Raw genomic sequence first — 287,023 nt, 5'->3', positions numbered from 1 at the left:
GTGTGTGTGTGTGTGTGTAGATTTCCTCAGATTAGACCCACTGGATTTACTGGCCCTAAATTAGTAATGTACATTAATTTCTGTGTTTCACTTCTGAGTATGACTAACTTTGGATACAAACCAGATTCCTATCTGGCATAACAATCATTTATCTGTTTGGCTTCAGGACAAGCATCTTTGCTGAACACCTTGCGGGGTTTCAGAGAGGCAGTACTTCCCTTCCTCAGATACACACACACACACACACACACACACACTGTAATTAGTAAAAAAAAAATTCCTTCCAGTAGCACCTTAGAGACCAACTAAGTTGGTCATTGGTGTGAGCTTTCATCTGCATGCACACTTCTTCAGATACAGTGAAACAGAAGTCATCAGACTCATATATAGTGAGAGGGTGGGGAGGGGTATTACTCAGAAGGGTGGTGGGAATGAGTGATGGATTGATAGGGTGGTAAACCTGTCGACGACTGTTAACGACTGCAACCAGTCCCACAGGAAACAGCAAGGGGTGAGATGGCCAAAGATAGCTTTATCGTGTATAATGGGATAAGAATCCAATGTCTTTGTTAAGACCAGGTGTCTCCATAGAATCATACAATCATAGAGTTGGAAGAGACCACAAGGGCCATCCAGTCCAACCCCCTGCCAAGCAGGAAACACCATCAAAGCATTCTTGACATGTGGCTGTCAAGCCTCTGCTTAAAGACCTCCAAAGAAGGAGACTCCACCACACTCCTTGGTAGCAAATTCCACTGCTGAACAGCTCTTACTGTCAGGAATTTCTTCCTAATGTTTAGGTGGAATCTTCTTTCTTGAAGTTTGAATCCATTGCTCCGTGTCCGCTTCTCTGGAGCAGCAGAAAACAACCTTTCTCCCTCCTCCATATGACATCCTTTCATATATTTGAACATTGCTATCATATCACCCCTTAACCTTCTCTTCTCCAGGCTAAACATACCCAGCTCCCTAAGCCGTTCCTCATAAGGCATCATTTCCAGGCCTTTGACCATTTTGGTTGCCCTCTTCTGGACACGTTCCAGCTTGTCAGTATCCTTCTTGAACTGTGGTGCCCAGAACTGGACCCAGTACTCCAGGTGAGATCTGACCAGAGCAGAATACAGTGGTACTATTACTTCCATGGTTTTAAGTTTGGTAATAAGCCACAGTACAGTAACTTCTCTTTCCAGTCTATTTCTGAAATTCTTTTGTAATAAGACAGCTACTTTGAGATCTTGTATAGAATGTCCTGGGAGACTGAAGTGCTCTCCTACTGGTTTCTCTGTCTTGTGATTCCTGATGTCAGATTTATGTCCATTTATCATTTGGCATAGGGTTTGGCCTGTTTGTCCAATATAGAGAGCTTATTTTGTTTTGACTACATCAGACCAACATGGCTACCTACCTGTATTTAGAACTGTAATTAGTGTTATTTCTACTCACGTTTTCCATAACTCCAGCATTTATTTTCTTTTTGAGATGGATTCCATCTTCTGTGATCCTTTCTTTGGTGAGCTGCTTGACGTTATCAAACAACCCACGCTTGAATCTGCGCTGGAGATCAAGCATGAACCTGCGTTTGCGCTTGGGCCCATATAGATCCTCGCCATGGTCTTCATCCTGGTCCTCATCCAGAGACCGTGACTTAACATGGTTTTCATCCTTGTCCAATGCATTGGCATCAAAGTTACCCAATGTGCTTGTACTCAAGGCCAACAACATTACAGCTACCAGGATGGGCCAAAACTTCATGATGGGTCTGATTCAGAATGCCTTGATTTAGCTGGCAAAAAGGAATAGAAGAGTAGAAGAGTTGTTGCTTGTCTCTATTCTGCCAGGGATGTACCTCTCTGCCTTTCTTTACAGCCGTCTTCAAGCTCTATTGAGTTATGCTACCAATTATTGGACTAGAACCAAGTGGGCAGTTAGGCATTTCATGCTGACATAGGGAGCACATTCTAGGGTAGAGTGAATTGCCTCCATTCCCTTCCTTGACTGTACCCTCATTTCATGGTTTTTAATTTTAGTGCCTGAAATGGATCGTGCAATTTGCCACAGTTCCCCAATTCTTTTCTACTCCCTCCGCCCCATCTCACAAATATAAATTGGAGTTAAGCTCCAGAAAGAAAATCTGAAGTTACCCAATTAATTTTTATTACAGCTATGGAGTATTATGAGAGTCCACTGTGGAAGTTACTCAGGCACAGGGGCGTTGCAGGGGGGGGGCATAGGGGGCGGGGTGCCCCGAGTTCCACTCAGGACGGGTGACACTCAGCGCCCCCTGCAAGCAAGCAGCCAGGTAAATCGCTCGCTCACTTGCTCAGCCAGCGTGCGCTTTGCTTCTTCCTGCTCAGGGGGTGGCGAGGGGCGAGCCACCTGCCCTGCCCTTCACCTCCGCCCGAGCAGGAAGAAGCAAAGCGTGCGTGGAGCAGGTAAGCCGACAACCTCCGGCCCATGGGCCGGATAAACAGCCTCTGTGGGCCACATCTGGCCCATGAGCTGCCTGGTCACCAAGCCACCCGCTCAGCAAGTCCCTGCACCACGCGGTGCGGGGGCTTGCAGAGTGGTGCCGAAAATCACTTCTGCGCATGCCCAGACATGCACAGAAGTGATTTTCAGCTCCCGGGCATGCGGACATGGGCAGCACGGAGCCGAAAAATGCTTTTGTGCATGTCTGCACATGCGTGCTGCATGGTGACACCCCACTTCCAGGTGCACACCCCCGGTGCCGGAGCGGCTTCCTCCACCCCTGCCCATTCTTCACAAGCCATTGCTGGCCTTCTCCACTCTAATTTTTGTCTCATTCTCTTTAAAACTCATCTAGGCCATCTCTGCCTCCTGCGGGAGCGAATTTCATAGTTTGATTTATTTGTGGATGGACCAGGGCTCAAGTCTTCAGAGAAAGATCTCACAATGACAACTCTCACATGTTGTTATTTTCACATTGTACTGTGCAGCAAAAATGGGAAAAGCTGAGGTTTGGGAATGAATGCCCCCTTTATTAAATACAGGACATGAAAACACCCATCATTTATTCAAAGCTTTTACACCACTGTCTTTATACTATAGAAATTAAAACAAAGTAAGTTTTATTATTTGCTTTGCATTTGTGTTCTATTCAGTTACATCAAGGTCAGGGTTTCCTCTGTAGGATTGTACAAAAATGAGCAGGTACATAGGTGACTAGCAAGCAGAGTGGGCTTGCTTTATTATAACATGATCAAGACGAACCAAGAGCCTCAGATGTGTGGGTGGCATATTAGCAGGTGGAGGGTCCAATGGAGGAAAGTAGTTGGAACTGATCCATTACTCAATCTGGGATTCTGCTGTCTGGTTGAGGTGCCAGGGGAGGAACTGCTTCCATAGGATTGCCTGATTCCGAAGGCTTTTCTGTTGTTTCACTAGAAGAGGCTACTCTTTTCAGTATGGTTATGATGGCAGAAGCAACTATTACTCTAGTAGGCTTGTCACGATTCTTCCAGACATCTTTCAAAATTTCCAACACCTGTTTGTAGAAAGAAGAACAGAGGTCAGAGCCCCCTCTGGGAAAGGAGGTGTGTGTGTGTGTGTGTGTAAATTTCCACAGATTAGACCCACTGGATATACTGGCCCTAAATAAGCCTTATCGTGGCGAAGGGGCTTGAATAACTCAGAGAAGCTATGAGCTATGCCATGCAGGGCCACCCAAGATGGACAGGTCATAGTGGAGAGTTTTGACTAAACGTGATCCACCTGGAGAAGGAACTGGCAAGCCACTCCAGTATCCCTGCCAAGAAAACTCCATGGACGAGATGGCTGGACAGTGTTCTCGAAGCTACGAACATGAGTTTGACCAAATTGCGGGAGGCAGTGCAAGACAGGAGTGCCTGGCATGCTATGGTCCATGGGGTCACGAAGAGTCGGACACGACTAAACGACTAAACAACAACAACAACAAAATAAGCTGAGGTCCAGCTCCAAGGGCCTTCTGGCGGTTACCTCACTACGAGAACTGAGGTTACAGGGAGCCAGACAAAGAGCCTTCTCGGTAGTGGCACCCACCCTGTGGAATGACCTCCCATCAGATGTCAAGGAAATAAATGACTATCTGACTTTTAGAAGACATCTGAAAGCAACCCTGTTTATGGGAGTTTTAAATGTTTGATCTTTTACTGAGTTTTTAATATTCTGTTGGGAGCTACCCAGAGTGGCTGGGGAAACCCAACCAGTGGGGCGGGATATAAATTATTATTTCTTCTTCTTCTTCTTCTTCTTCTTCTTCTTCTTCTTCTTCTTCTTCTTCTTCTTCTTCTTCTTCTTCTTCTTCTTCTTCTTCTTCTTCTTCATGTCCATTAATTTCTGTGTTTCTATTCTGAATATGACTAACTTTGGATACAACCCAGACTCCTTTTTACCACTCACAACCTTATCTGTTTAGCATCTTTGCTGAACACCTTGTGGGGCTTCAGACAACCAGCACCTTCCTTCCTCAAATGAACGCACACATACCATGCACACACAATGTAATTAGTGTTACTTCTACTCACAGTTTCCACAATTGTGTTGACTGTATGCTTTATTTCAGAGCCAGTGATATTGCGAACTTTATTCACAAACTTTGAATTCATGAATTTTTCGACCCGCTTCTTAATCCACTTCTTGATTTTGTCACCCAGATCACGCTTGAATCTGCGCTGGAGATCGAGCATGAACCTGCGCTTGTGCTCGTGCCCATGTATGTCCTTCCCATGATATTCATCCTGGTCCTCGTCCAGAGACCGTGTCTTAACTTGGTTTTCATCCTTGTCCAACATGTCAGCCTCAAAATTACCCACCGTGCTTGTAGTCAAGGCCAGCAACATTACAGCTAGCAGGATGGGCCAAGACTTCATGATAAGCCAAGACATCAAATTCAGAGTGTCCTGATTTAGCTGGCAAAAGGGAATAGAAGAGTAGAAGAGTTCTCTCTTGTCTCTACTCTGCCAGGGATATAGCTCTCTGCCTTTCTTATATAGGCCTCTTCAAGCTCTGTTGGGTTATGCTTCCAATTATTGGACTAGAACCAAGTGGGCAGTTAGGCACTTCATGCTGACATAGGGAACGCTGAGCTCCTTTCCAAGGCTGAGTGAATTGCCTCCATTCCCTTCCTTTACTGTCCCTCCAGTTCATTCCACCCTGGGTCCCTCTAATGCCTGAAATGGATCATGCACAGATTGCCCCAGTTCCTAAATCCTTTTCTACTCCCTTGCTCCAAAAAGGAAATCTGAAGTTACTCAATTTTTAATTTTTTCTTCAGGTATGGAGTATTATGAGAGTTCACTCTGAAAAGTTACTCAGGCATGAGGTTCGTCATAGTTGCTCAGGTCCCAATGAGATGTCTAAGGCTGTTCCAATCTCCAGGCTGCTCAATGGCTTTTGCAGAAAAAGTATGGCGCCTTTTGACAATTTATTGAACAGGTACATCAATTTTCCAAGTGTACAACAGCTCTGCTACAGGAACAGGATCTTTATTTGCAGTGCCATGCCAGCCTCTGTTAACTGCTTCCACCTCCTGAGTGAGTGTGAAGTGGCAACAGAACTATAGCACTCTTTCAGCCACTTGGGCTGATGCAGTAGTCAATGTAGTCAACATGTTGCCCTCCAGATGCATTGGGCTACAGGTGTCAGCATCCCTGGCCATGTGTGTCTCCTATGCAGCTTCTACTCCACGGCTGGACAGGAGGATGTGACTGCAGAATCAGCATTCAGAGGACCCTGGGCCTTTGCTGAAACAGCATCTACCATAGCTCAGCCCAACAGAGAGGAGTTGTCCGAGGTGCTGATTTGCCTTGCCTTACATGGTAGTCATTACCTATTGCCCTGTGGTTCCAGGACCCAGGAGAAGAGGAGTCACTAGTGCAAGAGAGCAGTCTGCCCAATCTTCTGCACAGCAGATAAGTAAGCATTTCCCCTTAATCTTTCATTTTCCAGGATAAATAGACCCAGCTTTCAACTCTCTCACACAGGCCTTGGTTTACCTACATCCTTCCTCACAAATATGATTGTTTGCTTTGCAGAACTACTCCAAAAACAATATTTTGCACCCACTGAAGTTTCCAGCTGTTACACACTGGCCTCTCCAGCTCTGGAACATCACAGCAGCCCAGTCTGTTATTCTAAGGCATGAGATGTGTCAAGAGCGTGCACCTGAACTCCCGGGCACAAGCCTTGTTGGTTCAGATGGCTTTTCATGGCCAGGGTATAACACCAACCCTGCATAATGGCACACTGCCACCACTCCCTACACTCAAACAGCCAAGGCCTTAGTGGACAACACTGAGATTCCAAAGGATCAAGAGATTAAACCCAGACTCTCTCCTTCCTGAGAATCAGGTTAACCAAAATACGGAGTGGCACATCTCCAAGAGCCTGTCAATGGATTTAGAACCAAGGATTTACCTTCAAGAAGCATTTAACTTCTTTTCTTCTTTTTCATTTTTTCCCAATTCTAATAGCATTTTGTACATTTTAGACATTATCTTTTGGCTATTACAGTATTTAGCAGGTCTTACTTTATTTATTTATTTTAATTTAACATTTTTAATCTTTATTGAAAAATATATCAATAGAAACCAATAAAAAACAAGCAAATATATCTAATAACAAACACAACACAACAAAACAAAACAAAACAAATAATAAACAACCAAATATTTTAATAAAAACAAATAAATCTGACAAAACAAATCAACATAAATACATTCAGCACTCGATCCTGTCCCGATCTTAGACTTCCACTTGTCACCCTCTTGGGTTATTCTAATTAAATCATTACCTTACTGTTTTCCATTACTATTAAGCCATATGATTTGTGAATTGTTTTATTATATATCCTCTATTCTTTTATATCAATATGGGGTATTAGAAATAGATCCAAGACTTTAATGTGGGGCATTGTTTTTTTCATATAATCACCAATTTTCCCCCAACTATGACGAAAATTTCTGATTGCTACCTCCTCTAATTAATTCCGTTAATTTGCCCAAATCTAAATAACTGAATAATTTCTCTTGCCATTCTTTAATATTTGGGACCTCTTGCTTTTTCCAATATGTAGCAATCAGAATTCTGGCCGCAGCAACTGCATAAAGAAAGAATTTCTCATCTTCCTTAATTATTCCCTCGCTCCTGTAGCTCGGTCCCTGCTCATGCCCACCTAGGAGTTTGAAAGCACGTCAAAGTGCAAGTAGATAAATAGGTACCGCTCCAGCGGGAAGGTAAACGGCGTTTTCGTGCATTGCTCTGGTTCACCAGAAGTGGCTTAGTCATGCTGACCACATGACCCGGAAGCTGTCTGCGGACAAACGCCGGCTCCCTCGACCAGTAAAGCGAGATGAGCGCACAACCCCAGAGTCGTCCGCAACTGGGCCTAATGGTCAGGGGTCCCTTTACGTTTTACTAATATCCCTAATAAAAAAGCTTCAGGATTTTTCTTAATGTTATACTTGAGTATAATATTATTATCCTTTTTGCCACTCACAACCTTATCTGTTTCGCATTGGAGGGGGGGGGGCGGGAATCTTTGCTGAACACCTTGTGGGGCTTCAGAGAACCAGTACTTCCCTTCCTCAAATATGCACATGGACATGCACTCACAATGTAATTAGTGTAACTTCTACTCACAGTTCCCTTAACTGCATTATTTTCTTCTTGAACACATCACCGAGATTGCGTAAATTATCCCTGAACTTCAAATGACTCAACTTGTCAACCACCTCATAGAACTGCTTCTCAGTCCACTTATTGATATTTTGAAGCAGCCCCTACTTGAATCTGCTCCGGAGATTGAGCAAGAACCTGCGATTGCTCTTGGGCACATATAGATCCTCGCCATGGTCTTCATCCCTGTCCTCATCCAGAGATAGTGTCTTACCTTGGTTTCCATCCTTGTCCAATATGTCATCATCAAAATTATGCAACATGCTTGTAGTCAAGGCCAGCAGCAGTACAGCTAGTAGGATGGGCCAAGACTTGCATGATGGGTCAGATTCACAGTGTCCTACTTTGGTGGGCCAAAAGGAATAGAAGAGCAGAAGAGTTGTCACTTGTCTCTACTCTGCGTGGGATGGAGTTCTCTGCCTTTCTTATGTAGCCCTCTTCAAGCTGTGTTGGGTTATGCTACCAATTACTGCACTAAAACCAAGTAGGCAGTTAGGCATTTCATGCTGACTTGGGAAATGCTGAGCTCCTTTCCAAGGCTCTCTTGACTGTCCAGTTCATTCCTCTCTAGGTCCCACTCTTCCTCAATTTCATGTTGTTGTTGTTGTTTTTATTTTAATGCCCGAAATACATCGTGCACAGTTTGCCCCAGTTCCTAAATCCTTTCCTTCTCCCTCCATCCCATCTCACAAATATGAATATGTACATTGGATATATGCTCCAAAAAGAAAATAAGAGGTTGCCCAGTTGTTTTTTACAGGTATGGAGAATTATGAGAGCCCACTGTGGAAGTTACTCAGGCATGAGGTTTGTCATGTTCGTTCAGGTCCCAAGGCTTAGGTCCCAGCCTAAGGCTTATCATCTTGTTGCTGTTCCAATCTCCAGGCTGTTCAATGACCTTTGAAGAAAAAGATTACTGCACTTTATGACAATGTATTTAGGAGGTACATTCACTTTCCAATAGGGCCATTCAGGAGTACGTACAGTAACTCTGCTGCAGGAGCCGTATGTAAGTTGTTTAATCAGTTTAGTAGGTTACATGCAGTTAACCAAGCCTAACTTATAATGTCCACAGCATCCATATTACAATGTTGCCCTGAGAGGACTTGGAGTTGGAAGACTCTCAAGTATTCCATGCCCCCATCTCTACTATCCAGATTTGAAGACGTAGTTCTCTGATTATCCTCACTCTCAAAACTTGTAGCTTTGCCTGATCCACAGACATGCAGGAGGATGTGACTGCAGAATCAGCTCTGGGCACTTTTTAGGAATTGCAGACAGCTCTCCTAGAGGGGGCTCCTCCACAGTAGAGGAAAGCCTCCCCAGCCCTCCTAAGCCTTCAGACCTTTTCTGAAGCAACATATTCCATGTCCCAGCCAGCAGGGCCCACGGGAGATGTCCAGGATCCTGATTTGCCTCCTTTAATTGCTTCCACCTCTTGTGTGAGTGCCAAGTCACACAAGAACTGTACGGCACTTCCAGCCCTTTAGCAAATGTAGTCAATATGCTGCCTTTAGATGCACTGGGCTACAGTTCTCGGCATCCCTGGCCTTGTGTGTCTCCCATGTAGCTTCTCCTACTCCACTACTGGGCAGAAGTATGTTGCTGAAAAATCAGTATTCAACGGACAGTGGGCCTTTGCTGAGACAGTATCTACCATAGCTCAGCCCAGCAGCTGAAAGCTGTCCAAGGTGCTGATTTATCTTGGCTTACGTGATAGTCATCTCATGTTCCCCTCTGGGTCCCAAAACATGGAGAAGAGGAGTCCCTGTTGATCTATCTATCATCTATCTATCTATCTATCTATCTATCACAACACCCACAACATGTTTCCCCCCCTTCCCAAGACATTTCCACCCCCTCGTTACACAGCTGTACCTCAACATGCCTGTACCTCAATTCACACACCTTGTCCGGTTCGCACACAAGACGACTTCAGCAGTTAATTATTTCATATTTATTGGTCAATTACAAAAGCCCCGGTCATTTAATTCGATCCTCGCTCGATGATCCAGTTGCCGAAACTGGGCTCCTCCTCTTCCATCCCCAACAGGAAATCCGCCACTTTCTCTTTCTCCCAGGCCCACACTTTTCTGCTAGCCTAGTTAATCTACGAGACCGGGGTGATTCTATACACCCCTATCTCTTCCTCTCCGTCTATTGTGTTATTGTCAGAGCTTGCAAGTTGCAATCCTGCATGCTGTGCCTCCCTGCCATTCTCTCTGTGTACAGGATCCAAATTACTGCTGCTCGCTGCTTCTTTCCCCTCCCTTAGGAATTCTCTCTCTTCTGCTGCTGAGTCTGCCTCTTCTAAGCTTGTCAATAATGGAACTTTTCTGACACACCCCATCAATTATTCAGTCATTGACCATTCTCCACAAGCCACTGGTGGCCATTTCCACTATAAATTTGTCTCATTCTCTTTAAAAATTATCTGCGGTAGGTTGGTGGCCAATCCCTGCATCCTGCGAGAGTGAATTCCTTAGTTTGAATATGCACTAAGATACTCTGTGATGGTCTTCTGGGAAGGGTCTACCAAGTTTAGAAGGATAATAATTTTGGGGTGGTTTTTTGTTTGCCAGGAATAAGGGGATCAGGAATAAGGGGATCAGGGCACATCCTGTGAGGCCAACCCCTAAATCCTATATGGAGGACTGAATCCTTCCTTTGGTAACTCACTGTCTAAGCCAGTGATGGGCAACCTTTTGAGCTTGGTGTGCCAAAATTTGCCAAAAGACTGAGCATAACTCAGGTGGTGTATCATTTCGAGAGAGAAAACCATAATTTTGCGATATTTATAGTTTAAATAACAAAAATTTATAATTGTAATATATAACTGTATTTAATAAACCAAAAACTAATTATTTAACCAAACAAACAAAAAAAACCCCTTGTTTATCACAAAGCGCCCAGAGTTGTTGAGCTTTTTTGGGGGAGCTGCTGACCAAAGTTTTGGAGGGTTTTTTGGGGGGTGAAAAGTTGCTTTGCCTTTTTGGGGGGATGCCCCAAAGCTGCTGCAATTTTTTTTGGGGGGGGGGGAGAGAACAGAAATAAATGATGAATAATAAATTTCACAGAAGGAGATTCTGACTCAACATTAGTAAGAACTTTCTGGTGGGAAGAGCTCTTTGACAGTGGAATAACCTTGTTTGGAAGATGGTGGGCTCTCCTTCCTTGCAGGTTTTAAAACAGAGTGGGCAATCTGTCAGGGATTCCTTTAGCTGTCATCAGTGCCTTGCAAGGGGTTGGATTAGATGTCCCTTGGGTTCCCTCCCAACTCTACAATTCTATGATTCAATGAAATATAATTGCCCTGTAGAAGCTCACCTGCCTCAAGATTCCACATGTAATCTGAGCTTCAGATGGTATGAACTCCCCTCTTCCCTCTGATAACTCATTCACAGACAGTGGGAGCAGAGCCTTTAGGGTTGAGCCCACCAACCTTGCTCTGCCTTCAGCCAGTCCCTGGCTGTCTTGCTCCTAACGTAGGTAAAAGGTAAAGGTAAAGGACCTCTAGACGGTTAAGTGCAGTCAAAGGTGACTATGGGGTTGCGGCGCTCATCTCGCTTTCAGGCCGAGGGAGCTGGCATTTGTCCACAGACAGCTTTCCGGGTCATGTGGCCAGCAGGACTAAACCACTTCTGGCACAACAGAACTCCGTGACAGAAACCAGAGCGCACAGAAATACCGTTTACCTTCCTGCCACAGCAGTACCTATTTATCTACTTGCACTGGTGTGCCTTCAAACTGCTAGGTTGGCATGAGCTGGGACAGAGCAACGGGAGCTCACTCCGTTGCGGGGATTCAAGCCGCCAACCTTCCGATCGGCAAGCCCAGGAGGCTCAGTGGTTGAGACCTGCGTCCCTTCGCTTCTAACTTATAAGCAATCAGGGGCTGGCTTTGTCTCTCATGGGCTCTGGTTCTGCCTGTCATTGACTCTGGACCCACCTGCTGTGGTCTCCTTGCCTCCTGCCCTGCCAGCCTGAATCAGCACTGTTCACAGGTTGCCATGTGGTCAGGATTGATTTGTGAATGGAGCAAGGCTCAAGGCTTTGGAGGAAGATCTCACAATGACAGCTCTCACACATTTGTATTTTGATGATGTGCATTGCAGGAAAAGTAGAAACAGGAGATATTTGAGAATGAATGCCTCTTTTATTAAGTACATGAAATGTAATTGAAAATACACCCATCAGTTATGCAACACTCTTTTTGCCACTGACAAAATTGAAGAATGTTTTATTGTTTGCATTACATTTGTGCTCTAATCAATTATCATCAAGGCCAGGATTGTACAGAAATGAGCATGTACATAGGGGACTAGCTTCCTTCATTTAGTGTGTGTGCATGTTCAAGAAATATCTCCCACCCCCTGAAAAGCTAGAGTTAACCTGAATCAACAAGAATTAAGAGCCTCAAGGATGTAGGTGGTATAATAGCTGGTGGGGTGTCCAGTAGAGGAGAGAGGTTGGAACTGATCACTAGATCAAACTGGGATCCTGTAACTTAGGTTCATGTGCCAACGAGGAAATGACATGAAAACATGAAAGTCATTTAAAGCTTTCCCGCTGTTGTAGTAATTATTCAATCATTTTGATCATTGGTTATACATCAAAAATGTTTCATTATCTGCATTGCATTTGACTTACATACAACTATATGAAAGATAGAGTGTCCTATGTAGGATTCTACAGAAATAAGCATGTACATAGGTGAATATTAAACCACTCCCGTTAAGCCCTTCTTTCCACCACTGCTGTGTATTGGGGGTGCAGGTTACACAGCTCTGGCTATGCCCATCCATTTCTTGAGTGGGTTCCAAGGTCACCCCGGCAGAGTTAGTTGAAATGGGCTGCAGTGGGGGGCTTGCTTCATGATAACATAGTCTAGGAGAATTAAGAGCCTCAGATGTGTGGGTGGTTCGATGGAGGAGAGAGGTTGGAACTGATCTGTAGTTCAATTGGGGATTCTGCAATCCTGGTCAAGGTGTTCAGGAGGAACATTTACCCTAAGGATTGCCTGATTCTACAGGCTTTTCTGCTTCTGGACCAGTAGTGACCGTACCACTCACGTACCTCTGGTAGATTCCAACAATGTTCTCTGCAATTCGCTTGTTAGGATCCTTCCAGATATCCTTCAACTGTTCATAGAAAGAAGGGAGATGAAGGCCTAACAACTACAGCAGTGGCTTTTGAAGCCTTCTGACATTGACTCGTCTGCTAGAGATCCCATCCCCTGCAGCCCTTTAAAATTGCATTGGGAAGGTCCGTTTTTTAGGTCAAGAAAAATGGGCAATAGGTTTCAAGGGGCTGTATCCAATGCTGTAAGCAAATCAGGAGAGGCTAATGCAGCAGCTCAAATGGGACATTTCCCCTTAACCTTCGTCTGCCATCAGCCACCCCCCTACCTACCAAGATTTTGCAGGGGGGAGCAGGGGCGTAGGAAGATAGGGGCGGTGGGGGTGGTGCGCCCCGAGCGACGCGATCCCAGGGGCACCGTTGCCGCTGCCCGCCTTGCCCCCAAAATGTGTGCTCCGCCCCAAAACGAGCGCCATGTCACTGTGCACGGTGCGCCCCACCCCCAAAACACGCATAGCGTTCCCCGACCCCGAAACATGCACCCCGCCCCCAGAACGCGCGCCACGTCACTGGGGGCAGTGCACCTGCTCTCCGCCCCCGGTAGCGGAGCATGAGCATGTATTGGCTCTGGCTCCACTTTCTGTTGGCCTTCCTGCCTTCTGCTCCATTAGTCACCATGAGCACCAAGGAGTGGCACAGTCTTTAAGCCTTCTCCCACTGATTTTTTGTCCCTGTAGAACTTAGTGTTAGGTGGATTTGGAGTGTAGGGGAGGATATATTATTCAGTAATTTTCCTTCCTTTGTCTCATGTGTGTGACAATTCTTATATAGATTCGACAAAGTTAAGTTACCATCCTTTGCAGCATAGAATGGACATTTATGGGATGACAGCTACTATTGAGGATGTGTTAGCAGACTGAATCATTTGTGGATTTCACCGCTTTGTAATCCCTCTAGACAGAAGGTTCAGACACAGCTGACTAAACTGTAAGCATATAAAAAATGTTTACTTATATAGCCTTGTACAAGATTCAGCAGCAACAATAGTGTAAATCAAGACAGTCAAAAACTAGTTACTAGGATAATCTGCTTTGCAAGAACTAGTTACTAGGATAATCTGCTTTGCAAGAAATTCCCTCCAAAGCAAGCAGAGTGAAATGACCTCACAGAGTTATTTCTAGGAATTTTCTACTAACCCTTGGTCATCTAGGAAAAATGAAATCATATATTTGGCTGCAACATCATTTTCCCATGCTCATCAGGGTGGAGGATGGGCTCTGCCTGCCATTGTTTCCCTCTACTGTTGGCCTCCCTTGCCTTCTGCCCCTCCTCTCTCCCCACCTCTCTCTTTTGCAAAACCTAGGTCACTTCTATGCGTACTTATAGGTGTGTGTCGGTGTGTGCACACGCATGCATGCTTTTATATATAGTTTTCTTCAGAGTAGACCCACTGGAATCACTGGTGCAAAATAATTAATATCAATTAATTTCAGTGGGTCTATTCTGAGTATAACTAACTTTGGATGCAACCCAGACTCCTTTCTGCCATAACAATCTTATCGCTTTGGCTTCAGGGCAAAAATCATTGTTGAATATGTTGTGGTGCTTCAGAGAGCCACTACCATCCTTCCCCAAATACACACATATAAGGCATCTGGTGTTACTTCTACTCACAGCTGTCAAAATTTCCTCGATTAACTTCTCCTTGAGCTCATCGCTGAGACTGTATCCATCTAATTCGAGCTTCTTATTGATTATTTTCTTCACAAACTTCTTGATCTTATCCTTGGCCCAATTCTTGATTTTATCAATCATGTCACCCTCATATCTTTCGTTGCTGATGACCAGGAACCTCCGCTTGCGCTTTGACCCATATAGTTTCTCGCCATGGTCTTCATCCTGGCCCTCATCCAGAGACCGTGTCTTAACTTGGTTTTCATCCTTGTCCAACGTATCAGCATCAAAGTTACCCGGTGTGCTTGTAGTCAAGTCCAGCAGCATTACAGCTAGCAGGATGGGCCAAGGCTTCATGATGAGTCAAGACTTCAGATTCAGAGTGCCCTGATTTAGCTGACAGAAAGAGTGGAAGGGCTGTCCCTTGTGTCTGCTCTGCCAGAGATGGGGCTCTCTGCATTTCTTATATAGCTCTCTTCAAACTCGCTCTTGGGTTATGCTACAAGCTATTGGACTAGAACCAAGGTCGTTCAGGTCCCAATGAGGCTTATCACCTTGTTGCTGTTCCAAACTGCAGGCTGCTCAGTGATTTCTGCACAATGTATTTAAGAGGTCATTACAGAGTACAGCAACTCTGCTGCAGGGACAGTACGTATGTGAGTTCTTCCTCATCCAGTCCTGCCAGCTTTCTTCAAATTTCATATCGTTCAGATTTATTTTGTTTCCCCCTTTCATCAAACATTGAGCTGAACATTTTACATTTTTCCAGCATCAACTGCTGAACAATATCAACAGTCATTGGGACAGCCAAAGATACCTTTACCGTACTCAATGTTTTTGATGCTATTAACAACTCAGTCTCTTTATAAGTCCCAATCCTACCTTAAGATTTCCACTTAAGATCACAATCAAAACAAGATTATTTCATGGAGGAAGTAATGGTTGAATTATTTCAGTTTCTCAGTAACATTTTTAAAAAAAGAAAAGAAAAGAAAAATAAATGATTTTTCTCACCGAGAATCCCTTGTTTATTTAATCTTTTTTTGTCAGGCTTTTTCCTCTATCATAAGCACTTTAACAACCAGTTTTCCCTCTCTTCATCATAAAGACCAAAAGGAGACTGAAAACATTTGCGTTATATTTAATTATACCAAGGGCATGGTTTCACATGTAGGATTTTATAGAAATGATCGTGTACATGTGTCTAGTAAGCAGAGCGGACTTCTTTCATTTAGCTTGTGTGTATGTTAAAGAGCTATGTTGTTGTTGTTGTTTAGTCGTTTAGTCGTGTCCGACTCTTCGTGACCCCATGGACCATAGCATGCCAGGCACTCCTGTCTTGCACTGCCTCCCACAGTTTGGTCAAACTCAAGTTCGTAGCTTCGAGAACACTGTCCAACCATCGCGTCCTCTGTCGTCCCCTTCTCCTTGTGCCCTCCATCTTTCCCAACATCAGGGTCTTTTCCAAGGATTCTTCTCTTCTCATGAGGTGGCCAAAGTATTGGAGCCTCAGCTTCACGATCTGTCCTTCCAGGGAGCACTCAGGGCTGATTTCCTTAAGAATGGATAGGTTTGATCTTCTAGCAGTCCATGGGACTCTCAAGAGTCTCCTCCAGCACCATAATTCAAAAGCATCAATTCTTCGGCGATCAGCCTTCTTTATGGTCCAGCTCTCACTTCCATACATCACTACTGGGAAAACCATAGCTTTAACTATATGGACCTTTGTCGGCAAGGTGATGTCTCTGCTTTTTAAGATGCTGTCTAGGTTTGTCATTGCTTTTCTCCCAAGAAGCAGGCGTCTTTTAATTTCGTGACTGCTGTCACCATCTGCAGTGATCAAGGAGCCCAAGAAAGTAAAATCTCTCACTGCCTCCATTTCTTCCCCTTCTCTTTGCCAGGAGGTGATGGGACCAGTGGCCATGATCTTGGTTTTTTTGATGTTGAGCTTCAGACCATATTTTGCGCTCTCCTCTTTCACCCTCATTAAAAGGTTCTTTAATTCCTCCTCGCTTTCTGCCATCAAGGTTGTGTCATCTGCATATCTGAGGTTGTTGATATCTCTTCCAGCAATCTTAATTCCGGCTTGGGATTCATCTAGTCCAGCCTTTCGCATGATGAATTCTGCATATAAGTTTAATAAGCAGGGAGACAATATACAACCTTGTCGTACTCCTTTCCCAATTTTGAACCAATCAGTTGTTCCATATCCAGTTCTAACTGTAGCTTCTTGTCCCACATAGAGATTTCTCAGGAGACAGATGAGGTGATCAGGCACTCCCATTTCTTTAAGAACTTGCCATAGTTTGCTGTGGTCAACACAGTAAAAGGCTTTTGCATAGTCAATGAAGCAGAAGTAGACATTTTTCTGGAACTCTCTAGCTTTCTCCATAATCCATAAAGAGCTATATTCAACCCCATAAAAAGAGTTGACCTGAATCAAAAGAATTGAGAGCCTCAAGTGCATGGGTGATATTAGCTGAGGGTGTGGGTGTCCATTAGAGGAGAAGGGAGTGAACTGATCAAGCTGTGATTCTGTAACCCAGGTTCAGGTGCCATTTCAGGTGTGGAAATAAAATGAAAACATCAAAATTATTTAAAGCTTTCCCCACTGTTGGGGTAATTATCAGATCATTGGTTATACAACAATAATTAAAACAAAGAATGTTTCAATATTCACATTGCATTTAATGATAGGCAACTATATCAAATATAGTTTCCAATGTAGGATTCTACAGAAATGAGTGTGTGTTGTTGTTTAGTCGTTTAGTCGTGTCCGACTCTTCGTGACCCCATGGACCATAGCACGCCAGGCACTCCTGTCTTGCACTGCCTCCCGCAGTTTGGTCAAACTCATGTTCGTAGCTTCGAGAACACTGTCCAACCATCTTGTCCTCTGTCGTCCCCTTCTCCTAGTGCCCTAGGCATGAGTGTGTACATAGTGTGTACATAGGTGAATTTTAAACAGTTCCCATTAAGCCCCTCTTTCTACCACCACTGTGAAAAGGGGGCGCAGTTTACACTACTCTGGCCATGCCCATCCATTCCTTGAGCAGGTTCCATTGAGCAGCTCTATTGAGTTATGCTACCAATTATTGGACTAGAACCAAGTGGGCAGTTAGGCATTTCATGCTGACATAGGGAGCACATTCTAGGGTAGAGTGAATTGCCTCCATTCCCTTCCTTGACTGTACCCTCATTTCATGGTTTTTAATTTTAGTGCCTGAAATGGATCATGAAATTTGCCACACTTCCCCAATTCTTTTCTACTCCCTCCACCCCATCTCACAAATATAAATTGGAGTTAAGCTCCAGAAAGAAAATCTGAAGTTACCCAATTAATTTTTATTACAGCTATGGAGTATTATGAGAGTCCACTGTGGAAGTTACTCAGGCACAGGGGCATTGCAGGGGTGCCCCGAGTTCCACTCAGGACAGGTGACACTCAGTGCCCCCTGCAAGCAAGCAGCCAGGTAAATCGCTCGCTCACTTGCTCGGCCAGCGTGCGCTTTGCTTCCTCCTGCTCAGGCGGAGGCGAGGGGCGAGCCACCTGCCCTGCCCTTCACCTCCGCCCGAGCAGGAAGAAGCAAAGCGCGCGTGGAGCAGGTAAGCCGACAACCTCCGGCCCATGGGCCGGATAAACAGCCTCCGTGGGCCACATCTGGCCCATGAGCTGCCTGGTCACCAAGCCACCCGCTCGGCAAGTCCCTGCACCACGCGATGCGGGGGCTTGCAGAGTGGTGCCGAAAATCACTTCTGCGTATGCCCAGACATGCACAGAAGTGATTTTCAGCTCCCGGACATGCGGACATGGGCAGCACGGAGCCTAAAAATGCTTCTGTGCATGTCTGCGCATGCGTGCTGCATGGAGACACCCCACTTCCAGGTGCACGCCCCCGGTGCCGGAGCGGCTTCCTCCACCCCTGCCCATTCTTCACAAGCCATTGATGGCCTTCTCCACTCTAATTTTTGTCTCATTCTCTTTAAAACTCATCTAGGCCATCTCTGCCTCCTGCGGGAGTGAATTTCATAGTTTGATTTATTTGTGGATGGACCAGGGCTCAAGTCTTCAGAGAAAGATCTCACAATGACAACTCTCACATGTTGTTATTTTCACATTGTACTGTGCAGCAAAAATAGGAAAAGCTGAGATTTGGGAATGAATGCCCCCTTTATTAAATACAGCACATGAAAACACCCATCATTTATTCAAAGCTTTTACACCACTGTCTTTATACTATAGAAATTAAAACAAAGTAAGTTTTATTATTTTCTTTGCATTTGTGTTCTATTCAGTTACATCAAGGTCAGGGTTTCCTCTGTAGGATTGTACAAAAATGAGCAGGTACATAGGTGACTAGCAAGCAGAGTGGGCTTGCTTTATTATAACATGATCAAGACGAACCAAGAGCCTCAGATGTGTGGGTGGCATATTAGCAGGTGGAGGGTCCAATGGAGGAAAGTAGTTGGAACTGATCCATTACTCAATCTGGGATTCTGCTTCCGCAGGCTTTTCTGTTGTTTCAGCAGAAGAGGTTAATCTTTTCAGTATGCTTGTGATGGCAAAAGCAACTAGATCTCTAGTAGGCTTGTCATGATTCTTCAAGACATCTTTCAAGAGATCACACACCTGTTTGTAGAAAGAAGAACAGAGGTCAGAGCCCCCTCTGGGAAAGGAGGTGTGTGTGTGTGTGTGTGTGTGTGTGTGTGTGTGTGTGTGTGTGTGACAGCTTAGACCCACTGGATATACTGGCCCTAAATAAGCTGAGGTCCAGCTCCAAGGGCCTTCTGGCGGTTACCTCACTACGAGAACTGAGGTTACAGGGAGCCAGACAAAGAGCCTTCTCGGTAGTGGCACCCACCCTGTGGAATGACCTCCCATCAGATGTCAAGGAAATAAATGACTTTCTGACTTTTAGAAGACATCTGAAAGCAACCCTGTTTATGGGAGTTTTAAATGTTTCATCTTTTACTGAGTTTTTAATATTCTGTTGGGAGCCACCCAGAGTGGCTGCGGAAACCCAACCAGTTGGGTGGGATACAAATTATTATTTCTTCTTCTTCTTCTTCTTCTTCTTCTTCTTCTTCTTCTTCTTCTTCTTCTTCTTCTTCTTCTTCTTCTTCTCCATTAATTTCTGTGTTTCTATTCTGAATATGACTAACTTTGGATACAACCCAGACTCCTTTTTGCCACTCACAACCTTATCTGTTTGGCATTGGGGGGGGGAATCTTTGCTGAACACCTTGTGGGGCTTCAGACAACCAGCACCTCCCTTCCTCAAATAATCACACACATACCATGCAAACACAATGTAATTAGTGTTACTTCTACTCACAGTTTCCACATTTGTGTCCATTTCAGAGCCAATGAGATTGAGTATCTTATCCACAAACTTTGAATGCTTCAATTTTTTGAGCTGCTTCTTAGCCCACTCCTTGATTTTGTCACCCAGCCCACGCTTGAATCTGCGCTGGAGATCATGCCCATGTATGTCCTTCCCATGATATTCATCCTGGTCCTCATCCAGAGACCGTGTCTTAACTTGGTTTTCATCCTTGTCCAACATGTCAGCCTCAAAATTACCCAACGTGCTTGTAGTCAAGGCCAGCAACATTACAGCTAGCAGGATGGGCCAAGACTTCATGATAAGCCAAGAAATCAAATTCAGAGTGTCCTGATTTAGCTGGCAAAAAGGAATAGAAGAGTAGAAGAGTTCTCTCTTGTCTCTACTCTGCCAGGGATATAGCTCTCTGCCTTTCTTATATAGGCCTCTTCAAGCTCTGTTGGGTTATGCTTCCAATTATTGGACTAGAACCAAGTGGGCAGTTAGGCACTTCATGCTGACATAGGGAACGCTGAGCTCCTTTCCAAGGCTGAGTGAATTGCCTCCGTTCCCTTCCTTTACTGTCCCTCCAGTTCATTCCACCCTGGGTCCCTCTAATGCCTGAAATGGATCATGCACAGATTGCCCCAGTTCCTAAATCCTTTTCTACTCCCTTGGCCCCATCTCACGAATATGATTGTGGACATTGGAGATATGCTCCAAAAAGGATGTTTTGAAGCAGCCCCTACTTGAATCTGCGCCGGAGATTGAGCAAGAACCTGTGATTGCTCTTGGGCACATATAGATCCTCGCCATGGTCTTCATCCCTGTCCTCATCCAGAGATAGTGTCTTACCTTGGTTTCCATCCTTGTCAGCATCAAAATTATACAACATGCTTGTAGTCAAGGCCAGCAGCAGTACAGCTAGTAGGATGGGCCAAGACTTGCATGATGGGTCAGATTCACAGTGTCCTACTTTGGCGGGCCAAATGGAATAGAAGAGCAGAAGAGTTACTTCCGGTCTGCCGCGCTGGCGAAGAGGCACAGAGACCTCGAGCTCCGAGGTCTCTGGCATCGCGGGGGGGGGGGGAATCCGCAGGGGCACGCGGATCTCCGTAAAACCCCCGGGTAGAGCGTCCCAGGGGCATAGCAGCCCAGCGGAGCTCCAAATGCGACTCCTCCGCTGCCCGGGAAGCTCAGTAGAGCCCCCGAGAGCCAGCGGAGTGGCAGTTGCGGGAGCCATTTTGGGCACCATCGTCACCTCCATGAAGCGAAGCTCCGAGCCTACAGCCTGCAAGCGGTGGATTCTTCCGAAAAAAAGTTAAGACCTGGACTAAGTAAGTTGAAATTTATTGATTGGGATCAAGAATTTGGCACTGGGAGGAGGCGTAAAAAGGAAGTCAGCCCCGCCCAATTGAGTATGGAATTAAGCAGTAAGCTTTGGAAAACCCAGAAATACAGTTTTAAAGAACTTTTTCCTGATGCAGAGTAAAGGGAAAAGTTAAAGTGCACTTAATCTCTGCAAAAGACTGAGATTTGACAAGAAAGAACCCCCCTGTGAACATGGAGCCGGGTCAAAGGAAGTATCGGCTAGTCCTCATTGTGACGTCACAATAGAAAGGAATGTGCCTGTCTGAGAGTGAGAGACTGAGAGCTGCAAACAGATAAAGAGGATTTCTTTTAAAAATAACTGTAAGGCTGCTCAGTACTGACTTTGAGTTGGATGGTTAAGAGAAAAAGAAAAGAATCAGAGGTGGGATCCAGACCAAACTGGACTTCATCTTTTTTCTATACTGGATAATACAATACAAGAACAACAACAACACCACTTACTGCCTGCTACAAATATGGAGGAGGAATGTGGCAGTGGATTGGGAGAGAAAGTTCTGGATGGTGGTGAGGAAGACACACAGTGGGATTTATTGATACTGAAAACAATTCTGGAACTGACAGAGGAGGCAAGTATTTCCAAACTTGACACATGGCTTTTGGTGGATAAGACTGAGGAAGTACCAGCATTGAACATTGAAACAGATGAATCATTTGAACTTAGAAAGCAAGAAAAGGGAGAAGAAAAAAGACCAGAGGAGTATGTATGCGCTGGTGTGACTTATGGGGAAATCCCAGAATGGATAGAGGAGAAATATAACTCTGAAGGACAATTTGCTGAACCAACAGACTTGATATTTGAGACAGAGGAAGAGCAAGAAGAAAATACTGTTCCACCGGTGGGAGAGGTAGAACAGGGAGGGCATCAAGAAGAAACTACTGTTTCACTGGTGGGAGAGGTGAAACAGGGGAGGTGGGAATTCAAAAGCCCCCCAAAAGGGGAAAAACAAAAAGGTTAATACCCCAGTGAGAGAGGGGAAGAAGCAAGTAGGTGGGGGGCAGAAAGAGAATGAGAAGGGAAATAAAGTGTGGGAATTACAGAAGAGGGGGGGAAAGGGTTCGGCAAAATTTGGATTGGGACAGATTAGGAGTGGGATGAGGGAGAACTGCATTAATGTGTATTGACTGATAAAAAATGGTCTGAACTCGGAATGCACTAAGGAACTGGCTGAAGCTTCTGGAGATACCATCTCCAAGGAAAGGGGGATAGATTTAGTTTTTCTGGGTGGGAATAATAGGGGGTAAAAGATCTGATAAGTTTGAATATTTTTGGGTAAAGGGTAGAGAATAGTAGATAAATAATAGCAATGTGAAGTGTGAAGGGTTATTAGTAATAAAGAAGTTACAATTTGGAAAAAAGAATGCGATTCTAGAATTGGGAACTGCAAGATTTAGAGTATTATTTAGAACTCAAGAAGGGGGAATGAGGAAGTCCGAAATGTTTAGATTTGAAGCTATATAGTAGATTTTTTAATCTTTTTATCTTTTTCTTTTCTTTTTGTTTTTTCTATCTTATTGTTATTGAAATGTGAAGAATCTTGGGGAATAAGATTTGTTGAAATTGCTTTATATCCTTTTTGTATTTTTCTATTGTTCTTTTTTCCCCTTATATAAAATCCAATAAAAATCATTTTAAAGAAGAAGAAGAAGAAGAAGAAGAAGAAGAAGAAGAAGAAGAAGAAGAAGAAGAAGAAGAAGAAGAAGAAGAAGAAGAAGAAGAAGAAGAAGAGCAGAAGAGTTATCACTTGTCTCTACTCTGCCAGGGATGGAGTTCTCTGCCTTTCTTATGTAGCCCTCTTCAAGCTGTGTTGGGTTATGCTACCAATTACTGCACTAAAACCAAGTAGGCAGTTAGGCATTTCATGCTGACATGGGGAATGCTGAGCTCCTTTCCAAGGCTCTCTTGACTGTCCAGTTCATTCCGCTCTAGGTCCCACTCTTCCTCAATTTCATGTTGTTGTTTTTATTTTAATGCCCGAAATACATCATGCACAGTTTGCCCCATTTCCTAAATCCTTTCCTTCTCCCTCCATCCTATCTCACGAATATGAATATGTACATTGGATAGTTACTCAGGCGTGAGGTTTGTCATGTTCGTTCAGGTCCCAAGGAGATGCCTAAGGCTTATCATCTCGTTGCTGTTCCAATCTCCAGGCTGTTCAATGACCTTTGAAGAAAAAGATTACTGCACTTTATGACAATGTATTTAGGAGGTACATTCACTTTCCAATGGGGCCATTCAGGAGTACGTACAGTAACTCTGCTGCAGGAGCCGTATGTAAGTTGTTTAATCAGTTTAGAAGGTTACTGGTGGGGAATGACCAACATACCAGAACATGCAGTTAACCAAGCCTAACTTATAATGTCCACAGCATCCATATTACAATGTTGCCCTGAGAGAACTTGGAGTTGGAAGACTCTCAAGTCTTCCGTGCCCCCATCTCTACTATCCAGGTTTGAAGACGTGGTTCTCTGATTATCCTCACTCTCAAAACTTGTAGCTTTGCCTGATCCACAGACATGCAGGAGGATGTGACTGCAGAATCAGCTCTGGGCACTTTTTAGGAATTGCAGACAGCTCTCCCAGAGGGGGCTCCTCCACAGGAGAGGAAAGCCTCCCCAGCCCTCTTAAGCCTTCAAGTGCCCCTAGACCTTTTCTGAAGCAACATCTTCCATGTCCCAGCCAGCAGGGCCCACGGGAGATGTCCAGGATCCTGATTTGCCTCCTTTAATTGCTTCCACCCCTTGTGTGAGTGCCAAGTCACAGAAGAACTGTACGGCACTTCCAGCCCTTTGGGCTGTTGCAGTATAGCAAATGTAGTCAATATGCTGCCTTTAGATGCACTGGGCTACAGCTCTCGGCATCCCTGACCTTGTGTGTTTCCCATGTAGCTTCTCCTACTTCACTACTGGGCAGGAGTATGTGGCTGAAGAATCAGTATTCAACGGACAGCAGGCCTTTGCTGAGACAGTATCTACCATAGCTCAGCCCAGCAGCTGAAAGCTGTCCAAGGTGTTGATTTATCTTGGCTTACGTGAAAGTCATCTCATGTTTCCCTCTGGGTCCCAAAACATGGAGAAGAGGAGTCCCTGTTGATCTATCTATCTATCTATCTATCTATCTATCTATCTATCTATCTATCATCTATCACAACATCCACAACATGTTTTCCCCCTTCCCAATACACTTCCGCCCCCTCGTTACACATCTGTACCTCAACATGCCTGTACCTCAATTCACACATCTTGTCAGGTTCGCACACAACACGACTTCAGCAGTTAATTATTTCATATTTATTGGTCAATTACAAAAGCCCCGGTCATTTAATTCAATCCTCGCTCGATGATCCAGTTGCCGAAACTGGGCCCCTCCTCTTCCATCCCCAACAGGAAATCCACCACTTTCTCTTTCTCCCAGGCCCACACTTTTCTGCTAGCCTAGTTAATCTACGAGACCGGGGTGATTCTATGCAAGTTGCAACCCTGCATGCTGTGCCTCCCTGCCATTCTCTCTGTGTACAGGATCCAAATTACTGCTGCTCGCTGCTTCTTCCCCCTCCCTTAGGAATTCCCTCTCTTCTTCCGCTGAGTCTGCCTCTTCTAAGCTTGTCAATAATGGAACTTTTCTGACACACCCCATCAATTATTCAGTCATTGACCATTCTCCACAAGCCACTGGTGGCCATTTCCACTATAAATTTGTCTTATTCTCTTTAAAAATCATCTACGGTAGGTTGGTGGCCAATCCCTGCGTCCTGCGAGAGTGAATTCCTTAGTTTGAATATGCACTAAGATACTCTGTGATGGTCTTCTGGGAAGGGTCTACCAAGTTTAGAAGGATATTAATTTTTGGGTGGTTTTTTGTTTGCCAGGAATAAGGGGATCAGGAATAAGGGGATCAGGGCACATCCTGTGAGGCCAACCCCTAAATCCTATATGGAGGACTGAATCCTTCCTTTGGTAATTCACTGTCTAAGCCAGTGATGGGCAACCTTTTGAGCTTGGTGTGCCAAAATTTGCCAAAAGACTGAGCATAACTCAGGTGGTGTGTCATTTCGAGAGAGAAAACCATAATTTTGCGATATTTATAGTTTAAATAACAAAAATTTATAATTGTAATATATAACTGTATTTAATAAACCAAAAACTAATTATTTAACCAAATAAACAAACAAAACCCTTGTTTATCACAAAGTGCCCAGAGTTGTTGAGCTTTTTGGGGGGAGCTGCTGACCAAAGTTTTGGAGGGGTTTTTTTTGGGGGGGGTGAAAACTTGCTTTGCTTTTGGGGGGGATGCCGCAAAGCTGCTGCACTTTTTGGGGGGGAGAGAACAGAAATAAATGATGAATAATACCTTCGCTGGAACTAACATGCAGCACCAACGTAGTCTGCCAAAGCGCCAAACAAAACAGCACAGAATGGGTTAAAAACGAACGCTGTTACACCCAATCATTGTCTGCCAAAGTGCAAGAAAAAGCAGCACAGAAAGGGTTAAAAAACCAATCTCTAGCTACCAGCAACAACAACAACAAAAAATAAGGATCCGGGTTTTAACAGCGGAGACAAGCTGTTGCGTGAGGAGGAGCGGGAGAAAAAAGGGGGGGCAAAAACCAACAACAACAGTGCTGAATGGGCCGATGGGGCACATGCCAGCAGTGAGGGCTCTGCGTGTCATTTCTGACATGCATGTCATAGGTTCCCCATCACTGGTCTAAGCCCAAACTAATGGATTCAAATTTCACAGAAGGAGATTCTGACTCAACATTAGTAAGAACTTTCTGGTGGGAAGAACTCTTTGACAGTGGAATAACCTTGTTTGGAAGATGGTGGGCTCTCCCTCCTTGCAGGTTTTAAAACAGAGTGGGCAATCTGTCAGGGATTCCTTTAGCTGTCATCAGTGCCTTGCAAGGGGTTGGGTTAGATGTCCCTTGGGATCCCTCCCAACTCTACAATTCTATGATTCAATGAAATATAATTGCTCTGTAGAAGCTGACCTGCCTCAAGATTCCTCATGTAATCTGAGCTTCAGATGATATGAACTCCCCTCTTCCCTCTGAAAACTCATTCACAGACAGTGGGAGCAGAGCCTTTAGGGTTGAGCCCACCAACCTTGCTCTGCCTTCAACCAGTGCCTGGCTGTCTTGCTCCTAACTTAGGTAAAAGGTAAAGGTAAAGGACCTCTAGACGGTTAAGTGCAGTCAAAGGTGACTATGGGGTTCCGGCGCTCATCTCGCTTTCAGGCCGAGGGAGCTGGCGTTTGTCCACAGACAGCTTTCTGGGTCATGTGGCCAGCAGGACTAAACCACTTCTGGCACAACAGAACACCGTGACAGAAACCAGAGTGCACAGAAATACCATTTACCTTCCTGCCACAGCAGTACCTGTTTATCTACTTGCACTGGTGTGCTTTCAAACTGCTAGGTTGGCAGGAGCTGGGACAGAGCAACAGGAGCTCACTCCGTTGTGGGGATTCAAGCCGCCAACCTTCCGAGCGGCAAGCCCAGGAGGCTCAGTGGTTTAGACCTGCGTCCCTTCGCTTCTAACTTATAAGCAATCAGGGGCTGGCTTTGTCTCTCATGGGCTCTGGTTCTGCCTGTCATTGACTCTGGACCCACCTGCTGTGGTCTCCTTGCCTCCTGCCCTGCCAGCCTGAATCAGCACTGTTCACAGGTTGCCGTGTGGTCAGGATTGATTTCTGAATGGAGCAAGGCTCAAGGCTTTGGAGGAAGATCTCACAATGACAGCTCTCACACATTTGTATTTTGATGATGTGCATTGCAGGAAAAGTAGAAACAGGAGATATTTGAGAATGAATGCCTCTTTTATTAAGTACATGAAATGTAATTGAAAGTACACCCATCAGTTATGCAATACTTTTTTTGCCACTGACAAAATTGAAGAATGTTTTATTGTTTGCATTACATTTGTGCTCTAATCAATTATCATCAAGGCCAGGATTGTACAGAAATGAGCATGTACATAGGGGACTAGCTTCCTTCATTTAGTGTGTGTGCATGTTCAAGAAATATCTCCCACCCCCTGAAAAGCTAGAGTTAACCTGAATCAACAAGAATCAAGAGCCTCAAGGACGTAGGTGGTATAATAGCTGGTGGGATGTCCAGTAGAGGAGAGAGGTTGGAACTGATCACTAGATCAAACTGGGATCCTGTAACTTAGGTTCATGTGCCAACGAGGAAATGACATGAAAACATGAAAGTCATTTAAAGCTTTCCCGCTATTGTAGTAATTTGATCATTGGTTATACATCAAAAATGTTTCATTATCTGCATTGCATTACAACTACCGGTATATGAAAGATAGAGTGTCCTATGTAGAATTCTACAGAAATAAGCATGTATATAGGTGAATATTAAACCACTCCCGTTAAGCCCTTCTTTCCACCACTGCTGTGATATTGGGGGTGCAGGTTACACAGCTCTGGCTATGCCCATCCATTTCTTGAGTGGGTTCCAAGGTCACCCCGACAGAGTCAGTTGAAATGGGCTGCAGTGGGGGGCTTGCTTCATGATAACATAGTCTAGGAGAATTAAGAGCCTCAGATGTGTGGGTGGTCCGATGGAGGAGAAAGGTTGGAACTGATCTGTAGTTCAATTGGGGATTCTGCAATCCTGGTCAAGGTGTTCAGGAGGAACATTTACCCTAAGGATTGCCTGATTCTACAGGCTTTTCTGCTTCTGGACCAGTAGTGACCGTACCACTCACATACCTCTGGTAGATTCCAGCAATATTCTCTGCAATTCGCTTGTTAGGATCCTTCCAGATATCCTTCAACTGTTCATAGAAAGAAGGGAGATGAAGGTCTAACAGCTACGGCAGTGGCTTTTGTTTTGTTTTTTTATAATGATTTTTATTAGAATTTTCAAAAATACAACAATAATTGGACACAAAAAGAAAAACACTGTAACAATAACACTAAATAAGGAAACAAGAGAGAAAAGAAAAGAAAAACAAAAACAAACACACAGTTAAAAAATACATATTCCTTTGTTTGTTCACATTGTATATTGGGACCTCCTCGGGTTCCCTTCCCCTGTGGTTCTTTAGCTCGTTTATACTTAGCAAATTCTAAACCATTTTAATCACCTTGTATAATCTTATTTTCCTCCATTCGCTTAACATATTCATAAGTTCCACAGTTTAATTACAACTTAATTTCTGGTCTTAATATGTCACTTTTGCATATTTTTTTTAGATATAACTTAAAATCTTTCCATTCTTCTTCTGTCGCTTCCTCTCCCTGATTGCGGATTCTTCCGGTCATCTCAACCAGTTCCATAAACTCCATCATCTTCATCTGCCAGTCATCAATCGTTGGTAATACATGTGATTTCCAGTTCTTAGCAATTAGAAGTCTTGCCGCCGTCGTAGCATACATAAAAAAGGTTACATTTTTCTTAGGAATCTCTTTTCCGACGATGCCAACTAGAATTGCTTCTGGTTTCTTAACAAATGTGTTTTTCAACACTTTCTTGAGTTCATTATAAATCTTATTCCAGAAGTCACTTACTAGTGGACACGTCCACCACATGTGATAAAAGGAACCCTCTTCTCTCTTACATTTCCAACATTAGTTATCATGGTTGTGATAAATCTTTGCTAGTTTTACTGGTGTAAGATACCACCTATACATCATTTTCATTATATTTTCTCTTAGTAAACTACACGCAGTAAACTTAATATTCTCTTGCCATAATTTTTCCCATTCCTCAATCATAATATTATGTCCAACATCCTTTGCCCACTAAATCATAACATTTTTTGTTTGTTCATCTTTCGTATGCCACTCAACCAGCAGTTTATACATTCTGGAAAGTAGTTTCGTCTTAGGTTCTAACAATTCTGTTTCCAACTTTGACCTCTCTGATTGAAAACCAAGTAATCTATCCATTTTAAAGACTTCATTTATCTGATGGTATTGGAGCTAATCATCTGATTTAAATTTCAACTCCTCGTATGTCTTTAACTTAAATTGGTCTCCTTCTTCAATCAAGAAATCTCTATTTTTTGGCCAACTGGTTTCCATATTTAATCTTTTACAAACCTTGGTCTCCAACGGTGAAATCCATTTAGGTGTTTTTCTTTCTAACAAATCTTTATACCTGGACCAAATATTATACAATGATTTTCTAATTATATGACTTTTGAAGCCTCTGTGGGCCTTTACTTTATCATACCATAGATATGCATGCCAACCATGAACGTTATCATAGCCTTCTAGATCCAATATAACCATATTTTCCAACAAAAACCATTCTTTCATCCAGCAAAAGGCGGCTGCTTCATAGTAAATTCTAAAATCAGACAGGGAAAAGCCTCCTCTTTGTTTATCATCAGTAAGTATCTTATATTTAATTCTTGGGTTTCCCCCCTGCCATATAAATTTTGATATCACCTTTTGCCATTCTTTAAAGCTTTCCATCTTATCGACTATTTGCAGAGATTGAAACAGAAATAACATCTTTGGCAATACATTCATCTTAACAGTTACTATACGGCCCAACAAAGACAATTTCAGGTTCGTCCAGGTTTCTAAATCATTCTTAACTTCATTCCACAATTTAACATAATTGTCTTTAAACAGATTCAAATTATTTGACGTCATATTAACACCAAGGTATTTCACTTTCTTAACAAAAGATAAACCAGTAGCTTCTTGTAATTTTTCTCTTTCCTTACTGTCCAAGTTTTTGTCTAGCACTTTGGTTTTAGTCTTATTCAATTTAAAACCTGCTACCCTTCTGAATTCATGAATTACTTCCAGTGCCCGTGGGGCACTGGACTCTGGATCTTGTAGAGTCAACACAAGGTCATCAGCAAAGGCTTTAAGTTTATATTGTTTCTTCCCTACAGTCACACCTTTTATTTCCTCATCTTTCCTAATCATGTCGAGTAAGACCTCCAGGACCGATATAAAAAGTAAGGGGGAGAGGGGGCACCCTTGTCTTGTACCATTTTCAATTCTAATTTCTTCTGAAACCATATTGTTTACAATAATCTTAGCTTTTTGCTCGGAATAGATCACATTTACTCCATTCAGAAAACTTTGGCCCATCTCCATTTTTTCTAAATTCTTTTTCAAGAACAACCAAGAAATATTGTCAAAGGCCTTCTCTGCGTCAATAAACATTAGTATGGCTTTTTTATTTATCTTCTACTCTAACATCTCCAAGATATCCACCACATTCCTAATATTGTCTTTCATATGTCTTCCCGGTAAAAAACCGGCTTGGTCGTGATGGATAAAGTCTTTAAGAACCTTTTTCAGTCTAGAGGCCAAAATATTGGCAAATATTTTATAATCCACATTCAACAAGGAGATTGGGCGATAGTTCTTAACTTGCGTTCTATCCGTGTCTGGCTTAGGTATCAGCGTGATATAGGCCTCTTTCCAAGACTCTGGGGCCTCTCCTCCTTTCAAAATTCCGTTGCATAAATCCTTTAAGGGTTGAACTAGCCAATCCTTCATTGTTCTATAATATGTAGCAGTAAGTCTGTCTGGTCCTGGTGTCTTACCCAGTTGCATTTGTGATATTGCTTGTTCCACTTCTTGTGTTGAGATTTGTTGAGAAAGTAGGGATTTCTTATCTTCGGGATTTTTTTGAAATCCATTTTTGTCCAGAAATTGCTCCACTTTGTCTTTATCTTGTTTTTCCTGTTTGTACAATTGTTTGAAATATTTTTGGAAACATTTTCGAATCTCTGTCGGGTGCTCCAGGTGCTTTCCTTCTTGCACGAGGTTTGTGATGGTATTCTGCTTCTGCCTCTTCTTCAATTGCCATGCCAGCAGTTTTCCACATTTATTTGCTGACTCAAACGATTTTTGCTTCATCCATTTAATTTTTGATTCAATTTCTTGATTCATCAATTGAGAAAATTGTGTTTGCAATGCTTTAATCTCTTTCTGAATCTGTAAGTTCTTAGGATTGCATCTTAATTTATTTTCCTTTTCTTTCATTTGATTTAAGATGTTTTCCTTTTTTGCATTGTATTCTTTTTTCCTAATTGCATTTTGTTGTATCAAAAATCCTCTCATTACAGCTTTGCTGGCATCCCAAATGGTCTTTTCCCCCCACCGTTGTTCTCAGGTTTGTTTCGAAATAGTCTTTTAATGTTTTTTGGGCCTTCTCCACTATTTTCTCGTTTCTTAATAAAGTATCATTCATTCTCCATCTGAATGTACCCTGTAGAGATATTTTAAAGTCCAATAGTACCGCGTTATGGTCAGAGCAAGTTCTTGGACAGATTTCCACATTATTTATCCTCGGTGCCAACTCTCTTGTAATCCATATATAATCGAAACGACTCCAATATTGATTAGCATTTGAGAAAAAAGTTTGGTCTTTCTCCAATGGGTTTTTCAACCTCCAAGTATCTATCAGATCGAAATTGTCGATTAATTCGAAGAAAGATTTTCCTTCATTTGGTGCATAAATTCCCAAAATTAATTTTTTTTCATCTTGCGATGTTATTTGGACTGCAACATACCTTCCCTCTTCATCCTTGAATATTAATTTGGGGTTTAGTTTTTCTTTTACATAAATTACCACACCTCGTTTCTTGACTTCATCCAAAGAGATGAATTCTTCTCCCAATTTTTTGTATTGTAGAATTTTTCGATGAGCTCTTGTGACATGTGTTTCTTGTAGACATGTTATGTCCAATCTTTGTTTTGCTAGGATGTGGTAAACCTGGTTCCTTTTCCGCCGTGAGTTTAGTCCATTTGAATTCCATGACAGGATCCTCAATGACATTTTACCTTGCAGCAATTGCGCCCTCTCCCAAGTCTGAACCGGAGTCTAGCTCTATTGGGTCGTTAAGTAACCCTGGAGTTGGAAGTCCTGGTCCTTGTCATTCTTTTTCGTATTTCTGAAGAAATTCTTTCTTTTGGTCCACTGTCCTGATCTTGATCTTCTTTTGTCAGTATTGAAAATTTAATCCTTCCGGAAAGTGCCACATGAAGAAGATTCCTTTTCTCTTTAGAATGGTTGTCAAGTCTGTATATTGGGCTCTCAGGTCAAGGAAAAATTTAGGCAAATATTTGAAAAGGATAATCTGTGTTTCTTGGACCTTCAAGGTTTTTTGGTAGTGTAGTCCAAGGATTCTATCTCTTTGCTCCTTGGTTTGGAAAGATATCATACAGTCACTCACAATTTTTTTGTCTTTCTTTGATCTTGCTCCAAACCTGAATGCTTTGATGATCTGCGATTCCAATTCTTCCTTCGATAAATCCCAGGTTTTCACAAATTCTTCAATTATCGTGGCTTTCAGATCATCCTTTTCTATCAGAGGAAATGCCCTGATCCTGAGATTTCCCTCTCTCTGTTTCATCTGCACAAAGGCGAGAGCAACCTGCATTTGATAGGCTTGCTTCTCCAGGTCAAGGACCTTCCCTTCTTCCAGTTGTGTAACTCTTTGTTCCACTCCAGTCACTTGAATTTTCACTTGTGAAATATCTTTAGAGATAGCTCCCAATTCTTCCCTTAATTGCTTCAGTTCCTCTGTGGTGCGCTGCTGCTCTTGAATATTACGTTCTAGCCCCTCCCTCAACGCTGGTAATGTTCCTAAGGCAGCTAGAACGTGTTCTTCAAACGTAGATGAGAAAGAGGATTTTTTTCTTTGTTTTGCGAGTGGAGGTCTCTGTCCCAGACATATTGGTATTCTATTCAATAGTAAAGGAAGCTGACCTTCAGTCAGTGAACCAGATATCCTTTTATCAGAAGAAAATATGCAGACAGTCTTTCAATTGTTGAGCCAGTATTTCAAGGTCAGTGTTATCTGCACTTTCCCAGCAAAAGCCAGCTGCAGGGACAGTCACAATAAGCTGGTCTATGCAAGGTAATTGAAACAGTGTTTCACAAGGCATACAAAGTAACTTAAATTTTCTTAGGTGTTGGAGGGTAGAAAGTTGCAAGTTCCACTTAAAGAATCTTTTTTCCTCTTACAGAAAGGCTGCAGGCAGGTCAAAGCCTGTCAAAGGGTGAACAGAAGTTCATAAGCAAATTCTCACTGTGACGTCACAATGAATGGCTGAAGTGAGTGGAGCCCCGCATCTATCTATCACAACACCCACAACATGTTTCCCCCCCTTCCCAATACATTTCCACCCCCTCGTTACACAGCTGTACCTCAACATGCCTGTACCTCAATTCACACACCTTGTCAGGTTCGCACACAACACGACTTCAGCAGTTAATTATTTCATATTTATTGGTCAATTACAAAAGCCCCGGTCATTTAATTCAATCCTCGCTCGATGATCCAGTTGCCGAAACTGGGCCCCTCCTCTTCCATCCCCAACAGGAAATTCGCCACTTTCTCTTTCTCCCAGGCCCACACTTTTCTGCTAGCCTAGTTAATCTACGAGACCGGGGCGATTCTATGCCCCTCCTATCTCTTCCTCTCCGTCTGTTGTGTTATTATCAGAGCTTGAAAGTTGCAATCCTGCATGCTGTGCCTCCCTGCCATTCTCTCTGTGTACAGGAGCCAAATTACTGCTGCTTGCTGCTTCTTTCCCCTCCCTTAGGAATTCTCTCTCTTCTTCCGCTGAGTCTGCCTCTTCTAAGCTTGTCAATAATGGAACTTTTCTGACACACCCCATCAATTATTCAGTCATTGACCATTCTCCACAAGCCACTGGTGGCCATTTCCACTATAAATATGTCTTATTCTCTTTAAAAATCATCTACGGTAGGTTGGTGGCCAATCCCTGCATCCTGCGAGAGTGAATTCCTTAGTTTGAACATGCACTAAGATACTCTGTGATGGTCTTCTGGGAAGGGTCTACCAAGTTTAGAAGGATAATAATTTTTGGGTGGTTTTTTGTTTGCCAGGAATAAGGGGATCAGGAATAAGGGGATCAGGGCACATCCTGTGAGGCCAACCCCTAAATCCTATTTGGAGGACTGAATCCTTCCTTTGGTAACTCACTGTCTAAAGCCAGTGATGGGCAACCTTTTGAGCTTGGTGTGCCAGAATTTGCCAAAAGACTGAGCATAACTCAGATGGCGTGTCATTTCGAGAGAGAAAACCATAATTTTGTGATATTTATAGTTTAAATAACAAAAAATTATAATTGTAATATATAACTGTATTTAATAAACCAAAAACTAATTATTTAACCAAACAAACAAAAAAACCCCTTGTTTATCACAAAGTGCCCAGAGTTTTTGAGCTTTTTGGGGGGGAGCTGCTGACCAAAGTTTTGGAGGTTTTTTGGGGGGGGTGAAAAGTTGCTTTGCTTTTTTGGGGGGATGCCCCAAAGCTGCTGCACTTTTTTTTGGGGGGGAGAGAACAGAAATAAATGATGAATAATACCTTCGATGGAACTAACATGCAGCACCGACATAGTCTGCCAAAGCGCCAAACAAAACACAGAATGGGTTAAAAAACGAACGCTGTTACACCCAATCATTGTCTGCCAAAGTGCAAGAAAAAAACAGCACAGAAAGGGTTAAAAACCAATCTCTCGCTACCAGCAACAACAACAAAAAATAAGGATCCGGGTTTTAACAGTGGAGACAAGCTGTAGCGTGAGGAGGAGAGGGAGAACAAAGGGGGGGCAAAAAAACAACAACGCGAATGGGCCGATGGGGCACGTGCCAGCAGTGAGGGCTCTGCGTGTCATGTCTGACATGCATGTCATGAGTTCACCATCACTGGTCTAAGCCCAAACTAATAGCCCAAACTAATAGGGGGTGGGGAGGGGAGGGGATATCACTCAGAAGGGTGGTGGAAGTGGGTGATTGACTGACTGATAGCTGTTGATGACCAAAAACAACTGCAAATGGTTTTGCATGAAAAAGCAAGGGTTGAGACAATGAGATGGCCTCTCATTATACATGATGAAGTGATCTTCAGTCATCTCATTGTCTCAACCCTTGCTTTTTCATGCAAAACCATTTGCAGTTGTTTTCGGTCATCAACAGCTATCAGTCAGTCAATCACCCACTTCCACCACCCTTCTGAGTGATACCCCCTCCCCTCCCCACCCCTCCCCACCCCTTCTCTATATAAGCGCCTGGGGACTCCTATTTCAGTGTATCTGAAGAAGTGTGCATGCACACGAAAGCTCATACCAAAATAAAAACTTAGTTGGTCTTTAAGGTGCTACTGAAGGAATTTTTTTATTTTACTTCGACCCAGACCAACACAGCTACCTACCTGTAACCAATTCTTATATAGATTCAACAAAGTTACCATCCTTTGCAGCATAGAATGGACATTTCTGGGATGATAGCTACGTAGCTTTCTATAACTATTGAGGATGTGTTAGCAGACTGAATCATTTGTGGATTTCACCGCTTTGTAATCCCTCTAGACAGAAGGTTCAGACACAGCTGACTAAACTGTAAGCATATAAAAAATGTTTACTTATATAGCCTTGTATAAGATTCAGCAGCAACAATAGTGTAAATCAAGACAGGCAAAAACTAGTTACTAAACTGCAAAACACATTGTTGAAGATCAAAATAGACCTTTTTGCTCAGGAGGGCAAAAGATATGCATCCTATCTGCTCGTCAGCATAGTGGAGAAAGAGGAAGGTGCTCAGGCAGGAAGAAAGTACATAGGATAATCTGCTTTGCAAGAAATTCCCTCCAAAGCAAACAGAGTGAAATGACCTCACAGAGTTATTTCTAGGAATTTTCTACTAACCCTTGGTCATCTAGGAAAAATGAAATTATATATTTGGCTGCAACATCATTTCCCCATGCTCATCAGGGTGGAGGATGGGCTCTGCCTGCCATTGTTTCCCTCTACTGTTGGCCTCCCTTGCCTTCTGCCCCTCCTCTCTCCCCACCTCTCTCTTTTGCAAAACCTAGGTCACTTGATTATTTTCTTCACAAACTTCTTGATCTTATCCCTGGCCCAATTCTTGAATTGATCAATCATGTCACCCTCATATCTGTGGTTGCTGATGACCAGGAACCTCCGCTTGAGCTTTGACCCATATAGTTTCTCGCCATGGTTTTAATCCTGGCCCTCATCCAGAGACCATGTCTTAACTTGGTTTTCATCCTTGTCCAACGTGTCAGCATCAAAGTTACCCGGTGTGCTTGTAGTCAAGTCCAGCAGCATTACAGCTAGCAGGATGGGCCAAGGCTTCATGATGAGTCAAGACTTCAGATTCAGAGTGCCCTGATTTAGCTGACAGAAAGAGTGGAAGGGCTGTCCCTTGTGTCTGCTCTGCCAGAGATGGGGCTCTCTGCATTTCTTATATAGCTCTCTTCAAACTCGCTCTTGGGTTATTGTTGTTGTTGTTGTTTAGTCGTTTAGTCGTGTCCGACTCTTCGTGACCCCATGGATCATAGCACGCCAGGCACTCCTGTCTTGCACTGCCTCCCGCAGTTTGGTCAAACTCATGTTCGTAGCTTCGAGAACACTGTCCAACCATCTTGTCCTCTGTCGTCCCCTTCTCCTAGTGCCCTCAATCTTTCCCAACATCAGGGTCTTTTCCAAGGATTCTTCTCTTCTCATGAGGTGGCCAAAGTATTGGAGCCTCAGCTTCACGATCTGTCCTTCCAGGGAGCACTCAGGGCTGATTTCCTTAAGAATGGATAGGTTTGATCTTCTTGCAGTCCATGGGACTCTCAAGAGTCTCCTCCAGCACCATAATTCAAAAGCATCAATTCTTCGGCGATCAGCCTTCTTTATGGTCCAGCTCTCACTTCCATACATCACTACTGGGAAAACCATAGCTTTAACTATACGGACCTTTGTCGGCAAAGTGATGTCTCTGCTTTTTAAGATGCTGTCTAGGTTTGTCATTGCTTTTCTCCCAAGAAGCAGGCGTCTTTTAATTTCGTGACTGCTGTCACCATCTGCAGTGATCAAGGAGCCCAAGAAAGTAAAATCTCTCACTGCCTCCATTTCTTCCCCTTCTATTTGCCAGGAGGTGATGGGACCAGTGGCCATGATCTTGGTTTTTTTGATGTTGAGCTTCAGACCATATTTTGCGCTCTCCTCTTTCACCCTCATTAAAAGGTTCTTTAATTCCTCCTCGCTTTCTGCCATCAAGGTTGTGTCATCTGCATATCTGAGGTTGTTGATATTTCTTCCGGCAATCTTAATTCCGGCTTGGGATTCATCTAGTCCAGCCTTTCGCATGATGAATTCTGCATATAAGTTAAATAAGCAGGGAGACAATATACAACCTTGTCGTACTCCTTTCCCAATTTTGAACCAATCAGTTGTTCCATATCCAGTTCTAACTGTAGCTTCTTGTCCCACATAGAGATTTCTCAGGAGACAGATGAGGTGATCAGGCACACCCATTTCTTTAAGAACTTGCCATAGTTTGCTGTGGTCGACACAGTCAAAGGCTTTTGCATAGTCAATGAAGCAGAAGTAGACGTTTTTCTGGAACTCTCTAGCTTTCTCCATAATCCAGCGCATGTTTGCTATTTGGTCTCTGGTTCCTCTGCCCTTTCGAAATCCAGCTTGCACTTCTGGGAGTTCTCGGTCCACATACTGCCTAAGCCTGCCTTGTAGAATTTTAAGCATAACCTTGCTAGCGTGTGAAATGAGCGCAATTGTGCGGTAGTTGGAGCATTCTTTGGCACTGCCCTTCTTTGGAATTGGGATGTAGACTGATCTTCTCCAATCCTCTGGCCATTGCTGAGTTTTCCAAACTTGCTGGCATATTGGGTGTAGCACCTTAACAGCATCATCTTTTAAAATTTTAAATAGTTCAGCTGGAATATCATCACTTCCACTGGCCTTGTTATTAGCAATGCTTTCTAAGGCCCATTTGACTTCACTCTCCAAGATGTCTGGCTCAAGGTCAGCAACCACACTACCTGGGGTGTATGAGACCTCCATATCTTTCTGGTATAATTCCTCTGTGTATTCTTGCCACCTCTTCTTGATGTCTTCTGCTTCTGTTAGGTCCTTACCACTTTTGTCCTTGATTATGGTAATCTTTGTACAAAATGTTCCTTTCATATCTCCAATTTTCTTGAACAGATCTCTGGTTTTCCCCATTCTATTGTTTTCCTCTGGGTTATGCTACAAGCTATTGGACTAGAACCAAGGTCGTTCAGGTCCCAATGAGGCTTATCACCTTGTTGCTGTTCCAAACTGCAGGCTGCTCAGTGATTTCTGCACAATGTATTTAAGAGGTCATTACAGAGTACAGCAACTCTGCTGCAGGGACAGTACGTATGTGAGTTCTTCCTCATCCAGTCCTGCCAGCTTTCTTCGAATTTCATATCGTTCAGATCGTTCAGCCGCTCGGTGGCCGGCTGCTCGCTCACTTGCTCGCCCAGCGTGCTCTTTGCTTCTTCCTGCTCAGGCAGAGGCGAGGGGCGAGCCACCTGACCTGCCCTTCACCTCCGCCCGAGCAGGAAGAAGCAAAGCGCGCACGGAGCAGGTAAACCGAGAACCTCCGGCCCATGGGCCGGAAAAACAGCCTCCGTGGACCCCCAGTGCGGGGGCTTGCAGATTGCTGACGAAAATCTCTTCTGCGCATGCCCGGACATACACAGAAGTGATTTTCAGCTTCCGGACATGCGGACATGGGCAGCACGGAGCTGAAAAATGCTTCTGTGCATGTCTGCGCATGCGTGCTGCATGGAGACACCCCACTTCCAGGTGCACGCCCCCGGTGCCGGAGCGGCTTCCTCCACCCCTGCCCATTCTTCACAAGCCATTGATGGCCTTCTCCACTCTAATTTTTGTCTCATTCTCTTTAAAACTCATCTAGGCCATCTCTGCCTCCTGCGGGAGTGAATTTCATAGTTTGATTTATTTGTGGATGGACCAGGGCTCAAGTCTTCAGAGAAAGATCTCACAATGACAACTCTCACATGTTGTTATTTTCACATTGTACTGTGCAGCAAAAATAGGAAAAGCTGAGATTTGGGAATGAATGCCCCCTTTATTAAATACAGCACATGAAAACACCCATCATTTATTCAAAGCTTTTACACCACTGTCTTTATACTATAGAAATTAAAACAAAGTAAGTTTTATTATTTTCTTTGCATTTGTGTTCTATTCAGTTACATCAAGGTCAGGGTTTCCTCTGTAGGATTGTACAAAAATGAGCAGGTACATAGGTGACTAGCAAGCAGAGTGGGCTTGCTTTATTATAACATGATCAAGACGAACCAAGAGCCTCAGATGTGTGGGTGGCATATTAGCAGGTGGAGGGTCCAATGGAGGAAAGAAGTTGGAACTGATCCATTACTCAATCTGGGATTCTGCTTCTGCAGGCTTTTCTGTTGTTTTAGCAGAAGAGGTTAATCTTTTCAGTATGCTTGTGATGGCAAAAGCAACTATTTTTCTAGTAGGCTTGTCAGAATTCTTCCAGACATCTTTCAAGTTATCACACACCTGTTTGTAGAAAGAAGAACAGAGTTCAGAGCCCCCTCTGGAAAAGGAGGGTTGTGTGTGTGTGTGTGTGTGTGTGTGTGTGTGTGTGTGTGTGTAAATTTCCACAGATTAGACCCACTGGATATACTGGCCCTAAATAAGCTGAGGTCCAGCTCCAAGGGCCTTCTGGCGGTTACCTCACTACGAGAACTGAGGTTACAGGGAGCCAGACAAAGAGCCTTCTCGGTAGTGGCACCCACCCTGTGGAATGACCTCCCATCAGATGTCAAGGAAATAAACGACTATCTGACTTTTAGAAGACATCTGAAAGCAACCCTGTTTATGGGAGTTTTAAATGTTTGATCTTTTACTGAGTTTTTAATATTCTGTTGGGAGCCACCCAGAGTGGCTGGGGAAACCCAACCAGTTGGGTGGGATACAAATTATTATTTCTTCTTCTTCTTCTTCTTCTTCTTCTTCTTCTTCTTCTTCTTCTTCTTCTTCTTCTTCTTCTTCTTCTTCTTCTTGTCCATTAATTTCTGTGTTTCTATTCTGAATATGACTAACTTTGCATACAACCCAGACTCCTTTTTGCCACTCACAACCTTATCTGTTTGGCATTTGGGGGGGGGGGAATCTTTGCTGAACACCTTGTGGGGCTTCAGACAACCAGCACCTTCCTTCCTCAAATAAACACACGCATACCATGCACACACAATGTAATTAGTGTTACTTCTACTCACAGTTTCCAGATTTGTGTTGACTGTACTCTTTATTTCAGAGCCACTGAGACTGAATAATTCATCCACAAACTTTGAATGCATCATTTTTTCGACCAGCTTCTTAGTCCACTCCTTGATTTTGTCACCCAGCCCACGCTTGAATCTGCGCTGGAGATCGTGCCCATGTATGTCCTTCCCATGATATTCATCCTGGTCCTCATCCAGAGACCGTGTCTTAACTTGGTTTTCATCCTTGTCCAACATGTCAGCCTCAAAACAACCCAACGTGCTTGTAGTCAAGGCCAGCAACATTACAGCTAGCAGGATGGGCCAAGACTTCATGATAAGCCAAGACTTCAAATTCAGTGTGTCCTGATTTCGGTGGCAAAAAGGAATAGAAGAGTAGAAGAGTTCTCTCTTGTCTCTACTCTGCCAGGGATATAGCTCTCTGCCTTTCTTATATAGGCCTCTTCAAGCTCTGTTGGGTTATGCTTCCAATTATTGGACTAGAACCAAGTGGGCAGTTAGGCACTTCATGCTGACATAGGGAACGCTGAGCTCCTTTCCAAGGCTGAGTGAATTGCCTCCATTCCCTTCCTTTACTGTCCCTCCAGTTCATTCCACCCTGGGTCCCTCTAATGCCTGAAATGGATCATGCACAGATTGCCCCAGTTCCTAAATCCTTTTCTACTCCCTTGGCCCCATCTCACAAATATGAATATGGACATTGGAGATATGCTCCAAAAAGGATATTTTGAAGCAGCCCCTACTTGAATCTGCGCCAGAGATTGAGTAGGAACCTGTGATTGCTCTTGGGCACATATAGATCCTCGCCATGGTCTTCATCCCTGTCCTCATCCAGAGATAGTGTCTTACCTTGGTTTCCATCCTTGTCCAATATATCAGCATCAAAATTATACAACATGCTTGTAGACAAGGCCAGCAGCAGTACAGCTAGTAGGATGGGCAAAGACTTGCATGATGGGTCAGATTCATAGTGTCCTACTTTGGCGGGCTAAAAGGAATAGAAGAGCAGAAGAGTTACTTCCGGGGCATAGCAGCCCGGCGGAGCTCCAAACGCAACTCCTCCGCTGCCTGGGAAGCTCAGTAGAGCCCCCGAAAGCCAGCGGAGTGGCAGTTGTGGGAGCCATTTTGGGCACCATCGTCACCTCCATGAAGTGAAGCTCCGAGCCTACAGCCTGCAAGCGGTGGATTCTTCCGAAAAAAAGTTAAGACCTGGACTTAGTAAGTTGAAATTTATCGATTGGGATCAAGAATTTGGCACCGAGACGAGGCATAAAAAGGAAGTCAGCCCCGCCCAATTGAGTATGGAATTAAGCAGTAAGCTTTGGAAAACCCAGAAATACAGTTTTAAAGAACTTTTTCCTGGTTCAGAGTAAAGGGAAAAGTTAAAGTGCACTTAATCTCTGCAAAAGACTGAGATTTGACAAGAAAGAACCCCCCTGTGAACATGGAGCCGGGTCAAAGGAAGTATCGGCTAGTCCTCATTGTGACATCACAATAGAAAGGAATGTGCCTGTCTGAGAGTGAGAGACTGAGAGCTGCAAACAGATAAAGAGGATTTCTTTTAAACATAACTGTAAGGCTGCTCAGTACTGACTTTGAGTTGGATGGTTAAGAGAAAAAGAAAAGAATCAGAGGTGGGATCCAGACCAAACTGGACTTTATCTTTTTTCTATACTGGATAATACAATACAAGAACAACAACAACACCACTTCCTGCCTGCTACAAATATGGAGGAGGAATGTGGCAGTGGATTGGGAGAGAAAGTTCTGGATGGTGGTGAGGAAGACACACAGTGGGATTTATTGATACTGAAAACAATTCTGGAACTGACAGAGGAGGCAAGTATTTCCAAACTTGACACATGGCTTTTGGTGGATAAGACTGAGGAAGTACCAGCATTGAACATTGAAACAGACGAATCATTTGAACTTAGAAAGCAAGAAAAGGGAGAAGAAAAAAGACCAGAGGAGTATGTATACGCTGGTGTGACTTATGGGGAAATCCCAGAATGGATAGAGGAGAAATATAACTCTGGACAATTTGCTTAACCAACAGATTTGATATTTGAGACAGAGGAAGAGCAAGAAGAAAATACTGTTCCACCGGTGGGAGAGGTAGAACAGGGAGGGCATCAAGAAGAAACCACTGTTTCACTGGTGGGAGAGGTGAAACAGGGGAGGGTGGGAATTCAAAAGCCCTCCAAAAAGGGGAAAAACAAACAGGTTAATACCCCAGTGAGAGAGGGGAAGAAGCAAGTAGGTGGGGGGCAGAAAGAGAATGAGAAGGGAAATAAAGTGTGGGAATTATAGAAGAGGGGGGAAAGGGTTTGGCAAAATTTGGATTGGGACAGATTAGGAGTGGGAGGAGGGAGAAATGCATTAATTTGTATTGACTGATAAAAAATGGTCTGAACTCGGAATGCACTAAGGAACTGGCTGAAGCTTCTAGAGATACCGTCTCCAAGCAAAGGGGGAAAGATTTAGCTTTCTGGGTGGGAATAATAGGGGGTAAAAGATCTGATAAGTTTGAATATTTTGGGGTAAAGGGTAGAGAATAGTAAATAAATAATAGCAATGTGAAGTGTGAAGGGTTATTCGTAATAAAGAAGTTACAATTTGGGGGGGAAAAGAATGTGATTCTAGAATTGGGAACTGCAAGAGTTAGAGTATTATTTAGAACTCAAGAAGGGGGAATGAGGAAGTCCGAAATGTTTAGATTTGAAGCTATATAGTAGATTTTTTAATCTTTTTATCTTTTTCTTTTCTTTTTGTTTTTTCTATCTTATTGTTAATGAAATGTGAAGAATTTTGGGGAATAAGATTTGTTGAAATTGCTTTATATCCTTTTTGTATTTTTCTATTGTTCTTTTTTTCCTTATATAAAATCCAATAAAAAATCATAGAAGAAGAAGAAGAAGAAGAAGAAGAAGAAGAAGAAGAAGAAGAAGAAGAAGAAGAAGAAGAAGAAGAAGAAGAAGAAGAAGAAGAAGAGCAGAAGAGTTATCACTTGTCTCTACTCTGCCAGGGATGGAGTTCTCTGCCTTTCTTATGTAGCCCTCTTCAAGCTGTGTTGGGTTATGCTACCAATTACTGCACTAAAACCAAGTAGGCAGTTAGGCATTTCATGCTGACATGGGGAACGCTGAGCTCCTTTCGAAGGCTGATTGATTTGCCACCATTCACTCTCTTGACTGTCCAGTTCATTCCGCTCTAGGTCCCACTCTTCCTCAATTTCATGTTGTTGTTGTTTTTATTTTAATGCCCAAAATACATCATGCACAGTTTGCCACAGTTCCTAAATACGTTCCTTCTCCCTCCATCCCATCTCACAAATATGAATATGTACAATGGATATATGCTCCAAAAAGAAAATAAGAAGTTGCCCAGATGTTTTTTTACAGGTATGGAGAATTATGAGAGCCCACTGTGGAAGTTACTCAGGCATGAGGTTTGTCATGTTCGTTCATGTCCCAAGGCTTAGGTCCCACCCTAAGGCTTATCATCTTGTTGCTGTTCCAATCTCCAGGCTGTTCAATGACCTTTGAAGAAAAAGATTACTGCACTTTATGACAATGTATTTAGGAGGTACATTCACTTTCCAATGGGGCCATTCAGGAGTACGTACAGTAACTCTGCTGCAGGAGCCGTATGTAAGTTGTTTAATCAGTTTAGTAGGTTACATGCAGTTAACCAAGCCTAACTTATAATGTCCACAGCATCCATATTACAAGGTTGCCCTGAGAGGACTTGGAGTTGGAAGACTCTCAAGTCTTCCGTGCCCCCATCTCTACTATCCAGGTTTGAAGACGTGGTTCTCTGATTATCCTCACTCTCAAAACTTGTAGCTTTGCCTGATCCACAGACATGCAGGAGGATGTGACTGCAGAATCAGCTCTGGGCACTTTTTAGGAATTGCAGACAGCTCTCCCAGACGAGGCTCCTCCACAGGAGAGGAAAGCCTCCCCAGCCCTCTTAAGCCTTCAAGTGCCTCTAGACCTTTTCTGAAGCAACATCTTCCATGTCCCAGCCAGCAGGGCCCACGGGAGATGTCCAGGATCCTGATTTGCCTCCTTTAATTGCTTCCACCTCTTGTGTGAGTGCCAAGTCACAGAAGAACTGTACGGCACTTCCAACCCTTTGGGCTGTTGCAGTATAGCAAATGTAGTCAATATGCTGCCTTTAGATGCACTGGGCTACAGCTCTCGGCATCCCTGGCCTTGTGTGTCTCCCATGTAGCTTCTCCTACTTCACTACTGGGCAGGAGTATGTGGCTGAAGAATCAGTATTCAACAGACAGCGGGCCTTTGCTGAGACAGTATCTACCATAGCTCAGCCCAGCAGCTGAAAGCTGTCCAAGGTGTTGATTTATCTTGGCTTACGTGATAGTCATCTCATGTTCCCCTCTGGGTCCCAAAACATGGAGAAGAGGAGTCCCTGTTGATCTATCTATCATCTATCTATCTATCTATCTATCTATCTATCTATCTATCTATCTATATCTATCATCATCACAACATCCACAACATGTTTTCCCCCCTTCCCAATACATTTCCACCCCCTCGTTACACAGCTGCACCTCAACATGCCTGTACCTCAATTCACACACCTTGTCAGGTTCGCACACAACACGACTTCAGCAGTTAATTATTTCATATTTATTGGTCAATTACAAAAGCCCCAGTCATTTAATTCAATCCTCGCTCGATGATCCAGTTGTCGAAACTGGGCCCCTCCTCTTCCATCCCCAACAGGAAATTCGCCACTTTCTCTTTCTCCCAGGCCCACACTTCTGCTAGCCTAGTTAATCTACGAGACCGGGGCGCTTCTATGCCCCCCTATCTCTTCCTCTCCGTCTGTTGTGTTATTATCAGAGCTTGCGAGTTGCAATCCTGCATGCTGTGCCTCCCTGCCATTCTCTCTGTGTACAGGAGCCAAATTACTGCTGCTTGCTGCTTCTTTCCCCTCCCTTAGGAATTCTCTCTCTTCTTCCGCTGAGTCTGCCTCTTCTAAGCTTGTCAATAATGGAACTTTTCTGACACACCCCATCAATTATTCAGTCATTGACCATTCTCCACAAGCCACTGGTGGCCATTTCCACTATAAATATGTCTTATTCTCTTTAAAAATCATCTACGGTAGGTTGGTGTCCAATCCCTGCATCCTGCGAGAGTGAATTCCTTAGTTTGAACATGCACTAAGATACTCTGTGATGGTCTTCTGGGAAGGGTCTACCAAGTTTAGAAGGATAATAATTTTTGGGTGGTTTTTTGTTTGCCAGGAATAAGGGGATCAGGAATAAGGGGATCAGGGCACTAAATCCTATATGGAGGACTAAATCCTTCCTTTGGTAACTCACTGTCTAAGCCAGTGATGGGCAACCTTTTGAGCTTGGTGTGCCAGAATTTGCCAAAAGACTGAGCATAACTCAGATGGCGTGTCATTTCGAGAGAGAAAACCATAATTTTGTGATATTAATAGTTTAAATAACAAAAAATTATAATTGTAATATATAACTGTATTTAATAAACCAAAAACTAATTATTTAACCAAACAAACAAAAAAAACCCCTTGTTTATCACAAAGTGCCCAGAGTTCTTGAGCTTTTTTGGGGGGAGCTGCTGACCAAAGTTTTGGAGGTGTTTTTGGGGGGGTGAAAAGTTGCTTTGCTTTTTTGGGGGGGATGCCCCAAAGCTGCTGCACTTTTGGGGGGGGGAGAGAACAGAAATAAATGATGAATAATACCTTCGATGGAACTAACATGCAGCACCGACATAGTCTGCCAAAGCGCCAAACAAAACACAGAATGGGTTAAAAAACGAACGCTGTTACACCCAATCATTGTCTGCCAAAGTGCAAGAAAAAACAGCACAGAAAGGGTTAAAACCAATCTCTCGCTACCAGCAACAACAACAAAAAAATAAGGATCCGGGTTTTAACAGTGGAGACAAGCTGTAGCGTGAGGAGGAGAGGGAGAACAAAGGCGGGGCAAAAAAACAACAACGCGAATGGGCCGATGGGGCACGTGCCAGCAGTGAGGGCTCTGCGTGTCATGTCTGACATGCATGTCATAAGTTCACCATCACTGGTCTAAGCCCAAACTAATAGCCCAAACTAATGGTTTCAAATTTCACAGAAGGAGATTCTGACTCAACATTAGTAAGAACTTTCTCGTGGGTTAGGGTTTGGGTTAGGGTTAGGGTTAGGGTTAGGGTTAGGGTTAAGGACCTCTGGACAGTTAAGTGCAGTCAAAGGTGACTATGGGGTTGCAACGCTCATCTCGCTTTCAGGCCGAGGGAGCTGGCGTTTGTCCACAGACAGCTTTCCGGGTCATGTGGCCAGCAGGACTAAACCACTTCTGGCACAACAAAATACCGTGACAGAAACCAGAGCACACAGAAATACCATTTACCTTCCTGTCACAGCAGTACCTATTTATCTACTTGCACTGGTGTGCTTTCGAACTGCTAGGTTGGCAGGCGCTGGGACAGAGCAACAGGAGCTCACTCCGTTGCGGGGATTCAAGCCGCCAACCTTCCGATCGGCAAGCCCAGGAGGCTCAGCGGTTTATACCTGCGTCCCTTCGCTTCTAACTTATAAGCAATCAGGGGCTGGCTTTGTCTCTCATGGGCTCTGGTTCTGCCTGTCATTGACCCTGGACCCACCTGCTGTGGTCTCCTTGCCTCCTGCCCTGCCAGCCTGAATCAGCACTGTTCACAGGTTGCCATGTGGTCCGGATTGATTTGTGAATGGAGCAAGGCTCAAGGCTTTGGAGGAAGATCTCACAATGACAGCTCTCACACATTTTTATTTCGATGATGTGCATTGCAGGAAAAGTAGAAACAGGAGATATTTGAGAATGAATGCCTCTTTTATTAATTACATGAAATGTAATTGAAAATACACCCATCAGTTATGCAACACTTTTTTTGCCACTGACAAAATTGAAGAATGTTTTATTGTTTGCATTACATTTGTGCTCTAATCAATTATCATCAAGGTCAGGATTGTACAGAAATGAGCATGTACATAGGGGACTAGCTTCCTTCATTTAGTGTGTGTGCATGTTCAAGAAATAGCTCCCACCCCCTGAAAAGCTAGAGTTAACCTGAATCAACAAGAATCAAGAGCCTCAAGGACGTAGGTGGTATAATAGCTGGTGGGGTGTCCAGTAGAGGAGAGAGGTTGGAACTGATCACTAGATCAAACTGGGATCCTGTAACTTAGGTTCATGTGCCAACGAGGAAATGACATGAAAACATGAAAGTCATTTAAAGCTTTCCCGCTGTTGTAGTAATTATTCAATCATTTTGATCATTGGTTATACATCAAAAATGTTTCATTATCTGCATTGCATTTGACTTACATACAACTATATGAAAGATAGAGTGTCCTATGTAGGATTCTACAGAAATAAGCATGTACATAGGTGAATATTAAACCACTCCCGTTAAGCCCTTCTTTCCACCATTGCTGTGATATTGGGGGTGCAGGTTACACAGCTCTGGCTATGCCCATCCATTTCTTGAGTGGGTTCCAAGGTCACCCCAGTAGAGTCAGTTGAGATGGGCTGCAGTGGGGGCTTGCTTCATGATAACATAGTCTAGAAGAATTAAGAGCCTCAGATGTGTGGGTGGTCCGATGGAGGAGAGAGGTTGGAACTGATCTGTAGTTCAATTGGGGATTCTGCAATCCTGGTCAAGGTGTTCAGGAGGAACATTTACCCTAAAGATTGCCTGATTCTACAGGCTTTTCTGCTTCTGGACCAGTAGTGACCGTACCACTCACATACCTCTGGTAGATTCCAGCAATGTTCTCTGCAATTTGCTTGATAGGATCCTTCCAGATATCTTTCAACTGTTCGTAGAAAGAAGGGAGATGAAGGCCTAACAGCTACAGCAGTGGCTTTTGAAGCCTTCTGACATTGACTCGCCTGCTAGAGATCCCATCCCCTGAAGCCCTTTAAAATTGCATTGGGAAGGTCTGTTTTTTAGGTCAAGAAAAATGGGCAATAGTTTTCAAGGGGCTGTATCCAATGCTGTAAGCAAATCAGGAGAGGCTAATGCAGCAGCTCAAATGGGACATTTCCCCTTAACCTTTGTCTGCCATCAACCATCCCCCTACCTACCAAGATTTTGCAGGGGGGAGCAGGGGCGTAGGAAGATAGGGGCGGTGGGGGTGGTGCACCCGAGCAATGCGATCCCAGGGCACCATTGCTGCTGCCCGCCCTGCCCCCAAAATGTGCGCCCCACCCCAAAACGAGCGCCATGTCACTGTGCACGGCGTGCCCCACCCCCAAAACACGCATAGCATGCCCCACCCCCAAAACGTGCGCCCCACCCCCAGAATGCATGCCACATCAGTGGGGGCAGCGCACCTGCTCTCCGCCCCCGGTAGCGGAGCATGAAGCTCCACTGCTGGCGGGGAGGATGGGCTCACCATGTATTGGCTCTGGCTCCACTTTCTGTTGGCTTTCCTGCCTTCTGCTCCATTAGTCACCATGAGCACCAAGAAGTGGCACAGTCTTTAAGCCTTCTCCCACTGATATTTTGTCCCTGTAGAACTTAGTGTTAGGTGGATTTGGAGTGTAGGGGAGGATATATTATTCAGTAATTTTCCTTCCTTTGTCTCATGTGTGTGACAATTCTTATATAAAAAAATTCCTTCAGTAGCACCTTAAAGACCAACTAAGTTTTTATTTTGGTATGAGCTTTTGTGTGCATGCACACTTCTTCAGATACACTGGGGAGCGGAGGGGGTATCACTCAGAATGGTGGAAGTGGGTGATTGACTGACTGATAGCTGTTGATGACCAAAAACAACTGCAAATGGTTTTGCATGAAAAAGCAAGGGTTGAGACAATGAGATGACTGAAGATCACTTTATCATGTATAATGAGAGGCCATCTCATTGTCTCAACCCTTGCTTTTTCATGCAAAACCATTTGCAGTTGTTTTCGGTCATCAACAGCTATCAGTCAGTCAATCACCCACTTCCACCACCCTTCTGAGTGATACCCCCTCCCCTCCCCACCCCTCCCCACCCCTTCTCTATATAAGTGCCTGGGGACTCCTATTTCAGTGTATCTGAAGAAGTGTGCATGCACACGAAAGCTCATACCAAAATAAAAACTTAGTTGGTCTACTGAAGGAATTTTTTTATTTTACTTCGACCCAGACCAACACAGCTACCTACCTGGAACCAATTCTTATATAGATTCAACAAAGTTACCATCCTTTGCAGCATAGAATGGACATTTCTAGGATGATAGCTACGTAGCTTTCTATAACTATTGAGGATGTGTTAGCAGACTGAATCATTTGTGGATTTCACCGCTTTGTAATCCCTCTAGACAGAAGGTTCAGACACAGCTGACTAAACTGTAAGCATATAAAAAATGTTTACTTATATAGCCTTGTATAAGATTCAGCAGCAACAATAGTGTAAATCAAGACAGGCAAAAACTAGTTACTAAACTGCAAAACACATTGTTGAAGATCAAAATAGACCTTTTTGCTCAGGAGGGCAAAAGATATGCATCCTATCTGCTCGTCAGCATAGTGGAGAAAGAGGAAGGTGCTCAGGCAGGAAGAAAGTACATAGGATAATCTGCTTTGGAAGAAATTCCCTCCAAAGCAAACAGAGTGAAATGACCTCACAGAGTTATTTCTAGGAATTTTCTACTAACCCTTGGTCATCTAGGAAAAATGAAATTATATATTTGGCTGCAACATCATTTCCCCATGCTCATCAGGGTGGAGGATGGGCTCTGCCTGCCATTGTTTCCCTCTACTGTTGGCCTCCCTTGCCTTCTGCCCCTCCTCTCTCCCCACCTCTCTCTTTTGCAAAACCTAGGTCACTTGATTATTTTCTTCACAAACTTCTTGATCTTATCCCTGGCCCAATTCTTGAATTGATCAATCATGTCACCCTCATATCTGTGGTTGCTGATGACCAGGAACCTCCGCTTGAGCTTTGACCCATATAGTTTCTCGCCATGGTCTTCATCCTGGCCCTCATCCGGAGACCGTGTCTTAACTTGGTTTTCATCCTTGTCCAACGTGTCAGCATCAAAGTTACCCGGTGTGCTTGTAGTCAAGTCCAGCAGCATTACAGCTAGCAGGATGGGCCAAGGCTTCATGATGAGTCAAGACTTCAGATTCAGAGTGCCCTGATTTAGCTGACAGAAAGAGTGGAAGGGCTGTCCCTTGTGTCTGCTCTGCCAGAGATGGGGCTCTCTGCATTTCTTATATAGCTCTCTTCAAACTCGCTCTTGGGTTATGCTACAAGCTATTGGACTAGAACCAAGGTCGTTCAGGTCCCAATGAGGCTTATCACATTGTTGCTGTTCCAAACTCCAGGCTGCTCAGTGATTTCTGCACAATGTATTTAAGAGGTACATTAACTTTCCAGCAGAGTCATTACAGAGTACAGCAACTCTGCTGCAGGGACTGTATGGGAGTTCTTCCTCATCCAGTCCTGCCAGCTTTCTTCAAATTTCATATCGTTCAGATTTATTTTGTTTCCCCCTTTCATCAAACATTGAGCTGAACATTTTACATTTTTCCAGCATCAACTGCTGAACAATATCAACAGTCACTGGGACAGCCAAAGATACCTTTGCCATACTCAATGTTTTTGATGCTATTAACAACTCAGTCTCTTTATAAGTCCCAATTCTACCTTAAGATTTCCACCTTAAGATCACAATCAAAACAAGATTATTTCATGGAGGAAGTAATGGCTGAATTATTTCAGTTTCTCAGTAACATTTTTTAAGAAAAGAAAAATAAATGATTTTTCTCACCGAGAATCCCTTGTTTATTTAATTTTTTTTGTCAACCATAAATCAGGCTTTTTCCTCTATCATAAACACTTTAACAACCAGTTTTCCCTCTCTTCATCGTAGAGACCAAAAGTAGACTGAAAACATTTGCGTTATATTTAATTATACCAAGGGCATGGTTTCGCATGTAGGATTGTACAGAAATGATTGTGTACATGTGTCTAGTAAGCAGAGCGGACTTCTTTCATTTAGCTTGTGTGTATGTTAAAGAGCTATATTCAACCCCATAAAAAGAGTTGACCTGAATCAAAAGAATTGAGAGCCTCAAGTGCATGGGTGATATTAGCTGAGGGTTTGGGTGTCCATTAGAGGAGAGGGGAGTGAACTGATCAAGCTGTGATTCTGTAACCCAGGTTCAGGTGCCATTTCAGGTGTGGAAATAAAATGAAAACATCAAAATTATTTAAAGCTTTCCCCACTGTTGGGGTAATTATGCGATCATCAGATCATTGGTTATACAACAACAATTAAAACAAAGAATGTTTCATTATTCACATTGCATTTAATGATATGCAACTATATCAAATATAGTTTCCAATGTAGGATTCTACAGAAATGAGTGTGTACATAGGTGAATTTTAAACTGTTCCCAATAAGCCCCTCTTTCTGCCACCACTGTGATATGGGGGTGCAGGTTACACAACTCTGGCCATGCCCATCCATTCCTTGAGCAGGTTCCATGGCCAGTCCTGGTAGAGCCAGTTGAGATGGCCTGCAGTGGGGGCTTGCTTCATTATGACATCATTCTGAAGACTTGAGAGCCTTAGATGTGTGGGTTGTGTATTAGTAGGTGGGGGGTCCAATGGAGGAGAGAGGTTGGAACTGATTCGTAGCTCAATCTGGGATTCTGCAATCTTGGTTGTGGTGTCCAGAAGGAACATCTGCCCTAAGGATTGCCCTATTCCACAGGCTTTTCTGCTATTCTGTCCTTGTATTCGTCCACTATCTTCGGTTCATCTTCGAGCAATGATTTAACAAAATCAAAATAACGCTCATCGAGCTCATTCCAGTATTCACTTGCCTGTTTCTGGAAAGAAGAAGAGAGGGTAAGCCCAAACAGCTGTACCAAGGGCTTTTGAACCCTTCCAATGTTGACTTGTCTGTGAGAGAGCTCATCGCCTGAAGCCCTTTAAAAATTGCATCAAGAAGGTCAGCTTATCAGACCAAGAAAATGGGCAATAGTTTTCTTCGAGCTGTATCCAATGGTGTAAGCATGCAAACCAGGGGAGGCTAATGCAACAGAACAAACAGAGCATTTCCCCATTAACCTCAGTCTGCCATCCGCCAACTCCCACCTGCCAGCTTCTTAACTACAACCCCCACCCATGCCGAGCTTTCCCCCTAGCAAAACTCGCCAGTGGGGAAGGATGGGTTCTGCCTGCGTTGGCTCTGGCTCCCTTACCGTTGGCCGTCCTGCCTTCAGCCCCATCAGTCGCAATGGGCACCAGCCACTACAGGAACATACACAGACAAATAAAATCTAAGCTTATGACATTAAAAATGAGGAGAAGGGGTTGGAAAATAATAATGAGGATGATCTTGTTTAGAGTACAGTGGTACCTCGACTTACGAATAACTCGACGTACGAATGTTTCGAGTTATGAACGTAGCTCCGTCCGCCATTTTGGATGCGGTTTAAATAGGATTTTTTTCAACTTACAAATTTTTAGATAGGATTTTTTCGACTTACGAATTCCCCCCCCCATTGGCTTCTACTTACGATTTTTTCGATTTACGAAGGTCTGTTCGGAACGGATTAAATTCGTAAGTCAAGGGACCACTGTATACCCATTGGGTAGTAAAGGTGTTTTTTGTTTTTTTGTTTTTTTTTGCTTGGAGCACTGCAGCAAAAAAAAATGTATACTGCTCATAGTTTTCTTGGTCTGTATCCAATGCAATAGGCACACATACCAGTGCAGGCTGATAAATCAGGATTGAATAAGGCTCTACCCAACTTAACCTCAGACACCCTCAGTCATCCTCTGCCTGCAGGTCTTTTAAAACCAACCCAATGAATGATACAGCCTGTAAGCCTCCTCCCACTGTGCTTTTGTCCCTATAGAACTAAGTGTTAGATGGATTTGGAGTGTAGGTGTTTTGAGCCCACCCAGGACAGCAGTGGCAGGATTCCTGCATTGCAGGATGTTGGACTAGATGACTCTCAGGGGTCCCTTCCAACTCTACAGTTCTATGGCAAATGCAATTAGTGTTACTTCTACTCACAGAACTTTTCTTGATCCTTTCAACCTTTTCCTGGAACTCAGCCTGATACTCATCGTTACCCAAAACACCTGTAGTATGAACCAGCAGCATTACAGATAGGAGGATGGGCCACAACTTCATGGTGGGTTGGAATCGGAGTGTCCTCTTTCAGCAGCAGCAAAAAAAGAGAATGAAAGAAAGAAAGAGCTGCTCTTTGCCTCTGCTGTGCCTGAAATGGTGCTCTCTGCTTGCCTTATATAGCCTTCTTTGAGCTCCGTGGGTGATGCTACCCTATTTCTGGACTAAAGCCAAGTGCCCTTCAGAAAGACAATTAGGCAGTTCATGCTGGCATGGTGAACACAGAGCTCATTGCCCAGGCTGAGTGAATTTCCTCAACTCTCTTCCCTGGTTGCTTCTCCAATTCGTTCTGCTCTGGGTCCCACACACTTCGTTAAGTTGATAATTTCTGTGCACGGGTCATGCCCAATTTGCCACAGCTCCCCAGTCATTTTCTTATCTTGCCTCTCCCTCCTATCTCATAAATATGAATGAGTATACTCAAGTCTTGGTTCCAGAGTTCCCAGAGGCAACTGGTTAGCCACTGTGAGAACTGGATGCTGGGCTAGATGGACTTGAGCCACCAGGTTCTTCTTAAGTTCTGATGGTATGAAAGAGTGTGTAAGATTCTACATAGTGCTGTCAGAGAAACTCATGAGCACATACTGTCAGGCTGCTGGGAGCGACTCCCAGCTGGTTGCCCAGTGTCACAGAGGGAGCGTTGCGACTACTCTAAAGTAACGACTCTCCAAACTGTTGCCTTTTCATGCTTTTATTGTGTGCAGGCTATTTACAGTGCTAGAGCTGTGGGAGCCATTTTGGGCACCATCGTCACCTCCATGAAACGAAGCTCCGAGCCTACAGCCTGCAAGCGGTGGATTCTTCCGGAAAAAAAGTTAAGACCTGGACTAAGTAAGTTGAAATTTATTGATTGGGATCAAGAATTTGGCACCGAGAGGAGGCGTAAAAAGGAAGTCAGCCCTGCCCAATTGAGTATGGAATTAAGCAGTAAGCTTTGGAAAACCCAGAAATACAGTTTTAAAGAACTTTTTCCTGGTGCAGAGTAAAGGGAAAAGTTAAAGTGCACTTAATCTCTGCAAAAGACTGAGATTTGACAAGAAAGAACCCGCCTGTGAACTTGGAGCCGGGTCAAAGGAAGTATCGGCTAGTCCTCATTGTGACATCACAATAGAAAGGAATGTGCCTGTCTGAGAGTGAGAGACTGAGAGCTGCAAACAGATAAAGAGGATTTCTTTTAAACATAACTGTAAGGCTGCTCAGTACTGACTTTGAGTTGGATGGTTAAGAGAAAAAGAAAAGAATCAGAGGTGGGATCCAGACCAAACTGGACTTTATCTTTTTTCTATACTGGATAATACAATACAAGAACAACAACAACACCACTTCCTGCCTGCTACAAATATGGAGGAGGAATGTGGCAGTGGATTGGGAGAGAAAGTTCTGGATGGTGGTGAGGAAGACACACAGTGGGATTTATTGATACTGAAAACAATTCTGGAACTGACAGAGGAGGCAAGTATTTCCAAACTTGACACATGGCTTTTGGTGGATAAGACTGAGGAAGTACCAGCATTGAACATTGAAACAGATGAATCATTTGAACTTAGAAAGCAAGAAAAGGGAGAAGAAAAAAGACCAGAGGAGTATGTATGCGCTGGTGTGACTTATGGGGAAATCCCAGAATGGATAGAGGAGAAATATAACTCTGAAGGACAATTTGCTGAACCAACAGACTTGATATTTGAGACAGAGGAAGAGCAAGAAGAAAATACTGTTCCACCGGTGGGAGAGGTAGAACAGGGAGGGCATCAAGAAGAAACCACTGTTTCACTGGTGGGAGAGGTGAAACAGGGGAGGTGGGAATTCAAAAGCCCCCCAAAAGGGGAAAAACAAAAAGGTTAATACCCCAGTGAGAGAGGGGAAGAAGCAAGTAGGTGGGGGGCAGAAAGAGAATGAGAAGGGAAATAAAGTGTGGGAATTACAGAAGAGGGGGGGGAAGGGTTTGGCAAAATTTGGATTGGGACAGATTAGGAGTGGGATGAGGGAGAACTGCATTAATGTGTATTGACTGATAAAAAATGGTCTGAACTCGGAATGCACTAAGGAACTGGCTGAAGCTTCTGGAGATACCATCTCCAAGGAAAGGGGGATAGATTTAGTTTTTCTTTTTTTTTTTAAATATATTTTTATTAATTTTCCAATTAAAACCAATTATATCACATTCATTATTTCAAATTATACACATATATATATCAATCAAACCGAATGTTATGCCAAATCGTCTAAAGAATTTTTTATTTGGGTTCCCATGCTTCAAGAAATTGGGGATTCCTCGCAACCGTCCACTGCCGTCTTTTTTCTAAAGTTCAAATCGTCCTCCAAGTTCATAATAATCCAGATCTTCCCCTTACAGTCACATAGATGTTTTCCACTTTCAACCGATTGTTTCCCAGCTGCTGAGATAAATATCAAACAAGGTTTCACAAATGTTCTTTCTCCTGTGTGGGTTAATCAGTCCAGCCTCCCCATAAATCTTCTTAGTCTGGAGCTCCCTGTTGCGTCGAAGCAGCGCCATCTTAAAAAGCTCAAATCACTTTCGTTTTCTCTCATAGCCATGAAGATTAACGATCTTTATAAAATTTACAGCTTTTCCAGGCAGAAGACCCAAACATCAAACCATAAACTCTTGGTAAATTAATGGATCTCCTTGCCCTATAGCTGAACTTAGCTTCAGGTCGCTGCTCCAATTCAAAGTGCGTCACAGCTCATAAATCCTCCGAACGCGTCCAGGACTCCTTCCGTCCGACTAGGGGGGGGGGCTTTTCTCATCGGCAACTCCACATCTTTAAAAAATATGCTCAGTAACAACAGTTTATAAAGTTCAACTCACACAGTCTTTTGCTTCTCTTTCACTCCAAACAAGCCAGGACATCGCGTCTGGGAAGGTACAAAGTAACTCATATGAAGAAAAATTAAAAAAAAACTCAATTCCCTTATCGCTCCGTCCCCATCAATCCTTCTTCCAGATGATATACAGCCTTTGACTCCTCTCCCTCAGCAGCATAAATTTCTCAGCAGTAAACAGCGCTTCTTCCCCTCCTTCTGAAGTATGTCCATAGTTTTAAGCCTAATTATCTTCTTTAACCATGGAAATCCCCGCCATGCAGATTAGCGTCCGGGAGTCCTGGCCCTCGTAAGTGCTTTTCAGCCCAAGCTCCCCCCACTCCATAAACAGTCGGAGTGGGTCTGGGGGCATCGCGGGCCAGCGGCCCCTCTCCGTAACCCCCGGAGAGGGTAGGGGGTTGCCATTTACTCCCCTAGCAACCGCCAAATTCCTTACGAAGGTCAGAGGGATGGAAAACAGGTCCGCCATTCCTGCCGGCGGAAACCGGAACCTAGATTTAGTTTTTCTGGGTGGGAATAATAGGGGGTAAAAGATCTGATAAGTTTGAATATTTTTGGGTAAAGGGTAGAGAATAGTAGATAAATAATAGCAATGTGAAGTGTGAAGGGTTATTAGTAATAAAGAAGTTACAATTTGGAAAAAAGAATGCGATTCTAGAATTGGGAACTGCAAGATTTAGAGTATTATTTAGAACTCAAGAAGGGGGAATGAGGAAATCCGAAATGTTTAGATTTGAAGCTATATAGTAGATTTTTTAATCTTTTTATCTTTTTCTTTTCTTTTTGTTTTTTCTATCTTATTGTTATTGAAATGTGAAGAATCTTGGGGAATAAGATTTGTTGAAATTGCTTTATATCCTTTTTGTATTTTTCTATTGTTCTTTTTTCCCCTTATATAAAATCCAATAAAAATCATTTTAAAGAAGAAGAAGAAGAAGAAGAAGAAGAAGAAGAAGAAGAAGAAGAAGAAGAAGAAGAAGAAGAAGAAGAAGAAGAAGAAGAAGAAGAGTTATCACTTGTCTCTACTCTGCCAGGGATGGAGTTCTCTGCCTTTCTTATGTAGCCCTCTTCAAGCTGTGTTGGGTTATGCTACCAATTACTGCACTAAAACCAAGTAGGCAGTTAGGCATTTCATGCTGACATGGGGAACGCTGAGCTCCTTTCGAAGGCTGATTGATTTGCCACCATTCACTCTCTTGACTGTCCAGTTCATTCTGCTCTAGGTCCCACTCTTCCTCAATTTCATGTTGTTGTTGTTTTTATTTTAATGCCCGAAATACATCATGCACAGTTTGCCCCATTTCCTAAATCCTTTCCTTCTCCCTCCATCCCATCTCACAAATATGAATATGTACATTGGATAGTTACTCAGGCGTGAGGTTTGTCATGTTCGTTCAGGTCCCAAGGAGATGCCTAAGGCTTATCATCTCGTTGCTGTTCCAATCTCCAGGCTGTTCAATGACCTTTGAAGAAAAAGATTACTGCACTTTATGACAATGTATTTAGGAGGTACATTCACTTTCCAATGGGGCCATTCAGGAGTACGTACAGTAACTCTGCTGCAGGAGTCGTATGTAAGTTGTTTAATCAGTTTAGAAGGTTACTGGTGGGGAATGACCAACATACCAGAACATGCAGTTAACCAAGCCTAACTTATAATGTCCACAGCATCCATATTACAATGTTGCCCTGAGAGGACTTGGAGTTGGAAGACTCTCAAGTCTTCTGTGCCCCCATCTCTACTATCCAGGTTTGAAGACGTGGTTCTCTGATTATCCTCACTCTCAAAACTTGTAGCTTTGCCTGATCCACAGACATGCAGGAGGATGTGACTGCAGAATCAGCTCTGGGCACTTTTTAGGAATTGCAGACAGCTCTCCCAGAGGGGGCTCCTCCACAGGAGAGGAAAGCCTCCCCAGCCCTCTTAAGCCTTCAAGTGCCCCTAGACCTTTTCTGAAGCAACATCTTCCATGTCCCAGCCAGCAGGGCCCATGGGAGATGTCCAGGATCCTGATTTGCCTCCTTTAATTGCTTCCACCCCTTGTGTGAGTGCCAAGTCACAGAAGAACTGTACGGCACTTCCAGCCCTTTGGGCTGTTGCAGTGTAGCAAATGTAGTCAATATGCTGCCTTTAGATGCACTGGGCTACAGCTCTCGGCATCCCTGACCTTGTGTGTTTCCCATGTAGCTTCTCCTACTTCACTACTGGGCAGGAGTATGTGGCTGAAGAATCAGTATTCAACGGACAGCAGGCCTTTGCTGAGAGAGTATCTACCATAGCTCAGCCCAGCAGCTGAAAGCTGTCCAAGGTGTTGATTTATCTTGGCTTACGTGATAGTCATCTCATGTTCCCCTCTGGGTCCCAAAACATGGAGAAGAGGAGTCCCTGTTGATCTATCTATCATTCCTCTATCTATCTATCTATCTATCTATCTATCTATCTATCTATCTATCTATCTATCATCTATCTATCATCTATCTATCTCTATCTATCTATCTATCTATCTATCTATCTATCTATCTATCTATCTATCTATCTATCTATCACAACACCCACAACATGTTTCCCCCCCTTCCCAATACATTTCCACCCCCTCGTTACACAGCTGTACCTCAACATGCCTGTATCTCAATTCACACACCTTGTCAGGTTCGCACACAACACGACTTCAGCAGTTAATTATTTCATATTTATTGGTCAATTACAAAAGCCCCGGTCATTTAATTCAATCCTCGCTCGATGATCCAGTTGCCGAAACTGGGCCCCTCCTCTTCCATCCCCAACAGGAAATCCGCCACTTTCTCTTTCTCCCAGGCCCACACTTCTGCTAGCCTAGTTAATCTACGAGACCGGGGCGATTCTATGCCCCCCCTATCTCTTCCTCTCCGTCTGTTGTGTTATTATCAGAGCTTGCAAGTTGCAATCCTGCATGCTGTGCCTCCCTGCCATTCTCTCTGTGTACAGGAGCCAAATTACTGCTGCTTGCTGCTTCTTCCCCCTCCCTTAGGAATTCTCTCTCTTCTTCCGCTGAGTCTGCCTCTTCTAAGCTTGTCAATAATGGAACTTTTCTGACACACCCCATCAATTATTCAGTCATTGACCATTCTCCACAAGCCACTGGTGGCCATCTCCACTATAAATTTGTCTCATTCTCTTTAAAAATCATCTACGGTAGGTTGGTGGCCAATCCCTGCGTCCTGCGAGAGTGAATTCCTTAGTGTGAACATGCACTAAGATACTCTGTGATGGTCTTCTGGGAAGGGTCTACCAAGTTTAGAAGGATAATCATTTTTGGGTGGTTTTTTGATTGCCAGGAATAAGGGGATCAGGAATAAGGGGATCAGGGCACTAAATCCTATTTAACCAAACAAACAAAAAAAACCCTTGTTTATCACAAAGTGCCAGAGTTCTTGAGCTTTTTGGGGGGGAGCTGCTGACCAAAGTTTTGGAGGTTTTTTTGGGGGGGGTGAAAAGTTGCTTTGCTTTTGGGGGGGGGGATGCCCCAAAGCTGCTGCACTTTTTTTGGGGGGGAGAGAACAGAAATAAATGATGAATAATACCTTCGATGGAACTAACATGCAGCACCGACATAGTCTGCCAAAGCGCCAAACAAAACACAGAATGGGTTAAAAAAACGAACGCTGTTACACCCAATCCTTGTCTGCCAAAGTGCAAGAAAAAACAGCACAGGAAGGGTTAAAAACCAATCTCTAGCTACCAGCAACAACAACAAAAAATAAGGATCCGGGTTTTAACAGTGGAGACAAGCTGTAGCGTGAGGAGGAGAGGGAGAACAAAGGGGGGGGGGCAAAAAACAACAACGCGAATGGGCCGATGGGGCACGTGCCAGCAGTGAGGGCTCTGCGTGTCATGTCTGACATGCATGTCATAGGTTCACCATCACTGGTCTAAGCCCAAACTAATAGCCCAAACTAATGGATTCAAATTTCACAGAAGGAGATTCTGACTCAACATTAGTAAGAACTTTCTGGTGGGTTAGGGTTAGGGTTAGGGTTGGGGTTAGGGTTAGGGTTAGGGTTAGGGTTAGGGTTAAGGACCTCTAGACCAGGCATGTCAAACCTGCGGCCCTCCAGATGTTTTGGCCTACAACTCCCATGATCCCTAGCTAGCAGGACCAGTGGTTGGGGAAGATGGGAATTGTAGTCCAAAACATCTGGAGGGCCGCAGGTTTGACATGCCTGCTCTAGACAGTTAAGTGCAGTCAAAGGTGACTATGGTGTTGCGACGCTCATCTCGCTTTCAGGACCGAGGGAGCTGGCGTTTGTCCACAGACAGCTTTCCGGGTCATGTGGCCAGCAGGACTAAACCACTTCTGGCACAACAGAACACCGTGACAGAAACCAGAGCGCACAGAAATACGATTTACCTTCCTGTCACAGAAGTACCTATTTATCTACTTGCACTGGTGTGCTTTCAAACTGCTAGGTTGGCAGGCGCTGGGACAGAGCAACGGGAGCTCACTCCGTTGCGGGGATTCAAGCCGCCAACCTTCCAATCTGCAAGCCCAGGAGGCTCAGCGGTTTAGACCTGCGTCCCTTCGCTTCTAACTTATAAGCAATCAGGGGCTGGCTTTGTCTCTCATGGGCTCTGGTTCTGCCTGTCATTGACCCTGGACCCACCTGCTGTGGTCTCCTTGCCTCCTGCCCTGCCAGCCTGAATCAGCACTGTTCACAGGTTGCCATGTGGTCAGGATTGATTTGTGAATGGAGCAAGTCTCAAGGCTTTGGAGGAAGATCTCACAATGCCAGCTCTCACACATTTTTATTTCGATGATGTGCATTGCAGGAAAAGTAGAAACAGGAGATATTTGAGAATGAATGCCTCTTTTATTAATTACATGAAATGTAATTGAAAATACACCCATCAGTTATGCAACACTTTTTTTGCCACTGACAAAATTGAAGAATGTTTTATTGTTTGCATTACATTTGTGCTTTAATCAATTATCATCAAGGTCAGGATTGTACAGAAATGAGCATGTACATAGGGGACTAGCTTCCGTCATTTAGTGTGTGTGCATGTTCAAGAAATATCTCCCACCCCCTGAAAAGCTAGACTTAACCTGAATCAACAAGAATTGAGAGCCTCAAGGACGTAGGTGGTATAATAGCTGGTGGGGTGTCCAGTAGAGGAGAGAGGTTGGAACTGATCACTAGATCAAACTGGGATCCTGTAACTTAGGTTCATGTGCCAACGAGGAAATGACATGAAAACATGAAAGTCATTTAAAGCTTTCCCGCTGTTGTAGTAATTATTCAATCATTTTGATCATTGGTTATACATCAAAAATGTTTCATTATCTGCATTGCATTTGACTTACATACAACTATCTGAAAAATAGAGTGTCCTATGTAGGATTCTACAGAAATAAGCATGTACATAGGTGAATATTAAACCACTCCCGTTAAGCCCTTCTTTCCACCACTGCTGTGATATTGGGGGTGCAGGTTACACAGCTCTGGCTATGCCCATTGTTGAGACAATGAGATGGCTGAAGATCACTTTATCATGTATAATGAGAGGCCATTATATATGTCTCAACCCTTGCTTTTTCATGCAAAACCATTTGCAGTTGTTTTCGGTCATCAACAGCTATCAGTCAGTCAATCACCCACTTCCACCACCCTTCTGAGTGATACCCCCTCCCCTCCCCACCCCTCCCCACCCCTTCTCTACATAAGCGCCTGGGGACTCCTATTTCAGTGTATCTGAAGAAGTGTGCATGCACACGAAAGCTCATACCAAAATAAAAACTTAGTTGGTCTTTAAGGTGCTACTGAAGGAATTTTTTTATTTTACTTCGACCCAGACCAACACAGCTACCTACCTGGAACCAATTCTTATATAGATTCAACAAAGTTACCATCCTTTGCAGCATAGAATGGACATTTCTGGGATGAAAGCTACGTAGCTTTCTATAACTATTGAGGATGTGTTAGCAGACTGAATCATTTGTGGATTTCACCGCTTTGTAATCCCTCTAGACAGAAGGTTCAGACACAGCTGACTAAACTGTAAGCATATAAAAAATGTTTACTTATATAGCCTTGTATAAGATTCAGCAGCAACAATAGTGTAAATCAAGACAGGCAAAAACTAGTTACTAAACTGCAAAACACATTGTTGAAGATCAAAATAGACCTTTTTGCTCAGGAGGGCAAAAGATATGCATCCTATCTGCTCGTCAGCATAGTGGAGAAAGAGGAAGGTGCTCAGGCAGGAAGAAAGTACATAGGATAATCTGCTTTGGAAGAAATTCCCTCCAAAGCAAACAGAGTGAAATGACCTCACAGAGTTATTTCTAGGAATTTTCTACTAACCCTTGGTCATCTAGGAAAAATGAAATTATATATTTGGCTGCAACATCATTTCCCCATGCTCATCAGGGTGGAGGATGGGCTCTGCCTGCCATTGTTTCCCTCTACTGTTGGCCTCCCTTGCCTTCTGCCCCTCCTCTCTCCCCACCTCTCTCTTTTGCAAAACCTAGGTCACTTGATTATTTTCTTCACAAACTTCTTGATCTTATCCCTGGCCCAATTCTTGAATTGATCACTCATGTCACCCTCATATCTGTGGTTGCTGATGACCAGGAACCTCCTCTTGAGCTTTGACCCATATAGTTTCTCGCCATGGTCTTCATCCTGGCCCTCATCCGGAGACCGTGTCTTAACTTGGTTTTCATCCTTGTCCAACGTGTCAGCATCAAAGTTACCCGGTGTGCTTGTAGTCAAGTCCAGCAGCATTACAGCTAGCAGGATGGGCCAAGGCTTCATGATGAGTCAAGACTTCAGATTCAGAGTGCCCTGATTTAGCTGACAGAAAGAGTGGAAGGGCTGTCCCTTGTGTCTGCTCTGCCAGAGATGGGGCTCTCTGCATTTCTTATATAGCTCTCTTCAAACTCGCTCTTGGGTTATGCTACAAGCTATTGGACTAGAACCAAGGTCGTTCAGGTCCCAATGAGGCTTATCACCTTGTTGCTGTTCCAAACTCCAGGCTGCTCAGTGATTTCTGCACAATGTATTTAAGAGGTACATTAACTTTCCAGCAGAGTCATTACAGAGTACAGCAACTCTGCTGCAGGGACTGTATGGGAGTTCTTCCTCATCCAGTCCTGCCAGCTTTCTTCAAATTTCATATCGTTCAGATTTATTTTGTTTCCCCCTTTCATCAAACATTGAGCTGAACATTTTACATTTTTCCAGCATCAACTGCTGAACAATATCAACAGTCACTGGGACAGCCAAAGATACCTTTGCCATACTCAATGTTTTTGATGCTATTAACAACTCAGTCTCTTTATAAGTCCCAATTCTACCTTAAGATTTCCACCTTAAGATCACAATCAAAACAAGATTATTTCATGGAGGAAGTAATGGCTGAATTATTTCAGTTTCTCAGTAACATTTTTTAAGAAAAGAAAAATAAATGATTTTTCTCACCGAGAATCCCTTGTTTATTTAATTTTTTTTTTGTCAACCATAAATCAGGCTTTTTCCTCTATCATAAACACTTTAACAACCAGTTTTCCCTCTCTTCATCGTAGAGACCAAAAGTAGACTGAAAACATTTGCGTTATATTTAATTATACCAAGGGCATGGTTTCGCATGTAGGATTGTACAGAAATGATTGTGTACATGTGTCTAGTAAGCAGAGCGGACTTCTTTCATTTAGCTTGTGTGTATGTTAAAGAGCTATATTCAACCCCATAAAAAGAGTTGACCTGAATCAAAAGAATTGAGAGCCTCAAGTGCATGGGTGATATTAGCTGAGGGTTTGGGTGTCCATTAGAGGAGAGGGGAGTGAACTGATCAAGCTGTGATTCTGTAACCCAGGTTCAGGTGCCATTTCAGGTGTGGAAATAAAATGAAAACATCAAAATTATTTAAAGCTTTCCCAACTGTTGGGGTAATTATGCGATCATCAGATCATTGGTTATACAACAACAATTAAAACAAAGAATGTTTCATTATTCACATTGCATTTAATGATATGCAACTATATCAAATATAGTTTCCAATGTAGGATTCTACAGAAATGAGTGTGTACATAGGTGAATTTTAAACTGTTCCCAATAAGCCCCTCTTTCTGCCACCACTGTGATATGGGGGTGCAGGTTACACAACTCTGGCCATGCCCATCCATTCCTTGAGCAGGTTCCATGGCCAGTCCTGGTAGAGCCAGTTGAGATGGCCTGCAGTGGGGGCTTGCTTCATTATGACATCATTCAGAAGAATTGAGAGCCTTAGATGTGTGGGTTGTGTAATAGTAGGTGGGGGGTCCAATGGAGGAGAGAGGTTGGAACTGATTCGTAGCTCAATCTGGGATTCTGCAATCTTGGTTGTGGTGTCCAGAAGGAACATCTGCCCTAAGGATTGCCCTATTCCACAGGCTTTTCTGCTATTCTGTCCTTGTATTCATCCACTATCTTCGCTACATCGTCGATCAATGATTTAGCAAAATCAAAATAAGGCTCTCCGAGCTCATTCCAGTATTCACTTGCCTGTTTCTGGAAAGAAGAAGAGAGGGTAAGCCCAAACAGCTGTACCAAGGGCTTTTGAACCCTTCCAATGTTGACTTGTCTGTGAGAGAGCTCATCGCCTGAAGCCCTTTAAAAATTGCATCAAGAAGGTCAGCTTATCAGACCAAGAAAATGGGCAATAGTTTTCTTCGAGCTGTATCCAATGCTGTAAGCATGCAAACCAGGGGAGGCTAATGCAACAGAACAAACAGAGCATTTCCCCATTAACCTCAGTCTGCCATCCGCCAACTCCCACCTGCCAGCTTCTTAACTACAACCCCCACCCATGCCGAGCTTTCCCCCTAGCAAAACTCGTCAGCGGGGAAGGATGGGTTCTGCCTGCGTTGGCTCTGGCTCCCTTACCGTTGGCCGTCCTGCCTTCAGCCCCATCAGTCGCAATGGGCACCAGCCACTACAGGAACATACACAGACAAATAAAATCTAAGCTTATGACATTAAAAATGAGGAGAAGGGGTTGGAAAATAATAATGAGGATGATCTTGTTTAGAGTACAGTGGTACCTCGACTTACGAATAACTCGACGTACGAATGTTTCGAGTTATGAACGTAGCTCCGTCCGCCATTTTGGATGCGGTTTAAATAGGATTTTTTTTCAACTTACAAATTTTTAGATAGGATTTTTTCGACTTACGAATTCCCCCCCCCATTGGCTTCTACTTACGATTTTTTCGATTTACGAAGGTCTGTTCGGAACGGATTAAATTCGTAAGTCAAGGGACCACTGTATACCCATTGGGTAGTAAAGGTGTTTTGTTTGTTTTTTTGCTTGGAGCACTGCAGCAAAAAAAAAAAAGTATACTGCTCATAGTTTTCTTGGTCTGTATCCAATGCAATAGGCACACATACCAGTGCAGGCTGATAAATCAGGATTGAATAAGGCTCTACCCAACTTAACCTCAGACACCCTCAGTCATCCTCTGCCTGCAGGTCTTTTAAAACCAACCCAATGAATGATACAGCCTGTAAGCCTCCTCCCACTGTGCTTTTGTCCCTATAGAACTAAGTGTTAGATGGATTTGGAGTGTAGGTGTTTTGAGCCCACCCAGGACAGCAGTGGCAGGATTCCTGCATTGCAGGATGTTGGACTAGATGACTCTCAGGGGTCCCTTCCAACTCTACAGTTCTATGGCAAATGCAATTAGTGTTACTTCTACTCACAGAACTTTTCTTGATCCTTTCAACCTTTTCCTGGAACTCAGCCTGATACTCATCGTTACCCAAAACACCTGTAGTATGAACCAGCAGCATTACAGATAGGAGGATGGGCCAAAACTTCATGGTGGGTTGGAATCGGAGTGTCCTCTTTCAGCAGCAGCAAAAAAAGAGAATGAAAGAAAGAAAGAGCTGCTCTTTGCCTCTGCTGTGCCTGAAATGGTGCTCTCTGCTTGCCTTATATAGCCTTCTTTGAGCTCCATGGGTGATGCTACCCTATTTCTGGACTAAAGCCAAGTGCCCTTCAGAAAGACAATTAGGCAGTTCATGCTGGCATGGTGAACACAGAGCTCATTGCCCAGGCTGAGTGAATTTCCTCAACTCTCTTCCCTGATTGCTTCTCCAATTCGTTCTGCTCTGGGTCCCACACACTTCGTTAAGTTGATAATTTCTGTGCACGGGTCATGCCCAATTTGCCACAGCTCCCCAGTCATTTTCTTATCTTGCCTCTCCCTCCTATCTCATGAATATGAATGAGTATACTCAAGTCTTGGTTCCAGAGTTCCCAGAGGCAACTGGTTAGCCACTGTGAGAACTGGATTCTGGGATAGATGGACTTGAGCCACCAGGTTCTTCTTAAGTTCTGATGGTATGAAAGAGTGTGTAAGATTCTACATAGTGCTGTCAGAGAAACTCATGAGCACATACTGTCAGGCTGCTGGGAGCGACTCCCAGCTGGTTGCCCAGTGTCACAGAGGGAGCGTTGCGACTACTCTAAAGTAACGACTCTCCAAACTGTTGCCTTTTCATGCTTTTATTGTGTGCAGGCTATTTACAGTGCTAGAGCTGTACAGGGTACATGTTCTCAGTCTGACCCAGAACCCTGGAGTGACGCTTCCCGCGTTTTCTTCCAACATAAGAGTCTGGGCACCCCAAATCTCCTTCCGCATTTCCTCCTGCGTAATTCCGGAACCGGAGGGGAAAAGGGTCTCTTTTCCATCTTTTCCTTCTCCCCCCTCCCCCCCTCTCTCTTCCTCTCTCACGTGCAGCAGAGGCTCTGCTATCCTGCCAGAGCCCTGTATCCGACTTCCTCCTTCCCCACTGGACTCTTCCCCCTCCCTGCTGGCTCCGCTGCTGGTGGAAGAGCTGCTCCTCAAGATGGGAGGGACCTCTCTGTACTGTTTCCCCCTCACACCCAGGAAAGTACAAAGACAAGGGAATGTTCCTTACTGTCCGCTGTTTATTCCATATTTACAGAACCCAGCCTCTTGGATAATGGCATGCACCTGCTTGTTGCAGCAAAATGTTCATAGGGCTAAGGAGGGTGTTTCTACCTGCTCATCCAGTTCAGAAGTGCAGAAGTAGCCTGGATTAAGACAGGAACCGAAAATGCATCAATCAAAAAAATTGAAAGCTTTATTGCTGCTGCCATAATTGATTGATTGGTTGATTTGATTCTTTATACTACAGAAAATGAAACAAGGGTTGCTATCTTTGCATTATACGCTAAAGCCCCAGTCAGTTATGTTAAAGTCCCTAGTTTCCCATGTAGGATTGTGCAGATCGGGGGCTGTACACTGGCAAATGATCAAACAGCTCCTGTTAAGCCCCTCGTTCTGCTGCTGCAGTGACCTGTGGACACAGGTTAGGTAGCTATAGCCATGCTCAATCTTCCCCTGAAGCAAATATCACCCCTGTGGGAGCCAGCAGAGATGGGCAGCAGAGTAGGCTCACTTCACTGCAGTGTGTTTGTGATTGTGAAGGAAACAATTTCTGCCCACCCATCCTCAAAAAAGCAAGCATTCGCCATAATCAATAAAACTTGAGAGTCTCAGGTGCACAGGTGGGGTATTAGTTGGTGAGTGATCCATTGGATCATGTTGGACATGATCTCAAGATCCATCTTTCATTCCACAATCCCAGTGGAAGTGGCCCAAGGAGGAACATATAAATGGTTTGAAACATTCCCGATTCCACAAGCTCATTGTTTTTTCAGTCACTACAATTAATCCAGAATGCGGCAGCTAGACTGGTGAATGGGAGCAGCCACCGAGACCACATAACACCGGTCTTGAAAGACCTACATGGGCTCCCAGTACATTTCCGAGCACAATTCAAAGTGTTGGTGCTGACCTTTAAAGCCCTAAAGGGCCTCGGTCCAGTATACATGAAGGAGCGTCTCCACCCCCATCGTTCTGCCCGGACACTGAGGTCCAGTGCCGAGGGCCTTCTGGTGGTTCCCTCGCCGTGAGAAGCCAAGTTGCAGGGAACCAGGCAGAGGGCCTTCTCAGTAGTGGCACCCGCCCTGTGGAACGCCCTCCCACCAGATGTCAAAGAGAAAAACAACTACCAGACTTTTAGAGGACATCTGAAGGCAGCCCTGTTTAGGGAAGCTTTTAATCCTATATAATAAAGTCTCTGTGTCTCTGCGTCCAGTCCCTGTGTCCCTGTGTCCCTGTGTCCGCGCTACTGCGCATGTGCCCCACGGGCAGCCATTGGAACTTGGAGCGCAGAGACAGGAGGCATTCGGCTCCCTCCCTCCCTCAGTTCAGCCAATCAGTCCGTCAGAGCTTGAGAGTCGTGTGCTGTTAGGCGGCGGCGGAGCAGGACGGGACGGTCTGCTCTGGCCGGTTGGTCGGGCTGAGGGGGAGCGAAAGGAGCTAAAATAAGTGGGGGGGGTTGAGGGGGAGGAGATGAGCCCGGCTTAAGCCTGCGCGTGTTTACTCAGGAATAAGTCCCTGTGTTATGTGGGGTCTACGTCCTGGTAAGAGCGCTCCAGACGGCCCACCTGACGGACTTGGAATGCAGAGGCACAGAGAGCCCGGGAGAAAAAGTGAACAGCCCCAAAAGTCCTTGAAGGGGAGCCAGGCTGAGGCGGCGAGGCGGGGACGAGGACCGCCCATTCCCCTTCGCCGGCCACTGCTGCTGCTGCTGCAGTTTGGCTTAAAAGAAAAAAAGGAAAATCCCAGTGAATTGTATTGCCAGCTCCCTTTCGTCCAGTGCTTGACTGGGGATTGTGAAGTCCTGACACGGATTCTCCACTGACTCTGAACTGGAGCTAACTCCAGCCTCCACCTCTTCCTCCAATCTCCACCCCAATGTTAGGCTAGCCTTTAAATGGGGGTGGGGTGAGAGAGAAGCAGTTTAGGAATATTTCTGAGAGAAAATTTTCCTCTTTGGAAAACATACACATGGCATTGCATGGCCATAGCTTTTTAGAGGAAGAGCAGTAAACATCAGAAAATAAAACTGAAAATGAATAGGATTGGCCTAAAATACTGGCCTAAAACTTCTCTATTAGAAATGGCATTGGTTCTCTTGGATGTGCCACAGTTGTTCAGTTCCCTTTTTCCTTTATCGTCTGTGATGCACTGATTCTTTTAAAAAGTTTACACCACATACGTTCTAGCACCCGTTATTTTAACGGGCTTCAAGATACTAGTGTTTAATAAATTATTGTATTTTAATACTTCTGTTGGAAGCCGCCCAGGGTGGCTGGGGAAACCCAGCCAGATGGACAGGGTATAAATAATACATTATTATTATTGTTATTATTATTATTATTATTATTATTATTATTATTATTATTACTATTGTCATCACACATCAGCTGGTTGCATTTGGCTTTCAACCATTGTTTTGCCCCCTTGAATGCAGCCGCTTTAGAAATCTTCCAGACTTCCTGCATCTATTTGCAGAAAGAAGAAGGAAGGTGAAAGCTTAACTTCTGGGACAGTGGCTTTCGAACCCTCTCTATGTTGACTTGCCTGCCAGAAAACATACCCCCTGAGCTCCTTTCAGGATTGCATCCAGAGGGTCAGTGTAGTAGGCTGAGAAAACTGGTAGTCGGCTTCTTTGGGAGCTGTATCCAATATGGCTCTGCCCCCCAAACTTCTTCCAGATCCAGAACAGAGCAAGTGATCCCCAGGTTGGCCCAGGGCGGGGTGCTCTGATTTGGAAACCACCACCCCACCTTGATTGATGCTATGGGGAACGGCTGTGTACAGGGCCAGATTACCAAACAGGCAGAGCAGGTACCAGCCTATGGGGCCCAATGCCTTTTAGGGGCCCCACAACAATAGATCAAAATTCCGACTCAACTTTAGGAATAACTTTCTGGTGGAAAGAGCTATTGGACAGTGGACTAGACACCCACAAGAGGTGGTGGTTTTGAAGCAGAGGTTGGATGGCCATATGCCAGGGATTATTTAGCTGTGATTCCTGCACTGCAAGGGGATTAAACCAGATGACGCAACTCTACAATTCTATGATTCTATGAAAACTAGAATTATTATTTGGAATTACCTGTCCTTGCCTGTGGCTCCAGTTTCTGTGGGCCTCCCTACCTTCTGCCCCACCAACCTCACTAGACACCAGCCGTGTATCACACACAAACACAAAGCCCATGCTGTGAATCGCTTGGATAAGTTTTTGTGCCACAAGTTTATTAATAACAATAATACTCAGAGTAGACAGAGTGTGCCTCTCACAATCTTATGGGCTCATTTCCTGTACAAGCCACTGCCGAATACATTGTGTTCATAGGAACACAAGAAGCTGCTTTTACCACGTTTCATCTGGTTCAGTATTGTCTGCTATGTCAGCGACTCTCCATACCTTCAGACAGAGGACTGCTACCTTGAGATTCCTCCTGTGGGAGGGAGTTCCATCGTTTAAATCTGCACCGAGTGAAGTAGTACTTCCTTTTATCTGTCCTGAGGCAGTTGATATCATGCAAGTTCAATCCAAGCAAGGCAAGGAGCTTAAAAGCTCTTTACATGTCAGGTCTGCTTGTGGTAAACTAGCACATAAAGAGCTTTTAAGCTCACTGTTCAGCAAACAAGGCCTGCTCAGCAAGCAGGTGATGGAAGAAGGGGGAGGTTTTTCTTTCTTTCTCTCTGTCCTCCCCTGCTAGCTGTGGGAGTGGCTGCAAGGGTATGGGTATACGAGAATTTTGGGTATACATGGAACTTGGAACCCTTGGAAGGGAGGGAGACTGTTGTTCGTCAGGCAATAGCTTTTTCCACCTGCCTTGCCCAACTCTCCAGCCCTAGGCACCTTCAGAAGGCAGAAGACAGAGGCCCAGTATACTTGAAGGAGCATCTCCACCCCCATCATTCACTGAGGTCCAGCTCTGAGGGCCTTCTGCTGGTTCCCTCACTGCGAGAAATGAGGTCACAGGGAACCAGGCAGAGGACCTTCTCAGCAGTGGTGCCCGCCCTGCGGAACGCTCTCCCATCAGATGTCAAAGAAATAAACAACTCTCTGACTTTTAGAAGACATCTGAAGGCAGCCCTGTTTAGGGAAGTTTTAAATGTTTAATGCTGTATTGCGTTTTTACTTTTCTGTTGGGAGCCGCCCAGAGTGGCTGGGGAAAACCAGCCAGATGGGCAGGATATAAATAATAAATTATTGTTATTATTAATTATTACTATTATTGTTTGTGTTCTTGTCTGGCTGGGGTGTGTCCTCAACTCCGATAATGCCTCTTGGTTGCCTGGATGGAGGTGTGTGTGTGTGTGTGTGTGTGTAAAGTCTGTAAAGGTAAAAGCATACGGTCACCCAGAAGGGAATGCAGCCACCGGCCTGAGAATGTTCTCCCCCTCCTTGAAGGCAGGCACTGAAGCAAGCAATGTGGGAATAAACAAACTCTTTATTAAGTTCACAAAGCAAAAACATCACAGTTATCAAAAGCCTTTTTTTGCTCCTGCTGCCACCATGATTAATGAATTGATTAATTACATGATCGTTCATTTCTACCATAGAAATTTAAAGAAAGAATTGTATATTTGCATGACATTCAATTATGTTAAATGGTGTGGCTGTCCATTTAGGATGGTATAGAAATGGGTGTTGTACATAGGTGACTATTAAACAGCTCTCCTTAAGCCCCCTTTTGTGCCACTGCGGTGACGAGTGGATGCAAATTGTGTGGCTGTGGCCACTCCTCATCTTCCCCTGCAGTGGGTACAAAAGCCAACTGAGAGAGGGGGCAGAGCAGGCTCACTTCATTGCAGTGTGTGTCTCTGTGTTTGTGCAAGTGAAGGAAGCAGCTTCTGCCCACCCTCAAGAACAGGATGAGTTTAACATAATCAATAAGAATCGAGAGTCTCTGATGTGTGGGTGGTCTGGTGGAGGAAAGAGGTTGGGGTTCATAGTTAAATCTGTCTTTGATTGCACAATGCTGGTAAAAGTAGCAAAGAGTCACACCTGCACAGTTCAGACACAAGGTGTTTTCTGTTTCATGGGCTTGTTTGTTGTTTCTTCCCCTCTTTTTTTTCACCCAAATACATTTTTTAATTTCTCCTTTGTTGTTTGGTATGCAGATTGAACGTTCTCTTTTGTCCAGTTGAAAAGGTTTTTTGCAGCCTCTGTTGATGTTGACACGGCTTTGATCACCTGATTGGAGAAAGAAGAAGGGAGGTTGAGGCCTGATTCCATCAGCAACCCTCCCTACGTTGACCCAGCTGCCAGGGGACCCCTTCCCCTGAACCCCTGTTAGAATTGCATTTGGAAGGTCAGTGTGGTAGGCTGAGAAGAGTGGTAGTGGGCTCCTTTGGGAGTTGTATGGCAGCGCACTGGATTCTGCCAAGGCCTGATTCAAATCAAGCATATGTGGATGCCCCAGTCCAGGGCGAGAGTAGACCAGGCAGGAAGGTGAAGTAGAACCTCTGAAACACTGTTACAGAGGTAAGCCCTGCAGAGAAGCCCCTTGCAGGGGCGTAGCCAGGATCAAAACTAGGGGCGGGCAAGCCATGGTCATTCAGGGGCAGGGCCAAGGCACGGGAGGGGAGGGACCACGAAGTTGGAACGTGGGCGGGGCTACAGGGCCAGCGGGCCCGGCGACATCGTGGCGGCAGCGGCCACCTTGTGCTTTTGGGGCTGGCAGTGGCAGCGGCTACCCTGCTTGGCTGGAGAGGACGGGAGGGTCTGGCAGGTGAGAGGGGGTGGCAGGGCGGGCGAGGGCGAGGCAAGGCATGGCCGCAGTCATGACAGCTCCGAGGCGTTGCTCATATCAGCATAATATTTCAACCATGTCGTGGGTTCTAGCCCCACCTTGGGGGGGCCGGAAATCCTGCATTGCAGGGGGTTGGACTAGATGACCCTTGTGGTCCCTTCCGATACAATTCTATAATTCTATTGATATATTTACCATAGCATATGCATCATTCTGCTTTCTTGAATTGTCCTAGGCATAGCAGCCAACTCCTAGAGGCCTAGGTGCCTCTCCCCCCACCCAATTACTGGTAAATACCGTATTTGAAAGAGTCATTCCCCCCCCATGTTGATTGACTTTCTATGTGGGGCTTATCTGCCCCCCTGTATTTTATTAAGGATGGAAGAGGGAGGGAAGGAAGGAAGAAATAGAGAGAGGGGTAACTCATATTTGTGGGTGCCTCTGGGTGACGCTGTGATGCTGGAACTCTGCAGCAAGAGGAAGAAGCCTTGTAAGCAGCTTTCTCTCTGCTTGATTTACAGCAGGCATGTTCAACAGGTAGATTGTGATCTACCAGTAGATCACTGGATGTCTGTGGTAGATCACTGCTAGATCACTGGCACCCCTAAAAAAAGCTCACCCAAAATTTACCTCCTCCCTAAAAAAAGCTGAAACCCTAAACAAAAATGGGCCTCCCTCCCTCCTAAAAGAAGCTCAACAAGTTTGACCTAAACCCCCAAAACAGGGCTTCCCTTTCTTAGAAAAACTCAACAGCTTTGACCTGAACCCCCCCCAAAAGGGGGTAGATCACTCCCAGTTTTTAACTCTGTGAGTAGATCAGAGTCTCTTGGGAGGTGGCCACCCCTGATTTACAGTATACAGATGCAGGAGGAGGGGCAGACTGGAACACCACTGCTTTTTATAAACATCACTGTGTCTATCAAAGCTACATCCCCCCCTTTTTTCTTATTCACTTCCTTTTAGCCTTGAAGAGCCACCTTAGTCAAATTGAATCCTCTGCACCCTCATTAAATAGCCAATAGAACTCTTAATGCGATCCCTGAATGCTTATTAACAACTCCCACTGAAGAACAATAGGGTGAAGTGGTGAGCTATAAATCTTGCCTGAAAGGGGATATCTGCTCCACTGTCTTAACTACCGGTAGCCACTTTGCTTTATTTATTTGATGCGTTTTTGTTACAGCTGTGTTCCCGCCCCCGCCCCAGCAAGCGGAGACCGAGCTGCTCTCGCTAAAGCAAAGCCCTTTCCACTTCAGTTTTTGGAGGGGGAAAGTGCTGGTTATGGTCTGTAAAATACAATAATTTTTTGCTTCTAGGGGGGGCAGCTGCTCCCCCTGCCCCCCTGTCTACGCCCATGGCCCCTTGTGAAGGAATGCCATGGACAAGGTAAGATTTACCAAACAGCTTGCAAAGGTGCACACTTCAAAGGTGATTCCCCCCCCTACCTTTAGTGGGGAGGCACTATCCCTGAACTACAGTGGAATGTACTAGCTCAGAAAGTGGCAGGCTCTCCATCCTTGGAGAGTTTCAAACAGAGGTTGGATGGCCATCTGCTAGGGATGTCTTAGCTGTGATTCCTGAATCGAAGGGGGTTAGACCAGATGACACCTGGAATCCCTTCTAACTCTGCAGTTCTATGATTTTATTATTCTACTGCAGGAACAAATCCAGGGCAGAACAAGCAGATGCTTGGGAAATGACTTATATTGAAATGGGGGAGGGGGAAAACCAGAGGCATTCCTTTAGGGAATGGTACAGGCAGAGGGTCCCAGGGGCCAGAAGAGCACATTTATATATGCAACTACAGCAACTCAGATTTTGTAAGCTCAAAAATGGAGGATGGGAGAGGTCCCAAGGAAGGAGGAATGGCAGCTCAAAATGATGGAGTATGCAGAGTTAGCAGGCCTAACTAGCAGGGTAAGAGAACAAGACAATCAAGTTTATAAAGTGGAATGATTTTTGTGTGTGGAGTACCTGGAAAACAACTGAAAGCAAGTGAAAACATTAGCAAGATTAATGTGAATTCAACGGTTAGAATTTTGTTTGAGGTAATATGAAATTAGGGAAATTAGATGGTTGGAATAGAATATGCAGTAAGAATGGGAAACTTAAAAGAACCATGGAAGGAGAAGAAGGGAAGTTGGTGTATTATTTTGTTTTATTGGTGGGTGTTTATTTGTGGAAATTCTATAACTGGAAACTTTAATAAAAATTAATATCTGATAAAGGCCAAGTAGTTGCCGGATTGGCCCAGGGCCTGATTCAGATCCTGCCTGGATTGAGGACATAAGGCAGATGGGAGGCAAGAGCTGTGAACACTCCTAGGATCCAGTCCTACCTAAGGATTCTGTGGATAGGACTGGGATTTTCTGGATGCAAAGCAAGCAGCACGACCGCTGAGCTCTCATCCTTCCCCAAACTCATCAGAACTGCATGTAGAATTGCCTGTACTCACATTATCCTTGAATTTTGCAAAGTTACTTTTCTCTTCCGCTTTAGCTGTGACGCTGTTCTCTTCCGCTTTTGCTGTGTCACTGTCATCCTCCTTGCCCTGAGCCGAAATGCTCACAGTCAAAAACAGCAGTGCTGCAAATAGCAGGATGGGCCACAACTTCATGACGGGTCAGATTCGGAATTCCTCCTTCAGCTGGCAGAAAGGAATAGAGGTGAGGAAGGGTCGCTCTTTGTCTCTGCTCTGCCTGAGGTGGAGCTCTGCCTTCCTTATATAGCCCTTCTTGAGATCTGTTGCGTGGTGCTACCTATTTCTGGCCTCAAACCAGAAATAGGGAGAGCAATTGGCCATCTTGCGTGGGGAACACTGGGTTCCTTGCCAGGGCTGTGTAGATTTCCTCCGTTCTCTTCCTTGACTGTTCTTCTGGTTCATTTCACTCTGGGTCTCACCCTTCCTGGGTTAGACATTTCTGATATTGACTCCAAATTTGCATCTTGCAAAGTTTGCCACAGCTCCCCGGTGCTTTTGAAAAAATATAACCAATGTAGCTTCCCCAACATATTTAAGAGGTACATTAACTTTTCAACAGTACCATTAATGGGTACAATAACTCTGTTGTAGGAACAGTATGCAGGTTGTATAATGTGCTTGGTTGGTTAGCACACTGATGCAAGCCTAACTTATGATGTCTTCATTGCAATGTTGTCCTGAGGAGGACTTGGAGTTATATGACTCCCAAGTCCTCAGTGTCCCCCTTTCCACTATCCAGGCTTGAGGATGTGGCTCTCCCAGCGTCTTTAGCCTCTGAAAATGACTCAATTGTACATTATCCAGCTCCGCAGACATGCATGAGGGTGTGACTGCAAAATCAGCTGTTACTTGTTGTTCTTCAACCCTAGCCCACGAACAGGTTTGTTGCAAGGGTAATGCCCACTGCATAAACCTGGGCTCCATGGGAAAACAGTGCACAGTTAAACTCAGATGGTATTGGAGGATTAAACAAATTCATGGAGGGTCATGCCATGTCGCATTACAATAGTCACATCTCATATGGTATGTACAGTTATTTATGGTTTTTATATTATTCTTTTTGTAAAAATGTGTGCGCTCACAACATTCTATTTATTTGCATTACCCAGAACTTGTACTACTGATGACGCCCAGGACGGCAAAAAAGGGACAATATTCCGGACATCCTTGTCTTTAGATTCTGTGAAAGGATTCTGCGGAACTGTAACACCCTTCCTGTGGATTGTTTGGATTTTACGAACAAACGCAGGTGGAATAGTTACTAGCACATGTTTGGACCTTATCCATGCACTGATTAGAGAATGAACTGATCCACTGGGTCTTCTGCTTTTTCCATTGAACTTTATGACTTATTTTCATTGAAATCTATAATATGATATAGCGAATAGTATACTTTATTTATGCAAAAGTACAGCCGGTTACGTCTCATGTGGTTATTGAGTATGTTTTACGTAGCCATAGGTTTGATGTTGTTTTGCAAGTGTTAGTAACCATGGCTGAGTTTTCTAAGAAGTTTGGATATAGTGATACAGAGAAAGACAAACTATTAAGCATGTTTACTTTCTTCCACAGTGAAGATGACCAATGGCTTAAAGAAGATAGGTCATTACTTAGTTTGTCAAAACACAAAGTACGTTTAGAAATGCATGCAGCAGCTTTAACTGAATATGTAAAAAATAACTTAATCCCTAGAGGACTTAGGATCCCTAAGGCTCCTACTTTATTTAAGAACAATAGGAGCTTTGTTGAAAAATGGGTATCTATCTTGAATAAATGTTCTAATGATCTAATGCTTTTGATCATAGAACAATCCGCCACTGATCTAGAAGAGATCAACAAAAACTTAATGGAGTTAAAAGAAAGGACAAAAATTAAGTATAATAAGGAGGATTTTGACAAGCTTACTCAAAAGCTGGATCAGGACATTAATAAATTTTCCAATGAATTAGCCAGTTTTAAGAAAAAGAAGTTGAGCAGAGATCATAGTGATTATTCCACAGGCAAAGTTTATTTATGGCTGAATTCTTCAGGGCTAGTTCAGAGGCAGTCTAACAGATCCGATATATCTTCACTTTTGACCACTCTTACTAATTATGAGCACTCTAGCCTATCCAGTGCCAATGGATCGGATGAAGACAGAGAATTTAGGCTTAGATCTGGTCAGGCGTACCAGTCTTTTTCCACACGGCGCACCAGACGCCCCTACCGGAGGAAATAATCCCTGAACATCAAGATACCACTTTAGTGGTTAATTTATCTGACAGGACATTAAAATCAGCGGAATCTCGAGTATTAAATTTAGGTCTAGGTTTTGTTCCTTATCCCAAGTATTCTGCATTTCAAACCAGGATTGATTGATTTAAACTAATTCGTCAGATCAAATTAAGAGATTTTTTTTTTTTGCAACGCTGCTTGGACACCGGAACCTTTTAAACGAAAATCCACCTTCATTCCGGCTTCTCACAATCATCTTATTAGAACATTTAGTACACCATGACCTAAATATTAGAGAGAAGAAGATAAGGAGTTGCAGGCAATATAATTTGAGTAAGCAAGATTCTTTGATCCTGAACGAACTTACTGCTGATAAAAAAAATAATTATAAAACCAGGAGACAAATGGGGAGCCATTGTACTAATGAATAAGATTGATTACATCAAGGAAGCAGAGAAACAACTAAGTAATCCAAATTTCTACTTACCTATACCTAGTGACAGGGGAAGCGGGTGGCAATGTGGGTTAAACCACAGAGCCTAGGGCTTGCCGATCAGAAGGTCAGCAGTTAGAATCCCCATGATGAGGTAAGCTCCCATTGCTCAGTCCCTGCTCCTGCCAACCTAGCAGTTCAAAAGCACGTCAAAAGTGCAAGTAGATAAATAGGTACCGCTCCAGTGGGAAGGTAAATGGCATTTCTGCGTGCTGCTCTGGTTCGCCAGAAGCAGCTTAGTCATGCTGGCCACATGACCCGGAAGCTGTTTGCTGGCTCCCTCAGCCAGTAAAGTGAGATGAGTGCTGCAACCCCAGAGTCGTCCACGACTGGACCTAATGGTCAGGGGTCCCTTTACCCTTTACCTTTATACCTAGTGACCCTACCACATCAGTGAAAAATAAATTGCAGGTCATTCTAATTAAAGCCATGTCTTTAGGCTATATAGATGAAAGTTTCGCTGATTTTTTATGTCCTGATCACACTAGGGTGCCAATATTCTATACATTTTGAAAATACATAAAAATGTGCTCCCACCACCAGGTAGACCTAATGTGTCAGCTTCAGGATCATTGTTGGAAAATTGTGCACAGTACATTGACACATTTCTACATCCCTTTACTACATCTTACATTAGGGATAGAAAACATATTATAACCCTTATTGAAAATTTGCATGTTATTCCACATAGCATAATTGCTACATGGGATGTGTTGCCTCTGTATACTAATGTACCTCCGGATACAGTTAAATCTCAAATCCAAGAACTGGTAGTCGATCATAATCAGTCTTCACCACCAGTCGATTTAGTTTTATCTAATAATTTCTTCAGGTTGGTTTAAAGTACTTTATTCAAAAACAAAGTGTAGCCATGGGCTCTAAATGTGCTCCCAGTGTGGCTAATATCCTTATGAGAAGTTTTTATTTAGAATATATTGCTCAAAATAACCCATTCAGTGAATACATCCTGTTTCATGGCCGTTATATAGATGATTTGATATTTTTCTTTTCTGCGGATATTTTTGAACCGTTCAACCGCTGGAACAATAGTGTAAGTCCACACTTGACCTTTGAAGAAACATCAAGTCCACATTTTTTACCTTTCCATGATCTAGAATTTTTTGTGGATGAATCAAGAATTAAAGTGCGTCCTTATAAGAAAAGCACAGATAGAAACTTTTTGTTACATTATAGATCTAACCATCCCAAACATCGCCGAGATAACCTTCCCTTAGGTAAGTTTTTAAGATTAAAATGCAATTCATCAGACCCACAAGACTTTAAAGCCCATTCAAAAATGTTTTCTGCATCTTTATTACAACGAGGTTATCCAAACTCTGTCATAGCAACTTCCATCCAAAAAACACAATTAAGAGAGAGGTCGACCCTTCTTACATCTGGTTCACATGTTAATATAAGATCTTCACGCATTTATGCTTCCCTAGAATATAACCATAGGGACCCAGATGGCGCTGTGGTTAAACCACTGAGCCTAGGGCTTGCTGATCAGAAGGTCGGTGGTTCGAATCCCTGTGACGGGGTGAGCTCCCGTTGCTTGGTCCCAGCTCCTGCCAACCTAGCAGTTCAAAAGCACGTCAAAATGCAAGTAGATAAATAGGAACCGCTACAGCGGGAAGGTAAACAGCATTTCCACGTGCTGCTCTGGTTTGCCAGAAGCGGCTTTGTCATGCTGGCCACATGACCTGGAAGCTATACGCCAGCTCCCTTGGCCAATAATGCGAGATGAGCACGCAACCCCAGAGTCGGTCACGACTGGACCTAATGGTCAGGGGTCCCTTTACCTTTACCCTTTAGAATATAACCATATGACTTTCAAAATGGAGAAAATCATTAGGTGTCATTGGCATATTCTTAAGGACATCCCTGGGCATAGCTGCCAAGTACCCCGTTTTCCCCGGGAAACCCCTGTATTTTCTTACCGTTTCCCGCAGGTGTCCCGAATGGCAAAATATCCCGTATTTCCCCGGATTACGGAGCTCCTGCTGGCGACCATGTTCTTCTGGTGCCACACCGGCACCGGAAGTCGCTTCTACGCACTTCCAGACATGTGTAGAAGCAACTTCCGATGCTGCTGTGCCCATTTCCAAAATGTCCGCAGTGCCAGAAGTCGCTTCTACACATGTCCGGAAGTGCGTAGAAGCGACTTCCGGTGCCGCGCCGCTGCTGATCCCGGATTTTTCAATCTGGAACTTGGCACCTATGTCCCTGGGTGTGATAATATCCCCCTTTTTGCAAACGATGCACAAAGTCATTAAAAGATATATTGGTGCATACAGATTTAAAATCCACACTCACACAATGTACTTTTTCTTGTCCTCCACGTGGTTTTTTTTAAGATGTGGGCATTGTACCTCCTGTAAATATGCTCTGCAGGTAAAAGAGTTTACCAACAAAGAAGGTTTTAAGTTCACTTCACAGGCATTTGCCACATGTGCTACTCCACGTGTAATTTACGTGATTAGATGTCCCTGTGGATTGTTGTATGTAGGTCATACTCTCAGACCTATCAAAGTAAGAATATCAGAGCACCAATCTAGGATCAGGAACAATGTAATAGATGCTCCTCTAGTACAACATTTTATTGAAGCATCTCATTCGGATGAGGACTTGGCATTTTTTTGTAATTTGGACGTATTTAGGGCCTGTAGAACGAGCTAAAAAAACTTCATGCAGAAAGAAACTTAGGTTTATTTTCTTACTTAATACCTTACATCCCTCAGGTCTGAATACTGAAATTGATTATAGTTGCTTTTTATGAGTGTGTACTAATGTTGATATGCAGAACACCTGAGCATGGACTAAGTTTGTTCAGTTCTGTGGGCCGTATGGGTCTCTTTAAGAAATAAATTTTGTATCTGTGGATTGCTTTTACTTTAACTCTGGAAATTGATTATAGTTGTGTACGAGTTTGTATTAATGTTTACATGTATAACATCTGAGCATGGATTAAGTTGGTTTTACTTTTGTTGTGCTACATGGGTCACTTTAAGAAAGAAATTCTGTATCTGTAACAGTTGCTGTTTATCGCAGCTACTACTATGCCATAGATCCACTATCTTGTTACTTCTCATATGGTATGTACAGTTAGTCTTTTTGTAAAAATGTGTGAGATCACAACATTGTATTTATTTGCATTACCCAGAACTTGTACTACTGATGAAGCCTAGGATGGCAAAACAAGGACAATATTCCGGAAATCCTTGTCTTTAGACTGTGAAAGAATTCTGTGGAACTGTAACACCCTTCATGTGGATTGTTTGGACTTTATGAACAAACGCAGGTGGAATAGACACTAGCACATGTTTGGACCTTATCCATGAACTGATTAGAGAATGAACTGATCCACTGGATCTTCTGCTTTTTCCATTGAACTTTATGACTTATCTTCGTTGAAATCTATAATATGATATAGTGAATAGTATACTTTATTTATGCAAAAGTACAGCCGGTTATGTCTCGTGTGGTTATTGAGTATGTGGAATTTTATAAGCTTCTATCATGTCACCAGTCAGGCTTCAGGGAATCCAACACCCACCCCACCCCATTGGTAGACAGCCAAGTATTAGATAAACAAGGGGAGTTCTTACCAAGTCTTTTATTCAATATTCACAAAGAGAGACATAGCAATGCCATCTTTCTTAGATAATGGCGTTGCTCCAAGTAAAGCCCCACCCCTGCGTCTCTCCCCTTATACGTCATTTCTACTGTGGCTGATTTGTGCCTTCTTCCTCTGAGCTCTCTGCTCTCCTACTTTCAATGCCCTCTGGGTTCTGGGTGGAGAGGTCTGGCATGCTTTCTAAAAACACTGAGTCTTTCAGCTGTCTCTCCCCTGGTGCTTCTTCTTCTTCCTGCTCCTCTCCCATTATTTCCCAGCTTCTTGCCTCCTCTACTTCTGAGGTATGCCCTTCCACAGACCATTTTCGTCTTCTTCTCTGGAAAGTTCAGGAGGAGGGGGAGGCGGTCTCCACCATTCCGCCTCCGCTGTCCAGTCCCTGACATCACCTCTTACTCACTTTTTCTATGAACCCAAAAGTCCCAAATGAGGCAACCTTTGCTTGTAGGGGAGTTACTTTATTCCCTTCAACATTTTGGCTGCCCTTTTCTGAACCATCCTGAAAAGCAACTCCAAAGATTCTCCTCTTGCTGGTGTACATCAACAAAATTGAGCCTCCATCCAAACATAAGTTGTTGGGTTTCCAGGAAGGGAGAATGCTCTTGTGCTCAGGTCTGGCTTGGCCCCTGTGAAAATGGCATCTGGTTGGCCCCTGTGAAGATGGGATGCGGAGCTGCACGGGCCACGGGCCTGATCCAGCAGAGCATTTCTTAGATTATTATCACCCTAGTGGCAGTGGAAATATAGCGGGATGGGGAAATAGAAGGGAACCCCCTGTTCAGTACAGTTTTCCTTCCCCTCATTGGCCAGGGAATATCTGAGCCACAACAGCCTCATAACCGATTAGGGCCCCAGCAAACTTTGAAACTGGCCATGTGGAAAAGAGATGTCTGCCAAGACCAAAGGTAAATGGTGTCCCTATTAATGTTCTTCCTGCTCCATAGCCAGCAATGCCTTACGACCCAAGCCACGCCTGATAAAACATACCAGCTGAGTGGTCGGGCACCAACCCAGATTCTTCCTTGCTCATGGTGGAAAGGGTATATAAAGAGAGCTGGTACCATTACCCGGGATAGAAAAGACCGAAAGAGAAGCTCTTCCACTCCATTGACCAGCGTGGAGCCATCATGAAGTTCTCTGCCACCCTCTTTGTTGCCGTGCTGCTGATCTGGTCCGTGATAGCTCTGGATGAGGTCCAGACTAAGGATTCAGCCCAGGGCAAGACAGTAAGTGGAAGAATATAAGGGGAGCCCTGAAGCTGGATCAGGCCAGGGGTCCATCTAGTCCAGCATTCTCTTCTCACAGTAGTCAACCGAAGGGGAAGCTCACAAGCAGCACCTGAAGGCAACAGCCACTCCCCCTGCCACTTGGGATTCCCAGGAACTAATATTAGCCAGGGGTCTCCATCCTGTTGCCAAGGAGTTGTCATTTGCTGTTTCAAACTGAATGTGGTCATCCAAGGGGCCTCCGATGTGCTCATTGTCCTGCTTGTGGGCTTCTTGTGGACTTCTGGATGGCTGCACTGGGAACAGGATACTGGACCAGATGGGCCTTTGCTTCCTGTCTAGCGGGGCTCCTCTCAGATCTCCTAAGACACAGGGTGGTATCCAATGCTTGTCCTCCTCAGAGTAGACTCATTGAAGTTAAGAGATATGGCTATCTTGGGTCCATTATCTGCAAGGAATCTACTCTGAGTAGTAATTCTTTAGATGCATCTTCCTTCCTTCCTCCCTCCCTCCCTTCCTTCTTCCCTCCCTCCCTCCCTCCCTCCCTTCCTCCCTTCCTCCCTTCCTCCCTTCCTTCCTCCCTTCCTCCCTTCCTTCCTCCCTTCCTCCCTTCCTTCTACAGTTCCATTGCTCCTCTTGCCACTGAAGAACTGCTATGTGACATATCTGGGAAGCCAGTGTGATCATGAGGATCACCACCAATGTTAATAGACAAATTTATGCTTGGCCATTTCAGTAGGTCTTCTCTGAGTAGAACTAGCACTTGCTACCTCTGGCATCTGAACTGGAATTGTTTTCAGATGTTGTTAGATGAGTTAATTCGTTTATCTCTTGTTTGTTTGCTGCCCCAGAGGAAGGGCACGATATAAATATAATTAATAATAATGATGATAATGGTAATAATAACTAAATCTCAACAACTCATAGAAAGCTGCCTTCTGCAAAGTCGGACTATTGGTTCTTCAAAGTTATCTATGAATTGACTGGTTGTAGTTCTCCAGGAGTTCTCCAGGGAACTGGCATTAGTCCACAGACAGCCTTCTGGGTCATGTGGCCAGCATGACTAAACTGCTTCTGGTGCAAGGAACACTGTGATGGAAACCAGAGCGCAGAAAACGCCATTTATCTTCCCTCCACAGCAGTGCCTATTTATCTACTTGCACTGGTGTGCTTTCAAACTGCTAGGTTGGCAGGAACTGGGACAGAGCAACGGGAGCTCACCCCATCACAGGAATTTGAACCGCTGACCTTCTGATTGGCAAGCACAAGAGGCTCAGTGGTTTAGACCACAGTGCCACCCGCATCCTTGGCACCTTGGACCTTTTGCATGCAAAGCAGATGTCCTACCATTAAGATAATAATAATAATAATAATAATAATAATAATAATAATAATAATAATTTATACCATGCCCTCCCCAGCCAAAACCAGGCTCAGAGCAGCTAACATCAAATGTATAATACATTAACATAAAATCAGGCAAAGAATTAAAATACATCCTACATCATACTACTAAAGGGCTTATGTATCATGTTTCATGCCTTACTATGTATAATTATTCTGTAATACATAGTAAAGCACGAAACATGATACATAAGCCCGTTAGTAGTATGATATATTTAAACAAAATGAGAAGAGAATCACCTTCCTTGCAGTTAGCAAATGAAAAGTAATGATCATTTCTCACTATCTTAGATTCGTGCTACAAGATTTGTGCGGTGTGGTACAGTTCTGAGCCCTAGGTCACACTGCTTAATGTGTTTTTAATCTTTGTTGGAAGCCGCCCAGAGTGGCTGGGGAAACCCAGCCAGATGGGCGGGGTACAAATAATAAATTATTATTATTATATATTATATCCTAAAATCAGATCAGGATCAGAATAAAATCCAATCAGATGGCAACCTGCAGATTAGGGTTGGGGATCTTAAATGCTCAACCAGGCCCAACTGTTTGTGCTAAACTTATATGGGCCTGTGAGAAAAAAATGGGAAGCCACTTTCATGCAAGTTCTTATGAAAGGGGAGGAGGAGTCAGACTGAACCCCGGCCAAAGGCCTGGCGGAATAGCTCCGTCTTGCAGGCCCTGCAGAAAGATGTCAAATCCCGCAGTGCCCTGGTCTCTTGTGACAGAGAGTTCCAGCGGGCTGGGGCCCCTACTGAAAAGGCACTGGGGCTGGTCAAGGCCAGCCTAATCTCCTTGAGGTTCGGGACCTCCAAAATGTTATTATTTGCAGACCGTAAGGTCCTCTGTGGGGCGTACCAGGAGAGGTGGTCCCGTAGGTACGAGGGACCTAGGCCTACATTCCTTCCCTCAAACTCAAGTACAATCCTAGTCTTTGTGGTTCTCATAAAGGGGTGGTTTAAAGAGAAACAGAGGAAGCTACCTTATACTGAGACAGTCCATATACCTCAGTATTGTCCAACCTGTGGAACAAAAGATCTCCAAGGTTTAGGACAGGAGACCCGGCAAGCCTACCTGGGAACGCCATTGTATGTGGCTACCTTTGAAGGTGACCCGGAAACTACAACTAATCCAGAACGCGGCAGCTAGACTGGTGACTGGGAGTGGCCGCCAGGACCATATTAACACCAGTCCAGAAATACCTACATTGGCTCCCAGTCCGTTTCCAAGCACAATTCAAAGTGTTGGTGCTGAACTTGAAAGCCCTGAACGGCCTCGGCCCAGTATACCTGAAGGAGCATCTCCACCCCCATCGTTCAGCCCGGACACTGAGGTCCAGCTCTGAGGGCCTTCTGGTGGTTCCCTCACTGTGAGAAGTGAGGTTACAGGGAACCAGGCAGAGGGACCTCTTGGTAGTGGCACCCACCCTGTGGAACACTCTCCTACCAGATGTCAAAGAGAAAAACAACTACCAGACTTTTAGAGGACATCTGAAGGCAGCCCTGTTTAGGGAAGCTTTTAATTTTTAATAGACTATTGTACTTTAATATTTTGTTGGAAGCTGCCTAGAGTGGCTGGGGAAGCCCAGACAGATGGGTGGGGTATAAATAATATATTGTTGTTGTTGTTGTTTATAGATTGAACTTGGGCCTTTTGGCCTGCAAGGCAGATGCTCCAACACTGAGCTACAGTTTGCAGTGGAAGAGGATAGTCTCTTCCAAGCTTGACCAGAGGGACAAAGGTTCCAGTCCACACTTGTTAGGGGAGGAAGGGTGTCTGCAGATGCTGGGTCATGATAACAATTATCTTCTCTTTGCTACCAACAGTGGGCATTGAACGATGTGATTCATGCAATCAGGAAACGTACCTCAAACAGTGGCAGGAAACGTGCAGTTATAATACCTCTGCTTATTGTTGGGGTAACTAACGCTCTTACAAATGCTGACAAACCTAAGGTATATCAGCCTACACCAGACCACCCAGTTGCTATGTCATAACAACTTGTCCTTCCCGCCTGCTGCTGGCCCTCCTTGAGGCACCTCCACTTCTGCAACCAGAGCCTGCAATGCTCCAGTTCATTTTGATCTAACCTCCAACGCCTCCTTCCCCCCAAAGATGCTCAGATGTTCAGCACATGGCCTTCAAACATCGGCCCATCGCCACTCATTTCTCTCCATGCAGAAGGACCCCAGCACTGGGGCATCAATTGCAATGGTCCAATCAAAAAATAAAGGTCATGCAGCATTACTCTGTGTCTGTTTTTAATGTCTGGAATTAATGTCACGTTAGTTGAGTTTCAAGCAGCAGAGGTTTATTCACTAGGGCTGCCCCACTGAGCTGTGATTATCATTGGAGGCTGAGGTGGCCTTGGCAAGGAGTGCTTTTTTCCAGCTCCAACTGGTTCACCAGCTATGGCCCCTTTTGGACACAGATGACTTGACCTCTGTGCTCCATGCTCTGGTAACTTCCAGGCTGGACATCTGCAAAGGGCTCTACATGGGGCTGCCCTTGAAGACAACTCAGAAACTTCCTATGGTTCATAATACCTCAGCCAGATTACTTGCAGGAGTTCCATTCTGATCACATATAAACCAGATGCATCGGTTGCCCATTTGATTCCAGGCTCAAGTCAATATACTTGCATTTGTGTTTAAAGCCCTAAAGGAGGCAGGCTCCAAATATCTGAAAGATAGTCCCCTTCCTGAAGCCCAGTATAAAATTCAAGCTTTTAACGGATAAGAGAGGAAGAGGCAGCTTCTCGCTGTCAGACATGAAATTATATTATGAAGCCTCCTGCTTGCTGTGGCTGAAAGATTGGATGAAATTAGAAAATACTAAACTCTTAGAAGGATTTGGAAACACATTCGGGTGGCACGCGTACCTGTGGCATGACAAAGTCAAGGTACACTGAGGTTTTTTAAATCATGTAATAAGGTAGCCACTTTATGAAGTCTGGTCCAGGTACAAGGAATTGTTAGTGTCAGGAGTATGGGCAGGAGTCAGGCTCTGGGGCCTGTAGTGCCTTGCAGGACTGGGGCCTGCCTCAGCTTGTGCTGTGGAAGCAAGGCGTGGCCACACAGGTGAAGACATCAGCTTGTGCTGGAGAGGCAAGGAGTAGTCACCCAGGTGAGGCCACTTGAGATCTCACTGCACCTGGTGGCAAGAGCTGGGAGGGATAAAAGCCCAGCATTTCCCTTCAGCTCTTAGCCACAGCAACGCCATCCCTGCCTGGTTGCCTCTGGCCTCTTGCTCCTGGAACTCTTGCCTTGCTCCTCGACCCTTGGACCTTCGCCTTGCTTCTTGTTCCTTGATCCTTCGCCTTGCTCCTCGACCCTTGGACCCTTGCTTTGCCTTCGCCTTGCTCCTCGACCCTTGGACCCTCGCCTTGCCGATGCCTTGCTCCTTGACTCCCAGACCTTCGTCTCTACCTTGCTCCCTGACCCTGCGACTGCCTGCTGCTGGACCCTCAGCCCTGCACCTGTTCCTGCTTCTACACCACCATCTTGCCTCTGGTCCTGACGCCCGCCGACCGGACCGTGACAGTTAGAAAGTAAAACACCCTGGTGGCTCTCCCCTGTTGAATATATATCTGTGAAAAGAATATACATGAAAGGGAGGTGCCCTACTTACAGGGATGTATTGATGGGAAAGGAGAAGGGATTCCAGATGAGACATTATGAGGAGATTAGAGACAAATTGACGGAGTGATTTTAATTTCACCACATAAACGATTTTGTTAACAAAGATAAAATAAAACATGGTTTTAATAAGAGTAAATCAAACATAGAATTAATATTAATAGAAGGAAAGGCCAAATTATTAACCAGTGTCTATCTGTTAGAATGGAACAATAAAGATGAGGAAATCAAAGCTGTAATGACGAAATGGGCAATAGATGTGGGTCACAACATCCAGTTTGAGGCATGGTCTAAACTCTAGAACAAGGGCATAAAATTTATGATGTACTGTATTAAAGGAAAACATCATGAAGATGATGGATGGATGGTATCTCACCCCAACCAAGTTGGCAAAAATGTATAGGATTAGAAGTAAAAAATGCTGGAAATGTTTAGATAAGGATGGCAATTTTTACCACATGTGGTGGCTGTGTAAAAAAGGGGGGCATTTTGGGACAGTATATACAATGAATTTTTTAAAAAAAGTTTAGATATACCTTCCCTAAAAGGCCGGAGGCATTCCTTTTAGGAATGGTTGGGGATGAGATACCAAAAGAAGAAGAAAAACTATTTCTGTATGCGACAACGGCAGCCAGAGTTTTGATAGTTCAAGGATGGAAACATCAAGATCTGCCGACTATCGAGGAATGGCAAAGATGGTAGAGTACGCAGAATTAGCGAGGCTGATGGAACGAATTCGTGAGCAGGATGACCAGACATATCAAAAAGACTGGAATAAATTTATAACTTACCTTGAGAAACACTGTTTACATATAAGAACACTGGCAGGTCTGAGATAAACCTTACAATGTATAATTGATGGAGCATTCTATATGAGTTTATAGAAAGAACCATGTAAAGTACAGTGGTGCCTCGACTTATGAATTTAATCCTTTCCGAAGGCACCTTCGTAAGTCGAAAAATTCGTAAGTCGAAAAATGCCATTGGAAACGCGATTTCCCATAGGAATGCATTGGAAATGGAAAAATTCGTAAGTCAAAGCAACCCTATCTAAAAATTCGTACGTTAAAAAATCCCTATCTAAAACCGCCGCAGTTTTCTTCCGGATGTCGAGACATTTGTAAGCACATGGCCATTGCCCCCATTCGTAAGTCAAAAAATTCGGTTGTCGAGTCGTTCATAAGTTGAGGTACCACTGCATGCTGATATAAATCAATGTGTAAACATTATAGAGTGGAAACAAGAAAACCAGAACAGGGGTAGAGGGAAGTGGTAACCCTGAGAGTTTTAGGTACCGGTAACTAATATTGTAAGAATATATAAATATATAACGCCTTCCAAGTTATCTAAAATGTACCAAAATATTGCAGATGTATGTTGGAGGTGTGGTGAGGAAAGAGGAGATCTGATTCATATGTGGTGGGGATGTCGTAAGATAAAAGAATTTTGGAACAAAATATACGAGGAAATGAAAAAAGATGTTTAAAATTACTTTCGTAAAAAAACCGGAGGCATTTCTCCTCAGAATTGTGGGAAAAGATCTCCCAGTAAATTGTAGAGAGATCTTTTTATATGCTACGGAGGCAGCTCGATTGTTGATAGCCGCCAATTGGAAAGGGGATAAAAACCCCTCAATAGGAGAGTGGCAAGTAAAGCTGCTACAATTTTTAGAAATGGCTCATCTAACGGGAAAATTTAAGGGGGAACCTCAAAACAACAATTTACCGAAAAATGGAAAAAATTTAGGAACTATTTGCAAGAAAGCGATAGCAACGATGGACTCTTCATGGCAGTCTTGGAATGATGATTGGTCTGTAACAAGAACTAGACAAATGGGTATGATTAGATATAATATGTACAAAAGAAAAAATAAGAATATGATGAGTAAGGTCTGTACATTGGAAACTTAAAGTAGACACACAGCGGATGGTGACGGGAAGTCAACGATTTTGCTCAGCATGTAAAGGGGTCTGAGCTGATTTCTGTCCCTATGCCAATAATTTAGGAACTTTGGCCTGATCCAGCAGCCAGGCTCTTCTTGTGTCCACAAATTATTTACTTCTATGTTCAGAACATTGAGACATCAGCTTCTATCGCTGTCCTCATCATAACATACAGACATTCAGCTTTCCATTCCATTCTTTATACCTGAAGGAGCATCTCCACCCCCATCGTTCAACCCAGACACTGAAGACCAGCACCAAGGGCCTTCTGGTAGTTCCCTCACTGTGAGAAGCGAAGTCACAGGGAATCAGGCAGAGGGCCTTCTCAGTAGCGGCACCCGCCCAATGCAACACCCTCCCATCAGATTTCAAAGAAATAAACAACTACAGTGGTACCTCAGGTTACAGACGCTTCAGGTTGCAGACTCCGCTAACCCAGAAATAGTACCTCGAGTTAAGAACTTTGCTTCAGGATGAGAACAGAAATCGTGCGGCGGCAGCGGGAGGCCCCATTAGCTAAAGTGGTACCTCAGGTTAAGAACAGTTTCAGGACGGAACAGGTTAAGAACGGACCTCCAGAACGAATTAAGTTCTTAACCTGAGGTACCACTGTATATGACATTTAGAAGACGTCTGAAGGCAGTCCTGTTTAACCTTCTGTTGGAAGCTGCCCATAGTGGCTGGGGAAAGCCAGCAAGATGGGGCGGGGTAGAAATAATAAATTAATAATTATAATTATAGTAGTAGTAGTAGTAGTAGTAGTAACAGCCTTCTCTCATAATTCTAGAATGGAGGCAGGGGTATCCAATGAAGCAGAATGCCAGAAGATTCAGGACAGAGGAAATAAACTGTATAGTTCAACTATGGACCTCAGTCCCACAAAAGGTACTGATAGTCACCAGCTTAGACGGCATGAAAAGTGGATTAGTCTAATTCATTGTGTCAGAGGTTTTTGTGGCTCCTCTTGAGTAACGACGCACCACACCTCCTTGTCTTTAAGGTGTTTTTATTGTGCATATTATTTACAGTGCAACGAGTCTGGAAAACATGTCTGCTTAGTCCGAGCCAGAACCTCGCAATGGCTTCTTCCTGTTTCGTGCCCAACATAACAGCTTGGGAACCCCAAAGCGCCTCCCTCTCGCCCTACGGGGTGTCGTGCGCCTCAATTCAGGCGTCAGGGGAAGGGCCGTCCTTCTGACTGCTCTCCATTGGCCGATCCCGTCATTTCCTTCCCAGCTGCTTCCCTCTCGAAGCGGTGCTGAGGCTCTCGCATGCTGTCAGAGCCTCTCACCTCCCTCTCTACTTCCTGATTCCTGTAATCCAATCCGCTACTGGACTTGCTGCTCTGCGAAGAGCTTGACCTGATGAGGAGGGAGGGCTGTTCTCTATAAGCCCTCCCACTTACACATTGATAATAGAGTTTCTGCCTAATTATGTTCTACTCAAAGTGTACTGACTGAAGTTGATGGACCCAATTCCTCATGTTGATTCATTTTGGTGGTTCTGTTCTGAGAAGGACTCACGGTGGATACCACCAAAAGGCCATCTATGGCTACTAATTGTTTTCTTTTCTTTCTTTATTGCATTTCTATCCCACCTTTTTCTCCAAGGAGCTCAAGGTGGTGTACATGGTTCTGTCACTCTGCATTTAATCCCCACAACAACCCTGTGAGGTAGGAAAGCCTGAGAGGCCATGACTGGCTCAGGGTCACCCAGTGAGCTTCATGGTTTGAAGCTTGGTCTTCCAGGAACCTAGTCCAACACTCTAACCAATGCACCACATTGTCTTCTTGCAAAGTCCAGGGGTCTAGATGAACAGAGAGATTTTATTTTGGAAAATATAGATGGGCCTTTTTTTCCAGCTGAAACTTAAAAGTTCGCACACCTCTTAGGTTGGTGCCATTGCCATTCTCAGAGAATGAGTTCATTGTGAGTTCCGGCACCTCTTTTTCTAGAAAAATAGCACTGAGCATAGAGTTATGCAGCACAGTGAAGCTCAGAAACAGAATGGCATGAGGCTTTGCGGGATCCTAATCACAATGAAGAGGAATTTGTTGTTGTTGTTTTGAATACTTTGTAGACTGCATCATTATGATAATCTCTAAGCACCGTACAAGGAAACAAAACAATTGACCTCACATGTTGACTCAGGAGGGGGACACCTTGTGATCACCTTCATCCACCTAATTATTGGGTCCACACACATAAGTGGTGTCCACCCCTAGCAGCTTTTATACCAGGGAAGGGGAACCATTGGTCCCCCAGATTGTGCTTGACTCCACCTCCCAAGAGCTCCAACCAGCATAATCAATGCTTCCACATGATGTGCATTCATTATAATGGATCTACTCTGAGAAGCACTAACATTGGGTGCAGCCCTCCAGCTCTTTCCCCCAAACTTCTGGTGTCCAGAAGAACAGCTGCTCCTTCTACTCCAATTCCCCTGGGCTGAGACTTCTGCTTCATTTGTGGCTCTCATCACAGCCCAGAAGAGCACCAGGCTTGAAAACAGGACAGCTGATATCTTCATGGTGGTTGTACACTGGAACATCTTCCTGAATGGTTATGCAGGGAAGAACCACCTTAAAGAATGCCCTGTCTTAGATGATGGCTTCGAGTCTCCTCAAAATAACTAAGCAAGTATTAGAAGTCACCTCAGAACTGGCCCTACTAAACATCTTCCAAAACAATAATGCCCACTCACATCACAAAGAGCTCATAACCCACAAAGAGCTCATAATGACCTAGATCGAAGTTGACTCATGTGAGGGGTATATCTGATCAGGAAGAATTTTGGCCATTTGGGTTTAGGGTCTATGAAGCAGAAATAAAATTAATGGGTATACCATTTTCCATCATCTGTAGAAATTAATGGGCATACCATTTTCCACATGGGCAGCCGCAGAAACTGCCAGGGCCAGGATCTGAGACCAAGCCATAATGGATATTCTCTAACACAGCCTGCTGATATACCTGAAAGCATTTTTGCACATTCTCTGGGCATTGTGCACATCTTCCAGTCAATATGCAGTGTCGCCAATAAAAATGTCCTTGCTCTCTCGATCTAATCCACAGACACGTGCAATTCTCTGCTCCTGGAAATGGTGGCAGGCCAGATGTGGAGTGCAAGCCAGATATCCCCACTTGCTGGTATACAGGACTGAGCTGGTATCAAGGACACTCATTCAAGGGCGTATCTGATTGGGAAAAGTTGTGGCCATTAAAAATGGAGCAGGAAGAAAAACCAAGGGCATGGCATTATACTTTTCTCTTGGTCACAGGAATGTCATTGGTTATTATTCCCAAGAGGAACGCTTCAGGTTTTTTATTTCACTGTATTTTAAGTATTTTTTAAAGTTCCTCTTCTATTGTGGTCCAATTTTTAAAAATATGTACACATTCCCACCACACATGATACATCGTTTCGATGTCTTTTTTGCATCTCCAACACACATTGGTTTTTAATTTATATATTCTAGCCAATTTTACCGGGGTTAAATACCATTGGCATATTATTTCCATTAAGTTTTCTTTAATTATGGAGCATGCTGTAAATTTAATGTAGTGCCTCCATAACTTCTCCCATTGTTCCAACTGGATTGTATGGCATATATCTCTGGCCCATGTGATCATAACTTCCTTCACTTCCTCATCTTTGAGTTCCCATTCCAGTAAAAGATTATGCATTTTGGATAATATCTTTTTGGAGTTTTTTTTAATGATTCTATTTGCAACTTTGATTCTTTTCCCCCGAATCCAACTATTTTATCTTGCTTAAAAATGTGGTCAGTTTGGTGGTATTGTATCCATGTACTACGATATTGGCTGATTTCTTCATATGGTCTTAATTTTAATTTTAATTTTAATATAAACCTTTATTGAACATATTTCACAAAATTTATACAACAATCTGCTATATTACAGTTTGTATCCCATCCCATACTAGAAAAAAGGAAATTTAAAAATACAAAAAAGAAAAAATTAAAAACATGCAAGAACCTAAAATAGACTTACGGTTGTTCTCAAAGAAACTAGATCATACTTGTTATATCTTTCACAGTACCATGTTATCATATTAATTCCTGAAATAATACAAAAAACAAAAAAGGACAAGGATTGAATAGAAACATTTTTAAAAATATATTATCTATACATTGCAAGACTCATTCAAGATCTGCTGGGAGGTTTTTGCTATCACAGTAATTTTCAGGTATTCCTTAAATATAATCCATTCTTGGTTTACTTTTTGCATTGAATATCCTCTTACCCTCCCTGTCATTTTTGCCATTTGCAGATATTCTAACAATTTAACTTGCCATTCTGATTTTGTAGGTATAGTTTCATTCTTCCAATATGTTGCAATTAGATTTCTAGCTGCGGATGTTGCATATATAAAGAGTGATCTTAAAGGTAAAGGTAAAGGGACCCCTGACCATTAGGTCCAGTCGCGGACGACTCTGGGGTTGCAGCGCTCATCTTGCTTTATTGGCCAAGGGAGCCGGCGTACAGCTTCCGGATCATGTGGCCAGTTTGCCTAAGCCGCTTCTGGCGAACCGGAGCAGCACACGGAAACGCCATTTACCTCCCCGCCAGAGCGGTACCTATTTATCTACTTGCACTTCGACGTGCTTTCGAACTGCTAGGTTGGCAGAAGCTGGGACCGAGCAATGGAAGCTCACCCCATTGCGGGGATTCAAACCGCTGACCTTCTGATTGGCAAGCCCTAGGCTCTGTGGTTTAACTACAGTGCCACCCTTCTTGCTTCTTTTTTTAATTTCAGTTGACAATATCCCTAATAAGAAGACTTCTGGTCATTTTGTGAATGGGATTTTTAACATCTTTTTTAGTTCATTATATATTTCATCCCAAAACTTCCTGATTTTTCCACATTCCCACCACATGTGCACATATGACCCTCTCTTCTCCTTACATCTCCAACAATTTCCCGACCTGCTCTTATACATTTTGGCCAATCTGGCCGGGGTGAGGTGCCACCAATATTGCATTTTCACAATAGTTTCCCTCAGGTTATAGCATGCTGTGAATCTGACCTTGGCTATAATATTTACATGAACCAATGGGAAAGATTATGGAAAGAAGATATCGTCTTAATTTTAATTGACTTTGCTCCTCTTTTAAAAGTTGTTTAAAAGTATGTAACCCACTTTCCTTCCATATTTTTCTTTTTAATAGATATTAACCCAAATGGTGATACCCACCATGGTATTTTTGGTTTCAGGAGCCTTTGATGTCTCACCCACACCTTATAAAGCACTTCCTAATTATATGGTTTAAGAATTCCTTATGCCCCACCACTTTATGGTAAACAAAATACGCATGCCAGCCAAATCGGTTGTTCCAGCCCTCAAGGTCTAGAACATCCTTGTTATCCAACATGATCCAATCCTTGATGCAAGTATGCAGCATCATAGTAAATTCTCAAATCAGGCAGTCCAAATCCTCCTCGTTCTTTTTTATCTGTTAATAATTAATATTTAATGTGCGACTTTTTACCTTGCCATATGAATTTCGTCGAATCCTTTCCCCATTTATTAAAACATTCTGTTTTACCTATTATGTGGATCATTTGAAATAGAAATAGTACAGTAACTTAGGTAAAATATTCATTTTTATTGCTGATATTCTGCCCCATAATGTTAATTTCAATCTTGTCCATATTTCCAAATCTCTCTTAACCTCTGTCCATTTTTTATAATTAACTTCAAACAGAATTATATTTTTTATCATGAGCTCTATTCCCAGATATTTAACTTTTTTTACTATCTCTAGGCCGAACTTCAGGTAATCGGAATGCATTTCTCTTTTCTTAAGTCTATTTTACAGGGTTTTTAAGTCACAACTTAGTCCGTCAAACAGGGTGGATCTCCTTTGAGCATTCTTCCTAGCATCTTCTTTGTTTTAGATAATATCTTTGCTCTCCCTTTTATTCAGCTGATATTATATTATATTTCTCTTCGGGAGTGTGTTTATATGTGAGGATAAGAAAATAGAGTAACCTGGTGATTTCTCCTTGGGGTCTCAAGGCAGTTCACAGTCGGGTTTGCAGTCTTATTCCGCTGAGATTCTTCTGCCTTCCTCCACTTTTATCGTGCCAAAATGACAGAGAATCCCTTTTTTGGGCTGCCTGGTGCTTTTTTCAGTCGGGACCTCCTCCCAGACCTTTCTTGGGGTCCGCGTCACTTTCACTCCTCCTTCACCCATTCACAGTGATCAGGAGCGCTCCACTGCAGCAGAGCGATTTCCCCTGACCCTCGCTTGAGCACACCATGCCGGAAGTGAAATAAGAGTCCTTTTTGTTAGGGGAAATTCAGACGGAAATTCCCAGGTGTCAAAAAAGGTTATTGTGGCCCATGTTTTGTTGGCCCCAAAATGGAAAAAGAGTGAGGTCCCAGATGAAGAAGAATGGCAATTTAACAGAATACACACAGCTTGCAGACTTAACATGTAGAATAAGAGGACAAGAAGAACATACGTTTAGAGAAGGTTGGAAAATGTTTGTTGGATATATGGGGGGGGGGGAGATTATGCACACTTGAAAACGTAGGCAGCATTAAGATAAATTCAACAGTGTAAATAAGTTTGGATGGATGGAATAATGGAATACTGTATGGTTTGGCTGATGTAAAATATGCTGGGATTTGTGTTATGCAAAATTAAGAATGGAAAGAGAAGAAGGGAAGTCATCGATATTTTAAGGTGGTTTAAATGAATATTCTAAATTTTAAAAAAGCAAATTTAATGTAATTTAATGTAAAAATTTAATTTAAGTTGCCATTCTTCTTTAGTTGTGACCTCGCTCGTTTTCCACTTTGGGGCTAACAAATCTCTGTGTTCTCTGTTCATCTGGGCCCCTGGACTTTGTTGTGGGGATTAAATGAGGAGTGGCAGAACCGTGTACACCACCTTAAACCCCTTGGAAAAAAGGTGGGATAGAAATTCAATAAAGAAAGAAAACTAAATAATTAGTAGGCATAGATGGCCTTTTGGTGGTATCCACCGTGAGTGGGTACACTTTGAGTAGAACATAATTAGGTAGAATCTCTACTTTCCATGAATTAGAATACAGTGGTACCTCGGGTTATATATGCAGTTACAAACTCCGTTAACCCAGAAATAACGCTTCAGGTTAAGAACAGAAATTGTGCTCTGGTGGCGCAGCGGCAGCGGGAGGCCCCATGAGCTCAAGTGGTGCTTCAGGTTAAGAACAGTTTCAGGTTAAGAATGGACCTCCAGAACCAATTAAGTACTTAACCTGAGGTACCACTGTACCCCACTTTTCATGCCGTCCAAGTTGGTGACTGTCAGTACCTTTTGGGGGGACTGAGGTCCATAGTTGAACTATACAGATTATTTCATCTGTCCTGAATTTTCTGGTATTCAGCTTCATTGGATAGCCCTGGCACCGTTCTAACATTAGGAGAAGAGACTGGATGTCTGTATGTTATGATGAGCACAGCGGTAGAATCTGATGTCTCAATGTTCTGAACATAGAAGTAAATAATTTGTGGACACAAGAAGAGCCTGGCTGCTGGATCAGGCCAAAGTTCCTAAATTATTGACATAGGGACACAATAATGGCCTCTTAAGAGCCATGCTATCTGAGCTTCAGCAATCTACTCAGACCTCTTTACATGCTGAGCTTCTGAGGGAGGAACCATAGGCCTGATTACCTAGCTCCTCCCAAAGTGAGCTGAGCCTAGCAGGACAGCTTACTCAATGGTATTAACCCCTTTGTGCCTTAAGAATATTGGTTATATGAGGCTGGTTAGCCCACAGAACTTCACAGCCAAGGGGACTATCTTTCAGATATTTGGAGCCTGACTCCTTTAGGGCTTTAAACACAAATGGAAGTACATTGAATTGAGCCTGGAATCAAATGGGCAACTGATGTTTATATGTGATGAAAATGGAACTCCTGATAGTAATCTGGCTGATGTGTTATGAACCAAAGGAAGTTTCTGCGTTGTCTTCCAGGGCAGCCCCATGTAGAGCCCTTTGCAGAGGTCCAGCCTGGAAGTTACCAGAGCATGGAGCACAGACGTCAAGTCATCTGTGTCCAAAAGGGGGCCATAGCTGGTGAACCAGTTGAAGCTGGAAAAAAGTACTCCTTGCCAAGGCTACCTCAGCCTCCAATGATAATCACAGCTCAGTGGGGCAGCCCTAGTGAATAAACCTCTGCTGCTTGAAACTCAACTAACGTGACATTAATTCCAGACATTAAAAACAGACACAGAGTAATGCTGCATGACCTTTATTTTTTTGATTGGGCCATTGCAATTGATGCCCCAATGCTGGGGTCCTTCTGCATGGGGAGAAACCAACAGTGATGGGCAGATGATTGAAGACCATGTGCTGAACCTTTGAGCATCTTCGCGGGGAGGGAGGCATTGGAGGTTAGATCAAAATGAACCGGAGCATCTCGGGGTCTGGTTGCAGAAGTGGAGGTGCCTCGAGGAGGGCCAGCAGCAGGCAGGAAGCTTGTATTTCACAAGTTGTCAATATAGACCTAACCTTCCGGGATAGGCCATTTAGCCACTCCGCTTTTGACATGAACCAAATCGTCCACTGGCCCAAACTCAGATTCTGGTACAGGACAATATACACCCGGCTTAAGCTCTTTATTCGGGTCGCTTGACAGTTGATGGCACAGGCCATGCAGCCGCTCCGCTTTTGCCACTGTTTGAGGCACGTTTCCTGATTGCATGTATCCCATCGTTCAATGCCCCCTGTTGGCAGCAAAGAGAAGACAGCTGGTATTATGACCCAACATCATCATCATCATCATCATCATCATCATCATCATCATCATCACAATAATTCATTATTTATACCCCGCCCATCTGGCTGGGCTTCCCCTGCCACTCTGGGCGGCTTCCAACAAACATTTAAATACATCAAATATGTATTTATATGTAGGGGGGAATGGTTCTGGCAAAGCAAGACAACTACCCCCTTATCCGGGGGTAGACTGGGGAGGCACGGGTGGGCAGCACGCCACATGCCAGCCCCCCCTCAGTGAGGGCACTCGGGGGAGTCTGCCCCCACTGCCCCCCTTTCTATTCCCCTGCTCTCTGTGCCCTTACCACAGCAAAAAGACTGATACTGAGGAATTGGAAATATAGAAAGGTGGCCCCCTTCTATGATTGGATTGAAACTTATACAGACACGCAACATATGAACAACTTGCATATAAATGCAGACTTGCTATGGACAAATTCAATGATATTTGCAGTCATTTCTTGCAAATACTGTAATAGGTTAAGATGTGGTGAAATACAATAACAACCTTGCAAAATACACAGTTTTGGATCCCCCCTCCCCCGTTTGTTTCCCCTTCTGCACGGGTTCCGTTCCTCTTTCTCTTTTTCTCTTTTTTGTTTGCATCTCACCATGTCTGGTGCACATATAGTTATTCAATAAAAATGTTTTAAAATTAAAAACAGAACACCCCCCCCCCTCAATAATTTATATCCTGCCCTTCCTCCAGAAGGAACCCAGGATGGTACACACAAAAGAGATAAACCTATTAACAACTGAAAGAGTTCACAAGTCCTAGAGATCATAGAATCATAAAATTCTAGAGTTGAAAGGGACCCTGAGGATCAAACCCCTGCAGGATCAAACCCCTGGCAACGTTCCATTTGAAACAAGTGGCAAATCCCTGGCAACAGGATGGAGACCCCTTGCTTGAGACATCCAGCTTTTCCTACAGAAATCAGGGCACCCCTGAATGGCAGTTCCTGGGAATCCCAAGTGGCAGGGAGAGTGGCTGTTGCATTCAGGGCCTGCTTGTGGGCTTCCCCTTCAGTTGACTACTGTGAGAAGAAAATACTGGACTCGATGGACCTCTAGCCTGATTGAGCTTCAGGGCTCCCCTTATATTCTTCCACTTACTGTCTTGCCCTGGGCTGAATCCTTAGTCTGGACCTCATCCAGAGCTATCACGGACCAGATCAGCAGCACGGCAACAAAGAGGGTGGCGGAGAACTTCATGATGGCTCCACGCTAGTCAATGGAGTGGAAGAGCTTCTCTTTCGGTCTCTTCTGTCCCGGGTAATGGCACCAGCCCTCTTTATATACCCTTTCCACCATGAGCAAGGAAGAATCTGTGTTGGTGCCCGACCACTCAGCTGTTATGTTATATCAGGCGTGGCTTGGGTCATAAGGCATTGCTGGCTATGGAGCAGGAAGAACATTAATAGGGACACCATTTACCTTTGGTCTTGGCAGACATCTCTTTTCCACACGGCCAGTTTCAGAGTTTGCTGGGGCCCTAATCGGTTATGAGGCTGTCATGGCTCAGATATTCCCTGGCCAATGAGGGGAAGGGAAAATGTACTGAACAGGGAGTTCCCTTCTATTTCCCCATCCCGCTATATTTCCACTGCCACTAGGGTGATAATAATCTAAGAAATGCTCTGCTGGATCAGGCCAGTGGCCCGTGCAGCTCCGCATCCCATCTTCACAGGGGCCAACCAGATGCCATTTTCACAGGGGCCAAGCCAGACCTGAGCACAAGAGCATTCTCCCTTCCTGGAAACCCAACAACTTATGTTGGGATGGAGGCTCAATTTTGTTGATGTACACCAGCAAGTAAAGTAGAGGAGAATCTTTGGAGTTGCTTTTCAGGATGGTTCAGAAAAGGGCAGCCAAAATGTTGAAGGGAATAAAGTAACTCCCCTACAAGCAAAGGTTGCCTCATTTGGGACTTTTGGGTTCATAGAAAAAGTGAGTAAGAGGTGATGTCAGGGACTGGACAGCGGAGGCGGAATGGTGGAGACCGCCTCCCCCTCCTCCTGAACTTTCCAGAGAAGAAGAAGACAATGGTCTGTGGGAGGGCATAGCTCAGAGGTAGAGGAGGTGAGAAGCTGGGAAATAATGGGAGAGGAGCAGGAAGAAGAAGAAGCACCAGGGGAGAGACAGGGGAAGAGAACAGGAAGAGCATACAGTTAAAGAAGATTGGAAAATATATGGGAAATAATTGTGGACAGCTGTAAATGCTGGCAGCATTAAAACAAATTCAACAGTGACAAGAAGTTTTAATGGATGCAACAATGGAACACCGAATGGTTTAGTTTCTGTAAAACATGCATGGATTTATGATATGTAAATTGAATCATGGAAAGAGAAGAAAGGAGGTCATTGATATATTATGGATGTAAAATGAGTATCTTAAACTGTGAAACAGGAAATGAATAAGAACATTTTCTCTCACTCACTCACTCACCACAAATACACTTTTAGAGATTCTTGTCTATTTTTTTAAATGAACACTCGGAGAGAACTTTGGTTTGGAGAGATCCTGTATTGCACTTGAACATGATTTTGATATTGCATACATTATGTAAAGGCTACATTCAAAGAAACAGACCCTTGGTGGAATATGAATGTCTTATTCCATTCTGTTGTGTATGGCTCGGATATTCGCTGGGCAATGAGTGGAAGGGAGACCATTTCCCATCCCACAGCATTTTAGTGCCACAAGGGAGATAAGAAGCCCAGAAGTGCCAATGGCCAATCTAGTCCAGCATCCCGTTTCCCCAGGAGTCAACCACATGTCTGTGGCAAACCTTCAAGCCAGACCTGAGCATAAGAGGCCTGTCCCTTTCTGCAAACCCCAACCCTTTAAGTCTGGATGGTGGGCTCAATTTTGTTGCTGTACAACAGCAAGGAAAGTAGAGGGGAATCTTTGGAGTTGGTTGTGAGGATGGTTCAGAAAAGGGCAACCAGAATGACCAAGAGAAACTCCTCTTCGAGGAATGGCATGGAGTAAGTGGACAGAAAAGGTTTTTCTCCCTCTCTCCCTTCTATCTTGCACTCTTTATAAAGAATTGAGGAATGTGATTAGCACCCCTCTTTTATTGTCCATTCCGGGTCGCCCAACCACTGCCACAGTGTCCTTTCTCTTGGCAGATCAAGATGAGCAGGTAGACAGCAAAGGTTGCAAGGTTTTCAGCTGGGGCAATCAGAGAAAGATCCACTATTTGACTATTGATTCAAAACCCTAAAATGTGTTTTATAGAATTGACTTTTTCTCTCTCTTCAGAGTCCCATGGACTGCAAGAAGATCAAACCATCTATTCTTAAGGAAATCAGCCCTGAGTGCTCACTGGAAGGACAGATCGTGAAGCTGAGGCTCCAACACTTTGGCCACGTCATGAGAAGAGAAGAATCCTTGGAAAAGACCCTGATGTTGGGAAAGATTGAGGGCACTAGGAGAAGGGGACGACAGAGGACAAGATGGTTGGACAGTGTTCTCGAAGCTACGAACATGAGTTTGACCAAACTGCGGGAGGCAGTGCAAGACAGGAGTGCCTGGCGTGCTATGGTCCATGGGGTCACGAAGAGTCGGACACGACTGAACGACTAAACAACAACAAGAATTGACTTTTTAATTTCTATTCTATGTATGTTGTATTGTTCTGTTATTGCTATGGTCGGTGGCTGACGCAAATAAAAATTCACTCATTCATTCTTCTCCCTCTCTCATAAGACTAGAATTCGTAGACAGCCAACAAAGTGGTATGTTGGGAGTTTCAGGATGTAAAAATTGAATCACACAGCACATAGTAAAACTATGGCGCTCCCTCCCCCAGGAGACAGTGATGGCCACCAACCCAGATGGCTTTAAAAGACAGATTCATGGAGGAGGGTTATCAATGGTTGCTAGTCATTCTGACTGTGCTCTGCCTCCACAATCCCTGCACATATATTGTATATATCTAGGAAAGAGGTAGGTGCCATTTCCTCAGCTGGCTGGACTCAGAAGGGGGTGGACTCTCTTTCCTTGCAGGTTTTTAAAAGGAGATTGGATGAGTATGAGTATCTGTCAGGGATTCACAAGCTGTGATTCCTGCACTGCAGAGGGACGAGGACTACATGACCCTTGGAGTCCCCCCCCATCTTTTATATTAAATTTTCTGTTTTACAATTTAGAATATTCATTAAAATATCAATGATTCCCTCCTTCTCTTTCCATCATTCATTTTGCATAAAATAAATCCCTGCATATTCTACATAAAGTAAACCATTCAGTATTCCACTAATACATCCATCAAAACATATTTGCACTGGTGAATTCATCTTAATGCTGCCAACGTTTTCAAGTGTACACAATGTTCCACCATGTATTCAATAAATATTTTCCAATCTTCTCTAAAGGTATGTTCTTCTTGTTCTCTTATTCTATGTGTTAGGTCAGCAAACTGCGCATATTCCATTCATTTAAGTTTCCATTCTTCTTTAGATGGGACCTCGCTCGTTTTCCATTTTGGGCTAACAAAACACGGGCCGCTGTAGTGGCATACATAAATAACGTTTTTTGACACCTGGGATTTTCCATTTGAATTATCCCCAACAAAAAGGACTCTTGTTTTTTTTGGGGGGGAAGTACTTTTAAACATTTTTTTTTCAATTCATTATGGATTATTTCCCAATACTCTTTTACCCTTTTACAGCTCACCAACTCTCAAGTTATGATTCATTTTCTCTGTCTTGGTGGATGTGCCTCTCAACGGAACACGGCACTGGCAATATCTGGTGCTGGCCATGTGGAAAGAACAGAGTTGATGAGGCTGATGCATAACGCCATGCCCTTGGTTTTTCTTCCTGCTCCATTTTTAATGGCCACAACTTTTCCCGATCAGATACGCCCTTGAATGAGTGTCCTTAATCCCAGCTCAGTCCTGTATACCAGCAAGTGGGGATATCTGACCTGCACTCCACATCTGGCCTGACGCGTGTCTGTGGATTAGATCGAGAGAGCAAGGACATTTTTATTGGTGACACTGCATATAGACTGGAAGATGTGCACAATGCCCAGAGAATGTGCAAAAATGCTCTCAAGTATTTCTGCAGGCTGTGTTAGAGATTATCCATTATGGCTTGGTCTCAGATCAGGGCCCTGGCATTTTCTGCGGCTGCCCATGTGGAAAATGGTATGCCCATTAATTTCCACAGATGATGGAAAATGGTATACCCATTAATTTTATTTCTGCTTCATAGACCCTAAACCCAAATGGCCAAAATTCTTCCTGATCAGATATCCCCTCACATGGGTGGACTTCTATCTAGGTCATTTCTTGCAATGAGAAGAACAGATTTTTTTAAAACGTATTTAAAAAGGATTTCTTGGTTTACAAAAGTAGTATGTGCAATGTCTCTTTTTTCAAGTTACGGCTAGGTGGGTGTTTTTCAATCAGGTTAGCCATATTGATATGTATGCTGTTGGTGGATTCTTGTCGTTGTCTTGTTGGGCTGTGATGTGATAAAGGGGAGCCATACAGGGGTGAAGGGGTTTTCTTCCATTTGTCCCTATGTCAGTTTCAGTTTATTGGTTAGTTTTTCTAGTAAGGCTGTTCCCCATACTATTTGGTACCATTGGTCCATGCTTACTTCTGACAGGTCTCTCCAGTAACTGGCTATGATGTTTCTGGCTGCTGAGAGTAGGTGGGTTATGAGCACTTTGTGATGCAAGTGGGCATTATTATTGTCCTGGAAGATGTTTAGTAATAATAATAATAATAATAATAAATAATAAATTTTTATTTATACCCCGCCCTCCCCAGTCAAAAACCGGGCACAGGGCGGCTGACACCAACAGAACCACAATAAAACATAAAAACAATTAATTAAAATACAGATTAAAATACAGTATTAAAATTTAAAGTGCAGCCTCATTTCAAGTAGGCCATAAGTGGCTGACATCAACAGAACCACAATAAAACATAAAAACAATTAGTTAAAATACAGATTAAAATACAGTATTAAAATTTAAAGTGCAGCCTCATTTCAAGTAGGCCATAAATCCAAGCCATGAGGGAGAAAAACACAGGGGTCAGGCTGAGTCTAACCCAAAGGCCAGGCGGAACAGCTCTGTCTTGCAGGCCCTGCGGAAAGATGACAAATCCCGCAGGGCCCTGGTCTCCTGGGAAAGAGCGTTCCACCAGGTTGGGGCCAGTACTGAAAAGGCCCTGGCTCTAGTAGAGGCCAATCTAGCCATCTTATGACTCGGGATCTCCAGAATATTATTGTTATTATATTATATTATAGTAGGGCCAGTTCTGGGGTGACTTCTAATACTTGCTTAGCTATTTTGAGGAGACTCGAAGCCATCATCTAAGACAGGGCATTCTTTAAGGTGGTTCTTCCCTGCATAACCATTCAGGAAGACAGTCCAGTGTACAACCATCATGACGATATCAGCTGGCCTGCTTTCAGGTCTTGTGCTCTTCTGGGCTGTGATGAGAGCCACAAATGAAGCCGAAGTCTCAGCCCAGGGGAATTGGAGTAGAAGGAGCAGCTGTTCTTCTGGACACCAGAAGTTTGGGGGAAAGAGCTGGAGGGCTGCACCCAATGTTAGTGCTTCTCAGAGTAGATCCATTATAATGAATGCACATCATGTGGAAGCATTGATTATGCTGGTTGGAGCTCTTGGGAGGTGGAGTCAAGCACAATCTGGAGGACCAATGGTTCCCCTTCTCTGGTGTAAAAGCTGCTAGGGGTGGACACCACTTATGTGTGTGGACCCAATAATCAGGTGGTTGAAGGTGATCACAAGGTGTCCCCCTCCTGAGTCAACATGTGAGGTCAATTGTTTTGTTTCCTTGTACGGTGCTTAGAGATTATCATAATGATGAAGTCTACAAAGTATTCAAAACAACAACAAATTCCTCTTCAGTGTGATTAGGATCCCGCAAAGCCTCATGCCGCTCTGTTTCTGAGCTTCACTGTGTTGCATAACTCTATCCTCAGTGCTATTTTTCTAGAAAAAGAAGTGCCAGAACTCACAATGAACGCCTCCCTCATTCTTTTAGAATGGCAATGGCACCAACCTAAGAGGTGTGGGAATTTTTAAGTTTCACCTGGAAAAATAGCCCCATCTATATTTTCCAAAATAAAATCTCTCTGTTCATCTAGACCCCTGAACTTTGCTCACTGGGTGACCCTCAGCCAGTCATTGCCTCTCAGGCTTACCTACCTCACAGGGTTGTTGCGGGGATTAAATGAGGAGTGACAGAACTATGTACACCACCTTGAGCTCCTTTATTTATTGCATTGGAGAAATGCAATAAATAAAGAAAAGAAAACAATTAGTAGCCATAGATGGCCTTTTGGTGGTATCCACCGTGAGTCCTTCTCAGAATAGAACCACCAAAATGAATAAACACGAGGAATTGGGTCCATCAACTTCAGTGGGTACACTACACTACAGTGGAAAGGTAAATGATGTTTCCGTGAGCTGCTCTGGTTCACCAGAAACAGCTTTGTCATGCTGGCCACATGACCTGGAAGCTGTACACCGGCTCCCTCAGCCAATAACACGAGAGGAGCACCGCATCCCCAGAGTCTGTCACGACTGGACCTAATGGTCAGGGGTCCCTTTACCTTTATCCATGAATAAGACTAATCCACTTTTCATGCCGTCCAAGCTGGTGACTATCTGTACCTTTTGTGGGACTGAGGTCCATAGTTGAACTATACAGTTTATTTCCTCTGTCCTGAATCTTCTGGCATTCAGCTTCATTGGATAGCCCTAACTCCATTCTAACATTATGAGAGAAGACTGTCCATAAAAATGGAAACCTGAATGTCTATATGTTATGATGAGGACAGCGGTAGAAGCTGATGTCAAAATGGTCTGAACATAGAAGCAAATAATTTGTGGATTGAAGAGCCTAGCTGCGGGATCAGGCCAAACTTCCTAAATTATTGGCATAGGGACACAATAATGGCCTCTAAGAGCCATGCTATCTGAGCTTCAGCAATCAGCTCAGACCTCTTTACATGCTGAGCTTAGGGTTGCCAGACTCAATAATAGAGGACAGGACTTCTGTGCCTTTAATTGCCCTGCTCTCTTTTGAGTCTGGAAACCTTAAAGAGAACCCAGCAGATCCTTTGCTTGGAAATTAAACAAAGGGTCTGCTGGTTTCTCTTTAAGGTTTGCAGACTCAAAAGAGAGCAGGGCAATTAAAGGCACAGATGTCCTGTCCTCTATTGAGTCTGGCAACCCTAGCTGAGCTTCTGAGGGAGACTGAGGGAAGAACCTGATTACCTAGCTCCTCCCAAAGTGAGGTAAGCCTGGCAGGACAGCTTTCTCAATGGTCCTAACCCCTTTGTGCCTTAATTAGACTTAAACATATTGGTTATATGGGGCTGGTTAGCCCACAGAACTTCGCAGCCAAGAGGGAGCGTAAGGAAGGGGACTGTCCTTCAGATATTTGGAGCCTGACTCCTTTAGGGCTGAAAACACGAATGGAAGTACATTGACTTGAGCCTGGAATCAAATGGGCAACTGATGCATCTGATTTATATGAGATCAGAATGGAACTCCTGTAAGTAATCTGGCTGATGTATTATGAACCAAAGGAAGTTTCTGAGTTGTCTTCAAGGGCAGCCCCATGTAGAGCCCTTTGCAGAGGTCCAGCCTGGAAGTTACCAGAGCATGGAGCACAGAGGTCAAGTCATCTGTGTCCAAAAGGGGCCATAGCTGGTGAACCAGTTGGAGCTGGGAAAAAGCACTCCTTGCCAAGGCCACCTGAGCCTCCAATGATAATCACAGCTCAGTGGGGCAGCCCTAGTGAATAAACCTCTGCTGCTTGAAACTCAACTAACGTGACATTAATTCCAGACATTAAAAACAGACACAGAGTAATGCTGGATGACCTTTATTTTTTGATTGGACCATTGCAGTTGATGCCCCAATGCTGGGGTCCTTCTGCATGGAGAGAAACTAACAGTGATGGGCAGATGATTGAAGACCACGTGCTGAACCTTTGAGCATCTTTGCTGGGAGGGAGGCATTGGAGGTTAGATCAAAATGAACCGGAGCATCTCGGGGTCTGGTTGCAGAAGTGGAGGTGCCTCGAGGAGGGCCAGCAGCAGGCAGGAAGGTCATATTTGACAAGTTGTCAATTTATACCTATCTCGGTGGTCCTTTAGGTACTCCTAATTAGATTGAGAGAAAGATCAGAAATTAGAGGTGTAAAAGTAGGCGCAAAAGAATTCAACTTGAAAGCCTTTGCTGATGATTTGGTTTTGACATTAGAAAATCCAGAGGAATCTGTTGCAGAAGCGTTAAATGAAATAGAGGAATTTGGACGTTTGGCAGGTTTTGAATTGAATAGAGTAAAAATGAAAATGGTGGTTAAAAATATGCAGAAGGAGAATAAAGAAGAATTACAGAGAAAATGTGGATTGATGGCAGTAAAGAAAGTTTATTTAGGAATATGGTTGACAGCGAAAAATATAAATTTATTTAATGACAATTATGAACCTATGTGGAAAGAGGTGAAAAGGATCTGGACACTTGGAATAGATTTAAGTTGTCGTTTTATGGAAGAATTGCAGCGATTAAAATGAATGTACTGCCTAAGATATTATTCCTATTTCAGACAATTCCAATAATCAAGGGGACAGGACAATTCAGAGAATGGCAGAAAGTAATTTCAAGATTTATCTGGCATGGGAAGAAACCCAGAATTAAATTTAAACTTTTAGTGGATAAAAAAGAAAGAGGTGGATTCTGTGTGCCAGACTTAAGATTATACTATGAAGCGTCCTGTCTCTGTTGGTTAAAAGAATGGATAACATTGGAAAATACTGATCTTTTAGATTTAGAAGGTTACGACAACAGATTTGGTTGGCATGCTTACCTCTGGTATGAGAAAGTTAAAGCACATCGAAGTTTTACAAATCATGTATTTAAAAGAGCATTATATGAAGTGTGGGAAAGAAATAAAGCACTGTTGGAAAGAAAAACCCCATGGTGGATTTCGCCAGTGGAGGTTTTAACTGTTAAAAAGATAAATATGGAAGGGAGGAGAATCACGTATGAAGATATTTTGATGAAATCAGATAGAGAATGGAAATTGAAACCATATGATGAAATCAAAGAAGGGTTAACAGGTTGGTTGCAATATCACCAGGTTAATGATGTTTTGTCGAAAAATAAAAAAGTAGGATTTGAAGACAAACTGTCCAAATTCCAGACAGAATTGATGGGAGGCAGAGTGAAATTGCTGTCGAAAATGTATAATATTTTTGTTGGAATGGTATACTAAGGACGAAAGGAGTAAAGAAGTGATGATAAAATTGGGAAAAGATTTTGGGCACAATATTGAGTATGACACGTGGTTGAAATTATGGAATGAAACAATGAAATTTACCGCATGTACCGCCCTGAAAGAAAATGTTATGAAAATGATGTATAGACGGTATTTAACACCAGTAAAATTATCCAAGATGTATAGGACAAGCAGTAGAGTATACTGGAAATGTAAAGAAAAAGATGGACAATTTTATCATATGTGGCGGTCATGTGAGATAGTGAAAAGTTTTGGGGAAAATTTATGTAATGAGTTGAAAAAAATGTTTAAATATACTTTCACCAAAAAACCCGAGGCATTTTTGTTGGGACTAATGGGAGATGATATTGCTAAGGGGGATCAGAGACTCTTTATGTATGCCACAACCGCGGCGAGAACATTACTAGCCCAAAAATGGAAAACACAAGAGGTTCCAACTATTGAGGAGTGGCAGACAAAAATGATGGACTATGCTGAACTGGCAAAGTTGACCTGTGCGATCCGGAATCAGGGAGAGACAAAGTTCCAGAGAGAGTGGAGTAGATTCATTGATTATATGGAGAAAAACTGTACAAGTATAAAGACCCTTGCAGGACTAAAATAAATCCTACGAACTGAGACAGAAGATGTAAAAGGAACTGCGAGATAAGATTAAAACAGCAAAGCCATGTGAAGGGAGGGAGGGAGGTCTCAGCTCGTGAGAGCAAAAAAGAGATGAGATGAAAAGGTTATGATGAAAATAATTGGTTTAATTGTTGTGTGTGTTTGTGTATGATGTTTTGTTTTGTTTTTGTAATGTGTAATTGAAAAATGAATAAAAATTATTTACAAAAAAAAATTAAAAAATTATACCTATCTCGGGGTCTGGTTTAGGACGATTTGTGCCCGGTTTAGGCCCTTTATCCGCTCCGTTTTTGCCACTGTTTGAGGCACGTTTCCTGATTGCATGAATCCCATCGTTCAATGCCCCCTGTTGGCAGCAAAGAGAAGACAGCTGGTACCATGACCCGACATCTGCAGAAACCCTTCCTCCCCTAACAAGTGTGGACTGGAATCGTTGTCCCTCTGGTCAAGCGTGGAAGAGACTATCCTCTTCCACTGCAAACTGTAGCTCAGTGTTAGAGCATCTGCCTTGCATGACAAAGGTCCCAGTTTCAAGCCCCTATGGTAGGGATAGAAACCCTTTAAACCACGGGCAGCTGCATCCCATCAACCCATAGACAATACTGATAAACCAATTGTCTGACTTGATTAAAGGCAGCTTTCTGCCAGGTTGCTGGTATTAATATTACTTTTATTATTACTATTACCGCAATAATTTATATCCTGTATAACCCGCAACAGAACTGTACGGAACAACCTTACATTTACAGAGGAAAATATCCTCTTGAATAATATACCCAGCACATGAAACCTTACAAAAGGACAATATGAGTGGACTCTCTTTGCCTTTAGCACGGCAAAAAGACTGATACTGAGGAATTGGGAAAATAAAAAGGTGGCTCCCTTCTACAACATATGAACAACATGCATATGAATGCAGACTTGCTATGGACAAATTCAATGATATTTGGAATCCATTCTTGCAAATACTGTAATAGGTTAAGATCTGGTGAAGTCTAATAACAACCTTGCCAAATACACAGTTTTGGGTGTCCCCCCTCCCCCGTTTGTTTCCCCTTCTGCACGGGTTCCGTTCCTCTTTCTCTTTTTCTCTTTTTGGTTTACATCTCACCATGTCTGGTGCACATATAGTTATGCACTCTTTGAACTTTCAATAAAGACGTTTTAAAAATTAAGAACAAAACAACAACCCACCTCCAATAATTTATATCCTGCCCTTCCCCCAGAAGGAACCCAGGGTGGTAACACACAAAAGAGATAAACCTCTTAATAACCAAAAGAGTTCACAAGTCCTAGAGATCACAGAATCATAAAACTGTAGAGTTGAAAGGGACCCTGAGGATCAACCCCCCGCAAGGCAGGAATATGGCAACGTTCCGTTTGAAACAAGTGGCAAATCCCTGGCAACAGGATGGAGACCCCTTGCTTGAGACATCCAGCTTTTCCTAAAGAAATCAGGACACCCCTGAATGGCAGTTCCTGGGAATCGCAAGTGGCAGGGAGAGTGGCTGTTGCATTCAGGGCCTGCTTGTGGGCTTTCCCTTCGGTTGACTACTGTGAGAAGAAAATGCTGGACTCGATGGACCTCTAGCCTGATCCAACTTCAGGGCTCTCCTTATACAGTATTCTTCCACTTACCGTCTTGCCCTGCGCTGAATCCTCAGCCTGGACCTCATCCAGAGCTATCACGGACCAGATCAGCAGCACGGCAACAAAGAGGGTGGCGGAGAACTTCATGATGGCTCCACGCTGGTCAATGGAATGGAAGAGGTCTGTTTGGTCTGTTCTGTCCCGGGTAATGGCACCAGCTCTCTTTATATACCCTTTCCTCCATGAGGAAGGAAGAATCTGGGTTGGTGCCCGACCACTCAGCTGGTATGTTACATATCAGGCGTGGCTTGGGTCGTAAGGCATTGTTGGCTATGGAGCAGGAAGAACATTAATGGGGACACCATTTACCTTTGGTCTTGGCAAACATCTCTTTTCCATGCAGCCAGTTTCAGAGTTTGCTGTGGCCCTAATAGGTTATGAGGCTGTTGTGGCTGAGATATTTAGCTCGTATAGCTGTATATGTAATTATATAGAATTTCCCAAAGAAAAAGAAAGTGTCTGTTTCTTTAAATATAGCCTTTACATAATGTACACAATACCACAATTATTTTGAACTGCAATAGACCAGAGAAAGCTGGATGATCCTTTAGCAACAAGTGGACTTAAAATTTAAGTCTTCCTGGTTTTTCTTCCTGCTCCATTTTTAATGGCCAAAACTTTTCCCGATCAGATACGCCCTTGAATGAGTGTCCTTGATCCCAGCTCAGTCCTGTTCACCAGCAAGTGGGGATATCTGGCCTGCACTCCACATCTGGCCTGCCACCATTTCCAGGAGCAGAGAATTGCACGTGTCTGTAGATTAGATAGAGCAAGCAAGGACATTTTTATTGGCGACACTGCATATTGACTGGAAGATGTGCACAATGCCCAGAGAATGTGCAAAAATGCTTTCAGGTATATCGGCAGGCTGTGTTAGAGATCATCCATTATGGCTTGGTCTCAGATCAGGGCTCTGGCAGTTTCTGCTGCTGCCCATGTGGAAAATTGTATGCCCATTAATTTCCACAGATGATCGAAAATGGTATACCCATTAATTTTATTTCTGCTCCATTGACCCTAAACCCAAATGGCCAAAATTCTTCCTGATCAGATATCCCCTCACATGGGTGGACTTCGATCTAGGTCATTTCTTGCAATGAGAAGAACAGATTTTTTAAAAATGTTTTTTTTTTTTTTTTAGATTTCTTGGTTTACAAAAGTAGTACGTGCAATGTCTCTTTTTTCAAGTTACGGCTAGGTGGGTGTTTTTGAATCAGGTTAGCCATATTGATATGTATGTTGTTGGTGGATTCTTGTCGTTGTCTTGTTGGGCTGTGATGTGATAAAGGGGAGCAATACGGGGGTGAAGGGGTTTTCTTCCATTTTTTAAAAAAATAATTTTTATTAAATTTTGCATTAAAAAAAGACGACAAATTTTTAAAAAGAGTACAAAAATATAAAACAATATCATCACATCTTATTTCTTCGATGTTCTTCACTTGCCCTTCTTTCCATCCTTTTATAATTAACTCATAACATTTCCAAATTCTTTACTAAACATCATAAAATTACATCTTAACTCCCATTTCATATCTTATTTATAGAAGTTTTTAATCATTTTATATAAAAGAGTGAAGAAAAAATAGAAAGAAAAAACCCACAAAAATAATAAAAAGACATAAACATATTTTTTCAATTTCTAATCTAAGCATTTCGGACTTCCTCATTCCCCCTTCTTGAGTTCCTTGTAATTCACTAATTATTGCAGTTTCCAAATCTAAGATTACATTCTTTCTTCCAAATTGTAACTTCTTTTTAACCATTAACCCTTTATACTTCTCTTTACCTTTATTACCCAATGTTCTCTACCCTTTTACCCAAAAATATTCAAACTTAATTTTCAAAATCTTTCCCCCTCTTTTTATTCCCACCCTCAAAACTAAATCTACCCCCTTTCATTGAAATCGGTGTCTCCAGAGATTTCAGCCAGCTCCTTGATGCTTTCCGAGTTCAGACCATGTTTTATCAACCTGTAAAGATTACCACAATTCCCCCTCACCCCACTCCTGCTCTGTCCCAATCTATATTTTACTGAACCCTCCCCCCCCTGCTGTGTTCCCAACACTTTATTTTCAATCTCATTCTCTTTCTGCCCCCCTCCTACTTCCTTCTCCCCCTCTCTCACTGGGGTGACAACCTTTTTGTTTTTCCCCTTTGGGGGGGGGGGCTTTTGATTCAAAACCTTTCCCTGTTCCACCCCTCCCACTGGCGAAACAGTAATTTCTTCTTCATTCCTTCCCTGTTCTACCTCTCCCACCGGTGGAACAGCGGTTTCTTATTCATCCTCTTCTGACTCAAAAATCAATTCTGTTGGTACAGCAATCAGTTCTCCCATAGTTGTTGCGTTTCCTTCAAAATTATGGTTCTCCTGTACCATTTCCAAAGTTTCCCCAAAAGTCACATCACAGCATGCGTCTTCTTCTGGTCCTTCCTCTTCTCCCTTTTCTTCCACTCTAAATTCAAATGGATCATCTATTTCAAAATTCAGTTCTGTTGGTTCATCAATCCTCTCATCCATGCATGTTACAACATCTTTAGGATTACGGATCTCCTCTGTCATTTCCAAAATTGTTAACAGGATCAAGTCCCACTGTGTGCCCTTCTTCTCACAATCCAGAACCTTCTCTTCCAACCTGTTGGTGTTCTCCGCTTCCATGATTGTGGCAGGCAGAAAGTGGTATTGTTATTGTCCTTGTTTTGTATTTTCCAAATATAAAAAGAATAAAATCCCGTCTGAACTGGATCCAAGCTCTATTTCTTTGCTTTCTCTCTTAATAATCAGACTCAAATCCAGCACTGAGCAGCCTTGAGGTTTATTTTTAAAAGTTCCTCTTTTATTTATCTGCAGCTCTCAGTCTCAAGCTCACAGACAGACACATTCTTTTCTATTGTAACGTCACAAAGACGGCTAGCTGATCCTTCCTTTGACCCGACTCCAAGTTCACAGGGGGGTTTCCCCTTGTCAAATCACAGTCTTTTGCAGAGATTTAAGTGCACTTTATCTTTTCCATTGCTCTGCATCAGGAAAAAGGTTTTTTTTAAGAGTAAATTTCTGATCTTTCCATAGCTTTACTGCATCGTCCATTACTCAATTAAGGGGGGGTGGCTTCCCTTTTAAGCCTCCTCCCAGCGTCAAATTCTCAGTCCAAATCGTAAAATTTTGACTAATTTGGTCCAGATCTGATCTTTTTACAGGAAGAATCCGCCACTTGCAGGCTGTAGGCACGGAGCTTCGCTTTGTGGAGGTAACAATGGCACCCAAAATGGCCCCCGTGACTGCCACTCCGCTGGCTCTCGGGGGCTCTAACGAGCTTCCTGGGCAGTGGAGGAGTCGCCTTTGGGGCTCTGCCGGGCTATTTCGCCCCCGGGACGCTCTACACGGGGTTCTTATGGGGATCCGTGTGGCTCCCGCGGAATTCCCCAGCCCCTCCGCGATGCCAGAAACCTCGGAGCTCGAGGTTTCTGCCCCTCTCCGCCAGAAGAGTGCTAAAATCCACGGGTTAGGGGGCGCAAATTACTTGCCTTTCCCCGGGTGCTGACAACCCACGCTACGCCACTGCCGCCAGCGTGGCAGACCGGAAGTGGGGGGGGGGGGTTTCTTCCATTTGTCCCTATGTCAGTTTCAGTTTATTGGTTAGTTTTTCTAGTAAGGCTGTTCCCCTAATACTTGCTTAGTTATTTTGAGGAGACTCGAAGCCATCATCTAAGACAGGGCATTCTTTAAGGTGGTTCTTCCCTGCATAACCATTCAGGAAGATGTTCCAGTGTACAACCATCATGACGATATCAGCTGGCCTGCTTGCAGGTCTGGTGCTCTTCTGGGCTGTGATGAGAGCCACAAATGAAGCAGAAGTCTCAGCCCAGGGGAATTGGAGTAGAAGGAGCAGCTGTTCTTCTGCGCACCAGAGGTTTGGGGGAAAGAGCTGGAGGGCTGCACCCAATGTTAGTGCTTCTCAGAGTAGATCCATTATAATGAATGCACATCATGTGGAAGCATTGATTATGCTGGTTGGAGCTCTTGGGAGGTGGAGTCAAGCACAATCTGGAGGACCAATGGTTTCCCTTCCCTGGTGTAAAAGCTACTAGGGGTGGACACCACTTATGTGTGTGGACCCAATAATTAGGTGGATGAAGGTGATCACAAGGTGTCCCCCTCCTGAGTCAACGTGTGAGGTCAATTGTTTTGTTTCCTTGTACGGTGCTTAGAGATTATCATAATGATGCAGTCTACAAAGTATTTAAAACAACAACAAATTCCTCTTCAGTGTGATTAGGATCCCGCAAAGCCTCATGCCATTCTGTTTCTGAGCTTCACTGTGCTGCATAACTCTATGCTCAGTGCTATTTTTCTAGAAAAAGAGGTGCCAGAACTCACAATGAACGCCTCCCCTCATTCTTTTAGAATGGCAATGGCACCAACCTAAGAGGTGTGGGAACTTTTAAGTTTCAGCTGGAAAAAAAGCCCTATCTATAGTTGCCAAAATAAAATCTCTCTGTTCAGCTAGACCCCTGGACTTTGCAAGAAGACAATGTGGTGCATTGGTTAGAGTGTTGGACTAGGTTCCTGGAAGACCAAGCTTCAAACCATGAAGCTCACTGGGTGACCCTGAGCCAGTCATGGCCTCTCAGGCTTACCTACCTCACAGGGTTGTTGTGGGGATTAAATGAGGAGTGACAGAACCATGTACACCACCTTGAGCTCCTTGGAGAAAAAGGTGGGATAGAAATGCAATAAATAAAGAAAAGAAAACAATTAGTAGCCATAGATGGCCTTTTGGTGGTATCCACCGTGAGTCCTTCTCAGAATAGAACCACCAAAATGAATGAACACGAGGAATTGGGTCCATCAACTTCAGTGGGTACACTTTGAGTAGAACATAATTAGGTAGAATTACCCATGAATAAGACTAATCCACTTTTTATGCTGGGTGGCACTGTGGGTTAAACCACAGAGCCTAGGGCTTGCCAATCAGAAGGTGGGCGGTTCGAATCCCCGCGACGGGGTGAGCTCCCGTTGCTCGGTCCCAGCTCCTGCCAACCTAGCAGTTTGAAAGCACGTCAAAATGCAAGTAGATAAATAGGCACCACTACAGCGGGAAGGCAAATGGTGTTTCCGTGAGCTGCTCTGGTTCACCAGAAGCAGCTTTGTCATGCTGGCCACATGACCTGGAAGCTGTATGCCGGCTCCCTCGGCCAATAACACGAGATGAACGCCGCAACCCCAGAGTCTGTCACGACTGGACCTAATGGTCAGGGGTCCCTTTACCTTTATCCATGAATAAGACTAATCCACTTTTCATGCCGTGCAAGCTGGTGGCTATCAGTACCTTTTGTGGGACTGAGGTCCATAGTTGAACTATACAGTTTATTTCCACTGTCCTGAATCTTCTGGCATTCAGCTTCATTGGATAGCCCTAAATCCATTCTAACATTATGAGAGAAGACTGTCCATAAAAATGGAAACCTGAATGTCTATATGTTATGATGAGGACAGCGGTAGAAGCTGATGTCAAAATGTTCTGAACATAGAAGCAAATCATTTGTGGATTGAAGAGCTTAGCTGTGGGATCAGGCCAAACTTCCTAAATTATTGGCATAGGGACACAATAATGGCCTCTAAGAGCCATGCTATCTGAGCTTCAGCAATCAGTTCAGACCTCTTTACATGCTGAGCTTAGGGTTGCCAGACTCAATAGAGGACAGGACTTCTGTGCCTTTAATTGCCCTGCTCTCTTTTGAGTCTGCAAACCTTAAAGAGAAACCAGCAGATCCTTTGCTTGGAAATTAAACAAAGGGTCGGCTGGTTTCTCTTTAAGGTTTGCAGACTCAAAAGAGAGCAGGGCAATTAAAGGCACAGAAGTCCTGTCCTCTATTGAGTCTGGCAACCCTAGCTGAGCTTCTGAGGGAGACTGAGGGAAGAACCATAGGCCTGATTACCTAGCTCCTCCCAAAGTGAGCTAAGCCTGTCAGGACAGCTTTCTCAATGGTCTTAACCCCTTTGTGCCTTAATTAGACTTAAGCATATTGGTTATATGGGGCTGGTTAGCCCACAGAACTTCGCAGCCAAGAGGGAGCGTAAGGAAGGGGACTATCTTTCAGATATTTGGAGCCTGACTCCTTTAGGGCTGAAAACATGAATGGAAGTACCTTGACTTGAGCCTGGAATCAAATGGGCAACTGATGCATCTGATTTATATGAGATCAGAATGGAACTCCTGTAAGTAATCTAGCTGGTGTATTATGAACCAAAGAAAGTTTCTGAGTTGTCTTCAAGGGCAGCCCCATGTAGAGCCCTTTGCAGAGGTCCATCCTGGAAGTTACCAGAGCATGGAGCACAGAGGTCAAGTCATCTGTGTCCAAAAGGGGCCATAGCTGGTGAACCAGTTGGAGCTGGGAAAAAGCACTCCTTGCCAAGGCCACCTCAGCCTCCAATGATAATCACAGCTCAGTGGGGCAGCCCTAGTGAATAAACCTCTGCTGCTTGAAACTCAACTAACGTGACATTTGTTCCAGACATTAAAAACAGACACAGAGTAATGCTGGATGACCTTTATTTTTTTGATTGGACCATTGCAATTGATGCCCCAATGCTGGGGTCCTTCTGCATGGAGAGAAACCAACAGTGATGGGCAGATGATTGAAGACCATGTGCTGAACCTTTGGACATCTTTGGGGGGAGGCAGGCATTGGAGGTTAGATCAAAATGAACTGGAGCATCTCAGTGTCTGGTTGCAGAAGTGGAGGTGCCCCAAGGAGGGCCAGCAGCAGGCAGGAAGGTCATATTTGACAAGTTGTCAATTTATACCTATCTCGGGGTCTGGTTTAGGACGATTTGTGCCCGGTTTAGGCCCTTTAGCCGCTCCCTTTTTGCCACTGCTTGAGGCACGTTTCCTGATTGCATGAATCCCATCGTTCAATGCCCCCTGTTGGCAGCAAAGAGAAGACAGCTGGTACCATGACCCAACATCTGCAGAAACCCTTCCTCCCCTAACAAGTGTGGACTGGAATCTTTGTCCCTCTGGTCAAGTGTGGAAGAGACTATCCTCTTCCACTGCAAACTGTAGCTCAGTGTTAGAGCAACTGCCTTGCATGACAAGCGTCCCAGTTTCAAGCCCCTATGGCTTCCCCTGGTAGGGATAGAAACCCTTTAAACCACGGGCAGCTGCAACCCATCAACCCATAGACAATACTGATAAACCAATTGTCTGACTTGATTAAAGGCAGCTTTCTGCCAGGTTGCTGGTATTAATATTACTTTTATTATTACTATTACCGCAATAATTTATATACTGAAACCCTCAACAGAACTGTATGGAACAACCTTATGTTTACAGAGGAAAATATCCTCTTGAATAATATACCCAGCACATGAAACCTTACAAAAGGACAATATGAGTGGACTCTCTATGCCCTTAGCATGGCAAAAAGACTGATACTGAGGAATTGGGAAAATACAAAGGTGGCTCCCTTCTACGACATATGAACAACTACGATTGGATTGAAGACTTATACAGACACGCAACATATGAACAACTTGCATATAAATGCAGACTTGCTATGGACAAATTCAATGATATTTGGAATCCATTCTCACAAATACTGTAATAGGTTAAGATCTGGTGAAGTACAATAACAAGCTTGTAAAATATACAGTTTTGGGTGTTCTCCCCCCTTTGTTTCCCCTTCTGCACGGGTTCCGTTCCTCTTTCTGTTTTCTCTTTTTTGTTTGCATCTCACCATGTCTGGTGCACATATACTTTTTGAACTTTCAATAAAGACGTTTTAAAAATTAAAATCAAAACAACAACCCACCTCCAATAATTTATATCCTGCCCTTCCCCCAGGAACCCAGGGTGGTACACACAAAAGGGATAAACCTATTAACAACCGAAAGAGTTCACAAGTCCTAGAGATCACAGAATCATAAAACTGTAGAGTTGAAAGGGACCCTGAGGATCAACCCCCCGCAAGGCAGGAATATGGCAACGTTCCGTTTGAAACAAGTGGCAAATCCCTGGCAACAGGATGGAGACCCCTTGCTTGAAACATCCAGCTTTTCCTACAGAAGTCAGGGCACCCCTGAATGGCAGTTCCTGGGAATCCCAAGTGGCAGGGAGAGTGGCTGTTGCATTCAGGGCCTGCTTGCGGCTTTCCCTTCGGTTGACTACCGTGAGAAGAGAATGCTGGACTCGATGGACCTCTAGCCTGATTGAGCTTCAGGGCTCCCCTTATATTCTTCCACTTACTGTCTTGCCCTGGGCCGAATCCTCAGCCTGGACCTCATCCAGAGCTATCACAGACCAGATCAGCAGCACGGCAACAAAGAGGGTGGCGGAGAACTTCATGATGGCTCCACGCTAGTCAATGGAGTGGAAGAGCTTCTCCTTCGGTCTGTTCTGTCCCGGGTGAAGGCACCAGTTCTCTTTATATACCCTTTTCTCCATGAGGAAGGAAGAATCTGGGTTGGTGCCCAACCACTCAGCTGGTATGTTTTATCAGACGTGGCTTGGGTTGTAAGTCATTGTTGGCTATGGAGTAGGAAGTACATTAATGGGAACATCCTGTACCTTTTCCACACAGCCAGTTTCATAGTTTGCTGGGGCCCTAATCTGTTATGAGGCTGTCATGACTCAGATATTCAGTTCATATAACTCTGTATGCAATTATATAGAACTTCCCAAAGACAAAAGAAAGTGTTTGTTTCTTTAAATATAGCCTTTACATAATGCGTTGTTGTTGTTTAGTCATTTAGTCGTGTCCGACTCTTCGTGACCCCATGGACCAGAGCACGCCAGGCATTCCTGTCTTCCACTGCCTCCCGCAGTTTGGTCAAACTCATGTTGGTAGCTTCGAGAACACTGTCCAACCATCTCATCCTCTGTTGTCCCCTTCTCCTTCTGCCCTCCATCTTTCCCAGCATCAGGGTCTTTTCCAGGGGGTCTTCTCTTCTCATGAGGTGGCCAGAGTATTGGAGCCTCAGCTTCAGGATCTGTGCTTCCAGTGAGCACTCAGGGCTGATTTCCTTCAAAATGGATAGGTTTGATCTTCTTGCAGTCCATGGGACTCTCAAGAGTCTCCTCCAGCAAAAAAGAGCTGCAAAAACAGAAAATAAATAGCAAAAACAGACAGACCTCAGTGTAACACTCAAAACAGAAATGTGGCACTCAAATCGGAAGCGTAACACTCAAATCGGAAGCTTAACACTCAAAATGGAGCACATCCAGCTTCCAAAAAAAGTTTGCAAACTGGAACAGTTACTTCTGGGCTTGCAGTGTTTGGGTTCCAAGTTGTTTGAGTACCAAGGCGTTTGAGAACCAAGGTACCACTGTAATGGCTACTGTTTGTTTGACTTTATTAGTTGCTTGCATATATATTTCTCCCCTTCTCCAACCCACCCAAGAAGCTCAGGTACATCATTCTCCCCTTCCTTGTTTAATTGCCACAACCGCACTGTTAGCTAAAACAATTTACGCACCTTAAAACAATGTCATTTACAAAGGCCAGTTGTAGCCAATGATAGTCTTACTCAGAGTAGACCCACTGAAATTTGTGGACCTAGGTTTGCCTGTGAACTTCAAAAGTGATCCTTGTGATCTCAATGGCTTTCCAGATGTGCCCCATAGCAGTTCCTCGGTACCAAGAGAAGGAAGGAAGGAAGGAAGGAAGGAAGGAAGGAAGGAAGGAAGGAAGGAAGGAAGGAAGGAAGGAAGGAAGGAAGGAAGGAAGGAAGGAAGGAAGGAAGGAAGGAGATGATGCATCAAAGTATTTACTACTCAGAGCAAATGCATCACAATTAATGGACCTAGTTGGATAGCCATGTCTCTTGATTTTGATGGGTCTACTCTGAGGAGGAGTAGACCTATCTTCTACTTACCCTCTTGCCCTGGGCTGAAACCTCAGCCTGGACCTCATCCAGAGCAATCATGGACCAGATCAGCTGCACTGCAGTGAAGAGGCCAGCCAAGAACTTCATGATGGCTCCATGTTGGTCAATGGAGAGGAAGAGCTTCTCCTTCGGTCTGTTCTGTCCTGGGCGATGTCATTAGCTCTCTTTATATAGCTTTTCCTCCCCGAGTAAGGAAGAATCTGGGTTTGTGCCCAGCCATTCAGCTGGCTTGTTTCATCAGTGTGAGAAATGGTAACGTTTCTTTTTCATTCAAGGCTGCAGCTGCTAAAAACAACCTCAGATAGAACGTTGCTTTTCTTCACATGGGCTACAAGGCCGTAGCGCTAGATAACTTTAGACAGTAGATTAACAGGCATTAGCAAATACAGAACTTTCTGACACCTGCTAGTGTTCAGGATGCGGGTGTGATAAGTAGACAAGCAACAGCAAAGCAGAGAGTTCAATTCACACTTATCTCCAGGTATTTTTGCCTGGCTTAGCAAATAATTGCATAGGGATATAGACCAAATAAGGGCAGGGTAATTAGGCAGTCATGATGGGATGTAAACCTTGTGGTACCCAAGCCAATGGGGAGACAAGGGAGGGAACCTGCGCGCCTCGAGTAATAGGGAATATAAGTTTATTCTTTGTCAATTTTGGGTGTGCCTGCTTTGGGCACCTGCTCTTGCAATAACGTTTTGTAATCAATAATCTCTTTGCTGCTTCACCAATTTTGTTCAGATTTTATTTTGAGGGTCTCAGACCAGGGCCAGATTTAGGTTTGATGAGGCCCTAAGCTACTGAAGGTAATGGGGCCCTTTATATGTACATCTGTCCTTCGTCAACAACAAATTGCTGCTGTTTTTTGTGTTGAATATATGCCGCATGGTAATTTATGGACCTAATAGGTATCTCAAGCCATTTACACATAACAAATAGGAGCCTACACAACACAAAACACTGTTGCTGTGTGTAGGTTTTATTTTGTTTTTTATCTTAGATTTTGGAAATGGACATCCAAGGGTTTTTTCCCCTTTAAATTTTTGAGGGCCCCCAAGAGAGTGGGGCCCTAAGCTATAGCTTGTTTAGCTTATATGTAAATCTGGCACTGTCTCAGACCCACTACAGACAATCAGGAACAAGGCCATAAGCTTGCCTTCAAGCTATGAGACAAAGCTTGATTTTCTACTGAAGATAGCCCATTTTATCTACCTACTGCATGGCATAGGGTGTGTGTGTGTCCTTTTCTCAAACTATTTATGCCAAGTGATCTTTGGGAGGGGTGGGTGCACCAAGAGAGGATTTGCTGAGTATTTCAGGGTTTGTTTTCCCCCCGGCATGTTATGGCTACTGGATGCCTCTTAACTTTTTGTGATAGTGCTATTATTTGCCCCTGGCACTTGTACTCAATAATCCATAAATGTAAAAAGGAAAAATGGTTCTAGTCCATTTTTCAGGTTGTGTTCATTGACTTTGCAATAGCACCTCCTCACCACTGATTTAGAAGCCAAGCAAGTGCTTTGGTGATGCACCCACACCTGTCAATTTATAGAGATCTCCTCTGAAGAGAAGTAATATTGGATAGAACTGAATTTCAATGTACGTATAGCACTGGTCTTTATGGAGCTTGAAGCAACCTCTGTCTGATTAATACATGCACAACTGATGCTGGGTTCAGGTCTGGATCTGCACAACAGGAAAGTGCAGTAGAATCTTTGAGTTGGTTTTGGGGAGTTGGGCAACTTCCCTGCAGGGAAAGGTTGCAGCCTTTGCCAAGACTCTTCCAATGTTCATCCTCTTTGGATGTGCAGTGGTACCTCTACTTATGAATGACTCGACTTACAAATGTTTCTACTTACGAATGGAGCTCCGTCCGCCATCTTGGATGCTGTTTAGATAGGATTTTTTCTACTTTTCTACTTACAATTTTTTTCTCCCAATGCATTCCTATGGGATTCAAATTACAATTTTTTTCAACTTACAAATGTGCGTTCGGAACTGTAGTGGAATGAGAGGGGGAGTTTCTGGGGAGCTGCAGCTATGAAATCCAATGGAAGGCAAGAGGCAGGGGCGCCGGATTTTGGCATGGCCCACTGAGCGCCACTGAAATTTCAAGCACCAAGGTCTGTCACACACATGCATACCTCTGTGTGTGTGTGTGCGCGCGCGCATCCACAGTCCACATGCACGACTTGAGCAGTCCCTCCAGTTTGCAAAGGTGCTTAGGCCTACTGGCTGCACAGTATGTTTGTGAAACATGGACCCCTTATAAACACCATCTCCAACTCCTCGAAAGATTCCATCAATGGTGTCTCCGAAAACTTTTACACATCACTTGGGAAGACCAGTGAACTAATGGCCAGTGTACTGAAAGAAGCAAAGATCGCCAGTGTCGAAGCGATGATTCTTCAACATCAACTTCGTTGGACTGGTCATGTTGTGCGGATGCCTGATGATCATCTTCCAAAGCAACTACAGTACTCTATTCCGAACTTAAAAATGGAAAGCGTAATGCTGGTGGACAACAAAAGAGGATCAAAGACTCTCTCAATCTAAAAAAAATGTAGTATAAACACAGACAATTGGGAAACACTTGCCTGCGAGCGCTCCAATTGGAGAACAGCTTTTACCAAAGGTGTCCTGGGCTTTGAAGATGCTCAAACTAAGGACGCAAGGGAGAAACGTGCTAAGAGGAAGGCACACTTGGCAAACCCTCGCCATGATCAACTCCCAGCCGGAAACCTATGTCCCCACTGTGGAAGGACGTGTGGATCCAGAATTGGCCTCCACAGTAACTTACGGGCTCACTGTTAAGACCGTCTTTATGGAAGACAATCTTACTTGACTACGAGTGATCACCAAAGAAGTTGCATGGGTCCCAGGGCCCTCAAGAGACCAGGAAAAGCTGCTCTGCATAACCCTGAAGAATCACCGCCAGTCACGTGTTGGCAGTACAGAGCTAGATGGGCCCAACATTCAATGCTCTGATTCAGGGCAAGGCAGCTTCCTACACTCCTTTTTGAAAATATGATTATTGGTGGCCTCCATCTTTTTAATAGCCTCTTTTTACATTTCCTCCTCTTAATAGGGACAGGGCAGCAGTGGTTCTGTGCTAAGCCTAACTTTATTGGTCATAATGTCCCTTTTCTAATTAGAAAAGAAGCACAAATGCAAAACAATTCTGCTATCAGCCAGCGGAGAGGGATCTGGAGCCTGTTGTGTTGCATCCATTAGCTTTCCCCCCACGTAATTCGAGCCACGCGCCTCCTCACTTGCAAAGCCTCCTTGGACCGTGGAATGACTTGTTCCTTGATGCACTTTAGCAAGGCCTTCGTCTTCCTCGGGCCTGGAGCACGTCATACGTGGTCTCTTTTTCAGGAGCAGAAACCCTAACAGATTGGGAGAATGTACAATAGGTGGAGCTTCCCTTGCACTTTATCCAAAACCTGCAGCTTGTGTTCAGAATGCACAATTGCTGGTAGGAGTGAGATTCTATTGGTACCTCTGCTCAGACCAACGTTTTACTATAAAGCCCTTAACTGCTTGGGACTAGTTTACTTGTGGGATTGCATTCCCCCATAAGCACCCACTTTTATCTGCTTCAATCATCAGAACTGGCACTCTTACAGGTGCCACATCTTACTTATTCCACACTTGGAAGGTAGCACTTTACAAAGCATGGCAGCACCCGGACTTCGGAAATCCCTGCCTGTTGACAGCAGGTAAGTGTGCCTTTGCCGTGTTCTTTTCAGCACCTGCTTACAACACCTCAATGCCTGCAGCTCAGTGCAAGCAATTGCTTTGCATGCAGAAGGTCCCACGTTCGGTCCCTGGCATCTCCGGGTAGGGGCTGGCGATGTCTCCTGTCTGAAACCCTGCAGAATCACGGCTCATCTGTGTGGACAATATTGAACCTGGTGGGGCAATGGTTTGGCACAGAAGACAGCAGCTTCATACAGCCCTCACTGAGAACAGCCTCTGCAGCTTCTGTCCCAGAGGCTCACAGCATGTACATATGAAAAGGTAAAGGTAAAGGACCCCTGGATGGTTAAGTCCAGTCAAAGGCGACTATGGAGTTGAGGCGCTCATCTCGCTTTCAGGCCAAGGCAGCCGGCGTTTGTCCACAGACAGCTTTCCGGGTCATGCGGCCAGCAGGACTAAACCGCTTCTGGCACAACAGGACACCGTGATGGAAATCAGAGCACACGGAAACACGGTTTACCTTCCTGCCACAGCGGTACCCATTTATCTACTTGCACTGGCGTGCTTTCAAACTGCTAGGTTGGCAGGAGCCAGGACAGAGCAACAGGAGCTCACCCCATCATGGGGATTCGAACCGCCAACCTTCTGATCGGCAAGCCCAAGAGGCTCAGTGGTTTTGACCACAGCGCCACCTGTGTCCCTAAAATAGATTAGTACCCACCAGTGTTGAGGGGGGGGATCTAGGGTTGCAGGGGGCCAAAGACCCATTTTTAATTTTGTAGCAGGATCCCTGTCTCTAGGGACCTAGGGCTGCCCAATCAGCACAAAATGGGATGTATTTGGAAGCTGAGAAGTCCTCTTGCCCTTTGTGCTGATTGGAGCCAATCTGAGTGAAAGGAGGCAAGTCGGTCACTGGTGATCAGTTCCTAGGGTCACTTTGGAGAAGGTGCATGGGAAGAACATGGAGCTGTTTTTGTATTGCTCTAAAGCAGTGTTTCCCAAACTTGGGTCTGTAGCTGCTTTTGGACTACAACTCCCATCATCCCTAGCTAGCAAGATCAGTGGTCAGGGGTGATGGTATTGCAGTCCAAAAGCAGCTGGAGACCCAAGTTCGGGAAACACTGCTCTAAAGCTAAGCCTTTGGTAACCTTGAAAACTCAAGGTGCTTCAGTAGCATGTTCTGCTGCATACAATAGGAAAACACAGCTTAAGCCACTCCGAAAGCAGATATTGAAGCCCTCCAAATCACTTGCCCATCTACGTTCCCAGAAAACGGCAGATCTAGCTGAAAGGCAACACATGGGAGATCTGCACTGATAGTTTCAATGCATCCCTAATTCTTTTTATTGTATAAGATGGTTGTATAGTCTTAGTTGTATAATCTTAGAAGTGGGTGTGGCTATGTCATAAAGGAGGCCCTACACCTCTGAATTTGCCATTGCCCTACTGGTGCCCATGTACCCAAGCTCTCCCACACCACCAGAAACATGCTGAGCTGACACTGAGATTTCATGGCATATCATCCCACCTGCTTCCCAGTTTCTCTCCCTCTCTGTCTTCTGTCAAGAACTGCCAGGCAAAAACTAGAGAAAGGCTGTGGCTCAGGTGATGGCGAGCCGTTGGAAATGTTTCACTCGAGACACTGGCTGAGGTTATTGCCCAGGAAGGTCGTAATAAGAAAGGCACGCTGATCGTACAGAAAAGAGAGGGGGGCTTATCTCAAAAGCTCACCCACCCACCCCTTAAGAAAACGATACTAAAATTTTATTTGATTCCGTTTACTATACAAAGAGGTTAATGGTTCTCTACAGACAACTTTGGTCTTTTTGCGCTCAGCCAATTAAAACGCCGCAAAGAGACCCCACTGATGGGCTCAGGAGTCGAGGCAGGCAGGGGGCATGTGACCAAAAAAACCACCTGATCAGGCAAGGAGGAAAGAGGTGTGGGCATTCCGTGGAGCTGGGGGGCAAGGGGGAGCGAGGCAAGAGAAAAGGGGAGGGGGCAGAGAAAATATATCCAACTATGCCAGCACAAACCCCACCCAATGCCAATCCCCACACCCCCTCAAAAGGCAGAGCCTGGTCCTTCCCAACTAGATGGCAACCACTTTAAAGGGAGATACATTGTCAGTTATAAATACAGCATTTTCAGGGTGGGGGTGTTAAAAAGGAAGCAGGCAGACGCCTGAAGGCTCTACATTAATGCTCCACAGGTTGGAGAGACGAGTTCAAGCAATGGCCCAACAGCGAAGCCTGAACTAGGTGGACAGGGGTGGGGGGTTGTTTGGAAGTGGGGTCCTGCGGTTGGAAGTGGGGTCCTGCGGTTGGGTGCAAACCCAGAGTCCTTTCATTTGTTTAAATACATAATTGGAAGGAATGTTTAGCTGGCAGGCTAGAGGCCGCAAGGCAAGCGAGGACCCTATCAGGCTGCCCGCCCGCCTGCCTGCCAGAGACAATCCGCTAGGTGGATGAGGCTTCCGGGGTTTTCCGTCTCGCCGGGGCATCCAAGGCCAGAGGTGGATCTGCGTCGGGGTTCTCACACGGCGCTCAGAGCCTGGTGAGGAGGAAAAGGAAAATGAGAATAATCAACAGGATGGAGCGACCCTCATTCGGGGCTTTCTCTGGCCACATTCACAACACTATGATACCACTTTAAGCAGCTCCCCCCCCAGAGAATTCCTGGAACTGTAGTTTGTTAAGGGTCCTGGGAGTTGTCAGGAGACCCCCGGTTCCCCTCCAAGAATTACGGTTCCCAGAGTCACAAACAATCCTTCTTCAAAGGAAACTGGGAATTGTAGCTCTGGGAGGGGAATAGTGGTCTCCTAACAACTCTCAGCATCCTTAATGAACTACAGATCCCAGAATGCTTTGGGGGTGGGGTGGGGAAATGTGACTACTTAAAAGTGGCATCACAGTGCAGCAATTTTTAGGTCTTGCCTTCTTTCTGTGATGGTAAGTAGTCTTAGAACTGTTTCTAATATTGTGTTTTAATGTTGGAATCTGCCCTGGGACGTTGGGTGAATGACAATTATTATCATTATTAGCGGTAATAATTTAAATGTATGGTGTGATTGTGGCTTTTCTTGGAGAATTGGAGGCAGCAATGCTTCTGAATACCAGTTGCTTCCCCCCCCCCCCCGGGCTTAGGAAAAGAAAACTTCCCTTTGCAAGGACAGGATCTCAACCCCGGTGGTTTACCTTTCGTGCAAATTCAGGCAGGACAAAGGCTGCCCGGTGGACATCCGAGTTATAATACTTAAGATTCATTGCTTCCACTTCCTTCTGGGACAACTGCTGGACAGGGTCCCTGAAATTAGTGCTCTGCAGGAAGAATAAAAATTGGATTTATTTGCAGGCATATCCCTGATTGGCACACACCACAAGGGGGCGGAATGAGGGGGGGGCTTACTGACGCTAAGTAACGTGTGGATTGGAGAGAGTCACGACAGCCGGACAGAAGTCCCGGGGGGCGGGGGCTGCATACAACCCAGTTTTACAGTGGTACACCTTGGTTCTTAAACGCCTTGGTATTCAAACAACTTGGAACCAAAAACCCGGAAGTAAGTGTTCCAGTTTGCAAACATTTTTCGGAAGCCGAACGTGCTCCGTTTTGAGTGTTACGCTTCCAATTTAAGTGCCACACTTAACGTTTTGAGTGTCTGTCTGTTTTTGCTATTCATTTTGTGTTTTTGTTTTTGCGGCTCTTTTTGTTTTGCTTTTGCGACTGTGTGGAACCCAGTTCAGCTCCTGATTGATTGATTGTGTGACCGCAGTACATTGTTTATTGCTTTCATTTTATGGATTGATGGTCTCGTTAGATAGTAAAATCCTGGTTAAATCCATGTTTTAGGGGTTGTTTTTAAAAGTTTGAAACGGATTAATCCGTTTTGCATTACAGTACTTTCTATGGGAAAGCACGGCTTGGTTTTGGAACGCTTTGGTTTTGGAACAGACTTCCGGAACAGATTAAGTTTGAGAACCAAGGTAGCACTGTACTTAGAGCGGGCCCAGTGATGTTAATGGACCGGAGTGATTCACGCCCGTAAGTTTCAATGCTCTACGTAGGGCTTGCGTCAGGATGCAAGCCTCCGCTCCCCCAGCCCCAATCAACGGAAAGAGGCGGCAGACGATATCCCTTACTGAATTCTTGCTGCAGAGCATGAAGCCGATCTGTCCGCTGGGGTAGGTCGGGATGGTGCAGTAGGCATACTCAACCACGGGGAACAGCGACTTGCAGAACTGGCGCATCTCCTTTATGAGGTCCAGGTGCAGCCACTGGCATTCGCCTGGCGAAGAGACAAATTTGGAGAGGGGCGTTATCAAAGCCTTCCTGGGTAGCTGGGAGAAAGAAGAGCTGGTATTTGGTTAGCCAAGGCTCTGCGGCCCTTCCACCTCCCAGGCACTAGGGGGCAGCCTTCCAAAGAACTAGATCCGAGCTGGACCACCCAGAAACCTGATAAGGGAGTTCCACTGCACGTGTGCCACCACTGAGAAGGCCCAACATTATTTTTTTTTGGCTGTCGCAGCAACCCTGATAAGCTGTGTTAAATGCAGCATGGTATTTCAATTTTTACTTTTATACCTTGCTTCATTTCTTACACATTGCATTTTTTGCTGTATGTATGCATTTGTTTGGTTTTCAGATTAAAATTTTACAGTCACATATCCAACATTCCACATAGAAACAAGATTCCAAAGAATCCCCCCTTTGTGGATCCTATTGTTAATAATTTCCTCCTCCATCTTTTAAAATAATCCAAATATTTTACCTCTCCATTGTGTCCAGAATTCATCATTAAATTACGAGTGTTATTCCAACCCTACTAACGATTTTAACAGCATACAATGTTTTTTTTAAATTTCCCCCATTACTTATTAAAATTGCTGCGTTACCACAATAGAATGAAAAACAATACAGGAAGAAATACAAACCCAATTAAAACCCAATACGAGTATTTAATGTGGGCGTGCTGCAGACCACCTGAATGGAGCTCATGGACCTGAGTCGGGGGGCCCTGATCGAGGGGGCACCAGGCTTTCCACCCCTGCTTTAAAAAAAAGCTGGTGTGGGGGGGGAAACCCAACACTTCAGAAATATGCTCAGTGCCTCCAACTCAGTGATGGGCAACCTTTTGAGCTTGGTGTGTCAAAATTCGCCAAAAAACCGAGCATAACTCGGGTGGTGTGTCACTTCGAGAAAAAACACCATAATTGTGTGATATTTATAGTTTAAATAACAAAAATGTATAGTTGTAATATATAACTGCATTTAATAAACCAAAAACTAATTATTTAACCAAACCAAACCAAAAAACCCTTATTTATCACAAAGTGCCCAGAGTTGTTGAGCTTTTTGGGGGGAAATGCTGACCAAAGTTTTGGAGGTTTTTTTTGGGGGGGGGTGCAAAGGATGCTTTGCTTTGGGGGGGTGCCCCAAAGCTGCTGCGCTTTTTGGGGGGGAAATAGAACAGAAATAAAGGACGAATAATACCTTTGCTGGAACTAACACACAGCACCAACATAGTCTGCCAAAGCGCCAAAAAACCCAGCACAGGAATGGGTTAAAAAAACCCAATCTCTGGCTACCAGCAACAACAACAACAAAGGATCGGGTTTTAACAGCGGAGACAAGCTGTAGCGTGAGGAGGAGCGGGAGAACAAATGGGGGGGGGGGGAAACAACAACAACAGCGCGAATGGGCCGATGGGGCACGTGCCAGCAGTGAGGGCCCTGTGTGTCACGTCTGACATGCGTGTCATAGGTTCGCCATCACTGCTCCAACTGATCTCCAGCACACGGGCTATTTTGGCTGCCCCTCACCTTGGCAGCAGAGAATGCCGTCTTCCCGCAGAGCTGTCTTCATCAGCTGGTAGTAGGATTCTTTGAAGAGGCTTTCCGCAGGACCTGGAGGGGAAGAAACAACACGAGTGAGGGTTCGGTATGAAAATACCTGGGAGGTATTTCTGGGATCACTTGGATCACACCCTACAAAACTGCATTCATCCATTTATTCACTCAATCTGCAAGCCACACCTTTGAGGGCAAAACTCTCACCTGAAGAAAAAGAGCATTCATCCTACGCTAATCCCACCTAGCAGTTCGGAAGCACGTCAAAGTGCAAGTAGATAAACAGGTACCGCTCCGGCGGGAAGGTAAATGGCGTTTCCGTGCGCTGCTCTGGTTCGCCAGAAGCGGCTTAGTCATGCTGGCCACGTGACCCGGAAAAAACTGTCTGCAGCCTCAGCCAGCAAAGCGAGATGAGCACCGCAACCCCAGAGTCATCCGCGACTGGACCTAACGTCAGGAATGTTAGAAATGCTGCTCAGGGCAGATGACAGACTGCGCCAGCCACCAGCATTTCGGAGTGGCCGTCCCTGGCTGCCGATGCCTTAAGCCAGGGGTCCCCAGACTTACTGGCATTTGGGCCGGTTCCCACCGCGCCGATCGCGCGGCGGGCGGGGGAGTGCGCGTCCGTGCGCATGCGCACGGGCGCTTACTGGCGCGGCGGCGCGTTTCCAGGGTGGAAAAAGCACCAAAAATCCGTTGTGCGCATGCGTATGGGCCTCCTCTGCCGACCCGGAAGTGCACCAGAAATGACCTCTTCCGGGTCGGGAGAGGCCCATACGCATGCGCACAAAGGATTTTCGGCGCTTTTTTCCCGACCCGGAAGAGCACTGCGCGCCGTAAGAGCGGGCGGCGGGGGTCGTCGCGGGCCGGATTGGCAGGCCAATTGGGCCACATCCGGCCCCCGGGCCGTAGTCTGGGGACCCCTGCCTTAAGCAGGCCAGAGGCCTCCATATGCGACTTGCCTCCTCAGTAGGAAATAATGAGCCAGAAAAGTAGAATTGAATCCACTTTATTGCAGGCTATATACTAAGTTTCTCTGTCCACAAAGCTGTGGTGGAACAGAGTAAGGCATCTTGCTTCCTACTCCATCGAGAGCAGTAGCGAAGGAGAAGTACAGAATAACATCACATGACTAGGAAGAAAACGTAATATAAACTTCCTGTCTGACGGAGTATCTCAGACTCAGTGTGAGAAAAACAACAGTCACACATGTGCTGCTTCCTTGTGCAGCAGAGAATATATGTTGGTCTGGCGTAGTCGAAACAAAATAAAAAAATTCCTTCCAGTAGCACCTTAGAGACCAACTAAGTTTGTCATTGGTATGAGCTTTCGTGTGCATGCACACTTCTTCAGAGTACCTTTACCTTGAGTGTCTGAATTTGCTTCTCCTCTTCCCTTTTCCTTTTGACCCAGAAGGTCCAAAGTGTTTAAAAGCATTTACATACTGCTTAATATTACCCAAAAAAACAAAAAACGAAAACCACCTGAAAAAGAACAGGGGCAGCCACACTGAAGGCCCTGCTGGGAGTTCCCACAAAGCAGGATTCAGGGAATTTTGGAACTTGCAGAGAAAGCTTTCCCGCAGACCGCAGTGATTTGCTGGGTGTATAAGGCGGTCTCTCATGTCACCTGCTCCTGAGCTGTATAGGGACTTCTAACACATTGAAACTGAGCCGGAAGTGGGCTGGTGCTAATTCCAGAAGTCGTTTGCCCCCACAAGCCACTTACGTATGCAATCTGTACAAGCTGCAGCCTCCAGGTCAACCCCAAGAGTGTATGCCCCAGCATGTACACAAGATTCACGAACCAATCACAGTCGCTGGTCAAGATCCCCGACGCCCTCCGCACTCACCCATGGGGTCAGAAGAGTCTGTGATTATCACATCAAAAGCCTCCTGGTTCTGCTTCATAAATTCGAAGCCGTCACCAACATGCAAGGTGAGTTTCGGGCTAGAATATCCCACGGCCATCCCTGGGAGGTACTTCTTCGATGCTTGGATCACATCCTGCCAAAGAGAAAAAGAGAAAGTTTTGTCTATTTACCTCCCACCAAGTCATAAGTGTACAATAAGGAAAATGAACAAAAGCATGTACAGTGGTACCTCTACTTACGAATAACTCTACTTACGAATGTTTCTACTTACGAACGGAGATCTGTCCGCCATCTTTGATGCGGTTTAGATAGGCTTTTTTCTACTTACGAATTTTTAGATAGGGTTGCTTCGACTTACGAATTTTTTCTCCCAATGCATTCCTATGGGATTCGACTTACAATTTTTTTCAACTTACAAATGTGCATTCGGAACGCATTAAATTCGTAAGTAGAGGTACCACTGTATCATAAATTAATAAGCGCGCCTGAGTTTGCTTTCTTCCTCCTCCTTGCCTATCCCCTTTTCCTTTTGTGCTAAGACTCCAAGCTGAGAATCCATGAGCTTGGGTTGGATGAAGAACAGAATTTTAGGCAGGGAAATTACTTTGAATAAAGAACAGTAATAAATCACTAAAACCACTGGAATAAATAAATCACTGGAGAAACCACACTTGGGTCCTATCTGCACGATACATTTTAAACAGTCACGGCTTCCCCCAAAGAATCCTAGGAACTGTAGTTTGTGAAAGGTGCAGAGACATGTTAGGAGACCCCTATTCAGCTTGGAGAGCCAAATCAGGACCATGGGGGACAGGGAGGGAGGTTTCGGGGCTGCTCGGGAGAATCCAGAAGCAGCAATCCCAAATCAAAGTGGTTCAACTTATCTCCTCCCATTGAGGCAATGTGCCTTGCATCGCCAAGGAATGTCGGCTGTAGAAGTAACCAGGCCTGCGATGGGGAGAAAAGGCTCAGCTGGTCTGCTTTGCATTTTTGGAGGAACTCTGAATACGAACGCTCCTGTTAGGGACTGAAAGGCGGCACTGCAGCATTTTATTATTATTTAGACATACAGGTGGGGACCCAGGTGGCGCTGTGGGTTAAACCACAGAGTCTAGGGCTTGCTGATCAGAAGGTCAGCGGTTCGAATCCCTGCAACGGGGTGAGCCTCCGTTGCTTGGTCCCAGCTTCTGCCCACCTAGCAGTTCGAAAGCACATCTAAGTTCAAGTAGATAAATAGGGACCGCTCCGGCGGGAAGGTAAACGCCGTTTCCGTGCGCTGCTCTGGTTCGCCAGAAGCAGCTTTGTCATGCTGGCCACATGACCCGGAAGATGTCTGCGGACAAACGCCGGCTCCCTCGGCCTATAGAGCGAGATGAGCGCCGCAACCCCAGAGTCGGACACGACTGGACCTGATAGTCAGGGGCAGCTTTACCTTTACCTTACATAACAATAATGTACATACACTTACAGACAAAAAAAGAAAAATACATAAAATAAGTAAATAATAATACACCCATGTGACTTCCCTCCGCCAGGGCTCGTCATCTTTATTACTTCAAAGTTATTATTTGCATTGCAATTTATGTATCTCTATCTTACTTCTCTTATTAAACTGTTATTTTTTTCTCTAGGTCATCTTTATAACTTAGTCTAAACATATCAGCATGCTATCTTTAGAGCAGTGTTTACTCATACGTTCTTCAAACCATATCCATTGTGACCTTAATTTCTGATTTGCACTGCAGCATTTTGTTGCAGCTGCTACCTGCACAAACCTGCCCCCCCCCAAATTTGGAATCCTGCCGACTTTTGGTGTGCATTGGCAAGATTTCATTACCATGATGCAAAATGCATTTTTCTCTCTCTGCCTCATCTTGCAAAAAACAAAACAAAACAAAAACCCACAGAAAACTTCCAAGGTTGGGTGGAGGAGGATGTGATACCCCCCCTCCCCTCTTTGAGTTCAGTCAGTAGAGCATGAATCAGACTCTTGAGCCCCATGCTGGGCAAAAAGATTTCTGCCCTGCAGGCAGTTGGACAAGATAAGCTGCATAGTTTCGAGTCTATAATTCTTCACAACTAGAGGACAAGGAAGCAGGTCTTTAATAAGGAAGACGGTTAAGAAATCATAGCCCCGGGGAAAGGATAGGTTGATAATTGCCTTTATCCTGTCAAAGAGCTCCGAAATGTACCAGATGACAAGACAGCCAACGCCCTCGGAGCTTGGGAAAGAGGAAAGAAATTAGGCTACTAACACAGAAACTTTGGCTTGTAGCCAGCGAAGCCCTAGGCAAAGTTGGGCACCTTCATTTATTTATTTCAACGGGTCTACTGACTCCATGGGAAGGTGGTGGACTCTCCCCCTTCCTTGGAGGTTTTTAAGCAGAGGTTGGGTGGCCATCTGTCATGGATGCTCTAGTGCAGATTCCTGCATTGCAGAGGGTTGGACTAGATGACCCTTGGGGTACCTTCCAACGCTACTATTCTATCAGGCCTAACCTTGGCTCTCGCCCATTGCCAAGCTCTTGAGGTCGAATCCTTCTAAATTATCTGCTATTGGTTTCCCAACACCCCACCCCACCCCACCGCCAGAGGACCGCTTGAAAACTGCCATGGGTCTTGGCGGACCACTGGCCTTCGCTGTCAAGTTCTCCCTTTTTTTAAAGGGAAATTCCCTTATGCTGAATAGGCTTCCTCGCGAGAAAAGGGAAAACTTGACAGCTATGCCACTGGCCACCACTTTACTGGTCAACCAAACAGACCACACTTAACCACCTTTCTGCTTGTTATAGCAATCGTAAATGTGTTGTGGGAGATGCCGGGCAATTTTAAATTGCATGCCGTGGACTGCAGGTTGAGGATCACAGTTTGGGGGAATCCCGTTTTACAGGCAACGGTCCATAAGCAGAACTGACTCGATTACCTCATCAATTTCGCACTGTATCACAGACTCCACGGAGGGGTGCTTGACCACTTCTCGCAAGACTCCTCCATCGCCGCCCCCGATGATGAGCACCTGTGGGGTGGAGACGGCACTGTTACTTTGCTCCAAGAACGCCAACCCATTCATCTCTCTAGACGAGGGCCGCATTCCCTTTCGGGGGGCCGCGTGCCAGTGGCAGGCGGGGCCAGAAGCAAAAGTGGGTGGAGCAACAAATGCAAATTTGGGCAGTAGGCTAGTTTCCCCACTCAATTCATACGCCCCTCTCTGCCATCCATCCAAACAAGCAAGAGGCATAGTCACAGTCCAAGGACAAAGACATATTCCAGCTAGGCAAAAACATGGAAGGAGGGTGCAAAGCAGAGAGGGTGTGGCTGAGGAGGGTGTGTGGTCAGAGATTCTTTAGTTGAGATTCCTGCATTGCAGGGGGTTGGAGCAGATGGTCCTCAGGGTCCCTTCCAACTCTACAATTCTATGAATCTAGGATTCCCACCCCTGACCAACTGCAACCTTCCCCTCTGTCAAGTTACATGGTCATTAATCTAAGCATTGAAACCTGCCCTCAGCCCTTTCTGTACTTTACAATATTCTACTTCTTTACTTCTTAAGTTAGATTACCAAACACCCACTCTCAAAGAACGACCCAAAGCAACTTACGGTTGAACTGTGAATACATGTAACCATAGGACACAGGAGGCACTGTGGTCTAAACCACTGAGCCTCTTGAGCTTGCCAATCAGAATGTCGGCGGTTTGAATCCCCATGACAGGGTGAGCTCCCGTTGCTCAGTCCCAGCTCCTGCCAACCTAGCAGTTTGAAAGCACACCAGTGCAAGTAGATAAATAGGTACTGCTCTGGCGCACTCTGGTTTCAGTCATGGTGTTCTGTTGCCCCAGAAGCGGTTTAGTCCTGCTGGCCACATGACCTGGAAAGCTGTCTGTGGACAAATGCCGGCTCCCTTGGCCTGAAAGCGAGATGAGCACCGCAACCCCATAGTCGCCTTTAACTGGACATAACCGTCCAGGGGTCCTTTACCTTTTCCCTTTACATGTAACCCTAAAAGCTAATGGCTGCCCAATAAAAATTAACAAAGGGTTGGATCCAGTGCTAGCCCTGTGCACAGCAGACTCACTGAAGTCAATGGATGTGACTAAATTGGGCCTGATCCAGCAAAGTTCTTCATAGGATCATGTCGAGAGATGGATCCCCAGCAGGACGACAGAATGAGGCTTACCTTCTGTGGGTTTGGGTGACTGCACAATGGAAGGTTAGCAATCATTTCCTGGTACGAAAACTCGTCCCTCTCTGTGCACTGGATGACGCCATCGAGGACCAAGACATTCCCGTATGTTTTGCTAGAGGAAGACGGGAGCAGGGGAAATGATGGGTCTGAATAGCAGGACAAGGGTGTACGGTCTCCAAAACATGCCTCTTTTAAGTTCCTGAAAACCAACGTTGCAGAGCTCCAGGGATAATACCTGGATTGCCACAAGTTCCCCGTCCCTGAAGTAGACCATCAGTTGCCTTCACTGTCCCTAAGTTGCCTTTAATGCAAGGACATGGACCGCTGGCCATGCTGGCTGAAGCTGGTGAGAACTGGGAATCTAACAACCTATAGAGGCGCAAAGGGTCTCTGCTCCTGAACAAGGCCATCACTTGCCTTTCCTGTCCCAAGTTAACTCTATCATAAATCTGACCATCACTTGCCTTCACTGCCCCTAAGCTACCTACCTTTAAGACAAGGACAGGGACTGCTGGCTGGGGCTTGTGAGAACTTGAACAACATGTAGGGCTGCAAAGGGCCCCTGTTCCTGAACTAGAGTTCCCCTAACTACCTCCAAAACAACTCTGCTTTTTTAAAATACAGAGGCAGATGAAGATACAGCCCTCCAGATGTTGTTGAACTACAGCTCCCATCAACAGTTGGCTAGCACCTGCCTTGCATACAAAGGGCCCCAGGTTCAACCCCCAGCATCTCCAAGTAGGGCTGGGGAAAGACTCCTGCCTCTGAATCCCAACAGTGCCGCTGTCAGTCAGTGCAGGTAACGCTGCCACCAGCCAGAAAGGAGTCACCCTGAGAGAGGCAGGCAGCACTTAAGAGCAGCGTTTCTCAAACCTGGGTCTCCATCTACAACTCCCATCATCCTTACCGTAGCAGGACCAGTGATGAGGGATGATGGCAGCTGCAGTCCAACAACAGCTGGGGACCAGAGTTTGAGAAACACGGGCGGAGGGTGTCCCACTGAGACACAGATTCAAATGCCCAACGGGGTGAGCTCGCGGGGTTGTTATGGGGAGTCAAACAATGAGATTCTTTTCTTGGGGTGGGTGGGTGGGTGGGTGAGAAGACTCCTTGGACAAAAAGGTGGGCTGTATAAACGCAACCGAAGGCCAGCCCCGCCCTGTGCTTTTGACAGGATTGGGTACTGCACCCGTGCACGCCATCCTCATGTGCTCAATACCCGCATCCTGGCCTTTCTCCCGCACCCTTACCTCCTGAAGACCAGGATCTCCTGGAAGGGCGACCGCTGGTGATGCAGGACCTCCTGGACTTGCAGAGAGAGGGCCTGCCCAGGCCAGAGGCTGCACGTCTCGCGGAACCAGCCCTCTTGGATGACGGCTGCTGGGGCTGCTGCCTCCTCCTCTGCCTCCCCTCCAGCTGCTGCCCTTCTTCCTCCTCCTCCTCTTCCTCCCAGGCCAAGCTCCATGGCCGGCCGAACTGGGCAAGGCGAAGCGGCTGCCCCTCCGCTCCGCCTCGCCTCCGCAAGCAAAGGCCACCTGTGCACGCCTCAGCCGAACCGGCGCAGCGGCGGCTTCAAGGAAGGCGCGCCCGAGCGCGGCGCCGGCCAATGAGAAGCCGCGTCCACGGGGTCGGCGGAGGCAGCGCCGGCCTCTCGTTGGCTGCGGGCGGAGAGGGTTCGACGGGGAGGCGAGGCGAGCGAGCAAGGTAGGGTGCGCTCGCGGGGCGGGCGGGCCACGTGGGGCGTTCCTTGCGCGTGAGAGGGAGAGAGATAGAGACGTCACGGAGCAGCTGCGGTAAGGAGGGCCATGCGCGCTCCTGATTGGCTGGGAGAAGGGGAAGGCTGAAGCCTCTCTCCACGTGGCTTTTCAGCAAGGGCAAGTGAGGCCACGTTGCATCTTCAATCCAAGTGCACGGTGGTTTTTTGTTTTGCATTGGAGCAAGTCTATTAAACTCGGCGGGGCTTCTTCAAAGGCTTTTAAGTGCCGTGCATAGCCTGATATTCTCAGTCGAATATAAAAGCCTACAGTTGGGGTGGGGGAAGCACGTTGCCTATTTTGTTGGCATGTCTCAAGATACCTGAAGAAGTGTGCATGCACACGAAAGCTCATACCAATTCCTTCTGTAGCACCTTAAAGACCAACTAAGTTTATATAAACTTAGTTGGTCTTTAAGGTGCTACAGAAGGAATTTTTTATTTTGCTTCGACTCAGACCAACACGGCTACCTACCTGTAACTAGCTCATACCAATGATAAACTTAGTTGGTCTCTAAGGTGCTACTGAAAGGATTTTTTAAAATTTTGTTTCGACTACGCCAGACTAACACGGCTACCTACCTGTAACAAGAAACAATGGAGTGTGCCTTTCAGGGGTTAAGTCAAAGCTCTGTGATAGATAGCACCAAAGTGACTGGTTGAGTGCAAGGGTTGCCAGAAGATCACATAGACCTCTTAGGGACTCCACTCTGGATTTGTGTAGGGTTTACCTTTTTATCATTTTTATTAAATTTTCTGTTTTACAAAATGTATGATACATTATTGGAGTGAGAGGTCAAAGATGGTCAAGGAGAAAATATCAAGTGGGCTTTAGATATAGGGAAAACTATCAACTTAACACCTTGGAAGAACTATGGAAAATGAACTGGAAATTTACAGCTTGTGAAGCATTGACGGAAAATTTAATCGATGTATTATAGATGGTATTTAACACCTGCCAAAATAGCTAAAATGTATAAAACAAAAACAAATCTGTGTTGGAGGTGCGGTAAAGCATACATGTTTGGTGGACCTGCGAAAAAACCAAAAGCTTCTGGGACATAGTGTATGATGAACTTAAAAAAATGTTTAAGTATAACTTGATGAAAAATACAGAAGCTTTCCTGTTTAGGGATAATGGACACAGGTATAACAAGAGAGGATCAGAAAATATTCCTCTATGTCACAGGCGCGGCAAGGACCTTAATTGCCAGAAACTGGAAAAAAGAATTCATGCCAACAGAAGCGGAATGGCAGGATAAATTATTAAACTGTATCGATTGGCTAGATTAACAGAGGCAATTAGGGGACTCCCCAGACAAGAATTTCAAAAAGAATGGGGAAAATGTAAATAATACTTTACAAAACAGTACCCTAAAATACACATCTGGGCTTGTTTCGATTAATGTCTGCAGGAGACTTTGGGTTTTTTTGTTTTTTGTTTGTCAAAATTTGAAAAATCATAGTAACAACTCATAAAGGAAACAGTTCATAAGAAGTAAACAATGAGGCCATGTAAAGGATAAAGGAAGCCTTTTATTTTGTCGTTTGTTATATTTTATGTTATGTTTATTTTATGTTATGTTTACCGGTATGTCTATCGGTGGTGGATTCGTTTATTTGGATTTTGGTGGATTTATGTTGTAAATAAATAAAATAAATAAAATTTGTTTTACAATTTAGAGTATTCATTTAAACCACCTAAAAATATCAATTTTCCCTTCTTCTCTTTCCATGATTAATTTTGCATAGCATAAATCCCTGCATATTTTATATAAACTAAACCATTCAGTATTCCATTATTACTTCCATCAAAACTAATTTACACTGTTGAATTTATCCTAATGCTGACCGGGCTGATAATAGGGAGCAGACAAAACACCTGTTACAGCGGCTCCACTGGCTACTAGTCTTGTTTCCAAGCACAATTCAAAATGTTGGTTATGACCTAATAAAGCCATATTCTCCCATACAAACTTGCCCAGGCTCTGCCACCCTCACAGTCACGCTTGATGGGAACAGGGCCTTCTCGGTGGCTGGCCCCAGACTTTGGAACTCCCTCCCTGGAGAAGCCAGACTGGCTCCTCCTTTGCTGGCCTTCTTCTGCTCATAGGTGAAGACTTTTCCTTCCAACAGGCCTTTGGAAACTCTTTCTGAGGAAAGGGCTGGTACTGTGACGCTTTTCTTTTTATTGTCTGTGTTTTAAAAGGATCCTTTATATTATTTTAATTCTATAAGTGCTTAATTACATTTTGATAATAGTCTTTTCTATGTTTTTAAGCTAGATCTGTTTTATCTGTGTAAACTGCCTTGAGTCAGGGACTGGGGAAAAGGTGAGAGAATAATAATAATTTTTATAACAATAATGGGTTAAACCACAGTCTAGGGCTTGCCGATCAGAAGGTCGGCGGTTCGAATCCCCGCGACGGAGTGAGCTCCCGTTGTTCGGTCCCAGCTCCTGCCCACCTAGCAGTTCAAAAGCACACAGTTCTGGTTCGCCAGAAGCGGCTTAGTCATGCTGGCCACGTGACCTGGAAGCTGTACACCAGCTCCCTGAGCTAGATGGACCAAGGGTCATTTCTCCTTAAGAGGCGGGGAGGGGCAGGACAACGATCAGGTGAGCTGTGAATTCTGGCTCTATATAAAGATGCTTTGAGAGCCTCCCTGGGCTGCATGAAGCGGGACGTAGCTTTTCTAAACGAATGAAGGAAAGGCGGAGAAGAAACAAACAGACAGCTGCTCGAATCTATTAAGATGCTCCCTTTCCCCCAACATTTGTGGGGGAAGAAAAGCAGATTAATATATATCTTTTTAATTTTTTTAAAAAAGAGCAACAGCAGGTATCCATACAAAAAAAAATGGCAGTGGCAAACAGTATTCCCTTTCGTTTAAAAGCCATTCCAACACTGCATTCCACGGCTCCTTCCAAAAGCTTCCAGGAGGCGTACTATCTTTTCGGCCAGTTATGCCTGAAGCCTCTGCAAAGAGAATTACATTAAAAATTCTTATTTCAGAATAAAGTTTAGCCAGGGACGTTCCAACCATCAGCTAAAGCTTAATTGCTCTCTTGATGCAGAATGCACTTGGGAAAAAGCGTCCTCTCCCCGCCCCCGCCCCCCGAAGAAACAATGTTGAGGACTAGAAAGCTTTGAAGTTGTATTTGCAAGGCAGCTCAAACATTCTAGCAAACAACTAACTGTCCGGACATACCTGTTGGATTTCCCAGCCATGTAGGACATGCTTTTCGTTCCGGCTGGTTGCTGGACTTTGCCGGCTCCGGGAAACTTCTATGTTTGGTTTTTATTTTTGAGAGAGAAAAAGGCGGAAAGATAGTCATGTCAAAACAGCAGTTCTTGGCCCAAGGTCACCCAGTGAGCTTTATGGCCAAGTGGGAATTTGAAAGCTGGTCTCCCAAGTCCTAGTCCAGCCTCTAACCACTACGCCACTGGCCCATCTAGTCCAGCATCCTGTTCTCATGATGCCCCCAAGGGAAGCCCAGAGCCAGGACCTGAGCGCACTTCCCTTCCTGTGTTTTCCAGCTTGCTTTTGATATTCAAAAGCATTACTGATCGTGGAGACAGAACTGAGCCATCCTCTGCTACTAGCCTTCATGGGCTCACCTGCCTCAAGAGATTTATCAGAATTCCTTACCTTTCCAGCTTGCTTGGAGGGATCAAACTGTGTTGAGGGTTTAGGCCTGCTGCTTCCTGAGAGGGGTGGGGAGAGAGAGAGAGAGAGAGAAAGATGGAGGCAGAAGGCAAATCTTAGAAAGGGAGATCACTCTTGCAGAGAATAGATCATTTCAAGAGCCGTCAAGACCAGCAAAGTTTAGGCATGAATAAAAAGCGCCAGATGTAAAACAATCATGCAATGGAAGAATTCAAACAGCCAAGACTTCTAAAAAAGGAACTAGGCAGCCTCTTATTTTGCCTTGGCGTCGAAACAAAGCAGAGGGCGTGAACAAAACTAAACAGCAGTAGTAATAGCAATAAAATAAATAATAATGGACCATCCAGCTCAGTACTGCCTACACTGACTGGCAGCAGCCCTCTGGCATTTCCACCTCTCTCAGCCGTAGCTGGAGAGTCCATTGGGGATCGAACCTGGGACCACTGAGTTAGGCACCTTCCCCACACATGACTATGACATAAGGAGAGCCCTAGTGGATCCTGAGTCCAGCCTTCTGAGCTCATGGGGGCCGACAGGAGCCTCACCGGCAAACACTTGGAGGTCGGATTTGCTGTAATCAAAGGGGGTGAAGGGCTTTGGGGTGGCCTCTGGCTTTTCCAGCTGCGGGGAAGCTTTGGGCTTCTTCTTCTCAGCCCGGGGGGTCTCGGTACCCGGATCGCTTTCCACTCTCTCCCGCTTGCAGCCTGCTTGTTCCTGCTGTAAAACGAAAGGAGGAAGGAAGGAAGGAGTTTAAAAACAGAGCCTGGAAGAAGAGGGCAGGGAAGGGCTGCAGCTCAGCAGAGCGACATCTGCTTTGCATGCAGGTCCCAGATTTAACCCCAACATTTTTTCCAGGTGGGTCTACACCTGTACTCCCACAGAGAATGCCCTCATCCAGGCTACCCCCTGGCACCCCCAAGCAGGGGTGTACGAAATGGGGGGTGGAGGGGGTGGTCTGCCCCAGGTGCAACTCGGTGTGTGTGTGTGTGTTTTTCAAAATATAGTCCGGCCCCCCATAAGGTCTGAGGGACAGTGGACCAGCCCCCTGCTGAAAAAAGTTTGCTGAGCCCTGGATTATTGTCTACCTTGGTGGGTTGTTCATCATCACCAATAAATTTATTGTACTAGCCAAAAGCCATGACAAATCCATACTTTTTAGGCTATGGCACCCAGTACTCCTGAGCTGTCCCCCATCCAAGTACTAACCAGGCCTGATCCTGCTTAGCTTCTGTTCAGGGTAGTATGGCCATAGATAACCACTACAGTGGTACCTCTACTTACGAATTTCATGCGTTCCGAACGCACATTTGTAAGTCGAAAAAAATTTGTAAGTTGAATCCCATAGGAATGCATTGGGAGAAAAAAAATTGTAAGTCGAAGCAACCCTATCTAAAAATTCGTAAGTAGAAAAAAATCCTATCTAAACTGCATCCAAGATGGCGGACGGAGCTCCATTTGTAAGTAGAGTTATTCGTAAGTAGAGGTATCACTGTATTCTGAATTATGTTTTTTATAGGGTAGGGCGCATTGTGGATGGATTTATGGAGCCAAGGAGGCAGGGCCCCCCCAAAATCTAGATCTAGATCACTGGTCCTCAGCTATAATATTTTACATGCAACTGGACAGTGGCCGGTCCACTGTCTCTCAGACCTTTTTGGGGGCCAGACATTTTTTGGGGGGGCGGAGGAGGAACGAATTCCTATGCCCCACAAATAACCCAGAGATGCATTTTAAATAAAAGCACACATTCTACTCATGTAAAAACACGCTGATTCCCGGATTTAGAAGGCGATTGGGCCAGATCTGGCCCCCGGGCCTTAGTTTGCCTACCCATGGGCTAAAACATGGCCCCTAGATCTGCAAACATTTAGTCATAGCTGCTGGGTCGGGGGACCCCACTTACCGCAACCAGCTGGCGGACAGAGACTGCGTTTTCTGCTTTGCCTTTGCTTTCCTTCTTGGGGACTTCATGAGCCGCTGGTGGGGGAAGGATGGAAAGGGCAAAGTTAGCACAAGGACTGCCAGGCTGGCACACAACTAGCAATGCATTGCGGTCAATCAGAGCTTTGAGAATCCAGGACACCCAAGTCTAAGGTTGCCACATGTCCGGAATTTCCCGGACGTAGCCGGTATTCAGCCCTCGTAATTGCTTAAATGTCCCGGAAAATCTGGACGTGTGGCAGCCCATGTCGGTAGTGCAGATTTTGGCAAATTTCATTAAAGCTATTTTTAAAAAAAACTTTGATCTGTAGAAAATGCAACTTGGAAAAAAAGAGAGACGATGCATGTATTTTTTTTTTGGTAAACTAATTCATTTTTAATAAAAATACAGTATATTAAAAACAAAACGAAACGAAAACAAACAGGCTGGCCTCACACCTGTCTGCTGGATCTTCTTCTTAGCAAATTCTTTCTTTGTCCCTGCTTGAAGCTGGGCCTGGCTTAGGAGCTTCCACCGATTACTGATCTGGGGGGAGGAAACAGACACACACACTCATACACAAAAATTGCAACCCTGCCAATGTCACACCATATTCTGGTGTATGTGGCCAAGCCAAACCAAGCTCTACGGAGGGCGCGGGTAGTGGCACAGTGGTTGAGGAACCTGCATTGTGTACAGAGGGTCTCAGGTTCGATTCCTGGCAGATCCAGGTACTGTAGGGAGACAGACCCATTTGCAACTCTGGGGAGCCGCTGCCTGTCAGTGTTGACAGCACTGAGCTAGACGAAGCAATGGTCAGATGTGGTGTGAGGCAGATTGCCACCCACGCTCCAGCTGTTCTCCAGTTAACAGGATCAGGCGGCAGCATTGGAGGGGACCGCAGCCCGAAGGCCAATGGCAGAGCAGGGGGTAGTTTGGTGAAATAACCGTTCTTACCTCGTAAATTTTCGATGACGGGTCAAACTTTGCCAACTGGGAGATATGAGCGGGGTTCTGGTCCGCTGGCAAATACTGGAGGGAAGGGAAAACACAATTGTGGGAGTATCTAGATTAGGGCTGGGGAACCCTCTTCAGGCCGAGGGTCACATTTCCCTTCCGAGTAACCTTCCAGGGGCCACATGGCAAAAGCAAGCAGAGCAATTACTGTTAATTTTGCCTTTGCCTAACTAGCTAGTTTCTTCTCTGTCGCTCTCTGCCTGCCTCTCTCTCACACACATACAGCCCTCTTTATCCTCTGTCCAGACAAGCAAGAATTCAAAGACATACTCAGAGTTCAAAGACATAGTCCAGCCAGGCAAAAGCATTCAAGGAGGGTTTGGAGCAGGAACAGTGAAAGGGGGTGGCTTGGGGAGGGGCCAAAGGGCCACACAGAGAGGTCTGGAGGGCCACAACCTGCCTGATTCCCCACTTCTGATCTTGAGTAACCAGGGAACACTTGCAATTGTAAGCTGTCTGGGGGAACCAAAAGTGGGGTGCACCACTTGTTAATTAAAAGAAATCAGAATTCCAAGGGGCCACTTCACTCCCCCAAAAGGATTCGTGCAGCAGGAATCTATCTTGCAGTATGAATTCTGTGACACCTCCCCACCCAACTCCCAATGAGCAGGGAGACTCACAAAGCCCCCTAGAAGCAACAGCTTCCCAGCTGTGGAGTTTGTGCAATTCAGATGCTGCATTAACAAGCAATAGTGTATATCCATTTACATATATAAACATGTTGCCAAGACATAGAGAGAGAAAGAAGGGCAACATGAAAAATCTCTGTTTATTTTTTTTTACAACTTGGAAACGTTTCCCTTCTCCCTACAAGCAGAATGGCAGAAAAACATTATCATTAAAATATGCACAGCCAATAAGTTAGAGATGATGGGAGTTGTCATTTGCTTATTAACACTGGCTAGGTTCATACATAACGCTAAGCTATGGTTTACTAACCCAGGGTTTAGTGTGGTGCAAACCCTGCCCAGTAGCTTGTTTGAACGTTAGCAAACCTTGATCTGAAGACATGGTTTGTTGCTGTCTTTAGCAACCTTGGCTTGTCTTAATTATAGCCTGGCATTATGCGTGAACCCAGTACCCTTTATCAACCATGGTTTGTTTGGCTGCCGCACCCAAAGTACAAAGGCATGAGGAACAAAGAGGTGGAAGACAGAACAGACTTTGGAATAACTGAGTTGTGGTTTGCTTGATCATCTGCGGTTAGCTCACAGTTGCTAAACAAACCATGGTTGTAAGTATTACATACAAGCCAAACTACTGGGTAGGAAAACAAGGACTTTTTACCATTCGGAATGGGTTTTCGAAGGATTCCATGATCTGGCGGGCTTTCCGTTGGGTGACTGTCAAACTCTCGTCCTCTTCCTCACTTGCTTCCGTCTCCTTTGGGAAGGCAGAAATACGGATTAGTGGGACAAAGTACAGAACTGGAGAGGCCTGCCTGGAAATCTGAATGGGATAAGATTGCATTTTAAATACCAAGAGGTCCCCCCCCCCCCGCTTTAAAAGAACGGTAGGTAGAAGCAAGCAGTTGCTGATTTTTCACTTCTGGTTTGGCTGGCTATTTATAGCGTTTTGATCCACTGTTGCTTTTATTAATAAATACAGTAGAACCTTCGTTCTCGAACTTAATCCATTCTGGAAGTCTGTTCGACTCCTGAAACGGTTTGAAAACCAAGGCGCAGCTTCCGATTGGCTGCAGGAGCTTCCTGCACTCAAGTGAAAGTCAAGTCTGATGTTCAAACCGGAACACTTACTTTCGGGTTTTCAGCGTTCGGGAGCCGATTTGTCAACTGAGCCATTCGAGAACCAAGGTTCCACTGTAACCTAGAGACTTTAGTACAGTCATACCTTGGATCCCGAATGCCTTGCCTTGCAACTCAAACGTTTTGACTCCTGAAGGCCGCAAACCCGGAAGTGAGTGTTCCGGTTTGCGGATGTTCTTTGGAAGCCACACGTCTGACGTGGCTTCTGCGGCTTCCGATTGCGTGCAGGAAGCTCCTGCAGCCAACCGGAAGCCGCGCCTTGGTTTCCAAATGTTTTGGAAGTGGAACGGAATCCCGGAATGGATTCTGCTCGACAGCCAAGGTACGACTGTACTTGCTTTTTAATCTGTTGTGAAGTCAGGTGACTGATAGGTGGGCACCAAGCCAGGTGTCAAACACGGCCCCCTGGGGGTGGGGTGGGCGGAGACAAGGATCATGCCCCATTCAGTGGGGCGGGGGGGGCGGGGGCGGAGAGAGAGACAGGGATTGCGCCCCCGCTCCCAAGTGGCGGAGGAAAAGACCAGGATTGTGGGCCACCAGCTGAATACTGTTCTAGACCATTTGGTCCCCTGCCCTGTTCTCAGAAACCCAACCTACATTAAAGATGCCAATGCTGGCTCTCAGCAGGAGGCAGGGCAGACTTGGCAACTCGTCCAACCTTTCCGTCTCCTCCTCTGCTTCTGAAAAGAGACGCGTCTGCTCCCGGCTCAGCTCAGGAGCTGAATGACAAGAGGAGGGGGAAGGAAACAAAAGCACAAGGAATTAAGCCTACCATTTACTTTAAATTGCATAGAAATTTATTCATGTGTGCTACTACAGCGGTAAGAGTGCTACTTGCCCCAAAGTGGAAAGAAGCAGAAGTCTCAGCAAAGGAAGAATGGATACAAAAACTTATGGAATATGCAGAAATGGCGAAACTTACCAGAAGAGGAAGAAATCAAGATGACAAACTTTTTATAAAAAGAATGGAAATGGTTCATTGAATACAGTACTTACAGATAAATTGCGAACAGATAAAAACATTGGCAGGATTACTGTAATAACCTGCAGTTTCATAAGAGTAAGTGGAACCTCGGTTTATGAACACCTCGGTTTACGAATTTTCGGTTTACGAACGCCACGGACCCATCTGGAACGGATTAATTCACTTTCCATTACTTTCAATGGTAAAGTTTGCTTCAGTTTATGAATGCTTCAGTTTATGAACAGACTTCTGGAACCAATTACACCCATGCTTCAGGTTAAGTACGCTTCAGGTTGAGTACTCCGCGGACCCGTGTGGAACAGATTAATCCACTTTCCATTACTTTCAATGGGAAAGTTCGCTTCAGTTTATGAACGCTTCAGTTTATGAACAGACTTCTGGAACAAATTGTGTTCATAAACCGAGGTACCACTGTATATATTTAAAGAAGATGAATGAGTAAATTAAGTTAATTTGGCTATGCAGAGGATATTAAAATAAATAAATGTAAGGAACCACAGAAAGAGGGGGAAGGAAGTCAAGCTTTGAAATGTTAAATTGACTGTAAAACTAATGAAATGTATAAACTTGAAAAGTATAAACAAACCTTTTTTAAACAAAGACTAACATTTACTTATTACATTTTAATCCTCAAACGAACTTCGTGATGGGCGCATGGTTTTCCTTTCCTTACTTTTTAACACCCCCCCGAGGCAACTTTTGGTTGACAGACTCGTAGATCCACACAGTTATATAGGGCCCATCTGCACTATACATTTAAGGCTGCACTAGACCGCTTTAAACTGTCATGGCTTCCCCCACGGAATCGTGGGAGCCTGCCAGCAAAGTGAACCAGTTACAGGGGTTTGTGCACTTAGAACCCAGGGGTGAGGGGTGGGGATCCCTCTTCCACCCTCTTTCCAGACCCACCTGGATCCACGTGGTTCGGCTTCTCGTCCTGAGGCACGTGCGAGCTGTCGTGAGGTCCAAACAAATGATTCTCCGGCTTCTGCCAAAGGAAATTAAAGATATCCTAGTCCTCGTGATTCTGAAGGAAGGGCTGGTGACACAGGGAACTGCTTTATATCAGGTCAAACCATTGGCCCCTCTCCCTCAGCTTTACCTACACTGACTGGCAGAAACTCTCCAGGCTTTCAGACCTAGCTGGAGATAGAACCTGTGACCTTCTGCATGCAAAGCTACAACACTCAGAACCCTTAAACTTTTTATTTATCTACTTACCTGTTGGCAGGTAAAGCCTTTAACCGCTTCCAACCAGCACTTTCAGGATCGCCGTACCCCCTATTTGCCCACTTAACTGCATTGATCTGCAGATGCCACATAATGCTTGTTCCTTAGTTGGAAGAAACTGATCTTTTAGTGTGGCTGAATCTGAACTTTAGAACTCCCTACGGTAGGAGCTGTTGCTGCACTCTTTCTAGGCCCCCGCTTAAAACATTTTCGTTTAGGCAAGCCTATCCAAATACACACACGTTGACGTGTCTCAATCTTTTACAGTTCAGGTTAAATTATTTTAAGCTGCTTTTCTATTGATAATTTTAATATTTCCCTATAAACCACTTAAGAGGTTTCACTCCAGTCAAGTGGCTTGCCAATTTGGTACATGAAAAAGTAAAATAAATACAAGACTGGTGTCAGAAAGAAGCTTACCTCTGTGTTTCGAAGAGGTCCTCTCTTTTTCACTTCAACTGCAATTTCAGACTAAGAGGGGGCAAGGAGAAATAATTATAATAATAAAATTAAGATCACATTAAAGATCTTTTTGACAAACACACACCCTCCCTGACAGCTCCAAGTCTACTTCCCAGTCACTGGCTGAACACCAATGATATCAACAGTCAAGGAATGCCCATAAAAATTCTAGCTGCTAAAAGAAAACATGTGATAGAAGGCTGACAGACAGTGCATAATTTTATTCGTATTGCGTAACTGGTCTTAACTCGGCATGAGAGCAGGGTGATTTTAGGGAAGAGAGCTGGTATGATCAAAGGAACATAGGAAGCTTCCTTCTATCAAGTCAGACTGTTGGCCCACCTACCTCAGTATTGCCTATACTGACTGGCAGCAGCTCTCCAAGAATTCAAAGACAGGAGTCTTTCCTGAAGGAGCATCTCCACCCCCATCGTTCAGTCCAGACACTGAGGTCCAGCTCCGAGGGCCTTCTGGCAGTTCCTCACTGCAAAAAGTGAGGTTACAGGGAACTAGGCAGAGGGCCTTCTCGGTGGTGGCGCCCGTCAGATGTCAAGGAAATAAACAACTATCTGACTTTTAGAAGACATCTGAAAGCAACCCTGTATTGGGAATTTTTTTATGTCCAATGTTTTACAATGTTTTACAATTTTTAATGTGCTGTAAGTCGCCCAGAATGGCTGGGGTATAAATAATAGAATTCTTCTTCTTCTTCCTCCAACTCCATGGAGATGCCAGGGATTGAACCTGTTCAGTTCCTTTGAAACACAGCTGTTCTGTACTTAAAATTGTCCTCCCATACCTTCAATAGCGGCATCTCTCTGGCCTGCTGGATGAAGAGGTGCATTTCATTGATCTGCTGGCGAACAAGGGGAGGAACCGGGTTGCAGCAGGCGATGATGCCCTGGGGCTCCCTGCAAATCAACAAAAGGAGCAGGGCATTTTTTAAAAGATAAAACGCCAGCTGGTGAAAGTCACAGCATTGTGGAGCTGGAAGGGACAACAAGGGTCATCAGGTCCAACTCCCTGCAATGTAACAACTACAGCAGCAGCAGCAGCAGCAGCAGCAGCAGCAGCAGCAGCAACAACAACAACAACAGGGTGTTGACCCTGAGATGTTATAGGACCAGGATGATCTTAGCCGCTTCCTGTTCCAGAGCTGGTCATTAAAGAAATGTGGGTGGGGCACAGAAGAATGATGGAGCCACAGACCAATCACAGGAGAAGAAGGAAGAAAAGCCTCAGGGGTGTCTGCAATGCCTATCCCCAATAGAGATGTAAAGGTTGGGAGAGGATGGAGAAAGCAGAAAGAATTCCGATAGGAGAAGCGTTTTTCCTTCCTAGCTTCCAATCGAATTTTCTCATGGAAAACCTGCCAGCTTGGGGGAAAGGAAAATTACTATTTGGGCGCCTGATTTCAAAATTCACCTGTTCACCCCATGCTTTCCCCAGAGGTGACCCAGCTAATGTTTTTACAGTAATCCTATTAATTGGATCTACTGATTAGCGATGTGTTCCGTGCATTTGTTTAATGGGGGTGCCATTTGGCTTTGGGGAGTTGATTCTGTTTGTGGCCATGATATATATTTTTTCTCAAGTGTTGGCAGCACATGCGTGTTTTTTCGTTGCTGCTGCTGCTGCAAATAATCACTAGTTCTTCCCCTTGCAAAGCAAAAGGCACACTCACTTGGGCAGCTCCTCCGCTATCTTGAGCAGCATATGGTTCGGCAGCACGTACCTGCGGGACAAGGGGAGGAATGAATGGTAGAATAGTAGATTTGGAAGGGGTCCCCCAAAGGTCATCGAGTCCAACCCCCCGCAATGCATCGCAGCTAGAGGATCACAGGCAGATGGCCATCCAACCTGTTGGATAGCCTCCAATGAATCAATAAATCAATTACTAACTAAATGTTAAATGCCACTACTTTCGCTATACATCGAGATCAGTCTTGTAAAGAGACTTGCCAAATATATTACTAGCTTTAACTCTCTTTCTCCTTCTTCTTCTAGAGAGGGAGAGGAAGGGAAACAAGCCTGCAGGGGACAGATAGAAACCTCAATTCCTACTATGACTCTGCCCACCTGTCAAACGTGGCCTGTGGAGGAAGAGGTGGGTGGAATGATCTGCCCCCCTGGCCAGATCCAGTTCTCCACTGTTGGTAAAGGTAAAGGTAAAAGGTAAAGGACCCCTGGATGGTTAAGTCCAGTCAAAGGCAACTATGAGGTTGCAGCGCTCATCTCGCTTTCAGGCCAAGGGAACCGGTATTTGTCCACAGACAGCTTTCCAGGTCATGTGGCCAGCATGACTAAACCGCTCCTGGCGCAACAGGACACCGTGATGGAAATCAGAGCACACGGAAACACGGTTTACCTTCCTGCCACAGCGGTACCCATTTATCTACTTGCACTGGCGTGCTTTCAAACTGCTAGGTTGGCAGGAGCCAGGACAGAGCAACAGGAGCTCACCGCCAACCTTCTGATCGGCAAGCCCAAGAGGCTCAGTGGTTTTGACCACAGCGCCACCTGTGTCCGTGACGGAAAGCAAAGTGCATGGAAACGCCATTTTTCTTCCTGCTGCAGCGGTCCCTATTTATCTACTTGCACTGGAGTGCTTTCAAACTGCTAGGTTGGCAGGAGCTGGGACAGAGCAATGGGAGCTCACCACCGCTGCACGGATTTGAATTGCCGACCTTATGATCGGCAAACTCAAGAGGCTCAGTGGTACAGGCAGCTTTGAAAGGATTCCTATGCCAAGCAAGGGCTCTGTTCCCTCCCAATTCTAACAGCTCCCCTTTTATTTATTGCATTTATACCCCACCCCCCATTTCTCCCCCAAGGAGGCCAAGTGGACAGCTCACCACTCATTTAATCCCAACAATGGCCCTGTGAGGTAGGTTGGATTGAGCAAGGAAGTGACTGGGTCAGTGAGAGCTCCAGGGCCAAATGGGGACCAGAACCTGTGTCTCTCCCAGGTCCTAGTCAGACACTCTAACCACTACACCACTGGGTCCTATAGCCCGCTCCAGCAGTCCCCTGTAAAAGAGCTCACCCTGTGCTCTCATCTTCCTGCCGCCCCAACTTGTCTCTCCAGGCAAAGAGGAGCCGGAAGGCCGCCAGCTGCTGGCTGTTGAGGTGCTTCTTCTGCTTCCGGTACAGCTCCAGGTACGAGTCTTCGGTGAAGATGGGCTTGGCGTATTTCTAAGGGAGAAGAGGCAGATGGAAGCGGCATGAGCGACCTGTAAGGGCTTGTGTGCTGCTTCTGGCAGGGGGGGGGGAATCCCTGACTCCCAGCTGCCTGGTGCTGGTGGGAGTCCAGCGGTGGCTGGGAGGGCAACAGGCTGGCTGCCCCCATGCTAAACTCTGGTTTCCCAACACCCGCTCAAAGCCTTCCATGCTGCATTTTCCTATCTGGGGTTGGAGGGGTGTGTGTGCTCCTCTTTCCCTTGCATGCCTCTGCCCAACGCAGGGGGCTCACCTTCAAGCAGATGTCCTTGCTCCGCTGCCACACCACTTGGAGCTGCGCTGGCTGCCCATTGGCCTTCTCCCAAAGCTCCTCCCTGACCCGGTCGTAGATGTACAGCAAGTAATGCGTGTCGTCACGGGCGTAATGGAGCATCTCCTCTGGGAGGGGTCTAGAGGAGACAGGGAAACATGGATTACGCAAGGAGCGGGGGAATCTCAGGCGTGGTGGTCAGGACGGAGCCAGCAGTAAATCACACGAAGCAGAGTTAACTCTTTATTAGCAAGAACGGGACCTGCACATTTCATTTCCTTGGGAAATGATATATAATGAATTGAAAAGGATGTTCAAAATAACTTGTATTTTTCAAAAAACAAAAGCTTTTCATTTAGGAATTATAGGGACAAAACTACCTAAATTGTATAGAAATTTATTTATGTATGCTACTACAGCAGCAAGAATGTTACTCGCCCCAAAGTGGAAAGAAGCAGAAGTCCCAGTAATGGAAGAATAGATATAAAAGCTTGTGGAATATGCAGAAAAGGTTTAGCTTAACCGGAAGAATAAGAAATCGAGATAACAAACTTTTTTTTATAAAAGAATGGAAATGGTTTATTGACTATTTACAGATATATTGTAAACAGATAAAAACATTAGCAGGATTAGAGTAATAACCCGCAGTTTTAAAAGAGTGTATATTTACAGTAGATAATTAAATGTGCAAGTTAAATGAACTTGGATATGCAGAAGGCGTTAAAAAATAAATTTAAGGAACCGCAGAAAGAGGGGGAAGGAAGTCAAACTTTGAAATGTTAAATTGAGTGTAAAACTAATGAAATGTATTAATTTCAAAAATTAATAATAATAATAATAATAATAATAATAATAGAATGGGATCTGCACAAACTTGGTGGAGTATCAGGCCTAATGAGGACAGCAGCTCATCCCCGGTAGGTCTTCCCTCATGGATCACTTGCCAAGACTAAAAGTCCCCGCCTCCCTACAGCCATCTAGGTCTTCTCCTCTCTAGGGCTTTCCCCAAGCAATCAAAGACTGCGCCTGCGTCCCTATGGTTGCCCCTCCTGCTTCATGCCTCTTCTGGTTCTGGGAGACCAGGGAGGATGGAAGCTTGTTGTGCAGAGACCCACACTGGTATGACCTCAAGATGGGATTGGAGCATCTCAAATCTACTCCCACCCCTCCATACCGTATCCTCCAGTCCGCCAGCTGGTACTGTTTGTTGGCATCCACCTTGCAGTAGATTTTGAGCAAGTGGTCCAGGGAGTGCCGGCCGAGATTGAGGAGCCGCGCCGCCTGGTGGGTGTCGAAGACGTTCACCAAGTAGAGGCCGAAGTCTCGCTGGAGCCACTCCACGTCCGAATCGGCCCCGTGCAGGACCTGCGAAGCACCAGAGCCATAAATAGCCGGGGTGTGTGTGTGTGTGTGTCAAGAAGGTGCCCCGTCTACCCACCCACCCGTGTATGTATCCTTCTGATCATTCCAGGATGGCCCTGCTTAGGCCAGGGTTTCTGAAACTTGGGTCTTCGGCTGTTTTTGGACTACAACTCTCATCATCCCTGGTGGTCTTGTAGTAAGGTTTAAGCCAGGCATAGGCAAACTCGGCCCTCCAGATGTTTTGGGACTACAACTCCCATCATCCCTGACCCCTGGTTCTGGTGCCTGATTTAAGCTTACTGGAAAATGACATATAATGAAAATAATGTTCAAAATAACTTTTGTAAAAAAAACAAAACAAAAAAAAACAGAAGCTTTTCTTTTGGGAATTATGGGGACAGAACTAACTAAATTGTATAGAAATTTATTTATTTACAGCAGAAAGAATGCTACTCGCCCCAAAGTAGAAAAAAGCAGAAGTACCAGCAAAGGAAGAAAGGATACAAAAACTTATGGAATATGCAGAAATGGTGAAACTTTCCGGAAGAATAAGAAATCAAGATAACAATATTTTTATAAAAACAATGGAAATGGTTTGTTGAATACTTACAGATAAATTGCAAACAGATAAAAACACTGGCAGGATTACTGTAATAACCTGCAGTTTTATAAGAGTATATATGTTAAAGATGTTAAAAAATAAATGTAAGGAACCACAGAAAGAGGGGGAAGGAAGTCAAACTTTGAAATGTTAAATTGATTGTAAAACTAATGAAATGTATAAACTTGAAAAGTATAAGTAAAAACTTTAAAAAAACCTCCCATCGCTAGCTAGCAGGACCAGTGGTCAGGGATGATGGGGACTGTAGTCCAAAAACAGCTGGAGGGCCGAGTTTGGGAAACTCTGGCCTAAGCACTTGAATTCCTGCACCCCTGGGGCAGTTCGCAGCCTTTTGTAAGGGTCCCATTCCTCCCAGTGTTACTGTTGTTCCTGGACACAAGAGAAGATGCCAGATAGGAGCTGGGAGCCCCAGAACATCTGGAGGGCCACAGCCTGCCCATCCTTAGGCTTACTGGCTTGGTGTCTGCTGCTCTACAGAGCCTTTCATGCAAATTGCCAAATAGGGCTCTGCAGCTTATTGGCCCAGCCTGGCCAGGTGACTTGAGGAACCAAGAGGAGCCCGGCTGCTCCTCCAGGCTCAGTGGACAACCTTGCTTGGTTTTATTTGCATTGGCTTGTTGTTTTTAAGCTTGACTGGAAGAGCGGGGTGAAGAGCAAACCCAAACCTGACCCTTCTGCCATTTGCAAAATGAAATATATATATATATATAAGGCCTTTCACCTTGACCACCGCAGGGTCTGTGAAGGTCTCGTTCAAGATGTACAAGTCACTACGCAGCTCCAATGTGTCGATGATGAAATCTTCTGTCCGGGTGGAAATCTGCATAAGGCATGTCAAGCCCAGGAAACTCCGATAGGAATGGTGCTGTGGAGGGCAGAGAGAGAGAGAGAGAGAGAGAGAGAGAGAGAGAGCGAGAGAGAGAGAGAGAGAGAGAGAGAGAAAGGAAAGGGGTCCATCAATTCACAGCAAAAGCAACAGCTCGCCTGCCCTGGGTGGGTAACTGGAAGCACTGTTTTCAGAGCCTGCTAAAAATATTTTTTGTTTAGACAAGACAAGCCTACCCAGGCATGCAGAATGTTGATGTATGCTTTAATCAGTTTTTTAGTTTACGGCTGGTTTTAATTTTTTGAACGTTTAATAGTTATTTTTACTGCTTTTACCGATTATGTCATTGTTTTATTGCCTTTGTAAACTGCTTGTTTTGGGGGGTTGGTTTTTTTTTTTACAATCCAGCAGTGTAAAAATGTTTTATGAAATAAATAAATCACCCGGTAGGGCTGGGAGAGACTCCTTGTCTGAAAGCCAGGAGGACAGCTGCCAGTCAGTGTAGAGAATACCAAGCTAGATGGACCAGACCGTCTGGTTTTGTATAAAAGGCAGCTTCCTGGGCTCGTATAGGACCACAGTTGCACTCTGTCAGATGCGTGAATCAGATTAACGATTTGAAAGATTGTGGAATTAACAGAAGATCCAAGCTGAAATGTGAAACCTCTCGATTTCACACCCAGGCTATGAGCACTTCACAGCTGGATCTTCTTGGCCAGTTGCAAAAGTTTTGCTGCAGGACACACACACACACACAAAAAAACCCAGGACAAATTCTTACCTCCAAGTCCAGGGCGAACTCTTTGCAGCCCACAAGCTTCTCGTTCAACTCCACCAGCTCGTCCAAGGTGGAGATGAAGTGGCAGGGTGTCTCCTCCAGGGGCTGGAACATCTGGGAGGGGAGAAACAGCAAGGCATTATGGCTCGGCAGGCACGAAGCCAGAAGGCTTTAACTTTTGTGTGTGATCTACTCAATGAAACATTATTTGAGAAAGAAAGAAAGAAAGAAAGAAAGAAAGAAAGAAAGAAAGAAAGAAAGGAAAGAAAGAAATAAAGCTTACCTGGACTTGCGGCTTTTCAAGAAGTTCGGCTGGTGGTGAAAAATGCACCAGTTCGTACTGGTAAGGGTGAGCAAACCTTTTAGGATGAGAGAAAGGAGGAGGGAAAGTTACAGAGCTCTGAGCAAGCTCCAGATGCAGAATCAATGGCCTAGGGCAGGCATCCCCAAATTTCGGCCCTCCAGATGTTTTGGACTACAATTCCCATCATCCCTGACCACTGGTCCTGTTAGCTAGGGATCATGGGAATTGTAGGCCAAAACATCTGGAGGGCCGCAGTTTGGGGATGCCTGGCCCAGGCGATTTGGGGACAAACCACACACACCTGCTATATACATGATGTCAAACATGGCATCACAGGTGTGGGGCAGGTACGTAAGAACTCAGGAAGAGCCCTGAAACTGGATAAGGCCAAAGGGTCTAGTCCAGCCTCCTGTTCTCGCAGTGGCCAGACAGATGCCCAAAGCGAAGGCTGTGAGCAGGTACTTAAGCACAACAGCAGTTCTCTCCCCTTTCCTGTGATTCCCAATAACTGGCATTCAAAGGCATACTGCTTTGGACAGGGGCGGGAGAATGTAACCTTCTTGGCTAGTAGCCAATGAAGGACATGATTGGGCCAATGCAGGGTGTGTGAGCCTCCACAATCAGCTGATCCCTGGGTCCTGCGAAGCTTCGTGCTGGTCATGCCGCCAGGTGTTTTAAAAAGTGGGTGCCTCCCCCCCACCCCCGGCCACCTGTCAAACTCGGGGGAACGGAAAGGCCCCGACCTGCTTGACCAATCCCTCTCTTACATGTCCTGCTCGGTCTGTTGGGTCCTCTGCTGATAGAGGAAGTCGGCCAAGGCGGCCGGCACATCCAAATCCTCCGGGCGTTCCTTCCGTTCCCGCCTGCTTTTTGAGAGCACTGGGTGTCCGGAGAGAAAAAACGGGTTAGAGGTGATGGATCTACTTTCTAGGATTTATTAATTTTTTAATTGGCAGCCTGCTGCTTTCCCTCTGCAATAATAACCTTTGCACTTTGAGCATAGGAACATAGCAAGCTGCTAGGGACCTTCTGTCCATCTTCCTCAGTATTGTCTACACCAGTGTTTCCCAACCTTGGGTATCCAGCCTTTTTTTTGGACTACAACTCCCATCATCCCTAACTAGCAAAGACCAGTGGTCAGGGATGATGGGAACTGTAGTCCAAAACCAGCTGGAGACCCAAGGTTGGGAAACACGGGTCTACACTGACCGACAGCAGCTCTCCAGGGTTTCAGGCAGGGAGTCTCTCCTTGGAGATGCCATGCCCTTACCTTCTGGCAGTGGCTTCAGAGCGTTGGGCTTGACAAAGAGCTTTGGGACGAAGGGAGTGTTGGAGTTGTCCACCTTCTCACGGAACTTGAGCTGAGGGCGGACGATGTTCTTGGCATGCAGCAGGCGGAAGGTTTCTGACCTCGTTCGCTTGTTGGCTTCCCCGGTCTGCTGGAAGAGAAAAATCAGACAACCCCCTTCAGCTCTGACCGTTGGGGTGGGGGCTGATGGGAAATGTAGTCTGACACCGTCTGGATGGCTGCAGGTTTCCCCACCCCTGGGCTTAAAAAGAAAGAACCCCTTAAAGGACAAAGGAAGAATGGAAGCTTCTCACCTTGCGGTTCCAGCTGGAGACGATTCTCTTGGGAGGCTGCAAGCCCGAGGGGAGGATAGGTTGCTGGTTCTTGTTGACACCTGCTGCTTCATCCAATAGCATGCCCTGAAATTGCAGAACAGGAAGACTGTGTCAGGATGCCACAGTGTGAGGCCATGGGTGGCAGGCGGAGGATGCAATTTTGGGGGAAGGACCTGGGGCTACCTATGAAGGTGACTCGGAAACTACAACTAATCCAGAATGCAGCAATTAGAGTGGTGACTGGGATCAGCCACCAGGACCATATAACACTGGTCCCAAAGTATCTACACTGGCTCCCAGTACGATTCCGAGCACAAATCAAAGTGTTGGTGCTGACCTTTAAAGCCCTAAACTGCCTCAGCCCAGTAGACCTGAAGGAGTGTCTCTACCCCCATCGTTCAGTCGGGACACTGAGGTACTCCTCTGAGGGCCTTCTGGTGGTTCCCTCCCTCCGAGAAGTGAAGTTACAGGGAACCAGGCAGAGGGCCTTCTTGGTAGTGGCGCCTGCCCTGTGGAACACCCTCCCACCAGATGTCAAAGAAATAAACAGCTATCTGACTTTTAGAAGACATCTAAAAGCAGCCCTGTTTTGGGAAGTTTTTAATGTATGGCATTCTTATTATGCTTTTATATTTGTTGGAAGCTGCCCAGAGTTAAGAGCAGCAACACCAAGGGGTTCAGGGGTGGGGGGCTGGGGAGTGAGAAGCACGGCACAAGGCCCAGCGGTGCTCACCACTCTTTCTAGGATGGCATCATTGGCATCGACCAGCAGGTCAAACTTGTCTTCCAGTTCCGTGACCTTGCTCCGGTCCCGGAGGTGGCTACGGCAGCCATGGTACTGCATCACTCTGCTCATGCTGGGAAGAGGAAAAAACAGGGTGTTGGAGTGTGTCACACAATCCTTAGCAGTGTGTCTTGGCTCCCCGAAATCAAGCTGTGACCGGAACCTGCAATCTTAATCCTAGGATCTCTATTGATAAAGCACTTTGGTACATCAGTCCCTCTTGGCCCCATAGGTCATACTAATCTCCTATCCAGCTTTACTTGATGCCAATTTCCTTTGCCCTCTGAAATGCTCAGCTGAAATGACCTGGGGATCCTCACTCCCTTACCTTACACCATCTGGCAGTTTGAGAACGCTGTGGTGCAAGATCTGTCCCTGCTGCTGCCTTTTCTGGCTCCTCCTAGACCTAGTGGTGTCTCCAGCAGCTGCCTCTCCCTTGGCTGGTCTCCTAACCCACCTCCAGTCTCCAGCTGTGTGGGAACTTGCTCATTCCCAGGAACCTCCTCCTCCCCCCCCCCACCCTGGGGGGGAGCTGATGGGGTTGTTGGGAAGGACAAGCAACGCTCACTTGGGGGAGGGCATCAGCGAGGGAACAGCTCCCTCCCCCCACTCCCTGTGTCACCATTGCTCAGTGTCTTCACCCACAGTGGCAGCCCCTGGGATCTTCCTCCTGTGTCCCAACCCTAAGCTTTCCTGGATCTCCTCTTCCAGACCCAACCAGTTCCTGACAAAACAAGATGGGGAGTTCATTATTATTAATTAAATTTGTATAGCGCCCTACACCCATAGATCTCAGGGTAGTTCACATCTTGGGCACACGGAGCAAAAGCAATGTGCAAAGTGCCCCAGCTTCAATAATAATAATAATATTTCAATCTTGGCATCACAACCAGCCTGCAAGAGAGCAGCAAGACTCACCAGTGCAGCAACCGATCCCCTTGCATTTCACAGAAGGTCTGGAAACCAGGAAAACTGCGGTAGAAATCGTATTCGTCTCCAGGCTGAGGGAGGCCGCCAGAAGCCTTGGTAGCTGACACCACCGTGCCAAGGGCATGCTGGACCGTGGGGAAAAGGAGAGTGCAGTGGTCATTGCCAAACAGTTTTATGTATTTATTTCACCAATGAAGCAAGGCAGATGCTTGACGACTAAGCTATGGCCCTTAAATACTGTTATATGTATGTATGACGCTTCTAGAGGTGGCTCTGATTGGAGGGGGGAATTTTAAATTGTTTAATTAAGGGCAGGACACCTTTGTTTGGGGTTCCTTCCTTGTTCTCCTGCGTGAGGGAAAGGACCCTGTTGCAACAGCAAAAATAAAGGCTTTGCTTCTCAAAATTCTCTGGTTGGCCTCTGTTATATCTCCGACCGATGGAGAACACAATAAGGGCTCTTGTGTACCCCATAAGGGAATAAGGGCAGATTTTTGCTTATAACAATACCAGCTACAATAAAAAGCTCTTTTCAAGCTAATTTCCACAGGGAGAGGGGGACATTGTGTGGGCACATTGGAAGACCATGTACAGTTCCGGTCGCCTCAACTCAAAAAGGATCTTGTTGGAAAAGGTTGAGAAAAGGACAACCAAAACGATCAAGGGAATGGAGGGACTCCCGTTACGAGGAAAGGTGTAGCGTTTGTGCCTTTCTACTTTAAAGGCAAGAGGCAACATGATAGGAGCATGTAAAATTAGGAACGGCAGGGATAAATAGACTAGTTTCTCTCTCCCTCTCAGCATTAGAACTCATGGCCTTCCAATAAAGCTGAATTTTGGAGGACTAATACTATAAAAAACTTTTTTTGTAAACCGCTTTGATGGTGGGTTTTTGCTTTTGCTTTTTTTACAATGAAGCGGTGCATAACTTTCATAAACCTGTTAGCTGCTTTGGCATAATATGGCGAATAAAGGACTAAATAAATAAGGCTTATTATGTATTTTGCAGTGACTCGCAAAAACAGCGGCAGCGCAAAATTAGATGCATTTTCTATAGCTTTCCCCACGCAATCACGCTGCTGGGTCGCCCAAAAGACTACAAATCCCGCCATGCTTTGCTCTTCCACGCAAGCCAAGCAGAACCCGTAGCGACTTCGCCTTTTCCCGCGTTCTGCCTTCCTATACCTTCACGAAAGAATCGGCGTCTTTGAACCCAGGCAGCACGGCGTCCGCTGCCGCGTCGCTCTCTGCCCCCGGCGGCTCGGCATTGTTGTCTGAGCCGCCGCCGCGCTCTTTCGCCGCCATTTTCCTTTTCCGTTCCCAGCTGCCGCCGCTTCGCCACTCAGTGGGCCGCCGCCATATTGGGATCGCACTTTCCGCAGGAGAGAGCGCATCTCGTTTTTCTCTCGCGAGAAAAACGAACCACAGATGTACCCTAATGATATAGAGGTGACTGCATCTTCGGAGGTTAAATTTCCGGGTTCACTTGGGGGGAGTTTTTTGAGTGCGTGCGTATGTGCATCTATTTGCGCATGTATGTGTGTATACATATACATACATACATACATACATACATACATACATACATATCTATATGTATGTTGTTGTTTAGTCGTTTAGCCGTGTCCGACTCTTCGTGACCCCATGGACCAGAGCACGCCAGGCACTCCTGTCTTCCATTGCCTCCCGCTGTCGTAAAGGCAAAAGAGAGAGGCGCTCCCCCCCCCCCGGCCACCATAGAGCCTCCAGATGGCCGAAGCCTTGAACTCTCTATGGTTCATGATAAGCTTGGCGCACGCGCACTTGCGACTCCGGCTATGTCATGGGCGGAAGCGACTGCAGAGCCGCAATGAACGACATCCCCACCTTCCCTCTTAACTAGCGTCCTACTGGTCTCTGCGAGTGTCAATCTCCCAATTTTTCTCTTCTGATTAGACGGTTTCTCCGTTCCTCCCTGAGAGGGCGGGAAAAAGAGGAAGGTTGCTTTCTTTTTATTTATTTTTTAAAGAGGGCAGGGATAGCCTCCTGTCATTCCCGCCTCTTTTCTATTTCTACTGGCAGGGCCCCTATCCGTCAACAGCTTGGGGGCTTCGGGTTGGTTTTCTTAGCCGGTTAGGGGGCGGTGCTGACACTGAGGGCGGGCGCAGAAGCGGGGAAAGAAGGCGAGCGCTTTGCCGGGCCGCGAAGGAGAGAATGAGGCCGAGGAGGCGGTGAGAGGAGAGGAGGAAGGAAAGGAAAAGGTGACACGCGGGGGGTGAAGGAGGCAAGGGGTGGTGTTGAGGGAATCCCTGCCATTTCGCCTCACAGGGGTTGGAGGAATTACCTCAGGGTTTGCATTTTAATGTTTACCTAAGGATTTGTGTCTGCTCGTGACTAAACTTCGCCAATGGAGCTTATTCCCAGGTAGGGCCGTCCGCATCTCAGTTCTGTTCTGCAGTTTCTCTAAATCCCAATTACGGTTTATTGCGTTTTTCCTTATTAGTAATACGTTTTAACGTAACAGCTTGTGTGTGTGTGTGTGTGTGTGTGTGTGTGTGTGTGTGTACAGGTTCTTAGAGGTGGTATTCATATACACATACAGTACTATACACACACGTGTGTGTATATGTATGTATATACATGTATATGTGTACGTGTATATGTACACATACATGCATGCATACATACATACATACATACATATATAGAGAGATAGAGAGGTTCTTCTAAGTGGTATCCAACTCAATGCTAGTCCTACTCAGAGTAGTCCCATTGTAGCTTTGTTTTTAGCTGTTCTTTATCCATAAGACAGTTTGGAGTCCCTGTCAGGGGAAAAAGTGGGGCTTAAATAAACTACAACAACAACAACAACAAATAATAATGAGCCTAACTTAGTTGTGCCCGTTAATCCAAGTGTGTTGCATCAGATTAGAGACCTGTGACATGACGGACTTGGTCTTGCAAAGGTTGCATCTCTGATTAGGCTTCCTGGATGGCACTGGCTTTATTGCTTGTCATTGGTATTATCATTGTTATTATTTAGTCATTGCTAATTAGAATACACACACACACTTGCGCGCGCACACACACACACACAGTGGTACCGTGGTTTTCAAGTGTCTCAGAAGCTGAACATTTCGGTTTTGGAATTCCAAAAACTCGGAAGTAAATGCTTCCATTTTCGAACATGCCTCGGAAGTTGAACGGCTTTCGCTGAGTCTCTCCCCCCCCCCCTCCAATTTTCTCCATTGAAATTGCAGACCGCCCTTTGCACCTCGGTTTTTGAAATGGTAGCGGATCAGTAACCAATGCAGATCACTGAGAACGGGTGTTATATGCTGACAAAGCCTCACTGCCATCAGCAATCGTCCTGCAGCATTCTGCACTAACTGCAGCTTCCAGATCAAGCGTTAGGGAAGCCCCACATAGCGCTCACTGCAGTAGTCCAGTCTTGAAGCAACCAGTGCATGAACTACTTGCGAACTATCCAACAGTGGGATAAAAAATTCTACTGTTTCATTTATGTTTTATTTATTTAATATGCTGTAAACCGCTTTGGGATTTTTCTTAAAAATATAAAGTGCTACAGAAATTAAATAAATAAATAAAAACTGCAACATCTTATTGAAAAAGGAAAAGCTTCCATACGTGCTGAAAAGACAATAGAGATGAATAATGTACAGTATGCCTCTCTTTTGAAGCTGCCCCATTTTCGCAGAATCTCCAAAGTAAACTGGAAACATAACCCCTATGGCAGAGGCTTGGGATGAAGTGACCTGCAGCCTTCCCTTTTTTAAACCAGTTCATAATGGTCTCTTTCTGCCATTCTGTCTCCTTAAGGACCTAGAGGACTTGATGCTCCTCGCTCTGATTCGCCGCCACCATGTCGGGGACAGTCATTATCCTTCAGCAGTTTGCTGGTGGCCTCAAGAGCCGGAATGAAGAGGCCAGGGCAAAAGCTGCCAAAGATTTGCAGCATTATGTCACCATGGAGCTCCGTGAGGTAAGTGAGATGGGAGGAGAGCTGGGCAGAGCCTCATATACGTTCTTCCTGGGAGTGGAAGCATGAGCGATGTATAATTTCCCTTCTACCTTTCCCATAAAGTCTTTGCTTTAATGATTTCCTTGCTTCAATTTGTTCACATTTGCCTCTCCCTTCCCTCAGTTGCCTCTCCTTGTTGTTAGACTTAGATTGCAATCTCCCTGGGTGCAGATACCTTTCTTTGGATTTTGTTTGCCGTGTACATCATGTAAATGGGTGCTGTTTAAATAATAATTTGACCCACATTTAAAAACATTTTCAAATTCCATAGGCAACTGTCCCCCACCAGGCCATTCTGTCCATACCTGAACCCTTTTAATTGGAGAGCCTGGGATTGGACTTGGAACCTCCTGCATGCAAAGCACATCCTGCAATACCCAACTTTGGTTCCTCTCCAACATCCAACACCTTTCCACCAAGGCACAAACGAGAAAGCCTAAGAGATTTCTTTGAGTTTGGATCAGTCATATGTTCTTATCACTTTTTATTCATTTCTGCCTCCCCCCCCCATCCCCCCCAATACAATTTATGGAGACTGGAAAAGCCTTTACTTATTCATGGTCAAAAGCTACTTTTCAAACATTTTTGTTTGTTTTCTTCTGCACAGATGAGCCAAGAGGAATCTACCCGTTTTTATGACCAGCTGAATCATCATATCTTTGAGCTCGTCTCTAGTTCAGATGCAAATGAGAGGAAAGGGGGCATTTTGGCTATAGGTAAGTGCCTGTACATTTGGTCTAACAAAAATCTTGTTATCTTATGGCAAGAGTTCCTTAATTTTTTTGCTGCATTGGGTTATAGTATACAGTATATATTTTTTCTTGTGCATGCATGCGTGTGTGCACGCACACACACACAATTTATAAATGGTTCCTCTGTTTAACAAAAAACCCAACATAACCCAGTGTTTTGACGAGAAAACCATTCAAAATGCAAAAAGAACAATAAAAGGGCTATTTTTATTTGATTCCCTACTTTTTAAAAAAGCCTGTATAGCAGCTTGTTCTGCTGCCTTACATCCTCCCCTTATTCTAGGGGTGGGGAACTATATGGTGTCTCAAGGGCCAGATAGAGATACTTGACAGGGGGCACATTTGACCCTCAGGCTTGACATATCCAAAGTGGCTCACGGTCCATAAAAACACAACTTTAAACAATATTGTAAATAACTGAAATGCTGTCTCCTCCTGCCAGGGTGCCTAAACCTCCAGTTAGCTGGAGAGGGGGTGGGTGAGTGAACCCATTGTTCATTTTTCATCTCCATTTAGCTGGGTTTGTTTAGGAAAAAAGCTTGGCAAAAAAATGGATACCGGTATATCTGCTGGACAAGTGGGACCTGCGACTCAGTATATGGCAGCGTCGAATAGTCCTGTTTGGGTTCTAGCCAGTCTTTCCTTTCCCAAGATACTCCATTCCGTTCCACTTTTCTAATAGAAGTTCAGCAGCCTTGAGCATGCTAAGACCTCATTAGACTGGGGGGTGGGGGTGGGGGTGTTCCCTCCGCCCTTTGGGTTTTTAAATCTTAATCTTTCCCCCCCTTTCATTTCATTTTTCCTCCTTCTGCAAGCTTGCTGTTACCTCTCTTATGTATGGATGGTGCTGTTTTGTGGTGTAAAAATCTGCTCTTGAAGTTCACTCTTACTGTGTAGGATGATAATTCTATATACCTTACCAATTAAGCCAGGGATGGAGAACCTCAGGGCTGGGGCCAAATAAATCCCTCCGAGCTTCTCTGTCTGGATCTCTGGGCTCTCTCCAGGCCAGAGCCCCTCCTCAGACCTTCTTCATATCACCTTGGAATGTTTTTGCTTGGCTGGAATGTGTCCTTGAATTCTGACAGTGCCTCTTGTTTGTCTGGAAGAAGGACAAGGAGTGACATGTGAATGTGTGTAGAAGGCACCTTTGTACAGTAGGCTAATGTTTACAGTACATTGCTTTGACTTCTTTTGCCTTTGGCCTGTCCAGCCCTAGCATGTGGCCCCTCAGAAGGCTGCCCAGGTGGAAGTGTGGCCCTTGAGCTGATAAGGGCCCCCTGGCTCTGAATTACGCTTTTCCAAAAATGGTGGGTTGTCTTTCTCTAGGGTGGTTTGTGGTATAGGAAGAGGTATAGCAGGGATATGTTTAAATTAGTGAATTGTAGGGATATTCGCTTTCTTCCAGTGTCTTACCCAGACATAGTTACAGGTAGGTAGCCGTGTTGGTCTGAGTCGAAGCAAAATAAAAAAATTCCTTCAGTAGCACCTTAAAGACCAACTAAGTTTATATTTTGGTATGAGCTTTCGTGTGCATGCACACTTCTTCAGATACACTAGAAACAGAAGTGTCAGACCCTATATATATACAGAGGGTGGTGGGGGTGGGTGGGAATGGGAGATGGGCTGATGGGAGTGGTAAACCTGTAGATGGGTGTTAATGGCTGCTGATGGCTGCAATTAGTCCTGGGCTGAGGTGCTAAAGAAAGCTTGATCAAGAAAGCTTGATCAAGACATTACCCAGACATAATTGCTCTTAACAGCTGTGGCTCTTTTAAATGATTTTTTTATTTATTTTACAAGTGTATAATTATAACAAAACAAAATACACACACATATTTAGAGATTTCTCTGAATCTCCAGACTTCCCACTTTCCCCCTCCATGGGCCCTATTGTCAACCTTTTCAACTGTATATTATTTCATAGTCCATATTTTGTATCTTTTTATGCTGTCTATGATGTTTGCTACATTACAAGTGTTATTAAAATCCTGCTAATGTTTTCATCTGCTTACAGTGGTCTCCTAAATAAATTATGAAATGTTCCCATTATTTAGCAGTGGCTCCTTTTTTAAAAAAAAAAATCTGGAATTTTTCTTTTTCTTTTCCCCAGCGAGCCTAATTGGCGTTGAGGGAGGCAATGTCACCCGCATTGGCAGGTTTGCCAATTACCTAAGGAATCTCCTTCCCTCGAATGATCCCGTTGTTATGGAGATGGCCTCCAAGGCCATTGGGCGCCTGGCCATGGCGGGTGACACCTTCACAGCGGAATACGTGGAGTTTGAAGTGAAGCGGGCTCTGGAGTGGCTGGGAGCCGACAGGAATGAAGGACGGAGGCACGCGGCGGTAAGAGTCCATTCTTTGGATGCAAACAGCTTGTAGGGCTTTTGAGGATTTGGGGAGTGGTACTTCAAGGGAAGATCTGGAGCTGGGAGCAAATACCTGAGCCTTGGTCATGTCCTCTGCTGTTTTTCCTTCCGCATCTCAGTGTCTTCCCTACCCACCATACATTTAATGAGAGCTGTTTTGAAACACTAAACTTTGCACCATAACATAAGGCAGGGTTGTCTAGGAGGTTAACCGCTCTAAGGGCATACTGTGCTATGAAACATATGTTTGGGTTTGTACCAGCTTAAGGCTCTCTGCTTTCCCCAAATAACTTTTGGAATTATAACTTGATGATGATGCTCAAGCCTGCTCAGTGGGGGATTCCCGCCGCTCAAAGCAAGCACCAGATTCAGATATGTTTCTCCTTAGGACCACAGCTAGGGAGGAAACAATTAAACTCTCCCTCCACTCTTTTTGTGACATTGATAATTATTAAACTTCCTCCCCCGGCAGATAAGATAAGATATCTTTATTGTCATTGTCCCCTTGCGGGAACAACGAAATTACTCGGTTGCTACATCCACTCCGATAAAGCATTCCGCATAATCCAAATTTACAAAAACCTAATCAAAAACAGTAAATATAATACAAAGTAACAAGTAAAATAAGATGACTTCAAAGTCCAGGCTTTCCATTTAAGGCCAAAATCGCTCTAGAGAAGAAACTGTTCCTGAGACGGCTCGTTCTTGCCTGCATTGTTCTATCTCTCCGTCCCGATGGTAGGAGCTGAAAGAAATGGTGACCAGGGTGCGTTGGATCTCTTGATATATCTAGTGCTTTTCTATGGCACCTGGTGGTGTAAATTTGTTCTAAGGTGGTGAGTGAGCAGCCAATAATGCTCTCTGCTGTTTTAATAATTCTACTCAGCCCTGCTCTGTCCTGGGAAGTACAGCTTCCGTACCACACACGGATGCTATTTGTGTTTCTCAAAAAACCTGTGTGTTAAATGCAAAGCCACATTTAATGCTGTATCTAGTTTGGCCTCACGAGTTAGAAGTTGGGTATGAACAAATCTCCACCTTGGGAGTTGTTATTAGAAGACAGAGAGCCTTGCTCTTTGTATGAGCTTCAGACAGAAGGCATAACCCCCAAGAGTGAGCCTGCCAGCACTGTTAGTTAGCACCTGATTTTTTTTTCCTTCCTCTTGACTCATATTGTTTCACTCTTACCTCCCCTCCAGGTCTTGGTTCTGCGAGAGCTGGCAATCAGCGTCCCCACCTTCTTCTTCCAGCAAGTGCAGCCGTTTTTTGACAACATCTTTGTGGCCGTGTGGGACCCAAAGCAGGCCATCCGTGAGGGAGCCGTTTCTGCCTTACGAGCCTGCCTTATCCTGACTACCCAGCGAGAGTCAAAAGAGATGCAGAAACCGCAGTGGTATCGAGTAAGGAGAAAGCTTTTGGGGCTGATGTGGGTGGAAGAAGCTCCTATCCATGCCACACTATTGTAAATAGCACTCCCCCTCCTCATTTAATCCCCACAACAACCCTGTAAAGTTAGTCTGAAAAGTAGTGACTGACCCAATATCACCCAATGACCTTCATTTAAACCCTGGACTCCCAACTCCTGGTCTGACACTTTAAACACTATGCCACACTGGCTCTCAGCATTGTAAGCCTTGGCATTCTTGGTGGGAATCATAAATCAGCCATAAATCCGCCAGCATGTCTCTCAGCCTTGCTGCCCAACTCTGTTTTAATGAAGATAAAAGCATTGACTTGCTTGACAGTTTGAAGGAATAGGATACAAGTGTTTGGGCAGTAAGAAAAACTGCCATATAAGTGCCAAGTAATAATAATAATGTCATTTTAGCAAACATACGAGGAAGCTGAGAAGGGTTTTGATGAAACTGTGGCCAAGGAGAAGGGTATGAACCGCGATGACCGCATCCATGGGGCCTTGCTCATCCTTAATGAGCTGGTGAGGATCAGCAGCATGGAAGGAGAGGTGAGTTGATAAGGAGTGGGGCACAGCTGTGTTGTACTACTCTGGATGTTGAGCTATGAAACTAGCTCCCATAGGAGGGAGCAATAGCAGCAATTTGTACAGTGGTACCTCGATTTACGAACTTAATCCGTTCCAGAAGTCTGTTCTTAAACCAAAACTGTTCTTAAACTGAGGCGTGCTTTCCCTAATGAGGCCTCCCACCGCCGGTGCCCTTCCACCGTTCGGATTCTGTTCTTAGGCCAGGCCGAGGTAAAGTTCGCAAACCAGGACACTACTTCCGGTTTTGCGGAGTTCATACACTGGATTGTTCGTAAACAGGGCTGTTCTTAAACCGAGGTACCACTGTACGGCTTTAAAAGAGAATAAGACAAATTCATGGGATGATAAAGGTATCAGTGAGTGCTAGCCATGTTTCACCTCCACAGTTGGAGTCAGCAATGCTTCAAAGTACCAGTTGCTGGAAACTGCAGGAAGGGAAAGTGCTGTTGTCTTCAGGTTATGCTTGGGGGCTTCACATAGGGATCAGGTTGGCCACTGTGAGAGCAGAATGCTGGACTCAGATGTGCCGTTGGCCTGATCCTGCAGGGTTCTTCTCAATGTTCTTCTATCAGCTAGTTTAAGGCTGCTGATTTGAATCGGAGCCCACAAATATATTGAGGTCAGACTGGTTGGGCCAATGATGACTTTTTGAGTCAGCTTGCCTTCCAAATATTTGTGAGCTGTTACTTGAGAGCAACCTCTTGAAACTCCTCCTCTTCCTCGCCATTAAATGGCAGAAAAGCAACCAAAATATGCAAAGACTGTAAAAGGTCAAAGAAATTATGTGTCCAGATTTTGCATAGAACCCAATGACTCTGGAGTGCTCCAGACAATTTAGGAGCATGTTCTTGGGTTGGGTTCATCAACCTTCCCAGGCTTGAGACCCATCTTCAATGCCAACCTGAAACAAGGGATCCTGTTTTGATTTTTTAAAATATATCCTTCTCCCCCTACTCTTTTTGCTCCTTTTCTTAGGACATACCTGCACAGCGGACGAACTGGGTTTATCTCTGATTCCATCTCCTTAGGGGTTCTTGGGAATGATAGTTATGTGTGTATTTAGTGGAGGAGGCTGCCTGGGAGCTCAGGTATAGACATGTAACAAAGAGGTAAATGATCATTGGCCACACTGACAGGAACTGTAGTCCAAAAAATCTGGAGACCATCTGGTAGGAGAAGGCCAAGTGGGCTGATCTTCTATTGCCTTTCATGCTGGGGTGGGTGGCCAGGATAAGCAGCATTAAGCATCCTCTTCCTTCCCTTCCCCACAGCGTCTTAGAGAAGAGATGGAGGAGATTACACAGCAGCAGATGGTGCACGACAAATACTGCAAAGACCTGCTGGGCTTTGGGACCAAACCTCGCCACATCACCCCATTTTCCAGCTTCCAGTCTATACAGCCTCAGCAGTCCAATGCCTTGGTGGGGCTACTGGGCTACAGCCCCCACCCAATAATGGGTTTCAGCGCATCACCTGTCCCACCCAAGTCAACCTTGGTAGAAAGTCGGTGCTGCAGAGAACTCATGGAAGAGAAGTTCGACCAGGTGTGCTTGAAACCCACCCACCCCTTTATAGTGCCCTTCAAACTGCAACAAAACAGGCACAGCTTGAACAGCATCCCTGGGAGCTATGGAATCCCTCTGTTCATCTTTTCACCTGTTGCTGAAGAGAGATAATTTATGCACCCAGTTTAAAAATTTCCTCTGAACAAACTCTGCGGTTATACTTGTTGATGAGTGAAGCAGTGAATGTGGCTCAGTTCAGCCATTGCTGCAATCTGTTCCATGCATGTAACAGACCAGCCATGACACTGAGCTGCTTTTTTGTCTGCTCATCTTGTAAGGGCCTTCTTTCCGCGGTGCACCAGCCTCTTAAGGCAGAGCAAAGACCCATAGTATAGTTTGTGAAATCAGACATAACTTCAAGTCAGTGCAAATGGTTTTGTAAATTAACTTCATCCATAGTTTCATATCCCAGCTTATGATCAGACATAGGTTCAAATGTGAAAATCAGCAGTGTTTAAATAAAATAAATAAATAAAATAAATAGGCAGAGCTATTTGTTAGAAACCATTGATCAATGCAAAAATACAAAGATCAAAGAAGGATGTTTGTTTAGATTAGGTTTGCTGGATGGAGAACCTCTCCATACAAACCTTCTATCCTTTCCATCCTGGAAAGGAACGGAGAAGGACTTGAGTAACATCACCATGCTCATTTCAGAGCTACTAGCCACAACTTTCAGGGACCTCTTCTCTTCTTTGCCAAGTCCCACAGACAGTCTTACATTGAATGCAACAGTCCCAACTTCCCAGAAAAAGGTAATGAGATCCCTCCTATTTGGTCCTGATTCTCTGCCGGTTCTATATGAGTTGACTCCGGCTCCCATTCAGATAGCCAGAATTTGTCCTATTCAGGGTAGGTCTTATGGGTTATATCCAATACTGGTCTTGCTCAGAATATACTCTCTGAAATTAATAGGCCTTAGTTGGCCATGTCCATTAATATTGGTGGGCCTACATCCCATTGAAATAAATGGACATAGCTATGAATGAATGAATGAACATAGCTAAATGAATGGACATAGCTAATTTGGGTCCATCAATTTCAGTGGGTCTGCTTTCGGTGAAATTTGAGTGGGATATAAACCAATGTATGTGTCTAATTCTAAAGTTAAAGTTACTATAATTATTTTTATTATGCTATCTATTAATACTTTTTATTATATTTTTACGTCTATGCTCCATAAAGTGTTCTTAATGTTGTACACTGTCCTATGATCTTTTGATGAAGGGCCGCATATAAATTGAAAATAATAATAATAGTAATAACAACAACAAAACAAATAATATAGATCATTACTGATCAATAATATCAGTCTTTCTACAGTAGACAGCCATTGAACTTACTGTGTACAGTCATACCTTGGTTTAAGTACGCCTCTGTTTGAGTACTTTCAGTTTAAGTACTCTGCGGACCCATCTGGAACGGATTAATCCACTTTCCATTACTTTCAATGGGAAAGTTCGCTTCAGGTTAAGTACGCTTCAGGTTAAGTAGGGACTTTTACACTACATACTTTGGGTTAAGTACGCTTCAGGTTGAGTACTCCGCGGGCCCGTCTGGAACGGATTAATCCACTTTCCATTACTTTCAATGGGAAAGTTCGCTTCAGGTTAAGTACGCTTCAGGTTAAATACAGACTTCCGGAACTAATTGTGTACTTAAACCGAGGTACCACTGTATTGCAGACTTAAAACCATTTTAGAGGGACTGAAGTGTATCTCAAACAATGTTTTAAAACTATCCCTTAAAGTGCATTTCTCTCACTATTCTACAAAAGAAAATTGTTCATGAGAGGTTTTGCCCCCATTTATCCCCAGATCTCCATTCCCCCCCCCCACTGGAAAAATTGCAGGGGGGAAAGGACCCTCTGGTTGCTTTCTCAGCCCTTCGCTTCTCTTAACAACCACCCACACATCTGCAGTCTGAAGTGGTATGGCCCAACCATACATCTCAAGCCTCATTTTCTGCTCTGTTGCCATAACAGCCTTTTACCTTTTGTCTGTCTCTCAGGTGTGCTACTGGGTTCTGAAGTGCCGAAGCAGCAAGAACTCTCTGATCCAAATGACTGTCCTCAGCTTACTGCCACGCCTGGCAGCTTTTCGTCCTTCTGCTTTCACAGGTAAAAGTGCTCTTGCATGCTGCTTTTTCAGAGGTGGGATTTTAAAATTGCATTTAGCAGGAGGCAATAGGTGTAGGAGATGGGACTGCAGGAGCAAACCCATTTGCTATTCCTGTACAGAATGGAACATACTTCTTCTACTACAGACTGGTGGTGACTGGGTGGAATACATCCTACTGCTACAACTATGCTGGCTGAGGCTGATGGAAGTGGTAGTCCAAAATATCTGAAGTACTCCAGCTTGGGAAAGGATGGGATAGAACTTCCAGAATCTGTGCTTACTTTCAACTGAGTGTTTCTTGGTGCTCTGGAACCAGAGCTGTGCCTTAGCCCCCACTGTTCTTTCTCTGTGCCTACTGGTTGGTGGCTGTGAGTGACCTGTGAGCGTAAGCAAACTGCCTTTCCTTCCTCACTCACTAGGTAAGGACCCACAAGCAGGACCTAACATAATAAAAGCCTTGCTGAATCAGGCCACTGGCCCATCTAGTCCAGCATCCCATTCTCACAGTGGCCAACCAGATGCCTCTGGGAAACCCACAAGCAAGACCGAAGTGCAAGAGCACTCTCCCCTCTTGCAGTTTCCAGCAACTTTTAACCCAAAATCGCCCACCTACATTTGAAAGCCAGGCTTATGGTAAACAAGTTTGTGAGCAGATTTGGCCAGTAACCTCTTTCTCACCGAACAAATGAAGCCCTGAAATAATGTTGCTTCTGCTTCCTCTCTCCTCTTTTCATGTGAACTTGTGGCCAGCTGACCACTATCTTCCAGACACCATGAACCACGTGCTGAGCTGTGTCAAAAAAGAGAAGGAGCGAACTGCTGCTTTCCAGGCCTTGGGCTTGCTGTCTGTGGCCGTCCGGTCAGAATTCCAGGTGTACCTTCCCAAGGTCCTTGAAATTATAAAGGCTGCCCTCCCACCAAAGGACCTTACCCATAAGTGAGTGTGCTGCATGCAAAGGTCAGGAGACTGCTGTGATGTCTTTAAATTAGGTTTCCCTTTTAAATGATAATCTCCGAACTGTGATCTGTGGGAGGGAATGATTTTTTTACCCGGTGTTTCTTTTGAAACATACAGAAGCGGCCAAGAATTGGGCTTGTGCCAAAATTATAATTAATATGATTTAAAGGTTTCCAAGCTACTCAGAACATATTTAAAAGCATAATTGTAATTACATTATTCCAGTAATGCATTCACACAAAATGTTAACAAATTCACACAAGCCACCTACGATTCATTGATATAATTTATACACATACATATATAGAGAGATGCACACACATAAATAGAACACACACGTTACACACACATGCAAGCATGCTCGCACGCGCACACACAAAAATCCCTATATTTTAATTGTGGTAACCAGCCCTGGGATCTTACAAATTGATAATGGTAATAGTAATAATAATAAAATGCCACTGGGTTTTCTTCTGGCTCGTCCTTAGGTGGTGTTTGCATCCTGTTAATCTTTGTCTTGGGGACAGCAGGGGGCAGGAGAAATGGTTATACAAATAGGATGATATTCAGGATGACACTTCCTTCTTCTTGAAACTGTAATTCCGATGCACTTCAGCAGGAGGCAGAAGTCGGTGCAGGTGGATGCCACCGTCTTTACCTGTATCAGCATGCTGGCACGTGCAATGGGGCCCTCCATCCAGCAAGACATCAAGGAGCTTCTGGAACCCATGCTGGCTGTAGGACTGAGGTAGGGATTATCCGTTACCTCCGCCAGCCACTATGTGGCACTTGTGGGTTTGCGTTTCCCTCTGCTAACCACTAGCCTCTTTTCAAAAGATACAACTGGCTAGGACTCCGCTTCAGGCTTTAAGCACCACCCACATTTCCAACATGTTCTCTTTGGGTCCTGCTGCAAACACTACAGCAACCCTGGAGGGGGCAAGGTTTGTCTCTAGTGCTAGTTCTACTCAGGGCAGATGCACTGAAATTAATGGCCATGATTAACTTAGCCCCAGTGGGTCTGCCCTGGATAAAACTTGGTTAGTACTACCCCAAATACATCTGAAATGTCAAGTGGGCTTACGCCATGGAACTGTTGCACTTGGTGGCTTCTCCTTGGTGCATGCCCGCTTCATGGTTGCAGACACATGCCTCTTGTTTAAGTGCAGCAGTGTTCCCTACAGGGCTGGGAAACAATGGGGCCCTCGAGGCATCTCTGTCTGGCCCTCTGGACTCTCCTCCTTGAGTGCTTTTGCCTGGCTGGAATGTGTCCCTGAACTGTAACAGTTGCTCCCACTTGCTGGGATGGAGGGATGTGGGTGTTGTGATGTCCTAATACCAGACTTCCGTGCACTTGGAAGGTAGCTTACTAAACAAAGATGAGAGTATCACCCATTGCCCCAGCCGTTTTTTTGCCTATGGCCCCTATCCCACACTAGCATGTGTTGCCCATGCAGGAATGCACCTCTGAAGAATGGAATTGAAGGGATATAAGATACAGTTTAAGCGTGCCACCCATTCCTTCACCCAATTTCAGCTATCCTGCCGGTAGAGCGTTGGGCTATGTGTGCATTTTTGTGCTGAAGCATCCTAGAAGTTTTGACACTTTTTCAAAGTATTAATTGCATTGTTTTATTACTGACGTGGACCTCATTTGAGAGGAAGGACCAGATAGAATTTTAATAATAACGAATAATGATGCAGGGGTGTTTGCTGGGAGCACCCGTGTCCCCATCATCATGCATCCATTGGCTCGCCTTCCTGTGTTGTTGGTACATGGGTGTTGCTGCTGGCACAGTTCCCCGTTGATGGGCACTGGCAGAGTTTTTGTTTTTTCAACCTGTGTGTTTTTCTTTCCCCCTCCTGAGCTGGCCTTGCACTGGATGCTGTGAGCATTCTGCTGGCATAGCATCATGCAAGTTTAGGATTGCACTGTTAATCGTCTTGTGCACCTCTGTCAGGTGTAGGGGGTATGCAGAGCACAGCATGTGTTGTTAGCTCTGAGGAAGCTGCTGTTTTTCAGTAATGTCAAGTTCTCCACGTGTCTCTCCAGAAGGAAGTGTGTGCTGGTATTTAAAGTATTTGCAGAATTCCACATGAATTCCTTTGAAGGCCTCAGTGTCCACTTCTGTCATTTTGAATATCTCCTGTGAGGCAAATGCCCAAGCAAACAAGCAAGCATTTTTTATTAATCATTATTACCAGTGGGGGCAAGTTTGAGAGCTGAATTTTTTTGTCTGTTGACCTTCCACAACCCTCTTGGTAGGAGTCTGGCAACTATTGGGTATTATATCCATGCAAAAAGTCTGAGTCCGGAATTGTTTTCAGGCCTGGAAGGACTCTGCCGAGACATTTCTGATGATTTTTAAATTTGTGTGTCAGTGAAAGATAGAGAGACTTTTCCAAATAGACCCAAATGACTTTGATTTTTTAAAAAAATCTTTTGTGGGCTTTGACACCATCAAAGCCTGCAAAAGAGTTTGCCTAATAAGACTGGACTATTGGACTGGAGCAGAAGTGGAGAGCCTGTAACTCTCCAGGTGTTGCTGGACTACAACTCCAATCATTCCTAACCATTGGCTGTGCTGGCAGTGGCTGATGGGATTTGTACCCTAGTAACATCTGGAGGGGCACAAGTTCTCCATTCCCAGCCTAAAGGATGAGGAGAGAACTGCAAAAGGATTTGAACCCATGCTTAATGGCTTGCCAAGTTAAAGGACCTGTGTGGACCTCTGTCTTGCCCTCAGCCCTGCCCTGACGGCTGTGCTGTACGACTTGAGTCGCCAGATCCCCCAGCTGAAGAAGGAGATCCAGGACGGGCTGCTGAAGATGCTCTCCATGGTTCTGATGCACAGGCCCCTACGCCACCCAGGCATGCCAAAAGGCTTGGCCCACCAGCTGGCTTCTCCCAGCCTCACCAATATCCCTGAGACCAACGATGTGGGCAGCACCACACTTGCGCTACGCACCCTGGGCAGCTTTGAGTTTGAAGGTGAGCAATAGCAGCGGGAGGAAACAACTTGAAATCCTAAATGGGAGGGGCAGTAGGGTCACCCCTGCTAGTGCGTCTCATGCGTGAGAGAGGCAGCAAAATATTTTCTCCATTTGTTCCACCCCCTTCCCTTTTAGGGCATTCACTGACTCAGTTTGTCCGGCACTGTGCGGACCACTTCCTCAACAGCGAGCACAAGGAGGTCCGGATGGAGGCAGCTCGCACATGTTCACGCCTGCTCACGCCGTCCATTCACTTGATTAGCGGGCACACCCATGTCGTCAGCCAGACTGCTGTGCAGGTGGTGGCGGATGTCCTCAGCAAACTGTTGGTGGTCGGTATCACAGACCCGGGTGAGTGCACTTCTATGCCACTTCTATGGTGCTTTTATCAGGTTCCCAGCAAAGGATACAAACAGTGCCCACCCCCTTCTGTTCTAATCTTAATGTTCTGATCATTGGGTAGGCCAGCACTGTAATATCTCTCTTTCCCTGAGACCACAGAGCAGGGATGCCTTCATTTTTTTTTTTAAAACATAATTTTTATTGATTTTACAAATTACAAAAGATGGTACATACATATACACCTTTTCCACCTTCTTCCCACCCCCCTCCATGGGTCCTCCCCTGCCACAGAAGTATCCCACGCAGGTGGACAGTCAGAAGTGGTCCATTTTATGATTGGGTTTCTGTCCTCCTCCCCCTCCCCTGCCCCCGAAGCCCCCCCCTGCCACCAGGGAGCTCCAGTGAACCAGGGCAGTACGCAGGAGTTCATCCATCCAACCATCTATTGTCATACCAAAAAAAAAGAAAATACAAAAAGAGAAAAAGAGAAAAAAGAGAAGAAGAAAAAAAAAGACAAAAAGGAAAAAAGACAAAAAAAAAATTCATCATAATTGTTAAATTCATAATTGTTAAACCATATTTTGTGGGCTTCCCCACCCTCCCCCCTTCCCCGGTTTTCCTCCCTTATTTATCATCTTCAACAGTTTCATAGTTCACACCTTTATATCTTATACCACTTTTAAACTAACTATTATCATTTTCGCCTATTGTCCACTCACTGAGAAATCAAACTCCCATTTTTTCTTCCCGTGCCTAATTTTTACCCCTCTATAGGCCTCCATATTTTCACCTTTTTCCAGAGTCAATTCACTTTTTAAACCTATAATTATTCCCAAACTAACCTTACACCCCCCCGAGTACTGGCTCCACCCCACCAATCCAGCAAGTTCCATAGTCAGCAGTCCAGTTATAGTCCTATTAACCCATCCTTACAATCACAACTTCACTTTCCCTTCACCCCACCCCCTGTTTACAGTCTTTTGCCATCCAGGCCTCCATATCAGACCCCTGAGCTTCTTCTCTTCTCTGCTTAATTTTTCCTTCTTCCCTGTGGTCATTCTGGAGTTCCAGTAAGTCCAATCGTGCCCCCCTCGAAGGGGAGGCACTCCATCCAACTTTTTGTAGAGTAAAATCATCATTTTTTTCGTGATGGGCTTCATTTTGTGTTAAGTCATCACAGTCCTCATCATTGTCATTCTCACATTCGTCTTCTTCAGTTTCAAAAGCTTCATCTTCCAAGAAATCATATTCTGCCATCATCATCTGGAATTGTTTCTGTAACACTTGCCGTTGTGTCTCCTCTTGACATAGTTCTATTCTTGCTTCCCACATTAAGGTCAAAACAGTCCGCTGAAACTCAGGCGGGTACCTTTTTGTTGACATAGTTCAGTCCTGTCAAGGTCAAAACTTGTCACATGGGGTGGAATATAATCGCAGTCTATTTTCTCGACTCCATTTTAACAAGCTGGCTGCATTCTTAAAAATAAAGTTCGAACTCACATTTCAAAAGTATATAAACCAAAAAAGAATTTCCAAAAAGTCCAGAGATAAAGATAGAAATAGAATTTAACTATAAATCCTGATCAACTCACTGGATTGTCTGGGCTGCCGGCTCCCGAGGAACAGAAAGGTCTTTCTTAGTCTTAACTTCTTTCTGCAGGGCAATCACAACCACAGTCTCTCTCCCCTTTTACCCTGCATTTAGGGGAGATTCTCTTTGATGCCTTTGAGGAATCCTTTTAAGTTGAAATCTTCTGTTTACGGCTTCGGGTTTCTGTTTACTGTCTCTTATGTTACCGTAGGGGGGGGGTGGGGATGCCTTCATTTTTTTGGCTGAAAGGCTATATTCGCCTTTGGCCAGCTTTCTGAGGGGCTGGAGGATGCATGCTAGTGGTCAGATGTGGGTGTGGTCACCACATATGCTCTCATAATCTTAAATTCGGCTGTGGAAGGGGTTTTTTGACCTTTCCCCACTCATCAGTTGATGAACCAGAGAGGGTCAATTTGTATGCTCATTGGGATGCTGGGCTCATTGGGGTGTCTACTTTGTATCCCTGTTATTGCTGCCAAAATCAGTGGGGTCTTTGGGAATTAGCCACCCTTCCCCTAGAGAGCCACTGCCAATCAGAACAGACATTACTGGACTGGACGGACCCAGTATGAGGCAGCTTCTGGCATTTCTATGTCTTCCTCTAGCAAGAGAACAGGCACGGAAGCAATGCCTTCCCTGTGATTTGACTATCATTCAGCACTGTTAAACCAGGCGGCACTCAAGCACCTGCTGCTCAAATGTGCTCTTTCAGACCCTGACATCCGATACTGCGTCCTGGCCTCCCTGGATGAGCGATTCGATGCACACCTGGCCCAGGCGGAGAACTTGCAGGCTCTTTTTGTAGCCCTGAATGACCAGGTGTTTGAAATCCGCGAGCTGGGCATCTGCACCGTGGGCCGGCTGAGCAGCATGAACCCAGCTTTCGTCATGCCGTTCCTACGCAAGATGCTGATTCAGGTAATGGGAGTTGGAAGATTTCGGAGAGGCACCAAGAAGGTGAAACTGTCTGGCCCTGGAAGCAGAGGGAGCCCTGCTCCAGTTCAGAGGTGATCAGGTTTTATCCAATGCTAGAGTTGACTCATTGAAGTTAATGGCCATGACTCACTTAAGTTTATTAATTTCAGTGGGTCTACTCTGAGGCCACATTTGCACCATACATTTAAAGCACTGTGGCACCACTAACCAGTCATGACCTCCCCTAGAGAATTCTGGGAGCTGTAGTTAGTTAAGGGTGCTGAAAGTTGTTAGGAGACTCATCTATTCCCCTTGCAGACCTATGGTTCTCAGAGTTCCCTGAGAAAAGGGATTGACTGTTAAACCACTCTGCGAACTGTAGCTCTGTGAGGGGAATAGGAAGGTCTAACAAATCTCTGCACCCTTAATCAACTACAGCTCCCAGAATTCTTTGGCAGGAGTTCATGGTAAGTTAAGCATATGGAGTAAATGTGGCCTGAGTTGAATACAACTCTTTGTCAGCTTCGCTACACTAATAATAATAATTTATTATTTATATCCCACCCATCTGGCTGGGTTTCCCCAGCCACTCTGGGTGGCTTCCAACAAAATTAAAATATAATAGTCTGTCAAACATTAAAAACTTCACTAAACAGGGCTGCCTTCAGGTGTCTTCTAAAAGTCAGATAGTTTTCTCTTTGACATCTGGTGGGAGGGCGTTCCACAAGGCGGGTGCCACTACCGAGAAAGCCCTCTGCCTGGTTCCCTGTAACTTAGCTTCTCGTAGCGAGGGAACTGCCAGAAGGCGCTCGGCACTGGACCTCAGTGTCTGGGCAGAATGATGGGGGTGGAGACGCTCCTTCAGGTATACTGGACCGAGGCCGTTTAGGGCTTTAAATAAATAATAATAATAATAATAAGAAGAAGAAGTTATTTATACCCCGCCCATCTGGCTGGGTTTCCCCAGCCATTCTGGGCGGCTTCCAACCGAATATTAAAAACAGCACAGCATCAAACATTAAAAACTTCCCTAAACAGGGCCACCTTCAAGGTAGGTAGGTAGCCGTGTTGGTCTGATGTAGTTGAAACAAAAAAATAAATAAAAAATCCTTCCAGTAGCACCTTAGAGACCAACTAAGTTTGTCATAGGTATGAGCTTCCGTGTGCATGCACACTTTAAAGGTCAGCACCAACACTTTGAATTGTGCTCGGAAACGTACTGGGACCCAATGTAGGTCTTTCAAGACCGGTGTTATGTGGTCTCGGCGGCCGCTCCCAGTCACCAGTCTAGCTACCACACCCTTGTTTTGTCCAGGTTCCAGGTGCACTTCTCTAGGTTTTGTTTAAGGGACCTTGGCATAGCGACAGAGGAATCTGCCTTGTACTTTGTCATATGGGGAAGGAAATGAATTGAACTGCCATGTCTAGTAAACGTTCCTTGGGGAATATGGAGTTAACTTGTTAAGCCTGACCTGTCTGAGCACTCAGATTGGAAGGTGAGAAAACCATTGAAAATGTGAGGGATTTCACGTAGCCTGTCTTGAGTTGAGATTTAAAATCCAAAAGCTTCCTTGAACCTTGTTGATTACTAGGCTTATGAGTCACCTAGCCCCAGACCATACCCACAGTTCTTCTTTAGTATTCAGATCAAGGAGGGTCTCTCACAAAGGATATATACCAGTGAGGAGGATCATAGAAAAGTCTTATGTGAAGAACTGCCTGGTAAGTCTGTGGTCTTAGGGAATATGACCAGGTAGGGAGAGCTGGTTTTGTGGCTAACCATTTATTTAGTTGTTCTTTTGCTCCATTGGTGAGATATGCTGGTTTTCTATAGGTTTTTCTATGTAAAACATTTTTTTTTTGTAAGAACTTCCCTTTTTAGTTAATATTTAATTTTATTTCATTAACTCTTGTCGTCTCTGTTTATACATCCCTACATCTGGAGCCAAGTTCCGTGCTATTTGAGTTGTACTTGAGCAGACACAAGGGCTGTTTTGTGAAAGGCAGCCAAGGTAAAACCACTCATTCACCTGGTGGCAGTGAAAAGGTCTAAATGAAAGTGTGGGCAGGCAGAGGTGTACACTCTGTTTGGCTGGATCTCTCTTTCCCCACATGGCATAGGACCCAGGGTGCAATTGTGGTGCCTTCTCATACAGACCATTGGCCCATGCAGCACAATAACAGCAGCAGCTTTCCAGGTTTTCAGACGGGGCATTCCTAGCCTTACCTGGAGATGCTGTGGTTTGAACCTGGGGCCTTCTGCATGCAAAGCAAGTGCTCTGCAACTAAACTATAACCTTTCCCTTGGACGGGTGTATGTGTGTGTGTGCGCACACACACAAGGGGGGCTTCCTGAGGGCAGATGAGGAGGACCTAAAAGGTCCCCCTTTGCATTCTTAGCTTTCTTCTTGGACTTTTCCCTGCATAGGCCCCAACTAAGAATGAAAAGGTGTGTTTGTGCAATCGATGGAGAGAATATGAATGCTTGAGTTGGCATTATTTGTTCTTCAGTCCCTAGATGATGTTGGACTACAGCTCCCCTAATCCCTGGCAATTGGCTAAGCTGGCTGCAGATGATTGGAGTTGCAGTCCAGCAACATCTGGGGACTCAAGTTGAAGAACTTTGGTGTGGAGAGTCAAGACTTCATTGTGTGTTCTTTGGTGAAGCTTCCTAGCCAACCAGCAGCCTGATGTCCTGACCAAAACTGAAATCACCCCTGACCTGGCCTGATGTTACAAGCAGGTCTTTTCTTCATTATCTTTGCTTCTTCCACTGGAGGCTAAAGTCCACTGTTCCATTCCATTGAGATAAGGACCAGATGGAGAAAGATAATCTTTTGCTGCTTGAGAATGGGGGTTGTAGGCCTGTTATGTACTTCCTAATCTCCTTCTCACTGGAGAAATACTAGCTCTCACCTCCATGGCATCTTTTTTCCCCTTCAGATCCTGACAGAGCTGGAGCACAGTGGCGTTGGCAGAATCAAAGAGCAGAGTGCAAGGATGTTGGGGCATCTGGTCTCTAATGCCCCGAGACTTATCCGCCCCTATATGGAACCCATTCTCAAGGTAGGCCTTTCATAGCACATGTAGGATGATTGGCTTTTTTTTCTGAATTCATGTATACATTACGCCATTAATTTAATGATTTGCATCCACTGTGCTTTTCTGGGCGGGGCACGAATGCTCTGCTGAAATGGGCCACAAACGCAGACTTATTTTCCCCCCTTATCAAAATTCCTCCTTCTGCATGTCATTCAACAGGCATTGATTGTGAAACTGAAAGACCCTGACCCTGATCCGAACCCTGGAGTAATCAATAACGTCCTGGCTACCATTGGTGAACTGGCACAGGTAAACCTCTAGAAGTTTGGAATTTTCTTTTTGCTTGACAGAGCCATACTTTTCATGGCACTGTGAGCGCTGCCATGGTCACTTCATGCCTGTAAACTTTCTGTTCCTTCTGCTCACCCTCCAAATCCTCTTTTTCCTCCCTCAACAGGTGAGCGGGCTGGAGATGAGGAAATGGGTGGATGAGCTTTTCATCATTATCATGGACATGCTCCAGGACTCCTCCCTACTTGCTAAGAGACAGGTGAGCAACATGGCCTGCTTTCATGAAAGCCTTTTTGATTTTCCTCTCTAATCTTAAACTATTGTACAAAGGAAACTTAATAATCATCATCACTTTTCACAAAAAGACGCCTCTAAGCTACTTGCAATTCTTAAAATACAAATAGCATAACAGACATTAATACAAAATTTAGAAGAGAAATAATAGGACAAAAAACCCCGCAAAGTGCTCATTCAGGAAGCCACCTCCTCCCTTTATTTATTCATAAATCACAACCTTCTCAGTGATAGCCCCACATTTATGGAATGCTCTCTTCAGGGAAACTTGCCTGGTGCCCACCTCGACATTTGTTTTCCCAGGTGTTTGGGACAGCAGCAATGATGTGATACTATACTGTTCTTAAAAATATTTTTTTGCTTTTAGTATTATATTTTCTTTAGTTTTGATTTGGGACATTTATTTGTGGGAAGCTATGTATACACAAAACACACAAACTTCCAAGTGATCTGGAGTGAATTTTTGGAGCTCATTGCCATGCTGGTAATTCCCCAAGCCAGGAAGATTGGGAGGCACAATGTTAAAAAAATCAGCAAAGGACTTCGTGCCTACCTTTGGCGTTTAAGCCAAATTGCCCTTCTTTGCCCCTATATCTCTCATTCTTTTTTCTTTTTAATGTCTAAGGCCACCTTCTCCAGCCTGGTGACCTGCAGAATGATATCAATGGCTGTTAGCCACAATGGCTCGGCTCTTCCTCTGTGGTTGCAGGCAGTAATTCTGAACAGCAGTTGCTAGAACCATAGGAGGGGAGGGTGCTATTGTGCTCAGGTCCTGCTTGCAGAATTTCCACAGGCATCTGTTTGACCACTGTGGGAACAGGATGCTGGACTATAGATGGGCTGTTGTCCTGCTCTAGCAGGCTCTGTATGTTGCTGGGCTCCTAACTCTCATCACCCCTTGCCGTTGGCCATTCTGAGTGTGACTGACCTGAGTTGGAGCTCTACAACATTGGAGGTCACCAGGTTAAGGTAAGAGAGCCAACCGGTCAGTTGACTCCTAACTATGTCTCATAAACAAACAAACAAAAAAATTTTTTTACGGCGGATCTGTTCCAGGTGGCTCTCTGGACCCTGGGTCAGCTGGTGGCCAGCACTGGCTATGTGGTGGAACCCTATAGGAAATATCCAACTCTCTTGGAGGTGTTGCTGAACTTCTTGAAGACGGAGCAGAACCAGGGTACCCGGAGAGAGGTAGGCTGCTATGGGCTGAGAAACAAGGGCAGGCTTAGTAAAGATTATCTTGAATTCATGCCAAAGGGGATGAATAGAATTATGTTCTCTTGTGCTTTGAACAATTTGACCAACACACACAATTGTGTGTTGAATGATTACAGGTGTCCATGGTGAGAGATGAGAAGTTTTGATTTCTTACTGTGAAAAATTGTGCTCCACAGGTTGTTGGGGGGGGGGGGGTTACTTAAATCAATACTTTTCCTAAAAAAATGTGTGATGTACTTTTGAAAGATCCCTAAAGCTAATGATAGGGTGGCAGTAGTGCGGGAAAACATGTAAAGGGCTTTTTGTAAACCGCTTTGAGGTTTTATACCAATTTGTAGGCTTTATAACATATTTATAACTTGCAAATTAAATAGGTGGAGAAGGCTTGATAAAGTAATCAGGGAGCTGCACAGAGACACAAAGTGCCTCCTAGCTGATGGCTGGCTGGCAGAATCATCCCATCTGGTAAATTCTCAGCGTTGAATCAGTCACTGTTGTCTCCCTATCTATATTTAAGCCAGATCTGAGACTCTTAGGATTGCCCAGCTGTACACCGAAAGCCAGAATTCTGTCCTTGGAATTGCTGGTTTGCAGTTGTGCTTTCACAGTTATTGTCTGCCTTTTGCATTGGTGATGCTTCTCTTGATGATGCATTCCTTTGAAGCGTAATTATTCTGACCCCCCACCCCACCCCCACCCCACATCTTTTGTTCCTGTTAGGCTATCCGTGTCCTTGGCCTCTTGGGGGCTCTGGATCCATACAAGCACAAAGTGAACATTGGCATGATAGACCAGTCGCGGGATGCCTCTGCTGTCAGCCTGTCAGAGTCTAAATCAAGCCAAGATTCTTGTAAGTAGACTCAGAAAGGGGAGGTCCAGGGGTTCAGTCTGCTTCAAGGAAGAGCTCTTAGCATTGGTGCTGGGTCCCCTGTCCCCCCAAATTCTTATGACCAAGATAGAGAATGTGGCTTCCCTCCAGATGTTGGTGGACTTCACCTCCCGGCACCATCCCCATAACCATTGTACATTCTGGAGTCCCAGCAACATCTGGATCCCATTGGCGACCTCTGGCTGGTGCATGAGGTGTGTGTGTGTGTGTGTGGATTTTTTAAACCCCCAGTTCCACCCGCAAATGTATACACGAGTTGGAGTATTTGTACCTCACGCTTGAGTCGATAAAATGGAAATAGGTGGAGACCTTGTTCAGAGGGCTGCTGTGAGGATGGGCTAGATGGTTTCTACCACCACTCCTCTGCCAACAACAACAACAACAACCCCCACAACATTACATTAATAGCTCAGCAATGTTGATAAGCAGTGATCTTCTTTGATTCTCCTCAGAAGACATGGGGGATATGTAGAAATTTAATCCACAGGCCCCCTAGCCGGCATATTAAATGGCAGGGAGGGGGAACCTGTAGTCCTCCAGATGTTATTGAACTACTGCTCCCATCATCTCTAACCCTTGGCCGTGCTGGGTTGAAGCTGGCGGGAGCTGAAACATAGGAAGCTGCCTTATACAGAGTCTGCTTTATCTAAGTCTCGGTATTGTTGATGCTGACCAGCAGTAGCTCTACAGAGTTTCAGACTGGACATCTTTCCCAGCCCTCCCTGGAGATGCTGGGGATTGAACGTGGAAAATCCTGTGCTCTCGCACTCGGCTGCTTCCCTTCCCTTTAGATTTCAGTCATGCTATGGGCTAGAAGTGGCAATCATAGACTTTTCTGTTTGAAACCTTTCCTGCAAATAACCACTCAGTTTATTTATTTAGCCATAAAGATCTGCCCACCCTTCTCAAAAGAAAGGAAGTTGATGGGCAGTTTAGCCTCCAATAGCAGCCTGGTTTTAAATTCTGAAACTGTCTCCGCATCCACAAAAATTGTGGCTCCCCTTTTGAGGAGAAGCTGCCCATGAAAACTTCACACGTCAGCTCAGTTTTTCTCATTTCCTGTCTCTCTGCCTGTTTGTGTAGCTGTTTCCTGAATTAGAAATTTTAAAGGTGCTAAACTACTTGATGGGGTGGAACCATGCAGCTGTCTGCCAGATGTTTGCTTCAGTCTGCTCTCCTTTGGTGCAAAGTGTCCCCTCCCTGCACCCAAATGTAGCAATCTGGATTTACAAAATTGGGCATGATATGCCTGTTGGCCAAGTCCTGAACCCACAGAATAAAACTTACAAGCAGCTGTAATGAAGCATCCATCTATTTTGCACTATTGGGGTTTGATGGGAAACCAGGATTCTGGCATGGAGAGCCAAATGGAGAAAAGAAAGCCAACAAGAAGTAGAGGATATTATAAATCTCCCTCTCTCCAGCTGTGACTATAACTGATTAGCTTGTAAGCTTTCCTGAGAACTGAAAAGCCACTTAATACTGTGACTTATGATCAACATTTATTAAGGAAATGGTTTGACGGAGACACTTGTTTGGCCATAGATGGGATCTGGAAAGTTCCTGGCAAAGAGGGGTTAGTGTTTCATGTTGTGGTTCTGTTCAACTCCCCTGCACCATGTAATACCTCAAATACTTGCCCCATTGTAATGATAGAGCTGAAACAAGCTATATCCACAGTCAGTTGAGTTTAAACACAATGTTTGCATGCTAGATGCCCTGGTGGGTTATGGCTGCAAGTTCACAAGTGCAGAAAAGGCCTGGCAGTTCTAAGAAGCAAGAGATTAGCCGTGGAATAAGCTTTCCATTGGGCCAGGGGGCTACTGTGCTTCATTCAGTCCTTTGCCCCTCCCTATGCTCTGTGGCAGAAGTATAGATTCAACAAAATGGTTTACAACTGCAGAATAAATTAGGCAAACTAAGACTGGAGACATGTCATTTATAGCAACAGTCAACAACCTTTTTGGGGCAATGGGCACATTTCAAATTTGGAGAGAGTGCTGGGGGCATCAGACACAAAGTGTAGGAAGTGACATAGCACAAATTAGAGAGTACAGACATGGTACAGATTTTCCCATAATTGTATTTCCATACTAGAAAAGACTTAATCTGTTGAATATCTTCTGTTAAAGGTACATGAACTTGGTTTCCTCCCAATGCTAAACCAAAACCTAGGCTGCCATCCTGTGTCTGTGGGAGTAAGCCCTGCTGAACACAGAGACTTACTTCTGAGGAGACACATATACAATTGTACTATAAATTAACTATACTGTACAGTGCATTTTTAAGCCTCCTTGCAAAGTTTTCACATTTGCCTTTGTGAGGAGGGGGAATTCTTTAACATCCACCCACGCTTACTGTGTAGTAGTAGTTGCAGAAAATAACTTTCAGGAATTGCCTGATCTCAGGAAAGTAGCATCCTAGCTGGAAGGGCAAACTATTGAGATTCCAAGGATAAGATAGAAGCAGGAAAAGTGCACTAAAGTGGAACCAGTAGCATTTTAGGACCCTAGGGATTTCTGATTACCAACGTCCAAACAGCTCATTTATCAACCACAGCCCTACCACTTCACTTGTTGGCCAAAAGCACTTGACAGGCAGGAGCAGCTTAGCTGGCTCATTTCACAGAAATCACTTAGAAAGTTTTATTTCTGAAAGGGCTAGCGACTTCTCCCTTCTTTTTCTTTTTCAAATAAAAGCTCAGAGTCTTAAGGCCCTAGCCTAGAAGCTCCAAAGAAGTCTTCACAGTAGCTAGGGTTAGTGATTCAACATTTATATGGATCACATAATTGCCCCCCCCCCGGGTATATCTGCAGTTAATCCTCCCTCCCTTTTCAGCCGATTATAGCACCAGTGAGATGCTGGTCAATATGGGCAACCTCCCCCTGGATGAGTTCTACCCTGCCGTCTCCATGGTGGCCCTCATGAGGATCTTCCGGGACCAGTCCTTGTCCCACCACCACACAATGGTGGTTCAAGCCATCACGTTCATTTTCAAGTCTCTCGGGCTCAAGTGTGTGCAGTTCCTGCCTCAGGTCATGCCGACCTTTCTCAATGTCATTCGGGTTTGTGATGGTGCCATCCGCGAGGTGAGTGTGCCCTTGTCCGTCCTCCTCCACCCTCCCCTGAAACCAGAATCGGCTTTGAGAAAACAAAACTGAGAAGGCCGATTCCTGAAATATGGGGCGTTGCTGAGTTGTCTGTGTCTGCAGGCATGCTGCAACAGTGAGTGACCGCTTCCCGTCTCTGTTTCAATCTTTTTTTGGAATATTGTCTGTTACTAACCATTCTTCGCTGCTGCCTTAGAAGGCCTGCTATTTTGTGGCTTCCACTTTTGTGAAGCCTCTTTTGCTCTGAGCTAGCTTTCGCTGGTCTCCCTTGCCCTTCTGCCTGTTGTAACCTTCAGATCTCCATACCAGGCGTGTGCTGCTTTTTGTTGTGGTTGTGGCTGCTGCCCTCATTACTGTCAGCAGGGGAAGCACATGTGTGATGTCGCAGCTGGCCAGACTCCCCTACCTTGGTCCCCATCACAGTTCTGGCAAGTGCCGGGTTGCTCTGAGCAAGTTTCAATTCTAATTCCAAAACTATAGAGTTGTATCCAATTAAGTTTATAAGGGCAGATCCATCGGAATTAATGGACCTAAGCTAGTCATCCCCATTACTCCATTTGGAACACGGTGTATAGTTCTGGTTGCCTCACCTCAAAAAGGATGTCGTAGAGTTTGTAAAGGTTCAGAAAAGGGCCAGCAAAATAATTGAGCAACTCCTCTGTGCAGAAAAGTTGCAGCGTTTTGGACTTTTAAAGTTCAGGGACAAGGTGAGGAAGAGGTGGCATGATAGAAGTATAAACTGATGCATGGCATGTAGATAGAGAAAAGTCTTTCTCATAACACTAGAGCTCAAGGTCATCGACTGAAGCTGAATGTTGGACGATTCGGGACAAATAAAAAGTCTTTCTTTATGCAGTGCATAGTTAAACTGTGGAACTCACTCCCACAGGGAGACAGTAATGGCCAGCAACATGGATGGCTTTAAAAGAGGATTGGATAAATTCCTGGAGGAGGAGGAGGAGGAGGAGGAGGAGGAGGAGGAGGAGGAGGAGGAGGAGGAGGAGGAGGCTATCAATGGCTACCAGCCATGATGGCTGTGCTCTGCCTCAACAGTGGAGGCAGTAATGCTTCCGGGATACCAGTTTCAGGAAACCACAGGAGGGGAGAGTTGCTATTGTGCTCAGATCCTGCTTAAAGGTTTCCCACAGGCATTCTGGACTACATAGGCCATTGGCTTGATCCAGCAAGCTCTTCTTACGTTCTTATTAATTTCAATGGGCTTGCTCTGAAGAGGACTAACATTGGATATAACCTATAGTGTTTATATCAGACTTGAGAAACTCTTGTGGACACTTGCCACCAAAGAACTAAACCGCGGCCTAAATTTATGTTCTGCTTCAAGCAAACTGCAAGGCCCTATCATTCATTTTAAAATAATTATAAGAATGGATGGTAAGGATCTGAGACAAAAAAATGGCTGTTTGCTTTGTCATTGGCATACCCAGTGGGCTGGGATCAGAGATAATGAGTTTTCAATTCGTCTGCCAAACTGAAAACAACTATTGAAATTGCACTGGGACCCACAAAGGCCTCAGCTGCTTTTTGCTTGATTTTGCTTCCCGAATGGAGCACAATTTGGAGGAAGTTAGGGCCTGTGCAAGTCCTGTCAAAATCTTTTAAAATTTTAGCACAGATTCAAAACATTGAAGAGGGAACAGGGCTCAGGTTGTTCCCTGGATTGAGCTCCATGTATGTAGAGTGGACAAGCTGGGAACGTATGTTTGGTTAGAGCTGTGTGTTGTATGTGGGATGAGCTTTCCCAGCATGCGCTGCTGTTAAAGTTACCTTTGTAGGACTGCAGCCGCCACCGGCTGGTTCTCTCCCAGAACAAAACAACTTGTGGATTTCAAGGCCAAATTCTGGTGCTCTGGGTGCCTGGACCAGACTTGATCTGACTTCCTTGAAAGCTACATACTTTTGCCTACTCTTTTTAAAAAATTTCAGGTAAAAGAAGATGGTGACAGTGTGCTGGGGAGAAGAGCTGAGGTGGGTACATACGGCATTTAAACACCTAAAAAGGGTACTTCATGTGGTGTGTATAAAGCATCTAGTATTCCCAAGCAAAGGCAGCTTTCTGTCAAGCTTGGTGTTACACGTCTTTGATAAATAGAAGTACTGAAGACGACAACAAGAATCTACCGACAGCATACAAATCAATCTGGCTTATCTGACCCAACAAGCCCTCCCCGACCCTGTCAGAAATGCAAACAAACCCCACTGCAGCCAACCACACACAACCAACCACACCCTGCCCCGCAATACCTATCAATACCAAGGAAAGATAATAATGCAATAAACGAATAGAAAGAGAACCTACGCAGTTGACGCTGACACAAAACCCCACACGTACACTATACAAAATAATATAAGCCTCACCACCTAACCCCTCCTCTCTCCGCTCTTCTTCCCCAACCTTATACTGTATTCAACACTAATGTCTCACAACAAATGTAACTGATTTGTAACTTGAAAAAAGAGGCAAGGCATTTATTTTTGTAAACCATGAAAATCTTTCATAAAAGTAAATTAAAATAAATGGAAGTACTGTACAAAAGAAACCTGCAGACCAAAATATAGATGTTTTAGTTGTAGGCAATATGTGAAATTCACTTCTTTGTCCTCTCTACTCCTTTGCCTGTTCACTTCTCCCTTCCTGCACACACCACACAGTTTATCCATTCCCTAGGATACCTTTTCAGGCCTCATCCCCACCCCCCACCCCGCCTGACTCTGCACCTCTTGTCGCTGCTCCCCTTTCTGCCAAACCCACAGAACCCCATCCAAACTTATCTTTTGCTTCCCTCATGAAAGCTTTGCTGCTGAGATTCTGTTGCTTGTAGCTCTCATCCCCCGACCCCAAATCTGGAATGTTTATGAACATTCCATGGCATCAAAGCTGTTAAGCTGATGGCATGCCACCCAGACAACAGGCTTTGAGCCTTATTTCGGCACATGGTTCTCCCCTCCCCAAAGGTACTATGTCATGAAGCAACACCCAGCATGGGAACTAAGCAAAAAGAAGCAGGCTTCATTTGGGGACAACTTACCCTGGCATGAACTAAGCTAACAAGGGCCCCAAGAAAGGAAATGCATTCCTGTTAAGTCCTTACAAAATGCAAGTAGTCTCCCCACCCAACATGTAACCTAACCTTTCACAGTAGTAGCCATTTTACTCATTATCTTTTGTGAATATACCTATATTTAATACGGTCATAGAAACAGTGAATGAACCTGTTTTTTTCACAAAATAGTTTTCAACACAGACAGCTATTTTCCCACGCTTTTCTGCAACAGCCTCCTAATAAATTTACAGAGCTACTCCCTCCACCCCTTTCTGTTGCATTGTTAGGCTGAACCACCAAACAGATATTGACTATATAGTAAAAGGTGAACTTTCAACATAGAGCTTGGCCATCTTTTCTTCTGAAAAGGATGTGGATTCTCTTGCTGTGTGTGGTGTGCTTACAAATGCATCTAGGCACATGAGAGCGAGAGAGTTTTAGAGAGGGGGGAGTGGGGTGCAAGGGGGGGAGAACATGGCTTGGATATCATGGGTGAGTTTGGCTGGTGGGACAAGTTGGGGCGGGATGAGTTGGCAAAGTTCTGTGGTGCTCCAGTCATGTTGTCAGCACTTGCATGTCTTGATGCTTTGTGGCTTGTCTGGATGCCTCTTGCGTGTGCACACCCAAGGTTTTGAATTGTGCACAGGAGTGCCTGTGAACTTCACAGAAACGGTCCCAAAGCAAAATTGAGCCTGGTGTTTGCAGCATGCCATAGCAGCGTGGTGGGTGGCTGTTCTTGTAAAAGAGCTTGTGAGCAAGAGTTCCTGAGAACTGCTCCATCCCAAGCCTTACCTACATTTCTATAACCCCTTTCCCGTCTCCTTTCAGTTCCTGTTCCAGCAGCTGGGGATGTTGGTGTCCTTTGTGAGAAGCCACATCCGACCTTACATGGATGAAATTGTCACCCTTATGAGAGTAAGTGTAGCTGCCTTTTAGCTCAGTGCTTCTTCTGAAAGACTCCTTGCAGGAAACATGGACTCTATAAGGGCACAGGGAGCAACTTCATGCTATTAGCCCATCTAGTTATCTGCCCTGACTGGCAGTAGCAGCTGAGAACATCAGAAAAGTCCTGCAGCTGAGGCACTGTGGAAGCTTGAAAGCCACCACTTTAATTTTGGCAAGAGGCTTCCCAAATGTACAGCTGGGCATTAATGAGTTCTGATATATACCTTGAAAATTTATTAGAAGCATTTTTTATGGAACAGATGTATTAAAGCAGAGTTTTGTGGTTTCCTGGGCCCAGATTCCCTTTGATCCTATTAAGAGGCACCAGGAGGTGAACGTAACTCTTTATTGAAGTCAAGCCTGGCTTGGTTTTATTTGCTCTGCACTGGAAAGGGAAATTGAGTTGGTGGTGGTTGTGGTCCATGCCCTGGTGTTTATTTTGTTCCAGATCATGTGTACTAAGTTTGCTTTGCTTACAAGAAAATCATTTCCCTCTCTTTGGGTTGGGGGTAATAATCCTTTCAGGTTCTTCTGGCAGCCTGCCTGGTGGGCTGCATAACAGACCCATTTATGAAGCCAGGTGAGAGACAGGAGGATTGTATTTCAGCATGGTGCAGAGGCCTACAGCACATAGTTAAAACTGAAATGCACCACTGCAAGGCATAGTAATGGCCGCCAGCTTGGACCACTTCAAAAGGAGCTTAGACAAATTCATGTAGGCTAAGGCTATCAATACCCACTAGCCATGATGTTCTGCCTTTGCATACCAGCTGCTGGCGCTCATGCGTGTGAGAATACTATTGCGCACATGTCCTGCTTATCTGCATCCCATAGGCATCTGGTTTGCCACGGTGAGAACAGCCTTTTGGACTGGGCAATAGCTGCAGTTTGTGTGAGATCTTAAGTTTTGGAGGACTTGAGAGTCACCTGAAGCCTCCCTAATTCATCCTATGCGCTAAGTGTTCTTTAGCTTTGTATTTTTCAAAGTGTCCCCACCCCTAACCCTCCTTTCTCCCTCCAGGACTTCTGGGTTGTGAACAACTCGATACAGAGCACCATTATCCTCCTCATTGAGCAAATCGTGGTGGCCTTAGGTGGGGAGTTCAAGCTCTACCTTCCCCAACTCATCCCTCACATGCTGAGAGTCTTCATGCATGACAGCAGCAGCAGCCGCAGTGTCTCCACCAAGGTGAGCACAATGCTGCATTGGGGCAGCGGTCCTGGATGGCACCTGAGTGTCACCACTAATATATTTCAGGACAGTTTTTAAGTAGTGGATTGAGTGTGGTGGTTCAGCTGGCATTCAGCATCTTTCCGGAAACCTTGTTAATTAAAAAATGCCCCTTTGCTTTTGCATTCAGATGAATATGTAATACCATTTGGGTGCATACACACCATATATTTAAAGCACTTCATTCATTCATTCATTCATTCATTCATTCATTCATTCATTCATTCATTCTCTTCCTTTTTCCCTGACAGCTTTCAGATAAAAACATAGGGGGGGAATGAAAAACCAATTAAACATTAATAGAATTAAAGCACACACACACACTCTCTCTCTCCCCCCCAAAGGATCCTGGGAAGTGTAGTTTGCTAAAGATGCTGGGAATAGTAGCTCTGTAGGGGTAAACATGGGTGGCACTGTGGACTAAACCACAGAGCCTAGGGCTTGCCGATCAGAAGGTCGGTGGTTCGAATCCCCACGATGGGATGAGCTCCCGTTGCTTGGTCCCTGCTCCTGTCAACCTAGCAGTTCAAAAGCATGTCAAAATGCAAGTAGATAAATAGGTACCGCTCCGGCGGGAAGGTAAACGGCATTTCTGTGCGCTGCTCTGGTTCACCAGAAGCAGTTTCTTCATGCTGGCCACATGACCTGGAAGCTGTCTGTGGACAAACGCCGTCTCCCTTGGCCAGTAAAGCGAGATGAGTAAAGCGAGATGAGTGCCCCAACCTCGAAGAGTCGTCCGTGATTGAACTTAATGGCCTGGGGTCCCTTTACCTTTACCTTTAGGGGTAAACTACCCAGGATTCTTTGGGGGAAGCCATGTTCTTTAAATGAATGGCATGACTTGCCTTAGTATTCAGGCAAACATGATCAGCTGCAATACATTCTCTACGAGGGACGTATTGTGTTCAGTGGTATGAAATTATACAAGTGGAGGTACCCTGGGAAAAGCACAGAGAGGTGTGTGGCTTGAGCAGGGAGCTGATCATTCTCTTACATTCACTTGATGCTTTTCGACAGGTGGCGGGGAACCTGTGGCCCTCCCACGTATTATTGGATGATAGCTCCCTTCTTTCCTAGCCATTAGAAGTGCTGGTCAGAGCTAACAGGAGTTATAGTCCAACAACATCTGGAAGGCCCCATCCCTAGTTTTCCTCTTTAAAGCATCCTTGTGGTTAATCTTACAGTGACTGTTTGAATGTCATTCCTATTGAGCTTTCTCTCCTTTCCAGCTGTTGAACGCCATCCAGCTATTTGGAGCCAATCTGGACGATTACCTGCATTTATTACTACCTCCCATTGTAAAGCTTTTTGATGCCCCAGATGCCCCACTGTCAGCTCGCAAGTAAGTGCTGGTCTCTCCTGTGTACTTCTTCTCTCTGCAGGGTAGCCCCTAAGCGTGTTCCTTGGTGATCCCACATTTATTATTACTATTATTATTGGGGTGTTTTTTTTCAAATAAAACATTCTTAGAAGAGACTCATTCAAATTAATGGACCTACGTTAGTCATCTTCATTAACTTGAATGGCTCTACTTTGAGTGGGGCGAACATTGCCTACAACCAGTTGTTGTTGTTTCAATTATGAATCCCTTTCACTGAGGCATCCATAAGCAACTTATAATATAATAGCCTATATAAAACAGTTACAGATGTAAACACAGTTAAAAACAATTGCACATTTTATTATTATTATTAATTAGATTTTCACCTTGCACTTTCCTCCAGGGAGCCCACTGTGGCGATATAATAAAGAATACAATAAAGTTTTTGTTTTTTTAAGAATTTGAAAAAGGTTTGAAACAACAGCACGTGCATAAAATCAGTTTGTGACTTTCATTTCTGCCTTGTCTTCCCACTATCCATTACAGAAAAACTGTAACCTCCTTGACTCTTAAGTTGCTGTCACTCTAAGGAAAAAGAAGCTGATAATCAGGGGGTGTTGAGAAGTCAACACCACCCTTTCTCTCTGCTCACCATAGCTGCCAAGTTTTCCCTTTTCTCGCGAGGAAGCCTATTCAGCATAAGGGAATTTCCTTTAAAAAAGGGAGAACTTGGCAGCTATGCTGCTCACTGATATGATTACTATTGGACAAAGAAAGGCAGAGGAATATGCTTTTGTTCAAAGAGAAGATCATATCTTCCTCCTCACTTTTTAATACCTCTTTACCTGATGTGAATATTAAGCCAACTCCACAGTCCCTCCCTCTTTCTCAGAGGCAAAAAAGGATGCAGTTGGTACTGCTCGTATATTTCCCCAAAGCTTTACCAACTTGAGTTCATAGGTTGGTTTTTTTACATAGACCATGTGTATCTTTACCACAAGTGTTCAGTTCATTTTAGATAATAATCACAATGCTTCTTTTCTGCTGCTACCTCCCTCCCCCCCCCAAAAAAAAACACCCCTCTTCAGAGCTGCCTTAGAAACTGTGGATCGCTTGACAGAGTCTTTAGATTTCACTGATTACGCCTCACGGATCATCCATCCCATAGTGCGGACCCTAGACCAGAGCCCAGAGCTTCGGACGACCGCCATGGACACACTGTCATCATTGGTCTTCCAGCTAGGGAAGAAGGTAAGAAAGATCATTTTTTCCAAAGAGAGAGCTTTTTGGAGCAGTGGGTGATATTTGACTTGAAATCTTTTGTCTTCTAATTTACCGTATTTTCCCATGTATAAGACGTAAGTTCCCCCCCCCCTAAAAAATAATGTCCGAAATTTGGGGGCGTCTTATACACGGATAAGGGACCCAGGTGGCGCTGTGGGTTAAACCACTGAGCCTAGGGCTTGCTGATCAGAAGGTCGGCGGTTCGAATCCCTGTGACGGGGTGAGCTCCCGTTGCTTGGTCCCAGCTCCTGCCAACCTAGCAGTTCGAAAGCACGTCAAAATGCAAGTAGATAAATAGGAACCGCTACAGCGGGAAGGTAAACGGCGTTTCCATGTGCTGCTCTGGTTTGCCAGAAGCGGCTTTGTCATGCTGGCCACATGACCTGGAAGCTATACGCCGGCTCCCTCGGCTAATAATGCGAGATGAGCGCGCAACCCCAGAGTCGGTCACGACTGGACCTAATGGTCAGGGGTCCCTTTACCTTTACCTATACACGGATAGATCCCCCCCCATTTTCTTAAATTGGATTCCCCCCAAAATAGGGGGCGTCTTCTACATGGCGAAGTCTTATAGATGGGAAAATAGAGTAAATACTTTCCCCCTAAAGTGGTGTGTGGCTTCTCAAATAGTCCCTTGCTTGGCTGGAATGTTGTCCCTCTCAGTGTACACAGCTGTGTGCACCCACATGCTTCAAATGGGGCATTACTTTATTGCAGGAAGGAGATGGAGTTTGCTAGCATTTATTTTTCAGTTTCAAGGAATTCTGGCTTGTTACCACATATGAACCATGGATAAGTGGTTTATAGCAAACTAGTCAGTTTCAAGCCAAGCCAGCTTCAGCAATTGGATTATGAAGCTGACTTGTTTTAACAAACCAATAGATTGTTTTAAAACATCAACTCTTGACTGTGGACGAAGGGATGTTCATGAGCCTGCCACTTTGCTTCGACTCATTTCAACTCTCCCATGTACAGTGGACGCTCGGGTTGCGAACGTGATCCGTGCAGGAGGCACATTCGCAACCTGCAGCGTTCGCACCCTGCAGCATTGCATCTGCGCACCCGCGGGCCGCGATTTGGCGCTTCTGCACATGCACGAGCACCAAAACCTAGAAGTAACCCGTTCTGGGACTTCCGGGTTCGGCGCAGTGCGCAACCTGAAAACGCGCAACCTGAAGCGGCTGTAACCCAAGGTATGACGGTAGTGCTTAAATCACAGTTCCACATTCTGAGTGAACCAGCCCACAGTCTCTTGGTGACCATTTCCTTTCATTTGCAGTATCAAATTTTCATCCCGATGGTCAACAAGGTGTTGGTGCGCCACAGGATAAACCACCAGCGGTACGATGTCCTCATCTGCAGGATTGTGAAGGTCAGACTTCTTTAAAGTAGTCACATGGAGGGCTGAGGGGGAGGCTGATGGATTCGTGTTAAGGTGTTAAGCCATTCAGTGGTGGCTCTTGGTGGAGCAATAAGCTAATTGAAATCAGCAATGTCCAGGCACAGCACTCTTTAATGACAGGTCTGCTCTCGAATTAGGGCTACACCCTTGCTGATGAAGAAGAAGATCCCTTGATCTACCAGCACCGCATGCAAAGGAGCAACCAAGGAGAGGCTTTAGCCAGTGGTCCTGTGGAAACAGGCCCTATGAAGAAGCTGCATGTCAGCACCATCAACTTGCAAAAGGTAGACATGGAGGGGGGCACTGCATTAATTGAGGCTAATGGGTGCTTTTCAGAAAGTAGTCTTATTATTAAAGGAGGAGATGATGATGATGATGATTCAGAAATGCCTCCAGGGCCAGTTTTCCATTTTCCATCAAGCTTAAAGGAATTGCTTCAGCGACCCTCAAATTTGTCCTCATTGAATCTCCAAAATTAAAAAAAAGTTGTGTTTTTTGTTTGTTTTGTTTTTTAAGTGAGGCTTCCCTAGGCATGGTGAGGTCCATTTCAGAACCTTCTCTTTTTCCAGGTCAGAGCATTTTGCTTGGGATGTGTGTAAGCAAAGTACGAGTATTCCTCCTATAACAGAGTGTTAGGGGAATTTATGACGTGCATATATTGACCTCTAGCATTTTCTTAGAGGCCAGCCTTCCACTGGAGAGTACACAGTTAGCAGCTGGTTCACACACACAGACATACTTCCTGATTGATTGCAGTGGCACAAAGTGGCGACTTGTGAATGGGCCATTGCAGAGCAAACACAAAAGGGTCAAGCTTTTGCATTGCCTCTGGGTCAGAGCTTGCATTATTTTATGTTATCTTGTGAATTCATTTCACGTATTCACTGGTTAAAATTCTTCCTGGGCTGTTATTGTTGGACGAGGTTATTGTACCCACATGTATTTAAAATGCTTTCAAATTCTGAGCCTCCTGCTTTGTGGAAAGTGCCCCATGAACCATTTAAACCCTGAGAACCCTGTTTAAGTCCAGAGATCCTTTTGCCACTTCCTGTACAGCAGACCACTGTGCAACCCCACTCCCAGGCTCCTGCCAGGAAAATTAGTAGCTTTGCAGGAGTTTTATTTCATGCATAGCATTTCCCCCTCCAGCTGTTCCCAGTTGGGCATTAATGCAATTACATTGAATCGGTATGATCAAAGTGTAACCCTTGGCCAGATCAAAAGGAAGCGCCTGTGTTTGCAGTGCTCTCTCTCTCGAGCTATTAGAAGTGTGGAAATATCACCTGTTGAATGGATGCCTTTTTATGAAAATAGTGGGTCAACCCTGCGATTGTTGTACCTTGCAAAATAAACCCCGAATAAGTTTTTGTCATGTGTTGCAGACCAGGCATACATTCATTGCATACATAATTTGTTTTTAAAACTACGTAACCATCACCCATATTTGTGTGTGTGTGTGTGTTTGTACCAAGAAGAAAAACAGGTTATGAGCCAAAAGTGGCAGCCACAGAACCCCCCCTGCTGTATCTCTGCATGATTTGTGGGAAGTAGGCATCTCTGCTGGTGGAGTAGACAATTCTGACAAATGTGCATTGGATGTGATTGGGTTATCTACTCACTACTGATGTAGTGATGCCACAAAATTACCAGCTTTCAGAGGATGCTGCATGTTTGATCTCTGCACGACTCCCTGTTCTGGGCTTGCCTTTTCATGTGAAACGGAGTCATGCCCAGAACTGAGCTTCATGCACACATACTGTGCATGGGCCTCCTTTTTTAGCTGGCTAGTTCTTAAGTACTTGGAGAGAACATTTTTGGGTGTAAGAGTGAAGGGTACCCAAAGAAAACTGAACTCTAGGTAGCAGCTTAATGGGGAAGCAGAAGGGAACTATTTATTTTTGGAAGCACTTTTACGCCTCTCTTAAGGCTCCCAGTGTGGCATACAAAGATCAGTATTATGACAGTTCCCTCCCGTAGACCTGCAGCCTAAAAGACACGACACACAAGGAAAAACAGATGGGGAGGGAGGAGGAAATCAAACACATTTGGATACCAGTACAGTATGCTTATAATGACCCGCTGGGCTGGCAACACTTGTGGTGGCATGATGGAATGTCTGCTAGTGGAAGTCAGAGGGCCAAAGGCAGCTGTTCCCTCAGCAAAGCTGATGGAATAGCCTGCTTCATCTCTCTCCTTCCCCTGCTTTGCAGCCTGATGGAATGGCTCCCAATGTGTAATAAGAAGGATGGCTTTAGAAGATCTATGACCTGCTCATTCTGTATAAAATATCACATGGAACAAAAAGCCGTAGTTGGCATCCTAGTCACTTGGTTCCTTTTAAAAAATTAAATTATCAGAAAGTAATGACAGCCAGTTAAGCATAAAGTGTTCATATATGCAAAAAAATTTCTCTCTCCTTTTTTCTTGCTTAATGTAAGAGAAATGTATTGGGTGCTGCCTTCTGCTAGGTCAGACTATCTGGCCATCTAGCTTAGTACTTTCTGTCCTGGTGGATAGTGGCTTCCCAGGATCTCGGGCAGAGGAGGGTCTTTCCCAGACTGGAGGTAGGCCATGCATTGAACCTGAGGCCTGTTGGATGGAAAGCAAGTGCTGTACCACTAAGCTGTCTATTTAACCTTAATTTAAAACATGGTAAGTTCAGTATACTTCTGAGCCAAGACATGCATTTAGCTGTTTACGCTTTGCACTTAGCTAAATTGTTTTGGAATTTTAATAGCTGGAGGGGGAGAAAACAATGGAGTTGTGGCCCACTCCATAGCTGATTTGATATTGGGGGGGGGCTTGGGGGGGGACTTTTGTGTTTATTTTTTTATCACGGTGCAATGAAAGTGTCCTTTGTGTGCGTTCCACCAGGCCTGGGGAGCAGCAAGGAGAGTTTCCAAAGACGACTGGCTGGAGTGGCTGCGGCGACTGAGCTTGGAGCTGCTGAAGGATTCTTCATCGCCATCCCTGCGCTCATGCTGGGCCTTGGCCCAGGCCTACAACCCTATGGCCAGGTACTGGCATTTCCTGCCTCTCCTGACTGTGCGTCCGCTGAAGCCAAGTGCCATAAAAGAGGTGGAAATAGAAGGGCAAAGGCATTCATGGAAAGCGCTTTTAACTGCTGTCCGGGGGCAAATAAAACCATTTGGGAATCTGGTTTCATAGCCAACTTCCCCACCATCCCCCTGGGCTGGCAGCTCCTTAAGGTGTTTTGGGTTTTTTTAAGAGATCACAGACAGGAAATCTCTCCCCCCCCCTCCCTCAAGCCGCTTTCTTTTTTTAATACGTCTTCTGCTATTTCCAGCATATAATAGTAAATGGAATAGGTGCTGTAAAATGCAGTGAAATTAGTTTGAGGGCATGATGTCTCCAATAAAGGCACTTTCATGCTTCTGCGACACTGCTGCTATCAAAGTTGCCCTAATCTTTCCCAGTGCTCTGGATCACACTGAGGTGTGTGTGTGTAAACTGGTGGGCTTTTCTCACTAATTTAATTGCTTTGAGAGAGTTGGAGGTTTCTATACATATTTCTAGCAGAAGGAACTTGAGAACTGTAGCCACAATTAATGCTGAAACTGCATGTGTGTGGCAGGCAGGATTGGATGGAGGAGAAGATAGTCCTCCCCTAAAGTCTCACTTTAACCTCTAAGCTGCCTTGTGGTTCATGGAATTAAGGAGTTCCAACATTTATTGGATTTAGTGTTCAAATCCAGATGAGGCCACCTTTAGCCATCTTAAGAGAAGTGAAGAAATTTGCCCGTGTTTGAGAAGGAAGCTATTCTCTGTGTGTCCCATTCAGTGTTCTAATGCAGACTAGTTGGCCCACTTTCACCTGGAGGGCACCAGTTGGTCTGGTCCCGTTGCTTGATCCCGAGACAGGGAATGAGAAGTAGCAGCAGGATGGGACTCCCTCTCAGGGGATGGGTTCGAGAAGAATGTAAGGAAGGTCTCGCTGAATTGGGCCAAGGGTCTTATCTACTTCAGCAGCCTGTTTCTCACTGTGACCAAGTGCGGTGTGAAGGCAATAGCCCTCTTTTGCTTTAGTTTTCAGCATCTGGTATGCAAGAGTGTCCTGTCTCCGAACACATAGAAAACTACTGACTTCTTTGTGGCTTCTGGAGAGCCAGAGAAGCTGAAAAACAGTGGCGTGGAGGGGACAGGCAGGAGTGATCAAGCAGAGATGCGGTACACATTGGGAAAAGGAATCTCAAGAGCCATTAGCACAGAGCCAGCCTGTTACCTAAAAGGGAAATGGAAACAATTAGTCATGTTGGCGCCTCTCACCTCTGACCTTCAGAACGGAGGCCTCCTTCCCTGCCAGCTGTCTTTCCCACAGGCATCTTTTTCTTGGCATAAGGGCCCATTGGGTGACCAGTTTCATATATTTCTGGGCAGATTGCCTTACAAATAGCTGTGAGGTTGTTGGCTCTTCACCCCAGAAACAGTCCCTTCACTGTAAGAATATTAGAAGACCCTAGCTGCTGGATCAGGCCAAAGGCTCATTTAGTCCAACAGCCTGTTTTTCACAGTGGCCAACCAGATCATTTAATGGGAAGCCAGCCCACAGTGAGGGCGACTGGTATTCAGAGATTCTGCTGCTTCTGATCCTGCAGGTAGCATACACAGCCCTTGTGACTGGCAATTGCTCATTTCATCTCCATGCTGTTTTGGGAGAATGTCTATGTAGATGGCAAACAGGTTAGGTACAGTGAAAAATATTTTATGGTGGCTACTGCGGGTACAAATAACAGCTCAGAACAGACACAAAGTTGCCTTATACTGACTTGGATTGTTGTTCTCTTTAGGGAAGCTTCCTCAACCTCGGCCCTCCAAATGTTTTTGGCCTACAACTCCCATGATTCCTAGCTAGCAGGACCAGTGGTCAGGGATGATGGGAATTGTAGTCTCAAAACATCTGGAGGGCCGAGGTTGAGGAAGCCTGTCTTTAGGTCTCGGACATAGCCCATTCTCAGCCTGATCACCTTTAAAGTGGAGTTGCTGGTGATCAGGCCAGAGGCAAAGCATAAAATTGTTTATATCTGTTTTAGATGTCCTGTTTCTTATGTATGCAAATGATAAAATTCAATCATTTGATCCTGCATGTACTCGGAGCTGTAGAATATAAGAACATAGGAAGCCAGTGGCCCTTGTAGTCCAGCATCCTTTTCTGACAGTGGCAAACCAGAGGCCTGTGGGAAACGCACAAGCGGGACATGAGGACACTCACCCCCCTCGTGGTTTCCAGAAACTGGTATTCAGAAGCTTATTGCTACCAGTTGTGGAGGCAGAGCACAGCCATCGTAGCTAGTAGCCATCAAATAGCCTTGGCATCTCTGAATTTGTCTAATCCTCTTTTAAACTCATCTTAGTTGGTGGCCATCACTGCCTCCTGTGTGAGTGAGTTACATAGGTTAGCTATGTGCTTCAGCAGCAAGAGGCTTCCCTCACAGCAAATTCAGGGCTGCATTTTTAGACCAGGGGTAGAACCCCTGCAGCCTTTCCAAAAGGGAGTTGGAGTCCATTAGCCCAAGTCAGCATTGCAGGTGGTTAGAGATGATGGGAATGTGAGTGCAGCTGTATCCTGGAGAGCCACAGATTCCCCATCTCTGCTTTAGAAGTCTCATTATATTCCTAATTGTGTCCCCAGATAACCTCAGACCCATCCCACGGTTGTATCCACAGCTGATTTTGCATCTGTTAAGGCTGTAATCCTGTTGTCTCTTGTGGGTTTGGATCCTAATTTCTCTGGTAATTCAGCAAGATCCCTTCTTAGCCTTTTCAAGCTAATCCTGCTCCAAGAACATAGGCTCTTTCATTGGATCTCTGAGACCAATATCAATTTCAGATAGATTGCTGAAGCAGCAGGTGCTGTGACTCAGTCCAGAAATCCTGCTTTATGTTTGTTTGTTTTTTTTAAAAAAACCCTAAGTAACATTCCATTGTTTTGGGTGGCCTTTCTAGTAAACAGGGTTTGTTGACATTTGCAACTCTAGGCCTGTGGAACAGGGGGGCTTTCCTCGTTCTTTACTCCTTAACTTAGTATAAGGAGACTAATGACTTGCTTGCTTAATGCCACATCACTCTTTCCCTCTTCTTCTCCCTTCCCAGAGATCTTTTTAATGCCGCATTTGTTTCATGCTGGTCAGAACTCAACGAAGACCAGCAGGATGAACTGATCCGCAGCATTGAGTTGGCATTGACTTCTCAAGATATTGCAGAGGTCACCCAGACCCTTTTGAACTTGGCAGAGTTCATGGAGCACAGTGACAAGGTAAAGATGCTATTGAAGGAACTATTTGGGGGAGCAGAGGGGATGGGGGAAGAGATTATCTACTTACATCAGCCTTGAAAACCAACCAGTGAGGAGGATGGCTTTTATGTCCTTCAGTCCTGCTTCCATTACCTTGTTTGCCTCTTGTTGCTTCTGCTGTGGACTGCTTATATCTCACCTCGCCTTGCCTCTGGTGCTTGATGGGACCCAGTCATACAAAGCTGCCATATACTGAGTCAGACCACTGGGTCCATATAGCTTATAACTGTCTACAGTCTACACTGTTTGGCAGCCGCTCTCCAGGGGACATTCCAATCCCTATCTGGAGATGCCAGGGATTGAGCCTGGAACCTTCTGCATCCAAAGCTGATGCTCTACAACTGAGCTATGGCCCCTCCAGCTCCCAAAGGTCCATATTCCATATACCTTGTACTTGCCCCTGGGCACACCTGCTGTCTATAAGCCAGATTCCTGAACTTTCTTTGGCCTTCCATTCTGTATTTGCAGGGGCCGCTGCCTTTGGGGGATGATAATGGCATTGTCTTGCTGGGGGAGCGGGCAGCCAAATGCCGGGCATATGCCAAGGCGCTGCACTACAAGGAGCTGGAGTTCCAGAAAGGCCCAACCCCAGCAATCCTGGAGTCTCTCATCAGGTAGGGCCATTTCTTCTGAACTTCCTTTGACAGAAAAGCTGTGCCTGGCAGCTGGAAAAAAGCATTCAACAAACGTGTTTCTCTGCATAGTAAGCTTGTACCTATGTAGCACATTATCAAAGTGCTTGTCTATGTATTGAAGTGTATCTCTATGTTTCCTTGCTATTTTTTCAAATTGGTGCTTGTGTGCAATGACAGAAATGGAGAATGAAGCCAGCATTATGAGATGTTGTGCCGCGTTAGTGCAGGCTGCCTACAACTTTTCCAGAAGTTTGGGACTACAGCTCCCATCAGCCACAGCCAATGCCTGTGCTGGATGGGGCTGATGGGATTTGTAGTCTTGTACCACAGTAGGGTGCCACATTGGTGAAAGCTGGTTCAGGGCATCAAATGTGGTTGCTTCATAAACTTTATTAGGAGTGTGGGGCATGTATCTCTAAAACTATTCCTTTTTCCATTTAGACAAAAGCAATTTAAGGCAAATCTTGGCAGTAGGAAGGTCTCCCCTCTGTGTATCATCCCTGGCCAAAGAATTTCAGTGACTTCCAAGAGACTTTATATAAAGGACATTTTGAAGACATTTGGCCGTTGCCTTTTTAGAACACACAGAAATACCCTAAATAGCTGTGCAGTTTATAAAGTGCTTGGACTCCCACATCACAGTGGCTTGGGGGGGATCAGTAGAGATTTCTGTATCGATTGGCCTGGAAACAGTAGCAGAAGCACTTCAGCACAATATAAGCTCATAAAAACTCCGGGAATTGACCCTCCCTGTTTCTTAAAATACCGTCATCTGGTATTTAAATGCCTGGGGCCAAGTACAATAGAAATGGTACAACTCACTGCCAGAAATTCTGCAGACTTTCCTCTTTTCTTTGCTCCCGCCTGGGCCTAGGCTGGGTGCCTCTATGAGCAACTCTGACCTTTTCTCCCTGTCCTATTTGTTTGGATCCTGCACTCCCAGAGCTAATCCATTATAAGAGAGAGAAAGAGATTTATTTCCATCCACTTAGTACAATACTCATTTGCAGTTTCTTATAGACCACACTGTCTTTTCTCCCTTCCCAGCTCCTCTCCCTGTCTCAAACGTCCTCTTCCCTCTCACCTCCAAACAAATTACAAGCCAACGTTTTTGCCTGCTTCTGATGTCCATTTCAATGGTATGGCGAGGACAAAGCGCAGAAATATTCTGGGCATCCTTGGGTACCCTTTCCGCAGCTGCTGTGTCTGCCTCTGAGCCTGTGGAGGCAGGAAGCGAGGGGGATGGCTGCTGTTCAGCACTGAATGCTATGCTGTGTTAAGAACACATTAATCTATGATACCTAATTGTTGGTTTTCTGGAAGGAAAACCAAGCAAAATACCACTTACACCTCTGCTTTGTAAGAGGAGAGAGATAAAAAAAATCCTAGCCTGTTAAATGTTCATCTGATATATCTGGCTAAAGCAATGGCAGGCTGTTTGTGTTTGGCTTGCCCATAGGCTTGTGTGGGACACGCAGTTTTTGAGAAACGCTTCTCTCTGTGTGTTTGTCTGTTCCCCCTTTCCTTGTTTCTGAGCCAGCAAACCAGCAATAACTTCCACACAGTTTTGGTGTCGTCTCTGGATTTGGGGTTTATTATTGCTGTCAGCCAGCCACAATGTGATCTCTTTGTAAATTCCCATACGATGGCCAGAGTGATATTGGTGAGGCAACTTGTCTCAGCTGGCGTTTCCAGAAATTCTCCTGAGCTGCGTGGCAGTCATTCCCAGCTGATGACAGATTGTCAGCTTGGAGAGCAGGCAAGAGGTGTGCTTGAATCTAATGAAAGAACAAGAGCAGCTGCTTTTAAATGATGATGATTTAATGGCAGGGGGGGGAAAGAATAGCTCTTTGAAAGGGCCATGTCTGTGCTTCCTTTTCTTGCAATGTGCCTATGACTATGGGAGCATATGAAGCTGCCCTATCAAAGAGACAGACCAGCAGAGGCTAGTCCATTAGGGCAAATGTAGCACTGCCCTCAGCCAGCCCTCACCTGCCTGCCTTCTTACTTGCGTCCAGTCCAGGGGGTGGCACTGCCTGTCAGATTCCTCCTCTTCCGTCTGAGTGTTGCCCTTGTAGAATTCAACAGGGAGGAGAAGGAGGAATCTTGCAGAGCATGTGCTCTGCATACAAAGGTGTTCATGTTGAAATCTCTGAGCAGCCTCAAGTTAAAAGGACCTTGAGGCTGCAGGTCCACTGCCTAAGAGAAACTGCTGGGCAGAGCAGACAGTGCTGGGACTGATGGACCAATGATCTGTCTCAGAGGTGCCTGGTGTCCCTTTGGATTGGTGAGGTAGAAAGTAGGTGGATTAATTACAGGCAGAGCCAACTATTTCCAGTTATGTTCCCATTCTTTCTACTTGGGAGGCTATACAAATAACTTAAACCCTAAAACAGTTTTAAATTAAAACCCACCTAGCCCAGCCTAGAGTGGCCAACTATATGCCACTCTGAAAGCCACAGTCCTCCCCTTGCTCTTGCTCCACAGGAACAGCTGCTATTTGTTGGTATACTGCCTTGGAATATGGAAGCTTCATCAAGTTAGGATGACTTAATAACCATTTGTGCAACAGGAAAGGAGATTGAAATGTGGCTTGCTTTCAACTGTTAAAAAATAAATAAATTCAAAGGGGGCTTTTTCATTAGTGCATGTGTTGGGGATGATTTGGCCCTCCCAGATGTTGCTGAACTACAACTCCCATCAGCCCCAGCCAGTAGAGGCTTAATCAAAGCTTGAATTCCTCAAGGACCTTTCCTGAAGGGCCACTTATATCTGCAGACTAATTATTCTGGTGTTAATTAGCTTTTGAAGTGTACTCTCTGGTACCCTAGTTTCAGTCCAGCTTAAATTGAAATGGATTCAATTTAAATAGAAATGTCTTTACAAGCTCAGTTGTCTCAAGCAACTGGAATTGTGCCTGAATTTCTTATTTTTTATTAGCCTATTTTTCTGTTTGCTTCCTTGTTTATTTAGGGCTTTTTCCAGTATGGTGTATTGACTTCATTATGTTACTTCACTTCTAGAGCTAAACATTTTGTTGCTGTTAATCAGTCTCTGTTCTGCTCCCAGCCAGTAGTCTTGGCTTAATTCAAACTGTGCACTTCTTGTAGAATTTTCAGTCCCTGGAGATGCATAATTCCTCTTGGGTTAAGCCATGTGTCTTTTGCCTGCCTGCTTCTGACAGATTTGTTAATCAATCACTGGCTGCAATTACTCTTTTCCTCTTCCCAAGCATTTGCTTTTTGGACTAGTGCACAACCTAATGATGTTTATAACATGCTTCTGAACTACTACTGCCCATGCTTTAAACATACAAAATTGCCTAGTTCTGAGTTTTCTAGCTCAATATTGACTACAATGCCTGGCAGTGGCTGTCAAGAGGGGCAAGGGAGTTGAGCCACTGGAGGGGAAGCCTTGCCAGGCTTCTTTAAAAGCCCCTGGGTGACGCTGGTCCAGGCATAGGCAAACTCGGCCCTCCAGATGTTTTGAGACTACAATTCCCATCATCCCTGACCACTAGTCCTGTTAGCTAGGGATGATGAGAGTTGTAGTCCCAAAACATCTAGTATCTGGGTGAGGTAGCACCTTTTCTAATAAGGCAAGCAGATCCTACTGGGAGCTGCCCAGGGTTTCATCTGGTGTGACTACTCTGGCAGTCATTATTACATCCCCCATGGACCCCAAGCCCCACCAATAGCTCTTCCTGAAGTGTTCCAGGCAGCTCCTGTCCCTTTCCTTCACTCTTTATCTATGGAAAATCAGGCATGCTTGAGCCTCTGAAGGAAATGGGACATGCAGCTTTAGTATGAGTACGGACCAATCCTGTGCAGCATTAGATCACTGTGCATAGAATTGCAAGTCCCAGTGAAGTCCCTATTGGTGCTCACTCTCTAGTAAACCTGCTTGGCAGCTCGGCCTTTTATTAATTGTGTGTGGCTGTCCCTGTGTGCATTGCCCAATTTATCTCTGCCGTGTTCGTGTTATCTTCTGCATGTCTCTCATTTTCCATATCATATCCATCCATTGCTCTTTTCTCTTGCCTGCTGAGCTATTTTCAGACCCTGTGTCTGCCACACAACGCATACTGTCACCTCTCCTGGAGCCTTGCTTGTTCTTTTCTTCAAGGACTTCTGATTTTAATCTGCCTGCTTGTTAGGTATTTTGACAAAAGACTCAAGACCCAGTTTAAAAACAAGAGAGTTTATTATAGAATCTGAAAAAAACAAAACAAAAAAATCCATTGTGGAGGCATGGCAGATTTTGTTCAGAGCGCTCTTTCAATTTACAGCATGCAAAGATCCACCTGAAGCATCACCCACTCAGCAGCCATCTTTAACAATAATATGCTCCTGGAGGGATGGTCCCAAATTTTGGCCAGTCAACATATACAAGATACTTTCCAGGAAACAAATGTCTTCTGGTGCCAAGATAGCAACTTTAAATTATGCTAGATCCCTCTTGTAAATAATAATTAAAAAGTGAATAAAAAATAGATATATTAACTATGAACCCACTCTGGCAACGAAGTTAAGCAGGAAACTGAGCTGTGAGAGGAGTCCTTGGTAACTTGTGTTTTTTTAACAAATCTTTTCCCCAAATGTGATGCATTGCAATGTGTGCATAATATTATTCCTCACATCTCTGTATTTGTATTGAACAGTGCACAGTATCTTATCAGGACTGTGGAATCTCAGGCCTGGTGGTTGCATGTGGTCCTTGTGGCATCTCTATTTGGTCTTGCTCTGCACCCTCCTTGGGAGCTTTTGACTGGTTGTGGTATGTGCCTTTGAGCTGTGGTAGTGTCTGTGGGTGGGAGATGTGTGTTGGTGTGCAGAAACCTCTGGTTTTGGTGTGACTGGAATGGAGCCTGCTGTAGAAAGATTAAACATCGCATCCATTGCTCAATCCATTTTTGCCCATGGCCACACCCACCACTGGCTTGAGGCCCCTTTAGAGTTGCCTGCGATAGAATGTGGCCCTCGGGTTGCAAGGGGTTCCTCACCCCTGGTTTATAAAACCTCAGAATATTATGTATATTTTTATTGTTGTTGGCAGCTTCCTTTTGTAGTAATCCCCCCCTCCAACAAAAGCTCAAGGCATAAATAGTAGGCTTTTAAATCTTTAAATATGGAATATCTTTGATGCCCCCCTCCATAAATAGGAAGATCTTTAGGGAACTCCAATTATGATTCATCCAACGTCCCAATCTGATTCTTGTTTCTCTTTTAAATTGTGGGCCTATGCTTTTGAAGAGAGGATCATCTCGCTTGCAGTCATCTTCCTAACTCAGCACTTCCCTCCCTTCCCCATTCCCTTACCTCATTTTGGCCGTTGTATCTGTGCACTTGAGTCAACCTTAAACAGGGAGTGATTGCAAGGTGGACATTTAGAAAAAAAGCTGGGAAAGTTAATACCACACTTTGCATCCCTGTACTCCGGGAAAATTTGCTATAGCAACTCGGTGATATTTGTGAGTGGAACAAAATTATTCTCTTATGAGGATGCTGTTTGTCAGGGGCTACATGTCCTGGGACATTTGAGCATCCTACTGGAAGAGAGCATTGTGATGAGAAAGATGCAGAAGTACAGCCCTTGTATTTCAGACCAGTGATTGTGGTTTATTTTTTGGTTAGCATTTGTGTGTATCTTTCTCCCTGTCCCCCATGAAGTTGTGTCTCTGCTGCCTTACTCAACTTTGTTGGTATCCCCCTGGGCTTTGAAGTCTGCCGGCCGAATCTTCATCTCGACCCTCTTCAGGGAATAGGTTTTACCATGCCATCCGTACCAAGTAATCCCATCTATGCTCTTGTTGTGCTCTCCATTGCGGTAGTAAACCCCGTTCAGGTTGGAGTCTGTACAGCAGTTGTACCAGTAGCCGCCTGTTGAGAAACAAAAGTGGAGAAAATCTTTTGATCTGTCTTCAAAAGCAGTGGGTTTTGAAACTTTTTGCCTCCAGGGAACCTCCTTTTGCATTGACATCTGCCATCATGGGACCAAGCAAATTGCAAAGCATTCTGGGGCACACACAGTTTCATTAATGCATTAGCCTACCCCTGAGCCAAAGGGTCAGGTAGCAGGCAATGGGAAATAGCTTTCTCTGCCCATGATCTAGGAGAGCCATTGCCAGTTGGCCTAGACTAGGTATAGGGAACCTTGTCCCCCACCCGCTACATGACTGAACTGCCACTCCAATCACCACAGCCATTGGCTATGCTTGCTGGGGCTGCTGGGAGTTGTAGTTTGGCAACATCTAGAGGGCCAAAGGTTCCCCTGAATTTGATGGACAAATAGTCTAACCTTTTATAAGGCAGCTTCCTGTGTTCCTGTTTGCTTCAGAAAATGCTTCACGTATCACATTTTGTAATTGTCATTGTTCTTGCAATGCTTACAACTTCAAAGCAAATACAGGTTTCAGAAATGTTTCTAAATTGCAAAATGGCATTCAGCCCTGTTCAGCTAAAACTTGGTGTAGGAGGAGGAGCCCATCTACAAGCTTACCTTTGCGTAACAGCGCACAGTGATCCACACACTTGTCGTTGTCCTTGTCCTTAGTGCTGAAGGCTGTGTTGTTGTGGTACCTCAGGGAGTCATGTGGAATGTTGCCACTGTAGTTGGCCAAGAAGAGGCGGTAGCTGTTTAGCTCGTTGCCCAGAGTGAAGTGGTTGTACAGAGCGTAGCGTATGTTGCCATTCCAGTCCTGCAAGGGTGAACAGGAGGAGGAGGAAGGTGAAGAGGAAACACCTTCTGTTAGAATTTATCTAGGAAAACCATTTCCAGGAATGTATGCACCTATCCCTCCTTGCAAGGAGTGCCATATCTTCAGGCATCCATTGCTCTTTCAAATATATCTGTGTAAGAACGATACGGTCAATGTTTTGCATTTCATTCATGTGTTCAACCACAGGGCATCTTGTTTGCCAGCTCCACTGAAACTACTTCTCATCTTGTTTATAAGCCCGGTGTTTGGTGCTGAAGGTTTAGAGTGAATAGTGTTTTTGGAACAGAGGATGCTTTAAGCATTTAATTATAGCTAACTCCCTTCAGCAAAACCTCTTGCTCTGCCTGCAGTTTGGCAGGAACTCTAAAGGGAAATGTCTCTGTTGCTGTGGAGCAGCCGCTGAGGACATCTGAGTATGTGCCCTTGCTTTTTGAGTTTAAGGGCACTGTTAACATGGCATAATGGAGGGTGGGAGAGATATCTGACTTGTCAACCCCAGATACTGATGCCTGTGTAAATCAGTACCTAGAAATTACAATATAGTCGTACCTTGTATCCCGAATGCCCTGGAACTCAAACGTTTTGGCTCCCAAATGCTGCAAACCCAGAAGTGAGTGTTCCGGTTTGCGAACATTCTTTTGGAACCTGAATGTCTGACGGGGTAGCCAATCAGAAGCCACAATTTGGTTTTTGAGTGTTTTGGAAGGTGAACGGACTTCTGGAACAGATTCCTATTGACTTCCAAGGTTTGACTGTATCTTAAATTGCTGTTGGAGACTGCTCGTCCTTCTAATTTCCCCAACTGTTCAATGCAGATAAATTACCAAAAGTTAGCCTGGTTTTTTGAAACCATTCCCTTACCTCGAGCTCCACACGCAGCATTGTCGGGCGCCGGGAAAGCCTATGGATGTGCTCATTTCCCAGCCAAAAGTCTCCCTGGATGCTGCCAAACCCTTGTTTGTACTGCTTCCAGTCCCGGCTGAAGGAAACCAGGCCAACTTTACGCCTCTGGATGACTGTCCAGCCTCCTCCGTCAGTCTCCATGTCACAGTATACCTGGAGTGATGGGAAAGAGCATTGATTCTAGTCATCCATGGAGACTAGGGACTGTCCAGGCCCCTTTTGGGGAGGGAGCATGTATTTGTTGTTGCCAAATTGGATTGAATAGTTCAGTTGATTTGAATATCTGATCTTCTCCCCCTCTCGCCCCACAAACCATATCAGTATGAATATAAGTGAAAACATGTATTATTGGTAATGGCAGAATAAGGGATTTTAGGCACTGGGTAGCAGCATTTACCATGAGGCCACCTACTTTTTAGTTTAGGAGAGATGTTCTCTGTGATGAAAGTCATTTTGAGTACCAAGATAAAGAAATCCATGAACATCAAAAGGTTGGTTAAAAAAATTAAATCCTAAGTGTCATCCTTTCAGTCCTGGAATCCTGGACAGTTTTCCCTACTGCTGCCATTCAGCCCCATAGATTTGACCATTGTAGAGAATCTCTTACCAGCACCCCTAGAGGGTCACCTTCTGTGGGTCAAGGAGGATCAGAGAGAGCAAATGTGTGCTCCTTCTGTAGGAACCTGTCCTGAAAGCTGCCCAAAGCTGCCTGTCTGGACTATAACTGGGGTGTAAGTAAGTCATAGCATTTGTATTAAGACTTCTTACTTGCATTTCTGGCGTTCCCAGGAATTCATCAGGGAGGAGTCTGTAGACCCCTGAAGTTCTGTAATTTCTCTGATAAAGCGACGAGCAGTCATACACAGCATCTGTGTCAATGGAGGGGGGTGGAATGGGAAGCAACAAACGTTTAATAATGACTGGCAAGTATTATCTGATGAGGTCAATCTGCTTCAACACCCCCAACCCACAAATTGTGATAAGTTCTTAAGTACTTTTGACACATTTTTATTAAATGTAACATTACAGTTCCTCCAAAAACAGCATGTAAGTTTTAAACTGTTACGTTGCAATATTTAGTGAAGCCTCCCTAGAATTTCAAACCCTGAGACCATCAAGCCTCAACCACCTCCGACATTAACCTATGTGACTGAGACAGCCATGTGCTTGCAGCTGATGCTTTTCTCAAGCAAGTGAGCCAAGCTGTGTTCTAATGGTGAATGAAGCCATTGCCCAGTTTGGGAGAGCTAATAATAATAATTTTATTATTTATACCCCACCCATCTGGCTGGGTTTCCCCAGCCACTCTGGGTGGCTTACAGTATATAAAAATTTGTGAAAGATTAGACATTAAAATTTTTGCGATACAGGGTTGCCTTCAGATGTGCATGATGGTGGCTGCACTCTAGAAGCATTTCCCAAACTTAGTAGGCTGTTTCAGCAGATTGATTGACACACATGGAATCAGGAGGGCCGTCCTGCTTACAGAGAGACCTACTCAAGTTATTTTTCTCTTGTCCATATATAAGTGCAGTTTTTGGGCGCTAACTTCTCCAGCTCCTTCTGTAACCCTTCAAAAACACAACCACTGACCAGTAAGGTCTTGGAGTGGGGTCAGGCTAGCAGAAAGGGAGGCTCAGTGGCATGAGGGGGATTTGATGGCTTTGGCATGTGTGCCTGAAACCCCCCCCCCAAATAAAATCATTCTAAAATTATGCAAGCATTATCCTGATTAGTAAAGAGCAAAGAACCAGGATGGTTCCATAACCATTGTATTGAACTTTGGGGACTTAAGGTTCAGATCCCAGCTTGGCTGGGTGAGTTTGGGCAGCTTACAAACCCTTAGCCTTGTCTGCAGCTGTAAAGTTGACCTAATAGCAACGTATCTCACCATGGTTTTTTAAAGGTGAAAGAGAAATTCTTTTAGAAATGTAAGCAGAAGTACTTGTCTGTTCAGAAATGGCTAGTGCAAGAGCTTGTGTGACCAACAAACCAGGCTACAAATCTAGAAACTTCAGGTTTGAATCTCACTTTGAATTTTCTAGGTAGCCTCAGGGCAGGCATTCTCTGCTGCATACTTTGTCCTGCAATAGGGGCGTATCACACCAATACCAGCTTGCCTCACAATAATTTACTATAGCAAGATTGTGTAAAGCAGGCATCCCCAAACTGCGGCCCTCCAGATGTTTTGGCCTACAACTCCCATGATCCCTAGCTAATAGGACCGGTGGTCAGGGAAGATGGGAATTGTAGTCCAAAACATCTGGAGGGCCAAAAATTGGGGATGCCTGGTGTAAAGTGACCTGAACACTCAGAAACAGCACTTCACAGATGCTAAGCAGTAGTGTTACTACTTCTGAGTGAAAGAGAACCAATTTCTCCTCCAAAAACTTCTCTTATTGCAAAAGCCCCCAGACTGAAGCAATGGGGAATTGCTAGGCAAATACAGTTTGCTGCCATTCCTCAAAGCCCAACCTCTTGATCTGATAGGATGGGCCATGCCTGGGACAGCTTCCCCGGTTTGCAGTTGTGCTCTCAGGCAGACGAGCCAAATCAGCACCTCTGACATGTTTGGGCTGTGCACGGTCTGTTTTCTGCATCATGGCCTGCTCCCACTTGGAAGGTACATTCCCGCTCCAGCGAGCGTATCAGCCTTTTTGGAAATGGTTGCTTCCCTTTCCATGTGAAGAACTGAACATCCAGCTGCTTCAAGGGGAAGGGAGAGGCCCTTCCCGAGGTTAATTTTTATCCATCCTGACAGGTGTAACAGAGTGCAAGGTGAATGATTTCCACCTATTAGGAAAGATTAGGTGCGAACTGGGATTTCCTTGCAGTCGGCAATTCAAGTCCCTATGTGGCTGCCTTCCACATGCAGTGTGGCCTTACCGTGCCTGTAATAAGACATGTTGTGGTTTAATAATTTTGTACCTTGAAGGCACACTCTGGGCTATTTATGTGAATACTGTACTGCGAAAACCTCAGTGTGAGGATTTCCCCCCCCCCCCAGGTCACACTTGTATGTAGCTTGGTTGCTCACAGTTGAGGGAAAGAGCTGCTTCCAGATGACCATGCCTAGAAGCTAAGTTGAGTTGATTATTTATTTCGCTGTAAACCTCAAATGATGAACCGGCTGGTTAAAAGGTGTGTTAGTAAAAGTGTGTATGGCTATATATCCAAGGGTGGCCCCTGTGGGGAAAGGTGACTAGGTTGTAACCAAGGTCATGTTACTCAATTAAATCGGATGAGTTTTAATTTATTATTGGGGTGGAGTTTGAAAAAATATAGCTACACATATAGTGTTGAAGGAAAATCCATATTTTCTTTTAGGGAAGGGCTGCAGATCAGTAGCAGAACATCTGCTTTGCATGCATGCAGAGGGCAGCAGGTTCAGTTCTGGGGGTCTCCAGGCAAGGCTGGAAATTAGTCCTGCCTGAAATCTTGAAGAGCTGCTGTTGGTCAGTGTGGACAGTATTGAGCTAGACAGTGATCTGACTTGGTTCTTTAATTTTGAATGGTGCAGATATATGTAAAATATCTCACAACATTCCCCCTTGAGTGAGCATAAAGGTGGGGTGCCTCTTTGAAGAAGATGCCATCCACAGTTTTCATGCAGGCTTTTTTCTTTTTTAAGCATTGTCATTGAGCTGAAATGCCTTTCAGTTTTATTTACTGAGGTTTTAAATCTATTTAATCCAACCAGTTTTTGTTAAAGATGGCAATCCAAGCGTTCATGCATCTTAGGATATGACTGCTCATATTCTCACACAGAGTTCTTTGTGCAAAATCACACATGTGCTCACAACCGTCCCTCTTTCCGCAGAGACCGCTTCTGAAAAAAGCATGAATGGGATCTGGCTGCACTTGCCTATCTTTAAGCACACACAAAGACAGAAAGTCAGACAGAGAGACCATAATCTCTATGTAGGACTGTCTCTCCCCATTTTTCTGCTGATATTCTAAAGAGCGATTGTGTTTTGAGTGTCTGCAGGTCTTACGTGCAGAACAATGATATTATTATTTAAAACATTCAAACTCTCTTGGAAATGAAATAGTTAAGAACTCAAAAGCAAATACACAAGATTGTGGTCCCTTTCAACTGTTTAAAAACACCTCTCCCTGGGTGCATTTTGCCCAGCAGAGTTTTCTTGCAGTATTGGGGGTCCTAACTGAGGGGAACAACTTTTCCGTGCATTTATTTGCCATACCGCTGGTCCTCCTTACCTGCGGATGTTTGCGTGACAGTCTGAGCTGCCTGAAGCTGCACAATGCCCAGCTGGTTGTTCATCTCTGAGTACTTCCCTTCCACGTCATTGAGGCGCAGGTCCATCTGCTTGAAGCTCCCTTCCAGCTCCATCACCTGCATGATGGCGTTTCCCAGTTCATCCTCCTGCTTCTTGCTCAGTTCCTGTATCAAGGTGGACAGGTTGGCCACGTGCATCTTCAGCTCCTTCAGCTCCTCACAGCAGCCTAGGTTCTTGGGGTTCCCGCTGATCACCTTCCTCTTTGGAGGTTTCTGCAGCCAGGCTGGGTACACGGCCAAAGAGATGGTTACTGCACATAACCAAGCCATCTGAGTGCTGAATGTGGTCTGCATGCTGTGTCTAGGGATTTTTCTTCTTCTTTGCTCCCCCCCACTCACTTGGTCCTTCAGAAATTCTTATCTCCTGTCCCAGGAGGAGGAGGAGGAAGAGTTGCTTTTTTAGTTGAACTGTTTGGGTACAGATGTTTTCTGTAAAGCCAAAGCTGTTGTTTCCCTCTTTCTCGTTCTCAATGAACCAAGTCTCTCAAAGGTGGATCGCTCCTGTCAGAATCTCTGCTCTCAAGAAATGTGTGTGCCTCTCCCTTGCACACCGCATCTTAAATATCTATTGCTTCTGGGTACCTCCCCCCCTGCAGCCCATACACAGCCTGCTAAGCCACTCCCCACTCATCTGCTCATATCAGGTGGAAACAAATACTTTTTAGGGCTTTTTTGTGTGAATGGGGGGGGGGTTTAAGCGTGGGCAGCTCAGAGGCTTTTTCTGTTCAACTTTGTCATTCTCTCAGATTTTGGGGTGGGAGTGGGGGGAGTGCAGGGAAATTATGGGAGTTGCCAGTAAATGCCTCCTACTGGATTTTAGCCTTTCTGGTGACTAATCCTCTGGCAGTATGTTAAGGGACAGAGCAGGAGTTCAAGTTTGGTAAATGGAAGGGGGTTCTGCAGGTCAAATGATTATATAAGAGGTTGGCCCAAGCCCTTGTGCAGGGGGGGGGGGGTGATCCCACTTCCAGCAGCCCTTTATTAAGAGTGACTTGGATTTCTGGTATGTTTTTCTGACTGCCTCAGAGGAAGGGACCCAGAAGCCAACTGGTTCGGAACTGGGAGGGCTACATCATGCTACCTATCAGATGCCCAGCACACAGAGAGAAAGTGCTGCAAAGTCTTGTGACTCAAGCAAGCGAGCCCAACCCCAACACTGCCAGGTGCAGGTGGTATAAAGGTAAAGGGACCCCTGACCGTTAGGTCTAGTTGCGGACGACTCTGGGGTTGCGGCGCTCATCTCGCTTTACTGGCCGAGGGAGCCGGCATACAGCTTCCGGGTCATGTGGCAAGCATGACTAAGCCACTTCTGGCAAACCAGAGACGCACACAGAAATGCTGTTTACCTTCCCGCCGGAGCGGTACCTATTTATCTACTTGCACTTTGACGTGTTTTCAAACTGCTAGGTTGGCAGGTGGTATAACAAGTAGCAAATCTGAACCAGTCTAGAGTCTGTCCTGATTCATCAAGCAGTGAACACGAGCAAACCCCATTCCCTAGGGGAAATTTGAGTAGGTACAGTTCTCACGTTATAATACAGTAGGTAACAATGTTAGAAACTGAGATATGAAAGCTACCCTCTTTCTCATATTTTAAGACATACCCATAAAATAAGCCATAGCAGGATTTTTAAGCATTCAAGGAATATAAGCCATACCCCGAAAATAAGACATAGTGATAGGCGCAGCAGTAATGCCGGCCGCGGCAGGAGGAGGAGGAGGAAAAAAAATAAGACATCCCTTGAAAATAAGCCATAGTGTGTTTTTTTGAGGAAAAAATAAATATAAGACGTGTCTTATAATATGAGAAACACGGTACGAACTAAATGGCATCTTAAACCCATGTTATGGACGCAGCAACAGAATGTCTATGCGTGCTTTTTTTAATAACAAAGCTGAAAATGAATGAACTGCAGCTAAAATATTATGTTTATTTTTTCACATGGTCTAGTCCAGGGGTCCCCAGCCTTACCCGGCTTTGGGCCAGTGCCCGCCGCGCCGATCGCGCAGCGGGCCGGAGGGCAGGGGAGTGTGCGTCTGTGCGCATGCGCACACAGACTTACTGGCGCGCCGGCGCGCTTCCAGGTCGGAAAAAACGCCGAAAATCATTTGTGCGCATGCGTATGGGCCTCCCCTGACCTGGAAGTGCACCAGAAATGACCTCTTCTGGGTCGGGAGAGGCCCATACACATGCGCGCATACGATTTTTGGTGCTTTTTTCCAATTTGGAAGTGCGCCGCCGCGCTGCGCGCCGTAAGAGCAGGCGGTGGCGGGGGTCGTTGCGGGCAGGATTGGGAGGCCAATTGGGCCACATCTGGCCCGCGGGCCGTAGTCTGGGGACCCCTGGTCTAGTCCTTCCCCTGACCACCCTCCTACTATTCTTAAGGAGGTCTCTTCTCCAGTCTTCAGAGAGTAGCTAGAAGTGGGGAGGCAGAAAAAGGTCCTTTCTTTCCACTGTGCAGCTTTAATCCAAAATCTTATGTGCAGCACTGCGCCCAGAGCTCAGAAACTGCTTGCACTAATGAAATTCCCTGTCGCAAAATGCGAGTAGATTAGAACAGTGGGAGATTTGAACACTGATAGGTACAGTCGCTCACATCATAGAATCTTAGACATCATGAGAAGGGGGACCCCAGGGTAGAAACTACGCTGTTGGCAGAGGCATGTCCAAAGGGGTTTCAGTGCATCTCTTGTAGCTCCCAGATACCTAATACAGACAGACTGGCTGTGGTAATGTGTTTACAACTCTTTAGAATTGGAAACAGTCAAGTATAAACCAGGGTTGTCCCTCTACTGTCAAAAGCAGTGAACCTTTGAATACTTTGCTGGGAATCGCAAATACAGAGAGTTGCTACCTGCAGTAGATTTTTTTTTAGGTCTTCCTGGATCAGTTTATTTCCTTTGGTGTTTTTTTTTCTTTTTGGTGGGTGGTGTTCTCTTAAAAAGAGTAGGGTAGATCTGTAGCAAGTAGAGAATCTGTTTTTCATGCAGAAAGTCCTAGATTCAGTGTCTGAAACCCTAGAGAGCCACTGCCTGTCAGTATAGACAATCCTCAACTAGATGGACCAATGGTCTGGCTTGACTTGATATCATTACATTCTTTGTTTTATGATATACAGTAACTTCCTATGGTCCTACCTTTTAAGGAACCACCCTTTCCACATCGGTCAGTCTACTGAGGAGCACCTTTGTCTGCCATACAAACATCTGTGAATTATACCGTATTGGCCTGAATATAAACCTCACATTTTCCCCCAAATTCCAACCGTGATTCCAACCAAATTCCGCCCCACCCACCCCCCACCCCGTATGCAGCCAGGAGCAGTGAGGAAGGGAGTGGCTTATATTCAGATTTTATTTTATTTTTATTTCCCCCCCACTCCAATTTTTAAGGTGTGTTTTATATTCGGGTGCAGCTTATATTCGGGCACACAGCTAGTCCAGGGAAACCTAGAGACTGCAATCAGTGCTCTTCCAAGTCTGCATTTTACTGAGAAAGATCAGTTGAAGTAGGCCAGCTTCCTTTCATGGAAGCTTGTTGATCATTACTATCCTTCTCATTAAGGAACTTAAGCAAGATCAGTAGTTGCCTCTGCAGTCAAAAACACAAAAAGTCCATTTTTGAAAAAGTAAAACATTTCCACAAATTTTGTAGCACCTCCGGCTAAGAAGAATGAATCAAATTGTTCACAGGAACGCTGCGAAGGCACACAAGCCAGCCACTTTGCTGTAAATAAGAAGGTATTTAGTTTGGTCAGTGCCCCTGTAGTAGAATGCCTATGGGTGCTCCATGTATGCCACCTTGACTTCCATGGTGGAAGGAAGGCGGGATATCAACATGCTAATAGATTCACATATTCCCTGTAGGAGGGACAGAGAAGAATTTCTGGAATTTCATCGTCCTGTCCCAAGTAGCTCTGCTCATTGCACGCACCCGTGGTCCCTGGCTCCCACACTTTCTGTGACCTGAGATGCCACCAAATTTCTGCACTCGGAAACAACAGGGATGAAAGATCCACGTTTTGCTCATGTTGACGCAGATTATTTTGTACAAAAACTCCTTGAATGGAATTGCTTTTAAAGAAATACATGGGGTGTTGACCCCTCTCCACACAGTCCTGACCCTTGACCTTTTTCATTCTCTCTCTAATCCCATCTGAGTCTCCTCCCAGCCACGGTTTCTCTTGTTCCTAGGGGCAAATTCTTATTTGGGCCTCTTGTGATGAGAAACATATTTGTCAAACTGAAGGCCAAGGAGACGAGCATGATGCTCTGTGTGTCAATTGTTGCCTTCCCTAGTTGTCCTTGTTCCCTTTGCATTTGTCTCCTTCTGCCCTGGTATCCCTCCTATAGGATTTCAGCAAGGTGTTTTGTTTTGTTGCTTCTATGCCAATGTTTCTTAGAATGTGTATGCTCAGTTTAATGATGCAGGTGGACTATCGTTTAGATTGTGTGTCACCAATATGACACAAGTGCCCACAGAGGCATTCCTTGGTGGCATCAGGGTCCTGTCCTCTCACTGAAAATAAGCAGGAAGCCTTATTTAGCCAATAGCTTTAGCCTAAATTGCAGCACAGGTGCAATTTCAGGGTAGAGGGGCTTACAGCTAGGGAGTAGAGAGTTGTGACATGCCTGTAGTGACTATGACAGTTTCTTGGGGTTGCACATGATACTGATGTACCCAAAAAGGTTGAGAATTCCTTTCTTGGATTATTTTGTACAATGCCTTGGGGGCATAAAGTTCTGCGGGTCTTGGCTGGACAGGCAGAGTGACATTCCAGGACCAAGAGGGGAAATCTCCAGTAACAAATGGTATCCCTTTGCTGTAAAGCACATGTGATGTGTTGTCTCTTTCTCAAGCCAACTTAACAAACCTTTTAAATAAACCTACAAAAATTACAAGCCTGAAATAAATTTTGCTAGCTTTACTAGAGCAGAAAGCTCCATACCTAGAAACATAGGAGTCTGCCTTATGCCTATCTAACTCAGTGTTATCAACACTGACTGACAGCAGCTGTCTGGGGTTTCAGGCAGGGAGTCTCTCCCCACCCCACCTGTAGATGCTGGGGATTGAACTTGGGACCTTCTGCATGCAAAGATGTGGTCCGCCTTTTGCATTACTATGCTGGGTGTAGGATAAGAAAGTTTACTTCTCCGCCATCCTGCTTTGGGTTGTGTCCAACTAAGTCCCACTCAGACTAGACCCATTGATATAATGGGTCTACTGTGTTGTTCATGTCCATTAACTTCAATGGGTCTACTGTGAGTAGGACTAGCATAAGATAAAACCCTTTGTGTCTATGCTCTGTTCTTCCTCTGCCAACTGGTCTCATTGCTCTGCATGTCTACTGAGCAAATGTTTTAAAATGCAAGGTTGGTTTTAAGCTGCCCCCACACTGTGCCAGCTACTAGCATTGCAGACTGAGCTCAGTATAGCAAGTGGGGGCACTGCTTTGCTTCAGTACTAACCCTATCACCTGGCTAAGTACTCACAGCAGGTGACCCCCCCCCCAGGACCAGTGCCTATGCACAATATCAGGCATGGCAAACCTGTAGTCCTCCAGATTTTGTTGGACTCCAGCTCCCATCAGCTCTAGCCAGCATGGCCAGTGATCAGGGGAGTTGCATGATGGGAGTTGCAGTCGAGAAATATCTGGAGGACCATAGATTCTACATCTCTGCCCTATGAAGCTTCAGCCTCTGGCACCTCTTATCTGTCTGACATGTTTTTTCTCGTAATAGAAGACCTGAGAGACTCCCACTCTCATCCCCAGCTCATCCTTGGCTTTCCCATTTTTGGCTAATTTGCTTCTTATCTTCTGATTTTTCACTTCCACTTCTCAAACTGGATCTGTGCCTGCTCTGCACCATGCTACCCACTTCTGCTCCTCAAGAAAGACAAGCAGGAACACTAAAACCTCACCATGGCTGTATCCAACTAAGTTCTGGAGTCTGACAGTTGCTATCGTTGGTATGACTCCTTTGAGCAGTTTTCTGACTTGTTTCTGAAGACCATTTAAGCAGGGCCTATTTTTCAGATGGGATGCTGGGTTAAATGTGCATGGAGGGCATGCTTGCAAACTGAATTGGCCATGAAACCCTTATGCAGGGGTGTGAAGGAGCCAAATGTGGCTCTCCAGCCCTCTTTATTTGGCCCTCTGGACTCTTCCCCAGGTTACAACCCTTCCGCAGCTGTACCTTCACCATCCCCAGATGCTTATGCCTAACTAGAATGTGTCCCTCTTGTTTGCCTGGATGGAGAATAGAAAGAGGGAGGGGTGTAAAAACTGGCCTATACTACAAAGCTAAAATTCACATTCACTGTCACGGTGGCCGGAGTAGGCTACTTCAGAGTAACGACTCTACACAGCTCTGCATTTTATCTTTTATTGGTGCTGAGTATTTACAGTGCTGATGGCAGTGCTATTTACAAAGACATATCTGTTCAGCTTGAATCAGAACCTCCAAGTGGCTTTTGGCGCGTCTTGCGCCAGCATAACAACTTGGGGAGACCCATCCTCTTCCCCCGACGCTTTCTGCGCAGTTCCGGAGTTGGGGGGACTGGTCTGCCCCCCTTCCTTCCCCCTTCCTGTCCCACCTGGGACGATGGCTCTTCTACCCTGCCAGAGCCTTGGACACCACTTCCTGTTTCCCCACTTGAGCTGGAGCTTTCCCTCTGCTCGGGGCTGGGCTGGAACTCAGGAGGGGAGGGGCTTCGCGATATCCCTTGCCCCTCACATTCACAAACCCTGAGACGGAATGATGGGTTGGTGTATATGCTCTTAGACTTCACATGGTGGTACTGATATGTCAAAAGCTGAGGCTTTGGAGAATCAGCCCCCAAATGGACACATGCATTATTCAGCCTCCTGCTGCCCTCTGGAAGAGAGAAACCTAGCTCTGGAGATCAGGTGTCTGGGGAAAATGGCAGGTTAATGCAGCTTGTGGTTCCCCATGCCTCCTCTACATATTTGTGGACTTCAGCCTTTTGGTAGCCAATCTACCTAAACCATTTTAAAGTCCCAAGGACTTAGGCTGCAACCCTAAACCCAATAATTGCATCGTATAAACCATATTCAACACAGTGGGATTTACCTCTTGAGTAAACACTCTTAGGATTGCTCTGTTGAGATGATCAACAGAGAGAATTATTTCTCCAGAGCCAGCCGGTCAGTGAGGAAAAACATCCACCTGTTTCTTACCAACAAATGTTGGGAATCGCAGCAACAGCATGTGGTAGTTCTGTCTGAGAGGAATATTAGCCCCTTGGTGATATGCATGAGCCTAAAAATATTTTTCTCTTTCTCTGATGCTTCCCATTTGTTGAACAGTAACTGGAAAACAGTATTGTAATTCCTTAAGAATGTTAAAGAATTTGAAAAGTTGATGTCTGAGTGTCCAAATTTGATGGTTTGGGGCCAGAGTGTGTTTTGCCAGTTGCCTGTGGAGGTGGCAAAAGCTACCCTTGAGTTTAAAAAAATATGTGTGTTTTTTAAAGGTGCTGTCACAGTTCTTATTGGAAGCTGGTTGTCTAAACAGTTAGTCACAGGCTTCTAGGAAAGTCTATATTCTTTCGTATCCCATCTGACCCTGCTCTTTTCCAGCCTCAGAAGAGAACTTCCATCTGTTTTAAATGACTCTCTTCCTTACAAAAACACACATTCCGGTTACTGATGATAAAACAACTTCCATAATCTGTCAATAAGCCACTAATAACTGCTGCTTTCACACATGCACATGCACATGCATACACACACACAAAGACACATGACAAATCTTTCATACTTTGAATAAATTATTGTTGTCTTTGGTGGGGGACCTGCAGACCCAATTAGGCCCACCAGACGGCTCTGTTTGGCCTGCGGGACCATCTGAGCCAAGTCACACCTACCTGCTCTAAACCAGACATCATTTGTGACATCTGTACAGGCAAAAAATTGGTCACCTGGTGTAATTATGAGCCCAGGTATTTGGCAGGTAAGTGGCCCCATGAGGGCAGGGAGGAGATTAGAATCTTGCCCACCAGCCAGATTCAGTTTTCCACCCATGCCCTGGTACATGTAACGTGCAAGTAGTTTTATAACCTTTTTTATTATGCAGAACTCAAGTTGCCCAGATGTTGGCTGGGCCCCAAAGGCTAACTTAATGATCCATTTCAACCCAGTTTCAAGCCCTGTTATCCAATGGTCAAAAATGATTTGTTTATTATTTATTCATCAATTTGATTTAAATAGATAATCTCTGTTCCAAGGCTCACAGTCTACAAAGACACAGCACACAAGGAAAAAGAGACAGGAGGGAGGGAGGAAAAAAACAAGCTCATGTGTGTAAAATCACAGTAGTTGTAACACAATTGGATAGTTCTGGCTATGCAGATTCTGGCTATCCAGAAGACCAGAAACTCCTTGTCAGTGGTGATTCTTTCTGTCTTTCTTTCTCTGAAAGCACTATTCTCCCCATTCCACCTGCCCAAGGTTACAATAGATCCATGAGCTGAGCAGGTGACAATGTCCAGGCCAGGAGGGCAAGGACTGTTCATCTGGGGGTCAGCATCTTCCCCAAAGTCTTGATCCCCCCCCCAATATAAAGTCTGGGATGCACACACAAGCACAAACACTTTCAAAATGCTCTTACACAGCTCCTGTTTGTATTTCAAACAGACGATCCCAGCAGGTTATATATCTGAGTCTCCGTCTGCAAGCTGATAAATTTTAAGGATCAACATTATTGTCGAGTAGATTCGGCTCTCTTGAGGAGAGGGAATTGAAAATGATGGGGTGGTTTTTTTTTTCTCAAAAAAGAAACGTTTGTGCTTCTTCCAAGATTTAAGAATATGTGTGGTCCCGCTCAGCCTTTTGTTTTGAAGTATAAAACATCTTGTCTCATTCTCCCTTTTGACAAGCTGTGGAAAGGAGAGAGAAGTTAGTGCTAGAAAGTGGCAGCAACAGAGCAACCATAATTATGATAGAGGGTGGGAAAGGATAATGGCCAATTTGTCAGTAGGTGTTGACAAGAGAGATAAAGTTGGAAGTAATTAACTGCCTGACATAGAGGAAGTGATGTTTCTGCCTGCCAATGGGACCGTGACGGCCATTTATCACTTTTACAACGCACTACAATGAATCGCTCTTGCTCAAGGAGCAGGAAAGACATGGGCGTCCTTAATTCCCTCCCTAGAACATCATAGGTTTATCTCCCAAGTCCAGCCTCTGTCTCAGAGGTGGCAGAATCCTGGCTTGCTATTTTGTCGATAAGGATAATGTTGGTGCTAGCGAGTAATTGGGTGATGATTTGGAAACTTATAGCCTGCTGCAGGGGATGGATAACCAGGGTTTTATTACACCAGTGCTTAAAACTCTGTATAACTTCTCATAATTGGGGCTTGACCTTCACCAGGATCTAACCTTGTTGGTTCTGTGAGTCTCTTGGTGACATTTAGTACTGTCAGGAGGCATGGTGTGCTTCTGGACTGTCTGACAGGGACAGAACCAAAGGACGCTATTTTGCAGTAGCTCTGATCCTTACTTGTGGGTTGGTCCCAGAATATTGTGATGAGGAATTCCTGTTCGGCACGTAGACCATTGGTGTATGCCTGCATGGTGCTTCTCGGATTGATTCTGTCAACAGACCATGAACGTGTCTGTTTTTTAAGCACGCTTTCTCCAGACATGGGGTAATAGCTTAGGACAAGAGTTGTGGATCTCACAAAAGATCATGGTCACAAATAGGATTGGGTAACAAGTAGTGAAAGAGACCCTGCCCTCTGTCAGAGTTGACAGGATTGAGCTAGCTGGGCCAGAGGCCTGTATTGGTATAACGCAGCGCCCTATATCTTGAGTGAAGGGATATAGCTCAGAGAAGGTGCCCCCGTACCTTGTATGGAGAAGGTCCTAGTTTCAGTCTTCTAACTCCAGTTAGAAGTACAGTGGTGCCTCGCTAGATGAATTTAATTCGTTCCACGGGTCTTTTCTTATAACGAAAAATTCGTCTAGCGAATCCCATAGGAATGCATTGATTTTTTGGATTTTTTTTTTGCCCATAGGAACGCATTAATTGAATTTCAATGCATTCCTATGGGAAACCGCGATTCGCTAGACAAATTTTTCGTAAAATGAATTCGTCTAGCGAGGCAACCTCTGCTTGAAAAATCCTTTCGTTAAGCGGAAATTTCATTAAGCAGGGCATTCGTTAAGCGAGGCACCACTGTATCAGGTACAATGTGACAGACAAAATCCTGCCTGAAACCCTGGGAAGCCAGAGCTGGTCAGAATAGGTGAAGCAGGACTTCATTGTCAAATATACTGACCTGCAATACTTCCTGTGTTCCAATGTAAATGTAAATGTGTCCCATATTGTAAATGTGTGCGTGTGCGTGTTGAGAAGCCTGAGAGAGGATGCTCTAGAACAGGGGTGTCAAACTCAAATTCATCGGGGGCCGCATCAGCAGTTTGGTCACCCTCAAAGGGCCGGTTGTATCTGTAGGACTATGTGTCCACTCTTTATTATCATAAATTATTGTCACTGCATTCAATTATTACTGTTTTTTGTAATAATGTAAGTAATAACTAGCTCTGAAAGCAGAAACATAGTCAGAGTAATGGCAAGTAGATATTCAAATGTACAATTATTGTACAATTTATTGAAAAATGATTTTTGGTAACTGCACTGGGTGGTGGAGGCTCGCTAGGATTTCATGCAGGACCTTTGCAGAGCTACTAGTACCTGGAGATGCTGGGGTCCTTCTGCATGCAGGACAGATGTTCTGCCAGTGAGCCACCACCCTTCACCAAAGGGACTGGCTGAGGTTGACTCACTGGAGCTGCTCTCCTGGTTCCAGGGTTTAAGGGCCAGAAGTATAAAGCAGCATCCTATGTTTCTGAGGAGAGGGAGAGGGAGGGGAGGGAGGAAGGGAGGAAGAAAAGAGGGAGTGGGAGGGAGAGACAAAGGAAGGAAGGAAAGAGGGAGAGAAAGAAGAGTAGGAAATAAGGAAGGGAATAAAGAAGGAAAGAAAAAGAAAGAGGGAGAGAAGACGGAAAGGGAGAAAGAAGGAAGGAAGTAGAGGGAAAGAAAGAATAAGAATGAGGGAGAGGAAGAAAGATGGGAAGGACGGAAGGAAGAAAGGAAGGAAGAAAGAAAGAAAGAAAAGAGGGAGCAGGAGGGAGAGAGGAAGGAAAGAGGTGAGAGAAAGAAGAGTAGGAAAGAAGGAATAAAGAAGGAAAGAAAAAGAAAGAGGGAGAGAAGACAGAGATAAAGAAGGAAGGAAGGAGAGGGAAAGAAAGAATAAGAACGAGAGAGAGGAAGAAAGAAAGGGAAGGGGGGGCGGTCGCCGCCTTGATTCAGCGCCAGAAAAGAGCGCGAAGGGACCCAGGGGCAAAAAGCATTTCCCGTGCAGCGTGAGACAGCGGGTGTCCGTTTTAGGAGAAGTGCGTAAAGCCTCAGAGTTGCACGTTCGTGAGGCTGAGCCGCTGCTGAGCTCACGTGAGGCAAGAGAAGGAGGAGGAGGCGGCTTCCCGGGTCGGTGCCCGGCAGCACCGTGCGGAGAGTGCCGAGCCTCTAGGACGCAGCAGTGCACTGTAGCACTTTGAATCCTCCTCCTCCACATGGCGCTGCTGGGTGCTTTGTCTGTGCTTCAGCAGCAGCAGCAGCAGCCATTTCCAGGCGCCGAGCCGTGGCAGGAGGAGGAGGATTCAAAGTGCTACAGAGCACTGCTGCGTCGCAGAAGCTCGGGACTCTCCGTGCGGCACTGCCGGGCGCTGACCTGGCAAGCTGCCTCCTCCTTCTCCTGCTGTGGCTCGGGGCGCTCCACGCAGCGCTGCTCCGGCCGCCTTTCTACCCCCCCCCCGCCCCCAGCTGTTTGTCGGCGCTTTGTCGGTGCGGCGCTTCAGCAGCAAGGTCCCGCTGCTGGGTCCCGCTGGCTGGGGCGCTCGGCGGGCCACATGATGAGGTCTGGCGGGCCGGATTTGGCCCCCGGGCCTTGTGTTTGACACCCGTGCTCTAGAAAAAGGTTCATGACTAAGATAAAATTTGCGCCAGGACTTCCTCGCTGTTCCTCTTAAGAGCTGTGCTACCATTCTACACGTTCTTATAATCAAGAGGAGTGATAAGCTTTTGCAGTTCTGTCTGACTATTGTCTGACTATTGCCTGCAGTTTGTCTAAATGGGAACGTATTAGCAGGGCTCTAAAAAGGGTTCTCTCTTCCTTGTGCGGTATCCTAGAAAAGCTAAACTTACTCTGAGCACTTACGATTTGCTCTTACAATGAAGGAGAGTGCGTAGGCAAAAGGCTGCAATCAAGCGGGCTTCATGAAATCCCAGCCAACCCTATAAAACTAGAACGTCACAACACAAAGCAAGTGTGTGTGGCCAGAGTGTTGCTGCCTGCCCTTTTATAAGTCGGCCAGGTTTTCTCCAGAAGCCCATAAAACCCGGCATGAATTTGAATCCTTTCAAAGGGATTGCAGCGCTGGACTCAGCTGGGTGGGTCTGCTAGGCTCAGAGGGTACCAGCCTAGCCTACGCTTTCTCCAGACAGGAGACAGGACAACGAGGTGTTGCTATTCTACCGTGTTAATGCAGTGTTCTCAAGCATTGCCAAGAGAAGCTCATCGGCACATCTTGTGCTGGTTTGTTTTGGGGTGGGTTGTTATTTTCTTTTCTTTTTTTTGACAGACTCCAATGCAAGAATTGTGGGTGACTCCATCCTTGCATATGGTTCTTTGCCAGCCTGGCGCCCTCCAGACTGTAATTCCCATCAGCCTCAGTGAGAGTAGTTGTTAACTCTTTGCTATTTTGTTGGTTTTCTGCATCAACTGCAAGAATGTGAGCATCCAGCCATCCGTACCAGAAACTGGTGAACTCAGATAGTGGAAGGAGAGTGGGTTCAGCAGGGTGAGGAGAGGAATGCACCAGCCAGGGAAATAAATAAAGTGAAGCTATTCACCACTAAGAACCTAAGAAGAACCTGCTGGATCAGGCCAGTGGCCCTTCTAGTCCAACATCCTGTTCTCCCAGTGGCCATCCATATGCTCCAAATGGGAAGCCCACAAGCAGGATTCAAGCACAAGAGCATTCTCCCCTCCTGCGGTTTCCAGCAGCTGGTATTCAGAAGCACTGCTGCCTCCCAACTGTTGGGGGAACTGGAAACAAAAGGACAGGAGGAGAAATGCGCCTAGGCCCTTCATCAAGTCTTTTCATATACAGAAGTTCAGTCTCTTGGTCTCTCTCAGTAGAAGAAAACAGTATAATACATAGATTGAACTTCTGTATTTGAAACTCCCCAATGAAGGACGTGAGAGGCCCAAAATTCATTAGACGTTTACTTTTACTGCTGCCGCTTTGCTTCCTGATCCTGCCCCCTAAATTCGCTGGGCATTTCTGCCCCACCTTTTGCAGAAAGGGGACAGTTGATGCTTCTTCAAGAGAGTAGCAAACTGCAGGGCTGAAGTGGGAGAGGCAGCTGTTTAATATAAAATGTTTATTTCTTCTTCAGTCCTTAAGAGATCTGTCTTAAGGGCACTTAAAACCTCTAATTCTTTTGAGGGATTATTAGCCTTTCTAAAGGGAGTGGGACTTCCACCAATGTTGTTGGGTTTTTTTAAAAAAAAAAATGGTTATGACTGGAGTTTTGATGCCCATAAAGCCCTTGAATATGTGGATGTTCAAGAGGAGGAATAGGCCGCAGGTAGGAAGTCCTAGCTTAAGGGAACGCAGCCTAGAGGAAATTAAAACAATGACATGCAATAGACATGTGAGCCTCAGCTGAAGTCCCCTGCTGCCAACTCTCTGCTAAATCTTGTTCAAACCTAAAATCATGTGGCGGTGGCAGCAGCTGTTTGGGGGAATGGAAGGCTTGGTGGCTGAGAACAGTAACTACAGCAAAGGTGTGTGGAAGAACCCTGCTTAGGAAATGGGCAATGCTAGCCTTTTTTCTTTCTTTTCTGTCTTTTTTTTTAACAGATGGTACCGGCTTCTCATCTTCAGTATCCACTTTCCACCAGATTAGCAACTGCATCAGTTCTCTGCATAAATGACTGATGTGACTTGCACAATGACAATTGTGCCATCCCCAGGTGTTGTGGGTCTGCAACTCCCATCAACCCTGGTCATTGACCATGCTGGTTGGGGCTGATAGGAACTCAAGTCCCACAACATCCTGAGGGCCACAGTTCTGCCATCCCTGAACTAGACTGTCACTTGCCTTTACTGTTGCATGCTGCCTCCCATCACACACCTACCATTTTAATGCAGGGATGGGGAGACTGTGGCCCTTCAGATGTTGCTGGACTATAGCTCCCATCATCTCTGACCATTGACCATGCTGATTGGGGCTGATGGGAGATGGAGTCCAGCCATATATGAAGGGTACCAGGTTGACTAAGGTTGCTCTATATTCTCCTGTCATTGCACATATAGAAGGGGAAGGTTGGTAGCAGTGGGCAAACTGCCATTCTATGATTGTTTATGGTGCTGTTTTAAAATGTATTTATACTAGTTTGGTTTAAACTTTTTCCCAAATAAATTATTGTTTGTGGAAGCTGGAAAAGTGGAATATAAATACTTAAATAAAACACTAGGATCTGCCCTAAATGACTTTTTATTCCCACTTACCTCTTTCCAGTATTAACAATAAACTGCAGCAACCAGAGGCAGCAGCCGGGGTGCTGGAATATGCCATGAAACACTTTGGGGAGCTGGTGAGTAGCCTCTTAATTCCCCATCTCCCTGTTTTCATAAGGAGGAAGAGGACCAGAGCTCCATGGTAGAATATCTGTTCAGCTTGCAGAAGATCCAGTTTCAATCCCCAATGGCATCCCCAGGCAGAAAGAGCTGCTACCGGTCCATGTAGACCGTACAGTGGTACCTCAGGTTAATAACTTAATTCATTCTGGAGGTCTGTTCTTAACCTGAAACTTTTCTTAACCTGAGGTACCACTTTAGCTAATGGGGCCTCCTGCTACTGCCGCACCGCTGCCACACAATTTCTGTTCTCATCCTGAAGCAAAGTTCTTAACCCGAGGTACTATTTCTAGGTTAGTGGAGTCTGTAACCTGAAGTGTCTGTAACCTGAGGTACCACTGTACTGAGCTAGAGGGACACATTTTTTTCTGACTTAGTATAAAGCAGCTTCCTAGGCTAGCCCTTTATCCATAACCTTGAGGACCAGAATCTTACTTTTAGAGCAGAGGTTCTTTACCTGTGATCCTTGGATTCCTAGGATCACATGCTTTGGGGATCCATGAACTTTAGAAAGTGTAAAAATATGACACACCCCCCCGGCATTTCCTTCCTGTTTCTTTGAAAATAGTTTTTTTGGGGGGGGGATATGGGGAGGGGTTCTATAGCTTCAATTAGATATCCAACGGGGTCTATGACCCCAAAAATGTTAAGAACCACTGTTTTAGAGTAGGGTTCAGACTAGAGCATCTGCTTTGCATCCAAAAGGTTCCCTGGCATCTTCAGATAGGGATTTTGGGGGGAGGAGGAGACCCTTGCCTGAAATGCTGAAGACCCACTGCCAGTCAGTGCAGGCAGATTCATAGTCTGACTTTGGTATGAGGCAGCTTTCTATCTGCCTATGAGTAGAAACCATAATCCCCTGATCACATCAGCAAGCTCTGCATCCTCGCCTGTTTTGAAATGATCTGCCTGTGGAGCCCCAGAGGCCAGACCTGCAATGTCTCACGTGGAGGGGCACTGAAGTGTGACATGTGTTGTGTGTGTGTGTGCAGCTTTATCCTGCCTGCAGGGCCCTCAAAGAATCCACTGCTTGGCATAACGTCGCAGCAAGAACTGCCAAGGGCTGAGCAGAAAAGAACATTGGCCTAGAGCCCATGTTGGGGCGGGCGGGAAGGCGGGGGTTGCGGGAAGCAAAAAAAATCCCAAAGAAATCCAAGTGGTAGCTGTCCCCTCCCCCCTCTTTCCCCCCTTTTAATCCCTTGAAAATCCTTAAAGAAATGAGTGGCTGGTGAAAGTGTTGGGAATTTGAAAACTATCACTGGCCGGCACTTTTGTTCTTTTTTACTGCTCATCTTCAGAAAATCTGGACTGCTAAGGCCAGTAATAAGAACAATGTTCTCAATGCTACCAACATGAGTCTGACCAAACTGCGGGAGGCAGTGGAAGACAGGAGTGCCTGGCGTGCTCTGGTCCATGGGGTCACGAAGAGTCGGACACGACTAAACGACTAAACAACAACAACAATCCTTTCCCTTACTGCTGTACAATGCCCCACATGCTTGTAGGCTGGCCGACTGCTGGGCTGTTCCAAACTTCATTCCCTGCTGCTCTTGTTTATATGTGTTGATGCTACTTAGGCTTGAAGCTGACGGCACAGCAGGCAGTGGAGGCTGGCTCTGTTAGGGCAAAGGGGACGTTGCCCCACCAACCTCAGCCAGCCCCCACCTGCCTTCCTTCTTACTTACAACCAGCCCTGCCTGACAGCTTCCTCCTCTTCCTTAGTCTCAGTGTTGCCCTTGCAGGACTCAGCTGGCAGGGGAAGGGGGTGGGCAAAACTAGAATGAGTTGACTCTGCCTGCCATTGGCTCTGGCTTCACCGCCTGCTGGTGTCTCTGCCTTCTGCCCTACCAGAAAGTGGGCACCAGCCATCAATGGTTGCAAGGGAGGCTCTACTTCTGTCCTTGGGTCTCCCAGTGGTGTTCACTGATGCTCAAAAAGGGATAGCTAGCTTTTAAGGGGAGGGAGCCAAGAGCCACATACATCCTTGGCTAGCTGGGGGCCACATGCCAGCAGTGACTTTGGCCCACCCCACACTCACACGTGAAAACACAGACACACACACACACAGGCACACAGCTGCCCTTCCTCACATGACCCAAGCAAACCAGCCAGTCATATTGGGCTAGATGGACCAATGGTCTGATTATTATTCATCCATTTATTTTTCATCCATTTACCTAGGGCTATATCCAACTGACTAGGGACATGGCTGGTGCTGTGGTCTAAACCACTGAGCCTCTTGGGCTTGCCGGTCAGTAGATCAGTGGTTTGAATCCCCGTGACGGAGTGAGCTCTCATAACTCTGTCCCAGCTCCTGCCAACCTAGCAGTTCGAAAGCACACCAGTGCATGTAGATAAATAGGTACCGTTGTGGCAGGAAGGTAAACAGCGTTCCCAAGCGCTCTGGTTTCCATCATGATGTTCCGTTGTGCCAGAAGTGGTCTAGTCCTGCTGGCCACATGACCCAGAAAGCTGTCTGTGGACAAAAGCTGGCTCCCTTGGCCTGGAAGCGAGATGAGCACCACAACTCCATAGTTGCCTTTGACTGGACTTAACTGTCCAGGGCCCCTTTAGCTTTTACCTTTATATCCAACTGAGCCCTGCTCAGAGTAGATTGACTGGTGCAGGGTGATGTAAATTAATTTGTGTTAGTTGGAACCTTGTGATAGTGGTCTGTTATACTTGATTTTTGGTATGGATATTTGTTCTGCCATGTTCAATTCTAGGTACCCCCTTTACTTTTTAGCATCTGTTGTTGTATGTCGTGTCTTATTAAAAATAAACATATAACAACATTTTAAAAAGAGTAGATCTGTTGAAATTAATGAACCCAAGGTAGTCATGTCCATTCACTTCAATGGGCCTACTCTGAGGCAGACTAGCATTGGATACAACTCCTAGGTTTTTATTTACCCCCTTCCTTTCTGCAAACATCTCCCCAGTGCTGCTTACACAAAGCGTTCCCTCCCATAATGCTAATGGCATAACTATAGACCTCGTGTGAGATGAGACATGAAAGCATATGAGACTTGTATCTCTTGGGTCTTCTTCTTTACTCCTGCCACTTTCCCACACTAAAATTTGCTGTTTTGTCTACCCTCTCTTCCCGCCTTCCCCACTTTTATAGGAAATTCAAGCAACCTGGTATGAGAAACTTCATGAATGGGAAGATGCTCTGGTGGCCTATGACAAAAAGATGGATACAAACAAGGATGACCCAGAACTGATGCTGGGGCGCATGCGCTGCCTGGAAGCCCTGGGGGAATGGTAAGAAGAGCCAGTGTGGTGTGGTTAAGAGTGTCAGACAAGGAGCTGTGTTAAAATCCCTAGTTGCAGGTGCACATTGGGGGGCTGTTTCTCAAACTAACCTACCACAAGGTTATTGTGAGAATAATATGAAGAAGGGGTAACCTGTGTATGGCACTTTGAGCAATATAAGGGGAAAGTGAGTTACAGATGCAATAATAAATATATAAAGAGCATCTTATTGGCAAACGTTCAATCCATGGTGTCTCCAGGTAGGAGTGGTATTGGTCCTCTGTCAGAAGTCTAGAGAGCTGCTGCCAGTCAGCATAGACAAAGCTGAGCTAAGCGGACCAATTATCTGATTTGTTACAAGGCAACTTCCTATTAATCTGTAACTTTATTCAGAACCATGCTCAGTTGTAGAGCATCTGCTTTGTGTGCAGAAGGTCCCATGTTCAATCCTCAGCTATCTCCAGGCAGAGCTGCAGGAGACACCTGTCTAAAAGCCTGAGAGCTACTGCCTGTCAGAGTAGGCAGTTCTGAACTAGAGGTACCCAGTTGTCCGCCTCAGAATAAGCCAGCTTCCTAAGCTCCTATGGCAGGCATCCTCAAACTGCGGCCCTCCAGATGTTTTGGCCTACAACTCCCATGATCCCTAGCTAACAGGACCAGTGGTCGGGGAAGATGGGAATTATAGTCCAAAACATCTGGAGGACCGAAGTTTGGGGATGTGGGTCCTATGGGAAACAAAAACAGACATTTGGTATGCGAAGCATGTGCTCATCCACTGAGTTACAACTCTTTCAATGGTTCTAATTAATGACTTAGAAATATATATATATATATATATATATATATATATATATATATATATATAGATTCCCCCTCCCCTTGTTTCAACTACTTTGAAATTTTTTGCTGGGAAGTGGGAGTATACTATTTAAAATAAGGTACCTGCCCATTAGCCCATATAAGAGTTTGCAAAATGACTTCCCTTCCAAAGGAGGGTGGGAGATGTGAGTAGTTTGCTTTTTGCAGGCTTGCGTGAATCAAGACCCTTTGTGAAGTGAGGAGTCTTTATCCCTATCAGGGATCTGCAGCATGCACACTCAATGTGCATGTGTGTGTGTGTGTGTAAGAGAAAAAGGGAATGTGCTTTTTTTGGAGCCTAATTGGAAAAGACAGAACCTGCATGACATACTGTGCCATTCAACCTGGAGGGTTCAGCAAATCCAAGCCAGTCCTGCCTAAATCGCTGCACGCCTCATGTCATTGAACCTCTCTGTTTTGATGGGTCCTGACGTGAACCCAGGTTGATGGCACACGGGGAGTGGGAGAGGGCAGGGGAAGATGCCTGTCGATTGAAGTCACTCCGCAGACCAAGGGGGCTGCACAGAATTACCCAAAGCAGCACAACCTGTACCTGATGTTCCCATCTTTTTGTATCCTGGGTGGCTAGGGTGGCAGAAAGGGGGGGGAGCCAGGTGACTTTGGGGGGAGTGAGAAGATAGGCTGCATTGGCTATTTAGACATGCATTTCGACATGGGGTGGCAAATGCATTGGCTGCATTTGTTCTTAAACAATGTTTAAGAACAAAAGAAGCTCTGCCAGCTGAATCAGGTCATTGGCACATTCTAGTCCAGCATTTGGTTCTCAAGGGGCAAACTACCTATAGATGCCTCTGAGCCTGGAAGCAGGATTTGAGAGCAAGAGCAGTCTCCCCACTTGTAGTTCCTAGCAACTGACATTGTAGGTAGGACATAGCCATTGTGGAATGCAGCTTTGGTGCCTAAAGGTCAGCTAACATCATATTAACAGAGCCATCAAATTCAATTAAAATGAGTACAAATCTGACAAATGAAACCAGTAAAGAGGAGGAAATAGCATTAGTACTTAACAGAGCAGCTTAAGACCCAAATACCTGAAGGGAGTCTGTATCCAGCTAAGTCATACATAGATTAGACCGACGGAAATATAAATATAAAAAAATTATTTTTAAAAAAATAAACTGTGGCAAAGTACCGCAGCAGAATTTGAGAATCACCTGCCTGCCACCCTTGTTTTTACTATCTTTTAAGGCTCCCAGTGAAGTCTCCTGTGTCCTCCCAGCCCTTTTGTTTCATGCTGCTGCTGTTTTGATCCGTTTTCACTTTAAATCAGTGTTGTTGCTCATTAGCTGCCAACTTTTCTGCATGTGGTTTTATTTGCTTTTTAACACTGTCTTGTTGAAGTGTGTGTGCGTGCATTTAAAGACTGCTTTCATGGGTGTGTGTTTTTAATGACACTTTTAGGTTACAACCTTATCCTCAATTCCCTTGGAAGGAGTTGTCTCCAGGATTCGTCCTACACAGGATAGACCATAGCTGCCAAGTTTTCCCTTTTCTCGCAAGGAAGCCTATTCAGCATAAGGGAAAATCCCTTAAAAAAAGGGATAACTTGGCAGCTATGGGATAGACCCATTCAAATTCATGAACATGACTAACTTTGGTCAATTAATTTAATGGGTCTTCTGAGTAAAATTTGGCTGGCTACAACCCAGTAAATCCAACTGATCTCAATGGGGCTTCTGAGAGAGTATGAATAGTATTCCAGTATCATCAGCAACCTGCAGTTTGGGGTTTATTTTTTCACAAATACTGAATACTGTTTCCTTAATGGAAAGGCAGTATAAAATGCACATTTTAAATAAAAGCAGGGGGGAGGATTTTCATCAAACTGTAACTTTTGCATCTTTGCTTTTTTTCTTCTTCCTAGGGGACAACTTCACCAGCAGTGTTGTGAGAAGTGGACCTTGGTGAATGATGAAACCCAGGCGAAAATGGCAAGAATGGCGGCAGCAGCTGCATGGGGTTTAGGTAAGTCCCAGCCTTAAGACTGTCCTTCTCTTCCCTGCATGCACATGCATGCATGCATGTATGTATGTATGTATGTATGCACACACATCCATATATTAGGGGTGGGGTGGGAAGTTTTGCCAAGTGTCTAATCTAAGCCCTAGAACAGACAGTCCCTCTAAAATGCTGTTTCACAGAGGAATGTCCAGCACAGGTAGACATGGGGTGGCAAATGATTTGTTGAATGCTGGTGGTACATTTTCCACGTAGGAGAAGCAGTTCTGCAGTGGATATAGGGAGGCCATCGGATTTTCTTCCCTTTAGTAGGTTTAAGCTCATTCTTTCAGGGGTGCCATGGGGCAGCTATATCTATAGACGTAGCCCTTCAAACATTTTCAACTACAGCTCCTAACAGCCACAGACTGTGGCCAGGGATGATGGGAGTTTTGGTCCAGGAACATCTGGAGGGTGCCATGTTGGCTACCCCCGGTATAGGGATTAATCCCTTTCTTCAGGTAGATTAGAGGGGCTGGATGAGCACGTCCCACTGCATGCCTCCCAACTCTTACTGCTTATGCAGGTTGTGTCTGTCTCTGCAGGTCAGTGGGATAGCATGGAGGAGTACACCTGTATGATCCCAAGGGATACCCACGATGGCGCCTTCTATCGGGCTGTGCTCGCCTTGCATCAGGACCTCTTTTCATTGGCTCAGCAGGTACACTGTGAACCTTTTCGCCATCACCCGTTTTGAAGCCTGTGGTTTGAAGAGCAGCAACTGGGCAGGGCAGCAGGGAAAGCTCCTGTTTGAGGGGATCCCTGGCAAATTGCCCTCTGGTGGGCCTCCTACACAAGGGGGCCCTCCCTCGGCAGCCCATGTTGGGATCTGACCATGGTAATTCATGCTATGCTGGCTGGGGTTGATGGGAGTTGTAGCTCAAAATATCTGAAAGGCACCAAGTTGTGGGAGGCTGCTCTAGGACACAAGAAATCTTCAGGCTTTATGGTGCCAGAGGACCATGCTGTAACAGACTAAAATGGCTGTTGATCAGGCACTTTTGTAAAGTGTCCCTATATGGCAAGTCTTACCCGCCATCCAGGCAAGCAGCAATTTGCAAACTGGTCTTTGGTCTAATCCTGCATGGATATTCCTATGCTTCTGTTGAGGATTCAACTTATCTTGTCTTTGTGGATGTGAAATACATTGTTAATTTTGGGGGGGGGGGGCGTGGATCTTGTATTATTATTTTGGGATGGAGGGGGCTACATCCATCCTGCCCCACCCTAAATTCAGAGCTGAAGTTGTAGGATGAATTCCTTTTTAAGAAAGAAAGAAAATAATCCAAATCAGCCCTGTCAGAATCTGTCTGTCTCTATTGATGTGCACAAGAAAATTCAGCCAGGCGTTTGAAAGAGCTAAGGCCTCTGTAATTAACCTTTTTCACATTCTGGGAAGGGGGTGGGGGAAGAGGGAAAACTGTGGAGGAAAGATTATATAATACATGGCACGGCACCCAATGTTTTGGACTTCTCTTTGTGCATAGCCTGTAAAATGTGAAAGAGAAGCTCTGGCACACATAGAACCTCAAAACCTACTGGAGAAAAATTATGGGATGTGTCTAGGTCATAGTAGGCAGTGCACTTTCAAGCATACATCATACAGGCACCATTTTATTTGTATGCCACCTTTTCATAGTTAAAGCCAGGCTCAAGGCAGCTTACAACATGAAAAAAATGCAATATAAATTACATAAGCGGGGTGGGACTCTGGTCATCCAGTTGTTGTTGGGACTCCAGCTCCCATCAGCCTCAGCCAGCAGGGCCAATAATCAGGGAATATGGGAGATGTATTCCAGCAGCATCTGGAGGACCATAGGTTCTCCACCACTGCTGTCAAGGATTGGTCTCTTCAAGCCTGACTCAGCTTGTATGTTCCTGGGTGTATGGAGTCACTGTTAGTACTTTGAAGGAAATGCAAGAGTGGGGGCTGTGTACAAAGCAGGGCAAGGTATCTGTTCTAGAGCAACAGGCAGGAACAGGAAGGAGCCAATAATAATGGACAACCCAGGAAAGACCCTGGCCAGTCCACAAGATCTTGAAAAAGCGCCACTATCCTGAACGAGTGAAGGAAACAAAGTTCTAGATGTACATAGTCATTTTTTGCTTCGTAACTGAAGTGCAACAACCGCTCCACTGTTGACTTCGTCTTTTGTCTTTACTTTAAGCTTATTGTACTATGTTTTCAAAGTCTCCATCGCCTTATTAGACCCTTCCTTTCTTTTCCTCCATCAGTGTATTGACAAAGCCCGAGATCTGTTAGATGCTGAGCTGACAGCTATGGCAGGAGAGAGTTACAGCCGTGCCTACGGGGTGAGTACTTTGCTCCTGGCCTCGGGTGATGACCCTCTGTTTGGGAATTGTTCCGGCGCAGCGGTGATTGGGATGGAATGTGATTGGCTGTTTCCTTTAGGCGATGGTATCCTGCCAGATGCTTTCGGAGCTGGAAGAAGTCATCCAGTATAAACTTGTACCGGAGCGACGTGAGATCATTCGCCAGATCTGGTGGGAGAGACTCCAGGTAAAGACACTGCAGAAAGTTTATAACACCAGTATGGTGTAGCAATAACTGAGTGCTGGGCTTGGATCTAGGAGACCAGGGTTCAAATCCACACTCTGGCATGAAGCTCACTGACTGACCTTGAGCCAGTCACTCTCATATCTAACCTACTTCACAGGATTGTTGTGAGGATAAAATGGGGAATCATGTAAACCACCTTGAGTCCCCTTGGAGGAAAGTTGGAGATAGGTAGAGTACCTAGAGCAGTAGCCATATCAGCAGACACCAAACTCTCTAGCTTCCCTGAATCTTAGCTTCCTTCCATCCATCCAGCCAGCCAGTGGCTGCTATCCCATATTAACTCCAGCACCCACCCAGAGGAAGAATTTTTTCCACCATGGCGCTCTCCTTCCTGTTGTTCCTGCATGTGCTTCCGTGCGGCGCAAGAAGCTGTTTACCTGTTGCTGCCAACGGCTTGCTTTTTGCCCGCCCGCCCCCCTCTCTTTCCCTGTGCCATTTGGGAAGCTGTGACAAAGCTCTTTGCCTCCAAGATTGCATTCCTGTCTGGAAAGTCTCAGAGAACATTCCGCCCAGGAGGAATAGCCCGGAGCAACGGGGTGGGTGAAGTCTGCAATTGCAACTGTTTATAGACCTTGAAAAGTAAGGGAGAAAGAAAAAACAGGACACTGAGTTCTTGTATGTTTTTACAGCATCTTCCTAACAAATACAAAAAGGCCCACTTTATGTGGACCTCAGGGAGCTTTAGATTTCCTACTTGATTTGGATGTGAGATGGCATACCTGGCTATCTAATAAAGGCACCGTACTCTCTCTGTTTCTCCAGAGCAGGAAAACCTCTCCAGTCTTTCTAACCAATGTTTAATATTCTGTTTTGAATGCAAGGTCTACAGTAGAAGTAAACTCTTGCAGATGTAAACTCTTGTTTTCATTTGGTGCAAATTGCCACCATTTGTGGAAGATAGGAAAAGCCCAGATGGGCTCTGGTTCCCTCTAAATTTCTCATTGGTTACATCGGAAGCTGCCTATACTGAGCCAGACCATTGGTCCATGTACCTTAGTGCTGTCTACACTGACTGGCAGTGGCTCCCCATCGTTTCAGACAGAAGACATTCCTAGCCCTAAACTTGTAGGAACTGGGGATTGAACCTGGAAGCTTCTACATGCAAGGCTGATGTTGTGCCACTAAGAGGTCTTTTCCCATCCCACCCCTCCAACTGTTGTTCAAAGCTGCCATGGACTTCTCCAATTTGACTCAGGCTTTTCTTCTGTCTCCACCATGGCAGTGGGCATTGAGCTGCTGTGGCACTCAGCACAGGTAGGTGAGAGGGAGATGCCTCTCCTGGCAACAAGGCAGCCCAATTCAAAGGGATGGCCAGGTCAGCGAGGCAGCAGGAAAACACCAACACTAGGCAGGGAGAACAGCAACCAAAGCAGAAATGCAAAAATATCTGTGTAGGGAATGTGTTCGCGTGCGTGCACACACACACACCCTTTTTCTCTCCTTGTTTTTCTTCCTTTTTGATGCAGGAACAAATTGTTGTTGGAACTCAAAATAACATGTTACGTGCTTTTTCAGAAATTCAGTCAGACTCCTGTCTTGTTGTTTTGAAAGGGATTTAGGAGGACACAGACGTTACTACTTTATGTTTTCAAATCTGTTCCTTTTACTGGGGGTTGATCGTTCCTCCTCTCCGAATTGCCCCCCCTTTTTCCATTAACGAACATTGTTAACACTGGAGAACCTGGCCGGCTCCTGGAGCTGACTACTATTTACAGTCCCCAAGGACTGGAGTTTAGCAGCATGTACAGGATGGAGTGGTGTGCAAACTGCGATAATTAAATGCATATTGCTTGATGCAATGAAGCAGTGACGTTTTCTCTTTAGGAAAAGGTGTCTTTGTTTAGCATTAGGAGGAGCACTAGCCACTTGTTTGGAACAGACTCCTCCCCACAATAGGTTAGATATTCTCTACTAACTGCAACATACAGCAGTCTTTGTTTTCTTCTTCCTTCCCTGTCTCCCCTAAGACAGCCTTTTTTTCTGTTCAGGGCCACAAGGGTAAATGGGTCAAGGAAAACACATTGGTCTCTCCCTCTGTGTCCCTTTTTGCATTTCCAGCTGGTCATTAGAACAACTGGTAGCTAAGAATTTGTACCCACGTTTGTGTATTTCTTCCTCCTGATCCATTTTTCTTCTTCCATCGTGCCATGGTTATGGTTTACTTTATCACTTTCCCCTATATCATGGGTAGCAAACTAAGGCCCAGGGGCCAGATCCGGCCCAAACACCTTCTAAATCTGCCCACAGATGGTCCGGGAATCAGCGTGTTTTTACATGAGTAGAATGTGTCCTTTTATTTAAAATGCATCTCTGGGTTATTTGTGGGGCATAGGAATTCGTTCATTTTTACCCCCAAATATAGTCTGGCCCCCCACAAGGTCTGAGGGACAGTGGACCAGCCCCCGCTGAAAAAGTTTGCTGACCCCTGCTCTATATGTTATGCTCAAAGCATGACAAAAAACCAAAATCATTACAAAAGACCACTCAATACCACTATCCACATAAAAGCAGTCCAACATAATAAAAAAATGCATAATACAAAATAATTTCAGTGTCAGTGTGTCATCTATCAAAGCAAGGGAAATAGCTCAGTGGCAGAGCACCTGCTTTGGATACAGAAGGCCCCCTGTTCAATCCCCAGCACCACCATGTTGGCCTGGGAATGTCCCCCCACCCAACAGCCCTGGAGAGCTGCTGCCAGTCGGTGTTGACAAGACCAAGCTAGATGGACCAGTGTCCTGCCTTGGAATAAGTCAACCTCCTATCTTTGCAGCAGGGCTGGGGAAGCTGTGGCCGGAAGTTGTTGGACTCCGACTCCCATCAGCCCCAGTCAGCATGGCCACTGGTCAGGGGTGATGAGAATTTGTAGTCCATCTACATCTGCAAAATTTCAGGTTCCCTGCTAGATAGTAGCAGCAGAGTGAGCCCTTTTTAAAGACCTAGAAAGGGAAGCAGGGCCAATGCCTGGTGTTAGGAGAAACAGGGCAAAACGTCCTCTGAGCTAGAGAGTTCAGCAAATCTCATAAGATGATGTTGTTTGTGGGCATGACTCCGCTGCCTGTTACAGCTCGTAGCTACCAATTGACTTATCCTCTTATACAAAGGTTTAGGAGCAGAGGAAGCTTCCTTGTACTGAGCCAGGCCTTTGGCTCATCTAGTTCAGTATTCCCTGCACTGACTGGCAGACCCTCTCCAGGGTATCAGGCAGGAAGTCTTTCCCAGCCTTACCCTGGAGATGCCATTGGGGATTGAACCTGGGACCTTTTGCATGCAAAACAGATGCTTTACTACTGAGCCACGGCCCTTTGTGTAGATAGCTACCATCACACTGACTGGAAATGGCTTGCGTAGGCTGCTGGTGCACCATGTGCAGCTGCTTCTTGTTTGCCTTAAGCCTACTGCCTATTTTAATTTCCATGGGCAGCAGGAATAAGAAATAAACCAACAGATACATGGACTTAAGAGGTCTCTGCCTGTGCTGCTCTTTTTCTAGGGCTGCCAGCGGATCGTTGAGGACTGGCAGAGGATCCTTATGGTCCGGTCCCTTGTCGTTAACCCCCACGAGGACATGAGGACTTGGCTCAAGTATGCCAGTTTGTGCGGCAAGAGTGGGCGGCTGGTGAGTGTGTCTTGCAACTCCAGCAGGTATGAGAACAGCAAAAAGAGTTGGACGCAAAAATCCACAGTAACCTTCCCCCCACCCCTCCTCTTTTCTGTTTATTCAAGGCTTTGGCTCATAAGACCCTCGTGTTGCTTCTTGGGGTTGACCCGTCCCGGCAGTTGGATCACCCGTTGCCAACTGTTCATCCTCAGGTGACCTACGCCTACATGAAGCACATGTGGAAAAGTGCCCGCAAGGTAAAAACGGAAAGAATTTCGAAAATGCCTTTGTCCCTCTTGCTGAAAGCTCCTGCTTCCTAGGACTGCTGCAGCGCAAGAAGCAAAATGCACAAGGTTCTTCTCCCTTCCTTGTCCAGCCACTTTTTCTGGTTTTGAAGTGGATGACTCTCCACCGTGTCCCAGCATTTTCTCTACCCTTGTGTGTGTTTGTGTGTGTTGTGTCAGTGGTCAGTAAAGAAACAAGCAAACACACCAGGCAAACCGGAAAAGGGTTTTGGAGTGGGGTTGTGGTGTTGGTTGTGTTTTTTTTTTGCACAGACAGACAAAACATCTCTGCAGACTTAGATACCCAGCCAACAAACAGCTGGAGAATCCACAGGGCTATGTAAGGCCAAATCACTTGGCTTTGCAGGGGCATGGCCGAGTCTCTTTGGCACAGCCATGTGAGGGGAATTTACATAATCAAATCCAATAAACCTCAGTCTGGATCCCTTCTTATTCCTGTTTAATATATGGTAAAGTCTCTCTTTTAGTCCTGAATGTGCTGCCACGTCATTCCTTCTATTCAGTGCCCCCACCCCAAACCCATAGACTGTGGAGGCTAAAGCTCTTATAATTGTGTGGCTCAGCTGCATACCTTCTAAAATGCAGAAGGGACCACCCCACCAATGGTTAATCTTTTGGCTATTTTTGAATTGAACAGGTTTACACCCGTGCTTTTCTTGTAGCCAATTCAACTCACAGTGGGGGGAGATTTAAGCAACCGTGTGTGTGTGTGTGTGTGTGTGTGTGTGTGTGTGTGTGTGTGTAAACCTCATCAAGTATTAACGTAACATCTTGAAAAAGAATAATTTAGGGATCCTTGAATTTTTAGAAGAAGTTGTAAATTTGTACAAGCTAAGCTCATTGAGAGGGAAGAGGGGAAGGTGGCATTGCTGAAAGGGTCTTGTGCCTCACCTATGGTGTAGTTATGGAGGGGTGTGTGTGCCCTTTGCACTAGGGATGGGGGCTGAGAGCCAGAAGCCACTATATCCGGCATTAGGATTCTTCCCAGGGCACCCTTGTCTCCAGTCCTGCTCAGAGCCCTCCTCAAGTGCTTTTGCCTGGCCTGGAATGTGTTCTTGTACTGTGATGATGATGCCTGTCTGCCTGGATGGAGTGAGTGTGTGTGTGTGTGTGTGTGTGTAGAAACTCCTGTCTTCTACATGACTGGAATAGCCGAATGCTGCTCTGCCCATGTTTGCTTCTGGCCACACTTACCAATGGAATGTCACCCCCAGAGGGTTTGCCCATGAGGGAACATGGCAGCCCTCAGGCTGAGAATGGTTCCTTTACACTTCCACAGAAGTGCAGGAGGAAATCCACTTTGGTTATGTAGCTTTAATGAATTGTTATGGCATGTGCAAAGAATCTTTGCCTTCTCTTTCTGGCTTGGGTACTGAAGCGTTGCAACCCAAGAGAGGAGAGGCAGGAAGAAAATGGTGATGTTCATCTTCCTCTTTGGTGCAAAAGCTGCTCTGCACGGCACAGATGAATTACCAGCTTGGTGTGTGATTGCTAGCTCATTTTCCCCTATTGTTTCCAAGGCTTTTTTAAAAAATCCACTTTTTAAAAAAGAAAAAGGAAAGGGAAATAAATGTATTTTTAACTGAAGCGATATACACAGGGTACTCTAAAATAACAAAAGCTGACAGCTTGTATGAAGGAAGGTGAGCCCTTGATTCACTTTACCATTTACTGGTTAGGACATCTGACAGAGGAAATTACTCAGAGGAAATTCACTGAAATCAATGGACCTAAGTTAGCCATGCCTATTAATTTATATGGGTCTTCTCTGAGTAGGGCCCACATTGGCTACAACCCAATGATTCCTGATTTGTATGTGTATCTTTACAACCACAAAGTCCCCCCTTTGTCAATGCTTGATAACAGCCTAGCAATGCACTTCAAAGCATGCATGCATTCACCTTGCAGATCGACGCGTTTCAGCACATGCAGCACTTTGTTCAGACCATGCAGCAGCAGGCTCAGCATGCCATCGCGAATGAGGATCAGCAGCACAGACAGGAGCTCCACAAGCTCATGGCACGGTCAGTACCTTCCTTCCCCTGAGGCTCAGCAACCAGGCCAGAAGCAGCGACATGCCTTCCCGAAGGCTGCAGATAACACAAAGTGTCGGGTGATGGCCTGACCAGCTGAAGCCATGCACACTCTGGATGAAATGACTCTCTCAACATCAGTAATCTGTGCTAGTAGCCACAAGAAGCTTACTGTTCCCAGAGCACTACCATTCCAGCACTGTTAGCTCCATTTATTTTGCTAACATCATTATGCCAGCTGCACAATAGAGACCATGGTGCTGTGTGTTCCGCATTATGTAAGCTGGATTGATTCGTTACTGCAAGGATGGGGAAGCTGTGGTTCTTCAGCTTTTGCCGGACTCCCATCTAGCCATCCCACCAGCATGACCAGCCTTCAAAGATGCTGGGAATTGTTGCCCAAGAAATACCTGTAGGGTTCCCCTCTGAAGCCACCGCTAATAAGATGAGGCATGATTTTCAGGGTGCTTAAAATGAAAAGAGGATGGTAAAAGAGTTCTGAGAGGATCTCCACAAACCAAATGAACGGGCAGTAAAACAGCGAATGCATTTCAGTGTAATTAAGTGTGAGGCTGAATGCTGGAGGATTCAGGGCAGGCAGAAGAAAGCACTTCTTCACACAGCGCATAGTTAAACTATGGAACAATGGCTCCCACGAGTAGTGATGGCCACCAACTTGGATTCTTTAATAGAGAATTAGTGGGGTAGGAGAGCTGAAAAGAATGCCAATATATTTCACATCACATCTGGCAACCCATGTATCCCTTTGGTTTCAGGTTAGTGAACATGCGTTCAGTTCAGTTAGTACATAGGTAAAGGTAAAGGGACCCCTGACCATTAGGTCCAGTCATGACTGACTCTGGGGTTGCGCGCTCATCTCGCTCTATAGGCTAAGGGAGCCGGCGTACAGCTTCCAGGTCATGTGGCCAGCATGACTAAGCCGCTTCTGGCGAACCAGAGCAGCGCACGGAAACGCCGTTTACCTTCCCGCCGGAGCAGCACCTACCGTATTTATCTACTTGCACTTTGACGTGCTTTCGAACTGCTAGGTTGGCAGTACATGGGTAGACGAGTCTAAAAAGCCTGGGACCCAAATTGTCACGGTCCTCTAGCAGCTATGGTGGCTCATTTACCAGAAGTAATGTATTTAGCATTAACTTTGGAAGTGTATACTCGATCCTGACCAAAGTATTCCTCCTGGCATATGCTCTCAGGTGTTTCCTAAAACTGGGTGAGTGGCAGCTGAACCTGCAAGGTATCAACGAGAGCACTATCCCCAAGGTCCTGCAGTACTACAGTGCCTCCACAGAGCATGACCGCAATTGGTACAAGGTAAGCAAAAGGTTCCCATGTCGCCCAGAGTAGCAGCAGCGCTTCTGGTGGGGCCTGTCAGTCCAGTGTACAAAACACTTAAGCACCTCTGCCCTCCACCTTCTGCAGCAGAGTGTTGGCTTAGGGATCAGCAGGGGCATTGTTTATTGGCTATTCTAATGCGTGCGTACCCACACCCGGCAGGCTTGGCACGCATGGGCAGTCATGAATTTTGAGGCCGTCCTCCACTATAAGCATCAGAACCAGGCCAGGGACGAGAAGAAGAAGCTTCGCCATGCCAGTGGAGCCAGTGTCACCAGTGCCAACACGGAGGGCAGCAACAGCGAGAGCGAGACAGAAAGCCCTGAAAACAGCCCCGTTCCATCTCCCGTGCAGAAGAAAGTCATGGAGGTACACTCCAATTGTCTCCCCAGCTGGTTCCCCTTCCTTTCACCCTTCCAATTGATATGCACCAAGAGCGGGGAAGCTGTGGCACTCTAGATGTTGGTAAAACACCCGCCCTCCCAGGGTCAGGGATGGTGGGCATTGTAGCACAGCAACATCTGCAGGGACGCGGGTTCCCCATCCCTTTCTTGGCCGTCACTTGCTTTCATGCAGAGTGACCTGCAAAACGTTTGTTCTCTGGCAGGACTTGTCCAAAACACTCCTGATGTACACTGTTCCAGCAGTGCAGGGTTTCTTCCGGTCCATCTCTTTGTCACGAGGAAACAATTTGCAGGATACCCTCAGGTGAGGATTCCACACACACACACACACCAAAAATGGGCCCTTGTGCAGTGGCAGTTTATTTTGATGGGGACTCTCCACCGTCGGAGGCAGTGCACCTCTGAATTGCTAGAAAGCACAAGTGGGGAGAGAACTGCTCTTGCATTCCGGTCTTGCTTGCTGGCTCCCCATTAGGGCATCTGGTTGGGCACTGTAAGAACAGGATGCTGGACTAAGTGGTGCATTGCCCTGATCCAACTGCAGGACTCTTCTTGCGTTCTTATGATCCTGATGTGTTTTGATCTCCTTTCCTTAGAGTCCTTACTCTATGGTTCGACTACGGCCACTGGCCAGAAGTCAATGAGGCATTGGTAGAAGGGGTGAAGGCCATCCAGATTGATACCTGGTTACAGGTAAGGGACTGGTTTCTTATGCGCATCCCTTGCATTATTTAAACCAAAGTACAACAGCGGACTAAAGAAAATAATCCATGGTTATGTCTGGATTTCCCAAGCCCCATCATTCATAAACCTGTGTATTTGTTTGCACAGGGGAATTTGTTATCCTTCCATTTTTCCTTTGCTTGTCTTAGCTTTGTATGAAATAAGAGCATCTTTTGAGAAATGTCTGAGTTCATCCCCCCCTTAACTCTCTTGTCCTCTAAAATCAGGTTATCCCTCAGCTCATCGCTAGAATCGACACCCCTCGTCCTTTGGTGGGCCGACTTATTTACCAGCTTCTCACAGATATCGGCAGGTACCACCCGCAGGTGAGCACTCCTGCTTTCTTTTCCCACCAGCCACCCCCCCCCCAAAAAAAACACCACCTTGTTGAGGCCCCAGACTGTAAACAAGCTCCGGTTTTATAAATTGCTGCTTTCTGATACTTGCCTTTAGGCTTTGATCTACCCACTGACTGTCGCTTCAAAGTCGACCACAACGGCCCGTCACAATGCCGCCAACAAAATCTTGAAGAATATGTGCGAACACAGCAACACACTAGTCCAGCAGGCCATGATGGTGAGTGTTGCATGCATGCACATATTTCGTTTCTCCTTCCACCCTGTGCAACATTCCAGGTTGGGGGAGAAAACTGGATGCATTCATTTCAGTTTTTACCCCTCCTTGTCTATAACCTCAGTGGTGGGTTGTATCGTTTTAATTAATATATCCCTCTGCTTTGCAATTTGGTCGACAGAGTAACCATTATGAGCTTCGCTTTGTCTTCCCCTTTGTACTCAAAAACATTCCTAATTATGGTTTTGCGAGGATTGATCTGCCTGACTCTTAGGGAGTTGTGTGTGCTATTTATTTTAACACTCTTCCCTTTGTATTGTGAAACGATTCTAATTATAGTTTCGGCAAGGATTGATCCACTTGACTCTTCTGTCTGAGAATGCCTGTGATCTTTTTCTTTAATGCTAGCGTACAGAATTTTAAAGAGGGTGATTGCGGGCCAGAACCAGTGGGCTGATACTTCTTTATTTGCCTATAGTTGACGTTTGGGATTCGATTGCACAGGATGTAGTGATTGCCACCAACTTGAATGCCTTTAAAAGAGAACTAGATAAAATCATGGTGGGTGACGAGGCTAGTTGCTACTAGCTACAATAGCGATCAATGTTCTGACTCCATGATCAGAGACCATATGCCTGCGGATATCAGTTGCTGGGAGATACAGGTGGGGAGGACTCTTTGCAAGCTCCCCAAAAGGATCTGGCTAGCTACTGTAAGAACAGGATGCTATCTCTAATGCAGCAGAAGCAACAATCTCTAGAATGCACCCGCATCCCCTCCCTTCAATCAAGTTATTAAATAGATTGGATGGCCATTTGTCAGGGCTGTGATTCCTGCATTTCAGCAGAGGTGGTTTTAGAGTAGCACAACTGGTGCAATGCTGTAGAATGGAGCAGTAGAGGCAGTGCGGGTGCAGAATTTAAGCGTTGCACAGAGCACCGCTGAAATTTGAGAGCCTAAAGCAATGATGGGCAACCTTTTGAGCTTGGTGTGTCAAAATTCGCCAAAACACCGAGCATAACTCGGGTGGTGTGTCACTTCGAGAAAAAAACCATAATTTCGCGATATTTATAGTTTAAATAACAAAAACATGTATAATTGTAATATATAACTGTATTTAATAAACCAAAAACTAATTATTTAACCTAACCAAACCAAAAACCCCTTATTTATCACAAAGTGCCCAGAGTTGTTGAGCTTTTTGCAGGGAGCTGCTGACCAAAGCTTTGGAGGGTTTTGGGGGGGGGGCAAAAGCTGCTTTGCTTTGGGGGGGATGCCCCAAAGCTGCTGCACTTTTTTGGGGGGGGGGGGAAGAGAACAGAAATAAATGATGAATAATACCTTCACTGGAACTAACACGCAGCACCAACATAGTCTGCCAAAGCGCCCAAAAAACCAGCACAGAACGGGTTAAAAAATGAACGCTGTTACACCCAATCATCGTCTGCCAAAGCGCCAGAAAAAACAGCACAGAAAGGGTTAAAAAACCAATCTCTGGCTACCAGCAACAAAAAAAAAACAAAAAAAGGATCCAGGTTTTAACAGCGGAGACAAGCTACAAGACAAGCTGTAGCGTGAGGAGGAGCGAGAGAACAAATGGGGGGAAACAACAACAACAACAGCGTGAATGGGCCGATGGGGCGCGTGCCAGCAGTGAGGGCTCTGCGTATCGCGTCTGACACGCGTGTCATAGGTTCGCCATCACTGGCCTAAAGTCTGCCACTGATTGCAGGAAGTTGAACTAGATGACCCTTGGGGCACCTTCCAACCCTATGATTCAATGTGGAGGCTGCTCCATCCTTCCACCCGACCCGAGCTACAACCATGTCATGTGCTTCCAGCAACAGTTGCGGAAAACGAGGCATCTTTCATTTCCTTCCACTTCATCGTGTGTTATCCCCCCCCCTCACCCCGCATAGTAGTGAACTTGTGGAACTCACTGCCATAAAAATGTGGCAATGACCACCAGCTTACCTGGCGTTAAAAGGCACTTTTGTGAAGGATAAGGCAACCAGTGGTTACGGTCGTGGTGATCATGTGCTGCCTCTGGGAACTGTGGCAGTGTGCCTCTGAATTGCTGGTGCCTGGATCGCAATGGCAAGAGTCAACTGATTGGTCACTGTGGGAAATGGAGTGCTGGACTAGATGGGCTTGTGGCCTGATCCAGCAGTCATGCTCTTTTTACATTCTTAGCCAGGCTTCCTCAACCTTGGCCCTCCAGATGTTTTGAGACTACAATTTCCATCATCTCTGACCACTGGTCCTGCTAGCTAGGGATCATGGGAGTCGTAGGCCAAAAACATCTGGAGGGCCAAGGTTGAGGAAGCCTGTTCTTAGCTCTCCCCACCGAAAGTCCCTGTCCTTCTCCTCTCCCTTAACCCCACTTTCAGAGTCAAGTGGTTAAAGAATACACAGGGTTTTTTTTAAAGCGCTCGTGAGCTCACCGGTGAATGAACATCAGGGGAAGGCAGAAAGTGAGAGAGAAATGTTTCTTCTTTGAATGCTGCTCTGGGAGACTTTCTTGGATGGAGAGTGGGAGCAAAATGCGTTAAATAAATAGAATTGTATAATATGGTACAGTAGGCTCATATGCTCACATGCTGATGTTGGGATTGCGCAACGTAGCACCACAATGTTTTAAGATGCTCCTTAAGCTCCCTCTTGTGGTCAGTCAGAAGTACTATTAACCCCTGCAACAGATAATGCCTCTTGCTAGCCTTGATATTATTATTATTATTATCATTTATAGAATTTACATACCTCCCTATACCCGGAGGTTTTGATATGAAACACAGAGAGTTGTGTCTATGTGTGCTATAGAGAGCCTGACTTGTGTGTTTGGAAAGTTGCCTTGTGAAAGGTAGGAGTCACATCAGTTGTGCCACTGGCCCTGCCCACTGCGGTATGTAGATCCCAGGAAGTGGCTCTGAAGGGTGTGGCCCTCTGGCTAAAATAAGGTTCCCCACCCCAGGTTGTCCCAAGATAACAGGGCTGGGGAACACACACACAGGCACCCCAACCTGAAAACTGCTGTTGCCAAAGCTTCAGGTGGGCCCTTGTCTGTATACAAGGCAGTGATTTCCATCATGTGTTTCATTCAGGTGAGCGAAGAACTGATCCGTGTGGCCATCCTCTGGCACGAGATGTGGCACGAGGGGCTGGAGGAGGCGTCGCGTCTGTATTTTGGAGAGAGGAACGTCAAGGGGATGTTTGAAGTGCTGGAGCCCCTTCATGCCATGATGGAGCGTGGGCCTCAGACTCTTAAGGAAACCTCCTTCAACCAGGTATGAAAATGAGAGTTAAGGACTGCCCATATCTGCTGCAATTCCAGGTCCAGGTCCACAAAGCAAGAATTGTGAATGGTTCACATTAGGAACGCTTTAATCCTGAAATGAGCAGCCTCACTATATAAACACACACACACGGCTACTCCAGGTGTTTTGAATGCTACAACTCCCATCAGCCCTGACCATTGACCCTGCTGGCTGGCCCCAGCAAAACCTGCAATACACAAACAACTAATCACAAGGTGTTGCAGCCTCTTTGCTTCATGGGTCAGTCTTTTGGAAGTAGCAAGTTATAAGATGCTAGCCCCAATTGAAGATTAGGGGAAGAAAGAAAAACAAAAAACCCTGTAGGTTGAGGCAGACTTGCCCACCTTTTGTGAAGGAATTTAGCACAATTGAGTACCTTATGACAGTACAACCCCTCAGCAGTCTCAGCACTAGTCGGCAACCATAGAGTGATGGGCTAATTTTTCTCCTTGCTCGGCAGGCTTACGGCAGAGATCTGATGGAGGCCCAAGAATGGTGCAGGAAATACATGAAATCGGGAAATGTGAAGGACCTCACCCAAGCCTGGGATCTCTATTATCATGTGTTCAGGCGTATCTCTAAGCAGCTGCCTCAGGTAAGCCGAGAGGCACAGGGTTTTTCCCCTCAGAAGTAGGGTGGATCTATCATTGGCCAACCATTCAACAGGCACTTCAAACTGCCTGTATTAATTTTGTCTACCCGCTTTGCCTCTTTTCTGGCAGCTGACTTCCTTGGAGCTCCAGTACGTCTCGCCCAAACTCCTGATGTGCCGAGATTTGGAGCTGGCAGTCCCAGGGACGTACGATCCTAACCAGCAAGTCATCCGCATCCAGTCTATTGCGCCATCGTTACAAGTCATCACGTCCAAACAGAGGCCAAGGAAATTAACCTTAATGGGTAAGAAATTGACTTTCTCCCCCCCCCCCCCAATGGGTGAAGAAGCACACATACCTTCTTTCCAGCTTTAGTTTCAAGTCTCTCTGTCTTTCTTTCTGGTGTTCTGATGATCACTGATTTAGAGGGGGGAGGATGGGGGTGGTGGAATAGATGTACTCATAAACTGTACAATTCATAGGTTTGTCAATAGCCAAAAAGAGGAGAGGAACTTTCGGTCCTGGAACCAAATGCAGTCTTCCAGCTTCTTAGGACTCTTCCCAGGTGCCCCTCACCGGCCTACTTTCCCCAAGTGTTTTTGCTGACTCTAATGTGCCCTTGAACTCCGGTAATTGAGGAACCCTCAATTTGACTAGGGGGCATATTCATACCCAGCTCCCTCCAAACCTTCATCTGAGTTTACACAACTTAAGAAACCTTCTCCTTTTCCCATACAGGTAGCAACGGGCACGAATTTGTCTTCCTTCTGAAGGGCCATGAAGATCTGCGTCAGGATGAAAGAGTGATGCAGCTTTTTGGCCTCGTGAACACTTTGCTAGCCAACGACCCAACATCCCTGCGTAAAAACCTCAGGTGTGTTGAAGGAAACCTGGTTGTTGGAATGAGTGTATTTTCAATAAAGCTGGGGCAGGCAATTTTTCAAAAGTTGAATGTCCTCCTCCCTCTGGTTCCAGCATCCAAAGATATGCAGTTATTCCACTTTCTACAAACTCGGGACTTATTGGTTGGGTGCCCCACTGCGACACACTGCACGCACTCATCCGAGACTACAGAGAGAAGAAGAAGATTCTGCTCAACATTGAACACCGCATCATGCTTAGGGTAAGGATGTGCCTCCAATAGAATATTCTAAGTTCTTCGCAGCGAGAAGAGTTAATGTTGCCTTTGGAGCTCTCTTGTAGGGAAGAGCCATAGCTCAGTGGTAAAGCACATGTTTTAATCCTTGACAACCCTATGTTAGGTGTATAAAAGACTTCAGACTGAAACCATGGAGAACAGCTACCAGTCAGTGTGTAGACATTACTAAGCAGGGCCAATGGTCTAACTTGGTATACGGCAGCTTTTTAGGTTCCCTTCCTGTACTTCGTAAAAATGTATCTTCTTGTGTCTCCTTAAGACATGTGATAACTGTTAAATATTATCTTTCTCCAATTATTTTCAGATGGCTCCTGATTACGACCACCTCACTCTGATGCAGAAGGTGGAGGTGTTTGAACATGCTGTTAATAATACAGCCGGGGATGATCTCGCCAAACTTCTTTGGCTGAAGAGTCCCAGCTCAGAGGTACAGCCAGCTCCAAATGCTTTCTGAAGCACTTGCAGACTTAGATAAGGCATATTTTAATCAGTGAAGGAAGAATGATAGAATACAACTGATAGTTTTCAAAGTTGCATGTGCATCAGCTACTTTATATTCCCTAGCACTAGATATTGTGTGTTATGTGGTAGGTTGGTTCAATCTCAAACCATGGTTTGGAGACTTGGAAGCAAGTCTTGGGCTCTCACACTCCGATTTTCCTCCCTTTGCTTCCTGGTTTAAGCAAGCCAAGGTTTACTGTGACATTTGCACTAGGTAAACTTTGGTTTGCACAACACAGGAAATGAAGGGAGGTGGGAATTAGAGCACAGGAAGGGTAATGAGAGGAAGCACAAATCTGAGGCTAGTTTCCAGCCCTCTAAACTGCCCAAGTGTGATTTGAAAATACAAAGGACTCGGGTTTAAAAATATGTGCCAGGCAAAATCACTTTGAGCTTGCTGCTAGCAAAAAATAAAAAGTAAAGCCCTACATACTTGACTTGAAGAACAAAACCCACAGTCATAACAGCCACAGCTTGTGTTTCTGTGAATAGAAAAGGCTGGAAAGTGCCTGTTAACCTGACTGCGCATGGAATGTTCACAAACCTCATTGCAGGGAAGGGCCTTTTATAGACCATTGATGGTTCTGAGAGGAAAGGAGCATCACGGTGAACACTTGAGAGTCATACCTGTGTGGGTTTGAAAGGAATATATGGGGCGTGCAAATAGTTGTGCAAGAGAGCAGGGGAAGCTCTGACTGGATTTCACTTTAGGTTGTATCCAACTAAGTCCTACTCAGAGTAGACCCAAGTTTGTCATGTCCGTTAATTTCACCAGGTCTGAGTAGGACACTCATCTGGGTCTAGTCCAGGGATTTAAAAATACCTAGCCCAATCTCCAGTTGGCATTCCCTTGCATAAATTTAACAGTTGGAGAGTTTGTTGCTTAATGCTGCCCCATCTCAAACCATTTCTCTGGCAAATACGTTTCACTCACATCTATTGATCCGTGTTCCTCTTTAGGTGTGGTTCGACAGAAGAACAAATTACACTCGGTCGTTAGCAGTGATGTCGATGGTTGGCTACATTTTGGGCCTTGGTGACAGGCAAGTGGAAGTGAACTCTTTTTCCCTTTTTTTAAAAAAATCGCATTCAGTAATCAAAGCAATCATTGCACCTGGAGCAGGAGAAGCAGGCAATGAAATTTCAGGCTACTAGACATGATGACTGTGTTCACCCTCAGCTTTCAAAGGTATTATGCGTCTGAATGCCACTTGCTGGAAACTGCAGGTGGGCAGAGTCCTGTTGTTCTCAGGCCCTGTTTGTGGGCTTCCCCGCAAGCAGGCCCTGCTTTCGTTTGGAGCCGGGATGGGGAGCCTGTGACCACTGTGAGACCAGGCTAGATGGGCCATTGGCTTGATCCAGCAGACTCATCTTAAGTTCATATCCATGCCTTTGTCTCCTGGATCAGATGCCAGTGCGTCAACCTACTTTTCTTGGTACAAAGTATTTCTACCCAGCCTTTTGACAAAAGTGGCTTGCAGCCCTCCACATGTTGTTGGGCTCCCCAACTCCCATCATCTTCCTTTGCAGGCAGGAGTTGAAATCTAACAGCATTGGGAGGTGGGGACAGAGATTCTTCACTCCTGGTTTAAAGCAATATAACAAGGAATAACATATGCCAACAAAATAAGTAAGAACTATCTAAAATCTGGCATGCAGGAGGGAGATGAAATAGTGATGAAACAGGGGATGAACATGCATTTACAGTGTTCTCGGGCCACAAGGATCTGTTCCGACAGGTCATAGAGGACCAAAGTAGTTTGTTGAGAATTGTTCACAAATTATTCATTGTTCTGTTGCTCCAACAGGCATCCCTCCAACCTTATGCTCGACAGGCTGAGTGGCAAGATTCTGCACATTGACTTTGGAGACTGTTTTGAGGTAACGCGATTCCGTTTTCAGAAAGCAGGGTGGAAGTTGGAAGTGTGAAGGCACAGCGGGTGGGAAGGAAGGAAGCTGAGAAAAATACATCCCTCCAGATGCTGCTGGACTGCAGCTCCCATCGTCCCTGACCACCAGGCATGCTGGCTGTTTGGGCTGCTGGAAGTTGGAGTCTAACAACCTCCGTGTTCCCAGTTCCCGAAGAAAGCCTTCCATAATGCACTGGGAGCCAAAACTGAAACAATATGGGTGTTTTGATTTGCACTTGAAAGCAGAGATCTGTGTGTGTTTTGCGGCGAGGCTAATAGCAGCTGCTGCAGGATCATCACCTCTTTTCCTAGCATCGCTGCCCTACTCAGGGGAGATGGAGGAAGCCCAGTTCATTTAAGTTAAAATTAAATTGTCAGGGAATTCAGTTGTCGCTGCCCCCTGCACTAATTTCTTTTGGCCTTAAGAATCCTGCCCCATCAATGTAATAATAATAATAATAATAATAATAATAATAATAATAATAATAATAATAATTTTATTATTTATACCCCATCCATCTGGCTGGGTTTCCCCAGCCACTCTAGGCGGCTTACAACATATGTTTTAATTCAATTGCCTTTCTTCCATCCTGGTTCTAGGTGGCAATGACCAGGGAAAAGTTCCCTGAGAAGATCCCTTTCAGGCTGACAAGGATGCTGACAAACGCCATGGAGGTAAGCAGGAGAAATGCCTCTTGTCTGTGGAGCTACAATATGGAAAACATAAGGATGCCATCAAGAGGTGATAGACATTTCCCCTTCTACTTCAACAGGCAATTAGTTCAGTCGTTTGCTTTCGTTTGGAGCCGGGATGGGGAGCCTGTGACCCTCCATATGATGCTGGACTACAGTTCCCATCATCCCTGACCACTGGCCATGCTGACTGGGGCTCATGGGTGTTCAGGGGTTCTAACATATGGAGGGCCACAGGTTCCCCCTCCTTGGTTTGGAGGCTTATCAGGGGCTCTTGAACGAGAAGGGCCAGTCTTGTGCCAAGCTTTCCTGTTACTTACCCACTATAGATTTTCCCTGTGATATAAGGCCGCAGCAGAGTGTTGTGTATGTTTTTGGAAGCAAATCAGAAATAAATGCTTCCTCTCTTCTCTCCCCCCCTGCAGGTGACTGGCTTAGATGGAAACTACAGAATCACTTGCCACACTGTCATGGAAGTCTTGCGAGAGCACAAAGACAGCGTCATGGCTGTGCTGGAAGCCTTTGTCTATGACCCCTTGCTGAACTGGAGGCTGATGGATAGTAAGTTTGCCTGGAGAATAAGGGAGAAGTGAGGCAGAAGAAGACCAATTTAGGCATCCAGTTGCCCTTTCCAACTTGTCTGCTGAGCAGTGTGGTTTGCTGCTGACTGCCTGTAGTTGTGGAGCTACCGTGGAGGGAGGGTGGTGGCCTTTATGCCCTGGGATAAATAGTGGCAACTGGCTAGCCGGTGTAAGAAGCAGAATGTTGAATTAGACAAACTTACTGGTCTGATCCACCAAGGTTGGTCTTATGGAGGAAGCCTGTCCCCAGGCTTAGTTGTCTGGACCAGCAGCTGGAAAAATTAAGGCACATAAGGAAAACCTGCAGTGCATTGAACATTTCTTTTTCTGTCTCTTTTGCAGCAAACACAAAAGGCAACAAGCGATCACGGACACGGACAGACTCCTACTCTGCTGGCCAGTCAGTAGGTGAGTATTGGCCCAAACAGTGCTTTTTGTTGTTGTCCTTTTGTGCGGGATATCCTTCATTTAGGTAGAGCCAGAATCGTTTCCCCTTCCCTAATTAGGCTACAACAAGAAGGGAGCTTGGTGGGCCCAGGATTCCATGGCCAAAGCCCTTCTGGTTTCTGAAATGGGGCATTGGACAGTTTTCTCTTTCCCCCTTCCTCATGGGAAATACGTTTATACTCAGGCAGGGATGGGGAGATGAGAGCACCAGGCAGGTGCTAAAGCAGAGGCTGCTTTGTTGCACCTAACTGTGCTGCAGTGAAGCAGCTTTTCAGCTAAGGCTGATGCAATTCCCGCAATCCAAACCACTTAGCCCCTATAAAGCTGCTGTGTGGCAGAGGTGGGGAACCTTTTTTAACCCAAAGGCAGTGTTTCCTTGAGGGGAAAACCTTCCAGGAGCCACTTTCCGGTACTGGGTGGGGCAACAGTCAGTGACTCTTAACTTTTGTACCAGCAGGGATAGTGAGGGGCGGAGAGGCTTGTGAGGGGCTGCATTTGGCCCCCCAGGTCAGAGGCTTCCCTGTCTTGCTCTATGGGAACACAGTGGTCAGTAACCAAAGCCCAGCTCTTACCAACATCCAACATCCTAAAGTGAGGCAGCTCCAAGCAGCAAGAGTCCTGGAAGGAATTGCATGTTTGTCTTTTGGTCTGATCATCTCTTCTTCCCTCTTAGAAATGCTGGACAGTGTGGAGCTGGGTGAAACGGCCCACAAGAAGGCTGGGACCACGGTGCCTGAATCCATCCATTCCTTCAGTAAGTTTGGACCCCTTGAGGGAGCACTTGGGTCTTCTGTTCCGCCACTGTTGGTGTTAAGGGCCCGAAATGTGCAGCCCAAACTGCCTCTGATGGGGTAGAGTGGGCATAAAAAGAACCCTGCTGAATCAAGACCTAAAGGTCCATCTAGTCCAGCTTCCCATCTCCCAACCAGATGCCTTCCAAGGAGCCTGTAAGCAAGGCATGAAGGCTGCAGCTCTCCCCCCCCCCCCCGGATATTCACAGCACCAAGTTAGTTCAGAGCTAACTTGCCTCTGAAATTTTATTTCCATTTTTTAAAAAAATTTAAAGCAATGTCTTATCTAATAACCATTGCCTAGGCCTGTCCTCTGAATTTGTCTACACTTCTTTTTTCAGATCCATCTAAGCTAGTGGTCATCTCAACACCTTGGGGCAGCCAGTTCCTAATTCCGTGTTGTGTGAAAAACGTCCTGTGTCTGTCGCTCATTGGTTTTCATTGTGTGACCCAAAGTCCCAGTACCAGGAGAGAGGCCAAATATTCCTGTCACTCATAATACTATAGACCCCTGTCATATTCTCCTTTCAGTCTATTTCCCTCCCCCATTAAACTGAAAAGTCCCAAGTGCTATTTTATTACAGGGCAGGTTCACCAACCTCTGATCAGTTTAGTTCTCTGAAGAAAGAGGTGGCCAGAGCTGTACAAAAAGTTGCCTGTAACTTGCTTGATTTCTCCCTTCCAACCAGTGTCAGGGGGTGAGGGTTTTATGCCACTGCTACACATTTAGTTTAGGTTTCAGATCTTAAGCTTGTGCCTTTCTCTTTTGTCTTTTTGCCTTCTAGTAGGGGACGGTCTTGTGAAACCAGAAGCTCTAAATAAAAAGGCTATACAGATTATCAACAGGGTCCGTGATAAACTCACTGGTAAGTAATGGCATATTCTGCAAAACACAAAAGATGAACATATACACTTATATTTGAATTCAGGTGCTTTGTTGGTGCTTATTCCTTACCTATTTATTTAGATAGAATCATAACTGTGTATGGATGGAGCTGTAGAATAGAACAGGCTTCAGCTCCAATGAGCTTACAGTCGTAAAATTCAGTGCAACTGTGTAGGGGAGAGGAGGGAAGTGGGGGGCAATATGCTGAATCATGGGTTGGAGGAGGGCCACTAAACTGAAGCAGAGTCCCATTCCTCTCGGAAGAAAAAGAAAAGCCACTTCTTGGAAGGAGGAGGAAAAAGTCGTAGAGAATCCACTGTAGATGCTTATATACTTTATTTGGGTTGTCGCCAAGGTTAGTCCTACTCAGAGTAGACCCTTGAAACTAATGGATCTAAGTTAGTCGTGAGCATTAATTTAAGTGGGTCTGCTGTGAGGAGAACTTACAGTGGTACCTCGGTTTATGAACACAATTGGTTCCGGAAGTCTGTTCATAAACTGAAGCGTTCATAAACTGAAGCAAACTTTCCCATTGAAAGTAATGGAAAGTGGATTAATCCGTTCCAGACGGTCTGCGGAGTACTTAAACTGAAGCGTTCATAAACTGAAGCGAACTTTCCCATTGAAAGTAATGGAAAGTGGTTTAATCCGTTCCAGACGGGTCTGCGGAGTACTCAACCTGAAGCGTACTTAACCCGAAGCATGGGTGTAATTGGTTCCGGAAGTCTGTTCATAAACTGAAGCATTCATAAACTGAAGCGAACTTTCCCATTGAAAGTAATGGAAAGTGAATTAATCCGTTCCAGATGGGTCCACGGCGTTCGTAAACCGAAAATTCGTAAACCGAGGTGTTCATAAACTGAGGTTCCACTGTAGTTGGATACAACCCTTTGTCTTTATCAAGTGTGGGGAACCTTTGCCCCTTCTGATTTCCCTGAACTGCAACCATCAGCCCCAGCAAGCAAGGCCAGGGATGCTGAGAGTTGTAGTTTAGCGACATGAGGAGGGCCAAAGGTTTCCCCTCACCTGGTCCTAACTATACACCATTCCACCTGTTTCTTTTGTATTTGGTTTTGTTCCAGAGCAACAGAAACGTGAAGGTGAGCTTGCGAGTCTCCTAATTATTCTCTCTCTCTCTCTGTAAAGGACGGGACTTCTCTCACGACGAAACACTGGATGTGCCCACACAAGTAGAACTTCTAATTAAGCAGGCTACCTCCCACGAGAACCTTTGCCAGTGCTACATCGGATGGTAAGTTTTGTAACTTCACAAACGGCCTGCTATTCACTCTTGTCTTATGAGATGCCGTAAGTGGCAAGCAAACAGAATGACTGGTTTGTTTACCTACTAGCCAAGGAGGCCCAAGGAGCAGTGCTGGGAAGGAGAGGCAGTTTCCATTCAATAGAAACAGAAGCAATCAGCAAAAGAACAATCAGGAGCTCCTTTCTAGCCCTTACCTGTTCCACACCTGATATAAACAGAAAAATCCAGGTCCTTGTCCCAATGAGCTTATATAATGTTGGCAGTTAACAAATCATCAATAGGATGGGGTATTAGGTGTGCTGAGGTTCAGATCATAAATTCATCTATTCTGGATGTGGACTCTTATGTCTTATTTCTGCATGCTTGTTTCTTCTTTGTAATATGAAGCAACTCCGATGGTATAGTGGTTGGAGTGTCAGACCAGGGTTCAAATCCCTGCTCAACTGTGAAACTCACTGAATTGACTTGGGCCAGTCAGTCTTTCACCCTAACCTACCTTAGAGGGTGATTGTGAGGATAAAATGGAGAGGAAGAGAATAGTGTATGCCACCTTGAACTCCTTAGAGAAAAGGTGGGATATAAATGCAACAGACACACAAACTTGATGTCAGGGGTGCAGTGGCTGGGCATGCCTTGCCCCAAACAGCGTGGTGGGCCAAGTTTGGCCCGCATAGCCAAGGTTCCCCACCCCTGTTGTATGGGACATCCTGGCCAAATGAGCCAGTCTATCTCATTTGTCTCTTACTTCGCTTAGGTGCCCTTTTTGGTAACAGAAGACACACAATGGAACATCCTTATAGCCTTTCCTTCAAGAGGCTTCTCCGCTCCCAGCATGTTTCTTCTCAGAAGCTGAGAGGGGAACAAGGACTGTGTGGGCAGGGTGAGAATTGCCTTTCATCAAATACTTTGAACTGTAAATGAGAACTGTATATTAAAAGTTTGTTTTGAGCTGATTTGCAACTGCTGATGCGCGCTAGGCAGTAATGAAACACAATGGAGTTTCCAGAGTTCTTTTAAAAAGGAACTGATACTGACCAGACATTGACTAATGTGGTCGCTGGGGAATGACTTGGCAGGAAAAAAATTAGGAGCAAGACTGTATCTTCAAGATATAGGAAGTCAGTAACGTGGCCAAGCAGTAGTGAATTCACTTCCATGACCCAAGTGACCTTGATCAGGTTTTGGAAAGGCACAGAGGCCTCTTTAGAACTGCAACCTGTTGCTCATTGCTTGACATACCTGGCCTGTCTCAAAACTTAGCCCCAAGCAGATTGTGACTGACACGTGTTGGAAAACACAGTTGTAAGCATGTTTCTGACTAAATGTGCATGGAAGAGCCCAAATAAATAATGAGAGACTCTGTAGGAGCTGAACATCATAATTGGGTTGGGTATTGCAAGAGACAAGCTTGTGCCTCTGGGAAGTCTTCCATACTAGCAAAGAGAGAAATGGGGTGCGGGGAGCATTAATGTTGAGCATAAAACCAGTGATGACAGCATAAAACCAGTGATTTTGATACCCTGGAAGGGTATCAAAATGGGTGCTTGGAAAGCCTGGAGTGAACACATAATGTCATGACTTCATTAATGAAACAAATATTAAGTAAAATGCACAAAGAAGTGTACTGATACTTAGATGCCATGTTGTAGTTGGATATTTTTTGTGCCAATAAAAAGTACACCAAACTATGTGAAGCTGAATGTTTTCATCCATGACTGCGCGACTCGGGACAGTGGGGAGCAAATGAACAGGGAAGCATTCCTATGCCAGTTCACATATTGTAATGGCAAGGGGCGGTGCAGACCTTGCAGAGGGGGAATTGACCACCTTGGTTTCACTTTCAGATCCGTCCCTTGAAAACACGTGGGCATGTTGTCCCCAGAGATGAAACTTACACCCCCCAGATGGGAAACCTAGATGGTCTCCAAACTTGTCTCCTTCACCTGGGGTGCAATGTTCACGTGCAGAAAGGAAGTGGCATGGTCTTTTTATTTATTTCAGCACTTATATTATGAAAAGCACCCCCAGCAGTTCACACCATTGTAGTCTCTGCACTTAGGACTGTTACCACTTCACGTCACTTTCTGGTCCATCTATACAATTCAGGTTACAAGTTTACACAGGGATAAACCAGATGGGTGATTGCTTCAAGTCCGTTTAGAACTGTCCCATTTTAATCTTCAATTCCCCCCCCCCCCGATAATTAATGCCCGTCTGCTATCAACATTCCCAGTAAAGCTTTACATTGAGTTTAACACATTGATACTGCATTTAGTCCATCTACCTAATATTTTCTGTGGAGCAGGGAAGGGGGAACCTTTGTCATCCCCTTATAGATCCTTGAAAAAGCCAGGCAGGTAGCCTTGCATGTCTGCTGCAACAACAACAAAATCAAGAGCCTTGTGGTATCTTTAAAGTCTGGGTCATTTTTTATGGCAGCTGCTTTTGTGGGCTAGAGTTGCCTTCATCAGATGCATTAAGTGCTGTCCTCAGTATAAACACACACATATGACAGAGGTATGTGGGAGAATGTAAACAGCAGGGTCAAAATGGCAATGAAATTCATTCTGTAACAATTCTACGTGGAGCCTGCCAGCAAAAAGACATGAATTTCAAGTGAGCAAACTTTATAGTATATAGCATAGTAACTTTATACACACCGAGTCCATAGAGAATTACAGGACTGTTCTTCCCCCCAAAAATGTATAGCCACAAAGTCAAACAATGCAAGAGGTGACAATAGCCAATGCCCCTTTAACTAGGCAGAGCACAAACGAATTATTTTATCCCCTCAGTGGGTCAATTCCCTGTTCCATGTCCCTGCAACTTGTGCTGTGAAAACAGAATACCCTCTGCTGCCTGAAAACTATCTCAGTTTCAGAGCTAGCTTCCACCCCCCTCCTGCATAGCCTATCGAGAAAGAGCCTGCGTTCTTTAACTTCCAGAAATGGCCATTATACAGAGAGTGAGCAGGTGCTGGCATACAACGTGACAGAAGCTCAGAACTTCTGAAATCTGCATCGAGACCGGACGAGGGGAAGAACTCCGCACAGGACTAGCGGGAGAGAACGAAAGTACTTGTTACCAGTGGAGATAGTTGCCGCGGCAGGGACACTGGATGCTGCGGTAATGAATAAAGCTACAGCTGCTCAACTCTCTGCCGTCCTTATAGTACATGGTTTTGTCCAAGGAAAACGGGCCAACGGTGATGCTGCTTTTGGTGATCCTCATCCTTCGGTCTGTTTTCATGCATCTGGCCATTCTGAAGAGCTTGGCTATTCTCGTCAGAAGGGTGGATTCCTGCCAGTTCAGATTTTGGCTTTGGTGTTGGAAGAAGATGTGGTGGACTCCAGGAGGGAAGTTGTGAAATGTGTGCAAAACCTGAATGTGACAAGCAGTTGGGGGGGGGTGATGGCAGTGTTGCTTGGGTTTAGGACAGCTTAGCCACTTGGGCAGGGGAAGAAGGCACTTACCCCCCCCCCCTATACGCAAGGGACCATTTATCACTGGATACACCCATGGGCCAGGAAGCGAGTGGCGCTGTGGGTTAAACCACAGAGCCTAGGGCTTGCTGATCAGAAGGTTGGCGGTTTGAATCCCCGCGACAGGGTGAGCTCCCGTTGCTCAGTCCCAGCTCCTGCCAACCTAGCAGTTCAAAAGCACATTAAAATGCAAGTAGATAAATAGGTACCACTCCAGCAGGAAGGTAAACGGCATTTCCGTGCGCTGCTCTGGTTCGCCAGAAGCGGCTTAGTCATGCTGGCCATATGACCTGGAAGCTGTATGCCAGTAAAGCGAGATGAGCGGCGCAACCCCAGAGTCGTTCGCGACTGGACCTAATGGTCAGGGGTCCCTTTACCTTTACACCCATGGGCCACAGCCAACCCCCCTCTTCAAACCGAGCTGACTTTACCTCGCGCCATTCCTCATCTTCTGAATAGCACGTGTACCGGCCTTTGGAACAATATTCTCTGATCACAGTGAAGTCTGCAGACACGAGCTTTACAGAGAGCTGGTAGCGGTGACCGAGAATGCCATAGAACCTATTTATTTTAGGGGTGGAGCAGACCAAGGAAAAACAACACCAAGAGTAAGATTCGCTGCACCTCCCTGCTGGTGGATCAGGTGGGCAACGCCTCCTCCCCAAGGGAATCCTGGGGAAAGGCTCATTTTCGTATGATATGGGGTGCCCACCTTCCTCAAGATGTGTGAGGGACTCGGATATTGAATCCCCTTCTCCATGAATTTTGGGGATTACTCTCACTTTCTAAATCACTGTGGGGGGCGGACGGGAGGTGAGGAATCTCATTGCGAAACTCAACAAGATTTTAAAAGGGGGGGGATAACAAAATAAAAATAAAAGGGGGGAATAACTATACAGTACCGGTTTACTATAACTTTTCCAGCCGACTAAAACCTACTCAGAGTAAGATGGAAGGAAGATCAAGTTCCAACCAGAGAATGATGGATAATCAAGATGATGGACTATGCCGAAATGGCAAAATTGACCGGGAGGATCAGAAACCAAGAAGATAAGAAATTCAGCAAAGAATGGGAAAAATTTACAGGTTACCTCGAAGAACACTGTAAACACCTAAAAATGCTAGCAGGATTGTTATAACACTTGTAATGTAACAATTCTATGGTTAAAACGGGAACAAAATTTGAATACTACAAGATGCAGTAGAAAAAAGGTTTACAATGGAAACTACCGGGTGGCAGGGGGGCCAAGGGAAGTCCAAGGGTTAAGGGAATCTTATATATGTATAAATATTCATTATATTTGAATGTATATGATATTTGTAAAATAAAATAAAATAAATAAACATGAAGAGAAAATCCTACTCAGAGTAGACCCATTCGAACTAATGGAAGCAAAGGAGTCATGCCCTCCAAAATCAGGGAGTGCACTCTGAGGACTAGTGCTTATGCGGAATCCTGGGAGATTAGACAGGTTGTGCATCCACAGCAGTGACCAGGGGAGGAATGACCGTTGGGAGGAGCGCAGAAAAAAGAAACAGCCATGGAGCATCTGCAGCAGCATAACCAGGTGTTGACCTTTAAAGCCCTAAACAGCCTCAGCCCAGTATACCTGAAGCATCTCCACCCCTATTTGTTCAGCCCAGACGCTGAGGTCCAGCACTGAGGGCCTTCTGGCGGTTCCTTCCCTGCGAGAAGCGAGGTTACAGGGAACCAGGCAGAGGGCCTTCTTGGTGGTGGCGCCTACCCTGTGGAACCCCCTCCCATCAGATGTCAAGGAAATAAACAACTATCTGACTTTTAGAAGACATCTGAAGGCAGCCCTGTTTAGGGAAGTTTTTAATGTTTGATGTTTTATTCTTTTTAATATTCTGTTGGGAGCCGCCCAGAGTGGCTGGGGAATGTATGTATGTATGTATGTATGTATGCATGCATGCATGCATGCATGCATGTATGTATAAATATTATTATTATTATTATTATTATTATTATTATTATTATTATTATTATTATTATTTCCTGTGTGAGTGCCTGGAAGCAGATGGAGGATGGATGGCGGCTAACAGATTGAGGTTGAATCCTGACAAGACAGAAGTACTGTTTTGGGGGGACAGGGGGTGGGTGGGTGTGGGGGACTCCCTGGTCCTGAATGGGGTAACTGTGCCCCTGAAGGACCAGGTACGTAGCCTAGGAGTCATTTTGGACTCACAGCTGTCCATGGAGGCGCAGGTCAATTCTGTGTCCTGGGCGGCTGTCTACCAGCTCCATCTGGTATGCAGGCTGTGACCCTACCTGCCCGCAGACTGTCCCGCCAGAGTGGTGCATGCTCTGGTTATCTCCCATTTGGATTACTGCAATGCGCTCTACGTGGGGCTACCTTTGAAGGTGACCCGGAAACTGCAATTAATCCAGAATGCGGCAGCTAGACTGGTGACTGGAAGTGGCCGCTGGGACCACATAACACCGGTCCTGAGAGACCTCCATTGGCTCCCAGTACGTTTCCGAGCACAAATCAAACTGTTGGTGCTGACCTTGAAAGCCCTAAATGGCCTCGGCCCAGTATACCTGAAGGAGCGTCTCCATCCCCAACGTTCAGCCCGGACACAGAGGCCCAGCTCTGAGGTCCTTCTAGCGGTTCCCTCCCTGCGAGAAGTGAGGTTACAGGGAACCAATCAGAGGGCCTTCTCGGTAGTGGCACCCGCCCTGTGGAACGCCCTTCCATCAGATGTCAAGGAAATAAGCAGCTATCCTATTTTTGAAAGACATCTGAAGGCAGCCCTGTTTAGGGAAGTTTTTAATATTTAATGCTGTATTCTTTTAACACTCGATTGGGAGCTGCCCAGAGTGGCTGGGGAGACTCAGCCAGAAGAGCGGGGTACAAAAAATTATTTGCCATTGGTATCTGCAGCCACAGCAGACGCTGCAAGCTCTCAACAGTTTGACTTCACTCCCAAAGGCGCACTCCACCATTGTTTCCGAGGCAGACGGATGCCAACAACATTCCCCTATTGCCTTCCCTTCCTGTATTTTAATGTTTATTTATTGCATTCGTTATTCCACCTTTTTCTTCAAGGAGTTCCAGGTGCCTTGCATGGTTCTTCCACTCCTCATGCTGTGGGTTAAACCACAGAGCCCAGAGCTTGCCGATCAGAAGGTCGGCGGTTCAAATCCCTGCGACGGGGTGAGCTCCCGTTGCTCGGTCCCAGCTCCTGCCCACCTAGCAGTTCAAAAGCACCTCAAAGTGCAAGTAGATAAATAGGGGAAGGTACAGCGGGAAGGTAAACGGTGTTTCCGTGCGCTGCTCTGGTTCGCCAGAAGCGGCTTTGTCATGCTGGCCACATGACCCAGAAGTTGTACGCCGGCTCCCTCGGCCAATAATGCAAGATGAGCGCCGCAACCTCAGAGTCAGTTACGACTGGACCTAATGGTCAGGGGTCCCTTTACCTTTAAGAACCCTGCAAGGTAAGTTAGGCCAGGAGGCCTTGACTGGCCCCAAATCACCTAGTGAGCCTCGTGGCCAAGTGGGGTGGGGAGGGGATTTGAACTCAACATCTCCCAAGGCCCTAGTCCGGCACTCTGACCATTTTACCACATTTCAATATATATTTTGATATGTGTCCTACCTCAAGAAGCGGGAGGCCATACAGACATGTGTCAACAGCAAGCGACCACAAAAATAATTTAAAATGCATTTATTCTGCGGTACCAAAAAAATACCTTGTAAAAGTCTCACCCACACAAGAACAAGTAAAAAAACAATTGGCCCAGCCAAAGAAGGGGTGTGCTTTGTTTTCTCTCCAGCTTCAAAGGGAATTCAGCAAGTCAGTAATGTTGACGAACATCGTAAATGAACTTAAGGGTGATGCTGCTTTTAGTTACTCGCAAACCTTTATGGTTACGTCTGTTGACATTTTGGCCTTTGTGTTCAAAGTAGATGTAGCGGACACCAGGAGGGCAGCCATAGATGGTGTAATAAACCTGCAGGATAAAGGGGGGGGAGCGAGAGATGAGTGGTGATTTGGGTAAAGTTTCATTTATGCATTCTTATTCCTTGCCTGCCCCTTCTCCAAAATGTCCCGTAGGGCAGGCTGTTGCAGCGTTTATTTCAAAGTACAGCTGTACCTCGGTTTTCGAACATAATCCGTCCCAGAAGACCGTTCGAGTTCTGAAACGTTCGAAAACCGAGGCGCAAAGGGCAGTCTGTAAATTTTATAAACAAAATTGAGAAAAATAACATACAGTGGTACCTCGGCATGTTCAATTTCCGAGGCGTGTTCGAAAACCGAAGCATTTACTTTCGGGGTTTATGGCGTTCAAAAACCGAAAAGGTTCGTCAATAGAAACGTTCGGAGACCGAGGTATCACTGTAATTGTCAAAACAAGATTTGCAAATGCAAAAATAAAGGTAAGATTTGGAAATGCAAAAATAAAATTTGTCTAGAGTACATAATAAGGGAAGCGGGTGGCGCTGTGGTCTAAACCACTGACTGGATTTAACTGTCAGGGGTCCTTTACCTTTACCTTTAGAGCACATAATAAAAACAGTCATAAATGCAAGAGGAACAAAAACGCAACCGTAATCTTTTAAAAGCTGTAAAAGGAATGAATAGTTAGATCGAGACAGTTATGGAATACACACAACTGTTCCAAAATGGAAGAGCACAGTAGAAATTGTGCAACAGAGGTGAACCCTGCAAAGATAGGGGGCAAGGCAGAGATCTCTCTTAGGTCTCATTTGCTGCAGACTCCGACTCCTGGGCCCCAACCTTCAACCTGGGAAATTAATTAATTATACAGTGTTATCTTGGTTCCCAAACAGAATGCGTTCCAGAAGTCCATTCGACTTCCAAAACCAAGGTGCGGCTTCCGATTGGCGCAAGCGCACAGAAACAATAGCAGAAGCCATATCGGACGTCTGGCTTCTGAAAGCGTTAGAAAACCGGAACACTCACTTCCAGGTTTTGATTGTTCGGAAGCCGAAACGTACAAGTACCAAGGCGTTCAGGAACCAGAGAACCAAGGCATTCAGGAACCAAGGTACCACTGTAATTTATTATTATTACCCTGTTTCTCATATTTTAAGACATACCCATAAAATAAGCCATAGCAGGATTTTTAAGCATTCAAGGAATATAAGCCATACCCTGAAAATAAGACATAGTGATAGGCGCAGCAGCAATGCCGGCCGCAGCAGCAGGAGGAGGAAAAAAATAAGACATCCCTTGAAAATAAGCCATAGTGTGTTTTTTTGAGGAAAAAATAAATATAAGACATGTCTTATAATATGAGAAACACGGTATTTATATCCTGCCCATCTGGCTGGGTTTCCCCAACCACTCTGGATGGCTTACAATTAAGTTTTATTTATTTATTTGATTTATATACTCCTCTTCATCTCAAGATCTCAGAGCAGTTCACAAGGTGAAAATACAAGGTGAAAGCACAAATAGTCAAAAAAAACAAACAACAACACAATAACCCTCCTCCCACAAACATATTTAAAAGGCTGTAGAATATTAATAAGCATAAGGCCTGGTTGAAGAGAAACGTTTTCATCTGGCACCTAAAGATATATAATGAAGGCAGCAGGTGAACCTCCCTGGTGAGAGCATTCCACAAACGGGGAGCCACTGCAGAAAAGGCCCCAGCTCTTGGGTTGCCACCTTCTGGACTTCTCATGGAAGGGGCACATGAAGGTGGGTCTCAGATGATGATTGCAGGGTCCGGATCAGTTTATATGGGGAGAGGTGGTCCTTGAGGTATTACGGCCCTGAGCCATTTAAGGCAGGCATCCCCAAACTTCAGCCCTCCAGATGTTTTGGGCTACAATTCCCATCTTCCCCGACCACTGGTCCTGTTAGCTAGGGATCATGGGAGTTCTGGGCCAAAACATCTGGAGGGCTGCAGTTTGGGGGTGCCTGATTCAAGGCTTTATAGGTCAAAACCAGCACTTTTGAATTAATTGGGTCCAGAAACTAATTGGAAGCCGGTGCAGTTGGTGCCAGCTGTAATACCATCTTGCCTTGCTGAGCAACATGGCCACCAAATTCTGCACCAGCTGAAGCTTCTTAACTGTCTTCCTTCTTACCTCTCGCCACCTTCCATGTTTAGATCCATTCAAGAACAAGTCTTCAGAACACCGCTCTCTTAAGACCTCGAAGTCTGCTGATAACAGCAGCACCCGCAGCTGGTATTGGGCGCCTTTGGTGCAGTAAAACCTATATTGAGAGAATAGAGAAACAGAGAATATTCCACACCATAAAACTTGTACTGAATCCTCACTCTCGCAAGGAGTTAAAATCTAAGAAGAGCCTGGTTGGTGGATCAGGACAATGGCCCATCTTAGCCCAGAATCCTCTTCTCTTCCTCTAATAATTGTCATAGATATCATCTTGGCCCCTCTCCTCCCCCATCGCCACTGGGCAGTTGGTGGGGGGTGATCCTGTGGCTGGGACAGAACTGCGACCTGCGATTCTGGTAACTACAAGGATTGTGGAGGCTTCATCCAGCAGCCCTGCCCGAGAGGAAAATACAACTCCTCTGGAGTTGAACTTCAGAGCCAACAACCCTACCAGCCAGAGGCCCCCGCAGGAGCCCACCCCACCCATCTTGTCAGAAGCCATGATGACTGAGCTTTGCTGGCCAGGGTAACTAGCAAGCAGTCACTGTCCACCTTAGGAAAGCAATGTGGCTCTTTTAAGGAAGCTGTCATGCCACCCAAGCTGGGCTTAGCATGGTAGTGAAAACCTGCACAGGTCCAAAAAAGTTGGAACCACTGTTGGAGCCTATTTCTAACTTTGGAACTGTCCGTGGTCCTGAAGTCCAGGTCCTATCAGATACACTTCTCCCCATCCATCAACTCGCTGGCCAACTCTGGAACCTCCCCGTGATCCTGAACTGCAGGTTCAATCAGACCTGCGCCACTGTCCTGTCCATGTGCATTTCTTAGTCCAGAAATTATTGATCTGATCTTTCCTAATCTAATTAATTCAAGAGGGTTCTGGAAGCTTCTCTGTGTGAAAGAAACAAGCAGAAGGTTCATGATGTTTGGGTGATTCCTTCAGAGAAGCTGAGTACAGCTGGCTTAAACTGGTTCTGTCAAGGTCACGCTGACTATAAAAGTAAGGCCAGAAGGAGCCTGTGTTTCACTTTCTCTTTCTATCTCTCTTCCTTTTGGTGTGGTGTTAAACCTTAGTGTTAAGGTTTAAACTTATTATAAGTTATTGTAAGTTTAAGTTAATTCTGCTGCAACTGGATTTCTTATGGACTGTGGCAATCCTGAATGTATTGGGTTTGTGACCATTATGCTCATTTGCCTTAAGTAGCAGTAAAGCTCTGCTGGATGAAATATTATCGCCTCTGATCTATTTTTGGGAATCGACTAACTATACATTGGAATCTACTCTGGATCAATATGGAGTAGAATTTCCATGACCTGGCCAACCCATTGGCCACTTCTATCCTTTCGATCTACTGGAACCTTTGAGAGTGTCTTCTTGCCACACTGCACTCACCAACAGCCACAATGGCACACACTGCACTCACCAATCGGACACCATAACGCAGGGTTTGACCCTATCTATCAGCTCATCCCAGTAGCCTTCGTCCTTCAAGGTGATGAGCTGATACTTGGCGCAGAACCTAAGTGAAAACCACAAAGTAACACCATCACTATCCTGCCTTTTGCTCCAAGGGTTTGGGGGGGGTGGGGGAAGCCGGCTGCCAGAAGCTCCAAGCCAAATGCAGCCCATTGAAGGAGACTCATCAACCCACCCATGGAGATGGCTAGCAAGCCTCATTGCAGAAGGGCCTGGCCACTTCTCAACGTGGTGCTCTAGGGAAATTTGGGTTCCAACCCAGGACTCCGTTTTGGGGACGCTGGTTGGTTGGTACAGCATTGCCTACACTGACTGGCAGTGGCTCTCCTGGGTTTCAGGCAGGAATCTCTCCTGACCCTACCTGGAGATCCTACGGATTGAACCCAGGACTTTCTGCATGCAGAGCAGATGAGCTGTGGCCCTTCCTACATTCTGGGCTGAAAAGTTAATACAGTGGTACCTTGGTTCTCAAATGCCTTGGTACTCAAACAAATTGGCTCCTGAATGCTACAAACCTGGAAGGAAGTGTTCTGGTTTGCAGACGCTTTTTGGAAGCCAAACGTTCGACACAGCTTCCACTTGAGTGCAGGAAGATCCTTGCAACCGATCAGAAGCCGCGCCTTGGTTTTCGAATGGTTTCAGGAGTCAGACGGATTCTCAGAATGGATTAAGTTTGAAAACCAAGGTACCACGTACTGTACATGGTTTCTTTTTGGGGGGGATGGTTGCAGTTTTATGCAGGTATGTCGGTAAAGCTAAAGGGTCACCTGACCATTAGGTCCAGTCGCGGACGACTCTGGGGTTGCGGCGTTCATCTCGCTTTACTGGCCGAGGGAGCCGACATACAGCTTCCAGGTCATGTGGCCAGCATGACAAAGCCGCTTCTGGCGAACCAGAGCAGCACACAGAAACGCCGTTTACTTGCACTTTGCACTTTGACGTGCTTTCGAACTGCTAGGTTGGCAGGAGCTGGGACCAAGCAATGGGAGCTCACCCCTTCGCGGGGATTTGAACTGCTGACCTTCTGATCGGCAAGCCCTAGGCTCTGTGGTTTAACCCACAGCGCCACCCGTGTATGTCTCACCTTATACCAATTTATTGGATATTAAAAAAACTCATTAGATTGAACCTGTTGACGTAAGTTGTGATTATTATTATTATTAATATTTTAAGAAACTGGTTCAGGATTGAGGCGAGGGTATCTAAAGGCAGGCTTCCATGCCGGCCCAAGATTCCCCGCAGGAAAAACAGTGAATCGCTCTCCCCATCTCCAGCTGAATCCCAGATCAAACGGGTATTATCCTTACCCATCACAAGCAGCAAAGCATTTTTTAACCTGAAGACAGGGCCCATCTTCCACAGGGCAGTCCCTCGGAATAAAGTCCTTCATTCCAAGTCGCAGGGAGGCCATTTCAGACACTTCCTGAATTTTCCATTGGGCCGTTCCAAGGGTCTTGGTTGTCCAATAGTCCAAGCCATCTGTAGGAAAAGGGGACAAGTGATAGGGAAGGGTTAACAACATAAGTAGAGCCCTGCTGGATCAGGCCCAAGGTCCATCTAGTCCAGCATCCTACTCACACAACCTATCAATTGCTGGGAAATTTATTAAAGGGCATGTTAAATAACATAATTTGAATTATTGTGGCATTGAGTGGTGCAGATATCTCAGGTTGTTAGTGAAACAGTGTACATCGTAGGCTAGGATCCGAACCCCATTTACCTGGAAGTACGCCCCATTGAATTCAATAGTACTTGCTTCTGAGTAGACATGATTTGGACTGCATTTTTAAGTTCACATGCTCCAATTTTTTAAAAGTGGGATCCAGAACGGAACTTTAAAATACTCCTGTTTTTCCAATAGCTTGAACTACTAGCTTTTGCCAGTTTTAACACTCAGTTCTGCTTTCCTGGGAAATCCCGGGAAATCATGAAAACTGGAGTTCTGTAAATGCGGCTCAGGGATGCTGCTCCAGAAATCTCAGCACCAAACTGCAACTCCCAGGGAGCTAGTGTCCATTGGGACTGGGAGGGCAGAAGGCAGAGAGCCCAGAGCCAATGACGAGAACTAAGGATTCCTAGTTTGCTTGTCTCCATCTCTTTTCCTGTTGAGTTCAACACAGGCATCACTGTGGAGGATGAGGAAGTTGTCAGTACCAAACCCTGAGATGGTTGGAAAAAGTCAGGCAGGTGGGAACAGAGCCCTTCCTGTCCCCCTGCCGTGGACCAGCCTCTCGAAATACAAAACTGAGAAGAGTTTTGGAGGTGGCTCTTCATTGCAGCAGGTTTAAGCGGCTTCCCGCTTCAGGAAATTCCTTCCCATCCCCAGTGACACAGCAATTTCTCCTTCCACTGTAATTCACAACGGCCTACCTGACACCTGAGGGTCAAACTCTGCATACAGAAATATGGCACAGCCTCGCTTTGCTTCAGCTATACCACTTCTGAATCCTGGTGAAGAAGCGATGTGTTTGGAAGGTTCCCAATGTAAAATAAATAAATTAACAGACCTAACCTAGCCAGGGCCACATAACAAAAAGAGTGTGTCAGGGGGTGGGGAGGAGTTGCTTAGCATCCCTGAGATGCTTGGTTTCTTCAGGAAAGGCGGTGTGTGTGTGTGTGTGTGTGTGTGTGTGTGTGTGTGTGTGTAAGAATTGACACATCTAATTTCCTACTCATCTGCATTCAAATGTGGGACGGTTCACAGGAACATAGGAAATTGTACTATACTGAATCAGATCATGGGTCTGCCTAACTCAGAATTGTCTATTTGGAGATGCCATTGGAAATTGTACCTGAAGGACCGTCTCCACCTCTATCATTCTGCCCGGACAATGAGTTCCAGCTCCAATGGCCTTCTAGCGGTTCCCTCATTGCTAGATGTGAGGTTACAGGGAACCAGGCAGAGGACCTTCTCAGTAGTGGCGCCTGCCCTGTGAAACACCCTCCCATCAGATGTCAAGGAAATAAACAACTACCTGACTTTTAGAAAGCATCTGAAGGCAGCCCTGTTTAGGGAAGTTTTTAATGTTTGCTGTAGTATTCTGTTTTTAATCTGTTGGGAGCCACCCAGAGTGGCTGGGGAAACCCAGCCGGATGGGCGGGGTATAAATAATAAATTAGTAGTAGTAGTAGTAGTACCTGGGACCTGCTGCACACAAGACCAGATGTTTCAACACTGAGTGGTTTTTTAAAGGACTATAAGCAGAGGCTTTTGGAAAGGACTATGCCAGGCATCCCCAAACTGCGGCCCTCCAGTTGTTTTGGCCTACAACTCCCATGATCCCTAGCTAGCAGGACCAGTGGTCAGGGATGATGGGAAATGTAGTCCAAAACATCTGGAGGGCCGAAGTTTGGGGATGCCTGGACTATGCAAATCAGTTCCTCTCTGCTCAAGGCAGGCTTGTTGGTATTTCTCCTGAATAATCTGGGACTTGCCTTCTCCAAAGGGGTTCTTGATCAAATTTCTCTCCAGGTGGCCCAAAATGTAGTAGGCCTTTATATCACGTGGCACAACTTGCACGCGTTTGCTGCTGTCCTTCAGCCGGAAGAGCCGCTTCCAGAGAACTGGCAAGTCCACTAGGTCCCGCCAGCGGGAACAGACCAGACGGCAGTTTCGAATCAGGTCGCCCATGGGGACAAGAGACAAGATATCCAACAGGAGGTGATCGGGCAAAACGCAGATGCTTGCCATCGCCCTTCAAAGAGGTCCACTCCACCTGGAGAGGAGAACTGGGAGAGGGAGGGAGAGAAACACACAAGAGGGATGTGATCACACTAAATATCCTAGCAAGGAAAAGGCAACCCAAATGATTGAGGGGATGGAACGATTCCCCTATGAAGGAAGATGGAAACATTTGGGACGTACGGTGGTACCTTGTTTTTTGAACGTTTCCATTGATGAACGTTTCAGTTTTCGAACGCCGAAAACCCGGAAGGAAACGCTTCCGTTTTTTAACACACCTCTGCAGGCCGCCCTTTGCACCTTGGTTTTCGAACATTTAAGAACTCGAATGGTCTTCCGGAACGGATTACGTTGGAAAACCGAGGTACCACTGTATAAGGTTAGAGGAAAGCTAAGTAAGGGGAGATGTGATAAAAGTTTATAAAAATTATGTTTGGCATTGAGAAATTGGATAGAGAAGCGTTTTTCTCATTCTCTCCCAACAATGGAACTTGGGGACATCCAGTGAAGTGGGCATCCATTGAAACTAAATCCACTGAAACTAAACCAGACAGAGGGACTTCTCGGTAGTGGCACCCACCCTGTGGAAAGCCCTCCCATCAGATAACAAGGAGATGAGTAACTCTATAACCTTTAGAAGACATCTGAAAGCCGCCCTGTATATAAAGGTAAAGGACCCCTGGATGGTTAAGTCCAGTCAAAGGCGACTATGGGGTTGCAGCGCTCATCTCGCTTTTCAGACCGAGGGAGCTGGCGTTTGTCCACAGACAGCTTTCCGGGTCATGTGGCCAGCAGGACTAAACTGCTTCTGGCGCAAGAAAAACACTGTGATGGAAGCCAGAGCGCACAGAAACACCGTTTACCTTCCCTCTGCAGCGGTACCTATTTATCTACTCATACTGGCATGCTTTTGAACTGCTAGGTTGGCAGGAGCTGGGACAGAGTAACAGGAGCTCACCCCGTCGCAGGGATTTGAACTGTTGGCCTTCCGATCAGCAAGCCCAAGAGGCTCAGTGGTTTAGACCACAGCGCCACCCATGTCCCTAGCCCTGCATTGGAAAGCTTTTAAACTTGTAATCTTTTATTATGTTTTTCTATACATTGGAAGCCACCCAAAGAGGCAGGGGGCAACTCTATCAGATGGATGGAGTACAATTACTGTATTATTATTGGAAGATTCAGGACGTATAACAGAAAATACTTCTTCATGCAACACAGAGTTAAACTGTGGAACTCTCTCCCATTTGAAGCACCAGCATGGATGGCTTAAAAAGAGGATCAGACTTGTGCTCATGTCCTGCTTGTGGGATTCCCCCTCAGGGACCTGAGTGAACAGAATGCTGGACAAATGGGCGTTTGGCCCAATGCAGCAGGTCTCTTTTAATGTTCTCACATAAATAGCAAAGACACCAGACGCTGCCTTGCGCCAAGTCAAGCCATTATCCTTTCTAGTTCACTATTATCTGCCCCGACTGGCAGAAGCCCTCCAGGATTTCAGACAAGGCTGTCCCCAGCCCTACCTAGTGATGACAGGGACTTGACCTGGAATACTAGCTGCATGCATGGAAATAGACAATGCCAAGGAAGGCCCTTGCAACACAATGTTGCTGTGTCAGGGCCACCCAGTGATGGAGGCTGCCCATAGGCTGGAATGCAGGGAGACCAGCAGTAGGGGGCGCCAATGACAAAGAGAGCCAGCTAAGTCTGGTTTCTTCCCTGTTGAGTTCTGAAGGAGGAAGATCAGTAGTCAATCAGTCAATTAGTCAATCAGTACTAATTCCTGGGCTGGTTGTAAAAAAAAAGCAGGCTGGCGGGGGGGGGGGCTGGCTGAGGTTCATGGAGCAGAGAATTCTATCCACTGAAGTCACTAGACCTTTGTTGTGATTGTTACGCATTCAAATAAAATGTGCATGATTATTTAAATCTGTTAATTGGTGGGTATTATTATTTCTAATTGTTTCTAATATGCATTTTTTGAACCGTTGCACTTAATTGATCACATGAGATGTTGTGAGCCGCTTTGGGCACGATTTTGTGGGAAAGTGGCATACAAATAATCAGATAATTTTGATGATGATATATCCTGCCTTTCTCCATACGCTCAAGGTGGTGTACCCAGCTCTGCTCCCTCGTCATTTAACCCCCCACAACAACCCTGCGAGGTGCGTTTTGCTGAGAGGCAGTGACTAGCCCAAGGTCACACCCAGTGAGTTTCAAAGCCCAGTGTGAGATTTGAACCCAAGTCTTACTTTGACACTCTTAACCGCGATGCCACGCCTTGTAGGCTGGACCCAGCCTTTAAAACTAAATGGACAGGCCAGACAACTCTAAATTCCATCCCTGGTCCGTTGTGTATAAAATTCCTGAACTCTGCAGCTGCATTTTTAGAAGGCTGGGGAACCAACTGCCTTTTATTTTTTCAATGGGGGTTAAAATAGATTGTGAGGTACTATATATAGAATTCATTGAGGCAGGGTGGGGGTAAAGAGTAACTTTCTCCCGTTATTCACACTACACAGGAGTTTTTTTGGGGGGGGGGTGAGTGGGAGCACACTGCCAACAGAGATGTGGCTGGTCCACTCCACCAGCTCTCAACATGCGTCAAGGCACCCTGAACCACCAACAGGGAGAGGAGTTTGCAAAACCACTCATTCCACAGGGTTGTAGCCAGCTAAATTATTCTCAGGAGTAGACCCATAGCAATGAATGAACCTGCTAGTTATGTCCATTAACTCCACTGGGTCTACTCTGAGTTGGAAACTTGCAAGAGAGACTTAAAGATGCTTAACTGCTCAATTCTCTCATTCTTTGGATCCTGCCCAAAGCTAAGAGGCTCCTCGTTTACCTAAAAACTTCTAGGGGCAGTGTGGTGTGATGGTTATAGCGTCGGACTAGGGCTTTGAGAAACCAGGGTTGAAATACCCCACTTGGCCATGAAGCTCACTACCTCTCAGCCAAACCTACCTCACAGGGTTGTTGTAGAGATTCAATGAGGAGGGGCCAGAGCCATGTACAACACCTTGAGTTCCTTGGAGGAAAAGGTGGGATTTAAAGGCAATAAAACAAAATAAATAATACCTGACTTGGGAAGGGTGCAGGAAACAAAACCGTGTAGGCTCCAAATTGAAGACGAGTCTCTGCCCCGCTGAGCGACCAGCAGGATGGGGAGGAGTAAGATGGAAGTTGGGCGTGTCCCCCCTCTCCTCCTTCTCCCATACCCTCTCCCTTTATAGAAATCCTGGGCAAGGCTCATTTGCATACGATTTAGAGGAGAGCCTTACGCACAGCTGCTGCGGCTTTGTTCTTTATCCGCTTAATCATTTTCTAGGGGGGGGGGGGGGGTATCCTGGGCTTGCTTACCCAAGAGTAACTCGGACTGAAATCGTCGGGGCTTACTTCTGAGTAGCAGGCAACGGGCTGTCTGCGGTGCAAGTCCTACTCAGAGTAGGCCCATTGACGTTCGTGGACACGAGTAACTTGGGTTAAATAATTTCGGTGGATCGACTCTGAGAAGGACTGTGTTGGCTACAGCACAACTGTGTAGCACTGCACATTTCAAGTTCCCCATTGCAAGCTTTCAAATGATACCCCGCGCTGAGCCGCCTTCCGTTTACTCTCCAGTAAGTGGGGCTTGCTCCCAAGTAACGGCGCTGCTGGCCCTCCCGTTAACTGCTCTCTTTCCAAGGATGTTTGAACAGCCCAAATGCACAAGATGGATCGTGGCAGGCAGGTCGAGACTACGCCAGTTTACTCAGCCTATCACTTTCTATTCTTATCCGCCCAGGCAGGCATCGTAAAGCGGGGGGAAGCTAGCTGAATTCCACGTTGAAACGAAGGAAGAAAACCACATTTCTGAATACTGTACGTAGTAAGGAAATGCATGGATGGAAGCGGCCAATGGGGACAGCAACCCCTGGAGGCAGAGAGCGGGCATCGCTCTACCGCCGCATCCCAGATACAACAGGATCGGGGAACTGCCCCTTCTAGTGGTTGTTGGACGCCAATGATCAAGGATTGTTTTACACAGTTAACATTTATTGTCACAAGTGTCAAGGATAGCGCCGGGATCCCTATATGATTTTTCTTTTTGAAATCTCTCAAGTCGGAGGAACATCTATCGCCCTACAGATGCTGCTGGTGTGCAACGCCCGTCGGCCCCAACCAGCACAGCCAAAGTCCATGGACTATGGGAACAATCTCTACAGTGCCACAAGTTTAGAGTGTTTCGGGACATTCGCAGGGAAATCAAAATGCTTGTTTACAAAGCTATTGTACTACCAACCTTACTATATGCTTGTGAAACATTGACCACTTATAAATGCCATCTCCAACTCCTCAAAAGATTCCATCAACGGTGTCTCTGAAAATTTTTACACATCACTTGGGAAGACAGGCGAACTAATATCAGTGTACCGGAAGAAGCAATGGTCCCCAGTGTTGAAGCAATGATTCTTCAACATCAACTTCGTTGGACTGGTCATGTTGTGCGGATGCCTGATGATCGTCTTCCAAAGCAACTACCCTATTCCTAACTTTAAAATGGAAAGCGTAATGCTTGTGGTCAACAAAAGCGGTTTAAAGGCTGTCTTAAGGCAAATCTTTAAAAATGTAGTATAAACACTGACAACTGGGAAACACTGGTTTGCGAGCATTCCAGTTGGAGAACAGCCTTCATCAAAGGTGTCATGGGCTTTGAATACACTTGAACTCAGGACGCAAGGGAGAAACGTGCTAAGAGGAAGGCACGCTCGGCAAATCCACACTGTGATCAACTCCTGCCCGGAAACCAATGTCCCCACTGTAGAAGGACGGACTCATTGTTAAAACCGTGTTTATGGAAGACAATCTTACTCGGCTACAAGTGATCGCCAAAGAAGAAGAAAAGCCTCAAGTTCAGCATCCTTGCCTTGTAGAGACTTTTCATCTGATTATTGCAAGAGATATTCACGGAAGAGAGAGCATAAGTGAGGCGACCCAGTCCTCACTATGCAGGCTGGCCCATAAGCACTGGGAACTAATCAATAACGTGAATGAATAAGAGTACACCGCCTCCTTTTGTGGGGTGGGAAGAGAATTTTTGGCAAATTGCACCCTCCGTGAAAAATATGATTCCAAGCCTTCTTTCCAGCCTGTTGGTTTTCTTTTGTGGGGGTGTGATTTTCCACGTATGGGAGGTATAGCCCATAAACGTGTGATTTCCAATGACTCCTAACTCCCCCCTCGCCTTCTTTCCCCCCTCTTTTCTTCCTAACCTACAACAGTATGCAACGCCAGTGTCTCACAACGAATGAAACTGAGCAGTAGAAAACACAACTTGAAAAAAGAGACAATGCAAGTATTTTTGCAAACTAAGAAATTTTTAATAATTTTTTTATGACTTTCTAAGTTTCAACTGAACTGGTACAGTCCCTTGCGGCAGGGCTGTACCACCTTGCCATTGCAATGTATGAACAAGCCAGGGGGGTGCAGTGTCTTCACACTTCAAACGCCACACAGTCGTCAATGAGAACGCAAACTGAATCCAGGATGACACACCCAGTTTGGTGTACTTTTTCATTGGGACAAAAGTACCTATCCGCAGACGGCACGATGTAATCAAATATGGGCAGGTTTCTTGCAGGAAAGCATTCCTTTTATATATATATATAATTTTTAAATTAAATTTTCACATTTTTACACGTTATCTCTCACCAATTAAACCATTAAAATATAAAGTTCTCTGAACCTTCGGACTTCCTTACCTCCCTCCCATGGGTTCTTATATTAGAAATTTAAGTTTTCTGCGCCTTTTACTTTATCGAGCTATTATATATCTCTAATTATCATAATCAATTTCACATTACAAATGTCATTACATCGCTACCAATGATTTAAACTGTTTACAGTGGATCTTTAACTACAAATTTACTCCAGTCTCTGACAAATACTTGATCTTCTTGGTTTCTGATCTTCCCCATCAGTTTTGCCATTTCCTCATATTCCATTAATTTTGACTGCAATGCTCTCTTTGTTGGTAATTCTCCTTCTTTCCATTTCTGGACTTGTAACATTCTCGCTGTCGCCATTGTGTACATAAAATGTCTTTTATCTTCCCTTGGTAGTTCTTCACCTATTTTCATATAATTTTCTTTCAACGAACAGCATGCAGTAAATTTCATTTCCTCTTTCCACAACTTTTCCGATGACGAAAGTTGAATATTATACCCAAAATCTCAAGCCCAGTGTATCATCGCTGCCTTAACTTCATCTTTTGTTTACCATTCCATAAGTAATTTGCACATTTTTTATAACATTTCCACATTATTTTCCAACAGATCTATTTCAAATTTCGATCTTTCTGTATGAAACCCTCTTTTTCTATCTGCTTTCATTTAATTGGTGATACTGTAACCAATCCATTAATATTACTCTTTATCTCTTCAAATTTCCTCAGTTTTAATTGGTCTCCTGCCTCTATCAACAACTCTTTATAGGTGGCCCAATCCCCTCTCATATTAATTTTTCCTCCTCTGAAATTGCTTCTAATGGAAGGGATTTCTGCTATTCTAGTCTGATCAAAGCTAACCAGAGGCCGCCTGCTTTTAAAGAGGCAGTGCCAACAGTGTTTGCGGTTCGAGGACCTGCCCCCGCCCCCGATAAATAAAGACACAGTGACACATGGTATTAGAGTTAATGGGTAGAATAAGGCCACAACTTTATTGGTTAGAGCAAGTGAGAGGTATTGGCTTAGTCATTGGACTCGCTAGTAAGCGTGACTCCACCCCGCTCAGCGGGGGGGGGGGGGGTCATATCAGGTTAACACCCCAAGGAAGGAGCCTGTTGATGCAAATACAAATGAAAGCTCCCCCTGGTGTCACCGGGGTCCTGCCATGGCCCTAGCCACCCGCAGGGCGTAGGACGGGATCCACGACCGCCGGATCCCTTAAGGGGATACCCCTATAAGAGGAGGGTTGGATGATGGCCACAACCAGTCCTCGAACACACCAGACAACTCCATATTCCAATGCCTACCGCCAAATACTGAAGAAGTTGTGACGAATTGCTATGAGGTAGGCGAAAAAACCAAGAGGCCGGTGCCAATTAGCCAATTGGATAAAAAACTCCTACCAGCCCCCTTGGGCAACCAAGGCAACCAACCGAAGTCCATAGCAAGGTCAAAGCGAACACCCTAAGGGAAGACCTAAAGGAAGGGTGGGCGGGGTCTGCCGCGCTCTTTTAAAAACCGATAGCCCTGCCCACAGCTGGCCCTTTGGCCAGCCCTGAGCGCGGCAGGTAAAGGTGGAGCAGGGGGCCCGAACACGCCCCCCTGCTCGTAGCGTAGAGCGGGTCCCGCCCGCAAATTCCCCCCTCTCCGAAGAGGGATCTTAGCAACTACCAGCCACTGGCCAGTACTCAGCTGTGATTCCTGCATTGCGGGGGTTGGGATAGAATAATGGGATAGATCTTTCCAACTCTACCTACTTAATTAGGATCCTGCCTAATTAAGTTAGCCCTCTGGTTTCTCTGAAAATCCCCCCTTCCCGCAAAAAAATAAAATAACAAAATAACACCCCCCCAAGTGTGACGCAGGAGATCAGGGGCTGAATGACGCAGGAGATCAGGGGCTGAACCAAAGCAAGCCAAGACAACGCAGGAAATCATTTTACAACAGGCTGTACTTATAGAAACTATATATATGAAAGGCCGGGTTCCAGGAAGAATCTGGCGTGAATAACCCGCCTGACCCGGGAAAACCAAGTAAAGAAGCAAGCAAGCAAACACCCGACACGCGGTCTTTCAGCTCGCCGGCCTCCCTGGGACGGAACCTTTGGCTCCGAAGGAGTTCTGTTTCCGGCCGGGCCGCTTTCGGAAGCGCACGCGCTTCGGGCGCCCGTGGGCGGGGGAGAGGAGAAGGCAGCGGACCCGCCGATGGCAGAGGCGAGCCGGAGCCGGCGTCGTCGGCGGGGGAACTGGGGCTGCTCGGGAGCCGCCTTCTCTCGGCGCAGGGTGAGTCCTGAGCGGGGAGAGGTTCCCTACTTCCAGCTTCCTCCCCGCCCCCTCAGCCCGGACTTCGCCTGCGCTCCGCCACCCCTGCAGGGTAGGACGCTGCTGCGGAGGCTGCCGCCCCGCGGAGGCTGGAGACTGGGGTGGGGCCGGGCCGAGGGCCTCTCGCCTTTCTTCTGGGCTTGAAGTGGCCCGGCTTCCTTAATGCTCGCGGGAGGAGGAGGCGGGCAAGCGGGGCTTCGGCGTCTCTCCACCTCCTCGGACGGCAGAAGGGGACAAGGCGGGGTAGGGCTTGCGTGACCGGTATGGAATTAATTCTCTTGGTTATAATGTATATGTTACTTTTCTATATCCTGCATTTTGACTTAGCTATCTGGAGAGCAGGGGCTCAAAAGACCCAGTTTGGCTACATATGTTACTTTTATATATCCTGTATTTTGATTTTTCTGTCCTGAGAGCAGGGGCGGAACCAGGCTCAATGACCCAGTTTGGCTATATATGTTACTTTTATAGGTAGATTCTATATTCTGATTTTGATTTTTTTTTTTCTTTCCACATATTTTTTATTAGATTTTTTGTTTTGCATTTTAGAATATTCATTTAAACAACCTTAAAATATCAATGACTTTCCCACTTCTCTTTCCGTGGTTCATTTTGCAAAACAGAAATCCCTGTATATTTCATATACTGTAAACTAATTCAATATTCCATTATTACATCCATCAAAACTTATTTACACTGTTGAATTTATCTCAGTACTGCCCACATTTTCAACGTACACAATTTCCCCCCAAATATTCAATTAACATTTTCCAGTCTTCTTTAAACGTACAGTATGTTGTTTTTGTTCTCTTAGAACAAGAAATATGTTAGGTCCACAAGCTGCGCATATTCCATCAGTTTAAGTTGCCATTCTTCTATAGTTGGGACTTTGCTTGTTTTCCATTTTTGGGCTAACAAAACACGTGCTGCCGTGGTGGCATACATAAATAACTTTTTTTGACACCTGGGAATTTCTGCCAGAATTATCCCCTACAAAAAGAACTCTGGTTTTTTGGGGGGAAAGTACTTTAAAACATTTTTTTCTAGTCATTATGAATTTTCCCAATATTCCTTTACCCTTTTACAGATCCACCACATATGATAAAACATACCCTCAGTCTCATTGCATCTCCAGAACTTATCTGATTCAGTCTTATACATCTTAGCAGGCCCACTCGGAGTTACATACCATCTGTGAATCATTTTCAGGTAGTTCTCCTTCAAGGAATAAAAAGCTGTAAACTTCAGGTCGCTCTTCCAAAGCTTTTCCCAGAGATTAAAATCTATATTCTGCCCTATATTTATTGCCCAATGTGTCATACAGACTTTGAGACGCTCATCTTTTGTTTCCTAGTGTAATAACAGATTGTGTATTTTGATTTTTCTGTCTGGAGAGCAGGGGCAGAACCATACTCAAAGACCCAGTTTGACACACACACACACACACACCAGCGTACTCCCAGGCCCACCTCAATGGTTCCCTTCTGGAGGCTTCATTGGGGCAAAAAAAAAACCCTGGCTAACACACACACACATAGCTATGGGTCTGCTGGGGAGATCACTTCACACAGGGGTTTGACTTAACTCCCCACCCTCCACCGACTGTAGAGTCACACCCTATTGTCTCTTGAGGTAGGTAGACGCCAAAAACAACTACATTTATATGCCACATTTCTCCCCCCCCCCCAATCCCGCTCTCCCATTTCATCCTCACAACAACCCTTTGAGGTAGGTTAGGCCGAGAGACTAATTAGTGAGCTCCATCATGGGGATTTGAACCCAGGTCATAGTCTGAATCTGCAACCACACTGCCGTAATTATTGTTATTGCTTATTATTAGCACCCAGCAGTAACATTGGAGTTCAAAATTGAAAGCTGTTTAAAACAGCTTTAGAATAGCAAAGAAGAAGTAGTTTATTGTAGCACATTGTGTTTATCTAGTTTTTGGTTTGCTTTTGTATTTATTACAGGGGTTAACGAAGCAGGAATGTTGAATGTTGAACAGGCAAACTGTTCTGGCTTCCATATTGCCATAAGGGTGTAAAATGTCTGTTCTGTTAATAAATCTATGGTTTGAATGTTTAACTGCATACTACCAGTTCCAGAGCAAACTTGTCTGAAGTGCTGGCTGATGCTTTCAATACTTATCTGTCTAGTACATATTGTGTTTGTTGTTTTGTAAACCGCTTGGAGACTGTCTTGTTGTTAAGGAGGGGGTATGTAAAAATATTAGGTAAATAAATTAATCTCAGTAAGTTCTACAATCATGCATTTTAAAATAACTAAAAATAAGTTTAAAAACAACTAAAGAGAGGTCATAAAAAAGTGTTGCTTTAAAACTTACTGCTGAAAGCCCTGCTGTGAATTACTGTGGGCTTCTGACATTTTAGAGACCTCAGAAACTCTTTACACAGGGACGTCCTTGGCATGTAAAGGCTAAGGCAGACTTTCAAGGAAAATAGCAGGGTGACAGGTGGAAGTTGGGCAAGTAATGCTTCAAATGCCCATCACACATTGTTTTATTTCAGTCTGCTCCTGATTAATCCACGTGTTTTAATTCAGTGCTCATTTTAATGGCAAGTTTCATCAGCCTGATGTCCTCTGGATGTTTTTGGCTGCACCACACTGGCGACGGGAAGGGAGGCTTTGTTCCTTTGTTTCAATTTGGGTGTTTCTGACTATATTTATGTTTTATTATGGCGTGTCCTATGTGGTTTAGGC

General features: G+C 45.2%; 6 protein-coding genes and 2 long non-coding RNA genes across 19 annotated transcripts in view; 3 read left to right on the top strand and 5 right to left on the bottom strand.

Annotated features, from left to right (window-relative positions):
* Window positions 1-117,884: 117,884 nt before the first annotated feature.
* Window positions 117,885-122,749, bottom strand: LOC132592381 (uncharacterized). The gene is made up of 3 exons (XR_009557850.2): window positions 121,210-122,749; window positions 119,582-120,428; window positions 117,885-118,258 (listed from the first exon to the last, which is right to left on the bottom strand). It is a non-coding gene; the product is annotated as an uncharacterized LOC132592381 (long non-coding RNA).
* Window positions 122,750-126,685: 3,936 nt separating this feature from the next.
* On the bottom strand, window positions 126,686-138,352 carry SRM (spermidine synthase). Its single transcript, XM_035120875.3, has 8 exons — window positions 138,077-138,352; window positions 136,818-136,938; window positions 135,566-135,658; window positions 132,622-132,775; window positions 130,743-130,826; window positions 129,063-129,208; window positions 128,121-128,243; window positions 126,686-127,476 (listed from the first exon to the last, which is right to left on the bottom strand). Exons 1-8 carry the CDS (start codon window positions 138,289-138,291, stop codon window positions 127,459-127,461), a joined length of 954 nt encoding a protein of 317 aa, XP_034976766.3. The 5' UTR covers window positions 138,292-138,352; the 3' UTR covers window positions 126,686-127,458.
* Window positions 138,353-141,324: 2,972 nt separating this feature from the next.
* On the bottom strand, window positions 141,325-162,050 carry EXOSC10 (exosome component 10). 2 transcript variants are annotated; one of them, XM_060276243.2, is made up of 25 exons: window positions 161,534-162,050; window positions 160,337-160,473; window positions 159,368-159,491; window positions 158,614-158,718; window positions 158,282-158,447; window positions 157,779-157,890; window positions 156,991-157,066; window positions 156,711-156,821; window positions 155,825-155,968; window positions 154,294-154,484; window positions 153,102-153,258; window positions 152,676-152,824; window positions 151,314-151,364; window positions 150,429-150,540; window positions 149,588-149,638; window positions 148,847-148,925; window positions 147,550-147,671; window positions 146,474-146,569; window positions 145,127-145,201; window positions 144,628-144,715; window positions 144,152-144,225; window positions 142,794-142,965; window positions 142,231-142,286; window positions 141,790-141,866; window positions 141,325-141,557 (listed from the first exon to the last, which is right to left on the bottom strand). In XM_060276243.2, the coding sequence occupies exons 1-25, from the start codon at window positions 161,651-161,653 to the stop codon at window positions 141,527-141,529; spliced, it is 2,676 nt and encodes an 891-aa protein (XP_060132226.2). In that variant the 5' UTR covers window positions 161,654-162,050; the 3' UTR covers window positions 141,325-141,526. The 2 variants fall into 2 exon arrangements, with proteins under 2 accessions (XP_060132226.2, XP_060132225.2); XM_060276242.2 differs by having other exon boundaries at window positions 158,282-158,450; window positions 161,534-162,044.
* A 111-nt stretch (window positions 162,051-162,161) lies between these two features.
* MTOR (mechanistic target of rapamycin kinase) lies at window positions 162,162-263,205 on the top strand. Of its 5 annotated transcripts, none has more exons than XM_060276244.2 (59): window positions 162,162-162,588; window positions 164,168-164,330; window positions 164,977-165,085; window positions 167,235-167,467; window positions 168,690-168,890; window positions 169,319-169,453; window positions 170,764-171,036; window positions 173,068-173,176; window positions 173,928-174,114; window positions 174,752-174,883; window positions 176,883-177,127; window positions 177,265-177,480; window positions 179,775-179,980; window positions 182,921-183,043; window positions 183,239-183,328; window positions 183,477-183,569; window positions 184,661-184,795; window positions 185,543-185,672; window positions 188,550-188,800; window positions 190,766-190,807; window positions 192,712-192,798; window positions 193,850-194,017; window positions 195,289-195,401; window positions 196,469-196,631; window positions 197,944-198,036; window positions 198,204-198,350; window positions 200,941-201,083; window positions 204,178-204,340; window positions 204,848-204,993; window positions 231,552-231,627; window positions 234,798-234,937; window positions 237,672-237,772; window positions 238,351-238,466; window positions 240,041-240,118; window positions 240,219-240,326; window positions 243,880-244,005; window positions 244,113-244,244; window positions 246,201-246,316; window positions 247,540-247,657; window positions 247,841-248,047; window positions 248,286-248,386; window positions 248,679-248,775; window positions 249,033-249,131; window positions 249,259-249,381; window positions 252,480-252,662; window positions 253,153-253,287; window positions 253,415-253,589; window positions 254,024-254,159; window positions 254,261-254,408; window positions 254,749-254,871; window positions 255,906-255,988; window positions 256,754-256,826; window positions 257,456-257,530; window positions 257,974-258,109; window positions 258,472-258,537; window positions 259,250-259,330; window positions 260,153-260,233; window positions 261,400-261,505; window positions 262,272-263,205. In XM_060276244.2, the coding sequence occupies exons 2-59, from the start codon at window positions 164,211-164,213 to the stop codon at window positions 262,285-262,287; spliced, it is 7,608 nt and encodes a 2,535-aa protein (XP_060132227.1). In that variant the 5' UTR covers window positions 162,162-162,588; window positions 164,168-164,210; the 3' UTR covers window positions 262,288-263,205. The 5 variants fall into 5 exon arrangements, with proteins under 5 accessions (XP_060132227.1, XP_060132230.1, XP_060132229.1 ...); XM_060276246.2 differs by having other exon boundaries at window positions 162,305-162,588; window positions 174,755-174,883; XM_060276245.2 differs by having other exon boundaries at window positions 162,488-162,751.
* Window positions 209,199-217,470, bottom strand: ANGPTL7 (angiopoietin like 7). Its single transcript, XM_035117076.3, has 5 exons — window positions 216,857-217,470; window positions 213,404-213,504; window positions 212,594-212,788; window positions 211,513-211,711; window positions 209,199-210,893 (listed from the first exon to the last, which is right to left on the bottom strand). The coding sequence occupies exons 1-5, from the start codon at window positions 217,227-217,229 to the stop codon at window positions 210,700-210,702; spliced, it is 1,062 nt and encodes a 353-aa protein (XP_034972967.1). The 5' UTR covers window positions 217,230-217,470; the 3' UTR covers window positions 209,199-210,699.
* Window positions 263,206-264,598: 1,393 nt separating the features above from the next.
* LOC118086834 (F-box only protein 44-like) lies at window positions 264,599-276,286 on the bottom strand. Its single transcript, XM_088671537.1, has 5 exons — window positions 276,031-276,286; window positions 273,903-274,074; window positions 272,543-272,638; window positions 265,431-265,560; window positions 264,599-264,898 (listed from the first exon to the last, which is right to left on the bottom strand). Exons 1-5 carry the CDS (start codon window positions 276,284-276,286, stop codon window positions 264,599-264,601), a joined length of 954 nt encoding a protein of 317 aa, XP_088527663.1.
* Window positions 269,817-272,342, top strand: LOC148685250 (uncharacterized). Its single transcript, XR_015950432.1, has 2 exons — window positions 269,817-270,034; window positions 271,109-272,342. It is a non-coding gene; the product is annotated as an uncharacterized LOC148685250 (long non-coding RNA).
* A 7,863-nt stretch (window positions 276,287-284,149) lies between the features above and the next one.
* UBIAD1 (UbiA prenyltransferase domain containing 1) overlaps window positions 284,150-287,023 on the top strand; it is a 9,846-nt gene continuing 6,972 nt past the window's right edge. For 2 of the 7 annotated variants that reach the window (XM_088671535.1, XM_060276250.2), the window contains exons 1-2: window positions 284,150-284,263; window positions 285,390-285,511. The gene's annotated coding sequence lies outside the window, so the exon portion shown is untranslated. Of the gene's footprint in view, window positions 284,564-285,389; window positions 285,512-287,023 lie in introns of all 7 variants that reach the window. The other 5 variants (XM_035120884.3, XM_060276249.2, XM_088671536.1 and 2 more) reach the window with 4 other exon arrangements.

Source organism: Zootoca vivipara, chromosome 6, assembly GCF_965207765.1.
Source record: "Zootoca vivipara chromosome 6, rZooViv2.hap1.1, whole genome shotgun sequence".
NCBI lineage: Eukaryota > Metazoa > Chordata > Lepidosauria > Squamata > Lacertidae > Zootoca > Zootoca vivipara.
The sequence above is the reverse complement of the archived record's forward strand: the minus strand, read 5'-3'. Positions and strand labels throughout refer to the sequence as shown.

Excerpts from the sequence above, each read along its gene's own strand:
- SRM (XM_035120875.3), bottom strand. The coding sequence starts at position 138,291 with ATGGAGCTTGGCCTGGGAGGAAGAGGAGGAGGAGGAAGAAGGGCAGCA. Across the intron at positions 135,659-136,817 it reads GTCACCCAAACCCACAGAAG|GTGCTCATCATCGGGGGCGG; the intron begins GTAAGCCTCATT and ends TCCACCCCACAG. Across the intron at positions 128,244-129,062 it reads TGCTCTGCAGCAAGAATTCA|AGCACTAATTTCAGGGACCC; the intron begins GTAAGGGATATC and ends TTCTTCCTGCAG.
- EXOSC10 (XM_060276242.2), bottom strand. The coding sequence starts at position 161,653 with ATGGCGGCGAAAGAGCGCGGCGGCGGCTCAGACAACAATGCCGAGCCG. Across the intron at positions 154,485-155,824 it reads CAGACCCTGCGGTGGTCAAG|GTCCTGCACGGGGCCGATTC; the intron begins GTGAAAGGCCTT and ends GGTGCTTCGCAG. Across the intron at positions 152,825-153,101 it reads GCAAGGACATCTGCTTGAAG|AAATACGCCAAGCCCATCTT; the intron begins GTGAGCCCCCTG and ends CTTCTCCCTTAG.
- MTOR (XM_060276244.2), top strand. The coding sequence starts at position 164,211 with ATGTCGGGGACAGTCATTATCCTTCAGCAGTTTGCTGGTGGCCTCAAG. Across the intron at positions 183,044-183,238 it reads ATATGGAACCCATTCTCAAG|GCATTGATTGTGAAACTGAA; the intron begins GTAGGCCTTTCA and ends GTCATTCAACAG. Across the intron at positions 195,402-196,468 it reads GCCCCACTGTCAGCTCGCAA|AGCTGCCTTAGAAACTGTGG; the intron begins GTAAGTGCTGGT and ends ACCCCTCTTCAG.
- ANGPTL7 (XM_035117076.3), bottom strand. The coding sequence starts at position 217,229 with ATGCAGACCACATTCAGCACTCAGATGGCTTGGTTATGTGCAGTAACC. Across the intron at positions 213,505-216,856 it reads TGTCACGCAAACATCCGCAG|ATGCTGTGTATGACTGCTCG; the intron begins GTAAGGAGGACC and ends CCATTGACACAG. Across the intron at positions 211,712-212,593 it reads TGCTGCGTGTGGAGCTCGAG|GACTGGAATGGCAACATACG; the intron begins GTAAGGGAATGG and ends TCACCCTTGCAG.
- LOC118086834 (XM_088671537.1), bottom strand. The coding sequence starts at position 276,286 with ATGGCAAGCATCTGCGTTTTGCCCGATCACCTCCTGTTGGATATCTTG. Across the intron at positions 265,561-272,542 it reads TGCGTTATGGTGTCCGATTG|GTTCTATGGCATTCTCGGTC; the intron begins GTGAGTGCAGTG and ends TAAAATAAATAG. Across the intron at positions 264,899-265,430 it reads AAGATGAGGAATGGCGCGAG|GTTTTGCACACATTTCACAA; the intron begins GTAAAGTCAGCT and ends TGTCACATTCAG.